Raw genomic sequence first — 243793 nt, forward strand, 5'->3', positions numbered from 1 at the left:
ATGATCCAACATCCATACTTCTCTGTCACTTCTATTGAGCATGACCTCATGTTAATCAAGCTGGGAGAAAGTGTTGAACTCAATGACTATGTGAAAGTGGTCAACCTGCCTGAAGAACCTGTCCATGAAGGAACCATGTGCATGGTCTCCACATGGGCCTACAACCTATGTGATGACTGTGAGTCACCTCAAGATAATCCTCTTCTCCCAGAGTAGGACACATTCTTTCTCTTCTATACCCTTGGCTTCTGAATTCTTCCCAATGAGGCTTCTTTCTAACCTCTTTATTCATCCTTGTCATCTCTTTTCCCTTTCCCTATACCTCACTGAAGGAGTCCTTCAAGCATTTCCCCCCCAAGTGTATCCTGCTATCATCTTTGTTTCCAGACACGATAGAAAATGTGTTAGTGGGAAGAAAACATTTGTATTCTAGTCCTAATTTGCTGGGTAACGGTTGGCCACTTTGCCTTTGGAGCATCAATTTTCTGAACTCCAAAATGTGTTACAAACTATATCAGATGTTTTCAAACTGTTCTAAGCAGTAAAGAGAATTAAAGCCTTGAAATAACAAGAAATAATATGCATGTATTAAGCATAAGATAAATACATAATACTGTGCTTAAACAGGCAGAACTTCTGTATGCAGGATTGTGATACAAAAAAAAAAAATGAAAAGTTTAAGAAAAATATTTCTGAGGGGTGCCTGGTGGCTCATTCGGTTAGGCATCTGCCTTCAGTTCAGGTCATGATCTCAGGGTCCTGGATCAAGTCCCACATCAGGCTCTCTGTTCAGTGGGGAGTCTGTTACTCCGTCTGTCTCTCCACCAACTTGTGCTTGCTCTCTCACTCTCTCTCTCAAATAAATAAAATCTTAAAAAAAAAATGATGTACATATGGTGGCTAACAACATAGTAAAAAAAAGAGAAAAATATTTCTGAAACATTTTTCATGGGTAACATTCTGAACATTCACTCACTTCTTTACAAAATTAAAAAACAACTACCATTTGTAACAGTGGAGGCTCTCCGTATAATCTGAATCTCCTGAAATACATGTTCAATCTCAGCTTTCTTCTACCTCACATGCTTCAGATTCCATGAAAAAACTTTGAGCAAATTAAGACAGCTTTTTCTCTTCTAAGTTTTGAGCCTGTCAGCCCACTATCCCATTCCAATATTTTACAAATTCAAAACCGCTATCTGTGGCTATTAATCAAGAGAGTAATGGCTATGGGAGAAGGAAGGGCTGACTATAAGGAAAATGGAACTATGGTCTGAATATACTATATAGTTCTATGAGAGACCTTTAGGAAGAACTATTAGTACAATTTAGCTCATGAGTAAGTTGTTTTTGTATTTAATATTCATCATTGCTATACACCATAGTATGAAGAAAGGAGATTCATGTTGACCAAACCTGTCCGATTACACCCATACATCTACCCTGATTCTCTATTTATGGAAGTCAGGATAGAAGGATAGAAGTCACTTTTTATAACTTTCGGCTCACCACCTGAGCCGAAACCAAGAGTTGCATGCTTAATTGACTATCCCACCCAGGTGCAGTCAGTTAAGCATTTAGAGTTTTTAAAGTAATTTATTTCATTGCAGAGATGTCTCATATTTTGCATATTACTTCCAGGAATTTAACCTCTTTTATAAAGAGATAAACACTTGTACCATGAGAAATATAAATTTTTATAATTCTCTATTTATGGAAGTCAGGATAGAAGGATAGAAGTCACTTTTTATAACTTTTTATAACAATAACTGTGCTGCCATTGCCCCAAACGTTTTAAACTGTTCTTTTCAGACCCTGAGGTACACTTCCTTGAATATACCAAAAATGCAGAATTTCTTTTTTCCCAGCTTTATTGAGGTATATAATTGAAAAATAAAGATTATATAGATTTAAGGTATATAGTGTCATGTTCATATATATATATATATGCACACACACACATACACATATATAGTACATATACATATAGTATATATATTGTGTATATGTAGTGTATATACATGTATTGTGTGTGTGCATGTGTGTGTATATATATATATGTATATATAAATATATACAATGTGAAATGATGCCCCCAGTGGAGCTAATATGTAAATATACATATTTACCTTATGTATATGTGTGTGGTGAGAGTATTTAAGATCTACTCTCTTAGAAAGTTTTAAGTACACAATACAGTATTATTAACTATAGCCACCATGCTATACATCCAATCTCCAGTACTTAGTCATCTAATAACTAAAGTTTGTACTCTTTGATCAACAACCCTCCCCCCTATATCTTCCACCCCCCAGCCTCTGACAACTGCCATTATATTCTCTGTTTCTGTGAGTTTGGCTTTTTTTAGATTCCACATAGAAGTGAGATTATACCGTCTTGGTCTTGCTTCATCTGGCTTATTTCACTTAGCATTCTGTCCTCTATACGAGTAGAAACGTTTTGTCCTGTGAGTGTTAATTTGAGTTTTGAAAATAAATGTCCCCATGATGAGCAGAACGTTTGGCTCATCTAGGTTATGACATTTGTGTCAAAGAGAGATACAACTTAACCCCACCCCACCACCAAAATTCAGTTTACTTTGATCTAGCGAATGAAGTAATTTTTTTTTAGCAGATACTGAGTTTTTCTGATCTGACAAATGAAAACTAGATTCTCTCTAGACTCTAGAAACTTCAAAGTAAAAGAGATGTCATTTAAGGGTACAAACTTACAAGTAGTAGAGAAACAAGTCCTAGAGACCTAATGCGTAACATACTGAATTCAGACAACAATATCATATTATAATCAAACTTGCTAAGGGACTAGACCTTGACTACCCCCACCGCAAAAAAGAAATGATAATTATGTGACATGATAGAAGTGTTAACTATAGCTATGATAGCAATCACATTACAATCTATAAATATAGCAAATAAATATATTGCACCCCTTAAATTTATACATTGTTACATGTCATATATATTTCAACAAAAAAATTTAAAAGGAGACAGTGATGAATTTAAACTGTGGGACAAATAATAAACATGAAATCTCAAAAACTAAAAATAATAAAGAATTCCATGTTAAGGCCATTCTTTAAATTTAATTTTTAAGATTTATTAATTTATTTGAGGGAGAGAAAGAGAAGGAGGGTGTACTTGCGAGGCTTTGAGGAGAGGTGGAGAGAGAGAGAGAGAATTTAAAGCAGACTCCACAGTGAGCACAGAGCCTGAAATAGGGCTCGAGCTCACAACCCTGAGATCACCACCTGAGCCAAAACCAAGAGTTGCATGCTTAATTGACTATCCCACCCAGGTGGGATAACTGACTAGTTAAGCATTTAGAGTTTTTAAAGTAATTTATTTCATTGCAGAGATGTCTCATATTTTGCATATCACTTCCAGGAATTTAACCTCTTTTATAAAGAGATAAACACTTGTACCATGAGAAATGGCTTATCTGATTATTTCCTACTATCCAGCCAGCCCCAGCTGTGATTTCTCTCAGCGTTTGATCTCTTGTCCTTTCTTCCAGAAGAAGAAAGGTGCTGAAAAAGAGCGCGAGGAGAAAAGGGAGGTTTGTTATCCACTAACTCTTAAGGAAGTTGTACACCTTTCTTTCCTCTAGCCAAGGAGCCCAACTCACTGCAGAATGTGAACATCTCCATAGTCTACAGGAATGAGTGCCTTGAGGCCTATAAAACTTACAGAATCGAAGATAGTATGCTGTGCCTGGGCATTGTTCCAGGAAGGAGGCAGCCCTGCAAGGTAATGTACTCTCAGTGCCTTCGTTTTCCCATTTTATTTCTTGTGTCTTTTGCCAGAAGATAAGATAACCCTATATCTCTTTTGTTCCGGCAGGAAGTCACAGCCGCCCCAGCAGTCTGCAATGGGGTACTTCAAGGGATATTGACATTTTTGGATGGATGTGTTTTGAGAGCTGATGTTGGCATCTATACCAGAATCTTTAAATATATGTCCTGGATTAGAACTACAATGGGAAACTACTGAGCTGCCATGGCAGGAAGTCTAGATCGTGTGACACAGGCTGTCCCTATGTCCAGCCTCACACTGAAGCCTAAATAGATGTTCTTGGTCACACCAGCATGCCTGTGTCTCTTCTGCTCAACAGAGTGGATGATTTGTACGTCCCCATATTGTGACTATACACGACAACCCTTCTTCCTCCCCTTTTGACAAAGATGACAAATACCATACCCCTCAGGCAGTTGAAGTTTAGGTAGTAGGGATTGTATTCTAACAAAGGGATCACTGACCCATTGAAAAAGGCCACTAAGGCATCTGAGGTGAAAAAACCCCTATTACTTGCATTGAGTTAACATGTGCTTTTGGCAAGTTACACAGGCCAGAAGGGAAAAGAAAGCCTGACAAAGAGTGAGCTAACTAGAAGCATGAGTGAGGGAAAAGGTTTCTGCGAGCGAATCTGTAAGAGGTATTGCACTTATTTTCTCCTTGCCCCTATGACTCTCAGAACCAGCCATAGATCCCGGTCATTCATTTTGCAGGGTTCTGGGTAGAGACTTGAGTCGTGAGAGGTTAATACAAAAGTGAACTGGGGCAGCGGACATAGCAGATGAAACACGGAGTCTGGGGCAGATTTTGTCAACACCTGCTTGGCCTTTCTGTTATACCGGCTGCTACAGGGACTCCATTCTCTCCAACTGTTACTCTTGTATTTTTCTTCCTCTCTTTTCACCTCACCCCTGCAGCTAGCTCCAGTTCCCAACTGAGAGTTTTAATTGATAGTTACTGAGGATCAAAATCTCAGAAACCAAACTGCGTTTCGGAGGGTTTTGCCTGTGGCCACTATAGGTGGACTGTTGAAAATTTACAGTCCAGCTAGGGGATGAGGGAACTCCTCTCAGAAAGCAAGTTCCAGCAGTAAATCTTGTCCTTTCCAGGATTTGAAAACCTCTTGGTAAAGCCTAGCTTGCAGCACTCAAAAGCAACCCTTTGTGTATGAATTACTAAGGCAAATGTGAGAGCTTCACCTTTACGTGTGTTATTAACTGACATTTTAGCTATAGGAGAAACAGATGGTTTTTGCAAGAGAGCACCTCACACTCTGGAGATGTTCCCCACCTTAAAATGGAGCTATGATTTCAGCAGTTCATCCTAGTCTCTTATAAGGCTAGTTGATTCTAGGTGATGAAGCTTATGTCAAATTCATTGAATTCCATGGGCATCAGCCTACTGTCACACCACTATCACTGTAGTGACTTCCTTGGTTGGAAAACATTCTTCTGTTGTGGGGTATATGGGCATTCAGTTAATTCAAGGATGGTGATGCTGGGAAGATAGCAGGAAATGGAAAATCCAAATCTAGACCTATCATTCTCAGTGAGGACAATAGCTACTCCCTTCCATGCTGAAAGAGGCTGCTGGGTACCTAGGGTATAGTACTACATCAGGACTGTATCAGGGCTGAGATTGGTCATGGACACGGATGCATTGTATCTGTAGCAGTGGTAGTAGCGAGGTGAAACTTTTAGGAAGTCCTTGTATATGCTCCATTTGGTCCCATTTTTTGTTTAAGGAGTCACTAAAAAGCCCTTGAGAAAATGAAGGACTTTAGAACACACCTGTTTATCTGACCTGTTATTAAAGTCTACAGAATTGAAAGCATTTTGGTGAGAATTCTTGTGGATTATAATATTCTCCTGCTCCAGGCCCACCCTGAAAAATCCTACCAAACAATTTTTCTCCAAATAGCTAATCCCCATTCCTTCCATCGTCCTCCCTCTGAGTGCCCGTCAAGGTAGGCCATAGGCAACTCCCAAGAAATTCACATAAACCTCAGCTTCTCAGGGAAGAAAAAAAAACAGATGTGTTAATTGAATTTCTGTATCCTGAGAAGAATCTCATTCCTCTCTTTCCTTCAGGGCATCCCTCAGAGGGGTCGTATTATCACAGTAGTCAGCATGCAGTCAGTCCTAATACATCAACCAGTGAAGTCTTTCTACCCTCACTGAACTGTTTATAAAAAAAACTCTTAGAGGTCACAGTGTGGCTTAAGGAAAATTTCCCAGAGCAAGTGCTAATGCAATTTATTTGGACTTTCAGGGCCTAATTTTCCTCCATTCTATTTACGCTCCAAGTTGGGTGTGGAATGTTGCTAAGCATATCCAAGTCAACGACAAAGAGTCAGGTAGCCGCACCTGGATAGAGCAAGTTTCATGGCCAACTGGTGATTTGGAGTCAGGCACTTAAGTCTCCACTAGACCCCAGTGGCAAAGCAGAAGCTATTTCCCAAAGAGGAAAAAGGAGCATGACTTTGCTACCATATTTGGGACCGCTATTTTGATTTTCTTATTAGGCTTTACCATAAAATTCACTTAGTACACAAAAAATACTTCTAGAACCATTGGATCTACAGAATTTAAGCTTAAGAAACAGATCCAATTAGGAGGGAGAAGTCAAGATGGCACAGAAGTAGCAGGCTGAGACTACATCAGGTAGCAGGAGATCAGCTAGATAGCTTATCTAAACATTGCAAACACCTACAAATCCAATGGGAGATCAAAGAGTAGAAGAACAGCAATTCTAGAAACAGAAAATCAACCACTTTCTGAAAGGTAGGACTGGCAGAGAAGTGAATCCAAAATGACGGGAAGATAGACCACAGGGGGAAGGGCTGGCTCCCGGCAAGCAGCAGAGCAAAGGAGCACAAAATCAGGACTTTTAAAAGTCTGTTCCACTGAGGGACATTGCTCCAGACATTGCTAAACCGGGGTGAAGCCCACACAGGGTCAGCATGGCCCCAGGTCCCACAGGGTCACAGAAGGATCGGGGGTGTCAGAGTGTCACAGAGCTTGCAGGTATTAGAACAGAGAAGCCAGCTACAGAGACAGAGCCAAAGAGTGAGCTCTCAGCTCGGGGTTACCTTGAACCGGTCACAGGCTGGGTGAGCTCGGAGCGCAGCTGGAGGCCAGGATACAGGAGTGATTGGGCACTGTTCTCTGGGGGCACACTGAGGAGTGCGGCCCCGGGCTCTCAGCTCCTCTGGGCCAGAAACTGGGAGGCCACCATTTTCATTCCCATCCTCCAGAACTCTACAGAAAGCGTTCAGGGAACAAAAGCTCCTGAAACGAACCCGAGCAGATTACATAGCCCGGCCCATGGTAAGGGCGGTGCAATTCCGCCTCAGACAAAGACACTTGAGAATCACTACAACAGGCCCCTCCCCCAGAAGATCAATAAGAAATCCAGCCAGGGCCAAGTTCACCTACCAAGGAGAGCAGGTTCAATACCAAGGACACCAGGGGAATTCCAGAGGAAGAGAAAGCAAAGCACAGAACTCATGGCTTTCTCCCCATGATTATTTAGTCTTGCAGTTAATTTAATTTTTTTTCAATTTTTTTCTTCTTCTGCTAATTTTTTTTTAACTTTTACTCTTTTCTTCCTTAACGTTTTTAACTAGTTTATCTAATATTTATATATTTTTTTCTTTTTTATATTTTTTATTTGTTTTCTTTTTTTAATTTTTTCTTTTTTTTTCTGAACCTCTTTTTATCCCGTTTGCCCCCCCCCCCCCCTGATTTGGGGTCTCTTCTGATTTGGTTAAAGCGCATTTTCCTGGGGTCTTTACCACCCTTTTAGTATTTTACTTGCTCCTTCATATACTCTTATCTGGACAAAATGACAAGGTGGAAAAATTCACCACAAAAAAAAAGAACAAGAGGCAGTACCAAAGGCTAGGGACTTATTCAATACAGACATTGGTAATATGTCAGATCTAGAGTTCAGAATGACGATTCTCAAGGTTCTAGACGGGCTTGAAAAAGGCATGGAAGATATTAGAGAAATCCTCACTGGAAATAGAAAAGCCCTTTCTGGAGAAATTAAAGAACTAAAATCTAACCAAGTTGAAATCAAAAAAGCTATTAATGAGGTGCAATCAAAAATGGAGGCTCTCACTGCTAGGATAAATGAGGCAGAAGAAAGAATTAGTGATATAGAAGACCAAATGACAGAGAATAAAGAAGCCGAGCAAAAGAGGGACAAACAGTTACTGGACCACGAGGGGAGAATTCGAGAGATAAGTGACACCATAAGACAAAACATTAGAATAATTGGGATTCCAGAAGAAGAAGAAAGAGAGAGGGGAGCAGAAGGTCTATTGGAGAGAATCATTGGAGAGAATTTCCCTAATATGGCAAAGGGAACAAGCATCAAAATCCAGGAGGTGCAGAGAACCACCCTCAAAATCAACAAGAATAGGTCCACACCCCGTCACCTAATAGTAAAATTTACAAGTCTTAGCGACAAGGAGAAAATCCTGAAAGCAGCCCGGGAAAAGAAGTCTGTAACATACAATGGTAAAAATATTAGATTGGCAGCAGACTTATCCACAGAGACCTGGCAGGCCAGAAAGAGCTGGCATGATATATTCAGAGCACTCAACGAGAAAAACATGCAGCCAAGAATACTCTATCCAGCTAGGCTATCATTGAAAATAGAAGGAGAGAGAAAAAGCTTCCAGGACAAACAAAAACTGAAAGAATTTGCAAACACCAAACCAGCTCTACAGGAAATATTGAAAGGGGTCCTCTAAGCAAAAAGAGAGCCTAAAAGTAGTACATCAGAAAGGAACAGAGACAATATACAGTAACAGTCACCTTACAGGCAATACAATGGCACTAAATTCATATCTCTGAATAGTTACCCTGAATGTTAATGGGCTAAATGCCCCAATCAAAAGACACAGCGTATTAGAATGGATAAAAAACAAAACCCATCTATATGTTGCCTACAAGACACTCATTTTAGACGTGAAGACACCTCCAGATTTAAAGTGAGGGAGTGTAAAACAATTTACCATGCTAATGGGCATCAGAAGAAAGTTGGGGTGGCAATCCTTATATCAGATCAATTAGACTTTAAGCCAAAGACTGTATAGTAAGAGATGAGGAAGGACACTATATCATACTCAAAAGGTCTGTACAACAAGAAGATCTCACAATTTAAAATATCTATGCCCCTAAAATGGGAGCAGCCAACTATATAAACCAATTAATAACAAAATCAAAGAAACACATCAACAATAATACAATAATAGTAGGGAACTTTAACACTCCCCTCACTGAAATGGACAGATCATCCAAGCAAAAGATCAACAAGGAAATAAAGGCCTTAAATGACACACTGGACCAGATGGACATCACAGATATATTCAGAACATTTCATCCCAAAGCAACAGAATACACATTCTTCTCTAGTGCACATGGAACATTCTCCAGAATAGATCGCATCCTGGGTCCCAAATCAGGTCTCAACTGGTATCAAAAGATTGGGATCATACCCTGCTTATTTTCAGACCATAATGCTCTGAAGCTAGAACTCAATCACAGGAGGAAATTTGGAAAGAATCCAAATACATGGAGACTAAACAGCATCCTTCTAAAGAATGAATGGGTCAACCAGGAAATTAAAGAAGAATTGAAAAAATTCATAAAACCAAATGATAATGAAACCACAACAGTTCAAAATCTGTGGGACACAGCAAAGGCAGTCCTGAGAGGAAAATATATAGTGGTACAAGCCTTTCTCAAGAAACAAGAAAGGTCTCAAGTACAAAACCTAACCCTACACCTAAAGGAGCTGGAGAAAGAACAAGAAAGAAACCCTAAACCCAGCAGGAGAAGAGAAATCATAAAGATCAGAGCAGGAATCAATGAAATAGAATCCAAAAAAACAATAGAGCAAATCAACGAAACTAGATGGTTCTTTGAAAGAATTAATAAGATGGATAAACCCCTGGCCAGACTTATCAAAAGAAAAGAGAAAGGACCCAAATAAATAAAATAATGAATGAAAGAGGAGAGATCACAACCAACACCAAAGAAATACAGACAATTATAAGAACATACTATGAGCAACTCTATGCCAACAAATTTGACAATCTGGAAGAAATTGATGCATTACTAGAGACATATAAACTTCCACAACTGAACCGGGAAGAAATAGAAAACATAACAAGTAAGGAGATTGAAACAGTCATCAAAAAATCTCCAAACAAACAAAAGCCCAGGGCCAGACGACTTCCCAGGGGAATTCTGCCAAACATTTAAAGAAGAACTAATTCCTATTCTCCTGAAACTGTTCCAAAAAATAGAAATGGAAGGAAAACTGCCAAACTCATTTTATGAGGCCAGCATCACCTTGATCCCAAAACCAGACAAGGATCCCATCAGAAAAGAGAATTACAGATCAATATCCTTGATGAACACAGATGCAAAAATTCTCACCAAATACTAGCCAATAGGACTCAACAGTACATTAAAAGGATTATTCACCACGACCAAGTGGGATTTATTCCAGGGCTGCAAGGTTGGTTCAACATCTGCAAATCAATCAATGTGATACAACACATTAATAAAAGAGAGAACAAGAATCATATGATACTCTCAATAGATGCTGAAAAAGCATTTGACAAATTACAGCATCCCTTCCTGATCAAAACTCTTCAAAGTGTAGGGATAGAGGGCACATACCTCAATATTATCAAAGCCATCTATGAAAAACCCACCACAAGTATCATTTTCAATGGAGAAAAACTGAAAGCTTCTCCACTAAGGTCAGGAACACGGCAGGGATGTCCATTCTCACCACTGCTATTCAACACAGTACTAGAAGTCCTAGCCTCAGCAATCGGACAACAAAAGGAAATTAAAGGCATTGAAATCAGTGAAGAAGAAGTCAAACTATCACTCTTCGCAGATAATATGATACTATATGTGGAAAACCCAAAAGACTCCACTCCAAAACTGCTAGAACTTGTACAGGAATTCAGTAAAGTGTCAGGATATAAAATCAATGCACAGAAATCAGTTGCATTTCTGTACACCAACAACAAGACAGAAGAAAGAGAAATTAAGGAGTCAATCCCATTTACAGTTGCACCCAAAACTATAAGATACCTAGGAATAAACCTAACCAAAAAGGCTAAGAATCTATATGCAGGAAACTATAAAGTGCTCATGAAAGAAAGTGAGGAAGACACAAAGAAATAGAAAAATGTTCCATGGTCCTGGATTGGAAGAATAAATATTGTGAAAATGTCTATGCTACCTAAAGCAATCTATACATTTAATGCAATCCCTATCAAAATCCCATCCATTTTTTCAAAGAAATGGAACAAATAATCCTAAAATTTATATGGAACCAGAAAAGACCTCAAATAGCCAAAGGAATATTGAAAAAGAAAGCCAAAGTTGGTGGCATCACAATTCCGGACTTCAAGCTCTATTACAAAGCTGTCATCACCAAGACAGCATGGTACTGGCACAAAAATAGACACATAGATCAATGGAACAGAATACAGAGCCCAGAAATAGACCCTCAACTCTATGGTCAACTAATCTCCGACAAAGCAGGAAAGAATGTCCAATGGAAAAAAGACAGCCTCTTCAATAAATGGTGCTGGTTAAATTGGACAGCCACATGCAGAAAAATGACACTGGACCATTTCCTAAACCACACACGAATGTAGACTCAAAATGGATGAAGGACCTTAATGTGAGAAAGGAATCAATCAAAATCCTCGAGGAGAACACAGGCTGCAACCTCTTCGACCTCAGCCACAGCGACATCTTCCTAGGAACATCGCCAAAGGCAAGGGAAGCAAGGGCAAAAATGAACTATTGGGATTTCATCAAGATCAAAAGCTTTTGCACAGCAAAGGAAACAGTTAACAAAACCAAAAGACAACTGACAGAATGGGAGAAGATATTTGCAAACGACATATTAGATAAAGGGCTAGTGTCCAAAATCTATAAAGAACTGAGCAAACTCAACACCCAACGAACAAATAATCCAATCAAGAAATGGGCAGAAGATATGAACAGACATTTCTGCAAAGAAGACATCCAGATGGCCAACAGACACATGAAAAAGTGCTCCGCATCACTCGGCATCAGGAAAATACAAATCAAAACCACAATGAGATATCACCTCACACCAGTTAGAATGGCTAAAATTAACAAGTCAGGAAATAACAGATGCTGGCAAGGATGCGGAGAAAGGGGAACTCTCCTACACTGTTGGTGGGAATGCAAGCTGGTGCAACCACTCCAGAAAACAGCATGGAGGTTCCTCAAAGTGTTGAAAATAGAACTGCCCTATGACCCAGCAATTGCACTACTGGGTATTTACCCTAAGGATACAAATAGTGTACTGAATGGGCACGTGCACCCGAATGTTTATAGCAGCAATGTCTACAATAGCCAAACTATGGAAAGAACCTAGATGTCCATCAACAGACGAATGGATAAAGAAGAGGTGGTATATATACACAATGGAATACTACAGCCATTAAAATAAATGAAATATTACCATTTGCGACGACGTGGATGCAACTAGAGGGTATCATGCTTAGTGAAATAAGTCAGTCGGAGAAAGACAACTATCATATGATCTCCCTGATATGAGGATGTGGAGATGCAACATGGGGGGTTAGGGGGGTAGGAGAAGAATAATGAAACAAGATGGGATTGGGAGGGAGACAAACCATAAGTGACTCTTAATCTCACAAAACAAACTGAGGGTTGCTGGGGGGAGGGGGGGTTGGGAGAGGGGGAGGGGGGTTATGAACATTGGGGAGGGTATGTGCTATCGTGAGTGCTGTGAAGTGTGTTAACCTGTGATTCAGAGACCTGTACCCGTGGGGATAAAAATACATTATATGTTATAAAAAAAATAAAAAATAAATAAAACATTAAACAAACAAACAAACAAAAAACAAACCTAAAAAAAAAAAGAAACAGATCCAATTAAATGGTTCAGAGCATGATATCCTAATGAGATATATGTTTCTTGTAAAATTTATAGGTCTTCAGATACCATTCTTCATAGTAGGGAGCACCAGTATAACAAGGCATTCATTTAAATAGAGGAATCCAGTATATACCAGTAAGTGCCACTGGTTGTATCACCTACCTACTACTACATATCTGTCTTTCCAAGACACCCAGGAAACTTGCTACTTCATTTTATCTCACCCTACCAACATGATATTGTTAATACAACAGATCAACATGGTACCCTTTGAGACTGTCAAGTTCCTTAAATGCTATAGCATTTATATATTTATATATTCAGATTCAGGGACAGAGCAATGAGGATTGCCTGAGTGTGGAGGTAAAAATATACTGTTGTCCCTGACAAATGAAAGCTAATTAATTCTGAGCTTCTCAATGCAATGTACAAAAATACATGTTCCAGATGGATAGTTGCATACTGAGTGTGAAAGACTGCATTTATTTGCTTTACTAAGGAGCCACATACGGACCAGCAACTATAATTGGAGTTTACCACGCAATATTCAAACACTATCATTCTCCACCACTCTTATGACATGACCAACTGAAGAACCAAATGAAATTATAATACAAATTATCACCCAGCATATTTCAAGTCTGTGTTGGCAGTACTGGCCTCAGCAATGTGCTGATGTTTTCGATTTACTAAGGGGAAGTTCCATCAACTCTCTTTTAGCCCTTCCTACAACAAAAGCTTACTTCACAGGCCTGATGGATATTGTAGAGATTCTACCAGTTGAAGATAAAAAATATACCTCTTCCCCCGCTGCCAGTGCACATAGGTAGTGTGGAAGTAAATTCTAGGTGGTTTCAGAGCCCCATTGAATTTCTCTAAGGAAGACTTAGGTAAAAAATCCAATTATCCCTCAATTTTCATAAGTCCCACTCTGATCAGAGGATAGCACTGATTATGAATCTTCCCTCCCCAACCACAAACACCACAGATTAGTACCAATTCAGAAAAAAAAAAAAAAAATTCAACTATGTTCTTGTCCCTAGACCACAAATCACCAAGTAAATAGACTCAGGTCATCTTTGTACGGGCTGGAAAGGAGACTCAATATTAGAACAAGGTTCATTCCTTAGGGTATTGGGTTCCAATTCATTCAAGGGGCACTGAATCAGGTAATGTAATGAACTGAGCTTTGTGACCTAGGGAGAAGCCCATACCACTTTAGCATGTTGACTCCCATCGGTGCACTATTATCAAATCTGTCAGGTGTTTTTTGGTTCTATAAATCAAGTAAGAACTTGAACTTCCTGTCAGTTTCATTCTTGGGGATCCCATTTCTGTAGAGAACCCTTGAAAGAATTCTCTTTAGGGCCCCAAAACATCACCAGATAAGATCGTTTGTTTGTTTCCATTTTAAGAGTAAGAGAGGAAGATGAGTTTAATAGCTTGACATTTATCTATTTCCTTAAACAAGTTAAACTAAAATCTGAGAGGCCCTTTAGCAGAGGACAAAGGCCACTCTGAGTGGGGAATGTGACACCTGTAAGGTTCTTCTGCACATCCTCTTTATTTTCACGTTATGCTTTTAGTAGAAAATATGATAGAATCCACCACTTAGTATGCTGAACGATGGGAGACTTCTTTCTAATTTTAAGTTGCAGCCTTGGGACTCCCATGTTACCATGTATCCAAGCCATATTCTCTAACAGATCAGTAAGTAACATGGCCAAAAATTTCCCTTCCCATCTGCCTTACTACTTTGTCTCTCAATTTGTTCAGAATTTATGTGGAAAAAATGGGGGGGGTCATTCATCAGTTTCTTCAAATCATAATAACATGTTAGGATGTAGAGAGCATGTTTTTCCATTTAGTATGGGGATACCTCCTATGACCACTGTTCTCCAGGCTGAAAAGCTATGATTCTAAAAACTAAATGAGAATGGATAGGCCAGGATCTTACAAAAGCAAGGTGAAGATTAGGAAAGAGCTTCTGTTTGTGCACAGAAATTAATACCAGCTACTGTACTGATGAGACTTTGTAATTCTTCTCTTGTGCATTCACTTTAAGAACAGAAGGATATCAGGGGCACCTGGGTGGCTCAGTTGGTTGAGCGACTGCCTTCGGCTCAGGTCATGATCCCGGCCTTCCAGGATCGAGTCCCGCATTGGGCTCCCAGCTCTTTGGGGAGTCTGCTTCTCCCTCTGACCTTCTCTTCTCTCACGCTCTCTCTCTCACTCATTCTCTCTCAAATAAATAAATAAAATCTTAAAAAAAAAATAAAAAAAGAACAGGAGGATATCAGAAACCATTAACTGAGCTCTGTTCAATAGGGAATCAAGGTTTAAAAAAAAGCCTCGATTTGACACCATTAGCTATACCAACTAGAATAGAATCAAGTTGCCCACTGGAAGCTAAAGATGGGGATGAGAGAGGCTGGCCTAGGGCCTGACACTGGCAAGGAATCCCAAGGTCATCGCTCTCAGGTCCTTTGAAAACTCAGCAGTACTAGGCACCTTCATTATCTCACGTTGGGGTTTCTGGTAACAACTCTGACTAAAATCAAAGCAATGTTCCTCATTGTCTCTCTTGCCTGGTCTATGATTCGCTGTCTGCTGTCGGTTTGTTTTTAAGAGATTATTGTAAATCATGTAAATCACATGCAGGATTTGCTTCAGCTGTAAAATGTACATCTAAACTTGCTTTTGCCTGGCTCTGTGAGCCCCAGACTCCTACCTTGAGCCATTTAGTTGGCACACCTATAATCTCTACATCCACAATAGCAGCCTAAGACGTGGCTCCCATTCTATCCTTGGTTAGAAGAAGTTTAGCTCATCACCAAGCCAAACTTGCTGTTATACTTGGCTTCTGTTCTATTCCTGCAGTGAAGCTCCGTCTTCTCCCCCTCCCCTTCTTTTAATCCCAGTTCCATTAATGCTGTCTTTGTCTCAACAACCTTGTCTGATTCCCCAGCTCCTATAAGCCTAAGACTCTGCCTAACCCTGCTCAGATGTTGCTGTAAACCCACAGGAGGCCTGCTGCTGACTGCCTTCCATATAGCTTCCTGGCCTGCTGCCCCTCTACTGGTCACCAGCTCTGACTTCCCTTCCACATTCACTTCAATATGCTTTGCTGTCAGTTTAGCTGACTCTCCCCTGCGACGGCTATTCCCCCACTCTGATTTCCACCATCTGTCCCTCCAATGTGAGTTTATCTCACTTCTAGATCCACAGAGGGATGAGCTTGGGCTTAGCAGCACTGAAAGAACACAGGTTTGGGGTCTAGTTTTGTATGTAATCCCAACTTCCGCAGCTACTAGCTGTGTGTCCTCAGGTATTAAGGAATTTAACCTGTCTTGCTTTAGTTTGTCTCTAAAACGGGACTGATAATACTCTTCTGGATTGTTGGAAATAAATAGGGTAATTTGTGTAAGGCATGGAGCATAATATTCAGCATATAGTAGGCATTCAATATATGATGATCCCCCTTAAATCTTTGTAAAGGATTACTGGTAATCTGTTGCCATTTCTTTACATCTGAGTTTATCTTTCTTCATTTAAGATGGAAACTATTTTCATGGCGCCACACACACACACACACACCCATCAATCAATCAACCAATCAGGTTATATCAGAGAGCCAAAGAACATTCTGATAGAATTTACCAATATATGTTCCCCTTCTTCAGGTGTTAGGCACCTGTGCCTTTCCCAGCCTGCATGGGAAAGGCCCTTAGGTATAAAACACAGAAAGGAAGTTTTGCAACGCCGTTGTATTTATTTGGGTAGAGGTCTAAAACTATAACTGCAAGATAAGTACATTATAGTATCACTTAGATAGTCAATTGCCAGATAGGGTTGCTTTGTTTTTGAAGTGTTTCCCAATTTCAGAAATCCAATTCATTGGATATAATGAGGAGAACACACAATAGTAGAAAGGTAAGTTTAAATTCACAGTCTTAACTATTATATCATTTTATAAAGTTTTCTGACATTCTATGTGTTCTCCTCAGTTTAGCTAACGGTTAATGCATGTTGGGATTCATTGTCTACCAAACCCAGTTAATACAGTTTATTCTTAACAAGCCCCATTAGTGTGTTATGGATGGATGTGTGCTTAAACTCAAAGGGCTTGCACAGATCCTGAAGCTCTAATAATTATTAACCCATTATGAACTCTCTTTCCCCAAGCCCACCTATATCTAAGCCCCTACCTTCAAATTAGACCCATGCTGGCTCTCCTGCTCAGGGCATCAAATGATAGTGTAGGGGCCATAAATATGGGCTATGTTTCTGTTCAAGGCTCAGGAATCTGAATTATAACAAAGACACTCATCCTACAAGTGAAACTTTGAGCTTATGCTTTCTGCTATCCGAGGAATATGGAAAGTAAGAAGATGGGTAAAGAGGAAACATGCCTCATATTTCTTGAAAGTTCACACCATATCTGGTTCACACCATATTTCTTGAAAGTTCACACCATATCTGGTAAAATACTAAAAATGGAGTGGGTATTCTACGCATGTATCGATTAATTGAGAGGATGACTAAGACAAAGGAGAACAGAGAGATGGCTGTCTTAGATAAGGATACTCACCTGGCAGCCCTAGAAGTCCATGACCTTAAAACAAATCCAAACTATGGCGATACGACAGAGCAGAATCCAATTTACACAATCATAACATGTTACTTTCCCCTCCAAAGGATTCGATGTAATTAGTATAATTCTGTCTATTCCCATCTGGACCTGTTGAACCCTAGGACGCGTCTGTGGGGCCACTGAGTGTCTTTTCAGGATGCTCACCTGACCTGCTGCCACATCACATGTGGACGTCCTTGTGCTCTTTGACCACATCTGTAACATTACGGGCGCTGCCTTTCTGGAAGGGACAGAGATGCCTGCCACATCACACCTCCCTCGCGGCAGTGACAATACATTCGTTACTTGACAAGGTAGCATCATGGCATACTGAGAGTCATAGGTCTGACTCGGAATTCCTGTATTTGAGTGCTGGCTAGGTCGTCCCAGGTGTCATACACCCATTTCCCTATGAAGACAAAAACAAGAATAAAATGCAAAAAAAAAAAAAAAAAAAAAAAAATGGTAGTACTTGCCTGATCGGGCACTTGAAAGTATCGGATGAAAAAAATGAAGTTTAAATATGCTTTAAATATGCTTCCCAGAGGCATGGACAAATCCCTCACACCAGCCTGCAGACAAGAGACTACATCACAGAGACCAGTATTTCCTATGTGGGTAACGACAGTTAAATAACATAATCCAATCAAAAAGCATTGTTTGGGTCCTTAACATCTGCCAATCTAGGGGAACTAGTTTAATCACCCAGGAATTAAGGGTCTAGGCAGTGGTATTAAGGCATAGTTCATGGTCCAAGTGAGCAGGACTGCATCTGGTTAGTCTCCACCGTCCCTGGGAAGGGACAGAAGTTCAAGGGGTCCCATCAGAGTAATGGTGTCTTCCATCGCTCTGGTGAGGGTGCTCAGCTGTACTGGTTTCCAGAGCTGCTAGCAGAGGACCTCAGCATTTCTTAAGAACAGGTGGTCCAGGCCTCTCTGCCCGGCCATCTCTGTATTTAACAGCTTCTTGGTGGCCTGGGATCAAGGATTTCCTGGTGAGGGCGTTCTCAGCGGTACCTTTCCTGGAGGGAGGAGAGAACACAGGTATCTACTTGTCTCCAGAACTCTGGCCAGGCTCCAGACCTGCTCCCCATCCCTGCTGTAGTCCTCTACAGCTGGGCAGGTGTTCCCCACAACACCTGAGTGGAGGTAAGGGGTCTGTGAGAGAAGACACACCTGTGATCCACGCCAGACCTTGTCTGAGCACATCATGGAGAACTATGGGCCGATGGCGACCCCTGGTGGACAAAGTTGCTCCCTCTCCACAAGCCCTGAGGAAGGTGTGCTTGCCTGCTGCTCTGGGACACAGAACTCCAGACCCTCATCAGAGACTGAGCTTTGAAATGACTTCCCACTCACCCCCCTTCCCCTTGCCTCCCAGTTACCTGCTCATCTGGTCCACACGCTCTGGGAGAGAGCTGCTCCTAGCTAGAAGCAGAATGGAGCCATTACAGCCGCCTTCCGGCCGCCCGTCTCTGCAGGGCTCCCGGGATCTGGGCTTCTCTCCCTGGGCACCTGCCTGCTGCTTCTGGGCCATTCTGCTGGGAGCTGAGCCTCCCTGTTCCATCCTCACTCCAGGCATGGCCTTGCTCAGGTAGCAGACCCAGTTCTGAGCCGTGGCTGCTGAGTCACTGTTTGGTTAGCCCTCACTGTGGATCCAGACCCTGGTCCTCTCTAGGTCAGGCTCTCTCTGAAGAGCTTACTTTTTAAAAAGATCAGCTTGAGACGGCGGGGGTGGGGAGGGCGTGGGGAGGGCGTGGGTGGGGGTGGGTGGGTGCTGAGACATTTAGGTGGTGGCAAGCACCAAGTATGGGGATCAAATTGAAGAAGTGGGTGTTTATTCTAGGGGTATGAGTGAGGGGCTACACTCTGAGATACTCCCTCTTCCTCCTTTCTGAGCCCTCGGAATTTCTCCAGGTTTCTTTCCAGCACCGCTGTGGGTGTTGACGCCGGTATTAAAAAGCATATGTTTGTGACCTGGGCATACCGTGGACAGTCATGCTGTTTAATCCTAATAGCAAGCCTCTGAGCTGGGTCAAGTTACTGTCTGTGCTTACAGGCACAGAAACCAGGGTTCGGGGAGATGAAGTCTTTCCCAAACCTCCCAAGGGGCAGAGCAACTTCTGCAACGGAGCCCTTCAGAGGTTAAACTGGTGGTTAAATCGCTGTGCTGGGCAGGCTGAGCACTCCCAGAAGGGCATGGGAAAGCTGCAGAAGAGTCCCTTGTAGAGAAGAGGCAACAGGGGATGTAGGGGAGCGTAGGAGGAGTCGGGGCAAAGGAGGAGGTTGGGTCTGTGGTTGGCACCCGGGATGGTTTGTATTCACTCGTCCGAGGGGGGTCTCTCACTGTGTGTACTGCAGGTGCAGTAGAGGCGTCTGCCCTGGGTCACATTGGTCACGTGCAGCCTCAGCTCCTCGCTGTTGACCCGCTTGACCCGGTAATCTGCTCCAGGACGGGACACGACCTCCTCATCCCCAGGACTCCGCAGAGTGGCCAGCACCTGTAGTGACCCCTGGAAGTCCTGCTGGTACCAGCTCATCCAAGGATACTGGGAATTCCTCAGGAGACAGTGCAGGGTTTTAGCCTGTCCACGAGCTACCAGGACCCATCTGGGCTTTTGCTCCACCAAGCTCGCGGCAGCACCTGAAATACACAGTCAGGCCAGGCTAAAGTTCCCGAGGGTACCTCCCACAAATAATCAGCTGCAGCCAAATCCCAAAGAGGGGGGCCCATGAGCAATGCTGGCAGCAGACTCCTGGGAACAGAAGGAGTGCTTTCTGCCGGGGTGCTATGCCAGGAAGGATCTTAGCAAGGCTGGGACCTGGGAGCAAAATTTCTGTCCCTCTTTCCCTCCCCTAACCCACAGAGTGACTTTTTCTGCCTGGCCTCTGACCTGTCCTCATGGTAGCCACGAGCACCCAGCCCCACAGAATGGATAGTGGCCCCATTCCCTGGCCCCGCAGACTTTGTCCAGCAAGGCAGTGGGACAGGGCCAGAAGAGCAGGATGCAGGTCTATAAGGTGACAATGAGTACCTGACACTCTAGGCCTGAAACTCAAAAGGGAGGGGCTTTTCCAGGAAGCTCAATATTTTATCTCATTGTCTCACTGAGGTTCAAACCCCATGGGGCTTCCTGTTTCCTGCATGCCAACAACCCTAACACAGACAGGCGCATGCTCCCCAGCTTCACGGAGTGCCTTGCTGAAGGTACGTGGCCTGCACCCTCTCCACTGTGTCCCAGAGAATCTGGGATTCAAACACCTCAGTGCAAGCGAGCAGGCAGCTAGATGGAGTGAAGACCTCCCTCCCCGTATGCCTCACACACGCACAGAGACCGCTCCGAGGCCTTCCTGGGCAGCGCACAGTGGGCTCACGTTTCCGATTCCGGTGTTCTCCTCTGTAAGGTCAACTAACAAATTATACATAAGAGACTTAATTATCCCTGTTGGAAATAAGGGAAGAGACTTAACCTCCTGTCCATTTTCTTAGAACACTTACTTTAGAAAACTTGCAATTTTAAGTTCTCTCTCTTTCTTTGAAATATATGTAAATCACCCAGAAATGTTTTTCTCCAGGATCTGCAATGAATCTCTTTGAAATACAAACAACAAAGTGAGCCTAACCTAATTTAGAGTGCATGCCTCACACCAAGTTGTAAAATTATGCCCTGCCAGAAAGATAGGGCAAGATGACTTGCCCTCTAGTAAACCTGGATGGGACCCCCAGTTAGCAAGTGACTCTGGGATGTCCTCTTCAGCCTCTGCTTTGAGGATTGGTTGTCATTTATCTCGAGAACGTGTATGTAATGGGTTGTGTCTGATACAAAAGGCTGGGATTTCTGCCTGTCTTTGCACTATCCTAACCAAATGCCTGGGATGTATATATATCACATTCTGATTTAATGCTTATTCAATAATAAGACTGCTTTCTTTCTTTTCTACTTCCAGGGAGAGGTTTCCTGAGTTGAGAGGAGTTCTGATTTTTGGTTACATTTTCCTGACAATACCCAGTGCTGGCGCTACCTAGCACTCTGGATTTCAGACTCAGTTTACCCATCTTGAGATAAAGATAATAATGAGAGTGATTTCATAGGAGTCAATAGATCGGCACACACAAAAATTCTTGGAATACAGTTTGGCACAGATAGAGCCCTTAGTGAGTTGACTTCTGTCCCATCAGTGGTAAATTGTCAATTCAATTTACATATGACAGAATTTATGGCAGGATTTACCTCCCTTCATCTCTCTCTTAGTCATCAGCTGAGATGAAAATCACGAGTCCTCATAGCTTTCTAACATTGGCAAGAGGAATCGTTTTCCAGAAAGTTTGGAAACCAGTGATCTGGGATATTAGATTTAAAAAAAAAAAAAAAAAAAAAAAACCCTCTCAGGACACCTGGGTGGTGCAGTCAGTTAACTTGGTCTCAGCTCAGGTCATGACCTCAGGGTCCTGGGATGGAGCCCTGCATCAGGGTCCTTGCTCAGCGTGGAGTCTGCTTGAGATTCTCTCTCCCTCTCCTTCTGTCCCTCTCACTCATGTCCCTCTCTCTCTCTTTCTAAAATAAATAAATTAAAAAAAAAAAAGACCCTCTCTTCACCCTCAGCATTTGACAGGCAAAAACATGGGGACACATAGGGATCTCACAACCAGACTTTACTATTTCAAGACCTGGGATCGCACTGTATTCATGTCGGTGCTCCCAGTGTGGAATCTGAGCCTTACGGGGCCCTTGATGAGGGAAGAAGGGAGCCGGATGGAGCAAGGTGAGATCACGGACCCACCACTCTGGGGAGCTGACACATCAGGGAACAGCTGTGGCCTGACGTCCTGGGGCTTTGCGCCTCCCAGATTCAATATTTTTGTTAATCTGCTGACATATAAATACTTACCACAATACGGCTCATGTGGTTCTAGCAAAGAGTAAGTTACTGATGCTGTGTGCTGACAACATAATACAGTTGTCTTCATAGCTTTGCAATCCCTGTGGTTCTGGATTTCTTTTTTTTTAAGATGCTCATTTTCGTTATGTACAATTTTGGGTAGAAAGTGGGTTTGTTAATAATTTCATATCATGCAACTTCAAATGTGCATTCTCTAATCGTGCACAAAATGTCCACCGCGTGGCATCCCAAGTAACATGTGCTGCTTCTCTTTTGGCTTTTGCCCTCTTACCTCTTCCCAACCTCTTCTCTCCAGAGAGGGCAGGGGAGGATGATGCTCTGGGAAGCATTGCCCAAATCACACATCTTGAACACTAGAAATGTGTATGTGCCCACACAGAGGCGTTCTCACCTGGCAAGCCACGTGCATCGCAGTCTGAGGTTACTGTGGAGAGAGTGACTCTGGGGATCAGAGAGGGCTCTGGAAGAGGAGAGGAAAGCTTAACTGGTGGGGGGGAGAAGTGAACAGGGAGAGAAAAGCCCAGTGGGTGGCCAGAGGGAGCCCAGGAGCAGAAACCCTGAGGCTGCAGGCACTGGCTCCCAGCTCCCTCCCTCAGGCAGGCACTCTGGCAGGTAGACAGATTTCAGGATAAGGGATTCTGGCCCCATCTTGGTTTACAGGGCTGGCTGACCTGTCTCCCTGTGGCTCCCTCCCTTTGCCTTAATCCCCAAATGCGATTGGGATCAGAGTGTCTCTGACACTCCTGTTATCTCCTCCCTGGATTCCTGCTCCTCAAGGTCAGTGCCTCCCCAGCTCCTCCTCTTGTCCTGGCCCTGCTCCCATCCTGGGTCAGCCTCCCCGCTCCCATGCCCAGAGTTGGCATTATGGTTGCTGCCTTGGGAGATAGGTTTTTTCCTCCCACTGCACCCCAGTTCCTACTCAGGTGCTCACAGGAGCAGCCAACAACCTCAGCTGGGTCCTTACCCTCTTTGGTGAACTCAGTAGAAAATGAAAAGAGTGTGCATACCCTGGATGGAGACGTAAACAGATGCTCCAGGCCCTGTATACCACGGTTGGAGCTGAGTGCCTCTGTGAGATGTGGTCCGGTTTCTGGGCTGGGGGGTGCCTCCTGGGCACATGCCCTTGTTAACTTTTCAGAGCCTCTCTATTGTCCTGTTGGAGAAAAGACACCAGGGTCAGTGAAGTGATTTCCAGCTTTGGCTTGGCTATGTCAGCAACTGGATAGAAAAAAATGCCAGGCAGTGCTCGGGTGGCTCAGTGGATTAAGCCTCTGCCTTCAGCTCAGGTCATGGTCTCAAGGTCTTGGGATCAAGCCCCACATTGGACTCTCTGCTCAGCAGGGAGCCTGCTTCCCCCTCTCTCTGCCTGCTGCTCTGCCTACTTGTGATCTCTGTCTGTCAAATAAATAAATGAAATCTTTAAATAAAAAAATAGAAAGAAACAAAAACAAAAACGCCAGGCATACAATGAGATGTGTGTCCCCTCTCTAAGAAGCAGCCAGCAGATGACAACTCCCTCCACCAGGGCAAGCCGTGGCAGGAAAGCACTGCTGGTAGCTGGGTGCCCTTTGGATGTCTGTAACCTAAGCAAATCGTGGAGAGAGCGCTGGCCCGGGGGCAGATCCCCTGTGTGCCAGTGTTAATTCCACCTCTGACTGCATGGGGTATCGGGCACTACTCCTGTGACCGCTTGGTATTTCCTTTGCCTCATCTAAAAATTGAGTGAACCAAAATTCCTTTTCACTCTGGTGTTCTAATAGTCTAACATTCCTTCTGTGCTTTTTTTTTTTTTTTTTTTTAAATTAATTAATTTATTTTTATTTGCTTATTTACAGCATAACAGTGTTCATTGTTTTGGCATCACACCCAGTGCTCCATGCAGTACGTGCCCTCCCTATTACCCACCACCTGGTTCCTCAACCTCCCACCCCACCCCACCCCCTCCCACCGCCCCTTCATAACCCTCTGGTTGTTTTTCAGAGTCCATAGTCTCTCATGGTTCATCTCCCCTTCCAGTTTCCCTCAGCTCCCTCTCCTCTCCATCTCCCCATGTCCTCCATGTTCTTTGTTATGCTCCACAAATAAGTGAGACCATATGATACTTGACTCTCTCTGCTTGACTTATTTCGCTCAGCATAATTTCTTCCAGTCCTGTCCATGTTGCTACAAAAGTTGGGTATTCGTCCTTTCTGATGGAGGCATAATACTCCATTGTGTATATGGTTTGAAAACCAAAGCACTTGTCCGTAGGGACCCTGGAGTGGAGTGAGAATCACTAAATGTGACTTCTCTGGCAGGCAATTCATGGAAGGAAAGGTAGAGCACCAATGATCCCAAGGGCCAGTTTACGTTTATCTCCCATTCTCTCCCTCTTCTTCCCCTCTCCCCCTTCCTCCTTCTCCTTGCCGCTCCCCAGCAATATGCAGAAACTCAGGGCTGACCCAGACTTGCCCATCTGGAAAGCTGATTATGGCTCCTTCACCTCTATGTGTCCTTCCAGGGATTAGTAGCAAAGACTCCTCCGGGAGATGGAAATCATAGCCTTCCCCGAACACCCCCTCGGAAACTCCTCTCCTTCTTCTGCTGCATTTCGTCAGTCTCGCCCTCACCCCCGACTACGCCCCAGTTCCAGATATAGAAAATGCCCATAAAAGCTGGGGCCTGGGGCAGGTGCCAGAGAGCAGAGTGCGCCGGAAGGACATCCAAGGATACGGGGATGGGCGGTGCAGAAAGGGAGAGAGAAATAGAGATGAGGAAAGACAGAGAGAGAGAGAGAGAGACAAGGAAAGAATAGCAGGGAAAAACCAAACCAGGGAGGACCCTGTCATGGGTTGGGGAGGAAGAGTCTAATGACCTTCTCCTGAGAATCTCGTGTCAAGTCCCTGCTCTGGGACAAGAGCACTCTGCTCTGCACCCTCACTGGGCACCCCACACCTCCAGAGTTATGTAAGTGGCACCACTCTGAATCCAGAGGATAATCAGATCAGAAGAGCCCCCGTCGGTCCCTCCCCCATGGCACGGGGCCTAGCACAGGGGGAAGCAGGTATAAACCCACACTTCCTGAGTGTCCGTCTGTGCGAGGGATGCTCCAGACCCCAGGAGCCATGACCTGTGCCCTGCTCTTCAGGCTTCTCCCACTTATGGCCCTGGTGGCCTCCTCCCAAGGCAAACGCCTTGGCCCCACATCTCGCCTGCGTTATTCCAGGTTCCTAGACCCTTCCAATGTCATTTTCCTGCGCTGGGACTTTGACCTTGAGGCAGAGATGATCACTTTTGAGCTGCAGGTCCGGACAACTGGCTGGGTGGGCCTGGGTGTCACAAATCGCTACACCAGAGTGGGGAGTGATCTGGTTGTTGGAGGAGTCCTGCCTGACGGCAACGTCTATTTCTCGGTAAGTCTGAGGGTGATTCCCTTCCGAGGATGAAGGTCTCTTGCTGGGTTGAGGATATCTCTGGGTCCAGGAAGGATCCACATTTTCCAAACTTATGCAGGCACATGCCCAGAACACCAGCTGACTACTGACCTCTCCTTACAGAAATGGTCCATTGGAGAGTTCCCAACTAGGTCTTCTGGACTGCATGTCCCTAAGGAGCTAAGGAGTGGAACCACTGGACTGAAAGAGTCCTACAACACTAACTGCAGGTCAATAGGGGAGAGTCAATGTTATTTGAGACCAAGTCTTTAGCCCTAATTTCTGTTAAACTCAGTCAGATGGGCAACAGCATGCAGTGGTCTAATAACAACAGCAGCAGCTACAATAATAAAGCTTAACATTGTTACGTACTCTTGATCAACCAGGCATTGTTCCCAAATCTTCCCATGTTAAACCTCACAGCCTCGCCATGAGGTACATGATTACTACCCCATTTTACAGATGAAAAAGCAGCTCACCCATTTCTCCCAATCTCACCCACAGGAACTGCATTTAAATGGGTAAGTGTCAGTGTTACGAGCTACAAGAGAGGACAAATAGCATAGAGAGTTCAGAGCATAAGGAGCTGTCAAGGACTGGAGATGCAGGAACACTAGGATTTATTGACTTGAGATTTGGAACGGGAAAAGTAAATCCAGGTCAAGTGGTGAAACCCCATCAGACACTGTTTATCCCTCTGCCCCAGGGATCCATCCTATGCCATGCTCTGTTCCAAGAGCAAGTTATGAAATAAAGGACCAGATTCTGCTAATTTAGTACCTTGGGGTTACTAAGGGGACACCAGCTTCTCCAAGGTCATGATAATTGGGGCTTCCTGTTCTTACTCTTTGATATTCACTGGACCCCAGGATCAGCACCTGGTGGATGAAGACACTCTAGAGGAGGACGGGAGCCAGGATGCCGAGTTGCAGGGGCTGATGGAAGACGCCGTCTACACCACCATGCGCTTCTCTAGGCCCTTCCGCTCCTGTGATCCTCACGACCAAGATATTACGGTAAAACAGTAAGGGGGGAAAAGCATTCAACTGTAAGCAGATTATCCTTTCAGGGATGCGGAATCAACCCCAATCTAGAACATGCATGTGTCTCAGGCAATCGTCACAGTTCCCAGGGGTTCTGTCCCTAGCCACATTTCCAGGCACTTCCCCAGTTGTGCCCCTCTCCAAATCCACAAGCCCTCCACAGAGTGAGTCCCCCATGGATTAAGCACCCACCCCAACCTCCCTGGCTCCCCTCTCCAAGAACCTTCCTTGATTTCACTGAACTTTAGAGTGTCATTTCTCAGATGTGGACACAGGTATTGAGAGGGAATGTGACTTGCTCAATATTTCCAGCAAGTTGGCCCCTGAAGTAGAACTAGAACCTGACCAGTTCTGACCCCCCAGTCAGAAGCTCTTTCCACTCCACTGTGTAGATGTGAGCAAGTGATTTGTGTCAGTCCTTGGGTGTGGGTGTTTGTGAAGTGCTATTCACGGGCAGTAGCACCTTGATGCCTATGACACCTCCAGAGTGACACCATAAGGGTGTTGGCCACCTACGGCCTGGATGACACTCTGAAGCTGGATCGGGACCGTACTTTTATCAAGTCCATCTTCCTGCTACAAATAGTCCATCCTGACGACCTTGATGTCCCTGAGGATACCATCATTCATGACTTGGAGCTCACTGATGTAAGAGTCCTCTACCCATCCCGCCACCTCCAAACCTCCTTCCCATCTTCCCACTCAATTTAGATCCTCCTTTTGCACCTAGTACTTAGTACATTCCTTGAATTGAGGTTACCGTGACTTCCTATAATTCCCTAAGGACCACCAAGCTGGTCTGTCCCTCCCCTGTCTTCTCTAAGAGCCTCATTTCCAACCCAGCTCAGCCTTTATGTGTCCTTCTCCAGTTCCTCATCCCAGAGGATGACACCACGTATGCCTGCACCTTCCTCCCTCTCCCCATCGTTAGCAAGAAGCATCACATCTTCAAGGTACAGTGAACCAGACACTGCTAAGGCAATTGAGCAGTGCAGTGGGCACAGTCAACTCTGAAGGGATGGTGTTTAGAAAATTGCTGAGAAGAAGCTGAAGAGAAGTAGTTTCATGCTTTCCTGAGACCAAAACTATAACTCCCAGCGCTGTTCTATACGAGCCCCACAATACAGCAGAGATTTTGATGAAGGTCATCAATTAGTGTTTCCAGAGAGCAAAGTAGAATCCCCACCTTGGACCTAGAATTGTGCTCATGGTCCAGGAGGAAGTTCAGTCTAGGGGGACAGGGCCAAGGGCTGTCAGGTTAGTGAAATCTGGCCAGAGGGAACTCCAACATGGTCACCTGCTTTCACAGTTGAGTTATTTCTAATTTTGGTCTTACAAAAACTAGCAAATGTGTGGGAGTCATTTTTTTTCTTTAGAGGAGAATACAACAAGTCATGTGCTCAGATATAGTGGACTGCTGAGGTTATTAAGGGAAAGTCAGAAGTCTTGGGGATATTCTTGGCTAGATTTAGTATGTTGTGCACTCAGGGGAGGAGTTTAAAAGGGTGAGGGCTGAGAGAGAATTCAAACAAAGTGGGGATAAGTGATGGGTTGGGGAAGAAAAACAGAGAACAAATAGAAAAGAAAGAGACACAGAAGTGGGAAATGGTTATAGATTTATTTGGGGCAAAGAGGATGGGGGGAATAGGACTTGACATAGAAGTTCTTGACCATGATCTACCCCCTTCTCTCACCCAGTTTGAGCCCAAGCTGCTCGTGCACAATGAGACGATGGTGCATCACATCCTGGTGTATGCTTGTGGCAATGCCAGTGTTCTCCCCACGGGCATCAGTGACTGCTATGGAGCTGACCCTGCCTTCTCCCTCTGCTCACAGGTCATCGTGGGCTGGGCTGTCGGGGGCACAGTGAGTCCTGTGATGAGGGAACTAGGTGGCTAAGGGGGGTGGGGTGCATGTTGTCAGATGACTGGGATTGCTGGATTGATGGCAGACCAGAAGACAAAGGAGGTCTGGGATGAGGGCCAGAAAACATGGGCAGGTTCCAGTCCTTGCACCTAGCACCCAGCCCTTCTTGCTGCCAGATCTGCTTTCATCCAACAGAGTTACCAGTTTCCAGATGATGTGGGTGTCTCTATTGGCACCCCCTTAGACCCACAGTGGATCCGACTGGAGATTCATTACAGCAATTTTCACAACATTCCTGGTAAGTATCTAGAGCATTTATGCAGGAAAATCTGGGGCAGCTTCCTGATTCTTATAGGTGTTGGGAAGCTGCTGTGGGTTGCACGCTGGCTTGTTTTGGTCATAGCCCTGTCCCAGCTTTCCTCATGTTCTCACATCGTGACCAGCTCTCTTGTCCTCTGTCATTGTTCCATTCCACACCAGGCATTTATGACTCCTCGGGCATCCGATTATACTACACCGCACAGCTGCGCAAATATGACATGGGAGTCCTCCAGCTGGGCTTCTTCACCTTCCCCATCCACTTCATACCCCCAGGCGCAGAGTCCTTCCTGTCCTACGGGCTGTGTAAGACAGAGAAGTTTGAAGAGGTGAAGCTGGGAGGCACATCTTCCCTGAGGTTCCTTGTTTCCCATCACAGATCTGGGGCTGGTCCATAAGCTCACACACCCTGAGTCTGAGACTTGGAGAATAACTAGAACCTGGTGCTCAGGAGAACCACTAATGTGAATCATGCAAGAGAAGGAAAGAGTTGGGGCTTTGGGGACTGTGAGGTGGGGCGGGAAGAGGGTCCAGGAGGGCCCAGGAAGAATGAAAGGGGCTCCTGTCATTCATACGAGGAAGGTGTCAACTATTAAGGGAGGCAAATGGAGGAACAGGGCAAGATGCGAGTTCTTAGCAAACCAGATGTGTCTCCTCCCCATCACAGATGAATGGGGCCCCAGTGCCTGACATACAGGTGTATGGCTACCTGCTTCACACCCACCTGGCTGGCCGTGCTCTGCAGGCTGTGCAATACAGGTAAGGGAAGACATGGACTTGAAGCTTTCCCATCTGCACATGGGAACAAATTTGAGGATAGTTATTTATTCTGCAGTATAAGGTTATGCTTGGTTGGGATAGGAGGAACTGGAACTAGCCCTAGAGTAGAGGTGGTCAGAATAAGACTGTGGAAGGAGAAGTTTTCTGTTTTATGTGCAACCTCTCCCCCACCCCCAGCATGAGCTCATACACCACTTTGTTCCCTCTAGAAATGGAGCACAACTCCGAACAATCTGCAAAGATGACTCTTATGACTTCAATCTGCAGGAGACTCGAGATTTACCTTATCGAGCAGAGATCAAACCGGTGGGAGCCTGTGGGAAGGCATGACTGGAGTTGAGGGAGGGGAGGCAGGATCAGAAGCCATTACTGTTGGCCAAGAGAGTTCCAAGGCTGTACCAGTCCTTCTGTGTCTTACTTTCAGCCTTCATGTTTCACTCTGAATAGGGAGATGAGTTGCTGGTGGAATGTCACTACCAGACACTGGACCGGGACTCCTTGACTTTTGTAAGTACCTCCCTCCCCACCATGGTCAAGCACAATGGACTCAGAATAGAGCCCATCCCTGGCCTTGGCCATAGAGTGACTCTGTTTATTCTAGCTGAAGGCTTTTTCTCCCTCCAATAGTATTATCCACTCACATGGGGCTTTTCATGCTCTCACATCCCTGTGATTGTAGGTTGGGTATAAGGATTCCCTACTTTTCCTGTCAATGACCAGTAACACCATGAGAAGACAGCATGCTATAGTAAACCAGAGCATGGACTCGTGGTCTCCATGCCTGGTTTTGAATGTCACAATCACTAGTTTTCTAACCTTAGACAAGTTATTCAATCTCTTTGTGCCTCAATCTCCTAATTCAAACAGGAAATAATAATAGTACCTCTTAAAATTGTTTTAAGAGTTGATTAACCTTTATAAAACATCTAGATCATTTTCTGGCTTATAGTAGATGTTCAGTTAGTTAGCTGTTGTTAGTATGGTCATAAGGAACCCCATCCCTTTTGTGTGTCAAGAGTGGTTCAGTGCTTATAGGATTCCAAAGGGGTTGCATGCTATTGAGGAAGAAACTACAGCCATATATATTATTATTATGCAAGGTAGAAAGTGATACATACTGTAAGACACAAATGGGGATAATGCACAAGGGGATTCACAAGAAAAAACCTTAAGACCCTCCTATGGTGAACTGAACATGTGACATATTTGAAAAGGTCCAGCTTTAGACATATAGAGATGAGGAATCCTGGAGAAAATCAAAAGGGAGTGCCTTTTTCAGAAAACTCAATATCTTCTCTCATTTTCTCAACCATCTTGTCTTTTCAAACCAGAGCAGAGGCATGGAAATGTAGAGGACAGGGCAGATATTATTTCTTTGTAAATGATATCAGTTACTGTCCACCAACTGGAAGGAGAGGAGGGGAAAGGAAAGGGTGTGTAAGAAGTAGATGAACATTCATTCAGCTGGTTGTAGATTCAGGGAAAATGAAAACAGCATCCTTGGTAGAATGACCACCTATACTATTTCTTACGTGCCTTGTCCCCCTCTCTCTGCTTGCTTTGTGAATTTGTGTTCCATTTCTGTCTCTCTCTCTTCTTCCTCAGGGGGGCCCCAGCACCATTAATGAGATGTGCCTCATCTTCCTCTTCTACTATCCCCGAAATAACATCTCCAGCTGCATGGGATACCCTGACATCATCCACGTGGCCCATGAGCTTGGGGAGGAGGTATCAGAGTGAGTCATCCTGGAAAAGAAGACCTTCAAATGTGTGTGGGAGGGGTCTTGGTCTGACTCTCAATGCTCTGACATAACACAGAATAGGGGTTTCCCCTCCCCATATCGATGAGGTCATCCAGAAAGGCAGGTAAGAACTGACCTCTAAGAGTTAGATGACTTACGTACAAATTCTCTGTCTGCCTTTATCTTATGTGCTACCTCACTCAGTCAAAGACTGTTTACTTTTAAGTAATGACCCTTAATTATTTAGGGGTGATGGTTGTCTCTGAGATTTGATGAAAGCCCTGAAACTCCTTTCCCAGGAAATTGCATATCTGTGCAAACACACCCATTCCACATACAATTTCAGGGCGTTTACATGTTCCCTGAATCACTCAATCCACCTTCTTGGACTTCAAGGCTCCCGGATTAAGAACTACTTCTTTAAAGAGTCAGGAGTTTCACTTTTTCACTTTAAAAAAAAGTGCTCATCTGTGAGTTTTGCTATCTGCCAAATTCACCTGCCAAATTCATGGTTGTCTATTGAATTGTGAGGCATTCCTTCTGGCTTATGCCAACGTGGAAATAATGCTAACAAACAAGAAGGCATTTTTGTCAAGGCTTTAAGTTGACCCTAACCCATCGTGTGTTCCCCCGCCCACGGCAGCCCCATGGAGGGCATGATGGCCATGAACAATATTGAGTGGACCCCAGAGAACATTAAGAAGGCTGAGAAAGCCTGCAAGGAGGCCCAGCAGATGGTGATAATAAAGACCATTGATGTGAGTGTCCCAGGAGACAGCACCCTCTGGGGATGGTGCTGGGCTAAGCCAGGAAAAGAAGGGAGGAAGCCGGTGAATGACAAAGGTGGGAACACTGGGTCAGGAAGGAGGGGCTGGGGAGCAGAAAGATGCGCTGGTGCTGTGCTGCTCTGGACTGTGGAGTGGTGGTGGGGGGGGGGTCTCCCAGCTCGTTTATGAGGCTGCAAAGACTGGGGAATCAGCAAGCAAAGGCTGAAGAGAGGAAATGAGTGGGGGAGGAGTCTGTCTTTATGCATTTTCTCCCATTTTCCTTGTGCTTCAGGAATTGGTGGAAAACACGACAGGCTGGATTCCGGACATCATCCCAACTGCTCAGGGACCCTGCTTGGAGTCCTCTGGAGGCAAAGTGGAGCCTCAGGACAAAACCCCTGCAGGCTTCAGGGCTGCACCAGTGGCCCTCTCGGGCTCCAGCACTGCTACGCTGAGGCGCCTCTCTCTGGCTGCCCTCTTGTTTGGGCAGGGGGCTCTTTCTTGGCTTCTTGCCACCCTGCGAGTTGGAGTCTGATACTGTCTCCTCATTTCAAATACTCAGGTTACTCTCTGCTCAGCCTTCCTCTTATTATCAAATACAGAAATTCCCCTCTGCTTGGGCTCTCCGATGTCCCCTAACTGTGCCCCTTCCCATGACCCAGGCCACGACATTGCAGGCCTGGGGGTGTCACCTATTCCATAAAGGCTCTTCCACGCTGAGGGAAGCAATTCAGCCTTTAAAGCTTTGAAGACCTAATGGGACCACATGTTTTCTGACAAAATCCAGATTCAAGGCTGGACCACTGAGAACTCTGATGCTCCAGAATACCTAAGGGGATGCCAGCTGGGGAAGTGACTTGTGTGAAGTGGGAAAGGCCTCCAAACCCTCCCTTGCCCATGCTGACCATAAAGGGGGCTCCTGGTTCTCCTTTCTTGTGGCATTTTTTGCTCAACCCTCCCTGTGAGGCAGAGGCAGCAAGCCACATGTGGGATTGGTAGTAAAGGGAGAGGCTGTGTTTATAAAGGACAAAGCTCAAGATATCAGATTAAATAAAATTTAACTTGCTTCCTGTTGCCACCTCCTTCCTTTGAGCCTTTGGTCCAGGAGAGGAAGCTGGGAGGGCTCTCGAATGGTTCAGTATAAGACATACAGAGGGTATTTGAGGATCCGGTTGCCTAAAAGGCAACATCAAATGCAGTCCTTGCTCTTCTTACCCGTGCCTCTACTAACAGATGACTTTCGTTTATCCCATCAAGTGTCACATTCTCAACACTCAGCTCACTAGGGGTCAAGAGCCTAACTGGCCAGGCAGGGAGAATTGGGCTCTGAAAACAGGTCAAGGCCAAGGTGGAGTGGGGCAGTCCTTAGCTCTGGAGCCCAGGGCATGTCAAGAAGTTTCACATGGACAGAGCAGGGAATAGACACAAATCGTCTGAGCAGTCAGGCTGCAATTTGCAACCACAGTTGAAAGGGAAGGGTGCATTGGCAGTGACTGTTCTGGGTTTCCGGGGGGGTAATTCTGTTTTCTAAGCTTGGGAATCTGTGTAGCACCTTCTCCTTTGAGATTTAAAGTCACCATGCCACTTTACGAATTGCAATTGCGTTGCTCATTGTTCTTGTGCTCTGGTAGGGACTCCTTCTCTGGTGATCCCGAGGTGTTTAGAGGAATCTTAGCCCCTTAGAAACCAGGGATCCGGCCTCAGTAAATTCTTTATCACTGCTTGAGGGACCAAGCATTGACTGAATATCATAGCCCTAGTTCCTGGACTGAGGAGGTATGTGCGAGATACTGAGCCCATTATCTTTACTGTCACTTCTTCTGGAGAATTCTGGAGGCTCTGTTCTAAGATGAGGCAACATCTCCAGTGTTCACCTTCAGCTCCTGCTCTCTCTGTCCTGGATATGTTCAGTACTTGAGGTCACTTCTGGGCCTCATAATGTGTGAGTGGAGGGACTTGCTGTCTTTAAATCAAAGAGGTTTTTCAAAGTTTATGCTGATGGAAAAAACTAGGCTCGCCTGAAGCCAGAGGACTGTGTGTGCTCACCATTGAGTATCTCTGTGGTCCTACCATTCAAGGGAAATGGAGGTGTTCCTTTTGATCCTAAAGCATGATTGATGCCACTTGGCAGCTGCCTGAAGTACACAAATTGCCTTCTACAGCATGAGGAAACACGCAGATAAAGATGAGATGTGGATAGAAATGTGAAACAACAGGCACAGACCACTTTTCTCTTTGCCTTGTCAAGGCTGACATTTCTATTCCAATATTCTGTAGTACTCCAAGGCTCCCAAACAAATTCATTCAACCCCAACCTCCAGATTTAAAACAAAAACCAGGGACGCCTGTGTGGCTCAAGGGGTTAAGCCTCTGCCTTCAGCTCAGGTCATGATCTCAGGGTCCTGGGATCAAGCCCCGCATCGCAGCATCATCGGGCTCTCTGCTCAGCAGGGAGCCTGCTTCCTCCTCTCTCTCAGCTTGCCTCTCTGCTTATGTGTGCTCTGTCTGTCTAATAAGTAAATAAAATCTTAAAAAAAAAAAAAAAAACACCCTCTCTGGCTGGGTTTCAGACACCAACCTTTAGTTTACTCTGCAGCCTTAACCTCAGGCCTACCCTGACAGATTCAAGCCAGCTGGGCAGCTACCCCCAGGTTCTGAGCCAAAATCTCCCTGTGGCTCCCTTTGCCCAGCTCATGGCCCAGAGCAGGTCCCAGGCACCTCTGCTTTCCTTCCTGCTCCCTTGAATTTCTTGTTCTTGTTTGGCCTCCCTTCTTTCATCTTAGTTTTCTTTCCATCTCCTGACTTCAGCATTTAGTGATCATGCACGTACTGAGCACCAACTGTGTGCTTGACATTAGGTTAGAACAGGAGCCACTGAAGGGAACAAAAACTGGGACAAACACCTGCTCTGCCTTTGTGGGGCTGTCGTCAAGTTTCTATGATCCCCTCAATGGCCATTTTCTCCCTGGGCTCACACTATCCACCTCTGAGCTCTTCCAAGTGCCGCTGAGTGTTTCCTCTCCAACTGTCTGGAGAGAAGAACTTTACTTTTATCAACCTATAGGGAATGGCGTTTCTATAGTTAAAAGGGATTCATTTACATTATACATATACGAGACAGAGAGCTCAGGCCAATATTTCTGGGGAAGTATCATATGTTTCAAAACATTCATACTTAGGATATGAGACTTGTTACGTTGAGGCTTTCCAGCTCATGAGCTTTGTGACTGCAGTTTCCTGATGACCTAACGACACACTGCAGGAGGAAGGAGCTCAGTGCTAAAGGGGAGAGATGACCCCCAGCTTCCTCAACATTCTGTCCCTTGGGCCTGTCATCCCTCATCCCAGAGGAATCTCTAAAGTCAGGTTGGCTCCGAGTGACTGAGACTATATTCCCTTCTCCACCTCACCTCCTCTATCAAAACCCCATATTAAAATTGGAGGGTAAATAAAGGATTTAGTCTCTCGTTATTTTTTTCTGTGGTTTTTGTGAGGTCAAGAGGAACGATGGGCTCATGTTTACAATGACCCTGGTCTTTCTTACTGAATATTTTTTAAAGATTTTATTTTATTATTTATTTTAGAGAGCGAGCACACAAGTAGGGAGGGGGCAGAGGGAGAGTCTCCAGCGGACTCCTGCTGAGCAAGAAGCCTGACATGGGGTTGGATCTCATGATCCCAAGATCATGCCCCGAGCTAAAAATCAAGAGTTGGATGCTTAACTGACTGAGCCACCCAGGCACTCTTCTTGTTGAATATTTTGATACAATTTCTAACTTATGGAAAAGTTGCAAGAATTCTCATATATCTTTTATCTAGCTTTATCCATTGTCTATGTTTTGTCACATTCTTCTCTCTCCTCTCTGTCTTCCCTTTCTCTCCTTCTTCTGCTTCCTCCTCTTCCTTTTCTCTCTTCTTCTCTGTCTCTCTCTCTCTTTCAGGAAGCTGATAACTTAGTTTCTTTTCCCTGTTGGCTAGAATTTCCACCAGTGTCTAAATTCCCGCTACCACTGAGTCAGCATAGACTGAGCGGAAAATCTCCCTGCCTCACCACTCCACCAAAATGGTGGCTCCCAACCTTGACTCTGTATTGGAGTTACCTGGTTGATGGGCAAGAGTCCAGGCATTAGTGAATTATGGAACTCTCCAGGAGCTTCCAGTACGTACCCAAGACTGAGGACCCCTGAGCTAGAAGTTCAGTTGCTCTCGACTAGTCCAGTTCCTGCACAGACAGGAATCACTTTCCAACTTCACACGTCGAAGGTTTTACTCAGGCACTCACCAACCAGAGCAGCCCCAGTAAAGAAGAGCCTGGAAGCCCCCAACTGCTAAGAGTTAGAATTTTAGTTGCTAGATTGTGAGGTTATGTGAGGACCTCAGAAGGGAGACACATTTAGGGGGCTCAGGGAAGTGGCTATTTACCAAGAATTACTCAAAAAATAAATAGTAAAGAACAGATGACTTTTTTTTTCCATTTTATCCATTTTATTTATTTTTTCAGCGTAACAGTATTCATTCTTTTTGCACAACACCCAGTGCTCCATGCAAAACGTGCCCTCCCCATTACCCACCACCTGTTCCCCCAACCTCCCACCCCTGACCCTTCAAAACCCTCAGGTTGTTTTTCAGAGTCCACAGTCTCTTATGGTTCGCCTCCCCCTCCAAATTTTTTTTTTTAATAAACATATAATGTATTTTTATCCCCAGGGGTACAGGTCTGTGAATCGCCAGGGGCTATGGACATTGGGGAGGGTAAGTGCTATCGTGAGTGCTGTGAAGTGTGAACAGATGACTTTTATAATGCTGAATAATGAATGCAGGAGGAACATGAAGTTGGAAAATCACCATTTGAAAAATCTATAGTCAGAATTGATTCAGGCAAGACTCATTAACAGATGACAAAACAAATCCGAGTGGAATTAGATAGCTATCTAGCCTCAAAGTATCTCATCATGATATATTTATTACTTATTGTGAGAAAAAAAATAGTAACTTTCCTGTGGAGAAACCTGGCACACCCACATCAACCAAAGTAATATCACTAAAAATGGACAAATAAATAGCCACCATGTATGTCCTTCTGCACCATGCCAAGAGGGACACAGCATCACTTCTGTGTTATTTCTGCCCCAAATGCACAACATCAATGCAATCATGAGGAAATATTAGGCAAACTGAAAATGAGGAATAGTCTACAAATAGCTGGCTGGTAATCCTTAAAAACATCAAAATCGTGAATGAAAAAGAGGGACTAAGGAATAGTTTCAGCATAGAGACAACTAAGTAGCAAACAACCCAATTAAACAGTTCAATGCAACGTGCTTCTGGGTCAAATTCTTTGTTGTTGCTATTGTCACTGTTTTTGTTTTGTGTTTTCCAGAAAGAACATTACTGGTTCGATTGGTGATTTTTTTTTTAAGATTTTATTTATTTATTTGACAGAGAGAGAGATCACAAGGAGGCAGGGAGGCAGACAGAAAGAGAGGGAGCAGCAGACTCCCTGCTGAGCAGAAAGCCTGATGTGGGGCTTGATCCCAGGACCCTGAGACCATGACCTGAGCTGAAGGCAGATGCTTAGCCCACTGAGCCACCCAGGCACTGCTCAATTGGTGAAATTTGACTGGTGTCTATACATTGGGTGCTAGTATTATATGAATTCTAATTTCCTGATTTGACTGGTTATATTGTGGTCATATAAGAGTATGTTCTTGTGTTTTAAGAAATACACAGCAGTGTTTTGTGATGATGAGACATTTTGTTTATGAACTCTCAGGTTATATACCTGTGTATGAGGGAGAGGGAAGGAAGAAAGAAAGAAATCAGATATGATAAATAATTGATAATCTATAGATAATATTCAGGAAATCTGGGTAGAGAATATACTGGAGTTCTTCTCTCTTCTTTTTTTTTTTTTAAGATTCTATTTATTTATTTGAGAGAGAGAGAAAGCATGAATGGGGGAGGAGCAGAAGGAGGGGGACAAGGAGACTCCACACTGAGCATGGAGCCCGCCTCACGGCTCAATCTCATGACACTGAGATCATGACCTGAGCCGAAATCAAAAAACCAGTCCAAACACTGTTCGAAGACAGCATGAGAAATGGAGGTAATGTTAAAAACAAAAAACAAGGCACATAAAGAGCAACCAGGGAAAAAAAATCCATTTAGAAATGTGTCAAGCTTTTCCAAGCAAGACTTTTTGACTACTCTGAGCAGAGAACGTCCAGCCTGAAAGCTGTGGTATTCTCTTGGATTAATTTCAGCTGTCGTGCGTAATATAAGTAGTAACAAGTGAGTAATAGCATGTCTTTCTTTCCTTCTTTTAGAGAGAGAAAGAGTGCAAGAGGGCAGAGGGAGTGCAAAGGGAAAGGGAGAGAGAGAATCTTAAGCAGGCTCCTTGCTCGGTGCAGAGCCTTACATGGGGCTCCATCTCACAACCCTGAGATCACCAGCTGAAATCAAGAGTCAGTCACTTAACCGACTGAGACTGCACGTGTCCCTAACACGTATTTCTTAGAGCTGCAAATCACTACAATTTTACAAATAATTATTTAAATAGTCAGAAAATGGTGACATTTAAGTAAAAAGAAGTAGGCTTTGTCTTAAAACTAGGGGTCATGAGAGTGTTGTTTGAGGAATAAAGAGCTTTGATCTAAATGAGCAGCAGGAAGATAGTAGCCTTCATCAAAAAGGTGGAAGGCTATTACAGAGATGACTTAAGGTATGAAATTAAAGTTCATGAAATCACCTCTGAGAAGGCAAAATTCATCTCTCTCCACAAAAAAAAAGTTTTAAAAATTAATACTGCCCAACAATTGAATGAGCAACCTTTCAAGGAAGTATTTAATGAAATGCGCATGAGGATTAGAAAGATACGGTTTAGAGGAAACTTTTATGAGGCAGCAGTTTTAAACTACATAATCCCTAAAGTCTATTTCCATTCAGGTGTGCCTTAATTTGGGCATATATTGGGAAATACGCTTGTGTTATATCCATAACACAGTGTGTCATCTATCTTACCAATTTTGTGTCTGACTAATCATCTTTATAAATAATTCAATAAAAGACTAAATTTTTCTCAAGCTGGATTAGAAATATATATTTTTACAGGATATGTTATAAAGTATAAAGTCATAAAGTTCATAGAGTATGTTATAATCATAAATTATAGCTTTCCAAGAAGAAAAATAAAATCTTGTCTAATTTGAAATTATAGTTTCTCATATTATTAAAATTAACATGTGATAAAACTTCTAGCCTTAGGTGAAAGCAGTTTTCCCAAAGATCTCTAAACATTTTGTTCCCAGGGACGCCTATGTGGCTCAGCTGGTTAAGTGTCTGCCTGAGGCTAAGGTCATGATCTCCAAGTCCAGCGACTGGTGCCCATGTGGGGGGACAGTCCCTGCTCAGCAGGGAATCTGCTCCTCCCTCTCCCTCACTCTCTGCCGCCCACCTTGTGCTCTCTCTCAAATAAATAAATAAAATCTTAACAACAACATCTTATGCCCAAGTGAATCACCCTCTGCCCGGTTTGAGACCACCTTCTCTGAGGATTTCCCATCATCTGGTGCCTTCAGAACACCTCCAACATGGAAGACTGCCTCTTGCTCCACCTAGTACAGTCCCAAACCCATCTTGCCTCACTTCCCACTCACTGTGGTGTGATTATAAAATGCGTATGTTATATTTCAACAATAGCCCTACGTTTATATCCTATTTAGACAAAACTTAAGTGAACAGAAGTATAACCACATTACAGATAAATTGAGGACCAACTATTATCCTGTCCACCCCTCAGTGCAGAGACTGAACATAGGTCACTTTTGGGAAAGCACTGTGCAACTCAGTATCTCATTGCCAGGACAGGAGATGGACCAAGGCCTTTCTAAACAATAGCACTCGCATCTATTCAGTGAAACACCATCAAATAACAAGGCTCTTTGAAAAACATGAAGAAAGGCTGATAGATTTAATTTCATTGTACAAACCAAAGAAAATGTTACTGGCAGAAAATATGATGTTTGCTCTGTAAAATAATATGCATGAAAACACACACACACACACACACACACACACACACAAACACACATACAAACACACTGTCCACATGAATTCTACTGACTACTTCAAAATTTTTCTTGTCTGTGTTTTGTTTTTACATTTTATTCTCTAGAAGGCAACATATGAACAGCAGCAAGTATAAAAAGCTTAAAAAAATATAGAAAAGTAACCTAAACCTAAAATTGGGATAATTATGTCCATTCACTTTATTTTATTTTTTTAAAGAATTTATTTATTTATTTGACAGAGAGAGATCACAAGTAGGCAGAGAGGAAGGTAGAGAGAGAGGAGGAAGCAGGCTCCCTGCTGAGCAGAGACCCCCCCCCCCAATACGGGGCTCAATCCCAGAACCCTGATACCATGACCTGAGCCAAAGGCAGAGGCTTAACCCACTGAGTCACCCAGGTGCCCCAATTCACTTTATTTTATAAAGTGAGGAAAGATGGGCATTATTTAATTTAGCAGTGAAACATTTGAAAACATTTGAAAAAAGAGACATAGGGTAGCCTTATTGCAAAGTAACAGCACTAAGGAAAAACAGCTGTGCTCTCAGGAAATCCAAGGGGAAGAAGAAGGAAAAAGTTTAGATAGACATTAACAACACTCAATGGATTATGTAATAATAATAAAAATAATAAAAATTTTGTATAGCACTTTATAGACTGAAAGTACATTTCTATGTACATTGCAATTCTGATGTTTACTCCCTCTTCTAGATGAGAAACTGAGGCAAGGAGTGGTGTGTCCACCTAAAGCCATAGTCCCTGTACCAACCTCACAGCAGGTGGTATTCCTAGAGCTGGTCCCATGGAGTCTATTCATTGGTGTCAGGGTCTGATGGAAACACAGAGCTCAAGATTCAGAAGGAGCAAGCTGATACTTGGTTTTACCTCTTCCCTTTTCAGGTTTTCTAAATGGTTCAAGGAGCGTATCTTGTGTGCAGACTCTCCAGTTTCAATCCTCAAGTTTCTTCAAACGTCTGAAGTCCAGGTTTCCTTTTTTCTGTTTTGTTTGGTTTGTTTTTGTTGTTGATGTTGTTCTTTTTTTCTGGATTACTTCCCTTTTCAAGATCCCAAATTTTCCATTAGGGCTGATTTATGTACACAAAGGGAATGAATTTCCTATAGGACTATGGTTGCTTGAACAAGTTCTTCCTCAGTTTTCCAAATCCCAAGTACTTTAAGCAAAGCCTTTGGCCAATTAATCGGCTGGAAGCAGAATTCCATGTGCCTTAAGACACAGAACACTTTGTCTCATATCAGGGTTTGTGGTGCCAGCAAGATAAGGGCATTGGAGCTCTCTTGGTAAAGACACAAGTGAGGGAGTCTATGACCAAGGCAAGTGGTACAGTTTGGAATTATGAGTTTCATTTTGTTTTGAGTTGGAAGGTCAATTTGAGACACATATATGCCCTGGTATAAGGTCTATCAACTTAATTCAGAAGGGTGCAGGTTGTGGGAAGATTCCAAAAGGCAAATGCAACTAACTGATGAATCTTTGCCCCTTGTGTGGAACCCCATCAGGCCAGCCACACAATAGTGCAGGTGTGGTGGTAGATCAGAATGCTGTGCAGATGTGTTCATAGCAGGGAATGTATGTAGTTAGAACCTTAAAGCATACTTGCTGGAATTCCTAAGTGCTGGGAAAGTTCATAATGTATTTGACTATGGAAGTGATTTGTGGTCTCAAAACTGCTCTCTTTATGGAGGTGTCTGGGGGCTCAGTCAGTTGAGCATCCAACTCTTGATTTCGGCTCAGGTCATGATCTCAGTGTCATGAGATTGAGCCATGAGGTGGGCTCCATGCTCAGTGTGGAGTCTCCTTGCCCCCCTCCTTTTGCTCCCCCCCATTCATGCTTTCTCTCTCTCTCTCAAATAAATAAATAGAATCTTAAAAAAAAATAAAACCTTTACATTCAAATTTAGTGAAGACCCTGTGCTTGGTTTAGGTGGCTTGTATCTGTTAACATGTACTTTCAAAATTAAACTTGAGTCATTTGTAAAATACTTTGTAAAATATTTATTTTTTCATTCATTAAAAATAACAATATATCAACTGCATGTTCACATAAATAAAATATTTTATGAAAAACAAATATATTTTCAAAGCATAAAATTGTGAAAAGAATGATATTTTATATTTTGTAAATCTGTTTAATGTCTATCTCAATAGATACAGGTAGATACATATATCTCTTTCTGTATTCATCTATAGTGACACCACACAGCATAAAGTCTCTGGAAAATGCCACTGTCTACTAATAGAGGATGAAAGTTAAAAAGGAATAGAAAAACATAGTATTATGAAAACAGATTTGACCTTGTGAACCCCAGAAAGAGTTCTATGGCCTCCATGGGTCTCCAAACTACATTTTGAGAATACTGTCCTAGGATTATGTCTTCAATAGCATTCAACTGGCTATATTTGGTTATGACGATGAGTATATTTATGGGGTCTGGCTGATCTAAGAAAGTAACAGACCAAGGATAAATAGTAAATTTGGATATGAAAGACCTAGAACATGATGAAAGTCCTAACACAGAAGGGGAGTTCACAGTGAAGTAATAAGGGAAAAGCTGGTAGATAAGAGAAAAAGTAAACAAGATTATAACCAATTAAAAGTCAACAAGAACTCCAATCCCAGGGCAGAGACTATCTCCCCTAAGCCATATCTTTAAATATTCATCTCCACCTGGGTGATTTCTAGTCTACAGAAGAGTTAGAGATTTGTAATTGAATCCAGTCATTCAGGGTAACAGCAAGGACCCTAAGATTATCTCCTAAGGAAAATTAACTGTTAATTCCCTGGAAGTGCAATTAAGGTCTGTAAATAAAAGTACTTATCAAATTTACAGTAAGAGTATCAGTAGTACCTATGGAAGTAGTGGTTGCAAAGTTTAGGAAGTTATGTTTTTAATATCTATAATCACATTTTTATTTCCTATGATAGTAAAAGTAACATCTAACATTTTTAATTTAATTATTTTAGTTCCTGGAGTCCAAATACATACAAGATCTACAGTGGTAGCACTTTCCATATCTATGGTTATACCTAGGATTGTTTTAGAAGTGAGAATATTTTCAGGATGTGTAATAGTGTATTACTCTATTGGTATCCATGGTATGTGAAAAAATCCATAGGAAAATAAGGCATGATTTAACATTACTAATTAAATAATTACTATAATATTAACAAATGTTGCTACAGTGGCCATGTGAGTACCACATATCACCAGTGCTTTCAGTTGTGGTATCATGTCCTATAACCTAAGAACAAGTTAGTTTACTTTAATAACTACATCTAAAGCAATAGTATTTACAGAGACTAATGTGGTATTTTCTGAGATACCAAAATCATCTATGAAGTCTCTAGTGAGGATATATAAAATATCTACAGTTTAATTGATAGGTCTATAGGGATTATAATTTTTAAAATAAGAGTACATATTCTGGCTACAGAAGAAGTATCCATGGTTTCTTTAATTATACTTATAAAAATAGTCATGGATGTATCTTTAGATATATCAGCTATGTCTATAGTGCTTGGAGTAGCCATATTTATAAAAGCTGGTGTTAATATCTGTGAAAACTTCTGTAGCATAAAATCATGTATCTTTCATTGATTTTTTATATCTGTAATAGTTGTTTTAAAGAGATGTCTGTAGTAATTATACTGCTTTGGATAGTAATCATGGATCTACAGTAGCATTTATGGCATTTTCAATATAAGTTGGTATGGGAGCAGAAGCATTCATTGTTGTTCTATCAAGAATGATAGTATTCAGAGCATATGTGGTAGTATTTATAATACTGGTGGTAGCATTAGTTGTAATCATAGATAAATAACTGACTGTAGAGTTTTTTGTTACCTGATGGTGAGTTGTGTCTAGAAGAGTAGTCATTGATGTGCCTAAACCTACTGCGGTATTTGGAATAGAAATATGTGTAGTGTTACCTGGAACACTGCTAGAGTTATCTGCATCACTAATATTTACTGTCTGCCCTGTACTATTTATAGTATTGGTGGTAGAGATAGCTATGGTATTAGTGCTAGTAGTGTAAATATCTGTAGAAGAAGTAGATACTGTAGGAATAGTATTACTAGTACTATTACCACCAGATATTGTAGGGGAAGGAGAACTGGTAATAGGAGTATGGTTGCCAGTGCTAGCAACATCAGTACTTATAGAAGTGGTTACCATAGCAACAGTAGTGTTCATAACATGAGTAGTCACAGAAAAAGGAGTCGTACTAGGAAAACTATTGAGAATACTACTGGCACTACTATTCACAGAAGGAGTGGTTGTAATTGCATCAGTATTACTGGTGCTAGTAGTATGGGTACTTATTGGGGAAAGAGTAGTGGTAATTAGAACAGTACTATTGGTGTTAGCATCAGTATTACTTGTTGGGAAATGAGTGGTTATGATAGGAAGAGAAGTACTAGTGCCAGCATTAGTACTTATAGGGGAAAGCACAGTGCTATTAGTAACAGCAGGACTAGCTGTAACTTCAATAGTGCTTGCTGGGAAGGCACTGCTTGTGATAGGAAGGGTAGCACTAGTGTTAGTAGTAGTGACACTTGTAGGGGAAGGCATAGTGCTATAAAGGATGGTAGTAGTAGGTGTAAAGGCAGTAGTACCTGTCATCGGGAAGGGAGCGTCCGTGGTAGGAAGAGTACTATTGCTTGCGGTGGTATTCGTGGAGGAAGGCGTAGTGCTGGGAGGGATGGTAGTAATAGGTGTAAAGGCAGTAGTACCTGTCATCGGGAAGGGAGTGTCCGTGGTAGGAAGAGTACTATTGCTTGCGGTGGTATTCATGGGGGAAGGCGTAGTGCTGGGAGGAACGGTAGGAGTAGGTGTAAAGGTAGTAGTACCTGTTGTTGGGAAGGGAGTGTCTGTGGTAGGAAGAGTACTATTGCTAGTGGTCGTATTCGTGGGGGAAGGCATAGTGCTGGAAGGGACGGTAGGAGTAGGCGTAAAGGCCGTCGTCGGGAAGGGAGTGTCCGTGGTTGGAAGAGTACTATTGCTTGAGGTGGTATTCGTGGAGGAAGGCGTAGTGCTGGGAGGGACAGTAGTAATAGGTGTAAAGGTAGTAGTACCTGTCGTTGGGAAGGGAGTGTCCGTGGTAGGAAGAGTACTATTGCTAGCGGTGGTGTTTGCATAGGGAGGCATAGTGCTGGAAGGGACGGTAGTAGTAGGTGTAAAGGCAGTAGTACCTGTCGTCGGGAAGGGAGCGTCTGTGGTAGGAAGAGTATTATTGCTAGCGGTGGTGTTTGCATAGGGAGGCATAGTGCTGGAAGGGACGGTAGTAGTAGGTGTAAAGGCAGTAGTACCTGTCGTCGGGAAGGGAGCATCTGTGGTAGGAAGAGTATTATTGCTAGCGGTGGTGTTTGCAAAGGGAGGCATAGTGCTGGGAGGAACGGTAGGAGTAGGTGTAAAGGTAGTAGTACCTGTCATTGGGAAGGGAGTGTCCGTGGTTGGAAGAGTACTATTGCTAGCGGTCGTATTCACGGGGGAAGGCATAGTGCTGGAAGGGACGGTAGGAGTAGGCGTAAAGGCCGTCGTTGGGAAGGGAGTGTCTGTGGTAGGAAGAGTACTATTGCTTGCGGTGGTATTCATGGGGGAAGGCGTAGTGCTGGGAGGAACGGTAGGAGTAGGTGTAAAGGTAGTAGTACCTGTCATTGGGAAGGGAGTGTCCGTGGTAGGAAGAGTACTATTGCTAGTGGTCGTATTCGTGGGGGAAGGCATAGTGCTAGAAGGGATGGTAGGAGTAGGCGTAAAGGCCGTCGTCGGGAAAGGAGTGTCTGTGGTAGGAAGAGTACTATTGCTTGCGGTGGTATTCGTGGAGGAAGGCGTAGTGCTGGGAGGGATGGTAGTAATAGGTGTAAAGGCAGTAGTACCTGTCGTCGGGAATGGAGCGTCCGTGGTAGGAAGAGTACTATTGCTAGCGGTCGTATTCACGGGGGAAGGCATAGTGCTGGAAGGGACGGTAGGAGTAGGCGTAAAGGCCGTTGTCGGGAAGGGAGGGTCCGTAGTAGGATGAGTATTATTGGTAACGGTGGTGTTCATGGGGGAAGGCGTAGTGCTGGGAGGGACGGTAGTAATAGGTGTAAAGGCAGTAGTACCTGTCGTTGGGAAGGGAGTGTCCGTGGTAGGAAGTGTACTATTGCTAGCGGTGGTGTTTGCATAGGGAGGCATAGTGCTGGAAGGGACGGTAGTAGCAGGTGTAAAGGCAGTAGTACCTGTCGTTGGGAAGGGAGTGTCCGTGGTAGGAAGAGTACTATTGCTAGTGGTGGTGTTCGTGGGGGAAGGCGTAGTACTGGGAGGAACAGTAGGAGTAGGTGTAAAGGTAGTAGTACCTGTCGTCGGGAAGGGAGTGTCTGTGGTAGGAAGAGTACTATTGCTTGAGGTGGTATTCGTGGAGGAAGGCGTAGTGCTGGGAGTGATGGCAGTAATAGGTGTAAAGGCAGTAGTACCTGTCGTCGGGAAGGGAGTGTCCGTGGTAGGAAGAGTACTATTGCTAGCGGTCGTATTCGTGGGGGAAGGCATAGTGCTGGAAGGGACGGTAGGAGTAGGCGTAAAGACCGTCGTTGGGAAGGGAGCGTCCGTAGTAGGAAGAGTACTATTGGTAGCGGTGGTGTTCATGGGGGAAGGCGTAGTGCTGGGAGGGACGGTAGTAGTAGGTGTAAAGGCAGTAGTACCTGTCATCGGGAAGGGAGTGTCCGTGGTAGGAAGAGTACTATTGCTAGCGGTCGTATTCACGGGGGAAGGCGTAGTGCTGGCAGGGATGGTAGTAGTAGGTGTAAAGGCAGTAGTACCTGTCGTCGGGAAGGGAGTGTCCGTGGTAGGGAGAGTACTATTGCTAGTGGTGGTGTTCACGGGGGAAGGCGTAGTGCTGGGAGGAATGGTAGTAATAGGTGTAAAGGCAGTAGTACCTGTCGTCGGGAAGGGAGTGTCCGTGGTAGGGAGAGTACTATTGCTAGCGGTGGTGTTCGCGGAGGAAGGCTTCGTGCTGGAAGGGACGGTAGGAGTAGTCGTAAAGGCAGTAGTACCTGTCGTCGGGAAGGCAGTGCCCGTGGTAGGAAGTGTACTACTGCTAGTGGTCGTATTTGTGGGGGAAGGCGTAGTGCTATCAGAAACATTAGAATTAGTTATAACTTCAGTAGTACTTGTTAGGAAAGATGTAGTAGTATTAGGACCAGTAATACTAGTTGTAACTTCAGTGGTACTTGTGGAGAAAGTAGTGGTTGGGATAGGAAGAGTGGTACTAGTATAAACAGAAGTAGTGATAATAGTATCAAAAGTGGTAGCTGTAGTAGAAACTGTAGAAGGATGTAGAGAACTTGTGGGGAAGGTACTTGTCATAGTTGTGGTAGAAACTATAGGGCCACCATATATCCATGTAACCACTGTTAGCTTTTCTAGGCTGATAATCTTGTCGGTAAGTTGAATAGTCAGCTTCTGCCAGAAAAGAAGAGATAAAGTTGGTATTTGAGTACTTCTTAAACATCACATTTAAGTCATTTTTCAAATTACAATTTAACAAAAACCAATACATTCATTCTTTTTTTTTTTCTAAGACAATTTATGCAGTTTATTTATTGTCAATAACAGAATTACATGATGGTATTTTTTTTAAGTTTTTTTTTTCCCTTTTATTTATTTTTTCAGCGTAACAGTATTCATTCTTTTTGCACAAACCCAGTGCTCCATGCAAAACGTGCCCTCCCCATTACCCACCACCTGTTCCCCCAACCTCCCACCCCTGATCCTTCAAAACCCTCAGGTTGTTTTTCAGAGTCCATAGTCTCTTATGGTTCGCCTCCCCTCCCCAATGTCCATAGCCCATTGGGGGGCGCGGGCTATGGACCAATACATTCATTCTTTTCCAGAGATTAATGAAAGGATAAAAAGATTCCTTTCTGGGTCACTGACTCTAGACAGGTAAATAGGGGAATATGTTGTGTGTATGATCCTTGTGCTGGAAATCCGTGTCTTTTCACTTCATCAGGCCACACCACATTGCTTACAAGTATTTGCAGCTTTGATTAAGCATTGATAACCAACACTTATAAAAATCTCTTTCCTTTGCCACTAGATTTTAACCTTCCAAAGGGCAGTCCGGTTTCATGTTTTCACCAGCCCCAACACCTAGTATAGTAGCTGGCATATAATAGGCATCTGATATGCTACAAAATTTCCTACAAAGAAGGTCTGAATTAGTCTTAACTGGGAGTAATTACTTGCAGAGTGTGGTCTTGAGCTCAGTAGCCCAGGAAAAATGTGTTGAAGTAGAGAACTAGAAAAGACTAGAGAGAGAAAAGCTAATCTGATTGTTCAGAGGGTTATTTTCCAAAATCCAAGTATCAGCAGGGCAGGTACTCATTCACTGCTTGGAGCACAGGAATTATACTTATCCATTTTCATTTTGCTAAATGGTCCCCTCTAGGTCATACTTAGGACATGCTTAGGACAGGTCTAGTGTTATAAAGCGGGATACTTTTCCCTCTGTAGTTACTCTTGGTAACTCTACTAGTAATTTGTCTTCCAAGTAGAGAGCTCCAAAAGCAGACCCTGCTAGAAGGTCTAGTAGGGTCTGCTATTTATCCCTCTGTTTTGTTAACCAAATAATTTTATCTCACATCACAGGTGGGACATAATCATCATCATGATCACCACAGTTGAATTTGCACCAACCTGTAAGATCTACCAATTTGACCAGGATCATGAGCAATTTCAGGAAAGAGGGAAAAAATCTCCAACAATTTTAGCGGATCACTTTTTCATTTTAGCCTCTGCCACAGAAGGAAATAAGTTTTGTTATGCTAGCCTGAGACACTAACCTCACCTAACACATAGAACCACTTCTGGGAAGCACATGGAAAGGAATTCACCAGACCACTGGTCATAGATTCCTGGACTACATTGGGAAGACCACTGATGCTACACATTTTACAATAGGATTCAACACTCCCAACTTTTCAGGAACATACTACCGCATGTACCTTTATAACCTTTCAAATAAAAACAAGTGAAAGAATGAAAATAAAAGTGGTGATAACTCTGCAGAATAATAAACTTAATTTATGATATAACATTCCTTTGTGACATACCTGACTGTAAGGGTCACTCTTGAAATTCACCACTGTAATTTGCTGGTTGTCATAGGTGAGAGTGACTTGTGTCACCAAAGTAGAGCTTGTTCCCCAGATTTTAATATATCCAACTTTCAGTGGATTTGAGTCACTCAGATACTTATTGTGTATGGTCTGGATTTGCAATAGATTCTATAAAGAATATATAAAGAGAAAAAATACATAGGACATCTATCAAGAGGCTGTATTTCACATTAAAATATTAAGAAACCTCAAATTATGATTGTTGTGCTAATTTGCTGTTTTTATTCTTAAACACTTCATGAAGAAACACTTCCTGAGCATCTGCTGTGATAAACTTGATAACACCAACATAATGAAAGTTATTTTCCTTATATCGTTACTAACTTTTACAAGGATTTTGAAAAGCAAGCATCGTTATCTCAGTTTTACTGATGAGGAAATTGAGGCTCTGGGAGTAAAGAGAGTAGCTAAACGACACAGATATGGTTGGAATCATGATGCACCCATGTGCGTAGCTCTGTATGAGTTAACACAGTGTGAACACAGAATCCCAGCAAACAGCCCCTAGACTAAGGACAGTTTGCAATAAGTCTAGGACTCGACAAAATCATGAACTGTTTTTGTATCAACAAAAGGTTTAAACTAATGTGAGGTAAATCACAAAGTAATATGTGATTAAGGCCTAAATGAAAATCATAGTGAATATGTGTCACGGGTGCTAAGAGAAACGAGAACTTGCTACAGAAGAGAGCGAGTCAAGAAAGGACTTGGGAAGGACATGGGACTTTAGGAAGCCTGGAAGGGTGGATGGATTTAGAAAGGTGAAATAAATGAGGAAGGGGCTGGAGGCAGAGTCACGTGGGAAAAAAGTCATGTTTATTAAGTGCAAGAGCTATGGTAGCTCATGCTGAGCAAACAAAATAAGACTGGTTAAGATGGGTAGGATGAGGAAGATTTTATGGGATGCACCAAGGAAATAACTGCAGTGGAGTGATACCACAAACTCCTTGACTCTCATGGCAACAGTAGAAAGAAAAAGTAATCCATTCAACTGGCTTTCTGGAGCATTTAATAAGCTTTGAGACTGACCGCACAAGTGGAATCAAGGGAAAATGAAGAAAAGGGGATATAATTTGAAGTAAATGGGTCTGCTGAAGCTAGAGCTTATTGATTTGTGAGAGCCTACTGTTAAAATTGCCTGGAATTCTGAAAGCCAGCTGATAGCTTGAAATTGGCTAAAATGGTGGGAGTACTTAAACCACAGGAATTAGCCAATGCCACAAATCAGCTCCACATCCCCATTACCCCACAGCAGCCAGCACGCCATTGATAATTACGCCATGCAAAGTTAGAAGCTTTCTTTCATGTCAAGCCTCTGATCCTTAGAAAGAAACGCCTTCAAAGATCACACAGAAATAAGAATTCACTTATCACTTCTTTGGAATAAGAGAAGAATGAGGTTTTAGTGTTAGAAAGCGTTTAAGGAAAATGTAATGCTTTATAATAAAGAAACACAGGTTAAACAGGGGAAGTGTCTTCCCTATGTTAAATAACTAGTTAGTACAAACAGAACTAAAATCCAGGATTTCTAAATCAACAGTTTCATTTAAAAAAAAAAAAACATTTTGAGCGGAAAGATATGTAGTTTTTGATTCAACTTTTCTTAAGTTAAGAACAGAGAATTTACATATTTAATTAGCATACAAAGTCCCGCATTTAGTTTCAAAAGGCAACTGCAGGATGGAGAGAGCATGACCTGACAATTATGTCTATGAAGATAATTTGAAAGTTTTAGATGACCATGAGATTTATGTGATGCATGTGTTTAATAATTTAGATAACCATGAGATTTATAGCATATGATACATCTGTTTAAAAATTTAAATTTAAAAATGTTTAAAAACATGAGGCAGTAGGAGTAAGAAAATAGAGTATAGCTAAAAAGAGGTAAGAGTTGGACAATGAACTATTTATTGTTTCATGTCACTGATGTTTTGAGGTTGCCTGTTTTGCAGTATAAAGTTCATGTCATCCTACAGAAATATATGGCAAGCCATATATGTAATTTTAAATTTTCTCATAGCCATATTTTTTTAAAGTAAAGGAAATAGGAGAAATTGATTTGAAAATACATTTTATTTAACCCAACATATCCAAAATATTATCATTTTAATATGTATTCAATATAGAAATATTAATGAGGTATTTTACAATCTTTCAAACATTTCAAATTAGCCTAGTCACATTTCCAGTGCTCAAAAGTCACAAGGGATGCCTGGGTGGCTTAGTCGGTTAAGGGTCCAACTCTTAATTTCGGCTCAGGTCATGATCTCAGAGTCAAGAGATAGAGCCCCACACAAGCCTCCACACTGCACTGGGTAGGGAGCCTGCTTACAATTCTCTCTTTCCCTCTCCCTCTGCCGTCCCCCCAACTCCGCTTATGCTTGAGTGTGCATGTGTGCTCTCTTTCTCTCTCAAAAAAAAAAAAAAAAAAGTCACATGTGGCTGGTAACTATCATACTGGATAATGCAGTTTAAGGTATTCTTTCAATCCTGGGTACCATGTTTTGAGAGGAATCTAGACTAATTGTGGTCCAAACAGAATAATCAGATCTGTTTAGGGTGGCTCAGTGGTTTAAGCTGCTGCCTTCGGCTCAGGTCATGATCTCAGGGTCCTGGGATTGAGTCCCGCATCAGGCTCTCTGCTCGGCAGGGAGCCTGCTTCCCTCTCACTCTCTCTGCCTGCCTCTCTGCCTACTTGTATCTCTCTCTGTCAAATAAATAAATAAATAAAATCTTTAAAAAAAAAAAAAAAGAATAAAACAGAGAAAGTGTGAAGTTAGCCTGCAGAGGAATAATTCCAAAAGAAGATGGAAGGTATATATAACAGACATCTTCAAATAACTGAAGCACTGCTATGTAGAAAAGACAATCGATTTGTGCTATGCTTTTCCTTAAATGCAAATCAATAGGTAAAAATTATAGAGAAGCAAATTCCAGGTTTGGCATAGAATGATATTCCTACTCTAATGAGAATGATATAGGTTATCTCTGGAGTCATTTAACATGCCTGGTAGATTGGTTGTATTATTTTCTCCAATTATTCACTCCTCCCTATTCATACCCTTTTTCCATGTAATTTTGGCACTGCCCTCCCTCTCTGGATGGGGCATTGTATCCCACCTTTGTCTTTGGGCTAGGCCATCTGACTTCCCCTTGTTAATAGAATATAAGTCAACTTGCCGCAAATTGGAGATTTTAAAAAATGCTCAAGCATTTCCACTTCTGTTTTTGCCCTCTACCACAGTCATAAAAAACATCCTGCCCAGACCTGCCATAAGGCAATCTTAGGTCATATTAATATAAGGACTGGCTTGGAAATTTCCAGGCAATTTAATAGTGGCCTTTCCCAGGGACACCTGGGTGGTTCAGTTGGTTAAGCGTCTGCTTTTGACTTAGGTCATGATCCTAGAATCCTGGGATCAAGCCCCATATTGGGCTCCTTGCTCAGCGGGGAGTCTACTACTCCCTCTACCTCTATGTGTGTGTTCTGTTTCACTCTCTCTCTTTCAAATAAATAAATATATCTTTAAAAACAAAAACCAAAAAACCCCAAAACAAAACTGTAGGCTTTCACAAAGCTATCTCTTTAGGATGCCCATTTACTTCAAGTTATATCCTCTTTTTTTCATTTTCCCTTGATTCTGCTTGCAGTCAGTCTCAAAGTCTTGTTAATTCTCCATAATGCCAATTGAACATATTTCATTTTCGTAGATCACTGAAGATCCAGCTCACTCTTATACATACATACCTATGTGAGTGAGTACAGCCAGGATCATCCACGCAGCCAAACAGTCCCATTACTGAGTGTAAGCCAGCCAAGATCAGCTAAGTCCAGCCCAGATTATCAGAACACTAAAAACTCCTGGGCTAAATAATTTATTGTTTAAATTATTTACTTATTGTTACAAGCTGCTGAAGTTTTGAAGTTGTTTCTTATACACCATTGTTATGCAATAGATAAATGATCTAGCATTTATCCTGCAAAATATCAGCCAGAAAATGCTGTCTCATCCCCAGAAAACATGTCATACATTTGAAGACCCATTTTTTTCACCAGCATTATATGAACTACAAGTTTCTTCTTATAAAAAACTGATGGCATATTGGATAATTGTCAAAATAAGGACTGTTTATTCCTTATGTTAATGTTGATAGACCCAATGTATAAGTGTAAAGGTAGGACGTTCCTCCTATTAAGATGTAGGATATTATTTTGACATAGTTAACTGATAATGTTTAATCTGTAGCTAACTGGGAATGGGTTTATAAAATTCAGTAAATTAGTCTTACCTGAGCTGCAGTAATATTTGCCAAGAAATAGTTTCCATTTTCATAGGTATCTGCAAGCAAGAAAAAAGAATAAACTACTCATTGCTTCAACTGGAGCAGATAACTGGAGCAGATAATCTTGTATATAGTCAAAGCGGTCACAATTACTGATCAGGATAATCATGACCTCTCTGAGAAACATTAAGGATAAGTAGCCAAGGGATTCTTTCACTCCAGGGTATATGGGGATGTGCCTACGGAAGAGGGTATTTCAAGTGAGGATCAAGTGGTTGTAAAACCAGAAAATCTTGGTTGAACTAAGGATAGATACCCCAGATGAGGAAATGTGAAGGCTACTGACTGGTTTCTTCTGTGCCAATGTAGCAAGCATATAACCATGAAGGCTGACATGGCTATGATGATAAAAGCTAAAGCAGAGGAGAGTAGCTAGGAATTCAGGCTCAAGTCAGACTGACATGGATTCAAATTCCTGCTCCTACACTTAGTAGTTGTGCAAACTATGGCAAATAACATTTTATCATCTGTAAAGTGGAGATAGTAGCACCTAGCTCGAGGTACGCTACATGAGTAGAGTCAGTGCTCAAAATGTATTCTTTACTATCATTAGCAAAGTCATCATCATCTTCACCTTCATGATTCTTAGACCATTCTACCACATTGCTCTAGTTCCCAAGCCCTCCTGCCTCTACATAACTTACTCCATCAATTCTTCCCCAGACCCTCTTTGCTCCTCTAGGTTCCAGTTATGCTCCAGAACACTCCATTCTAACAAACTCTTTACTTGTTCTCTCTATAGCAAGCAACCACCACATCTCTTTTTTAGTGCCATATTGTCTCAGAAAAGGTAGCCTCTGTTTGTTATGTCTGTGGACTTGACTCATAATTCAATCCTACATCTCCTGTATTTCAGTTCTTATGTTTCCTTATTTCACTGAGTCTGATATTTTCAAAGTCACCAGTGACACAGTATATTAAATCTAAGTATTTCTTCATGATATTCAGGTATTTTAGATCTGTTTCCCCACACATTGCTTCCTTGAAATAATCCTTAGTAGATGCCCACTTTACTCAATCTTCTCATGTAGGTTCTATAAATCTTATTTCTTAAGAGTCAGTTCCATTTCATGTTCTATTCTTGCCCTTATCGACATTCCATCTCTTACCAATATTCCAATATATCTGTCCTTGAAGCAATTAATTCTCTTCTTTCTTTTCTATAAATTACCTCTACTCTTGCAGAAATACTCATAAAGCCTATATTTTTTAAATTGAGCCTTGGTTAGAAAATGTAACCTAAGCAAATATTATAAGACTCTTCTAGCAGCTTGAACAAAGAATTTTTAAAGAATGGAATTTTGTTAATAAGGTGATCTAAGATTATCCTTGAACTAGCTATTAAATCTCCTTATGTAAGGAAAAATTTAACAAATAGCTAAAAACCTATTAATGGAAAATTTAAGTTAAAGCTATACTTACATTATGTCTTGGTGCTTTAAATTTTGAATTTCTAAGTCTGTTTGGTGAAAAGGAGCAAAGAGCTTCTCCATAGGAGTTAAAAAGTGTAAAAATCTTTAAACTCTCAGGGACTATTGATTTTTAACCTTGAAACTAAGACATTTGTTGAAGGAAACTGAAATTTCATAGAAAATTGTTTTCCTCTTAAATTTTTGAAATATATTGCTCATAGGAAGCTGATTTCCTAACATAAACTAACTGTGGTGTTATTAACCCACTATGACATTAATCACCTAGTTCAAATTAGCTCAAGCTATATAAAAAGATTCTAGATTTCCTTAAGACATTGGTACCCAACCATCAGTGATTTTGCTGGTGCGACATTTGGTGACATCTAGAAAGACATTTGATTGCTACATCCTGGGGTTGGGGAGAGTGTTTTTGGCATTTGGAGGGGTGTTGCTAAACATCTTGTAATGAACAGTTCAGCCACCACCCGCAACAAAGAATTATCTAGCCCAAATTGTCAGTATAATCAATCATATGTCTGGTAAGGGACTTGTATGTAGAGGATATAAAAACACTTACAATTAAATAATAAAAAGGTAATCTAATGTAAAAATTGACACCATTTGTGAATAGACATTTCTCCAAAGAAGATTATGAATGGCCAGTAAGGTACACCTGGGTGGCTCAGTCAGTTAAGCATCTGCCTTCTGCTCAGGTCACGATCCCAGGGTTCTGGGATCAAGCCCCACATGGGGCTCCCTGCTTGGTGGGGAGTCTGCTTCTCCCTCCTCCACTCTCCCTACTTGTTTTCTCTCCCTCTGTCATTCAAATAAATAAATAAAATCTTTTTAAAAAATGAATGGCCAGTAAGTACAAGAAAAGACATTCAATGAGATTAGTTATCAGGGAAAGCACAAATCAATAGAAGCCACGGTGGCATACTACTTCATTCACACCTAGCAGGAAGACAATAATAAGTGTTGGCAAGGATGTTGAGACACTGGACCCCACATGCACTGCTGAAGGAATGTAAAAGGGTGCCGCCTCCTTATAAAAGAATATGGGAGTTCCCACAGAAATAAACATAGAGTTACTATACAAAGGGGAAATTCCAATTCTAGGTATGCACCCTAGAGAACTGAAACAATGTCTATACAAAAACTTGTACACGAATATTCATAGCAGCATTTTTCTTAATAGTGCAAAAGTGGAAACAACCCAAGCATCTACGAGCTGATATATAAAATGTAGTATATTCATACAACATCATACTATTCATCCATATTAAAGAAATGAAGTACGGACACATGCTACAACTTGCTAGAACCTTAAAAATGTTATGCTAAGTGAAAGAAGGCAGGAATAAAAGACCACATTTATTTATTCCATTTATGTGACTCCATATGATTCCATTCCTATGAAATATCTAGCATACACAGATGTATATACACTATACACAGATGTATCATGACAGAGTAGTAAATGCCTAGGGCTGCATCTCCTGGGGCTGGAGATAATGGGGGCAGGGCAAGGGAGGACTGAGGGGTGATATCTAAAAGGTGGAGGGCTTATTTTGAGGGTAAAGAAATTTTTCCAAAATTGTCTGCATAATGGTTGCACAACTTGGCAAATATATGAAAACCAGTGAATTCTACACTTAAGAATGGTATGTTATAGGATGCCTGGGTGGCTCAGTGGGTTAAGCCTCTGCTTTCGGCTCAGGTCATGATCTCAGGGTCCTGGGATGGAGCCCCGCATCGGGCTCTCTGCTCAGCAGGAAGCCTGCTTCCTCCTCTCTCTCTGCCTGCCTCTCTCCCTATTTATGATCTCTGTCTGTCGAATAAATAAAGAAAAATCTTTAAAAAAAAATTTTGAAGGGTCAGGGGTGGGAGGTTGGGGCAACCTGAGGGTTTTGAAGGGTCAGGGGTGGGAGGTTGGGGGAACAGGTGGTGGGTAATGGGGAGGGCACGTTTTGCATGGAGCACTGGGTGTTGTGCAAAAAGAATGAATACTGTTACACTGAAAAAATAAATAAAATAAAAAAAATGGTATATTACATATTGTGTGAACTGTAGCTCAATAAACTTGTTACCAAAAAGTTAAAGACAACCCCAAGAACTAACAACAACAAAAAGGCATTTATTTTTTATAAAAATATGTATTAAAAAGACTTCTGGGGCACCTGGGTGGCTCAGTGGGTTAATCCTCTGCCTTCGGCACAGGTCACGATCTCAGGGTCCTGGGATCGAGCCCCACAATGGGCTCTCCACTCAGCAGAGGCCTGTTTCCCCCTCTCTCTCTGCTTACCTCTCTGCCTACTTGTGATTTCTCTCTCTGTCAAATAAATAAATAAATCTTAAAAAAAAAAGACTTCTACCTGATTCATCTTAAAGATTATTACAGTGTGATTTCTACTTGTCATAACACTCCCAGGCTTCTCACTCCTCTCTTCATCAGACTTTCTGTCATCACACCCATATTTGCAAATTGCAAGCTCCACCAGGAGACTCCATACATGTCTCAAATTCCAAGCGTGCAAAATTAATCTCCTTATCGCTCAATAAAGTCATGGGACTTTATTGCCTACGGTCCATGCCATGATAATGGAATTGCTTCCTGCCCAATCAGCTACGCATGCAGCTGGCATGATCAAATGATGCAGTCAGCGGTCAACCTGGCGAGATGTCACTGCGTGATACAGTGTTAAATAACCTTGGCACAGCCACTAACTCCTTTAGCTGCAATTTTTTGCTCACCAAACAAATCCCTGATTAAAATCTCATGCTTCACCTAGATTTAATTTAAGGAAAAATATGTACTTCCTAATAGATGGGAACATCCTAGCTCATTAATATAATTCTTAAGTTTAAAAAATTGGCACTGTAGCTTATTATTTCTTTATAAGGTTTAAGGCTGCAAATCTCTTAAAAACCTAATTTGAGTGGCTGGTTAACTCCTTTTTCTGACTTTGGACTTCCTGTAGTCATAGTAATCACACTGATGTAAATGCAGTATATCTTACCTAATACATATTATCTTAAAGATTTATACTGTAATTTTATTTACCTTGAGTATTAATGATATACTCTACTCAGCATCTATGTGCCAGGAATTCTCTCTACATATGAAATCATTTTGTCTGCATAAAAACATCTATGTGATAAGTACAGTTTTGTAGATGGTAAAGACAAGAAAATGCTAGCAAAGAGATGTTAAGCAGCCTTCCAAAAGACATATAACCAGAAAATGACTGAAGTGATGTCTGATTCCAGGGCTACGGGATGTCACGTGCCACCCGTCTCTCCATGCAATTCACTTATCAGATCAAACTTTACAGAAATAATTAAAGACTAAGTTGAACTTGGAAAAAAGTAATCAAATTCATTCGTATCCCACCCTTAAACTGGTTCTATCTCTAAATGAGCAATCAAATTATTTGAAAAATAGCTCATTTAAATACCATATTCAATGTCTATGGGGGTTATAATGCATTATGCATACACTGAAATTTAAAGTACCATCTGCAAGACTATCAAAAACTTAGAAATATTTAGGATGTATTTAACAAAATATGTGTAAGACCCATGCCCTGAAAATTACAAAATGCTCTGAGATAAAGAAGACCTAAGTAATTAAAGATGATACACAGATATTCCCAAATTGATTTATAGACTCAATGCAATTGCAGTCAAAGTTCTAGCAAGTTTTTGTTAATTACTATTTGTCAAAACAGTTTTGAATCTACCTTAGTTAACACCGTGTGGTATTGGTGTAAGTATAGACATAGAGATCATGAAACAGAACAAATAATCTAAAAAAAGATTCTCAGCCATATAAGACATATTCATAGCTAACAAAAGTGTCAAGGTAACATAACAAGGGAAAAGATTCTGCTTTCAGGAAAGGTGCTGGATTAACTGGATAAACATATGAGGGAACAAATGAACCTTGACCATTACATACAAACAGAATTTAATACGAAATAGATGATAGTCCTAAATGTGAAAGCTATGAGAAAAATCTCTGTAACCTTGGATTAGGTAGTGAGATGTTGTGATTTATAATCTGTATTTGATCTTCATCCCATTTCTGCCACAGAGCTCTTAAAACCCTTTGAATTTCCTAAGTGATAAGAACTAAGTATCTTTTTGTTATGTTAATGAGTTGATTTAGGGAAAGCGCCTCTGGTTCCTGGCTAATCAACCCTGCGTGTGAAGGTTGGAACTTCCAGCCCCACCTAGAGACCTTTGGAAGGGAATTGGGGCTGGAGAGCGATGGTGGATAATGTAGTGTCAGAATTGAGTTAAACTGTAGGACACCTAGATAGTGTCCCAGAATTACTTGTTGGTATGGGGAAACTAACCCCCCCCCAACACACACGTTAGAATTAGTACCAGATGCTTTTTAAACGAAGGCACAAGAAGCACAAATATCAAAGAAAAGCATGGGAAAAAATTGACTTTTATCAAAGTTAAAGTTTGTTTTGTAAAATACTATAAAGGAATTGTACAGGCAAGTTACAGACAGGGAAAGGCAAGTCCTAACTGATAAAAGTCTGGTATACATAACTCCTACAGGTCACTAAGGAAAAGGTAACATAATAAAAAATAGGCAGAGGACTTGAACCAATACCTCAATAAGAAGACATACAAATAGCCAATAAACATAAGATGCTCAACATCAAGGAAAAGCAAATTAAATCCATAATGAGATGCACTAGGTACTACTAAAATAGTTAAAATTTTAAAGACTGACAACACCAAGTGTTAGTGAAGATGTGGGAAATTGGAACACTGAATTTTTGTCATTAGTGAAGAGAAACAGTATAGCCAGTTTAGAAAATACTTGGGCAGTTTCTTCAAAAGTTAAACATACACTTAACCATCTGACCCAGCCTGACAATTTCACATCCAGACTTTTACCCAGGGGAAATGAAAATGTATGATCACGAAATGACCTATATTCAAATGATCATGGCAGGCTTATGCATAATGGTAAAAGACATAAAACAACTTAAATATTCATCAATAAGTAAATGGATAAACAAATTATGGTATATCCATACAATGGGATGTTATTATTCAGGAGTCAAAAGGTAATAAGCTACTTTTATATGCCACCAGATGGCAAAATATTTTGCTACAAAAATCATTTTGCTAAGTGACAGAAGCAAAGTACAAAAGGATACACACTGGGGCGCCTGGGTGGTTCAGTGGGTTAAGCCGCTGCCTTCAGCTCAGGTCATGATCTCAGGTCCTGGGATCGAGTCCCGCATCGGGCTCTCTGCTCAGCAGGGAGCCTGCTTCCCTCTCTCTCTCTCTGCCTGCCTCTCTATCTGCCTGTGATCTCTCTCTGTCAAATAAATAAATAAAATCTTAAAAAAAAAAAAAGGATACACACTGAATGATTCTATTTACGTCAAGTCTAGAAAAGACAAATCTCATCTACAGAGACAGAAAGCAGATCAGTAGTTGTAAGAGCCTGAAGTGGGGGTTGGAAGTGAGGGGAAGTTCACTGAAAAGATGTAGAAGGGGAAATTTGGGGTCATGAAAATATTCTAGATCTTGACTGTGGTGGTAACAATATGAATGTATCTATTTGTCAAAACTTAATGAACTGCATACTTAAGATGGATACATTTTGTGTAAATACAACGCAATTAAGTTGATTCAAAAAGCAATAATTTCACTTCTAGGAATCTACCCTATGGAAATAATCTGAAACGCAAACAAAGGTTCATACGGGAGGGTGTTTGTAACAATGAAAACTGAAAACATCCTGTATCCTAGATTAGAGAGTAATTACAGAAAGTCAGATAAATTGTGGCATATCTTCTCGATGGGATAGAGTAATCATAGGTGATTATAAGGAGTAAATAATAACATCTAGACATATTTCTATCATTATGTTAAGTACAAAGAAACAGCATTCAGAAATTAAATATGCAGTATGTTTATGTGATATAAAAAGTTAAGCATTTTCTTAAATAACATGAAAGCAAAAGAATATAGCAGTAATATTACTTTTTTACTAGTTTTCTCTCTTTAAAATATTTTCTTTAATGACGATATATTACACTCATAATGAAGAAAATGAAAAGAAAGATATTACCAGTGAAAAACAAGCTATGATTTCAGAAACTGTGACATGTTACAAAATTAGAATGTTCTAGTCCACAGTAACAAGTACTGGAAGATGGGCGTCAGTTGGTAACAACACATCAGTATTTCTGATTTGTCTAAGGAAGAGGATGTTCTGACTATTGTGACAAACCCCAATTATCTCAGGTAGCACTGTCCTATCCCTAGATTAGGGAAAGCATACAAAGTAATATTTCGTTGACATAACGATCTTTTCGACAATGCTTCATTCCCTACTTCTGAGACACTAAGAAATTTTCTGAGCTCTCATTTGCCTCTTGAATGAGCCTACTTAGGAGGAACAGGGTGCCTGGTAACAGGTGGATGGCCCAAACAACAGAGCCAGGTCTGTGAACCACTGTGAATGAACGAACTGTCAGCCTGAGAGTTACATCCACATTTTTATCAGAGCAAGGCAGTTAGTTACACAGAGATAGATCCCTCCTGGCTGAATCCATAACATTACGTTGCTGAACCTACAAAGCTGGGGAGGGGGGCATATACGGTTCTATAGTAATTACAGTGTAATATAAGGAGCAGGCAAAAATTGCAAAAATTCTCCCAGCACCATTGCTCTATAACAGTAGCAGAAACAGGTTTAGAAACAGATTATGCCAATTATATCCTGAGCTGTGGTTTTTCTGCATGTCGTATGGAGAGATTCTAGAACATTCATACTCACCAATGCTTTGTCCATCATCCCAGAATATCTGGCCTTCAGCTTTCCCATTGTCGTCCAAAGCAACAATCAATCCCATAAATTTTTGTCGACTACAAAAAAAAACAAGGAGTTATTTTTCTCTAGATTATAGGTTGTAAGAATGAAGGACAGTTTCTGTTAAAAATATTACTCATCCAGAACAACAAAAAAATAATGCATTAAAAATGCACATAAAAATGCACATAAAGTTCTAAAAATAGGTAAATTAAAATGTATCTTCTTTATAAAAGAGCTTATCACATGCCTCTTAAATATTAAGGTTTCCTGGATGGTTTAGAACAGAATTTTATTTTCAAAAACTATACACAAAAATGTCTACTATATAACACAGCAAAATGTATAAATACCATTAAGCTGAGATGTACTTAGATATTTATCTATCAAAATATATTTGCAACTAGAAATGGATTCCATCTCAAAGGAGGTATGTGCAAACCAATTTTAATTAAGTGTAGTCATATTTAAATTATTTATGTAATGAAAGAATATTTGTTTGGAATTTTGAGGTGGTTTCTTTATAGTAGGGACTTATAAATATTTATGATAAATAAATATGAAATATGTTTAATCAATATCCTTTAATTTGAATATACTCTAGATATTTAATTTTTTAAAGATCTAATTTTTAAAAATTAATATGAAATTATCAGGCATAATCTTCTTGTGGATTAAAAATATAGACACTTAAAAAATCAAATAAACATACATATTTACATATGCATTATAAGTAATATGATAAGATATGAATTCCTTAGGAAGAAAACCACAAAACGACCATTCAGTAGCTTCCAGACTGCTACAGAATAAAACGCAAAGGACTTGCTCTCGCATTTACACCCTCCATGATCTGATCTTAGCTTGCTTGAACTTTATTTCATCTCTCTTCCTTTCTACTCTCCAATTAAACTGACTGGTTTACTATGCCCAAACCAAACTCATTTTTCACCTTTAGCTCTTTAATACTCCCAGAATATTTCTTTCCCTGCCTTCATATATTCAAATCTTATTTATTATTCAAGACTCAGCTCAAAGCTCTCTTTCATGTGAAACCATGCTTTACACCACAAGGCTAAGTTAACGTCTTTCCTTTTGAATGGTTATAGTTCTTATATAGTTTTTATGTGTGTCTCTCTTGACATAACATATTCCCTTTAATTTAGTACATAAACACAAATATATAAATATAAATGTATAAATATTTATATTTATATAAAATCTATCCTGAGTTGATCAAAGTAGACCTGGAAATAAGCACTAAATCGTCCTTGGATAGCCATCACAAATCAAGGAGCTCATTAATATCCCCAACTTTTTTAATAGTGTGGAAAGGGGTAAATGCTACCACCCTCAAGAAAATGTTTGCCCCAGGGTTGACCAAGTGGCTCAGTTGATTAAGCACTGGACTCTTGATTTTGGCTCAGGTTGTGATCTCAGGGTAGTGAGATCGATCCCTCCTACTTGGCGGTCAGCATGGAGTCTGCTTAAGATTTTCTCCCTCTACCTCTGCCCTTCCCCCCACCCCACTCCTCCACCCCCACATGCACTCTCTCTCTCTAAAGTAATAAATAAAACAAGAAAAAATAAAATAAAACGAAATAAAAATTAAAGAAAATTTTTGCCCCAGTCCTTGGACACAGCTATAGATAAAAGATCTCCCCAAGACTGACTTCATGAATGCGTTCTCCCCTAGATCCCAGTCAAAAGGCACTTATGGAATCAAATCAATAGGAGGGTTTGTAGTTGTATTTATTTATCCACAGAGCTTTGGTGAAGGTGGGCAGCTCCCTGAGAGGCTGCCTCATTAGGACAAAGCAGCCATCGGTACCATCGCTCGTCCTTACCTGGCTTGAGTGTTCATTGCGGGCTCTTGCCAAGGCAAGATGTAGCCTCCTCTGATGTGAAGGTTGATGTGGTCAAGGGGTGCGTCCAGGATTTGCCACTCACCTGTTGACACACTGCCAGATTCCTAGAAGACAGAATATAGGCAAGGAGGGATGAAGATAAAGAGAAGAAATGAACAGATGCACTCTTTAATACAAGTCTTTCTAAGGAAGCATGTTTGAAAGTCAGCAAGAAACAGCAAGTCAAAGGAGAAAACTCTCTGATTTCAGCTTTCTTAAAAACTCTAGAAATCTAGCCTTTTCTCTGTGTTTTCCAGAGAAGTAGGAGTGAGGGGAGAGAAAAGTCAATGTGATATGGGTGTCAGATTTTACCTAATTATGCTTTTGTGGATAATTTTATTTAAGCAAACCTTGCTTGGCTGAAAGTTTGAAAATTACTGCCTTAGAAATTATGTGCCTCAAAGACAGAAGAAAGTGCTGGCCACCCCTCTAGGCAGCACGGACCAGTCTGGTTCTTCACAAAATCTGTCAGTTCTTACCGTGCTGTAGTCATACCAATGGGCTCTGGGAAAATAAGCATGAATCGCAAAAGTATTCTGAAACATAAAAATGACACGTTATGCATATTCCAATAATGTAATTAATAAAAATCTTTCTCTAGAATTAAGACAAAAATGGGAATTTAATTAATGATTTTAAGAGTTTGGGAAGTTTTTAAAAATTTTTTTAAGATTCTTTTTAAGACTTTATTTATTTGAAAGAGAGAGAGCACAGAGGGAGAGGGAGAGGTAGAAGCAGGTTCCATGCTGAGCAAAGAGCCCAACACAAGGCTCGATTCCAGGACCCTGATGTCAGGGTCCTGATGTCCAGGACCCCAGCCAAAGGCAGACACTTAACCCTCTGAGCTACCCAGGTGTCCTGAGTTTAGAAAGTTTAATTGCAAAAGATCTGAGAAGGGGCGCCTGGATGGCTCAGTGGGTTAAGCCTCTGCCTTGGGCTCAGGTCATGATCCCAGGGTTCTGGGACCGAGCCCCACATTGGGCTCTCTGCTCAGCAGGGAGCCTGCTTCCCCCATCTCTCTGCCTGCTGCTCTGCCTACTTATGATCTGTCTGTCAAATAAATAAATAAAATCTTTAAAAAAAAAAGATCTGAGAAAATTCTTCAAACATAGAGAAAACATTTTTTTTAAGGTTAACTTTATAAAGATGCGGGGTAACAAGACACTAAAATGAGAAATCAGTTGGGGTTGTGAAGTTTTCATTAATGGGGATTTTGAAAAAAAAATAAGATCTCCCTTATATGTTCTAGAAAGGTATTTGCTGGAAAAGAGTGGGACAAGATGATCTTTAAAACGCCCTTCTTGTACTTGAGATTATGTGACTGAGGGTTTCTAATCTATGACAAAAAAAAAAAACAAAAACAAAAACTCACACTTTCCAGCACAGGGCTGATTAAGAGGGCAGGACCCAACATGAACTGATGGTCTATATCCCACGTTTTGTTGTCATTCGTAAACCTTAAAAAAAAAAATGTAAGAAGTATGAAATACCCATGAAACTTAGGACTGTTGCAGAGTGCTCTCCACAAGGCATGGTCAGAACCTCTGCTTGCGGGAAACAGGCTGTACTCACTCATGGAAAAGTGGTCGGACGACCGTGCTACCCTCAACATGAGCCTTATGCATCAAAGTGTAGAGGTAGGGCAGCAGGGTGTATCTGGTCTGAAGGACTTTTCTGGAGAACATCTCAAAGGTTGAATTCCAGGCCACAGGATCTTGTCTCTAAAGAGATACAGGAACATGGGGAAGATACTTCTTTACGCTATGCTAACATTATCAGAAAAAGGCCAGCAGGTGTTTATCCCAGGTACCAGTGACACAGATCCCTCCCTTCATTTCTGTCCCATCCTCTCTCTTGCCCCTGCTGTCTGTCTGGACTAGTGCTACTTTCTTCCCAGTCTTTATCACAGACTCCTAAGTCCCCTGCACAGGGCTGGAGAGACGGGGCTCCATGCAGCACTGAGAGAGCTTGGATGGATCTGAGTAAAATAAAAATTCTCCAAGGAAAAAGCTTCTTTTAGTTTAGCTCCACAGGGAGCTACAAACCCTGCTGTCCTCATAGGCACACATCCCTCAAGACAGGAGCAAAAGTGTTTTCTTGAGAATTGCTTATAACTCTGGGGTTTTGAACTCTGTGGGTTTCCTAAGAAATGGAGAGTCTAATTTTTATGATTTTTCCTCAACAAAGAAGGACGCTTCTTTTGAGGGTAAAGAAGAAGTTGTGATTTGAGCACCAGCCGCCGCCTCACCCTGGTCCCGATGGTGTTGTGGTTTCTGGAAAAGGGATAAAAGGCCCCCAGTTGCATCCAGCGAACACACATCTCATATTCAGCATTTCCAAAGAAGCCACAAATATCTGCTCCTGTCTGAGAAGATACAAAATCAGAACATGAGGTGGGACTTTTGTAGGTTGCAGACACTGGAATATGACTAATTAATAACAGCCCCAATGTAACTTACATACGATATTCCAAAGAGACTGAACTCCATCATGCCTGCAACGAGAAGACACAGCTGTGTCAGACAAAGCTGCCCTTTCAGAGGGTAGGTTTGCCCTGTCTTTTCCACACCCTACTTCGAAGCCCTGGGTCAACAATGATGAAAATATCAAATGATGGGTAGAGACTCAAACTCATACCCACGGAGAAGTCAGCTCCTGCTGCTTTCACTGCCCATGTGAATGATACTCAGACATAACCAATGTCTCTGCCAGGACACAGCCCAGCCCGCTCCCTGCCAACAGGGGCCCCTAGGGGGAAGCCCACACACCAATGATGGATTTCCTCAGCTGGTTCCATGAAGCCGTGTTGTCGCCCAGCCAGTGGCCTCCCCAGCGGCCAGAAGAGGGGAATGTGGAGCGCGTGATGACGACCCCTCGCTGTCCCGTCACCTCCTGCACAGCTCTGGTTGGAAGGGAACAAGGAGGTGAATTGGGGGGGAATTCGAGGATGGGACAGCTGTGGGACTTCATTACAGAGAGCCGCTCCAGTCTGAAATATGAGGTGGTAATGGTCTTCCATTTGGAGCCAAAAGGTGTCTTCCCTGGAAGCGTCTGCTATTTAAAGGTGATCCCAAGAGTCACGGCAGATGGACTGGAATCCATCATCCCCTATATGTGGATTTTCTTTCTTTAAAAAAATAAATTAACTACTTGCCTATATCGAGGTGGCAGGAAGGAACTGGGTGAGGTGTGAGGCAGGCATTTACAGAGCAATTGCTCTAACCAGGTATTAGCCTGCTCATTCCCATATATACCGCCTCATGATCTCCTGAGAAGGTCTCCTTGGTCTCCTTTCCTGTTACAAAACTGAGGCTCGGAGAAGTTGGACAACGTATCAGAGGACATTTAAAGAGCAAGGAGGCAGATCCGGGATCCAAATAAGAGTATATATGACCATAGCTATTTGGTAATTCTCTCTGTGCTACTCCTCACAAAGTGGGATACATTTGGCACACAAGGACAAATATACACAAAGGATGTTCAAATATCTCCCTACGGGAGGTGGGTTTTCTGCCTGCAGCTTCAGTAAGAAAATAAAAACAATGTGTGGGAGGAAAATCAATGGAACAAAAAGAGAAAGGCTATTAACAGATCCGAGTACATAATTTAATTCACATATTTGCTGAAGAAAGCATTGCAAATCAATAGACACAGATCAATTATTCAGTAAATGATGTTAGGGAAAGGGGCTAGCTACTGTAACAGAGATTAACTCATTGGGTCACTTCCAATATTTCACACCAGCATAAATCCCCACCTGGATGGATACACACTTAACACACATCCACACACACGTCTGACTGAAGGTAATGACGGTCTGAAATAAGGCAGGGGTAGAGAGGAAGGGTAGATGGAAGGCAAAGAGCTTTGTCACTGACCATTTCAGAACTTTTTTTTTTTTTTTTTAAATAAGGAAAAATATTTATCTGTGCCCTGTACAGTTTTCAAAAGCCATCATTTCCATTTACTGTTTGGTATTTTCTACAGTGCTGGTTACAGAGCTAACAAAAGCCTCCTGAGTGAATGAATCACAGGATGAAAAAGGTGATACAGTGATTTCTCAAGAGCTCAGATTCCGTAACAGTGAGCCTTCCAAGAGGCCTGGTAAGGGTCTGGGCCACAAGAGGAGTTCAGTGCGTGAGATGCTGCCCACTACATTCATGTTCAAGAACGTCACGCTTAAATGAGGTAAAATTTGGAGATTACCATCCCCAAACTAGCATTTGCCAGCTAGCACTGAGGTAAATGGGAAGAACTTTAACTGTTCGGTGTTAAACTAACCAAGTTAACTGAAGGTTCCTTCTAGGTGGCTCAAAAGGGAAAATGTGCATAAGGAATGTTTCAAAGATTGACTTTCAGATGAAATGATACAGATTAAAATCAGCGTGATCTAATCACTGAACAGTAACAGAGTAACAAAATACAAACTCGATTCTCTTGGCACAGAGCAGCAGTCAAAGTGGTTTGCTCACATTTGTTAAAATCAGAATGAAATGATGAGTGTACAGAAGAACAGGTCAAGTGGTTTTTCACTCTAGTCCAGTGTGTCACTGAAGTCCGGCCCCTTGCTGTGAGCCGATCAGGGGCATGTGCGCTCACGTGGGCCCCACGGAGCGGTCAGGTAGGCTCATGGTCGAGCCTCTCTATCTCAACATACATTTCTGACCTCCTCTTGGCTCCAAGGCCAGCACCAGCAGACTCGCTGAGACTTTAGGACTTGCCTTCTTTTTCTTGCTCTGGAAAGCAATGGAAATGGTCTAGCCAAGAAAAATGACTCAGTCTCGGCAGGACAGTGAGGTCTGTGGGATTTGAACTTGGGCTGCTCCCAGCTGACCCCATCCCTTATTCAATGGCTCCAACAGCCAGCAGCCCTGGCAGCAGCCTCACAGGTGTCTCTGTGAAAAGCACCAGCCCCAGGACATAATTGATACTTTTGTTCTAGCTTCCAACCCCCTGGACAATCTCTATTCCCAAGGTATTGTGGCCATTTGATTGGACTCAGAGCTCAACTCAGCAGGGGGAAATAATTCTCGAGCCGGAGCCTGGGAATTCCCAAAACAGTAACAATTTTCTGGCACCATCCTAGGTATTCAGGCTGGGGTTCAGTTGGGACAAACAAAGCTCGGCCGTTCTTAGAGTAAATTCTGGAGAAGTAGAACCATGGAGAATTTTGCAAAGATCCTACATATTCCTGGGGACTGAAAAGACAGCAGATGCACGAGGCTCTGGGCATGCCCAACAAAGGCCATGAAAGGAGACAGTTCCAGTGACTCACTTCTGGCCATACCAGAGGTCCTGAGTCAGCAGGAAAGGAAAGGTCTTAGAAACTACCTCAAGTTGAAGGTGTGGCTTCTCCTGCTTGTCCCCTTGGTAAAGGGTGGATGACATAGAGGCCAGGAATCCAGGTGACCAGGAAGGCCTTAACGTTCCCTTCAGCTTGACTAAATTTTAGGCAGGCTTCTTACCCCCCCCCCCCCTTTTTTAAAGTTTATTTGTTTATTTGTTTGAGTAATCTCTACACCCAACATGGGACTCAAACTCATGACCCCAAGATCAAGAATTGCATGCTCTTGGGATCCAGCCATCCTCTCTAGGAACACACTCACTCGTAGGTGGGTCTGGTCTGGGCCCATCCATACAGGCTGTGAACGTCGTAGTGCCGCACCCGTGAGCCGTCGGGCAGGATCTGCTCGCTTTCCATGCACAGGGTCTTGCTGCTCAGGCCCTTTTCCCTGGACTCCAAATCTGAGTGGAAAGGCAGAGTTATTTCCCAAACAACTTGCTGTGTTCATTCATGAGAAATGCTCATTAGCTTTGCCATTTCTCCATTTCACTCAATGACTTTGTTACCAGTTAACAGTTCCAATTTCAAGAATTATTTTGTCTACAAAATCAACATCTTTATAAGTAATGAAAGGTAAAGACAGGGTGTGGAGCTGGGCAAGGCATGTTTCATTGTCCTCTGATATTTGTAGAACGCAACCAGAGCCCACTTATCTGTACAATAAACTCCTTTGTTGTTATGACTATTTCTTCCACTAGATGGTAATATTCTCAAGGGAATAGATCTTGTTTCAATCAACTGTATTAAGGTCTCTAAATTTTCTGATTCATTAGCACTTGCCTGATACATAAATATTGGGGGAGGAAGGAGAAGGAAGGGAGAGGGAAGGAGGGAAGAAGGGAAGAGAGGAAGAAGGGAAGGAAGAGGGAAAGGGATGTAGGAGTTAGTGAGCCATGGACAGGATAACTGTGACCCAAACATCAAACTTAGATTGCAGATTCTGTCCCACAAACTACTGGTTTGGTGTTTCTAAGAAGGTAAGTTGCTTCCTTCCCTGGGTTTCTGTAAGGATTCAACTTTCTGAGATACCTTTGATGGTAAGGTCCTATGATGCTCTATTTCTGTTTGTACTACAGGACAGCTAGGGCATGTCCTTCATGAAGTGTCTGTGGACATGGACAGAGAGAGAACAGAGCCTAGATTTTCATTCTCTAATCAAAATAGTCTGTGTTGGGGGTGGGGGGGCGCGGTTATTTAAAGTGTGAGCAATCAGCTCATAGTTACCAATGTAATCATCCGTTTCTTGGTCTTTCATAATACATCATGTCATTATTTCTATCCTGATTAGTAATTTACACTTGTTCAAGGTTATTCTATTTGGGATTTTATGTCATGTGTACAAGTATTTTCATTCTCCAAAATTAGGCTTCACTTTGACGAGAGAAGGAAAACTTTCAGAGTTTTTGAGTAGGGGAGTAATTTGATGAAGGAATCATTTACATACATGGCATATAGGGTGGATTATTAAGAATTTCATCTCTGCAGCCCCTGACAGATCCATCCACAAAGTTTGATGGCTCATTCATATCCTGCAATGAGTTAACAAGAAAGATTCTGTGATGTCAGAGTCACTATGACCTTGGCTCTGGAGGACACCGATTTCATGGAGATGAACATACCTTATTTAAGCCCTCAGCTTAATCATTTCATTGTCTCTGTTTACTCTAAGGCATTGACCCAGATGGACTCTAAGAACCCATGTTTATCTACGTAGACGCGAAACTCCTAGTTTACCCGGCGTTTTTAAACTTGTGAGGATAATTTCGTAAAAGCAAAAATACGGACCTCATGCTGGATCCATGACCTAAGGAGATTCCCTGATACATCTCCCCACACGAGAAGCCCATTTTTGCTTTCCTATATATGAATTACTCACTTTTTATCTGTGGCCCATGGTTGCTATTCTCTTCCCCTACTCTTTCTTAGTCCAGTAGCTTGGACTGATTCTGACATGAGCAGAGACCAAACACAAGGACAAGTGTCTCGCTTTCTGCAGTAGGTGCAGTCCTGAAGAGTTGTAGGTTAACCCAGAACCAAGTCTGGAAATGAAACCATACTCGGGGGTTTATTACTAAATTTAAGCAGTGGCGGTTCCTGAGGGGAATGTTCACTGCCTACTTTTTAGTGGAAAAGTTAAGATTTCGTAAATTGAACTACTTTTATCAGGATACACTAAGGGCAAAGGCAGGTGTTTGGGGACCTATTTACTATTTTTTGAGTTTTTCAGCCACATCTTCCCTCCCCCAGAACAAACATCCCAGAGTAATCATCTCCCTATTCCTCACAGCTACACACGTTTCTTCAGTATCTGCTTTGCCTTGTTCAGGCTAATGTTCCATGTGCATCTGCTCTGATCTACCTACACTGAGAACAGTGGCCAGAAAAGCCCGAGGGCTTCCAGTGGGCTTGGAGGTCTCTCTCTGGGTGAATTATGACCTTCTTTTAACCTAGCCCAGACCTGTGAAACCCTTGGCAGCTGGCCTAGAAAATGCTCAGGATTTCAGGCCACTGGACAGTGAGGAAGAAAATTGGAACACTGATATGCCTCCTATCCTTAGACAAACATAAGTAGAAGACACATTTTTTGGACACATGTCCCACAGATATTTATGAAGTCCTGCTCTTAAGCCCAACTGACATGTGTAAGCAATATCTGAACAAGCCTTTGAAAATGAGTCTGTACCAGCACCGTGGTGAACACCTATTGTCTCTTGAATTCATGCCTTGCCAGCCCCAGCTCCACCCTGTATCACAGGATGACCCCTCAGGATCCCCTAGTATTAGCTTCTGGGTAGTTTGGCCAATGGGAGGCACGAACCAGTGATTGGAGGCTGGGAGATAAGAGAAGCTGGGGTATTTGTCCCTCCCCTACTTTCTCTGGCAGCACCTCCAGTAGTGGCCCATCTCCTCCATGGACTCTGGCTTCTGCAGGCATGTTCTTGGGCAGATGCACAATCCTCTCTGTGTGTCTAGGGGTCCAGCACCTTGGGCAGATGCACAATCCTCTCTGTGTGTCTAGGGGTCCAGCACCTCAACTGTACAAGAGTATCCCTCTCTCTCATTGCTCCCTCCTTTGCTTGTCTCTGTATTGCCTCTCCATGGTTTGACTCCTAACATTTCCAAAAAAGAACCACCAAGGGTGCACTTACAATCCACAGTCCATCAAACTTCAAGTCCTTCCCTGATTCTTGGGAATTTCCATAGAGATTTTTGATTTCCATCTTCCACCATGCGGCTGTGCTATTACGTAAGAAGTCAGGAAAAGCAACATTGGCTCTGTACAGCTGTAAGAGTAAATACATACTTTCAGGATGGGTCTTCACCTGTCCAGGAAGTGGAGTCTGGGGACCAGGAAGGAGAGAGGAGCAGGTACCTGTGCAAGGCACTGCCCCACTCAGGGTCTGAAACTAGTCTCAGCTCTCTGTTGCTTCTACAGAGTTTACTGTGAAAACAAAGCTCAGAGAAGGCTGACTACATTCTTTATTCTCCTAGAAGGAGGTTAGATAGTCTTAAACCCCCTTGAAACATGAGATCCGTTTAATGACCAGACCTTTAATCATATGAACTGGAAAGTTAACTATCTGGGTCTAAATGATCAAACTTTAGATATGTAAATATTTTTTCTACACTGACCAAATTGGGGGTTGCTGGGGGAGGTGGGGTTGGGAGAGGGGGAGGGGGGTTATGGACATTGGGGAGGGTATGTGCTATGGTGAGGGCTGTGAAGTGTGTAAACCTGCCGATTCACAGACCTGTACCCCTGGGGATAAAAATACATTATATGTTTATAAAAAATAATAATAATAAATAAATAAATAATTTACACTGACCAAATAAAGGAGACTAGTCATCCAGGGAAAAGTGACCTGCAGATTGAAGGGGAGGCTAGATGCCCAGGTAGATGTGACATCAAGTGTGGAGATCAAAAACATCACCCCTTTTGAACTGGCTGGCATATTTTCTTTTTTTTTTTTTTTTTTTTTTTAAGATTTTATTTATTTGACAGACAGAAATCACAAGTAGGCAGAGAGGCAGGCACAGAGAGAGGGGGAGGCAGGCTCCCTGCCGAGCAGAGAGCCCGATGCGGGGCTCGATCCCAGCACCCTGGGATCATGACCTGAGCCGAAGGCAGAGGCTTTAACCCACTGAGCCACCCAGGTGCCCCCTGGCATATTTTCTTATATGGGGACAATTCATTAAAAACCTAGTCTGTTCATAACCTCTCCAGTGAAAATATTCTGGATTTCAATTTTTTATTTTTCAAGCGCCATTGGATTTAAACATAATACCACTTATTAAAGGCACACATGTGAAGACACTTCACTTGATTTCCCTCTACACATTTCCAGTTTAGTTGTTTATTGTGTTTTCTGTTTCTGTCTGATCTCATTCTACCAAGAAATTACCGGTTGACAAGCATGCTCAGAGAGTTGTTTAACCAAGTGCTGGGATAAAACTTATAAGTATCCAGATGTTTAGGGCAATGTGGACAGAAATCTGCACATAACTATACCTTAACCTGAGTTTCATGGTCAAGGGATGTATCCACATTCACATTGGGCAGTTCTGGCCAAGCCTAAAGAAAAAGAAGAAAAATCAAAACTTCTGAAAGGCATTGCATATGGACCATGAGATGATTCACGTGTCAGACTCTAATGACATGCATCTCCATAAAATTCTTGGATTTCTTTGTCATTAATTAAATAGTAAAATCTGAATATATGAAATTCTGTTAGGAGAAAATAGAGTAGGGTCCTTTGACTCATTTCAGAAGCTTTCAAAATCATTAAGTTCAAAAATAAAATGAGCTAAATCTGTTTTAAATATATCTTCCAAACAATTACCTTTCAAATGACTATTCTGCTGTCTATCATAGACATATAACAAAATTCTCTCCAAAAGCAACAAATTTAAAACATGACTCTAAAGAACTAAGATTGATATCATTCACAACCTATAAAATTAGCCTTAATATTCTTAAGTAGCATTAACACTTACTGGAACTCCAAATATACATAGCATTAAAAAAATCCAGAGTTTCAACCAATCTCATCTATAACTAGAAGGGCATTAACTATATACATTGATTAATTAACTAGAAGGGCATTAACTATATATGTTGATTAATTAATCCATTCAGCAAATGCTTACTGATACTACATGATAGGCACTGTACCATAATCTGTATCTACTGAGATTTAAGTAAGAAATAGTCCTTGTTTTCTTTTTTTTTTAAAGATATATTTATTTGAGAGAGAGACAGAGAGAGAGGGAAAGAGAGAACATGAGCAGGAAGAGAGGCAGAGGGAGAAGGAATCCTCAAACAGACTCCTCATTGAGCAGGGAGCCTGATGCAGAGCTTGAACCCAGGACCCTAAGATCATGACCTGAGCCAAAACCAAGAGTTGGACTCTCAACCCACAGAGTCACCCAGGCATCTCTAGTCCTTGTTTTCTAAGAGTTCACAGATAAATGTGTGTGCTAAGTGACATGCTATCCTCTCTAAAGATGCTAATATTGAAAAAGGGAGAAATGAGCAGAGCTAAACTGGTCACTGAATGCTTCTATGAGAGTACATTTGAGTTGGTCTTGAAGGGCAGATATTATCTGGGTAAGCTGTGAAAGTAACATCCAAAGGCACAGTAAGCAGAGCATGCACCTAAAACAACAAGAAGCGTAGCACAGTTACAGAGCAGAGTCTGAATCCTGCGTAGGAGCTTCTGTCATCTGGGGTCAGGAAGTGCACCTACAATGCTGTTGCTATAAAACAAACAGATGAAGACTGAGAGTTCATCAGACACAGACTTCAATAGACACAGACTTCAGAGCCATTACCAAAGGAATTCTTTAGGTTTGTTACATGACCAGCTGGAATACATAAGGGGTGGAGCATCAGAGTATCTCCAGACAATAAAACAAAGCTCACTGATACTTTAGAGACTTAGATCTGTAACCTTGGTCTTATTGATCAACATCAGGCAGATTTCTCTACTCATTCATGATTTATTAATTACCCAATATATTTTGCCAGGATTTATTGACAGCCTCTTTTAATCAAGACATTCTGGTGCTGATTAATTATGGGCATCTTCTCCCAAGGCTCACCTTTCCCCAGACAGTGTCATTACTGTTGGGCCATTTGATGAACACGTTATTATCCTGCCCTCTGATGAATGGTTGATATGCAGTCTCGTTGCCAGAAATAGCTGGGTCCTGCAATGAAAGTGTTTAAAACAGAAAACATGAGAAAAACAGCTCCAAAAAACAGCTCCAAGACAAAAAAAACAGAAACAGAATACCCATAGATAATTTGCTTTATGTCTATAAAATTCTTGAGGAATAAAATATGCTGTTGGAAAACATTCCTGGAGATAAGCCAGGTTAATAAGACATTAACCTCCCACAAAGAAAGTCAATTTGTTGTGCTCCTAGAGTATGGTATCAATACTCTTTAAGAACATGAAGCTTCTTTCTTCTGTTCTGTGTCCAAAGTGGTTTCCCTGTTTACCCCAACTGTTTGCCTCAGTTACCCTGTAATAGTATCCTATTTCACAACTGTCATATAAATCACCACTATCTGAAATTATCTTTAATTTTTCTCATTTTTTGAAGTTTTTATTTAAATTCCAGTTAGTAAACAGGCAGTGTAATGTTAGTCCAGTTGTACAATATAGTCATTCTTTAATGATGATTTATTGGCTGTCTCTGATTGAATAAAATCCTGTAAGAAAAATGATAGTGTCTGATTCGTTAATTTAGATCATACACACATAAACACACACACACACACACTTTTTAGAACAGTGACTTTCAAAGACCCAGTATTTAATTAATACTTGAATGAATGAATGAATGAATGAACAAATGAATGAATAAAAGTCAGGAAATAATGTTCTATTTCTTGGAAGCTAGAAGGGAGGACCATTTGCAGGTAACTACTTTTGTGTTTATCAAAATACAGCCTCTAGTGCAAAATCATAAATTGGTGTTCTGAATCTTGGCTCAGTTGTTTGTGAGTTTAATTAAGAAGAAGTAAATCCCCTGAGCCTCACCATTGCTGAGTAATGATACAACTGAAGTGAACTTTGAACCCCCCTAAGGTAAATATGAGATGAGGATACAGCGATTCCCTCAGAGGTACAGCCTGGAACAATGAGGCCTTTTGGATGTTGCTGCTATATTCAGTGTTTCAGTCCATAGTTCTGACTCTAACCAAGGGAACTGTAGTAACAAATTACACCCCAGTGATGGTTATGAAAAATAAATATTGCAAAGTATCACCTTTGGAAAGCCATTTTTCATGTGTTCTGTCCTCCTTTGTTTATTCGCTTTTTAAAAGTTAAAAAAAATTACAATAGTCTCACAGGAAGTTGCAAAAACTGTACAGGGAAGTCTTGTGTACTCTTCATCCAGTTCCCCTCAATGGTACTATTTTAAAGCCATGAACACAGAAACAGAAAATGGGTTCTAATCTTCCAAATACCTACCAGAATGAGAACGAATCTCATGCCATTATTCTTCATTTGCTCAATCAAGAGGCTGAGGTTTTTGAAGCTGGAGCTGAGAGTGAAGTCCAGCTTCCGGTCCATGTAATCAATGTCTACGTGCTGGACATCCTACAGGAAGGAGCAAGCAAGGTGCTGGGGATCCTATGGCAGTACCCCTCAGGACCCACAAATGCCTCTGCCGACTCCAGCCCAGGCCCCTCCTAATTTGTCCAATCCGCCCCCCCAACACACACACACTTTTCAATTCTGAAGACTGAAATTGCTTTCTGATTCCTGCACACAGATCACCTGTCCCCATCCTTTTCCATCTGTTCCCCCAACTGGAATTGTCTTTCCTTTCCCTCCCTTGATTCAATTCTTTTCCACTCTTCAAATTTCAAACTTGGTGAGCCTATCAAAACAAGTGCTAGTTGAATATTCAAGGATAGAAAGCAGGACTTCCCTGAGAAATATATTTATTTCCCACCTCCAGTAAACCTGATTGGATTTATTACATTTAAAACTATATGATTGTATAACTTTTTAGAATGTGTGTATTTCTGCCATTCTGTTCTACTGGGTGGTCCTTGAGATGAGAATTTTTTTAAAAGATTTTATTTATTTATTTGACAGAGAAAGTAGTAGGCAGAGAGGCAGGCAGAGAGAGAGGAAGAAGCAGGCTCCCCGCTGAGCAGAGAGCCCAATGTGGGGCTCGATCCCAGGACCCCGGGATCGTGACCCGAGCAGAAGACAGAGGCTCTAGTCCACTGAGCCACCCAGGTGCCCTGAGATGAGAATTCTGTCTTCCATTTCCTCTAAGCATTACCAAGCCAGGCTTCTGCATGTGAAAGTCACTCAATCTAGGGTTGGTAAGTGATGGCTAATGTGGTTAATACCCACTTGAAAAAAAGAGATACTCCTTTTTGTCCTGAAGAGGATAATCACCCATATTGCCTTAAGATTCTAGGTAAAACTTGATTGGGGAACAGAGACTTGTGCAAAAGCCAAAGCTTGGAAAAGAACAAACTGACATATTATAAACACTGATCACCTTGGTGCGGTAGATCTCTGGATTTTTTCATCTGTTAATCTTCCTACTGTTTCTACTTTACATTTAATACATATATGGTAGAGTAGTACATAAAAATAAAGTACTTAAAGCCTGGGCGAATGTTTCAAATTATCTTGATGACAACATCATAACACTTCACTTTATTCTCATCTTCCAGTTATTAGTTGTCCTCTAAACTCTCAGGAGGTGGACTGAAAGCAGAGAAAGAGCATGAGGGATGAGAAACTGATGATTACAGAGGAGGAAGGGTGTGCTCTCTGTGGACTTCTGCTTGCTGGCAGCAATGGCCTACACTTCTTGGGGATTATGAAGGGGACTAGGTTGTCGTTGTGTGATATGCATATATGAGTATGTGTGATCCCCAGAGAGTGAAGACTTGATTTTAGCTGCTTTCTTTCATACTGTCATTTTATATCCATCCTCTCTAAGAATTGTCATCCTTTTGACATGATTCTCACTTAGAAGTTCCCAAAGTCATGACTTAAGACTAGCCATGCCTACTGCAGGGCATTCTTGGCAAAAGGTAACAAATGAGTAACAGAATCCCTCAAACACACTGCCAACCACTGAAGAATTAAGGCAACTTTCAATTTTGAACCCTTGATTTAAAAGGGTGGCATGAAATAAATTTGGATATCACTGTATTCCACACAAGACTAGCTCTATAACTACATTTTTCTGTATTGAAGTAGTCATCAATAAATTCCCTGAAGACATTTTCAATCTATAATTAGGCACAAATTCCCATAACTAATTAAACCATGGGCTGAATGGGAGATTCATACATAGGGAATCTGTGCCGCCATCATTGCCTCATACAATTGGGAGATCTCAGTATCACTCTGGTATCCATAGCGACTTAGCTGGAATCCCAAGGCCCAGTATGGAGTCATTGCTGGCCGACCAATCAACTAGAAGAAAAAAGAAAAATTAGTCCAGGAAGACTTTGGAGGAAAGGGAAGAAAAGACTTATACTTGAAGCAACTTGAGCCCTTCTACGGAGCACTGTCTGATCTAAGAGGCCTTGCTCAAGAAAAATAAGAAAGTCAAATAAATATGGACTGATCATCAACATGCAGGATGACAGAAAATCTTCTGTATTCTAGAGATTCTGCTCTGGGAAGGCTAAGAACTCAGGGGTTGTTACTGATTAGATATTCTTAGGATGCTTAGCAAATAATTAAGAGACACATGGGTTATCTATATGCCTTTATACCTATAACATTAGAACCTAACTTCAGGAAAGACAGCAATAATGTAGTAGGAATACCCAAGGGACATAGAAACAAAAATCAACTGTCTCAGTGATAAGAACATGGTAATAACCAATAAACATTTGATTGTTTATCAATGCATAGAGTGAATTCTAACCTCAGTGTATTGTTGAGTTACAAGCTCAGGGGTTGGCCCCAAAACCATATAAAAGTCCAAAATCCCTCCCGTGGTGCGGTATGTCAGGGCAGGAGTGGGCTGGAATGCCACATCTGTTAAAAAAAAAAAGAAAAAAAAGAAGACAAGGAGTTCTTGGAGCTATACATCCCCTAGATAGGAAATCTGCCCTAAAATGTACTCTTTACTTTCTCTCTTTCTTTCACGCTCTCCTTCCCTGGAAGGTTTTCTCTTATGCTGTGGAATAAGTGGATTTGCAGGTACCGCAAACATAATCTTAATCTCAAAATCTCGTATCGCTCTGTGCAAGGAAGTTAAACTCTCACAGTAAAAGGTCATGCAATTTGGTCAAAATTTTACCGCTAACACCTGGCCTAAAGCTCTTCATAAATCTGGAAGGAAGGAAGGAAGGAAGGAAGGAAGGAAGGAAGGAAAAGTCAGTTTTATCCCATTTCCCTTGCCCTTGAATTTCTCTATTTCTACTGCTATTCCAGATCCCAGGAAAGTAGTCACAGCTGGTTATGTGCAGGGAACATGCCTCTGTCTTACCCATGGCATTGCTGTTTAGCAGGAGCACCCCATGGGCACTGCCATCCTCCTCCAGCGCCATGTAGTAGGGGTGGACGCCATAGGAATTCTTCTTGTACTGGGAGAGTTGTGGGGGGCAGCAGGCAGTAATCAAAAAAAGAAATATCCAAAAAGTTGTTTCTACATCATAACCCAAACAGCAAGCTTCTATTCAATATTGAAGATTCACCACAATGTCATGTTCTTTAGGAAACCTTTCTTTCCACCCCAAATAAAAAAAATCAGGTGCCCTCCCCCTCCATGCCCTCCTCATTTATTATTACATAATTCTCTCATAGCACTGATTATATTAATATAATTATATATATAAAATATGTATGTTATATATATAATATATGAGGGGGAGGGATATATAATATATATATTACCATTAATTCTGCAACTCTCTCTCTCTCTTACTAGCCTATAAGCCTCTGGAGAATGGACAGCATTTTATTAAATAGGACATATACCTGACACATAGAATATACTAAAGAAAAGTTTATGAAGTAAAATCCATAGTCCACAGGAAAAAAATATGTTAGGGACAGAAGGAGCATAACCTGTGGCCTATTTCGTCTGAGAACAGAATTTATCAACCCAAGGTGAAGCTCATTAATCGGCACTCTACATGTACATATGGATTAAGATGAATTTACACGGAGAGAAACTGATCGATAGTCTTTATCTTTTGTGCTTACTGCTGGGGGCTCATCACGAGCAAACATTCCCCACGTGGTCCAGCTCATATTTCTTCTGAAAGCTGTGTGCTCTGTCTCCCCAAAGCCATAGATGTACTGAGACGGGAGGCGAGTAGAAATGGAGAGGAACATGTCGTTGAAGGTGAAGCCAGGCAGCTGAGAATCCCAACTGTAACACAAAAGCATACCTCCACATTGCCCTGATCATGGGCAGAGTAAGCAGGGGGCCTGTTTGGGAATTCTAGTGGCTTCTGAAGCCTCCTAAAGGAATGCACAGCTGGATGCTGGTTCAAGTACTGTGAAACGACATAGCTCGTAACAAAGGCCATGACTCACTGCCAATGTTCTGCATTTGCCTTTTTATTCTGTGGTCTGCCAGGCTGAGAACTCCTTTTCTGGGTCATGGGCTCCTTGAAGGCAAGGACTATGTCTCACTCATCTCTTTATCCCAGTGATCATTGGAGAACCAGTTTGAATACATGTATGAATCAATTAGCAAGGTCTAATCACATTTCCCAAAAGAAAAGGGTGAAGCTCTTCACATGGGTTCTCTAGATTGGTCAAAGGACTTCTTAGCAAAGAAGGCAACTGACCAAAGTTAGACACTCAGTCAAAGAGAGACAAAGGCTGTCTACATGTGCGCACAGAGGTGATGGTTTTTACTTGGAAGGGGAACTTCAGCCCCAGGCAAAATCCAGGCAAAATCTTTCACTTCATTCCATTCAGCAGCAAGACAAGGGATGAGAAATGACAACTCTTTTCACATTTGACATTTGGAAAAGACTTTAAGTCTATAGCGCTGATAAAAGCAAAGATTGTAAGAAGCTGTTTCTCTTTCCTTAGAAAACTTTCCCTCTCTCCCCAGTCTTCTGTTATTTTGTAATGAGGCTACATAGAGCTGATTTCTATCCTTTTCTGTTCTACTTAACAAGAACATGCATTTTTCTTTTTTCTGAAATCGAGCAACACTTATTTTAAGTCTTTGATTAATTTTTCTCGTTGAGTTAGTGACTAGTAGAAAATGGAGCAACAGATCTACTCTCTGTTTAACACACACATACACATACCTATATTGTCTCTAAGATTAATATCTTATGTGCATTAATTAGGACTACCATAATTAGACCCAGAACCACTTTAATGAGAACTAAATAAATAGTGCTTACATCACAGTGCCAGAGCTTTTTCTTCGAACCTGGATCCCAAAAGGATTGTTTTGAATCTTGACGTCATACAGACGGTCTTCAGGGGAGCCAACTGGAGAGGGAGGGGTGTTCAGAGGCACGGGGACCTCATACCTTTTGTTCATGGAATCAAAGATCTAACAAGAAGAGAGAAGGAAACTTTCTGATGGTATAATCTTAGACCTAAAATCTCTCCTGCCAGTTCATATCATTCAGTTCCCATGTTTTCTGGCCAGTTTGAATCACACTGGGAGGCATCAAATATCCCAAAGCAAATGGATGTGATTTGCTACCTACAATGCCCAGTATGGATCCTGAACTCCAAAATGCCTCAGAAACACCCATTCAGAAGCAGGGAGGGCACTTCCTCTAAATAATTTATGAATTCAGTATATAGAATTTCACAGATAGAAAGTGTATGTGTGCATGTGTGTGTGTGTGTGAGCACATGAATAGGTATGTGCACACAAGTATGTAAGATGATGTTTGGGCATGTATGTGTATGTCAGAAATTAGAGAACTGAGATTTTGTGTGTACTTGGATCTTACTGTTCGAGCTTTCAGATGCTTAAGACAAGTTTGGTCCATAGTCCTGTTTCTTAAAATTGTGTTTCTCAGACCCTGGTGGCTCATCAGAAATGCAAAACCTCAGGCCACCCTCCCCTTCATTTTCTGAATCTGAATCTTCATTTTCACAAGATCCCCAGTGTGATTCCTCCAACATACTGTGAAAACCAATGTTTAGAGCTGAGTTGCCCAAGGTGACGGTGTCACCAGTGAGACCCCGTGACCCCCTGAATTCAAGACTGACCTCCTGAACTCAGGAAACTCCTAGAAGTTTCTGCCTAACTGTAACTTCATCTTTTAGAAACTAACTATGATATTGCTGGACCAGGAAAAGAAACACTTGAGGAGAGGTCTGTGTAGATGAATCAGAAAGTGCAGGCACAGTTACCTCAGCTTCATTATAATGTTAAAACCCCCTTCTGATATTCCGCCCAAGCCCTAACAAAAGGAGCCCGCTTACCCCTGTTGGGGAGTCACTGGCTTTGGAAATCATTCCCTGAGCTCTCCTTGTTGTAAACATAAAGATGACCTTGAGAGGCAGCTCCACCTGCTGGAGTCTCTGTCTCTAAGGCACCCAGCAGCGGACCCACCAGACACTTGTGGCCCTTAAATGCTCGGAAGGGGCTAATCTGAATTGAGACTTGTTATAAGTGTAAACTATACACCAAAATTTGAAGAGTTAGTATGATTACAAGATTCTAGGGGCACCTAAGTGGCTCAGTTGTTAAACGTCTGCCATCGGCTCAGGTCATGATCCTACAGTCCTGGGATCAAGCCCGAATCTGTCTCCCTGCTCTGCAGGAAGTCTGCTTCTCCCTCTCCCTCTCCTGCTTGTGTTCCCTCTCTCTCTATCAAATAAATAAATAAAACCTTAAAAAAAAAAGATTCTCAAATAGCTCAAAAATTTTATTTAGATTATGTGGTGAGATAATATTTCAGCATGTTGGTTAAATAAAATCTTATTAAAATGAACTGCATTTGATTTTTTTTTTCAAATACATCCTTAGGAGTGTGGCTATTAGGAAATACATGTGGTTCACATTGTACTTCCCTGAGAGCAAAGCTGTGGGTCTCAAAGTGTGGCCCCTTGACCCACCTCAGCATCAGAATCATGTGGAAATGTGTTAGGGATGCAGACTCTCAGACTGGGAACTCTAGGGCTGAGGCCCAGCCATCTGAGCTTTAACAAGAATTGTGGGTGATTCTGGAGCTTTCTGAAGTTTAAGAACCACTGTTAGAGAAATAACTCTAACTCTGGAAGTGAGTTAATGCCACTCATGTGATTTTCCCATGGAGCAGACACATTTTTCACAGGGCTAAGGAGGGGTCCTTTGAGGACACTTATGACTGAGCACTTGGCAGTGCAGAACATTCACAACCCCGGTGGATCCAAGATCACATCCTGGACCTGGACCTCTCTGGGCCATGGTGCCTTTGTCCATTAAATGATGGATTTGGACCAACAGTGTGTCAATGACTTTCATCCACATGGAGCTGTAAGAACTCTGTTGAGGAACAAAACCTGCACCACCTTGGAGATTACCTTGAACTGCAGCATGTAGTCTGTGTGGTAGATCACACTCAGCTGGAGGAACCTGATTGTCGCAGAGAGAGAGCCAGAGGCAGCGGCTGCTCGGGCTGATTCAGGGGCCTCCAGGTGGGCAAGGTTTGTGGTGATGCCCGTAGGCAGGTACTGAATGTTACTGACGGCATAACTAGGGATGGTGTCGTAGTAACAGGTGGGCACGTCAGGAACAGCTGTGTTCTGGAACAAGAGAAGAAATTCCCCATCAGCCTCTAAGATCACACTTTGAGGGTCTGATCTCTGGAGAAGCTGGTTCACGCAAACTAAGTCTCTTACACCATGCCCATTATTATGGCTTTAATTATATTCCTCCCAAAGATGTGAAGTCTTACCCTGGTATCTGTGAAAGTGGCCTTATTTGGAAATAGGGTCTTTAGAGATGATCAGATTCAATGAGAGCATTAGGATCGGTCTAATGCAATATGACCAGTGTCCTTATTAAAAGGGGAAATTTAGACACAGAGACAGAACTGCACCCAGTGAGATGCCTATGTGACGATGAAGGCAGAGATCGGGGCCATGTTTTTGTAAACCAAGCAAGACCAAAGAGTGCCGGACAACCACCAGAACCTGGGAGAAAAGCATGGGACGGAGTCTCCCTCCCTTTCCTTAGAAGGAACCAACACTGCTGACAGCTTGATCTCAGACTTCTAGCTCCCAGAACGCTCAGAGAACAAATTTCTGTTGTTCTAAGTCACCCTAGTTTGTGGCACTTTGTCACCACAGTACCAGCAAATGAATACATCCATTTAAAAAACACAAGCTCATTGGCCTCCTCTCCTGGGTGGGCAGGTAAGAGGAAGCAGGAAGCCTGATCTGGAGACTGGAATCCTCAGGCAGGGTTCTACTCCTGGTGTCCTCATTGCTGCCACTGTGACCTTGAGGTAATCTCTCTGACTTTCATTCTATTTTTCAAATGAAGAGAGAAAGTCTTACCTTCCCTTCTGCATGGACTCTCTAAGAGATGAAAAACAAAAACAAAAACAAAAACCCTCACTTAAAATACTCAATACACAATGCATACCCAATGTATTGTTGCTGTGTTAAAAATAAAAGTGGGGGGGGGGTGCCTGGGTGGCTCAGTGGGTTAAGCCTCTACCTTTGGCTCAGGTCATGATCCCAGGGTCCTGGGATCAAGCCCCGCATTGGGCTCTCTGCTCAGCAGGGAACCTGCTTCCTCCTCTCTCTCTCTCTCTCTCTCTCTCTCTCTGCCTGCCTCTCTGCCTACTTGTGATCTCTGTCAAATGAATAAATAAAATCTTAAAAAAATAATAAAAAAAATAAAAGTGGGGTTTTAAATGCTGTGGTTGGAGGAAAGAGAGAGCCAGAGTGGCAATAAGTGTTTTCTGATTCAGGATATCTGAGGAAGATACTGGTCTCCTCTCACCCGGAGTTGGCAAATAAGTTTTCAGTTGACATAATGTCATTGTCTTTCTGAAGGATGAGTGCTCTTCAACCCATCAACATTTTGATAGTGTTTTCTAGGTGTCTAATTATCCATGGGAAGTTTTTCCAACTTTCTGCTCACTGTGGTAGTGTGTTCCTGATCATTACCTCCCAAAGGCACCCCCGCTGCCTGCAACTCTCCTCAGAGACTGCAGGATCCTCAGGGTAGCAGTTGAATTTCTCCAGGTCACTGACTGGAAGCTTCCATTCGATGGAGAAATTCTGACCGAGTGCCAGCCCCTTGAGATCACTGATCTTCACCACCTGAGGAAGGAGAAAGGAGGCCACATGACAAACACGGTGAGGTTGAGCCACCCAGTCAGTGTCCTTCCCTGATGACCGGGAAGGGAAGCTAGCCTTCATCCAACACCACTTTATCATGGGATATTTGGAATATTACTTTTTATCCTCTGGGTCTTTTGACCTCCCTGTCAGGAAAATGAACTTGGCTTATTCCTGACCTTTCTCACCTCATGGAGTCAGGTGGAATATTGAATGGGAAGGGCTTTCATCATGTTAAGGATCACAGATCACAAGCAGGGCTCTCTGTAAGACTCAATGCCGCCCCTGCCCCCCCGCCCCGCCATGGTGCTCACACACTGTAATAATGATGGCAGTGATAACAATAGTTAAACTTTAGGGAGCATTTATATGGGCCAAGCACTGTGATAACCACTTTAGCTGCATTATCTCCACCAATCCTAGAAGGTAATCTTATGCTGCAACTAATATGGCTATCTTTTACGAAATAGAAAACTGAGGGTTAAAGAGGTTTAATGCTTTGCCCAAGATCTCACAGCTAGGAGACCGCAGAACTAGAGCTGGAACCCCATTCTGCCTCGTACAGAAACCAGGCTCTTATTTTTTGCCATCCGCGTTGTCAAAACGGAAGGGGGCGGCCCTAAAAAATAGTGAATTTCCCAGCACTTGAAACAGTCAACTAACAGTTGGAACCTTTTGTTAAAGATTAGCTTGTCAGGGACTCATTCAGTAAGAACAGAACTGGATTACCCCTCGTGTTTTATTCAACTCTCCTTTGTAACGGTATAAAAGCAGTGTGTCAATTGTGTCTCAAACAAAGAGAGTCTTTAACTTAAATGAGAGGACAAACATGTAAATACTCTCCAGAACTAGGCCAATGGACTGAATCATATTTTCACTATATCACTTCTGGGATCGGCAGGTCTAGTTTTAAATCTGCCCAGAGAAGAACTGCCTTGCCTCAGGGTCCCAGAGCCCACTGTCTTCTTCAGTGTTCTGTCGCAAACAAAGCTCAGGAATCCATATTTAACATGCATATGTTTCTCCTGCAACTGCCCTGTGGTACGGTAGACTTTGCAGCAAGCCAGCTGTCTCTGAAACTGCCCAAAGTGAAAAGAGCAAGGGAGAGCTGGCTGTCAGAATCTTAGGCCAGGGCTTTTGACAAGGGCCTGCAAGGATGGAACAATTGCCCACCTTTGATGAAACATTGTAGGTAACATTTGAAATGGAGGTGGCAGAATTACTATGTAAGACAGTAAAATCAGTAGGTTGCTTGTCCATTCCCAAGATTATGATATCTGTAAACATGAGGTTGTTAGGGTCCGTATAGTTATTATTTACAGTCTTTGCCTGTAGACGATTCTGGAAAGAAAGAGAAAAACACAAAAACATCTGTTTAGAAACTAGGTACATCACCATATACCACTCAACATCTTTCTTTCTGACATCTAAGGTATGTCCTTTTTCTCTGAAGTTCTAAGTAGTGCCTGGTGATCATCCCCAGGGAATTTGCTAACCCAGACTCTTTTCAGCCTTTAATCTTTCAGTAACATGCTCACTGGTTATTTATTGATTCCATTGCTCAGGAAATATGTTCCTGACATCACAGGATTTCCAAGTGGACAAGATGGGTACTTTTATTTTAATTACTTTTATTAACATATAATGTATTATTTGTCCCAGGGGTACAGGTCTATGTATCATTAGTCTTACACATTTCACAGCACTCAACATAGCCCACACCCTCCCCAATGTCCATAACCCAGCTGCCCTATCTCTATACCCCCAAACCCCTAGCAACCCTCAGTTTGTTTTGTGAGATTAAGAGTCTCTTATGGTTTGTCTCCCTCCTGATCCCATCTTGTTTCATTTTATTCCTTCCCTACCCCCAACAACCTTCCACCCTGCCTCTCAAATTCTTCATATCAGAGAGGTCACATGATAATTATCTTCCTCTGATAGACTTATTTCACTTAGAATAATACCCTCTAGTTACATTCGTGTTGTAGCAAATGGCAAGATTTTGTTTCTTTTGATGACTGTATAGTATTCCATTGTATATATATATATACCACATCTTCTTTATTCATTCATCTGTTGATAGACATCTAGGTTCTTTCCATAGTTTGGCTATTGTGGACATTGCGGCTATAAACATTCAGGTGGATGTGTCCCTTTGGATCACTACATTTGTATCTTTAGGGTAAATACCCAGTAGTACGATTGCTGGGTCATAGGGTAGCTCTATTTCAACATTTTGAGGAACCTCCATGTTGTTTTCCAGAGTGGCTGCACCAGCCTGCATTAAGATGGGTACTCTTAAAACAAATAAAAAGACGCCAGCACATATACAGACCTATTGGCCCACAAAGATGAAGACACACGCGCGCGCACACACACATGCACACACACACGCACACACTTTCTTTTTCCTTTTACAGATAATGAGCACAGGAGCTAAAATTTATGAGTGTTTACTCTGTGCCAGGCATGGTGCTAAGCATCTCGTTCCATTCTGACAGCAAGCTATGGGCCTGAAGCTACAATGAGCCCATTCTTGAGAAGACTAAAGCCCCGGGGAAGCAAACAACCTTCCCAGGGAATCACAGTTCAAAAGAGACCAAGGTGGACTGAAGAAAAAAGGGGGGGGCACTTTGATGTTTAAAAAGATTAGGGAACCCACAAGCATGCCCAAGTGATTTTTTGCAAAGGTTCAAAAGTTATGTAGTAGAGAAAAGAGAGCCTTTCAACAAACAATGCTGGGTTAGTGGCCATCCAGAGGCCAAAACTAAAATCTGTGTCGCAATCTCACATGGTGTATAAAAACTAACTCAAAGCAGATCACAGACTTAAATGTAAAAGGTACAACTAAAATTTTTAGGGAAAAAAATAGGAGAAAAAATATTCAAGATCTAGAAATAGAAAAAGTCCTTACAGTGGACACGAAAAAGCACGATCCGTAAAAGAAATTAAAAAGATAAATTAGACACATCAAAATTTAAAACTATGGCTTTGTGAAAGAATGAAAGGACATGCCTACAGACTGATAGGAAATATTTACACACCACGTATCCAAAAAGGAAGTCCTCTCTAGAACATATAAAGAGCTCTCAAACTGAACAGAAAAATCAGCCAGTCAATGACAAAACTGGACAGACATTTCATCTAAGAGAATATAAATATACACAGATGGCAAATGAAAGGATGGTCAACATCATCAGACATCAAAGAAATACAAATTGAAACCACAATAACAGGTCATTACACCCTTATCAAAAGAACTAAAATTAAAAAAAAAATTACGACAACATATATGCTGGTTATGATACAGAGAAACTGGGTCGCTCAAACATTGCTGGTGGGAATGCAAAATGGTAGGTCCACTCGGAAAACCAGTTTGGCAGTTCCTCACAAAACTAAATATGCGATCACTGTAAGACCCAGCAACTGCACCCTTGGGTATCAATCCCAGACAAATGGAAACCTGTCCATGAGTGTTCATAGCAGATTTTATTGTAATAGCTATGCCTCGAAATAACTGTTTATTAAGTGAATTGTTAAACAGAAGGTAGATATCTATATCTTGGAATGGTCCTCAGCAACAAAAAGGAATAGACTTTGAATATGCAATGCCTTGGATGAATTTTGAGAGAATTTTGCTGAGGGAAAAATATGTTAGTTTCAAGCTTACATGCTGTATGATTCCATCTACATCAAATTCTTGAAAGGACAAGATGTTCCCATGAGGGGAACCTGGGTAAAAGGAACAAGCAGAACTCTCTGTATTATTCCTTACAACTGCATGGGGCTCTATAATTATCTCAAAATAAAAAGGATAATTTAAAAAACAATATGCCTTCTTATTCTTCATTCTTCCTTTCTTAAAAGAAAGGAGAAATAAAGGAAAGAGACACCCTACAAAAGAAATCTCACACATGTACAATCAGACTTCAAAGAAAATCAAATTAGAATTCTCATATCCTCTGATAGCGTTATTGCCTTTTCTTCCTCTCGATGCCCTTGGGAAAGAGAGATGAGGCAAGCGATGATCTGTATCTTTCTGGCCATCTAAACCCTCAAACCCATCTTCCAACCTCTCAAAACCACCATTTAGTACCTATGCCAAGTTTTGGGGGCTGGAAAGGAAGGCCATTATGGAAGAATCTCAAAAAGGCCCCATACCACTCATCACCCCTGACCACATCTCACACATATTTGTACCCCATTCCCTCTTGCCAAGGACACATCCCAGAAGTCAGGACTCATCAAGCTCAGAGACAATAATTTTTTTTTTTTCTAGAAGAAAAAAACCAAGTTCTTCACTGGAGTCATACTGACTTGAGAGGCTTATATATCTAACATAGATTTAAAACTCTCATTTTAACTCTAATCTTTTCTGAGACCATCATGGGCACCATCCCTGTTCCATATTACCAAGCAACGCAGCAAACCAAAAACTCAAAAAGCCATCACAGAAAATACCATATACTGCATGTTCCTCCAAAACAGTACTTACAGAGCTGACAGAAAAATCATATAGAATATACTTCTTTTCAGCATCTAGAAGAGAGAGAGGAGTACCCATGATTATGCAAAGCAGAGGAGCTGCACGGTCATGCTTTTCTCTCCTTTTTCTCTGCTTATCCAGGTTCTGCCCTTTTTGCCAAACCTCCACCAAGTTTCCTGGACTGCTTCAACCAACCCTAATTGCTTTGCCCCTCCAAACTCCCATGACTCTCTGTAGTACCATTTTGCTGGCATTTAATACATTGCGACTTGCATTTGTAGTCATCCACATACACATTGTGTCTATCCTGCTGGACCAGGAATTCCTCAGGGGCAATGCCTACATCTTATTCATCTTCATATTCCCCGCCTACAGGGAATTAATAAATATCCAATAAATATTAATAAATGCTAATTCTATGCAGGGCAGGGTTTTTATGTAATCACAGACCATAAGCTTATGTCAGCTACTTCCATGGGAATCTTACAATGGAAAAGCGTACTATACAAATTAGATATTTCCCCCTCAATAGTAATCAAAGCAGGATTTTACAAATCTAATAACAAAAATGTATTATTTGATATTGGTAATGACACCCAAAGAAGAGATAATTTAATTAAACTAAACCCAATAATGTCTGTTGCTTTGGTAGTCAATAACATACAGGTTGATCATCTGATCTATTTTAATGCATTGGCTAACTTGGCTAACCAAACTTCCAGAATAAATTCGTTCTAAGTTTGCAGAAATCAGCACCAATGATAACAGAATTAGTGCCATACTGACCAGCCTGCAATGACTACTTTTCACTGAGAACCCCAGGGAGGGGACCACCAGGAGGCCTACCATTAGATACACCATCATCCCAGTACAGCTCGCCCTGTGCCTCTCTCTTGTAGTCCAAGGCAACAATGAGTCCCAGGGAATTCTTTCGACTGTAAAAGAGCAACTCCCAGTTTCAGAGAATGAAGAAGGCATAGAACATTGTTCAACCAGTCCCTTTCATGTCTCAGGGACAGATGAACTCAGAGTCTACCCCAGAAACAAGGTAGATATTGATATTTTATGGAAACATGGACATTGGGTGTGGTTAGACAATAGAGGTTGGTAATGAATGACCCTAAGAAGAAGGGTAGAAGGAGGCAGTTCCTGCCAAAGACTGGGTTTGTGATACTACTAACAATCAGCACTTACTGGGTGCTTGCCATGCACCCCCATTCTTCTAAGTGTCCCGTATACAGTAAGTCATGTCTATTATTCCATTTAACCTGCTTGATGACACTAAAACACCCAGCTATTGTCATCCCCAGCTTGCTCGTGTTGTGCAGCAACACAGAGAGGATGTTGCCCGGGGCAACATACGTGGTAGTGACAGAGCTGGGGTCTGAGCCTGAACATTCTGGCTCTTGACCTTGGAAGCTATGTTCACTTCTGTGTGGTAACTCCCACCTCCTCTTTAACTTGCATTCGCTCAAGAAAATCTGCTTGAAGATAGCTTCTGGTCATAGGGAGATCCTCACAAGGGATTATTTTGACTGCTCTTAAATCTGATTCAATTCCCAAGTGAAAGACTCTAGAAACATGAAGACTAAGGCCACCTTAAGGTAAATGAACATGAAGGTACCACTTTGGGGCCGACCTTGAAAGGAGGGGAGAGAGATTCCTTACTGGAGATGTCTTCCCTTGACTTATCTACTTTTAGTGTCTGTTTGCCTGTCCCACAACATCCTCCCTTGGTATATCAGGGCAGTTGCACCTTAGAAGAATGAGGAGCTTACCTGGCTTCTGTGGTTGTGCTGGGTTGTTGGGTGGGAAATATGTAGCCCCCACGGAGGTGAAGTCCTATCCTATCGAGCGGCAACAGCATCTCCACCAATTGTTTCCTCCACTGGATGGCTACCCCCTAACCAGCAAAAGGATGACAGAGCAGACAAGGGACTGTTGGACTAGGAGTGACCATGCAGATCATTCTAGATCAGTTGCCTCATTTAAAGTAAGTCAGTCAGGGCAAGACAAATGCTCTATGATTTCACTCATTGTGGAATTTAAGAAACAAAACAGATGAACATAGGGGTAAAAAAGAGAGAGGCAAACCACAAAACAGACTCTTTTTTTTTAAAGATTTTATTTATTTATTTGACAGGCAGAGATCACAAGTAGGCAGAGAGGCAGGCAGAGACAGAGAGGAAGAAGAAGGCTCCCTGCTGAGCAGAGAGCCCAATGTGGGGCTCGATCCCAGGACCCTGAGATCATGACCTGAGCGAAAGGCAGAGGCTTAACTCACTGAGCCACCCAGGCACCCCCATAAAACAGACTCTTAACCAAAGAGAGAACATTGATTGCTGGAGGGGAGGTGGCAGGGGATGGTTTAAATGGGTGATGGGCATTAAGGAGAACACTTGTGATGAGCACCGGGTATTATATGTAAATGATGAATCACTAAATTCTGCTCCTGAAACTAACATTATACTATATTATAACTAAGAGGAATTTAAATATAATTTAAATATAACAGAATTTAAATATAAATTCTCCTCCTGAAACTAACATTATACTATATCGTAACTAAGAGGAATTTAAATAAAAACTTGAAAAAAAAAAGAAAGAAAAGCAGAGATCCCCTCCCCCCCCAAAGCAAAGGGCAGCCCAAAGCATAATCAAAATAGATAGCAGATCTGAGCCTCCAACCTGTCCTATTTCTTTGAATTGCGCTGTGTGGTGATTCTTTCACAACTGGGCTTTCATTTTCTAGGGTATCCCAGCCTCAGGCCAATTATTAGTCCTCATCACTGCATAGTAACCAGCTTGATACAATGAAAATTCTCCTAAACCCACCCCAGTTATTCAAATTATTTCATAGTACACCTAGAAAGGTCTTCCTCACAGAAAAGTATCTTCTATCAACCAAATGTAAAATGTTGAGCTATTATCCTACCCCAAGCTCCCAGGACGCCTGCCTTAGAATTGGCCTCTGCTAGAGGCTGGTCTCTGATGCAAGCGGGGCTGCCTTACTTACTGTCTCATAGTCGTACCAGACGGCGTCCGGTATGTATGCTTTCACTCGGTCCACACCCTAGGGAAACACCAATATTGAGCAACATCAGCATGTCTCTTACAGTTTACACAATACCTACCTCATGTGTGCTTGCACGTGTTCGTCTGAACAATCCTGAGAGGTGGTTAGGACCATCCCATTCTACAGGTACGAATACAGATACTCAAAAAAGTCGGGCAGTTTACCCAAAGCACAGCTCTGCCTAGAAAGTAAGTTTCTAAGCTCCTGAACTTTCTAAGAGAAGCAGAGAAATTTCGTTCACTGAGTTACTTGTGTAATCTGACAGGTGGGAAGAGACTGAAACAGCCAGGCCTCGAGGAGAAACTTCCAGCAGGACTGCTGCAACTCGCAGCACCTGCCGAGAGATGGCCTCTGACATGAGTACTCTGGCAATCTCCGTGTTTATAAAGTGATCGGCATCATCCTGACCCCTCCCCCACACTTCCTCCCTCACGCTTTGGAAGGGTACGTGTGGTCCTTCATATCTGGTCTCCAGAATGCCCTGCCCTTGCCCAGACCTCCCTCCCTGATACTCTCTCAACTCTTCTCCTTTCCCAGCCCAACCCCAAGAGCACATGTCCTCTGGTCCAAAGGAAGCACAGAGGGATGGCCAGCCCAAACTCACAAGGCATTTATAGCCTATCAATCCATGGTCATATATTTAGGAAAACAAGTTTTAAGGTAATTTTGCAAAACAGAAATTGTTTTGCTTAGAGATCTAGTGGGAGAGAGAGAGAGAGAGAGTATGAGCAGGGTGAGGGGCAGAGAGAGAAGCAGACTCCACACTGAGTAGAAAACCTGACATGGGGCTCGATCCCAGGACCCTGGGATCATGAACTGAGCCAAAGGCAGATGCTTAACTGACTGAGCCACCCAGGTGCCCCATATTTATATTTATATTCATATTTAAATGCAGCCATAGATACTCCAGACTCAGCTTATTCAGCTATAGAACCATGAGGACAAATGTATTATTCCACCCCATTGTTCAGATTAGAAACACACCTCATATAAAACAGGTGTGATGAGGAGTCCAGGCCCCCATAGGAACTGCTCATGTATGCCCCAAGTAGCTGGGTCCTGGTAGAACCTGGAAAACAGAGAAGGCAGATGAAGCCTCCAGTACAGGACAACTGCGCCCTAGGTGGCAACAACCATGAACAAGACCAGGGGAATGAATGCTCTGAAAGGGATTCTTCGTGGGTCGGGAAACTCACTCATGCACCAGGGGCCTCGCTACAGTGTCCCCCCGGGAGTGAGCTCGGTAGAAAAGGGTGTAGAGGTAGGGCAGCAGCGTGTAGCGGATGTTCAGGTAATATCTGGAGGAATTCACCAACAGAGAGTGTTCACCAAAGGCAGCAGGATCCTGGTCCTAGAAGAAAATGAAGCCAATATGAGATATTTCCATTGTGTCTTAAAAGTTTGTTCCATTAAGAGATGTGGTATATATACACAATGGAATACTATGCAGCCATCAAAAGAAATGAAATATTACCATTTGCCATGACGTGGATGGAACTAGAGGGTATCATGCTTAGTGAAATAAGTCAATCGGAGAAAGACAACTATCATATGATCTCCCTGATATGAGGACGTAGAGATGCAACATGGGGGGTTAGGGGGATAGGAGAAGAATAACTGAAACAAGATGGGATTGGGAGGGAGACAAACCATAAATGACTCTTAATCACACAAAACAAACTGGAGGTTTCTGGGGGGAGGTGGGGTTGGGAGAGGGGGAGTGCGTTATGGACATTGGGGAGGGTATGTGCTATCGTGAGTGCTGTGAAGTGTGTAAACCTGGTGATTCACAGACCTGTACCCCTGGGGATAAAAATACATTATATGTTTATAAAAAAAAAAAATGAAAGGATGAATGCCCAACTTTTGTAGCAACATGGACGGGACTGGAAGTGATTATGCTGAGTGAAATGAGTCAAGCGGAGAGAGTCAAGTATCATATGGTTTCACTTATTTGTGGAGCATAACAGATGACATGGACAACATTGGGAGATGGAGAGGAGAAGGAAGTTGAGGGAAATTGGAAGGGGAGGTGAACCATGAGAGACTATGGACTCTGAGAAACAACCTGAGGGTTTTGAAGGGGCGGGGGTGGGAGGTTGGGGGAACCAGGTGGTGGGTAATAGGGAGGGCACGTATTGCATGGAGCACTGGGTGTTGTGCAAAAACAATGAATACTGTTATGCTGAAAAAATAAATAAATAAATTTAATTAAAAAAAGAAAAAAAATAGATATTCCCTTGAATGATTAAAAAAAAAAAAGTTTTTTCCATTATGATAAGAGGCTTTCTCAGAAGCGATGTTCTCTAACTTGGAAGATATCAAAGCATTTCCAAAACTAAAACGATCTTGCTACTGTTTCTTGATTTTTATAGATGAAAAAACAGTATATCAAAGACTACATGATTCTCCCATGTAAACTGCAAGCAGGTAACAGAGCTTAAATTTGACATGTGTCTTCTGATCCCAGTTGACGGCAGCCTCAAGCTGCTTCATATCTTCATATTGATAAAGAAGCAGCCTCAAGCTGCTTCATATCTTCATATTGATAAAGAAGGCCATGGTGGGGGCGGGGCACCTGGGTGGTGAAGTCAGTTAAGCATCAGACTCTTGGTTTGGGCTCTGGTCACGATCTCATTGTTGTGAAATTGAGTCCCAAGTTGGGCTCTGCATTCAACGTGGAGTCTGCTTGGGATTCTCTCTCTCTCTCCCTCTCTGCCCCTCTCACACACATTTTCCCTCTCTCTAAATATAAATCAATGAAAAAAAAAAAAAAAACCCAGGAGGTTGCCATGGAGATAAAGGGGTTACAGTGGCCCCTGCTCCCTTCTTAGCGGATCTTATTTGTTGTATATTGAGGTTTCTCATAATACTCCATTCGGCTAATAAAAATAGCAATAAGTTGTACAACCAGTAGAAAGAATTTGAATTTGAATTTGAAACCGACTGCCTTAGGCTGCATTGCCTAGCACCATGATCTATAATTCATCTTCTCCTTTCCATGCAATTTTATGAATTTACAATTTTGAAATTTATATGTAGTTTTGTCTGTAATGTGTTCACCGTCGATATTTGTTTTCTTTTCTCTGCCCCAGAAACAGTGACCTCTATTTTTTCTTCAATATACAATGTGCAAAGAAATCATGACTTTATCCGAGAGCAAAGAAATAGCCCTCTAGAAGGGAAATCTAATTTTCTTTGGACACAGAAACAGAACTTTTCCATTAATGATGGGTCTCATTTTGCCCATTTTCCTTGTAATCTGTAAGATGAGAAAGATGATGTATGTCATATTGAGATCTGTCATCCTGCACTCTATTGCTGGGACTGAATTTTAGAGAAAATTACCTAAATTTATTCCTTTCTTTTGTTCCTAAAGATGCTCATTTCCTCCCTCCAAAGGAGGAAATCCTCCCTACTGCAGGAGACCGCTGTATGCCTCCAATGTAGGGCTCACGAAAACCCTGAGGCCAAACACCAATGAAAATATCATTCCACGTCCTCCATCACTCAGGTCTCCAACCAAGAATGTGTAGAGCTGCACTGTCCACTATGGTGGCCTCATACCACGGGGAGCTCCTGCACACTTGAGATGTAGTTAGTAAGAGAGAGGAACTGAACTTTTCATTTTACTTGACTTTAGTTCATTTAAATATAATCCTAAAAACTGAAATTTTTAAAGAACTATGTTTAAATAAAATGAAGAATAAAAATAAAATACTTGTAAATAAAATATTTTCCATTAAATATAACTTTATTGTTTTGTTTTATTGCACTCCAGCTGCTGAAAATTTAGTGTCCACACTGAAATCTGCTGTAAGTGTAACTTGCACTTGAATTTTGAAGACTTAATAGAAAGAAAAGAATATAAAATATCTCATTGATAATATTTTGTATTAAACAGGTTGAAATGATCATGTTATGGACATACTAATTTACATACAATATACTTAAAATGATTGCTTCTGTTTCTTTTTACTTTTTAAATTTACATTTAAACTCAATGTGTGGCTCTCATTGTCATTCTGTTGCACAGCATTTGTGGAGGGAGAGGAAAACAAGGACTGAAACTTAGCAAGCTAGGTGGTCTGAATGTTCTTATTTAACTCCTTCCAGGCCATCTCAAGGGGAAGGCAATCTGCCAAACCTGCTCCCAGCCACCAGTTTAGAAGTTCAGAAATAACCCAACTCTCTCCAGCTCGTAAATGGCTAAGACAGTCTGGGGATAAAATACTTTGGTGATTTGGTTGTAAATCTTTCCCATGTTAGAGACAAAGCCAAGAAGGGCAGCTAAAATGATCATCAGTAAGCTACCTCATTGAGCCTATTAAGAGCTAACCTACTCAATTCTGAAACACTCCCAAAGCAGATTACTTCATTAAAGTAAAGGACATTCCACCTTACTTGCTCCTGCAATTGTCCTAGACATCTCCTTAAGAGGGGTTCTGAGCCCACTTCTATATACTCACCCATTAAAAAAAAAAAAAAAAACAACTAAAGATTTTGGAAGGAGGGCAGGGTCTCACAAATCATTCATAGAAAGATAGACTGGTGTAACAAGGTGAAAAAAATCTTCAGATCCCTAGCCTGCCACTGCCTAAATCATCCCTCCTTGCTCCTCCGTACTAGAAGTGGTTTCCCTTGTATAGTTCGAGGTAAAATACCAATGCACTCCACCTGTCCCATCTGACACAGATGGTCAAAGAAGTGATAGCGGCACCACTGAAATTCTAGCAACCCTCCTCACCTTCATCGGTGAGTTAAGAAAATCAATATAAATCGCAATAAAATCATTTGATACATACATACATGCCATGAACCCTTATCCCAATACTCTGCTCTTTAGGTCTATGACCCAAAATTTATCTGTTCTCCTTTTGTACTAATGGCCAAGATGTATGGTTTTTTTTTTTTTTTTTCAATCCTTTTTGAGAACAAGTACTTTAGACAATCCAAGAAGTTTCCATTGCTTCTCTTGGGGATCTTACCCTGAACCCAGGCCCGTTGTGATTCCTCGAGAGTGGATAAAATGCTCCAAGCTGCATCCATCTTGTACAGAGCTCCTCTGTGGCATTTTTGGTGTAACCACAGATGTTGGCACCTACCTGGAGAATTAGCACACATACGAAAGACAATGGTCAGTGATAATACCACAAGCATTGACCGTATTCCTATGTGGTAAAGGGGGAAAATCTAATTCCCATCATTCTATGCTGACAGAGGTCCCAGACTTTCAGAGCCAGCCAAAGGTACAAAAGCAACAAATGTGCATGATGAATCAGCTGACGAGAGCTCATTTCAATGTTCAGTTCCCAATTTCACACTTTGTTATTCACTGATGCTTTGCTAATGGAATTTTCTGGGATGCTCACATATTTTACTTACGGTGTCTCCATGCTGACTTCAAAGACTCCATGGACAACTACCCAACAATAATGTTTTACCATTCTATCCTCAAAAGACGGTTCATGCCACATATAAAAATGGATTTTCTAATACATACCACAGGGAGACATAAATGCCCTTGGTTTTTAACATCGCAAAAGACTAATAAAGGAAAGAATGCCGAAGAACAAAAGGTAAAAGTTCCTTGTTGAGAGTAAAACTCACCATGGGGATACCAAACAGGTTGAACTCAAGGATACTAGGGATGGACCATCGGATATCATCCCATGTGGCTGCATTGTCCCCCAACCAATGTGCAGCGTATTTGCCAGATCCAGCAAAAGTAGAACGGGATAAGATCAAGTTACTTTTGTTGGGGAAGATATTCCTCATGGCCCTGAAAAGGAATACAATCTATTGAATGTGAAGTGAGCTGTGAATATCTAGGACTCACCTGTACCCAAGGGGAGCAATGGGCTTTCCAACCAAACAGAAAAAACATCAGGACTCCATAAACTAGGTGAGCGAATTTGTTTCGCATTTTTTATTATCTTATTTTATTTAAATTCAATTAACATAGAGTGTATCATTATTTTCAGATGGAGAGTTGAGTTATTCACCAGTTGCATTAAACACCCAGTGCTCATTACACCATGTGCCCTCCTTAATGCCCACTATCTAGTATTTTTAAGATTTAGTACTTTTTTTAGTATCTTATATTTAAGATTTAGTATTTTTAGGAGCTTCTTTCCCACTTCTGAATAAGGTTTCAGACTTCATATAAGATAGTCCAAACCTCTACCGTCTAGTCCCCCCAAAAATGTCTTTATGCTCCTGGCCTCTCTTTCTCTTATTGGATCTGACTGTGTTCTGGCCCTTTTGATCAACAATTCATTGTGGCCATGTCTTGAGTTCTTGACTCCATCTTTTCCACCTAGACAAAGCTTTTCCAGTGTCCCTTGTCTCCATGTCTTGCTGCCCCTCTATAATCAATCCTGTCTAGCACAACACCAGCTCAGGCTGGAACTCTGAAGCCTCTGCTGGAACAGTTTGTACACCAGCTGGGTTCTAAGCAGCTGGGTTCCTCTAAAGCTTTAGAACTTATTATTAGCAATTCTCCATGTTGGGAAATCTTAATCTATACAAAATAATAATAATTTTAATTGAGTAAGTCTCAAAAGAGACTTTATAAAGTTGAATGCAATTAAAATATAAAATATTATTTTCATTGTACTACAAACAAAATATCATATATCAAATAAGACTCTATAAAAGATTAAGCAAAGGGATTGAGAACATGAAATTCAGAAAGACAATTACTTCAGGAGAGAGGGGATGTGAGGTGGGGTAACAACACAGTAAGATATAAGTTTTCTTGCTTAGCGTTTATTCTGAATATTCTTTTGCATAAGCACTTTCCTGAAATGCCTCTCCTTTCTTTCCCCTTCCATGCTAAGCAGCAGCTCATACCTTCCTTTAGCGATCTGAAATTAAACAAAATTACAACAATGGGATGGTGATACCTGAACCACAATTGCTGCTTCTATCTTTCCTTTCAGTCCGTGCTTGAGACAAGTATATCCCCAGACCCTGGCCAGTCTCTCACAGACACTGTCCTAGCCAACAATGCTCACCCAACTTCATACTCCTGAGTACTACCTTATTTGGAGTCTATAATGGCAACATGAAAGAATGGCAAAAGGCAGAAAATTCTGAAAGAGAGGATGGGTTTGAAAGCATGAAGTCTTCCCTTCTGACAATTTAATGACCAAAAAATAAAGGCAGCATAAAGGAGAACACTCACTCTTCAACTCCTACCCTCATGTCTTTGATCTCAACAAGCAGGTACTTTGCCTTTATTACCATTGGCTAGAGGGTTTATAGCACTCTGTAATCACCGACCATGAAAGAAACACATTCAGGTTGTACAGAGTGAAACCGAAAAGTGGATAAAGTTATCTGAGGTTACAGGTTTATGTAGAGGCAGACCTTTATGGTACCACCGATTAGATAAGTCTCTGTTTTCCAGAGTAGAGAAACAATCTTATTCAGAGATCCTCAAGTCTCTCTTTTCTGTCCCTCAGGTCTGGCTGGCTTATCATTGGTCCCGATCTCTGAGGGGATCTGGTCTTTCCACTTTCAGCTCAAAGGGAGAAGTACCTTCTTAGGGTAACCACTGTCCCAGACAATACTTCCAGGAAGGTTGAGCCAAATACCAATCAGATCTATGGCTTAAATGTTGCTGGTACTCAGATCCCACTGAACAAAACACATATTTGGGGTTTTTTTTGTTTGTTTGTTTTTTGTTTTTTTGCAACTTGGCACCCTGTTCAGAGGCCAAGTTCCACTTATCCCCACTATTCTCTGGGAACTTAGGTCATTCTATCTGACCCAGAGAGCTTAGAAGGGCACTTAACCTTCTCCATCTTAGTTATCTTTTAACTGTTAATCATAGCTATTAGATTATGTTAACCTTAACCAACCCCATCACAATCTTACAGCACTTTTATTACATGGAGACACAAGCAATAAAGTAACTTGCAACTCTCTTTCCCTCCTCCAGCCCATCCTTTCTCACCCGAGGCTGTAACCACTCTCCCTCCCGCCCTCCATTCTTAGATAGAAGCATTTTAGAGTTGAAATAGATTGGAATAAGAAGGAACTATGGGAAACATTCATCCAAGCCTCTAGTTTCAAAGTTGAGGTAACTGAGCCTTATTCTTAGAGCTTATTTCCCAGGAAAGGCAGAGTGAGAGAGACAGAGGTCAGAAAAGAGAGGATAACAAGATCAGAAACATGTGTCCTTCTTCTTGAAGTTTCTTTTATGGAGATCAAAACTTTTGCATTTATTAGACAAGGACACTCTCTCACCTGGACAATCCCACATAATACAAAGTCAGGAAGGCAAAACAGTGCTGGAGAACAAAACAGGGGTGGTTCCTGCCTCCAACTCACCCATCCCCTGCAGGTCCTTCCTGACGTCTCTACCTCAGGCCAGGCAGCTGTGCAACACACGCCTTAAGTACACATGCTATTCCTCAGGCTGAAGTTACAGGGACAACTTTTCCCTCACTTGCAGTCCAGCAAGAAAAAAAAAGGAGGGGATTGCCTAAATGTTATAATACAAGATTTTTGTATATCGAGTATATTTTAATACAAACAAAGGTAACATAAAAAAAGGGAAATAATCTTTTCCTAGAACTGACAGGAAGGTTTCTAGAACATCTGAAAAGAGGTTTTTAAAGATAAGTGTATGTTTGCAGACAGGAGAACTGAGAGGGAGCCTGGGGCAGCCAGTGAGGAGAGACGCCAGGAGGGTGTGGGTAGCCCTGCCAGGTAGACAAGGGACACTCCGGCAAACTTGAATTTAATGTAAACAATACATACTTTTTAGTGTAAATATGTCCACTACAAATTTAACTGGGTCCTATATTTTCTTTTGCCAAATCAGGCAACCCTGGAGTGGTTTGGTAACAAGACTGGCTTCCAGCTGGGGGCTCTAAATACGTTGCACATTGTTGCCTACCAGTATCTACGGAAGGTCCCCTAGTCACAAGCCAATCAAAACTAATTTCACACGGGCACCAAGGGGCTCTCTGAGAAGAGCTCCTCAGTACCCTCTAAGATCTGAGTTGCATAACTTACAACTACAAAATATATTTGAAAAACATACTTATGGAAGATACACAAAACCCTCTGCCTCCCACCTCCCCTACACAGAAATTGGCGAAAACCAAGTGCTTACAAGTCTGTCGCTTTTGCCATGGAGTAGCCATACAAACTGTGGACATCATAATGAAGACCCCACCGAAATTCTGCATCCATGCACAGGGTTCTTGCAAAAAGCAAGCGGTCCAGAATTCCTATGAGGAAACAGTCATCCGTGAAGCACTTTCCTGTCAATCAGCTCTAACAAAATAATGACCCAATTATTTGCTTCCCAGTTATTGTACCTTCCCACTCAATCTCCACCTGACAAAATCCATTCCGGTTTTAAATTCTGTCCTAAATGCTACATCCTATCTGGGACCCACACTAAGCCCCACTCTAAGACAGATCGTTAAAATTAAGGTGCATTCCCTTGGAGCCCATAAAACATGGTGCTGGGTGGAGGCAACTGGGAAGTGAGCGGAGAGCAATGGGAATTTGGCCCGAAATGAAATATAAATAAAGCAGCACATTTCTCTACACATATTTGATCAAGAAGAATTGTGTAAGGAACAGAGATGAAGGCAGTGGGAAGGAAATACTTTTACTCTTCCGTTATAGGCATTCAACCCCAGTTAGGTATTGTTTTTTTGTTTTTTTTTTTTAGAAATGAGATTTGAGGGGCCCTTGGGAGGCTCAGTGGGTTAAGCCTCTGCCTTCGGCCTAGGTCATGATCTCAGGGTCTTGGGATCAAGCCCTGAGTCAGGCTCTCTGCTCAGCAGGGAGCCTGCTTCTCTCTCTCTCTCTCTCTCTGCCTGCCTCTCTGCCTACTTGTGATCTCTCATAAAAAAAGAAAAAGAAAGAAATGAGATATGAGACTTAGGTGGTTCCATATATAAGAACCCAGATCCTGCTTCTAAAATCACCACTGTCTGACCATTATTTTCTCTTTTCATACCTAAAACGCTCAATATTTTCTGCCTTGTAGCCTAGAATCTCATTCTTTCCTTCTCATCCTTCTGGACCTATAGCTGGGCACCACATCAGCTCCCCTTCATCAAGCCTTGCCATCGATATAGGGCCTCAGTATGAAGCCCAGTTCCAGAAAGTAGAGGAACCAGGAAACCCTGATGTTGACTTTTTCCTACTAGTCCAACAGAATCTCACCAGCCAACTTAATCAGAAACAAAGTTGAATGATAAAACATTATGAAATTTATAGTTTCGACAGAGCTTGGTTTGTGGAATGAGACTCACAACCACTTCCATGATAAGCAAAAAACACTAAAATTGTTCCAGGGTCAAAGGTGATATAAGTCTTTATCATGCTAATTGTACTGTCTAATCCTGAAAAGGTGAGATCACAGCAGAGCCCCTAGAAGGTCCTGGCTAGCACAGACTGAAATGCTGGGACCTGGGGTGTGAAGTGCTTGCCAGAAGCAGGCAGAAGGGGATGAGACTGCAGTTTTCTACAGAAAAAAAAAAAAAAAAGCCACACACAAAAAAACAAAAAACTTGGCTCTCTCTAAGAAGAAGATTAACAGATTAAAAGGGAAACGTGGTAAAGTGATCCCTAGGGGGGGAAATGGGGAAGGGGGTCACGGACTGAGGAGAGAAGAATGAGGAATAAGCAGACAAGCAAACAGTAGATTTTACAAGAAATTAAATGGTTCCAAGCCAAGATTCCTCCTTAAAAAGTTCTCCACTCCTCTGGAGACCAAAAGGGGCTAAAGAAACAGGTCACCTACGGCCCAAGGTTCAGGTGAAGTGGACAAACCAGAATTAACTGGCAGCGACAAGCCAGATGCTCACCAAGGCTGTGTTCTCTTCCTGGGGGAGTTAAGATTATATTTCACACTTTCGCTCAAGGTTAAACTGAGAATAAGTGATTGGATTCTGAGCAAAGAAATGCGAGCAAATTGAACACACCCAACTTAGAGGCCTGCCAGTAACACTCCTCCACCTTCTCTCTCCTTCGCCCAGGAAGCTGTAAACAAAGGACTCTGAGACGGAGAACCAAACCATGGAACCAACAAGATCCCTGAGCCACTGCGGGGATGAGAGCCATGCATCTCACGCTGGAGTAGATGAGCCAAAAATAAACTATGGTGTTAATCCACTGAGATACTGGGGTTCACGTGTTTCCACAGCACAATCTATCCGTTACTGTTTCACACACATACACACTTTTGAAATCAGGACTGGAAAGTCTAAGAATGAGACTTAAATTAAGAAGAAACTAAAAGGAACAATGAATATTTTAAATTGTGGCTAATGAGGAAAAAAAAAGTTCACAAAATTACAGAGTTACTTCACTGGAAGGTGGTTTGGACCTTACAGTATTCTGGAATTCTCATAAAGTTGAAAACCGAAACCATTTGCCTGAGAGGTTTGGAGACCACAAACAGGATGGGAGGACGCGGGGCCTTTGGGGGAGGCGCGCACACCACCTGCTCGCCCTCGGTTCCAGCGGTCAGCAGGTGGCCGGAGGCCCCGGTGCGCGCAGGAAGGGCTTTGGTAGGGGAGCCGCCAGCGTGTCCACAGACCCCCTGCCCTGGGAACCGAGACCGTTCTAGGCCACGTGGAGTGCTGTGGAGTGTGCTCTAAGTGTATCTTGTGACAACTTACGGGGAGTAAAAGGAGGAAAGTTGAAGGTATTATATTCACACTCGCGATCGGAACCGTGGAGAAAGCTGGATACTTCATCCATTTCCTTCAACGACACACAAAAGGGACAAGGGGAAGGGTTGGTTACAGATGCAGGGTTAGTCGTCCAGGAAGGTTTACCGAACTGGAAACCCCACGTCTGTGACCTCTTATTGACTGGGATCTTGAGTAATCTGCCTAAATCTTCTTGCCCTCTGTTTCATCTTTTGGATTGGGTTGTGTCGAAGGTGCCCTCCAACCCAAAGTGCTCTCGGGCACATTTTACCTTTTATATAGTAATCTCAATTAGCTAATTAAGCGATACCATTTCCACAGGCTGATTCTTACCTTATGAATAATGTGAGTTTTATGTAGCTGTTAATGTTTCAGTGCTGTTCGAAAGAACCTAAGACAGAGGAGTATTTCCGTTTTATAATTCCCCCTGTTTTTTATTCCACTCAGTGAGGGGCAAGAAGATATAACAGAAACCAAATCTGTCTCTTTAAAATGGATTAAAAATAGGTGATGCTTAATCTTGCTAACGGAGATAATTTTCCAAATTTCAAAGAAATATCTCAAATTTCCAAATTTCCAAATTTCAAAGAAATACCTTACCTACAAAATAAAAGGGATTCATTAAATTGTTCTGATTGACTTTAAATTTTAATGAACCGGTGTGACAGCCGCTCATTACACAGTTGAAGGACAGTTAAGGGAGGAAGAAGTTGAGACTCTGGGAAAATAAAGGACTTTCTCAAAAAAGAAATAATCAGTTGGTGGCAGATCCAGAATTAAAATCTGGGGTTTTGAGGGGTCTGTTTTACTGCATATAAGTTCTGCATTAAGTAAAATGATTTTAAATACCACTATGTCAAGGAAACTATTTTGTTACAGATCAGGGTCAAAGCTCATTCTCAAATCTTGGACTATCCGTTTCCAAAAGAAGTTTGATTCCAGAATAACACTTACAATCCATACTCCATCAAACTCGAGAGTTTTATGAAATTCACTGAACTGCTCCGTCCACCACTGAGTGCAAATCGGATTACTATAATCAGGAAACACTGTCCATCCGGGGTATCCCTAGAGAACAAAGAAGAAGGCAGTGGCAATGGGTTTGCCTGAGGACCATGACACATTCATTGCTGCTACGGCTTCTGCCACCAGGAGCCCCAGGCATCTTATCATTTCAGAATCAAAATTTCCCCCCAAACTAAATAGTAAACTAGATGCAAGGAACCAAAAGAAGCCAAAAGGAAAGGAAAAACAGCCAATTAAATACATGAGAAGCCATCAGATGTCTTTTTTCAATGAAAACATAAAAACAGTTGAGGGAAAGTGGAAGGGGAGATGAACCATGAGAGACTATGGACTCTGAAAAACAACCAGAGGGTTTTGAAGGGGCGGGGGGGTGGGAGGTTGAGGAACCAGGTGGTGGGTAATAGGGAGGGCACGTACTGCATGGAGCACTGGGCGTGGTGCAAAAACAATGAATACTGTTACGCTGAAAATAAACAAATAAAAATAAATAAATAAATAAATAAATAAATAAATAAATAAATAAAAATAAAATTTCATGATGTCAGACCAGCTAGGAGCAGAGTCTAAAAACACTCATCCGTCTAACTGGGTAAGATTTTAGGAGAGAATGACTAGATTCACTTAATGTGTAATTAAAGGTCATTTAAACCCACTTTGAATAATGATGTTTATAAATGATACATTTGATTTAGATAGAGAAATTATCTGTTTTAAATGGTGAAATGAATTTTGTGCTTCTTACTCGGGTCCAGTATTTCTTATCCTCTCTTTTCTTCCTAATCTGTTCCTACCGATGTTGCTTTTAACATTTTCCATAAATAGTGCAAAGATAGAAACTTACAGCCAAATTACTGAAAACTCTGAATGGATAGGATGCAAGCTTTTTTGCTTACATTCTTATTTATGTTCCCAACAAACTTATAAGTTGTCATTAGGTTATATATATATTATATATATAAAATATATATTCTCTATATAGTAATATATATTATGTGTCATATATTATATATATTTTATAATAATATTACATATATATGTTTTTATATGTTGCAGAGACTTCTTAAAACTCAACATAAGATCTTAAAATTCTCAGTTTCAGTGGATTGAACTCCTGGTCTCTTGTGTTAGGTGATAGGACACCAAATAATTAGAGGTAATTTTGAACTTAGGAAATAGGCAGTGTGCCTATAGAAAAATAGGCAGCAACATTATCTAGAGTAGGCCCAGCAAATTTCATTCCAACCAAATATATTTATTTATTTATTTATTTTTTGTTTATTTTAGAGAGAGGGAGAGTATGAGTTGGGGTGGGAGGAGGGTCAGGAGAGGGAGAGAGAGAATCTTAAGCAGGCTCCAGGCTCAGCTCAGAGTCCGATGGGGGGCTCAATCTCACAGCCCTGAGATCATGACCTAAGTCGAATGCTTAAACACCTGAGCCACCCAGGCACCCCCCAAACACCTTTGTAATAAACCTCCACCCACCTCCAAGACTTCTACCTCTGCCAACATCTCAGATCAAATGTTTGATGTTATTTGTAGGTCAATGGAGGCAACTAATTAAATTCTTGTAATTATATACAAATTACCAATTGTGTACCACTCAAATATGAGTACTACTGAAATGACTCACAGGTTTGGATAATCTACTTTTTAGATAATCAAAATCATGTTTATGTGACCATGGGCTCTGATTTTGTACTTATATATGAATACTGGTCTGATTTTTTTTAGAAATTCACTTCAAATAAAACAATAAAATCAAAGCATTGGTTTGGGGAAGGAAGGAAACTACTGTTTCATAGAAGGTTAGACTCAATGAAAAACAAATAAATAGAATTAAGTATTATAAATAAAATCAATGATAGGAATTAAGTGAGCAGTTAGACTAAGGGGCATGGATAAACCTGAAAACACAGCTTTGAAAAGTAAACTGCCCAGGGGCAGCACAACTTGTAGCCACATAAACTCTCAGATTAAGTATCAGTTTTCATAAATGTCACATAATCCAACCAGCTAGGGCTGACCCTATATGTAACTGGAATAGAAAGTTGCCTCCATGAATTGATGTAAAGTACACTGGAAATTAGGCTTCTAATCAGCCTACTCCAATGCCTGCATAAAGGCTGGGCTCTATAAATCTCATTTAAAATAAAACTACATTAGCTGAGAAAGGTTTCATGTTAGACTATGAGCCTCCTGTTACATTATTGTAGCCAAACATATTGTCTTGGGAAAGAGAGAAATTGAGAGGCAGAAGGACTTGAAGAATAAATGAATTTTTTTCTTACACTACATTGCTTCTCAAATATCTATAGTCCAAAGGTGAGGGGCTAGCTTTGTAGAGACTAGACATTAATATTTCCCATCACAAAAAAAGAAATGATAATTATGTGATACGGTAGAAGTGCTCTCGCCACAATGAGAATCATTGCAATATACAAATGTATCAAATTAACATGCTGTACATCTTAAGTTTACACAATGTCATATGTCAAATATATTTCAATTTTTTAAAAAATCCTTCAGCATTTTAATCATTTTACTATTACATCTACTGTTTTAAAAATAATAATAAAAGAAGTCTCTAAAACCATGAAATCAGTAATAATGATACTACAACACGCCTTCTACTTACTTTCATAACAAAAGTACAGACTTCCCCAAATGACTGTAATTTATTGATCCCTTGCAAAATTACCTGCCCAATGACAAAACCATTGTCCCCCAAGATCCATACTCTCTTGTGGCTTCCACTCGTATAGGGCTGGTAGTCAGAGTTATTTAAGATGCCGGGATTCTAATAAATAAATATGATAACAAATATTATTTTTATCACTTTCTTTGGTACTTTGAAAGAGAAAATGAGGCAACAGACTTGTTTGAACATACCATAATGATTACATATTTCAGTCCTTGTTTATGTAAGTCGTTGATAAAATTTGTGAGATTAGGGAAAGCCTGTTCATCAGTAGTAAAATCCTTATTTCCATCCATGTAGTCTATGTCAGAGTACTGGACATCCTGAAAGATAATGCCAGCCAGTTAGAACCTAGGAAATATCACTGTGCTAACTGAAGGTATCATAGCTCTGGTTCTTGCTCACTAAAACTGAAGCCATATTTCTTTCTTTTCTTCCTTCCTCTTTCCTTAAGATTCTATTCACTTAGAGAGAGAGAGAGAGCATGAGCAGGGGGAGGAGCGGAGGGAGAAACTGAGCCTGACACAGGGATTGATCCCAGGACCCTGAGATCAGGACCTGAGCCAAAGGCAGAAGCTTAACCTACTGAGCCACCCAGGTGCCCCTGAAGCCATAATTCTAAATGGTCCTTGAACTTCCAGGACTTGGCTACCTCCTAGAATAAGCCCCTTCTGAAAGATGCGGGCACTCTTAGGTTGCAGCTTTTTTACTTTATCCTGACAGATGCATGTCATGAGGTATTGGGAGGAAGTTGAGGGTAGGGACTGTGTCTTATTCATTCCTGCAACATGAGAGCTTGGATGCTGGACATAAAACAGGTGCTCTTTAAATATCTGTTTGGGTGAGTATATGAGTAATGATGTAACTATGTGCTAGCTCGGACCCTAAACATTAAGCTAGAATATATCATAAGAGGAGAAAACAGTCTTCTTGCTCTATAGAACTGTTAGAATAATAACTCACAAAGATAAACAACAGAGGGGCGGAGCTTTAATTCACCAAAGTCTCATACATAGATTACTTTAGTGTTTGCATACCAATCTGTGAGGAGCAGGTGTCATTCTTGGTGAGAAGACTGAAATGTGAAGGGGTTGACTGACATTTCCCGAGGTCATATGCATGGGTGGGTGGGGTCAACTGGGGCTTTCGTGATAGGATCTTTGAGTCCAGGTGCTCTTTTTTCCAAACTGCCACAACTTTAAGAACATCTGAAGGTCTTCAAAGAAAATGTTCCTCATGTGTCTAGAAGGTTCTAGCTTCCATGCCTGGAAGCTGGTGGCCTCTTGCCAATACAGCACACCTGTTCTAACACTAGGCAGTCAGTACTCAGGTGCCTCCACTCCCACATGGTGGCAAAGAGCCAGTCCGCGGAAGGAAAGCTCTTTTGTTCATGAATGAGCAGCACCTCAGAAAAGCCCTTCGCACCAGAGGTACAGGGTTTAGATTGAAATATATATAGGGTATAGATTGAAATAAATATCACAGGTCATCAAAAGAACTATTTTTGAATCCTGGTCCTGCCATTTAGCTAGTTGTAGTGACCTTAGAAAAGTTATCAACTATGCAGCGATATTTACAAAATACCAATAAATGATGTTTAACCATGATTGTGAAAGCACCTTGTAAAATAATAACCATGGGGCAAACTTTGGCCTGATCCCTCCTGGAATTGAGTGTTTGTGGGTATTGATTTGGGAGCATTTAAATGAAACACATGATCAATTTCCTCTTAATAGCAAAACACCACAGCAGGTGTGTTTTCTCCCCGGAAAGAGTCATCTCCCTGCCTGCTCTCCTTGCTGCCCTGAGAGGACATTGTTAAATCCTGAGATCAGGCCAAAGTCATTTCCACCTGCACCTTCTTCCTTCACATGCTAAACAAATAAATGTTTGCAACACAGTTCCAAAGATCTAGCCCCAAATAAACTGTTCTGATAACTTCATTAAAGGCATTCTGCATCTCCTGGAGGAATTTATCAAGTAGGCTATACTTAATAATTATCTATTTACTAGTGGACACTGAACATCATAAATACTTGGCAGCCACTGAGCTTTCAAAATTAGTGTCTGCCAGATCTGGAAGGAGTGTTCAAGGTTACTATGAAAAACTCACTTCCTGTGAGTCATTTTTACAGTCGTCAGCTCTTGTTAACCATATCACCCAGGTGATGTTTTCTTCCATAAAATAACAATGAATTTGGATGGAGTTCATCCTCTGTACTACCTGCCTTCCATGCCTAGTGTAAGGCATTCCTCACTACCAGTCCACCAATGGACTGGTAGAATATAATGGACTGGAGAATATAAAACATTCTCATTTTATAAAAGGGGAATTAAGTCTCAGAGATGCTAATTAACTAGCCCAACACTGATAGAGGTAAAGCTAAATCTTTGCAAAGAAGTAAAGCCAAACTTCAAAACCATATGCACCCGACTCCATAAACTGCTGTTTCTGTGATGACACAGGTAACTTAGCATGCAAATTTCTGACCCTAAGTATGCCTGTTCGTCTGTCTGTCTACATATGTATGTACATATCTATCTATCTATCCACCTCTCTGTATTTCTTCCTAATACATTGAATCAGATGCAAAAACTAAAAGATAGGAAGTGGTGCCTTACACATGTTAAGAGAAGTTCCAACTTACATAAGGGATCTGAGCTACACGATTTCGATCCACAACCTTCTTCAACCCATTGATGCCACCATAGTTCCTGCGACTAAGCTGGAACCCAAGACTCCAGTAGGGAGGCATGAATGATCGTCCAATGAGCTGAAACAATAAATATAGACATGTCTAAACATTTAAAAACTACTGTTTTGAGCACCATGTCTGATACAGAAAACACTGTTTCCATTTCCATTTATAACTCTCTTCAAGCCAAAGCCCATACCTCCAGATACTCCTGAATCACTTGTTCTGGAGTATTTCCCAGGAATATGTAAAAGTCAAGGATGCCCCCAATTGTGCGGTAAGTAATCGCAGGAGCAGGCTGCAGGGTCACCTCTGAAAGGATTAAAATGAGAGTTATAAGAATTTCATGGTTGCAAATATACTTTTCTCTGGAATATTAATATCTGAGTTATCCGAAACAATTTCAGTCTCATTTTGTAAGAGATGAAAATCATGTTTCCTTTTTTTTCTGGATTGCTGAAATTTATCATAATATTAAGTGAGTAAAACACTAATGAAGAATTGATTTTTTTAAGAGAAAGCAGAATCAATTCTATTTTTTTGTTATAATTTTATTTTATTTTACTTAAATTCAATTAAGAACAAATTCTATTTTAATCTGGTTGTATTACAATACAAATGTCTGGAATTTGTGAGTGATTTAACATAATGGAAAGGTTTTAAAAATTTTATAGATGAGCCACTCACCAAAATAAATACATAAATAAATAAATAAATAAATAAATAAATACAAGCCCTTATTAAGGTGCCACTAGTCCAGAAGCGTGAGGGAGAAGATTCTGGAGTAGGGAAGGGATGAACTCTGAGAAAGAGCTTATAGAACACAGCCTTGTTGCTTAGACAACCTGGTTTATGTGTTGAAATCTACAAGTATCTTTTGGACCTGTCAATGCATCTTATTATGTACAGAATATTATGGAAAATACTGCATCAAAAGAGAACCCCAAAGAAGTTTTCAGTTTTGGGACTTCATCAAGATCAAAAGCTTCTGCACAGCAAAAGAAACAGTCAACAAAACAAAGAGGCAACCCATGGAATGGGAAAAGACATTTGCAAATGACACTACAGACAAAAGGCTGATATCCAAGATCTATAAAGAACTCCTCAAACTCAACACACACAAAACGGATAATCACGTCAAAAAATGGGCAGAAGATATGAACAGATACTTCTCCAATGAAGACATACAAATGGCTAACAGACACATGAAAAAAATGTTCATTATCATTAGCCATCAGGGAGATTCAAATCAAAACCACCTTGAGATACCACCTTTACCAGTTAGAATGGCCAAAGTTAACAAGACGGTAAACAACAGGGGTTGGAGAGGATGTGGAGAAAGGGGAACCCTCTTACACTGTTGGTGGGAATGCAAGTTGGTGCAGCCACTCTGGAAAACAGTGTGGAGATTGCTTAAGAAATTAAAAATAGAGCTTCCCTATGACCCTGCAATTGAACTACTGGGTATTTACCCCAAAGATACAGATGTAGTGAAAAGAAGGGCCATCCATACCCCAATGTTCATAACAGCAATGGCCACAGTCACCAAACTGTGTAAAGAACCAAGATGCCCTTCAACAGACGAATGAATAAAGAAGATATGGTCCATATATACTACGGAGTATTATGCCTCCATCAGAAAGGATGAATACCCAACTTTTGTATCAACATGGATAGGACTGGAAGAGATTATGCTGAGTGAAATAAGTCAAGTAGAGAGAGTCAATTATCATATGGCTTTGCTTATTTGTAGAGCGTAAGGAATAACATGGAGGACACGGGGAGATGGAGAGGCGAAAGGAATTGGGAGAAATTGGAGGGGGAGATGAACCATGAGAGACTGTGAACTCTGAGAAACAAACTGAGGGTTTTGGAGGGGTAGGGGGTGGGAAGTTGGGCGAGCTTGGTGGTAGGTATTAAGGAGGGCACATATTGCATGAAGCACTGGGTGTGGTGCATAAACCATGAATTCTGGAACACTGAAAAGAAATTTAAAAAATAAATAAAAAATTTTTAAAAAGAAACAACTTTCAGCATGAGCTGAATTTATAAGAGTATGCTACTTTTGAGTTCCCATATAGAAGCACTGTAAGTTAAATACACATTCTGTTAAGCATTGATCTTGTCATAAAAGTCATTTTTATAAAAGCCACATCCCAAAATGTATTCCTGTTGAGATAAAAAGATGCTTCCTACCCATGGCATTACTATTCAACAGAAACACCCCAAAAGAGGAGCCGCTGGTGTCTTCAAGGCACAGGAAGAATGTGTGAGCTCCATACAGATTAATCATGCCCTGTCAAGAAAGATGATAACAAACAATAGTAGTACATGTTAAAAATGGTTTTCTTTACCCTAAAATAAAATCAAGAGCCACATATAACATGTACTTGGTCAACACTTGACATAGTTCAGTATTCTATCACAATGGTATTGAAATGGTAACATCAACTGATAAATGAAATAAAATACATACCATGGAATATGATTAGTAATAATAAGAGATGAAAAACTGATCCATGCTACAACATGCATAAACCTCATAAATGTGATGCTAAGTGAAAGAAAAAGACACAAAAGCAACCATATATTGCATGATTCCACTTATAGGAAATCTCCTGAGAAGTCAAATCTATACAGACAAAAAATAGATTAGTGATTTCCTGGGACTCAAGTGGGTACCAGAGTGGGAAGGGGGATTATGTCTATAAAGGTATGAGGGATCCTAGTGGGGTGATGAAAATCTTCTAAAACTGGATTACGGTGATAGCTGCACAACTCAGTAGTGTACTAAGCAATCACTGAATTGTACCCTTAAAACAGGTGAGTTTTATAGTATATAAACTATATCTCGGTCACGTTATTTTTCAAAATTTGGAAAATATCTGCAAAGACATAAAATGTTAGCAGAAGATGATGTCATTATGAGAAATTTTGTATCTCCTCTTTATGCCTAACTGTATTTTCTAATTTTTTTATAATTAATATATAGTACTTCAGTAGTAAATGAGTTTAAAATTTTAAAAAAGATATTGAACATTTCATAGGGCCGTGATGAGCACTGATATAAAAAGAGATAATGTGGATTATTACTTTGAGTGAAAAAGAGATAGAAAAAGAGAGGGAAAAAAGGCAGAAAGGAAAATGGAGAGAGTGGGAGGGAAGGAAATGGAGGGAGGGAGAGAGGAAGGAAGGAAGAAAGGATAAAAGAAGGAAGGAAGGAAGGACACCTACCTAATCTGTGACTACATAACTCAAGGAATTTTCAGCTCTAGAGAGCCAAGCTTAGTACGATGGTTAGGGTTGCATGTTTGTCAGGGGCCTTGAGCAAGTGCTTTAGTGAATGTGCTGGTATTGCTCTACTCTGTTTGGTTCGGTAAGTGTGTTCCCTTCATTGCATCAGATACTGGTGGGTGGGCCAGTTCATGTACTACTTGATCTGTTCATCTCCCAAGGAATATGAATTCCAAAACCTCAGCCCCATCCCTCCCTTGCAAGGTACATCAAACCTGCATCCTTTGCTCAGATTTGGGAAACATCATCAGTGCAATCAAGGCTTCAAGACATGCTCTACAAAGCAATGCTTCTCAAAGTGTTATCCACGGACTGGTACCTCCCCACGCCCTTTGCTGTAAAACAGCAAGGAAAGTACACACACACACACACACACACACACACACACACCCCAAGAGAATGAGTTCAGAAACTTTTAGAGCAATTTAAAAGAGTAATTTTGTATCTGTTCACTCTAAAACTTGAGCTTATATTTTATATGTCTTTGAGTAATTTTATTTCATTTCCCCAGGATTAAAAAGAAAAAGAGAGAGAGAGAGAAAGGAACTGATCCTTCACTATAGATAAGTTGAAAGGCACTGCTCTAGACCAGCTCTTTACCCACCATAATGCACATGCGGTTCACTTGTAGATCTTATTAATGTGCATATTCTGGTTCAGAAGGTCTGGGCTCTGACCTGAGATTCTGCATTTCTAACAACCTCCCAAGTGGTGCCAACACTGCTGTCTCCAGAACATACTTCAACTAGCAAAGACCTAGAATAATACTAATGAGGATTTTTTTTTCCCACTAAGTTCTACTGGGAGTAGTTCTGGCTGATGCTCTCACTTAGATACTACCCAATTATTAAAGACTAACATAGTTATTTTGCAGAAGGATTTTCTAATATACATTAGGCCATCATATAGTCATTGAATTATATTTTCCTTTAAAAGTGGGATATTTTTAAAAATTGATATATTACTGATGAATCACTGACCTCTACCTCTGAAACTAATATTATATGTTAATTAGTTGAATTTTTAAAAAAGGTCTCATCATGAGGGAAAAAAAATCTGTATCTAGTGTGGTAACAAATGTTAACTAGACTTATTGTGGTGATCATTTCACAATATAGACAAATATCAAATCATGATGCTGTACACCTGAAACTAATAAAATGTTGTATGTCAGCAATACCTCAGTAAGAAATAATAATAATGAAAAAACAAAACTAAACCCCCAAAAATTGATATATTACTGATTGTGAGTTTATAAACCTCAAGAACAAGTATCATCCAGCATGAATGGATCTAACTTGACAAAATAAGATATGGATAGAACTCTGTAGGTTGCCTGACTCTAGGTCACTCTCTGGAAAGGAGAGAAGAGATTCCTTACCATGAGCAGTAGGAGGGGGAAGGGAAGCTCACCTCGGTGGGCGCGGCATCGCGAGTGAAGATGGGCCAGGTCTTCCAGGTCATGTTGTGGCGGTACTCCTGGTGCACATGCTCCCCCAGCCCGTACACAGCGGTGCTGGGCAGTCGGAAGGACAGCTGCAGGTACTGCTGGGCGAACTGCAGGGGCCCGATGCTCGTGTCCAATCTGGGCCATGGGGCAAGAGTGGGAGTCACCAAACAGCTCTCTCTGCCAGGACCTCACCCGCTGCTCTCCCTGTTCACTTTGAAAACTGTTGTTTCAGGTGTTCTCATCCACATTCATACTACCTTGGAAGGCCTTTCTAGGGTATCTCTGATGCTTTCATTCTAGAGGAGATGTGATACCAGAAACTCAAGTTGGATGGCCAGGGGAAGAGAGCAGATGGGACCTTACACTTGCTGGGCATCTACTTCATCCCATGACCTGCTCTGGATGCTTCATGAATATAGCTTCGTTTACAGAGCAACACTGGATATTCTCCTTCCCTTTCTATGGATGTGGGAACTGAAGCTGGTGTGAGATGCTTTGCCTCACATCCCAAAGCTGACCAGTGACTTGCTGGTGCCAGAACTTGAATACAGGTTTTATTCACATGAATCCCTATACTTCTCCTACACAATTTATGGTTTAAGCCCAGGCTGTTGTTAGGTTCTTCATGGCACATCTCAGGGAATAAAAACTTGGAATGATAAACAATGAAGCTGAGTTCTAAAGTGAATGGTAATCCAAAATAATAAAATTTCCTGTTTCATAATAGACATTAACTGCAAGTGCGTTTATCTAACTTAACACACTAGCATATTATTTAGTATGCTGTGCTCCGCAATCATGACAGGTTAACAAGTGTTAATGATTTACAGTAAAAACGTTACATTTTTCTGAGGTCCAAACATTTTCCCAGGTCATACTTATCTCATCATACACCCTCACTAAGTCAGATTGAAGATATTGAGGCTGTATATTCAAAGATACACAAAGAGTGTTGAAAAGCTCACAAGACTCTTTTGTTGCTTGTCCTCATTATTTTGATGCTGAAGGGCTTATCAATGACCTCTACATAATAGTTCAAATTGGAGGTATTGGTAGTCCTATCAGACAGGTTAATAATTTCAGGGGGGACTTCATAGCGTCTGTTGTTGATATCATTGATCTGTCAGAAGAAAAAGAGAAAGACCAACTCCAGATGAAACCATGTCCTTGTAGAGCTAGAAAGGATCCTCACTCTCAGCCCCCAATGGAAATGGTTTCTAATTCTTAATCCCGTGTTTCTTGAGTTGTGAGACAAAAATCACCCAAGCACATGTCCTCCACAAAATACAAAACAGCCCACACATCCCATTGGGAAATTCCTGCCGAAGGGAACAAAGACAACTTCTGCCTCTACACCTCTATGCAGAAGGAGAAGGATCTAAACCCCGTGTAGGGACACTGCTTTCCTCAGAGATGTACTCAGTGGTAACTACCAAACCGACCTTAAAATGAAAGCGATTGGATGTCTGATATTCAGCTGTGAAGCCAGCCTCATTGACATCATATCCAAACAGAGATGGGAATGGCAACTTTTTCAACTGGACTGTAAACCCTAGAGATGGGGGGGAGGAAAAGGGAGAGGGGGAGGAAGCTTTTAGACTTTATTTTGCAGTTAGTTTATCTGAATCGTAGAGAATGATTCCCTGGGACCTCATCAAGGTGATGCTCACCTGTCTTTGTATCATTCTGCCTACTGATGACTTGATAGCCCCAGTTCCTGGGGAAGAAGCACCTAGGGACATCAGTATCCGGCACAGGTTTCCAGCAGCACTTATGTCGCTGGCTGCAGACATCCTGTAACAATGGCACCGAGTGAGCATAATACAAAATGAAGGAAAGAAAGTTTCGTCTATGTATTTATAACCAATTTTATTCCAAGAAAAATTTAAGATAGGTCCCATTTACATGCAGTCATTTATTTCTTCTTCTTTTATTCTCACATTTGCCCCGCCATCCAATATGCATTTATTGCCTAGCCGACAAGAAGCTAATAACACATATAAATAAGACGCAGCCCTTGTCTTTGGCAAACTTCCATTACAGTCTAGTAGTACTTACAATTTCAGTATGAGGAGAGTACTCGGACAGAGAGTGCCCAGGGGCTAAAGGAACACACACGCCAGCCAGGGTACACAGCCTAGAAGACTGCAAGCAGGGTGGGGAAGGCCTCCAGTAGGTGAAAAGCAAGCCCACTCCTAGTACACTGGGAGGGATTAAATAAGGGAACAGGAGACAAGTATTCCAAGCAATGCATGATAGATTCATAAAACCACAAGTTTATTGTGCCAAGAACACTGAGTAAGAGAAACATGCTGGAGGGACCCAATATTCATACCATGAGTAAGCTGGATATTGGACCAACCAGTTTAGACTTTCTCATAAGGAAGGGTCATGGAATGACATACAGTATATATATATATATACTGTTATATATATATATATATATATGAGTATATATATATATACTGTTTATAGATAATGTAAGAAAAGAAAATCAAAGGTATTAAGAATAAATTAAGACAGAACTGGGACAGAGGGTAACATAAACAAATTCATGATGTCCACAAAGTAAAAAAAAATCCACATGTGGTTTGTCAGAGTGGTTTGATTATGGAGTTTTAAAATTATTATGTGGGATGCCTGGGTGGCTCAGTCAGTAAAGCGTCTGCCGTCAGCTCAGGTCCCTGATCCCAAGGTCCCAAATCCCACCTGGGGTCCCTGCTCAGAGACCCTGCTTCTTTCTCTCCCTCTGCCACTCCCCCTGCTTATGCTTTCTCTATCAAATAAATAAATAAAAGCTTTAAAAATGATTACTTTTTGGTAAGATGTATTTTCATAGGTCCTACAACTTTAATATTCACTTACATAAAAGTTGTTTTGTTATAGTGAAGAAATAAAATAGATGGCAAATTGAATCAAACTGTTGAAACAAACATAGGCATCCACTTCTCCACCCAACTAAATTTACATGAAGTGACAGAAGTATCATTAAGAAAAAAATACAAAACCAGGGGCACCTGGGTGGCTCAGTGGGTTAAAGCCTCTGCCTTCGGCTCAGGTCATGATCCCAGAGTCCTGGGATCGAGCCCCGCATCGGGCTCTCTTCTCAGCCGGGAGCCTGCTTCCCCCTCTCTCTCTACCTGTCTCTCTGCCTACATGTGCTCTCTGTCAAATAAATAAATAAAATCTTTAAAAAAAATACAAAACCATTACAAAGCAGCCAGCTATAATGCAATAGGGCAGAAATGGTATGAAATTACTGAAACACAAGAAATAGACTTTATCGACTCTAGGGAAAAATATATTCATAACCTAGAACACAAGAGGAGGAAAAGAACTGCTCCAAGCCAAGTCAATGTGGGGAAGTGGAAGAGAACCTGGGGCATAGTTTTGGATGATTAATTGGGAAGTTCCGGCATGAACATTTAGCTACCCAATCCGACATTCCTTATAGTTATTGGTAAGCTCTGGCTAATTGGTGGGCATCATGAAGTATTTGTTCAGAGACTAAGGAAGTTATGAAAGATGCTGGGAACTGGAAAACATGGCAATGCACCAGCTAATAAGCCAGGCCCCTCACCCGAGACAAGTACCCACGTTCTCTCCAGCAGTCCTTTCCTTCCCTCCTAAAGACTCAGTGCAAGCCAACAGCATAGGACAGGCAGTCATAGATAATTAAATACAAAGATGACAGCCAAGAACCACCAAACATGAGAGAAACCAACGCTATGATAGACACCAAACTTAATAAACAGAAGAAACAAATTGTAGGAACAATTAATTGGAAAAAAATTACAAACCTTTTAAATAGATATAATTATTATCTTTAGAGAGAGGCACATAACTATTGCTTCCATTAGAAAAAAAAAGCAACAAAGAATATTGGAAGTTAAGATTTTGAACAAAAAGATTTAAAACTCCTTAATATTTGACTAACAAAAAGGAAAGAGAATGATGTCAAGACAAGAAGAAATTTCTTTTTAAAATCACATTTAGGATTACCTCAGAACACAAGGACAAAGATATGGGAAGAGGAGAGAAAAGGTAGGCGAAGTGACCAGTGGGGCCAGACAGTAATACTCGACTAGAAGATTCCAAAAAGGGTGAAAGGAGGACACAGGTGAGGGAAGGGGGAATCAAACAGAGAAAGTAACATCAGACGTGATGAACAACTCAACCTACCACCCAAGTAATTAGGAAAGACCAAAATAAACCCAGAAAAACTACATGAAGGATTAATGAGTAAAAGGAGTAATTAATGAAAGAGAAAATAATCAAGTGTCAACAGTTATCAGTTTAAAACATGAAATAAGCATCTTCTCTGTTCCAGGTATACATCTAAGTTCACATGATACAGTGCAACTGGCAAGCTTAATAGGTGAGACAGACACCACCATTAATTAAATACACATTGTTTCCACTATTGACTTGAAATGCCGTTTTTCTGACAAGCTGAATTTCAGTGCACATATATGAGACTACGAACATGCATTTTTGATCTTACTATTCTTTTTTTTTCCCATTTTATTTATTTTTTCAGCCTAACAGTATTCATTCTTTTTGCACAACACCCAGTGCTCCATGCAAAACGTGCCCTCCCCATTACCCACCACCTGTTCCCCCAACCTCCCACCCCTGACCCTTCAAAACCCTCAGGTTGCCCCAACCTCCCACCCCTGACCCTTCAAAACCTTACTATTCTATAGGTATGGCATATGTGTCAATTCCTGCTATAATTCTACATGGATAATTATTACAGTGCAAGGATGTATTTTGATATTAGCTTGGCTGATCAATAAATCTAACAAATACTCTTTGAAAAGATCAAAGACATATGAATACCTTAAGAAATCCTCTATTGACAAAAAGAGGGACAAACAAGATTAGAAACAAAAATGGTGAATGAAAACAGATATATAGAATTTTTTTTTTTTGAGAAAGAGAGAGAGAGAGGGAGAGGGAGAATGCAGTGCATGAATGGGACAGCAGGAGAGGGAGAGAGAGAATCTCATTTAGGCTCCATGCTGAGCATGTAGGGCTCCATCTCATGATCCTGAGATCATGACCTGAGTCAAAATCTAGAGTCTGAGACTCAACCAACTGAGCCAGCCAAGTGCCCCAGATATATAGGATTTTTAACATAACTAAGGATTGTAAGAAAACTGTAAAAATATTTGCCAATGAATGTGAAACTATAATGTGAATCTTTAAATAGTAAAATATCAAATAATCAACTGAAATGACCAGTTGCCATGAAACTGTAACTGAAGACGCTTCCCTTAAAAAAAAATGATACTTTGCTGAGATGATTTGGGGAATAGACTATTCTCATATTATATATATTTTTCAGAACATAGGAAAAGGATGGAAAGTTTCTTGATTCATTTTATTAAACTTTAATAATTCTGGCAACCAACTAGACAGGGAAAAGTCAAAATTATCAAAAATATATAAGCCAATTTCACTTAAAAAACATAGATTTTTTTAAAAGATTTTATTTATTTATTTGACAGAGAGAGATCACAAGTAGGCAGAGAGGCAGGCAGAGAGAGTGAGAGGGAAGCAGGCTCTCTGCCAAGCAGAGAGCCCGATGCGGGACTCGATCCCAGGACCCTGAGATCATGACCCGAGCCAAAGGCAGCAGCTTAAACCACTGAACCACCCAGGCGCCCTTTTTTATAAACATTAAATAAACGTTAAATTCAAATTAACAATTTGAATTCATTAGTGTATTAAAAGAATTCATGCATAATAGCCAAGTAAGGGTTATCAAGTATAAAACTTAAATGGTTCAAAATTAAGAAATATTTTAACATAATTCACAACATTGACCAAAGAAAATCATATGATCATCTCAACAGAAGCAAACTTTTTTTAAAAATTTTTCAATTTATTTATTTTGAGAGAGAGAGAGCATGCATGTGTGTGTATTGGTGGGGAGAGGGGAGACAGAAAGAATCGCAAGCCGACTCTGCACTCTGCATGGCTGACATGGGACTCCATCTCATGACCCTGAGATCAGGACCTGAGCCAAAGTCAAGAGTTGAACGCTTAACCAACTGAGCCACCCAGGTGCCCCAGAAGCAAACTATTTTTAAAATAAAATAATGTGGTAAATTCAAGGGTCCTAAGTTTAAAAAGCAAATTATAAAATAATACATAGTATAATTTTTATTAAAACAAAACAAAAATATATTAATATATGTGCCTAATATATGCATATATGTAAAAACCTAGAAAAATCAAGAGAAGGATACACAACAAGCTATTGAGTTGACTCTGGGGAGGGGATTTGGAGGTAGGGAGAAAGCATTATGAATAAGGAAAGACCTTCCCACTTTACTCTGTACATTAAGTATAATGTCTCAATCTTTTTCATTAAAGGAATTTTTCCAGCATAAATTTTGTGATAAAAAACACAAAAGAATATGTCGCAACACTACTCATTTGGAAAAGTATAATACCGCCAAGTATTTCAGATGCTAACATCTGATGCAATTGCTTTGAAAAATGGCAAGACGAATATAACTTAAATCAATCATGTCTATTATAAATAAAGCAATCACATTATAACCATAAAATATTCTTAAATGTACTTATTAATTCTGCATGATACAGCTGATATTCCTGCCTCATCCTCTCCAGATAAGAACAACAAAAAATGCTCCAGGGGCTCAGAGGAGAAAGAGTTTGCAGTTTCTGGATAACTGATATTCCTCATTCTGAAGCAGATACTCAGTGGCTCTGTGACCTCTGAAACTGAGGTTGGTAAAGTCCAAAAGGTTAGTTTCACTGCCATAAATTCTTCCAGTCTGTAGACCTCTACAGAAAGCAGCAAGATAAGAAATCTAACACATTCTGGTAAATATGGTATTTTTTAACGCAGTCTGCCATAACATCCCTGCTTTAATTTTAAGCCATCCCCAGTGTTGCAGACACGGAAGGTCAGACTTTTGATGTTGCTACATCTCCTTATTCTTGTCCATTTCCACTGCCACCACACAGGAACACAGACCCTCATAAACGGCTGCCTGGATGACAGTGGTTGATTCATGACAAGTCTCCCTATCTCTATTTTTCCCCTAACACCATCTTTCCAAAGATTACTCTCCAGTTATCTTTTAAATAGACTTTTATGCTATTTTCCACTCAAATTATTAACTAGTAGAACTTGAGAATTGGTTAGAAATTATATAACCAAGCTTCCAGTTGATATAAGGATTTTTTTCAGTAGTGCCTCTGAGAGATCTGTGAATGATGTGTAGTGAATTTCTTCGAAAATCCCAAAATTTCACCTTCATAGTTAATATTTTACTGCAACGTTATTTCTTATGTTTGGTAAAAATCAATCTCCAGAAAGTTCCATTCTCTGAAACTTATTATATTTGTATATTGTCTTTTAGATAAAATATCTCAAACAATATTAAAAAATTAGAAGAAAATTGATCCTTAGTGTTACAAGACAAAGAAAAAAATGTATATTGGGAAAAATTTAAATGGTCATTAGTTGCAGGTATCATTATTGTCTAAGAAAATCCAAAAGTTCCTATTAAACAAGCTAGGGTAATTAATAAGGAAATTTAAGATTATTTCTGGTTCCAAGATCAATATTCAAAAAACCAATTTTATTTTTTTTTAAAGATTTTTATTTACTTATTTGACAGAGAGATCACAAGTAGGCAGAGAGGCAGGCAGAGAGAGAGGGGGATGCAGGCTCCCCGCCAAGCAGAGAGCGCGACGTGGGGCTCGATCCCAGGACCTTGAGATCATGACCTGAGCTGAAAGCAGGGGCTTAACCCACTGAGCCACCCAGGCACCCCCAAAAAACCAATTTTAAATCTCTTAATTTTAAATTAAATTTAAAATTTAAATTTTAAATCACTATGCCAATAACAACTTAAACAGAAAATTAAAATTCAAAAATATTTAAATAAAATCAAATAGCAAATAGTCAGAAAAAAATTGGAAAAAACTTTAGATCTCTACACCAAAATCTTCAAAATTAAAAGTCTCAATAAATAAAGAAATATAGCATGGTCATGGATTAGAATATTCACTCCAGTAAATATGGCAATGGTCGCAAAATTATGTGTACATTTTATGTGAAAAGAATAAAATTTCTGATAGACTTTTTTGAAGAAACTAAGTGATTCTAAAATGTTTTTAGAAATCAAAAGCATCAGGGCACCTGGGTGGCTCAGTCTGTTAAGCGTCTCCCTTCAGCTCAGGTCATGATCCCAGGGCCCTGGGAGCTAGCCCCTGCATCAAGCTCCCTGCTGAGCAGGGAATCTGCTTCTCCTTCTCCTTCCGTCACACTCCCCTGCTCATGCTCTCTCTCTCTCTCTCTCTCTCTCAAATAAAAGAGTAATATCTTAAAAAAGAAAGAAAAGGAGGAAGAACGAAAGAAAGAAAGAAAGGAAGGAAGAAACAAAGAGGAAGGAAGAAAAAGGAAGGAAGGAATCTAAAGCATTAAGAATAGGTTAGGCAATCTTGAAGAAAAATAAGAATGATATGGAGGACTTACACAACCACATATGATGACCGTTAATGAAGCTATACTAATTAAGGCAGTGTGGTATTGGCAAAAGAGTAGACTAATAATGAAACAAAATAGATATTCCAGAAATAGATCCTCAAGGAGACATATAATTTACAATAAAGGTGCCACTACAATGCAGAAGAGAAAAGATAGTCGTTTCAATAAGAGGTGATGGATCCATTAAAGATTCAAGAAAAGAAATGTCCTGGACTTCTACCTGATACCATACACAAAAATCAATTCTAGCTTGATTAAAAATCTAGATTTGAAAAATAAAACAATGTTTTTACAGGAATATATAGGGATCTATTTTTCTAACTTTGAAGTAGGCAAGATTTTTAAATAGAATACAAAATGCATATTAAAACACTTTAAATGATTTTATTAAAATTAATAACTACTTTTCATCAAAAGTCATCATTGGATTAAAAGTCAAATCACAGAGTAAGAGAAGATACTTAAAAAATATATATATATCTGATAAAAGATTTGTAACCAGAATATATAAATGATTACCACAAAGCAATAAGAAAAATATGAGCAGCCCAACAGAAAAAAAAAAAAACTGGTTAAAAAATTAAAAGACACTTCACAAATATGATTATTCATGTAGCCAAGAAGTAATGTGAAAAGCTGTTTAACTTCTTTAGTCATGTGGGATGTACACAGCATAGGGAATATAGTCAATGATATTGTGATAATGTTGACGGTAACAGATGGTAACTATACTTATCATGGTGAGCATTATATAATGTATGGAAATGTTGAATCACCAGCTGTACACCTGAAACTAAAATAACATAGTGTCAAGTATACCTCAATATGAAAATTTTTAAGTTAAAATTACATTAGAACAAACAAACAAAAAGGAGAAAACACCAAGAGTAGGTTAGGATGCAGAGTAATTGCTCTTATATACTGCTACAGGGAGTGTGAATTGGTGCAAACACTTTCGAAAACTATTTTGCAATATCACTGAAGGATAAACATGGAAAACTATTTTGCAATATCACTGAAAGATAAACTGGAAATTCCATTCTTTTTTTTTCCAGTTGCCGCTGTTTTTTTTTTAATTTAATTTTATTTTTTCAGTGTTCCAACATTTATTGTTTATGCACCACACATTCTTATGTATCATTATTTTCCTAGAATATAACTGAACTTAATAACTCAAGAAGAACTACGGAAACTATTTAGAAATGATAGGAAATTTCAGCTGGCCAATTATATAATTAATATGTTATGATGTAATATAACATAAATATATAAATATAAAATAAAATAAATAAATATAGAATAATGAGTAATTTAAAAAGCACCAGTTAGAAAATATAATGGATTGTATCTACAATAGAAACTAAGTATATGAAAGATCTAGGGGAAAAAAAACCCTCATAATGTATATGTAATAAAATGCATATTACACTTGCATAAAGATAAACATTAAACACAAAACCCAGTGAGAAATATACACACATAAAAAAGAGTTGAAATAGGGATACTGCCTATGTTTTTAGAATGGGAACTTTAAAAATTATTGAGATAGCAGTATTTCTTAAATTTACTCTAAAGTTCAATGCAGTCCTAATTAATATCCCAATAAGATATTATGGGATATAGAATGTAGACTATGGGGGAAAGGAATAAAATCTAAATATATCTCTTCTTTCTGATAAAGTCAAAAGTCATAATTAAGCTGGGTTCAAATAGTTGATATCCTCATGGTAGCTACTCAGGGAGAAAATCCACATTTTTTAGCGCACATTCTTTGGGGGATCTGTTGCCAATACACGATTTTATTTTTGGTTTCTTGGGGGGTTTTTTGTTTGTTTGTTTGTTTGTTTGTTTTTCAAGTTTTTATTTAAATTCTAGTTAGTTAACATAGAGGGTAAGATTGGTGCCAGGAATAAAATTTAGTGATCTGTTTAACACCATTTTAGAAGGCTCTTGTAACAAATCACAGGAGTTCTGATTTGTTCTGACTCAGTCATCCAAATGTGCTTGATGGCCTCTGTTCTCAAGGAATACATGGTCTAGCCCACAGACATTTCACATTCCCATGGCTAGCCTTGGGATCACACTTATAACACATTTAGTAATGCTGGGAATCCCCCCCCCCCCCACTTCAGACTTGAGACCCCATGAGCCAACACTTGCTTAGTTCCTCCTCCTCCCCTTCCATTTACCCATCCTGCTTCCCCTGCTTCCACAGTGTTGCTGTTTATTTTAATAAGGAAAGGAAGAAATGACTCCAAACAAATCAGAGGCCCACAATCCCCTCCACCACCACCCTTGTCCTACTTCATATATTCATTTCTTTGAAATAAAACCCAGCCGACCAACAGCAGGGAGCCCACTTCTCTGACCTCTGTCACCACCTGGCCTGGAGCACAGTCTATCCTCTCTGACTCAGGGATCTCTGGGCATTCTGGAACAAATGCAGCCTCTGCATAGGAATTAAAGGAAAAAGTTGAACGTTTATAGTGCAATCACAATACCAGGAAGGACGCGAGGAAAGTTATAGACTTTCAGCCAATTCTCCAGTCAGTCATTACTAGTGGCCGGCATCTACATGTGCATACAAGTGCTGAACACATTTGCCTTTTGTTCTGTTGGTTTTTATTGAGATATCATTCACATGCCATATAATTTTCACCTTCTTAAAGTGTACAGTTGAATGGCTTTCAGTATTTCACAAAGTTGTGCAACCAAGCACCATTATCTAATTCCAGGACATTGTCATCACCCCGAAAAGAAAGGATGTACCCATGAGTGGTCACTCCCTGCCCCCCTCTTCTCCCAGTCTCTGGCAAATACTAATCTGCTTTCTGTCCCCGTGGATTTGCCTATTCTGAGTATTTCATATAAATGGAATTGTAAAGTATGTGGTCTTTGGTGTCTGGCTTCTCTCACTTGGCATAACTATTCTCAAGGCTCACCCATGGTGCAGCATGTAATAAATACTTCATTCCTTTTTAGGGGTGAATCATACCCACAGTATGGATATATAACCCTTTACAAAAATCCGTTCCAAAGCTGATGTACATTTGCATTATTTCCACTTCTTGACTATTGCACAGAATCCTACAATGAACATTCCCATACAGGTTTTTGCATGAACAGATGTTTGGAATTCTCTTGATTATAGATCTGGAAATAGAATTGCTAAGTAATGTGGTTAACTCTATCTTTAAGTTTTTGAGGAACTGCCAGACTTGTTCCCAAAGGGACTGCCCAATTTTACATCTCCACTAGCCGTGCGTGAGGGTTCCAATTGCTCCACATCTTCAACAATGGTCATTGTCTGTCTTCTTCATTATAGACATTTTAATGGGTGTGAAGAGTATTTGATTTTGACTTGCATTTCCCCAAAACTGATACTGAACATCTTTTCATGACATATTGGCCATTTATAGATCTTCCACAAAGAAATGTCTGTTCAAATCCTTAGCTCACTTTAAAAAAACTAGATTATTTTTCTATTTTGTTTTGAATTGGAAGATTTCTTTATATATTCTGGATACAAGAATCAGATATGTTCCTTGCAAATATGTTTTCCCATCCAGTAGGCTGTCTTTTCACTTCTTTGACAGTGTCCTTTAAAGCACAACTTTTTTTAAAAGTAAAATTTGCCTATCTTTTCATTGGTTATTATGGTTTGGGTGTTATATCTAAGACACTGTTGCCTAGCCCAAGGTAAAAATATCTATAACTATGTTTTCTTCTTAGAATTTTATAGGTTTGGCTCTTACATTTCAAGTTTTGATCCATTTTGAGCTAACTATCATGTGTGATGTCGGGTAGGGATCCAGCATTATTTTTTTACATGTGGATATCCTGTTGTCCCATACATTTACTTTTTTGCTATTTTCCCCACTCATTTTCAGCTATCTGTGAGGTAAACTGGGAAGATGTTATTGTTAGGAACAAAGACCTTCACTCAACATTGCTATGTTTACTTTAGCTTTTGTCACCTTTGTGACATCCCCATCCCCACCCCTGCCACCCTCCAACGTACATCAGAAGTAGGATCTAGTTTAATAGGCTCCATAAGCCAGTCAACACCCATAATTCATTTGAAGCTTGAGTCAACAGTTAACTGCGGGCATAATAGGTACCCTTTAGTACCTTTGTTTCTGTTCAAAAAAGACCTCAAAACAACTCTCCTACATTTATGGCTCTATACTTGTTTGTATATATATGTAAATAAAAATTTATTTTAAAATTGGGTTAAAGATCTAAACATAAGACTCTTGAAACTGTGAAACTCCTTGGGACACCTGTGTGACTCAGACAGTTAAGTGTCTGCCTTCAGCTCAGGTCAGGATCCTGGGGTCCTGGGATTGATTCCCACATAGGTCTCCTTGCTCTGTAGGGAGCTACTTCTCCCTCTGCCTGCCGCTCCCCCTGCTTGTGCTTTCTCTTTCTCTCTCTCTGTCAAATAAATAAATAAAATCTATACAACAAAGGAAACCACCAACAGAATGAAAAGGTAACATAAAGGATGGGAGAAAATATTTGCAAACCATCTATCTGAAAATGGGCAAAATTCTAAAATACATAAGGAATGCATACAACACAATAGTAAAAACAAATAAAAAGGATCTGATTAAAAAATGGGCAAAAGACTTCCATAAGCATTTCTCTAGACACACACAAATGGCTAACAGGAAAGATGCTCAATATCAATAATCATCAGGGAAACTTAAATCAAAACCACAACTAGATATCACCTCATATCTCAGGATGGCTAATATATTTAAAAAAAAAAAAGTAAGTTTTGGTGAGAATGTGGAACAATTGGAACCTTTGTATGCCAGTGGTGGGAATGATGCAAATTGGTGCAGCCACTATGGAAAACAGTATAGAGGTTCCTCAAAAAATTAAAAATAGAACCATCATATGATCCCACAATCTCACTGCTGGATATTTATTCAAAGAATTCAAAGAATTTAAGTCAAAACCTCAAAGAGATACTAGCATTCTCATGTTGATTGCTGTGCTATTCACAAATAAGAAGATGTGAAAAGGACCCAGGCACCCATCAACCAATGAATGGATAAAGAAAATGTGGTATGTGTACATGTAACAGAATATTATTCAGCTGTAAAATAAGGAAGGAAACCTGGTCATTTCCAACAACATGGGTGAACCTGGAGGACATTATGCTAAGTGAAATAAGCTGGTGACAGAAGGACAGAGGATGCATGATTCCATGTATATTCGGTATTTAAAATAGGCAATTCACACATGCAAATACTAGAATGATAGTTGCCAGGGCAAGGGGGGGATAGGGGAAGATGGGGTGTTGCTAACCAACATGTATCAGGTTTTAGTTATGCAAGATGAATAAGTTCTACAGATCTGATGTACAACATCGTGCCTATGAGTAATTGTACTCATATGTACACTTGAGAATCTATTAAGATTCTTCATGTGTAGACTTCATGTTAAGTGTTCTTACCAAAATTTAAAAAAAAATTAAGAAAGAAAGCTCCTTTTTAACTCACGGAAGCATATCTTCAAAAAACATCTTGAAAGAAGCCCAATATATAGAACAGGTGAGAGTTGACTATTCTGCATGAATGAGACTGCGGTTTCAGATAAATGGAGGCATGAAGATCTAGTTTTATGTTAACTAAAAGAAACTACTTATTCATGTACATTAGATAGTAATGTCATGGGACTTGTTACCCAAACAAAATTTAATAGGGAAAAAATAGTAATAGTCTAAAAATAGCTTATATCAATGTTTTTCAAATCCTCTTTCAAAGACATAATTGTTCCTAGAAAGCACCCTAATGTTCACTGTGGATAATAGTGAAGAGAGATTGAGTAGGTAGGGTTCTGCTATCAGCACAATTTCTTTTCAATATACACTTAATCTACATGTATAATGTGAGCTTTAGCAAGCAAAATAAACCAAAAATACTGTTTTAATTAGGGTTAGATTCTTATATTACACACTATTATTTTATTATTTAGAGTGTCATGTGCACGGAGGAGAAAGCATTCTCTTGATGCTCCTGTGTGTGAGAGAGAACAGTTTCAAAGGTATTGATGAAGAAATCATAGCTATTTCAATCAGAATATGGGCTGGAGGCTGATTATAATTGATATATTTAAGCCAAGTTAATCAACTTGCTGCAACCTGATTTCCTTTTCGATAATGTTTTGGGCACTGTTACCTCAACTGTTCTTTCTACTTGAAGGCTCTACTACTTTATGACTGGATTGAAGGACAGACATCTGACAAGCCTAATTTTGCATCTTGTTAAAATTTCATCAAATGGGACTTGGGAGATCCTGAATGTTATTGGCATTCAAGATTTTGTTGTAGAAAAAGAAAACTTGTCTTTTGAAGATTGACTGATACTGGTTGTGGATGTGGATTTTGAATGATACAACATGGTGCCATGCTGAAGAGTGAAGGAATATAATCCTTCCAACCCCAAAGCCACAAGCATCCTCCTTACCTTTAGTTTTCTCAAACACAAAAAACATCAAGAAGATATCTAAGGCCAGCACAGTTAGGAAGAAGATGATCAGAAGGACTTCCAATATAGTGAGTTTCCTTGCCATCTAGATAGACACAGATAATGGAATTTAAGCAAACCACAAAGTTCCATCAATCCAAAAGGAGAGGCATCATGATTAGAATGTGAAGTCATTTGCAAGATGACTTAATTACAAGCATTTCTCCGTACATAATCCAGAGAATATTTGTTTCTACTCATCACAGTATTTACAATTCACTCTAGTCTGTGCATACATCACCTCTAGAACCCTTGCCTTTTTTGTCTGCAGAGGAATTGAGTATTGTCTAAGGAAAGAATATGTCAGACATAAAGAACGGAGTACAGGAGAGAGATGAGGGGTTGAGGTGCCTCACAAAGCCCTTTTAGACACCACTTTGATCCTCACACCCACCTGGGGCAGTAGAGTGGAGGGTACACTCAGGGAAAGAAAAAGTAACAAAACCAGAATCCTGGTCTTTTTATTTCAATTCCCATGCCATGATGGCAAGATGTTTAATTATTTAGAAGTGATTAATTCTGTTAAGACTGAACCTAATCCTGATCTCCAACACAATGCTTGCTTGCATGGTCACAGCACACAAACCCATATAAATTTGATGGCTCACCATAGCCTTGCCAATCATGCATACAGACCCAAGTTTTAAAATGTCTGGTGTATTGGAGTGTGTAATGAACTGAGAACCAAAGAATGTTTTGATTCTTACCCTGACTTGCATACCAACTGGTGGGCATTTTAACTATCTGGGTGTTCATTTCTTCATCTCCAGAAGTAAGATTTTGAAGGTACTCTGCTCTAATTATAGAAAATCTCACATTTTACATATGTCTCGCAACCCCATGATGGCCCTCACCATGTCATTCCTTGACTGACTTTCCACCATCTTCAGCACTCCTCCCACCTTGACTGTACATTGGCTATGCCCTGGAATGCATCACTCTCCAGCATTGTTCCATTTCTGAACTCACTCTTAGCCTCTACTTCCTATTTACTAGACAGAAGCCCATCCCCTTTTATCCTGTTATTGCACTGTTTATTCTTTGATATCATTGAGGCTTCTTTTCTGTTCCACTCTCTCTTAATCTCTTAGTCCCTCCTAGCCTCCTGGCTCTTACCCTTCTCTGACATAGTCCCAATAGCTGTTATTTCTCTCATCTTCCTTGCTCCCTCATCTACTAATTGAATCTATACAATGAAACCGGTGATCCAAACTTCTGCTTTCCTGGTTTATGCAATCAGCCCAACGGGGATGCCACTGGGTTCATAATCTGACAAATATACTGGGCCTTCAAGCCTATGGACACTCTTGCCATCTTCTCTCATTTTTCACAGGAGAAATTCCAAACATTGATCCTTGTTTTCAAGCCCCAGCCTTTGTTATCTACACTGTTACTCTCAACCAATATCATCTCCAACGTCACAAACAAAACAACTATTTTGAAGAAACTATTTCATCTCCCTGCTTCTCAACCCAAGCTTTTCTATAAAAATTATCTGTATTTAAGTAAACTTATTTTTTCCCCTCTTCTCAATTGAAGAGTTTTCTCTGCTCTTGCTAAGGATAACCCTTTTATCTATTCTATAGATCTCATACACTTAGAATTTCTCAAAAATCTTGTTCCACCAATTATCCTTCCTCTTCCTTGCATTATCAACCTCTTCCTCTGAATATGCTCTTTCCCCTCAAAAGTATATCCCGAGTTGCCCTAAATTCTGGAGATTATTCTGTGTCTTTCTCTAGGTACCATTACAACTTTCTTTTTCCTCTTATAGCTAACTTTCCAAAAAGATAATGGCACACTGTCTGCATTACCTTCCTTGTATATTACTGGCATGGCTTCTGTTTCTAGCATGCCACTGAAATTCCCCTAAAGGTCACCAGTGATTTAGCTGCTGAATACAATGGGCACTCTCTTAATCACCTAGCATTATCAACCACTCCTTCTTCTTAAAATTTCTCCATGTTTGGATTCCTTGTCATTTAATCTTGGTTTTCACCTACTTTTCTGGCTTCTCTTCAGTTTTCTTTTAGTCCCCTATTTCATTAAGATATTGATATTCCCTGTATTTTCAACAGAGTCCACCATCCTCTGTCATTTAGCAAGCTCCACCACTCATATGATTTCATGTAACACCTAAGGGCAGTGCAATCTGTATTCTAGCCCAGAGATTCGGATTTATATGTGCAACTGCCTATTAGATATCTCACCTGGATGTCCAAAACACTTAACCAAATTCAACACATTTGAACATGTGTTCTCGGCTCCCCGCACGCCAGTCCTAACTTCCACCAATTCTGTCCAATTGGCCTCTCCTCAATAATTAGTATATTGAGAAACAGAATCATAACTTCGTTAAAAAAATCTGTATAACTTTTTTGACTTCTCTCTTTTTGGCAATTCTCACAGCCAGTCACTAGTTCAGTCAGACTTCTTCTTCAATATCTTTCAGATCTGTTTCTTCCTCTCCATCCCTACTGGAAATGCTTTAGTCAGGCCATTATTTTTGGCTTGGACTGTGACCACAGCTTCCTCGCTGGCTTCTTGCTTCTAATTAGAGGATGGATTAATCTTTTTACTGCAAAAAACAGGGTTATTTGGTCTTCCTATATTCAGGTCCTCAGTGGTTCTCCAAATAAAATACAAACTCTTTAGCTTTGTAATCAAAGGTCTTTGTGACATCTCCTATGCCTGCATGGCCTGCCTCTTCTCTCCCCTATGTTCCAGCCATACCAAACCAACAACTGTGTAGCAATCATCTATAAATCCATGTGAAAAAAGAATTTTTCTCCCCATTTTGACATTCCTTTAACTTTGCGTTTCCCTGTACTTGTACTCTTCTCAGCCCTGGCCCATTGCCATGACCATTTCTATAAGTTTTTCCATATGCACGTAGTTTCACTTCTCAATTGAGGCAAGCTTTTGATTAATGTGTAATAGGCACCTTAATTTTAAAATGGGGGTAAGAAGCAAGGATCTACATATAATTTGCCAAGAGAGGGCGGAGTTAGGATTGGGGTTTGGAATTGAAGTTAGAGTATAATAACTGTTTTTTCCTATTAACCTAAATCTATCAGGCGTCTCTCCTCTAAATTATTCTAAGTTTTACTCTAATCCCCATAAGATGTATATAACATATAATATTATATTCCTATGATACCCCTACATCAAAGTTGACCAGGCAGGCATTATGATTCCAATTTTATGTCAATGTTAGGGTATTTTGCCTAACCATGGTTAGTGGTATAACAGGCAAACACTGAGCCTCTGCTTCTTAAACTAGTCTGAGTATTTGCATTCTCTCTACAGTGTCTCCTAGGTTTCAGAGCTTAAGGATCTAGAGGCTGGATCTCCAATGGTAGAATTTCAGACAGTGAAAGAAGTCTGAGGGACCAACCTCATATGCTTGCTGTACCTGACTTCGTTACTTATGCATACAGTCTATGACTCACTACCACAGCAAGCAGATCGTCCGTCACTCAGCTTCCCTTCTCCAAGCATTGTGTCTCTCCACGAGGAGACTTTCCTTCCCAGCCTCTACAAACCCAAAGCAACTACTTCTTCCAAAGCTCCCAAAGCTTCCAGGAAGAGCCCACTTAACACCTGGGGCTCAAGAAGTTCAGAAGACTCTGGGGACAGTCCCGGGCATTTTCCTGCCACAGAAGCTATTGCCAATCTGGCAGAGAGCAGGTAGATGGGGATTCATTAAAGGTAGAAAGTCTCTACTTAGAAGGCCTCCCTACTCAGAGCCACTCTCCTTTATCAAACACAATTTTTGAACAACTAAAACCAGGTTATTATGAATGAACTTAGTGATCATATACCATTTCCCTCTCTGCTCAAATGCATTCACTAACTCCCCAATCCATGTCACTTTCAGCTAGCTTCCAGAAGTATCCTATCTGTTCTTTCCTTTTTTTTTTTTTTTTTGTCTCAGTGAGAGAGGAACACCTTGCATTTGACCCTCCCCATCTGTTAAATACACACACACACCTCTCCTGTCCAGTCAGCCTGTACTCCAGGCACTATCTCATCTCCACTCCTCATAGTCTCTGGAAAAGAATGAAAATATCCAGAAGAGAAGTGTTGAGTTGTCCAGATCATTTAGCAGAGCAGACAGGGACATTTAAAAGAAAAGAACACTACTTATTCAAAGCACCACAGACATGGAGAAAAGTACTCACCTCATAGCCGTATCACTTTATTTGCTGTGTCTATCCCTCACTGGTTCTTGAGGAACACTGAGCAGAGGTGACAAGGCTGGTGTAGACAGCTTCTGCCAGGATTGATTTATTGCACTGTAAATTTGACGGCGATTGGAGGAGAGGAGTGCATTTTCCAGCTAACCATAAAGGGCTTTTGCTTTCCTTATGACTTAGAGAAAGCTCCATTTGTTAATAAAGGGGAAGTTGGGCTTTTGTTCTAATAGTTGTGCTTTTTCTGTGTTCCTGTTCATATCCAATTACTTTGCTTGTCACACTGCATTATACTTGCTTGTCTGTCCACGTAGCCTGAAGAGCTCAGGGAGCTGGCCATCTTCAGTCATACCTGCAGATCCTGTGCTTAGCACTCTGCCCAACATAAATATGTAGCTATTTGTTGAATAGGTAAATGAAAAAATGAATAGCTCTTGCTTGGTTTACCCACATTGTTCATTTTTTCATTTTGTCTCCCAGTCTTTTTTTTTCTTTTTCTTTTTTTAAATTCAATTAGCCAACATATAGTACATCATTAGTTTTTGATATAGTGTTCAATGATTCATTAATTGCATATAACATCCAGTGCTCATCACATCACATGTCCTCCTTAATGCCCATCACCCAGTTAGCCCACCCCCCCCACCTCCCTTTCCCACAACCTTCAGTTTGTTTCCCAGAGTCAAGAGTCTCTCATGGTTTGTTTCCCTCTCTGATTTCTTCCCATTTACTTTTCCCTCCCTTCCCCCATGATCCTCTGCACTATTTCTTTTTTTTTTTTCCATTTTATTTATTTTTTCAGCGTAACAGTATTCATTCTTTTTGCACAACACCCAGTGCTCCATGCAAAACGTGCCCTCCCCATTACCCACCACCTTATATTCCACATGAGTGAAACCATTTGATAACTGTCTCTCTGACTGATTTCTCTCAGCACAATACCCTCCAGATCCATCCATGTCAATGTAAATGGTAGATATTCACCCTTTCTGATGGCTGAGTAATATTTCCTTGTATATATGAACCACATCTTCTTTATCCATTCATCTGTTGAAGGACATATCATCTCCTTCCACATTTTGGCTATTACAGACATTACTGCTATGAACACTGAGGTGCAGGTGCCCCTTGAGATCACTATGTTTGTACCCTTTGGATAAATACCTAGCAGTACAATTCCTGGGTTGTAAGGTAGCTCTACTTTTAACTTCTTGAGGAACCTCCATACTGTTTTCCAGAGTGGTCATACCAGCTTGCATTCCTACCAACAGTGTAAGAGGGTTTCCCTTTCCCCAAATCCACATTCTAACTGGTGTAAGGTGGTTTCTCATTGTGTCATTTTAAATATATTCTTGTGAAAAATTTCTATGAGGTTAAATGGTTCATGGTTAGTTAAAGAGTACTGGTAATCCTTCTGTCAAATTGGTCACATGCTTGAGCTATCTGCCATATAGTGAGCTACAGAGTTAGACAGGTAACATTGCCAGTGGTTTCCTCTTCATTTTGTCAGTGGAGGAGTTAAACAGCATCTGTGCTTCTTCCTGCTTTATTTTTATTTTTATTTTCTACTTTCTTCTTTTTTTTAATAAAACCACCAAAGTTCTTTAGAGTAACTCAGATATTAATTTATAATTTTTTTAAAGATTTTATTTATTTATTTGACAGAACAGACAGAGATCACAAGTAGGCAGAGAGGCAGGCAGAAAGAGAGAGAGAGAAGCAGGCTCCCCACTGAGCAGAGAGCCCGATGTGGGGTTCGATCCCAGGACCCTGAGATCATGACCTGAGCCGAAAGCAGAGGCTTAACCCACTGAGCCACCCAGGTGCCCCTCAGATATTAATTTAAAGAAGCATTCCCATCAAATGTTCTCAATAAAATAAGCACCATCAAAGTAGATGTTATATAATCTTAAAGTGAGAAAATATCTCTACTGGAAATTTGTCATGCTCTTTGACCATTCAGCACCTTTAAAAAACTTCTAATATTTAAGGAACTTTCCACCTTGGAGATTCTGTCCCCCTGCTCCCAAGTAAGCGGCGAGAAATTCTCTTTCACAATCTTCCTTTCAGCCAAGGTAGAGGCAGGTTGTCTGTGCTCGGCCAATGAGATGTGCCTATGAATCCAGAATGGTGAAGAGACATTGTTTCAGAGGCAGCAGGGACTGGGGACCTAGTGGCATCCTATGCTCAGCATAGGGGGTATAAGCTGCCAGACAAGTGCTAAGGGCCGTGGCAGTGGAACCTCCTACAAGGTAATCAGGCTGCTGTACCTAGCCATATAGCCTACAAAGCCTCCTGGAGTTTCAATGAGTCATGAAAATCTTTCAAAATTCTTTTTTGTTCTTAAGCTAGATAAAGTGTGTTACTTTTGTACTGAAACATAACTCATATACCATGACATTCACCCTTGCAAAGTACACAGTTCAGTGATTTTTAGTATATTTACAGTTTTGCAAACATCATCACTAATTCCAGAACATATTCATCATTCCAAAAGAAAGTCATCACTCATTCATTGTCACTCCCCATTCTCCTCTCCTCAATCCCTGCAACCACTAATCTACTTTCTATCTTTGTGGATTTACCTATTCTGAACATTTCATATAAATAGAATCATACAGTATACAGCCATTTGTGTCTGGCTTCTTCCACTTGGCATAATGTTTTCAAAATTCAGCCATATTGTTATACATATTAAGTGCCCTCTGGTGTCAGTGCTTTATTCCTCTTTATAGCTGGATGATATTCATTACGTCAATATATTACACTTTGTTTATATATTCATCAGTTGATGTACATTTGGGTTGTTTCTACTTATTTTTTTTTTTTTTGCTATAGGAGCAATGCTGCAATAAACATGCAGGTACAAGTTTTTGTGTGGGTATATATTTTCAATTCTTTTGGGGACACACCTCAGAGTGAAATTTCTGGATCATATGGGAACTCTATCTTTAACTTTATGAAGAATTGCATTTTCCAAAATGGTGACAGACAACATTTTACATTTCCACCATCAATATATGAGGGTAATAGTTATATACCCTATATATAACAATATATGAGGGCATGCCATCTTTCAATGGCATCTAAGATCCATAGTAATATAGTAGCCATAGTAGTCCATGTTTGCTTCAGATCCTTAGTGTATGGAAAGCATACACACACATACACACAGAAACTCGGTTTCTACTTTTTTGAACTTTGGGAATGACATAAACACCTTGTCTTTTGCTCCAGTAAAAGAGAGCCTTTGTTAGAGGGAAAATGTACTTGGATCTCATTTCAAACTGGGACAATATCTTGGCAAAAGATCAAGAAAGGAGATTTGTTACTACATAAGATCATTCTATTCTTTGTGTGGTACTTTACTCTTAGCTCCCCACATCCCATGCTCACTTGTGACATCATTCACATTTCAGTACTAACTGACAATCCCAGCTATAATCTGTTTCCAGAAGTGCATAAATTAGCTAACTTTGCCATCCCTTCTTACTAACTAGCAACTGGAAGATATTGGGTCCCATGATTGTGTTGACCAATGAAAAAGAGACATTTTAAAGAGAAGAAACAAGCATGCAACCCATTATCTTCCAATTGTTTATTAGTAAGAAGGCATCGTGAAGTTAGCTCTTGGCAAAACTTACAAAGCAATCAAAGCAAGCAGAGAGTTGAATCATCAAGACAGAAACCAACAATATGCATGACCCTTAACTTTCAAAGCACTATCCTCCAATGCAAGATGCAAAAATCTCAATGAAATTGCTATAATGACAAGAAGGGAAAGGTACTGACACTTGGACCATACCTGTCAAAGCCAACACCACCTTGTCTTTGTAAGTACCTATAATAATTAATGTTATTAATAGATGAGTATATGGCTCCATGTGTAGACATTCTTATTTTTTTTCCCAAGTTTTTATTTAAATTCCAGTTGTTAACATACAGTGTAACATTAATTCTAGGTCTATAATTAACTACTTTAATTTTTAATATGATAAATATCAATAGATATAACCTCATGAACAAAAGCTCTGAAATCCTCAATAATTTTTAAGAGTATAAAGAGGTGCTGGAACCAAAGTATTTGTGGAATTGCTGATTTGGTGTACTAATTTTCAAATGTTTTACACAAATATGTTATATGAAATGTATATGATAGATATTAGATATATAGTCCACATGAATAAAAAATTTTAGCATGTCATATAGACTTTTATATATTAAGCATATATGTATATGTATACAGCACATATACTTAAAATTTTTATTTATTTTTTTAATTTAAATTTAATTAACCAACATATAGTACATCATTAGTTTTTGATGTAATGTTCAGTGATTCTTTTTTTTTTTTTTCAGTGATTCTTTAGTTGCGTATATCACCCAGTGCTCATCACATCACGTGCCCTTCTTAATGCCCATCCAGTTACCCCATGCCCCCACTCACCTCCCTTTCAACAGCCCTCAGTTTGTTTCCCAGAGTTAAGAGTCTCTCATGGTTTGCCTCCTCTCTGATTTCTCCACATCCAGTTTTTCCTCCCCTCCCCTATGATTCTCTGTGTTATTCCTTATATTCTACCTATGAGTGAAATCGTATGATGTAATTGTGTTTCTCTGATGGCCTTCTTTCATTTAGCATAAGACCCTCCAATTCCATCCATATCATCCTTTCTGAAAGGTATTCATCCTTTCTGATGGCTGAGTAATACTTCCTTGTATATATGAAACACATCCTCTTTATCCATTCATCTGTTGAAGGACATCTCAGGTTGGCGATTGTGGACATTGCTGCTATGAACACTGGGGTGCAGGAGCCCTTCTTTTTACTACATCTGTATCTTTGGGGTAAATACCCAGTAGTGAAATTGATGTTTCATAGGGCAGCTTTATTTTTAACTTCCTGAGGAACTTCCATACTGTTTTCCAGAGTGGTTATATCACCTTACATTCCCATCAAGAGTGTAAGAGGGTTTTCCTTTATCCACATCACCACCAACACTTGTTTTTCCCTGTCTTAATTTTAGCCATTCTAACTGGTGTAAGGTGGTATCTCATTGTGGTTTTCATTTGTATTCCCCCAATGACAAGTGATGTGGAGCATTTTTTCATGTGTCTGCTGGCCATCTGCATGTCTTCTTTGGAGATGTGTCTGTTCATGTTTTCTACCCATTTCTTGACTGGATTATTTGTTTTTTCAGTGTGGTGTTTCATAAGTTCTTTACAGATCTCGGATACCAGCCTTTTATCTGTTATGTTATTTGTAAATGTCTTCTTCTATTCCTTAGTTGTCTTTTAGCTTTGTTGACTGTTTCCCTTGCAGTGTAGAAGATTTTTATCTTGATGCAGTCACAATAGTTCATTTTTGCTTTTGTTTTCCTTGCCTTTAGAGACATGTCTTGCAAGAAGTTGCTATGGCCGAGGTGAAAGACGTTACTGCCTGTGTTCTTCTCTAAGATTTTGATGGCTTCCCATCTCACATTTGGGTCTTTCATCCATTTTGAGTTTATATTTGTGTATGGTGTAAGAGAATGGTCCAATCTCATTGCCAAAGAAGTCAAACTCTCACTCTTCAGAGATAACATGATTCTTTATGTGAAAAACCCAAAAGACTCCACCCCAAAATTGCCAGAACTCATAAGGCAATTCACAATGTGGTAGGATACAAAATCAATGCACAGAAATCAGTTACATTTCTGTACACTAACAATGTGACTAAAGAAAGAAAAATTAAGGAATCAATCCCATTTAAAATTGCACCAAAAACCATAAGATACCTAGGAATAAACCTAACCAAAGAGATAAGGACCTGTACTCTAGAAACTACAGAACACTTATGAGAGAAATTGAGGAATACTTAAAGAGATAGAAAAAAATTCCATGCTCATGGATTGGAAAAGCAAACATTATTAAAATGTCCATGTTGCCAGAGCAATCAACATATTCAATGCAATCCCTATCAAAATACAATTGACATTGTTTGCAGAGCTGGAACAAACAATCCTTAAATTTCTATAGATCAGAAAAGACTCAGGATGGCCAGGGAAATGTTGAAAAAGAAAACCAAAGCTGGTGGCATCACAATGCCTGACTTCAAGCTATATTACAAAGCTGTAATCATCAAGACAGTATGGTATTGGCACCCAAACAGACACATAGATCAATGGAACACAATAGAGAACCCAGAAATAGACCCTCAACTCTATGGTCAACTAACCTTTGACAAAGCAGGAAAGGATATACAATGGAAAAAAGACAGTCTCTATATTTAAAATTCTTTATTCAAATAGAATTCCAGTATGTAACTGAGTAAACGATTGAAGCCATGATGGGGAGCTCAGATCCCTGCCAATCCACCTTCTTCCCTCTCCTAGAGAGCAATGCAGAGCCCCTTTCCAGAGTTAGGATATCACAGCTTTACTCTGGCACTAGAAGTTTGCAGATGAGGAGGCATGATCCCAGAGAGACAAAGTGATTTAACCAAGTCCATGACCCTAAAGATTGCTTCTGAGTTCTTTTCATTCAGATGGAAGCAGCAGAAAATGCTCAACCAGTGGGTCCAGGCACTGGAGGACAGCTCTGCTCAGAAAGAGACACTAAGAGAGCCACAGACCCAATTCCTTCACTGACACCCTTCTCAGAGCTGCTAAGAATCTTTTCAGTCTTATACTGACGGTCTTCAAGTCCATAAGAAACTGGCTGTTTAAAAGCCAAAAGGCTGAATGAATTCAAGACAGGTAGCTGACGGACGCTTGGGAACTCTTACAACAGTGACAGCTACATAGGGACCCAGTTGCTAAACTGAAGTCTGAGAAGAAGATGTGCCTTAACCTGGGAATTCTTGAATTAGGACCCCCAGAATTCCAAGGAGTATAACTTAGGGATCTGCAAATATTGATGGAGAAAATACGTCTTTGTTCACTAATTTCTAACTGAGATTTAGCATTTTCTTAGATTATAAATGTAGATAGCAGAGCATGGCAGTGTTACCAGTATACGTGAGTCTCTCAAAAACAGAATCACAGATATTTTCATATCACATTATGAAAGCTATAGTAGATATCTCGAAATATTGTTTATGCTGATCATGACATTGAAATTATGACCTTATGAAGCCCACCACTAGATCTTGTTATGTAATGTGATCATTAAAAATTGCCTCATGTTATTATATTAAATTTTTAAAATATTCATGTAAATGTATTTTAATATAATAGGGTTTCTTTAAAATAGGGTGCATTCCTGGTGTTTAAAAAAGAAAAAAAAATACTTAGGGAAGTATACACACTTGTTTCCAATACACTCATTATTCAAGGAATACTAAAAGTAAAAATCTCTGTTGAACACTAATACATCATTTCTTTATCTCAAATTTTAGCTATCTCAAGTTTTAACCAATCGTGATGCAAATTCTCTTTTGTCAGTTGACATTTTACCAGACATTTTGCCAGTTGCTATGATCAATAAAACTACCACGACCCAAGTAAAGGCTTCCATAAACCTGAATCTTAAGAAAAACCCATTCAAGAGGAGTGAGGGAAAGGGTGGATAATCATAAATCCATCAGTGGTTAGACTGCAGGAACTGTGATGCCAAAGACAACAAGATCAACTTACAGGGGTTTGCCAAACAGTAAGACTTAACCCCAAAGGTAGGTTACCCAGGGTAAAAATATCAAAAATTCAAAATCATTTGTAAATTTGCTTGTTTTATTTTTCTCTGGCATTAAGTTGCATGCATTTGTGTCAACTGTAGATATACATGTTAGGCAAAGAGCAAAGAAACAAGATTTACACATTTCAAAGCATATCACTGCAAAAATTAGTTACATTTTTTACATTCAAACTCCTTTCTTCAGTTTTGCCTGCTTCAATCTCATCCTCACCCCTTTCATGTGAGTTGGCCCTTCCCATGAGGCTACCATTACTCAGATTTTTGTGTTTTCATATTACCTGTCGTGATCATTTTTTATCACCATCTTCTGTTTTGTCTCATCCTTCTGCCTAACCTTTCCTGTGTTTCCTTTCTTTCCTCTCATATCGTGCACTCAGCCTATTGCTCCTCTCTCCCTATAACCAACTAGCAGATGTTCTTTCTGCATACTTTCTTGAGGCATTAGTCAACCCCAGGACCTGGAACTGTCCTTTATCTTGTGTATTTAGCTTTATCTTGTGTATTTAGCAAGAGTGGAGCCCATCCCTGATCACACACACACACACACACACACACATATACACCCCTTCATCATGGACCCAGTTCATCTTCAGTAGATATTGTATGATGAGCCATCAGTATCATGTTTATCAACAGGTTCCCTATGGCTTATACCACAGGACTAAGACACAGACAAAATATTTAACAAAATTAATAAAATGCTTTACCCATACTAAGCATGAACCAATTAAAAACACACAATAATTTTATGAGCATGAAATATAAGCAGTTCCAAAGCTGTTCGTAATTAAGATCTTGTTCTAAAAATTCAAAGAGTGCTCCACGTCAGTGAAATGAAATTATGGAGGCTGATGTCTCTGGTGGTCACGTCAATGCTTAACACCTGTTGGGAACCAAAGGAAAAGGAGTGGGCATCTGATAATTGAAATTTCCTGCACTCAAATGAATCAGATACAAGCCAACAGTCCACATGCTCTCTGCTACTTTCACAATTCATTGCTTAGCTGTCAGGCAGCTCTCACATTTTCAGGTGAGGAGGCTATTTCTTGATTCCTTAAAGTACAAACTTGTTCAGTAATAGGGAGAAGACAACAGGCCCTAAACTATGCAATTGCAACCCCTGCAGAAAAACAACTGCCCCGAAAAATGGAGATGTCTTTATTTCCATTCCTCAGAACCCTCCTTGGATTTCCTCCTTTTCCTGTTCCCCCAGAGTGACTTGGTGACTGCCCAGTGAAAGTCCAACAGTTCAACTTTTTTTCTAGGTAAATGCTTTCCATAAAGCGTCACTGCGGGTGCCGTCAGTAGCTAGTGTGACAGTCCAGGAGTCAGTCAGGAACAAAAGTGGGCAAATTCCTTTATGAGACCTTGGCAAAGTTGGGGAAGTTGGTTGACAAGAAAGCCACAAATATGAGGAAATGAGTTAAAAATACAAAACTGAAGGAAAACTTTTGTTTCGGGCCTTCTAATCAGGAAGGATTATGAAAGAAAACCAGTCCAGGAAAAAGCAAGAAGCAAGCACACCCAGAAAGATCTGTTTACCATGAGGATAGATGTTGGAAACACCATACTGCATTGACCCCAAGGTGCAGATTTTCCACAATTTTAACATTCATGAAATCAGAATGTGTTTTGCAGTTAACAGTCTTAGAGTTACTGTGAGCTAAGTGGCATTCATGATACTTGGTATTGTCTGTGCATGCTTGAACTTCGTAGCTATTATTGGTATTATGAAGAGGTGGACTACAAACCACTTAGGCATTATTTTAGGAAAGAATAGGAAACCTTGCTTATGGTAAGATCAGGAAATTACTTGGATTAAGACTTGTATAAAGCATTTGCTTTGTCTGGAGAAAATCCCACAGATGCTAGTGAAAGAATTTTTATGAAATGATGTATCACCAATGCCTCTGATAGCACAGAAGAAACTCCTTAACCCATTCATACCACATATTTTTCTTTTAGATAATAGTAAATAAAATAATTTATAATATTTACATAAAATTTTGAATAATAAGATTCTGTGATACTAACTGGTTAAGACATTTCTTTTTTAAAAAAATATTTTATTTATCTATTAGGGAGAGAAAGAGAGCACAAGCAGGGGGAAAGGGAGAGGGAGGGAGAGAAGCAGACTCCTTTCTGAGCAGGGAGTCCAATATGTCGCCCAGGACCCTGGGATCATGACTTGAGCAGACACTTAACCCACTGAACCACCCTGGTGCCCCAGGTTAAGGCATTTCTAGTATTCCTTTACATTCAGAGTCTACCTCATCTAAATTACTTTGATGAAGATTTATCAATGTTCATGTGTCTCTCTAATATTTTCCTCTATATTATCTCTAACATTAAAATGATAAAAATCTGTGTTTAAGGAAAGCTTGCAAAGCTCTCTATGTGTTTAAAGTATAAATTTTAAATGATACAAAAGCATTGTGTCATACTCTGTAATCCTTTTTTCCTTCTTCATGGCACATGTAATTATGGGGCATCTTTAACTGATGGTGTCTTATATTTGATGGAATATGGCAGTTCAAGCTGTTTGGAAAGTACATTTCTGAAGTGAGGTGAAGGAGTAAAGACCAAGTTTTACATAAATTTGCAGACAAGAAAACGTATATGCAAAACAAGGATCCAGACCCTCAATTCCAAAAGATAAGTCAGGAATTTTCCCTTCATCTCCAGGCTGTACACTGTTGGCACACTGAACACAGAGAGCTTCCTAAAGGGCTCTATAGAAAACCCTGAGAGGTGGGCAGGAACTACCTGAGGACTGGACTGGAATATACCATTAGGACTTTTCACTGGTCACAAACCTGTGTCACGGGGTCATAATTGAAGGTGGGCGTTATCACCATGCTGCTCATAGAGATGCTGACACTGGAAATGGGAACACTGCCCACTCCCCAGATCTCAACGTAGCCCAGTTTCAAAGGGTTTGAATCAGTGATGTATTTGTTGAAAATTATATGACTCTGCATCGTATTCTGTTAATTAAAGATAAAAAGAAACGGGGGGGGGGAACAAAACCCATTTAAATTTTCTCAACATTTTTTTTAGAAACAAATGCAGAACATGAAGTAAGACAACATGAAAGTCACCATCTTATGCCCTTGGATAATGCAGACCGTGACTTCAGCCCGCTTCTTCCGCTTCCAACCATCATGCAACTTTGCACTGGCTAAGTACTTGCAGTGTCTCTAGATTCGCCCTGAACTCTAAGAAGACAAAGAGTCTCAGCTATCAGCAACCTTCTGTTCTACATGTAGAGAAGTCACAATACATGCAGACCATTCCAGGGCAACACAGGAACAAGGGTTAAATAACATAGAAACAATCTGTCTGTCTGTGCCTTGCTGAACTGGAAGAAGTTACTGATAAGATATGAACAGGTTTAATCACAGAAAACTTCCCAAGAGCATACTAAATTTCCATCTGAATTTCAGAGGAAGGAAAGGATGCAAATGAACAAGAGGAGCAGGGAGGAGATTCTGGGCGGTACTTTATGTCCTTATGATATCTGGCATCCAGCTAAGCCAACAGAACTCTTTTTTTCCCTTCATGGTATCAGTCATACTCACCTGACTGGCAGAAAAGTTGGCCAGGTAATAGAGTCCTTTTCCATAGGTATCTGCAAATAAGCAATGAGGTAAGCATGTTCTTAAATTCCAATTGCTTACTTGTTGAGAAAGCAGGGGTGATTTTTGTTCTTCATTTTACTTTTCTTCTTTACAGAGTTCTGTGAGATCAGTCAGACGTTCCCCCCAAACTCCGTTTACACACAGTGCGTGAAATAAGCATGTACAGATCCATCTGACAGGGGCACCTCATAGAATGCAGTCTCCGGACACCACTCTTCATCTGCTTCTCTTTCTCATGGCCTACCATGCTCAACATCTTCCTAGTCACCGCAGAATTTTTCGATTCCTACTGCTAGAGGCACATATATGTGTGCCTACGTGCACGTCCACCGCCATCACAGACATCAACACTGTTGACGGTCAGCTCATTTTGGTCAGCTGGGTCAGCTTATTTTGAGAGGTATTTTGAGAGGTATGAGAGGTATTTTGAGAGGTCAGCTTATTTTGAGAGGCTCAAAAAATTGAGAGGCAATTTTTTAAACACAATCTCCGGAGACCAAGAAAAACCATAGAGAAGAATTTATCCTTAATGGATCCCACAGGTTTGGGGAGAAGATGAAGCTCAGCATGTCTAGCATAGGCATCCGCACCCTACCTCCTACTTTTGGGGCTTGGTCACTCTTCCCCATATTCTATCTCTTCCTCATTTGCTTACCATTCAGTCAGGGGGCTTTGGCTATCCTCTAGAGCTGTGCCTTCCAAGATAGCAGCCACTGGCAGTATGTAACTATTTAAATTACAATTAATTACAATTAAATAAAATTAAAAATTCAGTTCCTGGGATGCACTTGTCACATTTCAAGTATGCAATAGCCATCTATGCCAATGGCTACCATATTGGGCAAACAGATACAGTCTATTTCCATTACCGTACTGGACAGCGTTGGCTTAGACGTAGCTAATGGAATGTAAGCCTTCCTCCCAAGAGTTTACCAGTTCCTATAAACTCCTAGTGGAAAATCCCCCCCAAATAAATAGCACAGCTGATAAATGTACTGCCTTTCCCATTGGGACAGTAAACCATGAAATTAGGGAATGTGCCTGTGAACAGAAACCACATGGTAGCAGATTCCCATTGGCTTCCATGCTGTGGTCTCGCAGAGAGAATTAGGAAAGTTGGGTAACGGCAACAGATTCAGAGACTCACTTTCATTTACATGAGGCATAAGGATCATATACAATAGGTATTGTACACTTGAAATAACAAATGGCTATTTTTAAGAATGCAAAACTGTTTTGACGTGGCAAAGATAAAAAGCAGGCCTGTTCCCTAGTCAGTGGTATTGATTGACATGAATCCAAGGCAACCCTACTTACCAATGCTCTCCCCATCATCCCAGAAGAGCCAGCCTTTAGCAGTCCCCTCATCATCCAAGGCAACCTTGAAGCCTATGAATTTCTGACGGCTGCAGTGAGGTAGGAAAGAATCATTAGCTAAAAACAAAACCACGACCACAAACCAAGGGTTTTCATAGAAACATAAGGGAAGTGCTTTATGGTATAAAGACTGGGTACTAGGATTCAAGAGACTTGAGATCTAGTACTAGCTCTGTCTCCAGTGGCTGTATGATTTCATGTCAGGAATGAATGAATGAATGTATTTTCCTTTAAGGCTCTACAATCCTATTAAGGGCTCTAAAAGTACCACACGAAACTACAAGCAAACTCACTGGTTCTGTGAGAAAAATCCTGATGTCATCTTTCTTTTTTCATGAACTAATTTCCTAAGCACATGTACAGTGAGCTGTTTATAACTGTCTTAAGTTATTCAGTTTTTAACTGAATTTTTTTAACCAAATGGGTATGGCTCTAAGAATTTTAGTTTGACATCAGACAGACATGGATTTTAGTCCCTGATGAACTACTTACTAACTGTGTGACCACTTGAAGACTCTCTTTGCTCATCTGTGAAATGGGGATGATAGTATTTACATCACAATTTTTTTTGTTAAGAAAAATAAATAATTTCCAAGTAGAAACCTCTATATTATATAGTTCTAGGCACAGAGCAAGCATTCACTTGATGTTAGCTATTATTAATTATTACATAGACTTAGGTCTGGAATTCTAAAATCCTGTATGTGAGTAATCTCAGCCTCAAGCTTCAGTTGCAATGTGGCTTATACAATTTCTCAGCCATAGTTTTCTTAGCAGAGTCAATTAAGATCCAGAGAGTCTTCTAAAACTCGTATGAATCGGGTTGCCCCTTGTTTAACTTCCATTTCAAGTATGAAAAATTAGATCCATCATCTCACCCACTTACATCCAAAATAGTTGTTAATAATTGTTCAAAGAGTGCAGAGTCAAGGTGAAAACACGAACAAACCAACAAACAAAAATCTGTAGTAAAATTCCTTTGAGGTCTGAGGGTACTGCTTACAAACTGGTGGGCTTCACCAGGATCTGAGCTACCTGGCAAGTAAAGGAGAAGCTCTGTCCCTTGTCATTCACCTTAAGTGTGTGTTCTGTGCAGGCTCTTGCCAGGGCAGGATGTAGCCCCCACGGACGTGAAGATTAATGTGGTCAAGAGGGGCCTCCAAGGACTTCCACTCTCCCCTTGCTCCAATGTCCCTACCCTGTGGGCCAGGAAAAGGTAAGACAGGCTAAGAACACATCTCACCGAACGACACCTTTACCAGAACCTCGTCCACTCTTCTGGACTTGGCGCCCATCCAGGACCCTTCAGCACACAGCTTATTATGCATCTCCACTCACTCAGCGGCTGCGTGGACTCTCGTGTTGTTGCTACAACGTCATGTCAGCACCCCTTGTGTTGTGGGGTTCTTACTGTGCATACTCCATGAGACTGCAGTGTGGTTCTCAGCCTACCCTCATTTCTACATCCTGTTCCTGTGTCAGAGAGCAGTGCTGGAGGAGGCTGAGCGAGCCTTTTACTTATTTTTTTTTTGCCTCCTGATACACACTCTGCAATGGCATTTCCAGACCTCTCACTTTGTCTCTGCTCCGTCTCCTCTCGCTGCCTCTACCCACCCCCAACCCTCACCAAGTTCACGAAAGCCTTGACTCCTACTTGACAGAAAGAATTAAAATGAGCTGACTTACTTTACAAAACCCTGTCTGTAACTCACTACAGCTTCCTTTATGTTTAACAACTTTATCTTGCCTCCTGTGTGGCAGGAGAAGTGCTCTCTCACCCAGAGCCATAAAGCTCAGTTTCTATGAAAACAGCCTTCCACATTTCTTCAGCCTAAGGCAGGGCTAGCCAGCCCTAGCACTATGGACATCTGGGGACAGAAAATTTTTTGTCATGGGGAGATGTTTTGGGGATGCTTACCCATGTCTATACCCTAGATGCCAGGAGCACCTCCCCAACCTTGCCCACCACATGTGACAAAAGGTCTCCAGACATTACCAAATGTCCCCTGGTAGGCAAAATTTTCCCATCTGATAAGTGCTACTTTAACGGGAAGGAGGTAAGCTACCATAATTTTCCTCTGCTTTGGTCCCTTATGTTCATCTTAGCCAGATTCTACCTGTACAGACCGTAGGGGTGGGTGGTCAGAAGGAAGCCGAGTGACTGGTGCCACACTCCCTGGCATGGACTCTGCTTCACCAGCCTGCCTCAGGACTCCAAAGTCTACAGGGTTTAATAGAAGGTCCAGCCCCACATCTCTGGGCTTCTTTGGTTTTCTCACTGATAGCCTGAGAAAATCTGATTATATGATCTCTAATGACATTTCACTCCATTATCTGATGAACACGACGTTTCCTCCACTGATTATCCCACCTTCAGGTGAAACTCGACACATGTAAAACTGTCAAGTTATCTCTCTACCAAATTCCTTATTTCTCTCAATGGTATTTCCATTCTACTACATGTTACATAAATACACTGTGATTTTAATCTCATGATTTCATTTCTAATACTTGATTAATTACAAGCTTGTTTACTTCACTTTAAATAGTTTCTGACCAGGCTAGTCTAACAAATTGCTGTTTAAATATCCATTAAGATATGATTATAAGGTAAAAATCTCAAAGCAACTCTATTAAAATAAGAATAGACACCCAAATGCCTTTACGGGGGAGAATTTGCATTAACTGTATAAGTCATTGATTATGTTTGAGAAGTACTGTTTAAAGAAACTAACATTTGTAACACATGTAGACATATGTCTGTACTGTAAACAAAGAAAATGGCCACAGGTAGATAAAGACTTTGATTCATACACATTGCCTACTCTTAAGCTTCATAAACATAGGTAACTACTCCCATGCCTCCACCTCTCCCGAATAAAGTCTACAAACTGCAGTGCCCAGAATGACAGAAAGGAGGGGGAATGGGGAAAAGATACTTCATAGAATGCTCAAGCACACAGGCGTGCCTGAGACAGGCAGAGAGCTCTAGAAGGAGCTGTAAATTGCTGGTTTTGCACCTTATTTGGAGAAACTAAGACTCAGCACAGATGAAGAGCCAGGCTTACTGAAGTAGACCCACTCTATGAAGCACATCAACCTGTCATGCCTTCAAGGCACCTGCCACTTCATAAAACAAGTGAGGCCTAAAGGTCAAGCAGTAAGGGGACCCTCTTGCTTCTGCTGGTCAGATGAGCATAGGCGGGAGAGTGTGGGGATGGGAATTCACAGCTACCAAGGCAGCTATGATAGAAGCCACGATCCTTGAGAAATGGGAACAACCAAGACATATCATACATTCTTCACCTATCCTTCGTTGGAGGCATTTGTTAATTCCCAAGTTCCATTGCACAAATAGCAAACAAAAATTGTGCAAAAAGTGGTTATAAGCTAAGCTGGGTATCCTCATGTTTTCTCCCAGGCTTTCCATCTCTGCCCAGTCACCTCACTTGTTGCACCCTAGTGCTGGCCCTGCACGAGGGAACCTCAGTGTACTCAGAATCACCGACTGGGAGTGAAAGGAGCAGTCAACACGCAAATTCAGGAGCAAGGCTAGCTTGCTTAAAAACAGTTGGCTGCCCCTTCCTGGAAAGCTCTGGCTGCGAACCACATAGCTGAGTCTTAATGAGGGCTTCCAGAGGACAGATTCAGCCCAGCAAAAATAAAAGGGAAGAGTGGTGGAAAATTATTAATATGAATTAATATGAATTAATGTTTAATTCATAAACAATGAATTCTGTTACACTGAAAAGAAATTAAATTTTAAAAAAAGAAAAAGAAAGGAGAAAGTGTCAGGGAAGGACCCAGGGCTCCCTGAGACAGAGAAGAGGAGCAAGACTTCTATTGTCCTTGTCTGGTTTTCCCTTAATCCCACCACAAACCCACTGGCTCTTGTCCTCCTTTTCCTATATGTCTCCTTTTCCTGTATTTCGAGTCCTCTGCTTTGCTCTCCTCAGAAAAGTTATTAGAACAGGCTTGGCTATAGGGAGAGGAAATACCACCTTTGATTCTTCCTCGAGAATAAAGCCTGACTAGTGTCCCTACAAGAGGACAGGGCCCTGAGGTTGCTTTGAAAGGCTCCATTTTCCCAGCTGAGTCTCTGGGGCTCAGACCAGCCTAGAAATGTTCCAGACAGAGAATGATGTGTTCATCTCGCATTTCTAAATGCACTTATGTCACTCGGCACACAACGGTTGGGTCTCACACCTCCACGTGCATTTTACACACTGACCAAGACCACGCTTATCTCAGGATATTACATTTAACAGATTGTCCTGGACCATCTATGCTACAGAAGGAGATATTTAATAAGAAGACAGAGAGGAAAGGTCCCTCTATAGATGAACTTGTGGTTTCAGAAGGGACAACAGAAACATAAACTACAGTTTACTATACAAGTTCATGTGTTTACTAGTGTTGCCATTATACACCATTGTGAAAGATTAAAAACTAACACATACAGAACACTCACGAAATATGTTATTTTATAGCAATTCTGCGAAGGAAGTGCTCTTATCCTATTTAGAAGCGAAGAAGTTGAGGCTACAAGGTTAGAAGTGCCTACTCCAAGATCATACATCAAATGAGTGACAATGTCAGAACGTGACCAGTGGGTGCGTCAGATCCAGAAGCCTGTGCACACTGCCATTTTCCCAAGTTGCAAAGATCATCAGAAAAACTTACCGTGTAGTAATCATACCAGCGGGCTCTAGGGAAATACGCAGTGACATTTCTGGCATTCTAAAATTAAACAGAAACAAGGTTTGGGAGGTAGGCTCTTGTATCCAGGGCAGTGTAACTAATTCACACAGTTAAAAGGTCAAAACAATAGTATTGGCTTTGGACCCACATGTTCATCTTTTTAGAGGCCAGTAATGTTGGGAAGACTTTCTTCTATTCCCTCTTGCCAAATGGGATATCTGCCTATCCAAAATTAATGGTCTCCCTAAAGCCCTCTGGGATCAGGACTTTGGGAGGGGGCGGGAATCACCCTTTGCTTATAGACTCACCCCTCTCTAAAGAGACAAACTCAGGTTGTGGATGGAGCAGAAGAAAAATTTGCAGATTTTTATGGTGCCAGAACCTCAGGGATTATAATTAGTGCAGGAAGTTTTGGGGAGGATGCAATTAGCTGGTATTTTAATCAGAAGCCTATACATCAACAAAAAAAACGAAGAAATGGCTTTTGTGCCTGAAAACATCTTTTAGAAGGAAAGGAAGTACTAGCCAGAAGCAAGACTATGCACATCGGTATAAACAATCCTGTAAAATTTGTTTCTGACCCATACTCACCCATACTTCTTATTTTAGTTAATAAAGAAATGATTCTACCTTGAAATATGTCATAAGGTTCTTTCCTTCTTGATTATCCTATGCATCAGAATCTGTTAAGCTGATTTAAAGATGAGGAAGCCGAGGACCAGAGCACCTAACCGTTGGACTTCAGCTTAGAAGAAGAAGAGACAGGAGTAGAGTAAGAGACCCCATCTCAGGACCCCCAGCAGACCAGGCCTTTCTGCTACCTCTAGTCACTGGGCCTTGTAGTCCTAATTCTCTGTTCATCAGAAGCCTCCATACTCACAGGCTCCAGGACAGGGCTGACCAGGAAGGCTGGGCCCAGCAGAAACTGACTGTCTACATCCCAGGTCACCCGGTCTGACACAAACCTAGAAAGAGAAACCAAGGTACTACAGTCAGGACCCCCAACAGGGCCTGAGGCCAGACCCTGAAGAAACTCCTCGAGTTCAGACCCAAGTCAGAAATCTAAATGCATTCTACACCTTCCTTTAACTCTCTCCCTAGGTCTACTTTAATCAGATACATACTTCCTTTCTGTCATGTTCTTCAAACCCCGGAAATGGTTGGATTTAGACATATTCTCACCTATACATAGCTCCATGCAAGAATGGCTTTCAGCCCTCAAATCTCCATCCCTCATATCTGGCCATGCTTTGTGACCTGAGCTTCTACAAGAGATAGGCAGTTCTTTATACACCCAATTTAGAAAGAAAGTATTCCATGCTGTATTGTAATAACTTTGAATTTTTTTTTTCATTCAGTAGTCTTTTATCAAGGACCTAGGGCATGACTGACGCTGCACTAAAAGGAGTTACAATGCATGGTCTGTGTCTGAAAGCTAATGGCAAAGGGCAAGCATGTCCTTTAATCTGGAATTTAATTTAATTTGGAATTTTTTTTTCAAAAGCAATCACATAGAATGATATTATCCCTTAGACACTGGGACCCCAGCTAGACTAACTCACTCGTGGAGAAGAGGTCGAACGACAGTGCTGCCCTCTGTGTGGGCCATGTGCATCAGGGTGTAGAGATACGGCAACAGGGTGTATCTGGTCAGCAGCACACTTCTGGAAATACTCATGAAGGCATCATCCCAGGACACAGGGTCTTGCCTCTAAAGGAGAAAAGAAGAGTGTTCAGAGCTCACCTCGTGGGACCTGGGAGCTTAAGGAAGTCACTGAATGCTTATTACAAATGAAGATCACACATAGCTAAACCAAAGTTGATTATAGAGGGTCCTAAGAATATTCTTAATATACTGAAAGAAGTCACTCAAGCTTTCCCAAGACAACTGATGAAATATCTCTGTAAGATATTATCTTTGGAATATATTTGGTACAAGCAGCCTAAACGAACAAAAGAATCTAAAGAACACCGAGGAATCTGGTTCACTAAAACAAGGACCTTTCCATGTACCTGTTAGCCATGTGTATGTCTTCTTGGGAAAATGTCTATGTGATTTGTCTACCCATTTTTAAATCAGATTGTGGTTATTTACCATGGCTTTGTATGAGTGCCTTAAATATTTTGGATATTAACTCCTTATCAAAGATATGGTTTGCAAATATTTTCTCCCACTCCATAGTTGTCTTTTCATTTTGTTAATTGTTTCTTTTGCTATGCAGAAGCTTTTGAGTTTGATGTAATCCTACTTACTTATTTTCACTTTCATTGTTTGTGCTTCTGGTGTTATACCCAAAAAAATCATTGCCAAGAACGATGTCAAGGGGGTTTCCCCTATGTTTTCTTCTACAATTTTTACAGTTTCACATCCTACATTTAAATTATAATCATTTTGAGTTAATTTTTGTGAGTGGTATAAGATAGGGCTCCCATTACATCCTTTGGTATGATTATCCAGTTTCCCAACAGCATTTATTGAAGCGACTGCCTTCTCTTCATTGAGTATTCTTGGCTCCCTCGTCAAATGTTATATGCAAAGGTTTATTTCTGTACTTTTGACTCTGTTCCATTGATCTATTTTTAGGCCAATAACATACTGGTTTATTTATTTATTTATTTATTTATTTATTTGACAGCGAGATCACAAGCAGACAGAGAGGCAGGCAGAGAGAGAGAGAGAGGGAAGCAGGCTCGCCGCCGAGCAGAGAGCTCGATGCGGGACTCGATCCCAGGACCCCGAGATCATGACCTGAGCCGAAGGCAGCGGCCTAACCCACTGAGCCACCCAGGCGCCCCTAACATACTGTTTTGATTACCATAACTTCTTGATATAGTTTGAAATCAGGAAGCACAATGCCTCCAGCTTTATTCTTTTTCAGGATTGCCTTAGCTATTTGGGTTTTTTGTAGTTCCATAAGAATTTTAGGACTTTTTTTTCTATTTCTGTGAAAAATGCTATTGGATTTCGATAATGATTGCATTGACTCTATAAATGGTTTGGGGGTAGTATGAACATTGTAACAATTTAATTCCAATCCATGAACATAGAATATCTTTCCATTTGTTTGTGTATTCTTCAATTTTTTTCATGTATGTCCTATAGTTTTCATTGTATAGATCTTTCATCTCCTTGGTTAAATTTATTACTAAGTATCTTATTGATTTTTGATGCTACTGTGAGTGGCATTGCTTTGTTTCTTTTTCGGATATCTTGGTGTCAGTGTACAGAAACACAACTTATTTATGTATGTTCACTTTGTGTTCTGCAACTTTACTGAATTACTTGATTCATTCTAGCAATTTTTATGACATCATTAGGACTTTCTATATGTAAGATCATATGAACTGTAAACAGAGACAATTTTACTTCCTTTCTGATTTAAATGACTTTCATTTCTTTTTCTTGCCTGACTGCTTTGGCTAGGATTTCCAGTACTATGCTAAATAGAAGTAGTGAAAGTGGGCACTTGTCTTATGTCCGATCTTAGAGAAAATGTTTTCAAGCTCCCACCTTTGAGCATGATGTTAGCTGTGGGCTTGTCACATATAGCCTTTATAACATTGAGGTACATTCCTTCTGTGCTCAATTTGTTGAGATTTTTCTTCATGGAAGGAGGCTATGTTTTGTCAATTTTTTTTCTGCACATATCAAGATGATCATATGATTTTTATCTTTCCTTCTATTTATGTAGTGTATCAAACTTATTTATTTGTGCATGTTGAATCAACCTCACATCCCAAGTTGAATCCCACTTGATCATGGCGTGTGATTTTTTTCAAAGTGTTGAATTCAGTGTGCTAATATTTTATTGCAAATTTTTGGATCTATATTTATGAGGGATATTGATCTTTAGTTTTCTTGTAGCATCCTTATTTGGCTTTAGTGTCAGGATAATGCTGATCTTGTGAAATGAGCCTGGGAATGTTCCCTCCTCTTCAGTCTTTTGGAAGTGTTTGAGGAGGTCTTGGTGTTGATTTTTCTCTAAATTTTTGATACAATTCACCAGGGAAATCACTTTTCTTTGTTGGGGGATTTTTTATTACTAGTTCAATCTCCTTATTTGGTATTTATGTTTGGCTTTTCTGTTTCTTCATGTCTCAGTCTTGGTAGGTTTTATCTTCCTAGGAATTTCTTCATTTCTTCTTGGTTGTCCAATTTGTTAGTTTATAATTGTAGTCTCTTAGGATCCTTTGCATTTCTGTGGTATTGGTTCTAATGTCTCCCTTTTGCACTTATACTTTTCTTTATATGAGCCTTCTCTCTGTTTTCCTTAGCAAGTTTAACTAAAGGTTTGTTAATTTTGTTTATCTATCCAAAGAACAAGTTCTTAGTTTGTTGACCTTTTCTGTTGTTTTTTCTGGTCTCTACGTCATTTATTTCTCCTCTGATCTTTGTTATTTCCTTTCTTTTGCTCACTCTGGGCTTACTTTGTTCTTCTTTTGCTAGTTCCTTGAGGTGTAAGGTTGGGTTGTTTACTTGAGATTTTTCTTTCTCTCTCTCTCTCTTTTAATGTAGGTGTTTATCACTATAAACTTCCCCTTAGAAATGTTTTTACTGTATCCCATAAGTTTTCGTATGTTGTGTTTCCATTGTTATCTGTTTCAAGATTTTTTTTTATTTTTCTTTTGATTTCATCTTTGACCCATTGGCTCCAGCTTCCACATATTTGTGAGTTTTCCAGTATTCCTCCTATTATTGGTTTCCAGTTTCCAAAGGAGACATACAAATCGCCAACAAAAAGATTCTCAACATCACTCCTCATCAGGGAAATGCACATCAAAACCACAATGAGATACCACCTCACATCTATTAGAGAGCTGAACAGTGGTTATGAAGGGCTGGGAGATGGGAGAAATGGGGACATATCAGTCAAAGGGTATAGATTTCCAGTTACAAGATGAATATGTTCTGCTAATGAAATGCACAGCATAGTGACTGTAGTTAACAATACTATACCATATACTTGAAAGTTGCGAAAAGAGTAAATACTAAATATTCTCACCACAAAAAATAGAAATGGCAATCTTGTGAGGTGACAGAGGTGTTAACTAATCCTCCCGTGGTAATCATTTCACACTACATAAATGTATCAAATAAAAAACAAGAAACATGAGGGTTCAACGGTTTTGAAGATGTCACAGAGAACACAGCTCAAACTTGGAGGTTGTATTCCTAATGATGCAACACTTCTGAGCTATAAGCTAACGTCCTACCCTGGTCCCAATGGTGTTGTGGTTCCTCGAAAAAGGATAAAAGGCTCCCAGCTGCATCCAGCGAGCACACATCTCATATTCAGTATCTTGAAAGAACCCACAAATATCTGCTCCTGTCTGAAATGAGGCAGAAGAAAACCAGCCTGTTGGTGATTTCTGAAAAGTGTCACTACTTGCTTGGGAATTAGAAATGACCCAAAGACACTTACATAAGATATGCCAAAGAGGCTGAACTCCATCATGCCTGCAACAAGAACACAACTGTGTTAGAGGCAGCAGTTGTGATCTGCCTCCTCCTCCCTCAAGAATCCTTTATCAAGGGTCTTAACCCCCTTCCCACCAAAAGAGGCCCTTAAGGATAAGCCCACACACCAATAATAGACTTCTTCAGCTGGTCCCAGGCAGCTGTGTTGTCGCCCAGCCAGTGACCTGCCCAGCGGCCAGAAGTGGGGAACGTGGAGCGGGTGATGACAATCCCTCTCTGTCCTGTCACCTCCTGCACAGCTCTTGTTGGAGGGGAACAAGGAGGTGAATGGGGAGAGATCAGAGGAGGAAACGCCACAGAGCTTCTCCTCCCAGAGTTCTGGAGCCCAAGTTATGGCAACAAAATATCTCCTGAATTATTGGAGGAAATATGGAAATCAGAGCCATGATGAAGTCCCCAGACTGATCTGAGATGATAGAGATGATAGCAGCAGCTTTACATTCTGTTTCACAGTGTTTTATAATGAACTTTGTAATACGCCTATTGAATCACCTAAAAATAATGACAAACCACTAAGTCTTACCACCTCTTTACTAAGTACTACGTTTTTGTATTTGGGAAGAAAGAAGGTGAATTTCTTTATAAGACTTTCCTTAAGAGAACTCTTCTTATTCATTCAACTCACAAAATAGGACAGGACTAATTCAGCAGAACATCAGTTGGCTCTCCAACGAGAATAATTTTTAAAAAAAGAAGAAGAAAAAGAAAAACCAACAGAGATGAGTCCCTTTTGAAATAGAAGAAAAAGAGAGCCAGTCCTCTGCGTTCCCGTCACCTCTTGCAATTAATGACAGCATCAGCTGCCCTGTGTGATCACTTGTGTATGTCTCCTTTACAAGGACTATCTTTCTCTCTGGCAATTGCTTACTTAAAGCCTTCTTCCTCCTCCTCCTTCTCCTTCTTCTTTTCTTTTTAAGATTTTATTTATTTATTTATTTATTGGACACACAGAGAGAGAACACAAGCAGGGGGAGCAGCAGACAGACGAAGAGGGAGAACCAGGCTTCCCGCCAACCAATGAGCTGGATGCAGGGTTTGAACCCGGGACCCTGGGATCATGACCTGAGCTGAAGGTAGATGCTTAACTGACTAAGCCACCTAGGCCCCCCTAAATCTGTCCTTCTAACACTGATCTTGGAGCCTGGCTCCATGCTCATGTTTGCTTAATAAATAAGAATTGTGACATAGTTGTGATTAAAATCTCCCTAACCCTTGAGAGAGGCATGGAAGGAAAAGCAGGGTTCCTTCATCAATCACTGGCTATCCCTGCAGGTCAGGTGTACCGTAGAACGGAGAGGGTGACTCACTCGTAGGTGGGTCTGGTCTGAGCCCATCCATACAGGCTGTGAACGTCGTAGTGCCGCACCCGAGAGCCGTCAGGCAGGATCTGCTCACTCTCCATGCACAGGGTCTTGCTGCTGAGGCCCCTGTCCCTGGACTCCAAATCTGAGAAGAAAGATGTAGTGATGTCAATGCCACGCCTAATCCTGTTATCCCTGACTTCTCTTTAAGGGATCCAACACTGGATATTAAGACTAATTTGACCCCTGCATGGGTCTCTCTTCTCCTCAGGGGCATGGGGCCATGCTCCGCTCTGAGCTGCAATGGACACAAGTGTTTTGACCTCAAGTCCCCCACAGGGTTCACCAGGAGAAAGTGAGGGCAAGGGGAGGAAAACACAATTGTCAAACACCTAATTACTTGACAGGATGCAGTCTAAATATTTTTCTTATAAATCATTTCATGTAATTTGTATCGTAACTCTGTAAAAGAGACAGCATTGTCTTCCTTCACAATTTAAAGCAAAGATTTGGAAACATCGAGTAATCTGTTGATGGTGACACAATTCATAGTGACTATAATTTCTGGAGCCAAGATATGAACACAAGGATAACACCAAAGTCCATCGACTCCCTGATAAAGGAAAGCTGCTGCTTTCCACCCACTGGCGGCACAATAAACTCCTGTTGGGGAATTCACAGAGGCCTGAAGAATTAAGAAACTTAGACAGAATCCTCTGGGGACATAACCACTGTTAAGTGTTTTCTGAACAAATCTGAGAAATTCACCCAACAGGGCCAATAACTTGTACACACTCAGCTGGATAAACTGCTTGATGCATATTTGTTTTGCCCCCCGCCCCCCAAACCACAGCACCAGTTAAGATGTGAACAGTCAGGACTCTTGTGGTGGTCACTCCTTATAGTCATGGCTCTGCCAGTGGAGGAGGCCGAGGGTCCTTACATGGCATATAGGGAGGGTGGTTCAGAGTGGCATCCTTGCAGCCTGGGGGAACTGCTCCATTCACAAAACTCGATGGCTCATTCATATCCTAGAAATGTCAAACACAGATATATCTTACTTTTTCAAATCATTACATCCTGCCAATTCAGAGATGAGGAAGCAATGAATAAATCATTTGCCTTCCAGCAATCTGGTAGATACCAGCCCAGGGACACTCATTAGATCCAGCTGAGAATTGACTAGAGAGATCAATTAAGCCCACAAGAATGACTGGCTAGAGGATTAAAAAAAATCTCCCTCAAGGTATGAGGGCAAGGCTCAAGTCCAGGAAATTCCTAGTAATCACCCTGGCGTTTTACAGCAGGAACTTCAGGCGAGTTGTAAGATACAAGGAGTGTTAGGGATGTTCCACTTCTGATTGGAGGAATTGCAATCGGATGGGTCTAAAGTCTTTCTTGGATGATTATTATTCCTCTTGATTAAAGGTCATGATATATAAGCTTAGACACACAAATACAGAAACACACCCACCCAAGTGCACAGACACGAACCCCCACACTCACAATCCACATGCCGTCAAACTTCAAGCTCCTCTCTGGATTCCGTGGGTTGGTGTAGAGCTCTTGCAACTCCCTCTTCCACCACGTGGTAGTTGAGTTACGGAAAAAGTCGGGAAAGGCCACATAAGCTCGGTATAGCTGTAAAAATTAAATATAGTTTATTGGTCCCCCAAATTATATTCGACAGCCAACCAACATTTCCTGAGAGCGTAACTCATGGACATCCCTGTAATGTATGATGATAGATAATCCAAATAGAGCCTAGGTAACGTTTGCAGCTTACTCGAAATATGAGCGCACAGAAGAGACATTAGCACAAATTAGACACCTGCTTAGCATTTGGAAAGTATCCATGGACTGTCCTCCTTTTTGTATCAACATGAACAGTACCAACCAACACCCTAAACTCACTGTCCCGTGTGCTAGATGCTTAACTTTCAACCTCTGTCCTGCCATTTCCGAAGCTTGGCTCAGACAAAGCAGAAGCCAGGAGAGACTGCAGCTTAAAAGACATCAGATGGGGGCGCCTGGGTGGCTCAGTGGTTTAAGCCTCTACCTTCGGCTCGGGTCATGATCTCAGGGTCCTGGGATCGAGCCCCGCATCGGGCTCTCTGCTCAGTGGGGAGCCTGTTTCTCCCTCTCTCTCTGCCTGCCTCTCTGCCTACTCTCTCTCTGTCAAATAAATAAATAAAATATTTTTTAAAAAAAAAGACATCAGATGGACTGTCGACAGGATGGAAGGCAACACCCAGACGATCCTCTCCTGTCTCACTCCCACTGGGGAAAGGAGGTGAGGGGTGAGACATTTCACTGGTGCCCATGTGTTTTCTACAGTTTCAGAAATCACTGGACAACTGTACTTGTGTGTCAAGTCACTTGGGAGGAGCTAAAGAGGAAGTTTTAACACTGCTCTCTTCTCTTTATCTTCCCCCAAATAATAAAAGCTGTGTCTTTACTTTAACCTGGATCCAAAGCTTAACTATATTATTAGGATTTTGAGAGCAAGGATCTTGTTTTATACTCTTCTGGTTGACCTGTGTACTCCCCCCCAAGTGCTTAGCTTCAAACCTAATGTGAAATAGATGCTCAGTGAATAACTGTGAGTTCACACCTCCGAGCGGCAGCAGCAGCAAATAGTTATAAATTTCTATACATCCCATGCTGCTTGTAATGGTACTTCATGGTCCTTTGTATGTCCGGTAAATAGGTTCCTCTGTGTTCCTCAGTGCATTTTTTAAAATAATTTTTTAATTTTTTTATAAACATATAATGTATTTTTATCTCCAGGGGTACAGGTCTGTGAATCGCCAGGTTTACACACTTCACAGCACTCACCATAGCACATACCCTCCCCAATGTCCATAACCCCACCCCCCTCTCCCAACCCCCCCTCCCCCCAGCAACTCTCAGCCTGTTTCATGAGACTCAGTGCATTTTAAGAGTTAAAGAGTTAAGTAATGCTACTGGTGGGAGGAGAGGGTCCTGGGGGAGGGAGGTAAGGAGGAGGGGGGACAACAGAAAGAGGACTTGGTTTAGGAAACCTCCTGTTCTTATATACAATGGACAAAAGGCAAGTAAGAACCCAGCCACTTTGGAGAACAGTGTGGAAATTCCTCAAGAAATTAAAAATAGAGCTTCCCTATGACCCTGCAATTGCACTACTGGGTATTTACCCCAAAGATACAGATGTAGTGAAAAGAAGGGCCATCTGTACCCCCAATGTTTATAGCAGCAATGGCCACGGTCACCAAACTGTGGAAAGAACCAAGATGCCCTTCAATGGATGAATGGATAAGGAAGATGTGGTACATATACACAATGGAGTATTATGCCTCCATCAGAAAGGATGAATACCCAACTTTTGTAGCAACATGGACCAGACTGGAAGAGATTATGCTGAGTGAAATAAGTCAAGCAGAGAGAGTCAAGTATCATATGGTTTCACTTATTTGTGGAGCATAACAAATGACATGGAGGACATGGGGAGATGGAGAGGAGAAGGAAGTTGAGGGAAATTGGAAGGGGAGGTGAACCATGAGAGACTGTGGACTCTGAAAAACAACCTGAGGGTTTTGAAGGGGCGGGGGTGGGAGGTTGGGGGAACCAGGTGGTGGGTAATAGGGAGGGCACATATTGCATGAAGTACTGGGTGTGGTGCAAAAACAATGAATACTGTTAAGCTGAAAAGAAATAGAAAAAAATTTTTAAAAAGAACCCAATGTCTAGATAAAAGGCAAAAAAAGAACATAAAGAAGAAAAGAGAAATGAAACAAAATGCAGGGATCCAGCTCACAGTGAAGTGAGGGGTGGTGAACAACATCTCTGAGAATCTTTTGAAAGGGAGACATCCCAAGATGGCTTTTTGCTAGAAAATAGAGGTAGAAACATGGAACCAAAAGAAGAGAACCTCTCACCAGAAACAGAGCTCTAGCTCAGGCAGGGTTAGAAACATGGTGTAGAAGAGGGAGATAGAGGATTAGGGTAAACAAAGTCACAGTTCCAGCCATGCCTGAGTCACAACTGAATCCCATAGGGGATACAAGTAAGAAACTTGACCAATTCTAATTCATTAGTCTCACTGAAAAGTGCTCTGATGACTTACGCAAGAAATACATGCTTTGCCATTCTCCAAGGTGCTGGCTCTGCCTCACTACCATCTCTGTTCAGCTCCAGCCTTGCAACTTCTCCCGTCACTCCCCTTGATCTCCACTCACGATGCACCCATCTGCATGTTTGGTCACAGGATCACATTCACAACCCACTATGCACGTGCTAGCAAAATTCAGTTCTTAGCCCCCAACCCTGGACTTCCTGAATTCAATCTGAGCTTCAGACTCAGCGATCTGCTTTCCACAGGCTGCCTACTGTTTGCTTGTTTGTTTGCTTGCTTTATACTACCCAGAGCCGGGCCAGACCTGGATATCAGTAGCTTTGTCCCCACCAGCATCATGAAGTGGGTCTTATTAATGTAAGTAGTCATAATTATTCTATCTACTGAGAATCTCTTACGTGCTATCAAATACATATCATGACTTTATTAGGGTGCCTGCATTAGAATCTCTAGTAAAAAACAGATCTGGCATCTGGGGCAGGAGAATTCTTCAGGGAACATCCCCCACAATCAGAACTCTGAGCATTCCTGGTCACTGTCCATTAAATGCCATTTGGTGCTCCCCTATAATAATCAAAACTGCCCCACAGATTTCCAAATGCCCTCAATGGCTTATGAATTATAGGGTAGCCAACCTCTTCTTTACTGAAGTGGTCCCTTTCCCAGTAGGATTTAAAAATCATGGTACTAGCCAAAAAAAAAAAAAAATACATAGACCAATGACACAGAATAGAAAGTCCAGAAAGAAATCTACACATGTGCCATCAACTAATCTTTGGCAAACATGTCAAGAGCACACAGTGGGAAAACAATAGTCTCCTCAATCAACAGTTCTAGGAAAACTGGATATCCACATGTAAAGGAATGAAACTGAACCCTTAATCTTACACCACTCACAAAAAATCTTCAACCTGAATTAAAGACTTAATTTTTTAAAATTTCTTTTTTTATATTTATTTATTTATTTATTTTTAAGTAGGCTCCACACCCAGCATGGAGCCTAGTGTGGGGCTTGAACTCATGACCCTGAGATCAAGACCTGAGCTGAGATCAGGAGTCAGATGCTTAAATGACTGAGTCACTCAGGTTCCCCAAGACTTAATTATAAGACCAGAAACCATGAGATTTCTAGAAGAAAACAGGGGAATAGCTCCTTGACGTTGGTCTCGGCAATGATGCTGGGACAGAATCTGACACCGCAAGCACAAGCAACAGAAGCAAAAATAAACTAGTGGGACTATATAGAACTACAAAGCTTCTGCACGGCAGAGGAAATAATGAAATAAGGTCAACTAGGAAATGGGACAAAATACTTGCAAACCCTGTATATGATAAGAGATTAACTTCCAAAGTATATAAGGAATTTATACAATTCAATAGCAAAAAAATAAACATTAAAAAGGGGACAAAGGACCCGAATAGATATATTCCTAAAGAAAACATATAGATGGCCAACAGGTAAAAGAAAAGGCACTCAACATTAGTAATCATCAGGGAAATGCAAATCAAAACCACAATGAGATATCTTCTACCTATCAGGATAACTTTTACCAAAAAGACAAGAGATAATGACTGTTCATGAAGACATGCACAAAAAAACATGCACCTTGTGCACTTCCTGGTAATTTAAATTTGCATAGTTATATGGAAAATAATATGGAGGTTCCTCAAAAAATTAAACATAGAATTACCATGTGATCTAGCAATCCCACTTCTGGATATATATCCTGAGTAAAATGAAAGAAATATCTAAAGAGACATTCGTACTCTCATGTTCATTGCAGCATCATTCCCAACAGCCAAGAAAGCCAAGCATCTGTCAGTGGGTGAATGGGTAAAGAAGATATGGCATACATATATACACACAATGAAATATTATTCAGCCATGAGAAAGGAGGAAACCCTGCCATTTGCCACAGCATACCTGAACTTAGAGGACATTATGCTAAATGAAAAACCTCTACAAAGAAAAATAAATACTATATGATCTCACTTATATGTGGAATAAAAAAAAAAGTTTGAGCTCATAGAAAAAGACAGCAGCATGGTGTCTACCAGAGGTAAGGAAGTGCTGGAAATGAGGAGATGCTGGTCTAAGGGTATAAGCTTTTATTTTTAAGATAACTAAGTTCTGGAGATTTAATGTATAGCCTGGTGACTACAATTAAAAATACTATCTTGTATACATAAAAGTTGCTATGATTGAAGATCTTAAGTATTCTTTTTTTTAAGATTTTATTTATTCCAGAGAGATATGGAGAGATCACAAGCAGAGGGAGTGGCAGAGGGAGAGAAGCAGGCTCCCCACTGAGCAGGGATCCTGATGCAGTGCTAGATTCCCAGGACCCCGGGATCATGACCTGAGCTGAAGGCAGACGCTTAACAACTGAGCCACCCAGGTGCCGTATCTTAAGTATTCTCACCACATACCAACAAATGGTAAATACGTGAGATGATGGATGTGTTAATTAACCTGATTATGGTAATCATTTCACACAGATGGACACACAGAACATAGTCCCTCAGTGTATTCCTGAGGGCACACGCATGGGGAAATCCACTATCCTGAGAGTGGCTGCCCCTTCCCAGCAGCCCGGACTTCACCCATGTCCACAAAGGGCCCTTTACCTCCACTTGAGTCTCCCAGTCTAGAGACCCATTTATAACGACATCAGGGAAATCAGGCCACACCTGTGGAGAGAAAACTGTTCAAAAGCAATGCACTAGATAATTTATCTCATACAGCACTTCCTCAGAAACTATAAACCATGGTCGTAGGTGATAATACCTTGATTTTGATCTAGAAAAGTAGATCCCACAAGGCACCCACATATATATATATATTCCCTAAAAATTCCTTAACTGTGATGACAAGTATTGATGGACAAAATGAGAACGCCTGAGCCCTAAACCCCAATGGAAAAGGCCCCAAAACAACATGCACAAACACGCTGTTGCCCACCCCAGGCTGGGGATTAGTGGATACCGCACTGGTCATACCTTTCCCCAGACAATGCCTCCATCATTTGGAGCTTTGATGAAGACATCATCTTCCACACCCCGAGTGAATGCAGGATAGGGCTCTGTCTCATTACCAGAAATAGCTGGGTCCTGAAATCAAAGCACAGACTAGGTAGAAGTCCAAACCCAGAGAACAACTTGGGACAGAAAAAAGAACAACTCTTCGAACAGAAAGGCACCAGCTCCCACCTGAACCATAATGCTTCTGTGAATCCTGGGAAATACACCTTTCTTTCTGAACCTCAACTTCTCCACTCATGGAAGGAAACATAAAAGAGAGCTTTCTTCACCAAAGCCCATTCACTCTCTCTAACAAACTTCACCCATTCACAGAGGGACTAACCAGAATGAGGATGACCCGCATCCCGTCATCCTTCATGCGATTAATCAGGGCTGGAAATCCCAGGAACTTGGGGCTGAGGGTGAAGTCCAGCTGCCGCTCCATGTAGTCGATATCCGAGTACTGCACGTCCTGGGGGGAGCACAGGAGAAAAGTGAGTGGCTCCTGCTTGGGAAAGACCAGGTTCCAGGTGAGAACAAGCTTATACTAACCAGTGGTGAATTTCAGAAGGCTTCCTTTTGACTTATTCTAACTTCAGGTATCAGGTACTGGATTCTAGGAAATTTTCAAATTTTCAGTAGTAAAATAGAAGAAAAAAACTAAATCGGCAAAAATAGGATGATAATGCCTATCTCTCTGCCAAGACTATTGGGAGGATAAATGAAAAGAGAGGATGAGAAAGTGCTTTGTGAAAGACCAGTAGGAGTGACTGTGGTTACCTTGCCAAAGAGGCTGCCCCTGGGACTGGTGGTTCACTTTTAGAGAAAAGAACATTATGTAAACTCCCCAGCACTAATATAACTGGATGGATGGAAAATCTACCTCTTACTTAAAAAAAAAAAAAAGGCATCTGTGATTGCTTTAGAGTATCCAATCGTGGAGGTTATCAGACATAGCTTTCTTATTAAAAATGAAATACTGCATACCATGCTTACCATTAATAGCTACAATTGTAAATAATAGAAAAATATATTGAATAAAATTTAATATGTAAGAAGTTCAGGGGATTAATTCTCTGATTCTTGGACCCCTCTTGCCCTCAAGAGAAGGACAGAATTTGTTTCTTTATTTCATCAGGAAACTGATAACCAAGATCCCTATCTTCAACTTTAGCTCAAAGCTGAGGGAACACTATGCCAGCCAAGTTTTGGAAGTGCGGTTATATCTGCACCTATGGTGATCTGACTAAATTTGGGTCATTTTCTTTTCAGTTAAGCAAAACTACTGTTTGGGCAACCTTCTATTCTTAAGATACCAAAGGTGTTTTTGACCAAGTGTTTTAAAGTCATATAGTTATAGGAAGTGCCCCCCCGCAATTCAAGCCAAGCTAATCCAGATACAGAGAAGACTAGTATCAGCCATGAGGTACCGAAGCCAATCTACCCATGTGAAGAACATACATAAGGGATCTGGGCAGCCACCATCTCATCATACAAGCTGGCAATCTCAGAGTCATTCTGGTATCCATAGCGACACAGCTGAAACCCCAAGGACCAATAAGGAACCATCACTGGCCGACCGATCAGCTAGAAAATAAACAGAAATTTCAGTCCTTAAAAAGGAGACTCGGGATTAAAATTGTTGACATATAATTAAGAACATCTTTCTCGCATCCCACCTTAGATAATCAAGAAATGGAGAGACACTGAGAGGATGTAGAGCCACGGGGATACCTTGGAGAAAGCTTTCTGCTAGACTTTACTTACTTCCCTAAGAATTTTGGAAAGTCTGATTTTACTCTGAATTTTGGAAAATCTGATTTTACTCTGATTCCTCGTGGCAGTCGAGCTTACTGGTTCAGAACTCAGAATCTGGAGGCAAAATGCCTGGCCTCCCATACGGGCTCTAAACTCTGCTGGCTATGTGGCCCTGTGCAGAAGTTAAAAACCTCTCGTTCCCCAGTTCCTTCACTTGTAAACTGGCGATAATAATAGTCTTTGCTTCATCAGTGTTCTTCGTGAGGACTGGACGAGTTCATATATGTAAAATGATCGGGGACCCATAGTAGGTGATGTAAGTGTTTGTTGCTGCTGCCAAAGTGACGGTCGTGACCACGAGGACCACCAGCACCACCAGCACCATCACCACATCACGTCGCCACCCTCTGCCCCACACGCCCCACCTCTACTACCACCTTCTTCATACCCACCGGCACCTGCACCACCACCTGCACCGCTTCAGCCACCACCTGCACCACCTGCACCATGACCAGCCCTAGCCATGACCACTGCCACTTCCACGGCCACCACCACCACCAGCTCCACCGCCCCCCGTCCCATCGCCACCACCTCCACCGCCACCGCCGCCAACACCACCACTGGCACCATACTACTGCGGCTCCTCTGCAGCGCTTTGAGAGGCTGCACATTCAGGGGTTATTGGCATATATTTTTTTGCTCTTCATTTCAGAGTCTCTCTTCCAGAAGGATCAACGATTCCAGGTGTCATCGGAGAGTTATGCTAATCAAGGTGGATTGAGTACTCAGAACCTACTGTAGGAGTAGCTGATAATCAGTTTAATGTCCTCCTACCTCAGTATACTGCTGAGTGACAAGCTCTGGAGCTGGCCCCAAGAACACATAAAAGTCCAGAATTCCTCCTGTGGTGCGGTATGTCAAGGCAGGAAGGGGTTGGAAGGTCACGTCTGAAAATACAGGAAAACACCACTCAAGCTGGAAACCTTCGAGGTGAGGAATAACCCCTCAGATTCTTACCTTTTCCTTCTCCCTATGCCTCTTTACTATGGAGTATTAAGAGAAAGTATTTGTACTATACCTACATCGAATTGAAGAAGTTAAATGAAAGTCTACGAGGTGGCTACCCCTGCATTTTTTGCCCTCTGTCATTCTGTTCTTTTAAAGTTATTACTATATCTTTTATTTTAGAATAGTTTAAGACTTAGAAGACGTTGCAAAAATGTACTACAGTTCCTTTGTACACTTTACCCAGCTTCCCTCAATGACCACATCTTATATAACGCTGTACATTGTCAAAACCAGGAAACTGACATTCACATGAAACTGTTAAGTCAGGGATAGACCTGATTCTGATCTGACCAGTTTTTACATGCATGCTTTCCACCCACCCCGTTTTTCCACCCTCTTTCCAATACTCCGTATAAGTTTTCTTCACACCCTCATACACCCTGAGTGGGCACTCCTAACCATAGCTTCACCATTAATTCAAATTTAAAAGATGGCTCCCACGGGCTGACCCCCAGGATATTTGGGACTCACTTGTTCTTTCTATACCTTCTTACATCCCTTCTTATATGTTTGCCAAATAAGAGTTAACTCTTGTTACCACATGTTACTAAACTGAAATAAACAGAAAGGCTATACAGGAAACGAAATATAAAAACAAAAACACTGTCCGCAAGATAATAATTTGGACTTCAGGGCAGCTAGTTCGAGCACACTGTTACTCAAAAATGACTGGTTCACAGAAACAAGGGGAGATGCTGGCATCGTCTTACCCATGGCATTGCTGTTTAGCAGGAGCACCCCATGGGCACTGCCATCCTCCTCCAGCGCCATGTAGTAGGGGTGGACGCCATAGGAATTCTTCTTGTACTGGGAGAGTCGTGGGGGGAAAGTGGTAAGAGGTTAAAAGACCTAGTGGCCAAGAAAGAAACTCCACGAAGAAAATGATTGGCAAGGTATGTCCTGTTTTCTCTGTGCAATGAACTAAATATATAAAAAAACAAAGGAGACTGAGCACTGACCCAGTCATCTCAATGTGGAAATGTGACCATCTAAGGTGAATCTGGGAAGTTGAAGCATGGAGTGTACAGAGTGCCTAAAAAGAAGTAGACACAGATCCCAGATGCTCTGTCCTTACCCCCGGGGGCTGGTCCCTGGAGAACATCCCCCACGTGTGCCAGTTCAAGTCTCTCCGGAAGGCTGTGTGCTCAGTTTCCCCAAAGCCATAGAGGTACTGGGAGGGAAGGCGAGTGGAGATGCGGATGAACATGTCATTGAAGGTAAAACCAAGGAGCTGAGAGTCCCAACTGCAACAACAAAAGGGTGTATTTAGAAAAGAAATGGGCATCCTGTTGGCTTCAAGCAGCTGACTTTTCAAGGACAACAGAACTCTTGATTCCCTCTCCCACCCAGAGCCCTGTTAATCTTCCCAAAAAACCACAAAGTCTATTTAATTAAAATAATCTCTGATGCACGTGCTACCAGCCCAGGAGTTAGCCTTCATTCTTCTGGTTTCCTCTCTCACTGCCTCCCTTCAGTTCTGTCTCCTGGATGCCAAGTCCAATCACTTTTCATACCTTGGGTGCTACTGCCCCATACCAGACCAGGGTGCCACTCTTGGTCTTCTCTACCGTCCCTTCGCTACTTAACACCCACAGCCATCCAGCTACAATGTGCTCCAACACAACAAGCATTTCCCCCTCAACATGGCAAGTGTGCTTCTGTTTTACGGCTTGTGCACTTCTTATTCCATCTGTCTGGGATGTCCTCTCCCTTCCCCCAAATCTCCACAGGGGTGGATCCTTCTCATCTAAGTATTATTTCAAATGTCACCTTCTCTGAGACACCTACTCTGACCCCAGAATCAAAAGCAGTAAATTCCCCATAACTTTTTATTACCCTGTTCTTTTTCCTACATTTCAGTTGTCACTATCTAAAACTTCCTTATTTATATTTTAACTTATGTTATCTTTGTTATTGATCATTAATTTTTGTCATGAGAAGAGAAACCTCATCTTCTAGAACTACCTAATACAGAGATAATATACACTAACCACCCCATAAACACTGGTTCAATGAATCCCTAGTACATCTAAGTGTCTCAGTAATTAGTGCCAGGGAACTAAAGATTTCCCATAAGAACAGGCCCCAGAGGAATAATGTATTCATAAATCTGGAAATGGATAGTGTGATGTTTTGAGCCAGGATATCTCCAAGGACAATGGACCTGGCAGTGCGGGGAACCATCAATTTCAAATCAGACGAGGAGCCACCTACATTACAGTGCCTGTATTCTTCCGGCGAATTTCAATCCCAAATGGATTCTTCTTAATAAGGACATTGTAGAGTTGACTCTCAGAGGTGCTGGAAGGAACTGTGGGTATGTTGAGAGGAACCGGGACTTCATACCGATTATTGTTGGGATCATAAATCTAGGGTGAGCGCAAAGAAAATTAGGAAAATATAGTACTCTAGAAAACTATATACCTTACCAGAAACTTGGTATCCTTGACACAGAGTGTGAATGCTGTATTTCTTTGTCTCCATTAAGCTCATGATGCCAGCGATTTAGTTATTATATCAAAGAACAATGTTAGACTTAACATTTTGACCTGAGCCTGTCATCTCATTTTTAAGGCCCCTATTACAGTAACACATCTGCTTTGATATTGTTGATATCTTTGAAAATCTGTACGATATCAGTTTGGTAGATATAAATATATTACTTATTTGTCTGTGGTTGTATGTGAATATCTGAAAACTTTTCTGATTTGAAAAAAAAGTAAAAAAAATATGAACTCTATTTGATGAAAATAATCATAGATGTCCTAGCAAGAAATGGCATCTACATTGATTTACCGAGTACGTACTCTACCCCTGCCCAAAACTATAGACACTAGACACACTAAATCAGATAACACACTCTTGCTGTTTTAAGAGTTTGCTGTTTAACTCTTGCTGAATTAAGAAATTCACATGTTAATGGGAAGTAAAAGAGGTGCCCACAATATCTGGGTGATGATCCGCTCATGTACAGCTCTGTGGGAGTGCTGTGAGATTATAAAGAAGAAAATGCCCAACACAGCTTCTAGAAGACTGAGGTGATGTCATGGGCAAAATACAGGCTGTGTTAATACCTTTGCAGCTGTTAACCCAGCACAACAAGGGGATAAAGTCATTCCTGGTAGAGAGATAAATGCAAAGGCCCAGGGTATTAAAGCTGGGTCAGAAAGAGGCAAAGACTGGGGGAAGAGCTACTGTTTGATCAGGAGGTAGAGGAGGAAAGGGTTGAAGCGGGAAATGCAAGCAAATTCATTTAGTTCAAGCTCACTAGGTGCCTACCACAGGCCAGCACTATGGTGAGGACAGGAATATCAAAGAGCATCTTCCCTGCATTAGAAGATGTAAAAGGACTCAGTCTAGGTTGATAGCAGGTTGTGATGAAACTTTTGGGCAATGTCCAACGTCTTTCATTTATTCTCTCATTAAACATCTGAGTGTTAGCTGTCCATTAGGCTCAGTGTCAGATTTCAGAAACACAAAGATGAATGGACAAATTCCTGTCTTTGAGAAACTTTCAAGTTATTAGAGAAATAGACATAAGAACAGGCTGTCACTAATCCTTAGGTTAAATCATAGGAAATAAAATCATAGGAAAGAAAGAGATCGCTACACTCTCGTGGCTATTTCTCAGCTATCCCAAATTCAGCATCCCAAACTGAACCCATCATCTTATTCTGCCCAAGCCCAAACCTGTCCAATGTTCCCATTTCAGGGAATGTCACTGTCACCCACATAGAGAGCCAGAAACATGGCAATCGTTCTCGATGCCTCCCTCTCCCTCGTTGCCAACTTGCAGTCATCACCGGATCCTGTGATTCTACCTTCTCAATTCTCCCACCATCCTTCTCCTTTCTTATACCTGGTCTACACTTGGTCACCCACAAGGACAACCTAACTTGTAGCCTCCTGGCTGGCCTCTCCTTTTACACTCTTGTCCTGCCAACCATTTTCCTTACAGTAGGCACAGTGATCTTTTCAAATGCACATCAGAACGGACAGCACTGGTTCATCAGTGGTCTTTCAGTGCCCCCAGGATAATGATCTAGTATACTTTGGCATGGTTAGCTCAGAGGAGCAAACTTATTTTAGGGTTCTGTGACCTCAACTAGCAAAAAGTAATGGAACAGCCAAGTGCCCAGTAGGCACTTGATACATATGGGTACTGCAGACACATACCTTAAACTGCAGCATGTCATTCTTATGATAAGTCACATGCAGACGGAGGGAGGTCACAGGAACTGAGGGCAGAGCGGAGGCATAGACAGAAGACTTTAAAGACAGTGTCGCAGTGGCTCCATGTGAGTGGTACTGAACATCATCGACAGAGTATAGATCATCGACGAAATAACAAAACGGGACTCCTGGGGAAGTGGATACCTGGAAAGAAAAGCTAAGGTCAGCTCGGCATGCAACCCTAGAATTATCAAATACAAAGGGCTAGAAAAAGCCATTTACAGGGAGATAAAGCCAAACCATTACTCACTTCCTTATAGATGCTTTGGTAGTAACAACACTTTAAATTCCTGGTCTCCTTGCAAAATATTTGGGGGGAAAATCCCACTCCTATCCCTATATCCAGATACAGACCCAGGTTCCTTTGGACGTCCTGCCTTTCTGTGGGCTTTAAGGAGTGACATAGGTACTGATGTCTAGGTACTCATGAAAGTCTAGGTTGAGTGTCAAGGATTTTGATGCACACTGGTGTTGTCGGTACGGTTACCTCCCAGACACAGCCACGGGCAGTACAGTTTTCTGCAGAAGCACCGCTCTCATCAGGGAAACAGTCTATTTTTTCCGCATCCTTTATCTTCAGGGTCCACTCCACTGTGTATGCTTCTCCCAGGATAAGATCGATTCCCCCGATTAGAGCAACCTGTAGGGATGGGCAAGTGACAAGGAAATTTACCCCCAGGACAAAGTCCTTGCAAGATGTGAACCCTCTTTTAGAAAAGGGAACAGAAACCAGAGAAGACTCCACAAGCCAAGTGGCACTCCGCTGGCATTTCTAGGAGAAGAGCCACACGGAAGGAGGGGAAGAACGAAAATGCAAGTGTGCTAACGCTGTCAGAATCTCATACACCACATCTGGAAGAGAACTAAGCCAAATAAGACCTTCTGTGATCACCCATTGTCTTTCCTTCCCTGATTCCCCTTCCTCTTCCTTTCTTGGACAAAGAGCTCTCTGTGTTTTCCCTTGTAGCATACCACACATGAGCTCACGGGGCCGTCCAAAATCGAGCTTCTGTTCTTGCCTTCCATTCCCTAGCCCACTGTCCTGTCTTGGTCTGGAGTGGTGGCAAGAACATGGAGTAAGAACATGTGGCTTGGGTTCTCATCTCCATTCCACTAGGGACACTTAGCTAAATCATTTCAGTTCTTTGGGTCTCAGTTTCGTCAACTGCAAAAGTGGGGAGTTGGCAAAAATCATCACATTTCTTTCCATTTCTAACATCCCAAACTCTTCATTTCTCCAAGACCAAAGCCTCAAAATCTGAAACCTTGCTTCTTTGTGTCTCACTAATTAAAATATTTAATATTTTCTGTGTATTTTCATCTCTTCTTTAATTAGCAATTTCCATAGTGCAGGTCCTCATTTGCCCAGAGTTACAAAATCACACTTTAAGGATAATCACCCCTTTTCTAGGCTTTTCTCAGTCTAGATTCACTTTAAATTTCCCTGTTTTACAAATCTCACTCTCAAAGCAATGCTTTCATAATAGCACAGCCTGGATTCAAGGATTCATAGGACACACTTGAAGAATCAGATCTCACTTTTGCATCTAAGACCCTCTAAAATCTGATCACAAACTATTTGTCCAAACTGATCTCCTCCCTATTCTAGTTATAGAATACTCACAGACCAATGTCAAGCTAGTCTCAACCCTTAGACTGTCTTACTCTGATATCTCAACCTTGCATACTTTTTCTAGACAAATGCTCTTTCCAGGAAAATGGTGTCCTTTTGTGGAATGTCCTGCTAGTTGCCTGCCTTATATGAAGGTTCCCTTCTGACTCACTATTTCAGCTTAGAATATTAAAGTTCGTAATTAAGAACTTAATTGTTAATCCGTGTAACATAGCTGTAGCCCTTAAGAGGCAAGTGCAAGTCCCCTGGGAGTTGCTGGCCTAGTCTTCACTTTGATTTAAGGGACTTCCCTGCACTTTTTCTTTCTGCTTCCTCTTTTATTCTGTAGTAATAGGGCCACAGCAACTGGTATTAAGCTGTCACTTCCAGTTAACCCTGACGACCTTGAGCCACTGAACCAATGCTGGCCACTGACCACTTTCTAAACTTGTTATTGCATGAAGAAGAAAATCCCAATGTGTTCAAAGTCCCATTTTGCTCCATTTCCTATCACTTGTTAGCTGAATATCTATCTGATAACACCCTCACTCAAAGTCCAGCTCAAACCCTGACTTCTCCAACAGCTTTGCTCAGCTATGCCATTAGACTTCGAACATTAAATTAGGTATAATGTCAGCAAACATTTCCTCTGTGTTGTTTGGACTGTCTGTCCCCTTCCTGATAGATTTCTGTGTATAAATTGTGTTTCCCCACCACCCAAATTCGAGCACCAACAATTCTTTCACTCTTATATTAATTAATATAACAAATATTTATTGAGGTTTTTTTTAACATATGCACCTTTCAAATGGCTTGGACTTTGCAGTGCACATAACTAACCATACAATGCAGTTGTCCTTTGAACAACAGGGGTTTGAACTGCATGGGTCCACTTACATGCATGTTTGGTTTGTTTTTTTCAATAAATACAGTGCAGAACTGCAAATGCTTTCTTTTTTCTTTTTTTTTTTTTAAAGATTTATTTATTTGACAGACAGAGATCACAAGTAGGCAGAGAGAGAGAGAGGAGGAAGCAGGCTCCCAGCCAAGCAGAGAGCCCAATGCGGGGCTCGATCCCAGGACCCTGGGATCACGACCTGAGCTGAATGAAGGCAGAGGCTTTAACCCGCTGAGCCACCCAGGTGCCCCTGCAAATGCTTTCTCTTCCTAATGATTCCCTTAATAACATTTTCTTTTCTTTAGCTTGCTTTATCGTAAGATTAGAGTACGAATTCTTATGATACATAAAATATGTGTTAATTGACAGTTTACCCATAAGGCTTTTGGTCAGTAGTAGGCTATTAGTAGTTAAGATTTGGGGAATCGGAAGTTACTTACAGATTGTTGACAGCATGGGGGTGGGGGCGGTTCAGTGTCCCTCATGCTGTTCAAAGGTCAACTGTGCTTTATGTCTAACTCTATAATATAGGTATCCTCAGCGGATGTTGTAAGGCAAAATGGCCAATGTCATCAATACATCATTATAGGGAATGCCAGATTTACTTATTTTCTCCAAATTTGGAATATCTCTCACAAACATGCTGACCCAGCAGCTCCCAGTCCCAGATCATCTGGAGGGCCTGAAGTGAAGATGGGGGAAAGGATTCCTCAAGTGCTAAGATACCAGGGGAACAGATTACAACTTGCTCAGGAGCATCAGGTCTGATTACAACTGATGAAAAATTATTTTTTATCACTATCTAACCAATGAGTAGACATTAGCTAAGCTGATCAGAGTCTTTGACTTGAAATATTTTTTACAATGTATGTGTTGGAGAGAAAATCTATGTATTTTCTAAATTTTTTGTAAATTGTAAAAATTTTCTAAATTTTTCTAAATTTTTTGTAAAAAAAAATGGACTTCAAATTTTTAATTATAGGGATCCCACCTCCTACTTTGCCTTTCTAGCTTCAGCCAGTAGCTTTCACTCTAATCCTGTTCCCCACACTCCTCACTGTGCTCTTTTTCTGTCCCAGTTGCAATCCTCAGGTGGACTTATTCTGATATTACCACCTTGCATGCTTTATCTAGACAAAAGCTCTTTGGCTCTTTGCCTGATGGGCAAATAAGGGAATGAACAGAAGAGAACAGAAATAGATGAGACCATTTTAATCTTATTCCAGTTTCTCAGCAGCTCCCTGATCCATTCTAGCTCTGGCTTAACCCTTGCTTTTTTTCTCTCCTAACCCTCTGATTTCCTCACCCCAGACCTCAGAGTATGCCCTGGTCCTTCAGAAACCCTTGAACTTTGGCAAGAAGGAACACGATAAGCTATAAAGTCTTGATAAACTATCTCAACAAAATGGATTTTTACCTGTAGGTTAGAATCATAAGTGACATTAGGAGAAACCTGACTTGGGACACCATTGTGTTTCACGATAACATCGGTAGGTTCCTGGGTCCCAAGAATTTTAATCTCTTTAAATACTAAATTATTGGGGTCTTTGTAAGTTGACTGCAAAATCTTCACATCCAATCGGTTCTGCAAAACAGTTAAGCACAAAGGTCTGATGATTGGTTGTCAAGTCACTCAAATATTCTATCCTGGACCAGATTCCCAAAACTGCTTCAAATGCCTCTTAGCTATCTCTGCTAACATGTGCTCAAGGAGTACAAACTTTTTTTAATACTCCCCTGAGTGAAAAAGAGAGAAACACACACAGAGAAATTGTTTTTAAAAAGCTGACTACTTTGATTTAACCATATCATTGTCTCTTTTTTATTACCATGGATGATTCAATTATTGGGAGTTAAGTCATAAATTGAAATGTCCCCATCTAAGCACTGGGTGATCTATGGAAGTGCTGAATAACTATATTGTACACCTCAAACTAATATAACACTGCATGTTAATTAACTGGAATTAACTAAAAACAGATAATAATAAAAACAAAGTTCTTTTATCTTCCAAAAGAAACCAGAAATGTGCTCATCTACAGTCATAAAGGCATATGAAGCCATAAATGTAATTATACACATGAGCTAACTGTCAGAGAAAAGCCCACACCTAAGAATCATAAAAATGTGCTACTTACTTGGGTGGCAGAAAACTCACAAAAGAGATAAACTTTATTGGCCACAGTATCTGAAAGTGCGAGAAAGGTGAGTCAGCCTCTGGCCTGCCCACCACTGAAGAACCCATCACCCCTGGGCTGTACTGAAAGCTTCATCTTGAGAATGATAAGATTATAGACAGAGTCTCCAAGGCCAGGCCACTGTTTTCCCTTTTTCTTCCTACCTTACTCTTGAAATGATTCCCTTCCAAGTGCTTCCAAGGCATATGCCTCAAGTGAATCTATTGCCTAAGCCTGGGCCCCAAGAGTTGTCAGTATACTGGAGCCAGAAGAATACACAAAGAGGCATGTCTGGATACAGGCTCACGAGAAGAACACACTCTCACTCTGCCTCGCTGCCATGGTGTGTGTTTCCTATCACTGACTTTCGTGTGGGAGTATTTTGGAGGAAGAGATCTACAGTGAATGGCAGGAACAATCTTGAAAACATCTTTTTCAGATGCCTGTTGACAATAAAATGAGAGCCTGTATATATTGCCTGTTGAGGGGAGCATTCTAAGAGGTAGAAATGTGTTCTCCTTCCACTTGTGGTCCATTTACCACTAACTATGAACAGTGCAACCCACACGAAAATTTTCCTCTTGAGTGAATAGCGCTGCTGTGCCTGGTATTTCTCCGCTGGCTGGATGACCAGTGGGAGTCACTCACCAACGCAGGTTGTCATAACAGTGCTCACCTTTAGTTTCCCCATCATCCCAGAAAAGTTCGCCTTTTGCTTCTTTGTTATCATCTAGGGCAACGATAAGACCGAGAGGGTTCCGGCGGCTGTGGGAAACAAGGTTTAGGAAGGAGATAAACACTTACGACTCAAAGAACTTTGCCAAATGAGCTGGGAATGTTGCCATCAGGTTTCTTTCCCTTTGTTTTCTTTTCCTTTTTTTTTTTTTTTTTTTTTTTTGCACCCCGACCAAAATCGGTCTGAGAGAGAGAGAGAACACACAAGCAGGAGGGGCAGAGGAGGAGAGAGTGAGAATGCCAAACAGACTCCCTCCTGAACGCTGGCCTCAACAGGGCGCTCAACCCCACAACCCTGAGATCACAACCTAAGCCTAAACCAAGAGTTGGATGCTTCACCAACTACACCACCCAGGCACTCTTGCTATCATATTTCAAATGGGAAAGGTTACTAGCAGCAGATGGCTTGGTGTTTCTCCAGGCACAAAAGCAAAAACAACAGGTGCATCTTTCTCCAGAATCAGTAACATCACAGGAGACAGAAATACTGCAAACATTAGCAATAAACATCTATGTAAGAAGCAAGAATTTTAGTGTCAGAATCATTGCAATTGCTACTATAAAAGTTGCTGAAGCAACTATTACTTAGAATACAGACCATTAGATGAGAAAGACATTCTACACAATAATTGGTTCAGCCTAATTTTAGAGTTTGTGCAGGGGACGTTTTAACTATGGTTGGGGGGATATATTTCCTGACAAAGAAAGTGATTCCATTTTGACTCAGAAAGCAATAAAATACAATAAAGTCCATCTATTTAATAGCAATTTTCCTAATTTGATTATTTATTATTAATTCACTTAGAGAGGAATATAAAACACAATAGTTTTCTTCTTTATAATTTAAAATATGAAACACAAAACATGGCTCAAGAAGGTGGTAAGTACATGGGTGGAGAGAAGGAGAGAAAGAGCCATTTCACATGGAATCTCTCCTGTGTCACCACTCCCCAGACCCCTCCTCCCCCGTTTCCTGCTCCCATTGGTCCATCACTAACCTCACACTTTCTGTTCTTTCCCAGATCAGCCCTCCACTGTGCCCGATGCAAGGCAGGTTCCGTTATCAATCAAATCACCTGCTTTCTCTTAACACACATGTATTAAGTAGCTCTTGTTTTTTAGCAAGTCTAAGAAATACAAAGATGAATAGATCACAACTCTATTTTTTTAAAGATTTTATTTTATTTATTTGACAGAGAGAGAGATCACAAGTAGGCAGAGAGGCAGGCAGAGAGAGAGGAGGAAGCAGGCTCCCCGCGGAGCAGAGAGCCCGATGCGGGGCTCGATCTCAGGGTCCTGGGATCCTGAGCCACCCAGGTGTCCCAAGATCACAACTCTATTGATGAGCTTAAATATTATGAGAAGGATTAAACATGTTCACTGCATACTCAAGGCAGAAAGTAGAGTGACACAAAAGTCAAAAGACGTACAGGAGTCTAGAATGGCACTTCCAGCAGTGTGGCTGACTAAGTATTCTGGGGGACACCAGGCACCTTGAAAGACCCACCCAACACACGATCCTTAAATGTTGCTTCAGATGACCTCAAGTTGACAGCAGTCCTGACTTGCAACTGAAGAGGCAAATCCTCTCTGAAGGAATGAGACCCACGTTTGGATCCTCAAGATCATTACACTTGAAAAACAAAAACGTTACTGAACACACCAGGTAATAAGCCAGCAACGAAGGAAGGTTGGCAAAAACAATGAACGATAATTTGGACTTTCCAAAGGATTTGAGACAATAGGATTTTCTCAGCTAAGGCACAAAATCATATTGAACAGTATACAAAAGAAGGATAAAAAGAAAGTTTGCAGTGGCATCACTCCCTTTGCTGGAAGAATTAAGGACGCTTTCTTGTGAACGAAATCTTTAATTTGGAAAGTCATTAAGAATGCACCAGGCAAAGGATGGTGGAGAGGCTACTAAGTACAGAAGCCCAAATGCTGTCCAAAAGATGGGTATGTCTCAGAACATCCAGCTTTGGGGCATGGCTGGTCTATAGGAGTGCACTCAGATGTCTCCAAAAGCACCGTTAACTTGCAACTAGATTGTGATTGGCCCGAACACCCTACTCATGAAAGAATTTGGACTCCATACAGGAGAGCAACAAGGAAAAAAAAATCTTCGTTTTGGAAAGATAATTTTGGTATCAGTATGCAGACCAGCCTGAAGCTGAACAATTAGATACAAAGAAAACATTTGGTGCTGGATGTAGAATTTTGCCTCATTATCGTAAGAAGTCTTCAATATGAAAAATTAAGGTAGTAAGGAAAGTTTAGAAGAAAAAAAAGATTTCTGGGGTGCCTGGGTGGCTCAGTGGGTTAAAGCCTCTGCCTTCAGCTCAGGTCATGATTCCAGGGTCCTGGGATCGAGCCCCACGTCGGGTTCTCTGCTCAGCGGGGAGCCTGCTTCCCCCTCTCTCTCTGCCTGCCTCCTCTGCCTACTTGTGATCTCTGTCAAATAAATAAATAAAATCTTAAAAAAAAAGATTTCTAACCTCCAAAGAACTCCCAGTCTATTAAAAATAAGACTTTTAGAGACATGTAGAAGTGTGTACATCTTTAGTACAGATGGAGTCTAGAATTTCAGAATCGAAGAGTCATAAAGGAGAAATCAGTAATATGAAGGAGATTTGAAGTGAGCAAGTAATTTTTGTATACTGTTTTGTATCACAAGAAAGAAACGGCTCACTGGGAGGAAAGGAATGGGAAATTGAGATTATAGGGGAATGGAAAGTAGACTCCCTCTCCCTAGAAGTAGAATGAATGAGTCAAGAAAATAGCACAATGGATGAATGATCTGGCCAAGCAGGTAGGATGATCAACAGACCCCATTTGCCTGGAACTGAGAGGTTTCCCAAGACATGAAACTTTCAGTACTAAAATTAAACCGGTTCTGGGAAAACCAGGAAGGAAGACCACCCCAGCAGCCAGTGTGCTTTGAGGAGAAATGCAGGAGGTTTAAGTAAGGACAGGGATTAAGTTCTTTCGAAATCCATCTTGTAAATCACAACTTCCTCAGAAAGGGTCAACAGAAATGCAAGGGTCACGCACACCCCAGTCCCCTTCCGCCCTACACACCATGGAAAGCTTCAGCGTTTTCTGCATGGGCAACAAAGGGGGATGGAAATGACCAGCTTCATCAGCAGCCTCCCCCTAGAAGGGAACTCCCGCCGTGTTCTACCTGGCCACCGTGGTGGTGGCTGGCTGTTGCGTGGGGAAGATGTAGCCTCCACGAAGGTGAAGTCCAATTTTGTCTCCAGGAAGTTCCATCTCCACGTTTTGCTTCCTCCATCTCACTCGAGCCCCCTGATGCAGGCAGACACACATCAAGCACCTAGGCAGGTTGGCACCCTCGCACCCCCCTCTTACCCATGGGCTGAGCTATCCACAGCTCTCTCATTTTTCCACCAAGCTGACTTAGTGTCTAGTCATTCAATCAAGTGAGAGGAAGGAAACAAAGTAAGAACAGGTTTTTGCCATCACTTGGGAGTTTGGGGGAGCGTTTACGTCATGCCAAGGCTATCTGACATATATTAGATGAACTGATAGGTTTTTTTTGTTTGTTTGTTTTTTGTTTTTTTTGTTTTTTTTAAAGATTTATTTATTTGACAGATAGAGATCACAAGTAGGCAGAGAGGCAGGCAGAGAGAGAGAGAGAGAGGAGGAAGAAGGCTCCCCGCTAAGCAGAGAGCCCGATGCGGGGCTCGATCCCAGGACCCTGGGATCATGACCTGAGCTGAAGGCAGAGGCTTTAACCCGCTGAGCCACCCAGGCGCCCCTGAACTGATAGTTTTAAACAAGCTAGCTGACTGCTGACCCAGCTAATTTCTCCATTGGACCCTCCAATATTTGCTCCTATCTTACTGTTGAATAAAGTACAAAAGTTTTTTGGTTTTTGTTTTTTTTGTTTTTTTTTTTTTTTTTTTTTTTTTTTTTTCAGATCTCTTCATGACTAACATGAAGTGACTTAGGCTCACTTTATCCACTGTGCTATGAAATGACAGAAAACAGCACAGAAACACTCTTCGGGGTGTGGACAGACCGTCCTCTATCCAGGGAGGCATCTTATCTATGCAGCTGTGGTCTTGAGGCGTTAGAAAAGTCAAAGCTACTCACAGTCTCATAATCGTACCAGACAGCATCAGGCATATATGCTACCACTTTCTCTGCACCCTGAAATTAAAACAGAATATTGTTCTTTGTGACCCAGCCTCTGAAGGGGGTAAAATGCATTTCTTAGCACTCCCAAGGGAGTTTCTTCACCATATACTGAGAGAGCGTAAGTGGTCTTTCTTTTCTCTGTTATCAAATCATGCCTTTCTTCTAATAGGAGTAATAGAAGCAATAATTTGCAACACAAGGGAAAATCCCAGTGGAATCACATTAGGAATAATAATAATATTGAAATACATGTTGTGGTAAAAATCCCAGCTTTACATGAACTCATGTAATCCTCTCACCTTTGGCTGGTGGCAGGTACTCTCATGATCTCACCTTTCCAGCTGAGGCACTTGCCCCAGGCCACACGGTGCTAAGAGGCGGAGGCAACAATCACACCCTGATTCCCTCCAACCTTAAAGACAGTGCTGGGCCCCGGCTCCATTCTGCCTCTACCCCAAGGAGCAAGTAGGATCTGCTAGGAGACTCTGATGATGAATAGGACCATTCCCAAACCCAGAGCCACCAGCGGATGCTTCTACACTTATTGGGAACTTGGTCAGAAAAAAAAACAAAAAAGACTTGTGAGTAACCCATCTCCAACGTCCCCACACCTCAGCTCACTGTCTTCAGTACCAGCTCAGGCATGGAGGCTGGACTCGGGCTTGGGATAAGGAGAAGATAAATGGGTCTAGGAATAGAAGAGTTCGGAGGGTAGCAGAAACAGAAGCAGAGACCCTCCGTGTGCCTCTGTGGGACGCTTACCTCATCCAGAACTGGAGTGATGAGGAGGCCAGGGCCCCATAAAAACTGCTGGTGCACATCCCACGTACTGCTGTCCCCATAGAACCTGGAGACAGAGAGACAGTCGCTGAAATCCAGGCCAATGCTTCCTGACAACTCTCCCCCCAACTGTCTAAAACACGCAGGCCACCTGTCTGTGGTAGTGCCCCGGATTGTTCTGGGACACCTGCTCAAGTCCTGCCTCTGTGCCCTGGGAGACAGATCCACTTTCCCCAACCCATGCACTCTCCTTTTCTTCTCCTTGGTCAGACGCTTCTCTCTGGTTAATGAATGCTAGGCAGGATCCAGACTCTAAATCTATTCACCATATGCCCCTTTAAATAAAATAAGTAAAACAAGCAATACATCCCCAAACTTCAGTAGACGATCAAGAAGGAATTGGATGCGATCATGATGCATAGCAGATAATTTAAAATTCTACTCTTTTCTCTTTTAGGGCAGCTGCCTTTTAACAGGGAATTCCAGGAGGTGGTAAAAATGGACTCAAAATAATGAATGTATAATAACAGTAATAATAATAACAAAAGCAGATATGTGCCTGAGAGCCTTGGGGGATAGAAGTCTACTTCTGTCCTTTGGGGATAGAAGTCCTGTTCCCCAAAGGGGAACAAGCTATACCATTTAAATATTCCTCTAGAACAGTATGGAGGCAGCAGTGGTCTTACAAATACCAATGGCATAGCCCAGTTAAAAAAAATACACAGGTTAAGAGTCATTTATGGTTTATCTCCCTCCCAATCCCATCTTGTTTCATTTATTCTTCTCCTGTCCCCCTACCCCCCATGTTGCTTCTCCATGTCCTCATATCAGGGAGATCATATGATAGTTGTCTTTCTCTGATTGACTTATTTCACTAAGCATGATACGCTCTAGTTCCATCCACGTCGTCGCAAATGGCAAGATTTCATTTCTTTTGATGACTGGGGGTTGCTGGGGGGAGGTGGGATTGGGAGAGGGGGAGCGGGCTATGGACATTGGGGAGGGGAGGCGAACCATAAGAGACTATGGACTCTGAAAAACAACCTGAGGGTTTTGAAGGATCAGGGGTGGGAGGTTGGGGGAACAGGTGGTGGGTAATGGGGAGGGCACGTTTTGCATGGAGCACTGGATGTTGTGCAAAAAGAATGAATACTGTTACGCTGAAAAAATAAATAAAATGGAAAAAAAAAATACACAGGTATCTGAATAACCATTCGAAGTGTCTCAATATTCACACGGGTATTTGATCAAACAGTCCATGTTGCCGGTCACATTAACAAAAGCTCTTTAGATAAGGTGAACTTACTCGTGCAGAAGGGGCCTGGCCACCGTGTCCCCCCGGCTGTGGGCACGGTAGAAGAGGGTATAGAGGTAGGGTAACAGGGTGTAGCGGATGGTAAGGTAGTGCCTGGACGAGTTCAACAGCAGAGAGTCAGCTCCAAAAGAGGCAGGATCCTGGGCCTGGGAAGAGGAAGAAGTTGCCGCTGTGATCGGGCTATGAATGACAGAAGCATCTGGAGAACTCCAGACCCCATTCATCAGAACCCAAGAGTTTCCTTCCTCAAAGACCGGGAGCCTAGGGTGTAAACTCAGCCTCTGAGCAGTACAGGTGGGCAGGATCGCTTCACCAGTAAGTGCCATTCACCACCTGCCATGTCAATCATTCTGAAGTACTTCCTCATCTGACTCTCATAACAAAATGAGCAATGTAGACAGAGTGTACAGACAGTTGATGAAAACCTTCACAGACTAACCATCTCCTCGACAGCAGCAGTTCCAAAAGCAGACTCTGTGACAGCGGAGCGTTTTAATGGCATGTCAGAGGTCCTGGTTAATTACAAATTAGCCAAAGCAAAGCGCCAGGTAGGAGGTTGGCTCAGCCAATGCCTTGGTGAGGATGCAGGCAGATCCCGCTCTTGTTTTGATCATGTCTCCTGGGAGACTTACCTTATAGCCTTGGCCATTGTGATTCCTGGAGAAGGGATAGAATGCCCCCAGCTGCATCCACCGCCTGCAGAGCTCCTCAGGGGCATCCAGTGCGAAGCCACATATGTCGGCACCCACCTGGAAGGACACACAGACAGAATGTTTACCTCACCTCCATTTTCCCGCCCTCGTTGCTTCCCATCAGGGACTTCCCTGAGAAGGCTTATAGAATGTGATCAGAATTGGGTCACATCACATGTTCACTCTTCCTTTTTTTTTAAGGGAGGGACAGAGGGAGAGGGAATCTTAAGCAGGCACCACAACCAGCACACAGCCTGACACAGGGCTCTATCTCACTCGAGCTGAAATCGAGTCAGATGTTTAACCAACTGAGCCTCCCAGGAGCTTCCCCCATGCCCACTCATTACTGTCAAATGACCATGAGCAAGCTACTTCATCCTTCTGTGCCTCAGTTTCCTCGTTTCATTAAATGGGTGTTAATTAGCTACACAGGGTTTTAGTAAATGACATAATGTAAGTAAAACACTTGACATACAATAGCTTTTGTTTTTTAAATATTTATTGATTTATTTGACTGAGAGAGAGAGTGGTGGGGGATGGGGGCAGAGCGAGAGGGAGAGTCCCAAGCAGTCTCCCTGCTGAGTGTGGAGCCTGATGTGGGGCCCCATTCCACTATGCCAAGACCATGTCCTGAGCTGAAACCAAGAGTCAAATACCCAACCAATGGCGCCACCCAAGTGCCCCAACATACAATAGCTTTTTGATGGGTAAAACTGAGATTACTGCCAATATTATTTGACCATACCACTATCAGAATCAACTTCTCAAAGCCTAAATCTGACTCCATCAGTCACGTATTCAAACATCTCCAAGGTCTCCTCACATCTTAGCTAGCAGCTCCTCAAAACCTGGTTCCAACCCACCTTTCGAGGATCGCTTTCCACTCCAGTCCTACAAACTAATCCTTATAAACACATCAAATTCTCCCCCTTACTGCTTTTCCTCATGTTTATTTCTCAAACTTAAAATGACCTCTCCATTAGTCTGGTAAAATAAGCCCACTTTTCAAGGGGAAACTCAAGTGCAACCTGTTCCGTGATGTTTCTTCTCATGTGTTGCCCTGACTTCCTGTGTTCCTTATTATCTTGTCAGAACTAAAAAAGTCTTTCTCAGGATTTCCCTCAATATTTAATTTACATGTCCCTAGCTTGTCATAATTATTGGTTATATATTTTCTATATAAGAGGAAAGAGAAGTTGCTTCTGTAATATTTATGCTTTTCTCTACCCTCACCCTGCATACCTAGCTTAGTACTTTGCACAGAGTAACAGCTCCATAAATATAAATGTTGAATTTAACTAATAGATGTCAAACTCACCTCTAGGGACCTGGCAAAGATATGTTCTCTCATGTGGGTACTGGATACACACGTGTGTTCAGCTCATAAAATCCATCAACTATGTACTGAAGGATATGTGTACTTTTTTGTGTGTATGTTATACCTCAATAGAAAAAAATATTCCAACGACAGCAATTCAAAGTTGCACTTCCTATCTTAATAAGTCAGTACAGGAAAGTATGTTGTAGTATCAGAGCCATACTGATGTAGATGAAGCCTTTGTTCTCAAGACATTAAATCCCTGGGCCAGGAAGGGTAGGAGAGGTGAGCGTCCTACTCTGAGAATTTTCTAGAAGAGGCTTTCTGGGGATTGAGGTAGGGATGTGGACTCACCATTGGGATACCAAAAAGATTGAATTCCAGCATGCCAGGGATGGACCACCGAAGATCATTCCAGGTGGCCGCGTTGTCTCCCAACCAGTGGGCTGCAAACTTGCCAGATCCCGCGAAGGTAGAACGGGTTAAAATAAAGCTTCTCTTATCAGGGAACACAGTCTTGACAGCTCTAGAAAGAGAAAGAAACTTAAGGAGTCAGTGTGTGATCTCAGCATGTCTCAGCCCCTCAGACACAGTGACAATGACGAGGATCATTGCCTTTTAACTCCCTCCTAGTAGGGTTAGAGATGCTGTGGAAGCAGACTGCTCGTTGAGTATGTTTCCATTTTATTTTGCTATGTTTTCACGTGTTTTATGTACCTCATTAAAGCCATAATTCCCAAGATTTTTAAAAGTAGCCTTGAAAAGGCTAGTAACTAGAGGTACAATTTTTAGGGAACAAAGGTGAAATTTAATTTTACATAGATGGATATACACTGATTTTTCACATTGCATGATTTTAAACACACACAAAAAGTGAATTTATGAACAGCTTTTTGGAACTTAAATTTTTTTTAAGTAGAGACACTTTGGTCATAATTTTGTAATAAACAAGTCATTTTAAATGTATGGATACATATGTGTAGTTTTATAAGTAACTATAAATACGTATCATCTATATTTTTTTAAAAGATTTATTTATTTATTTTAAAAGAGATGGAGCACCAGCAGGAAGGGATAGAGGGAGGGAGAGAAAAATCCCAAGCAGATTCTGAACTGAGTACAGAACCTGATCCAGGGTTCAATCTGATGACCCTGAGATCATGACCTGAGCTGAAACCAAGAGTCGGACACTTAACTGAGTGCGCCAGCCAGGCACTCCTATCTGTATTTTTTAAATTGTAAGTCTATATGTCTATTTTACACTTTTGCTCTGTAATTTTTAAAACAACTTTCAAGATGGCTAACTTACACCATGACTTTGCTAATGAATGAACGTGGCTTCGGTCTGGCTTCCTGCTGTCACCGTTAGAGTCAGTAGAGCAAATTCTCAGTACGTTTCCCCCACTGTAGAATTTGAGTCTACACACAAGGGGTAGACACAGCATGGTAGAAGGATGCTGAACCCATATCCAAAACCCAGAGGCATGTGAAGTCTGTAAGTTACTTTACCCTCCATACCCCATACAGTGCGGCAGAGAGGAAAATATATGGGTTTTGGATTCATGCAAAAACCGTTTAAAATATGCTTTTACAAGGTATTAGTTGTTTGCTCTTGGTCAAGTTACTTCTCTCTATCTCTTCCAGCCTTCCATTCACGTATTCATCCATTCTTTCATTTTATACATTCCACACGTATTTCCCGGATTCCTTCCTCCCTATGTGCTGGGTAGTTTCTTCATTCAGTCAGTTTAATAACCCTATTTATCTTGCAGGTTCTTAAAAATAACACACTGGCATGTGGCATCGAACAAAGATCAGTAATCTGATCATGCAGGAAGTCCATAGCAACAGTGGTCTTACTCTGCCGTGGCAATCGCCATGGAGTAGCCGTACAGATTGTGGACGTCATAGTGCTTGCCCCAGTGCTGCTCTGCATCCATGCAGAGAGTCTTGCAGAACAGGTACCCATCCAGGATTCCTGGGGCAGAAGAGGGAATCGGTCAATGAGAGCCTCGGGGGCACACTCCCTGCTCCTGGACTATCCAATGGCACACCTGGAAACAGTGGCAGTCTAGGCAGGGATCTATTGTGGCCATCCTACAAATGATCACACAGCTTCCTCACTGTCAGAGGGTTATATGTTTGGAGTAGTTTCTCTGATATATAAATAAATTGCGCTGCCCCATACACACTCTTCCACCCTAGGTGATCCTGTGGCTCAAGGCAGGCACCTTGGAAGCCAGAGGATCCAGTTAGACTTGAGGTTTAATCCGGATTCTGCAAACTGAGCCAAACCATGTGGTCCAAGAACAGAAATAATGGATGAAAGTGTAAATTAATTGTTCACTCCTTTTCTCCACTGACCAGAGAGTAAAAAGACTGCCTCCTCAATCTCTCTCACGCTTCTCTTCTTTTCTGCTCTTTGTACCATTCCGACTCCAATCCAAATTACATTTGCATCTTAATGACTGCAATGGTTTCTCTTTTTTTTTTAATTTTTATTTACTTTTTAAAATATTTTTCAGTGTTCCAGAATTCGTTGTTTATGCACCACACCCAGTTAATGGCTTATTGACTTCTGATCATACTGCACACTAACGCCAGATTAGTATTTCCAAAACAATTTTACTACCTTAATTCCCTTATATGAAAACATAAAAAGCTTCATCACCAAGAGAATGAAGTGCAAACTGTTTCACCCCATGCAAATCCCTGGCCCATCTGCCCCCATGTCCCATTTCCTCACCACACTGGAAGTCTTCCTAAGAAGCTCTAACGCTAGCACCTCGTTCTTTCCTCGAGCAAGATAAAATGTATCTGTGAGCCTCTAGCTTTCTCCAAACTACAGCAAATGCTGGATTCCAGGGCCATACCCTGAGAGATGGTGTTGTTCAGAGTTCAGCCAGAGCTCACTAGTATATTCATGGGCTCTGATTCGGGCCTTCAAGGCCATGGGTCCTGGCTCCTTTTTCATCCTACATTTCACATCTGTTCTTCACACTCTTGTATCACCAGACTTCACCCTCATCCAAAGATCAAGCCCAGTTACACGGTCTCTTTCTAGTAAGCCCTGACCTCCAGGGATACACGCTAGAGAATAATACCAACTAACCACTAGCCTTTGGCTTCTGTGCTGAATGTTCTCTGGACCTTGCCTAGAAACAGCTCAGCCTGTCAGTAGAAAGACTCGTGGCCCCCTTTGAATTTATGTCTCATTTACGAGAGCTTGGAGCACTTTGGTTTTCTTTCCTAATTTTCTGTATATATTACTCACATTTTCCTCTCCCTACATACACTTACGCACAAACTCCCTTGTCGGGTGGTTCATGTCTAACCTTATGAATGTAAAACACCAAATATGCATTGCCACTTTAATTATACTACCACCAAGACTTACTAGGAGTGAATGGGGGGTAATTTAGATTGTTCGTGGAACATCCTGAAACGGAACCATCAACGAAGTTGGAGATTTCATTCATATCCTGCAAGACAAAGAGCAAAACTACCACAAAGGAAAAGTAACATTCCCCCTTATGTTGTACTGATGTTTATCTCCTTTTTTGTTTTTTTAAGAAATTGGAGAAATGATTCCAGATATTTCGTCTTTAAAGAGATTCTTATGCACATGGAGGGAAATGATGTTCCTGTCTTTTCTACCCACGGAAGGTGTCACAGAGAAAGTTCTTAAAATCCCTTCAAAATGCTCTATGTCTATAATCATGGGAAATGAAAAATTTTCAAAAACATTAGGTGATAAAAGATCGCGATTCATATGCTTCTATATATATCAACTTATATGTTATCTATATACCCAAATACAGCTATGAATGCACACACATTCTATTTATCTATCTATATATATACACATATGTATTATGTATACATATATACACTAGATATACACATACGCATACACACACACAAATACATACGTAGAGAAAGTGAGGGGAAAGCCCATGCCAACAGCTGGGCAGGTGAGGGTTCTGGAAAGATGCATACCAAAATGTCGATGGTAGATGTTTTTGGTTAACAATTTAGAGGGTTTTGGCTTTCATCTTTTTAGCTCTCTGTATTGTTCAAATTTTCTATACTTCTCTTAAAAATAGAAAAAAGTTCAACTCTAGAGCTCCCTAAATTTTGCTGAACATCTGCTGCTTTGAATTTGTTTTCATTTGATATCATATGTGACATTTGTCCTTACCACCCCCACAGTTTTGTCACACACCTGGGGACTTTGGTTTTGATCAATTTGTGCACCGTGTCCAAAGAAAAGAACGCTCACTATGCTGGCGATTGAACAAACCAATATAAGTTTGAGACAACATAAGGCATATATGACTGATTTTTGTGTCCTTCAACTCATTCATTTTTAAAAGAAAAGCTGAATTCAGAAAAAAAAAAATTTCTGAGTTTACTTCCAGGCCTAATGATCTGATTTAGATTCTAAGCTACATGTTTCAGTAAGATTATTTGAATAGTAAGATAGGGAATATCAGAATGACTGCCCTATGTGCTTTTTTCCCCTCCTCTTCCTGCCATGTTCCTTGACTCAATCATATAGAAACACACAGTCTGAACATAAGTCACCGAATATTCAGAATATTAAGAACTCACAATCCAGACTCCATCAAACTCTACTTGGTTGTGGAAAATCTCAAATTCTTTTGCCCACCAAACAGCACAGTTGGGGTTGGTATAATCAGGAAACACAGTTTTTCCAGGCCAGACCTGCAGGAGAAAAAGAAAAACATTGATCAGAGTTAATTAAATGAATATAGAGCTAGATGGCTGGTAGGGGTCTGGGGATGAAGGGACGGGGGTGGGGGGGCAAGTGTATCCCCAGCATATATAAGGTATCTGAAAGTGTCAAGACAATTACACACATGCAAACACATACACATGCGCGCACGCACGTACACACACACACACACACACATTCTGCCACAGCCCCATCACCAGCCCCCAGATCCCCCATTTAGTTACCTCCCCAATGAGTGGTGTCACCCCATCTGAAGCATTCACCCATATCTTCATGCTGGAACCCCTATCATACGGGCCATAGGGATTGCTGGGGGAAGAGCTGTTGGAGATGGCTGGATCCTAAGAAAAGAAAAAACACAATGAAGAATCCAGCTTCAAGCTCGAGGCAGAGAAAGGAGACTAGGAATTGGGGGGTGAAGGAGAGAGAGGTTGATGTAAAGATAAGGAAGAGCCAGCACCTGATGATCCAGGGGGAAAGGAGGATGGCCCGTACCACAATGATGACCAGCTTCTGACTGTTATTGTGTAACTCCTTAACAAACTCAGGGAAGCCTTTAAAATTGACTGGGTCATAAGTGAAGTCCTTCCTCGCATCCATATAATCAATATCGGCATGCTGGACATCCTGAAAGTATACACAAACTCCACAATTCAGCTCGCAGGAAATTCCCTGTTCAAACGACTCAGTCAAATCATCATTGTTATTATCCACCATACACGCTGACTGCATGCCGGGCTCGAAGCCAGGTTCTTGATCAGTCCCTAGCATCTAAGTGCTTGTTTTCCAACAGTAATTTCAAAAACAGAGGACCCATTGTGTCCCTAAGGCCTATCCCTCAACCCTGGGACCAGGTTAACTGCATCACCGGGCCTTGTCACCCAGCCCCCTCCGTCACTCAAAACCAATCTAACAAACAAACCACAACAATCACAGCAAATCACTAAGGCTATCAAAAACAGATGGTGTAACCGGGTGGTAGGTAATAAGGAGGGCACGTGATGTGATGAGCAATGGGTTTATATGCAACTAATGAATCGTCGAACACTACATCAAAAACGGCTCATGTACTACTATATACTAACTGAACATAATTTTAATTAAAATTACGTATCCATACCTAAATCCTACCCCATCCACAAATGGAAGGGGAGAAGAGACAGTCTGTCCTACATTTCTCTCATTTTACTGCCTCGTGTTTTGTTTTGTTGCTTCTCTTCTAACTCAAGTTTTCTTTGGCATTTATTTTTTCCTAATTCTACCTGTATGAAAATAGTGGCTCCTAGAATGAAACTGACCCTTTCTCTAGGACCTATGTGTCTGCCTCCAAGGGAAAGGGGTGGGGAAGAGAAGAGGATTATTCCAGAGACAACTGGGCTTTTTCCTTTGCACCTCTTAAAAAGCCTCACACTCCATGACAGAAGAGACATGTTCAAATTTAGCCATTCAAAATATCAAAATATTCTATTATTAAATGTATGTACTATATGGTTTTGCTCACTTAAACTAGGGAAAGAAATGCTTTGAGAACCCAAATAAAAACACATTACATAAATGTAGTCAATACAATAGCATGAGAAAATTTTACTAATAAAATGTTCTAAGAAAAACAGACACAAAAAGATTGTCTTCCTAACCCCAAAATTGTGGTCTCTAAGTATCATTTCCTATTAAAAAAACAAAAAACAACTAGTTCCTTAAGGGAATGGCCAGTGCAGCAAAAAAGTCTAGCATTCTGAATATATAAAAATCTTTTTATTATATATATTTAAAAAATAACTCAGGCACAGAAATTATAAGCAGTTGTTCTTATTCCCCAAGGGAATTCCTTTCTTTCCGGAGTTGACTTAAAGCCTTACTCACATAAGGGAGCCCTGCTGCACGGTTTCTCTCCACGACTTCCTTCAAGCTCTCCAGTGTTCCATAATCATAACGACTGAGATGGAATCCAAGTGCCCAGTATGAGGGAAGGACTGGCCGTCCGATGAGCTGAAAGAAGTATGTGAAATGAAAGTTAGCAAATACTTGATTTTTAAAAATATTTTATTTATTTATTTTACAGACAGAGATCACAACTAGGGAGAGAGGCAGGCAGAGAGGGGGAAAGCAGGCTCCCCACTGAGCAAAGAGCCCAATGCAGGGCTCGATCCCAGGACCCCGAGATCATGACCTGAGCTGAAGGCAGAGGCTTAATTCACTGAGCCACCCAGGTGCCCTGCAAATACTCAATTTTTAACAAAATGTTGTAAGCACTAGTTTGGGGGCACATGACCTACTCTAAATTCCAACACACCATTTCATGAATGCGGGAATGTTAGTCTATTTTCCTAGCCCCTTTATAAATCATTGAGAATAGGAGCCATTGTAGTAGCAGATTTCTAATAGCTGCTTACAACAGCAGATATTTGTGCCTCACATCTGCATATTAAATTTACTTTTCTTTGTGCTACTTGGGATTTATTTCCTCAGTTGTAGTCACGGTATTGTAAGTTTACCTCTAGATACTCTTGAACAACTTGCTCTGGAGTGTCTCCCAAAAACACATAGAAGTCAAGAATGCCCCCGATGGTGCGGTAAGTGACAGCTGGGGCAGGCTGGAGGGCAACCTCTTGCAAGATTTTGAAGTGGAAAAGAAAAATAAAAATTAGAATTTACTCTAGAGTAACGAATGCAGAGTTTTAGACCGGAGGATCGCCAATCATCTGAATATTAAGAAAGTGAATCCAACACCTCAAATTTTGTATACAAAGGGAGACATTCTGATGAACACGGCACATGAAAGGCAAAGCATTTGTTCCATGACTGATTTTGGTCATTGGTGACTTGAGCGTCTTCATTCCCATGTCAGGACTCAGGCTTTCATGAAAAATAGTTTCACAAAGGGGTCCAGACTAAGCCACTGTAGCACAGATTTTCAGCAGAAGACATTTGAGCTTCTGAAATCCCTTATCAACAAAAAGCAGGAATTCCCAAAAGAACTCAGTTGTCATAAATCCCCACCCCCCAGAGCAACTATAATCTTCTCCGAGACAATACATTGGCACCATCACCAAACAGACATTGTCACAAGAATATCCTACCCCCCTAACTCTTCCCCAAATGGCTCATTTATCTCTCCAAAAAGTCATGTGTTTTCCCATGAGTACCCCTTATCTCCCTCTCATTTGCATAGCTGGAATATAAGCCCCAAATTCTACCCACCCCTCTGAGAAGTTACTCTTCACTGGGTACTCTCCTGTGTACCCAAGCTGCACGTGGAAATTACCTGTCTTTTCTCCTGCTAACCTATCTCTTGTCAGTTTGACTCACAGGCCCCCAAATACTGGACTAGCCAGGGCAGAGGAAAACTGTTTCTTCTTGACCTTCACAACTACAGAACTTGTTGCTCCTGCCTCACACCCCATCATCATTGCAGGAATGTAACCCAATTGGACAAACTGAGGCACCAGCCTCAGTGAATCTCACTCCCTTGGCTTTTTTTAAGCCAAGCTTAAAAAAAAAAGTCAGAGATTATATTATAAACTCCAAATCCCCCTAAGACCCAATCACAATTCTCAGAGGTGAAGTTTCCCCATGGCCTTGGTTTGCATTTAGGAATAAAAAGCTTTCAAGATCTACTGAAATGTATTCTTTGGTCATAAGAACAACTCACACAGGGCCACAGCAATGTTTACTTTCCAATATTATAATCATCTTATATAGACCTGAAACAGTTTGTGAACTATCTGTGGGCCATGCTTTGAGCACCTCTGATCTAGTCCATTGATTCTCAGTTGAGAAGACGTAGGGATCAATATCCCATCAACCCTGGGAGATCCTAATACATCTCCTCTTCCCCTGTGGTGACTGACTGCCACTGAGATCCACTGTTACTGAAAAAAAGTAGAGAATCATTGATTCAATCTAAACCTTCAAAGATGGGGAAGCTACCTACTTTTTGGAATCCTCTGATGTTACACTGTTTGGTCTTAAACAATTTGATCTTGTAGGGCATGACCCTTGCCACTCCACTTTGCCTTGCTACCACTGTATTATCTGAATGAAATATTCATTGCTCGGTTTAGCTGACTCTGAGCTATGATTCAGGAAAATCACAAGTTAGGAGAGAAAGCCTATATATAGTTACCATATAACAATAGGTAATGAACTAGAGATGGGACAATCAAAGAACATGCAAGTCCCTGAGATATGACTCAGCCATTCCTAAAGGGCTCCATTCCATTTCTCATAGTGCTGAAAATTGCTCTTATGCATTTTTATGAATATTCCTTTAGTCTTTTACCCATGGCATTGCTGTTCATCAGAAACACTCCAAAAGACAATCCACTAGCATCTTCAAGACACAGGAAGAATGTCTGTGTACCATATAAGTTAGTTCCATCCTATAGAAAGAAAATAAAAAATAGAAAACTTACCATCTAATCATCTAAACCCCAAATTACTATAAATGACTTAATACATCAGTGTTAATCATGTGAATAACTGACAGGGAACTCATGGTCAAAGAAGACACAGATAAATCTTTAACATATCAAGTCCAGATTTGGTTGATGTCAACCAAGTGAATTAGTATTCTCTTATTGAATTGAGTCAGTTATGACCATTTATCTAGTAGAAATGTGAGAGCCTGGGATACCTGTCAAAATGTAGGAGAACAAGAATTTTGAAACCGTAGTTCAAAAATGTCTTCTCTCAAAGAGGCTTAACCTAATTCCATCTGCAAAAGTTCCATCAAGGCTTAACATGAATCAGACATCTTTCTAATGTGAAACTAGAGGGAGCTCTACTCAAGATATCTTGGTCTTCTAGTCTTGTTAAAGTCTAGACTTTAGAACGTGAGCTGAACTTCTAAGACTTTAGAACAGTAGTTCTCAACCTGGGGCTGCATCCCAGTCCAATTAAAACAGAATTCCTGGAATCAACAACAAATCAAACCAACTCCACATGCAAGAAGGGAAATAATCAAGATTAGAGCAGAGATCAATGAGGTAGAAACGAGAGATACAGTAGAACGTATCAATGAAACTAGAAGCTGGTTTTTTGAAAGAATCAATAAGATCGATAAACCATTGGCCACACTAATCCAAAAGAAAAGAGAGAAAGCCCAAATTAATAAAATTATGAATGAAAAGGGAGAGGTCACAACTAACACCAAGGAAATAGAAACAATCATCAGAAATTATTACCAACAGTTATATGCCAATAAGCTAAGCAACCTAGATGAAATGGATGCATTCCTGGAAAACTACAAACTCCCAAAATTGAACCAGGAAGAAATTGACAACCTGAATAGACCGATATCTAGTAACAAGATTGAAGCAGTGATCAAAAACCTCCCAAAAGGGAACAGGTGGTGGGTAATGGGGAGGGCATGTTTTGCATGGAGCACTGGGTGTTGTGCAAAAAGAATGAATACTGTTATGCTGAAAAAATAAATAAAATGGAAAAAAAATAAAATAAAAAAATAAAAAACAAGTAAAGAGAAAAAAAAAAAAAAACTTCCCAAAAAACAAGAGCCCAGGACCTGACGGATTCCCTGGGGAATTCTACCAAACTTTCAAAGAAGAAATAACACCAATTCTCCTGAAGCTGTTCCAAAAAATTGAAGCAGAAGGAAAACTTCCAGACTCTTTTTATGAAGCCAGCATTACCCTGATCCCCAAACCAGGCAAAGACCCTACCAAAAAGGAGAATTTCAGACCCATATCACTGATGAATATGGATGCAAAGATTCTCAACAAGATCCTAGCAAACAGGATCCAGCAGCACATTAAAAAGATTATCCACCATGACTAGGTGGGATTCATCCCTGGGTTGCAAGGTTGGTTCAACATTCGCAAATCAATCAATGTGATAGAACAAATCAATAAGAGAAGAGAGAAGAACCACATGGTCCTCTCAATTGATGTAGAAAAAGCATTTGACAAAATCCAGCATCTGTTCCTGATGAAAACGCTTCAAAGTATAGGGATAGAGGGAACATTCCTGAACTTCATAAAATCTATCTATGAAAGACCCATAGCAAATATCATCCTCAATGGGAAAAAGCTTGCAGCCTTCCTGTTGAGATCAGGAACACGACAAGGATGCCCACTCTCACCACTCTTGTTCAACATAGTATTAGAAGTTCTAGCAACGGCAATCAGACAACAAAGAGAAATAAAAGGTATCCAAATTGGCAAGGAAGAAGTCAAACTCTCTCTCTTCGCAGATGACATGATTCTTTATATGGAAAACCCCAAAGACTCCACCCCCAAACTACTAGAACTCATACAGCAATTCAGTAACGTGGCAGGATACAAAGTCAATGTACAGAAATCAGTGGCTTTCTTATACATTAACAATGAAAATACAGAAAGAGAAATTAGAGAATCGATTCCATTTACTATAGCACCAAGAACCATAAGATACCTGGGCATAAACCTAACCAAAGAAGTAAAGGACCTGTACTCGAGGAACTACAGAACACTCATGAAAGAAATTGAAGAAGACACAAAAAAATGGAAGACTGTTCCATGCTCTTGGATTGGAAGAATAAACATTGTTAAAATGTCTATACTGCCTAGAGCAATCTATACTTTTAATGCCATTCCGATCAAAATTCCACCGATATTTTTCAAAGAGCTGGAGCAAATTATCCTAAAAGTTGTATGGAATCAGAAGAGACCCTGAATTGCTAAGGAAATGTTGAAAAACAAAAACAAAACTGGCGGCATCACGTTATCCGATTTCAAGCTTTACTACAAAGCTGTGATCACCAAGACAGCGTGGTACTGGCATAAAAACAGACACATAGACCAGTGGAACAGAGTGGAGAGCCCAGATATGGACCCTCAACTCTATGGTGAAATAATCTTCAACAAAACAGGAAAAAATATTCAATGGAAAAAAGTCTCTTCAATAAATGGTGCTGGGAAAACTGGACAGCGATATGTAGAAGAATGAAACTCAACCATTCTCTTACACCGTACACAAAGATAAACTCGAAATGGATAAAAGACCTCAATGTGAGACAGGAATCTATCAGAATCCTAGAGGAGAACATAGGCAGTAACCTCTTCGATATCAGCCACAGCAACTTCTTTCAAGATATGTCTCCAAAGGCCAAGGAAACAAAAGCAAAAATGAACTTTTGGTACTTCATCAAGATCTAAAGCTTCTGCACAGCAAAGGAAACAGCCAACAAAACAAAAAGGCAACCCACGGAATGGGAGAAGTTATTTGCAAATGACAGTACAGACAAATGGTTGATATCCAGGATCTATAAAGAACTCCTCAAACTCAACACACACAAAACAGATAATCATATCAAAAAATGGGCAGAAGATATGAACAGACACTTCTCCAACGAAGACATACAAATGGCTATCAGACACATGAAAAAATGTTCATCATCACTAGCCATCAGGGAGATTCAAATCAAAATCACATTGAGATACCACCTGACACCAGTTAGAATGGCCAAAATTAGCAAAGCAGGAAACAACGTGTGTTGGAGAGGATGTGGAGAAAGGGGAACCCTCTTACACTGTTGGTGGGAATGCAAGTTAGTGCAGCCACTCTGGAGAACAGTGTGGAGATTCCTGAAGAAATTAAGAATAGAGCTTCCCTATGACCCTGCAATTGCACTGCTGGGTATTTACCCCAAAGATACAGATGTAGTGAAAAGAAGGGCCATCTGTACCCCAATGTTTATTGCAGCAATGGCTACGGTCGCCAAACTGTGGAAAGAACCAAGATGCCCTTCAACGGATGAATGGATAAGGAAGATGTGGTCCATATACACAATGGAGTATTATGCCTCCATCAGAAAGGACGAATACCCAACTTTTGTAGCAACATGGACGGGACTGGAAGAAATTATGCTGAGCGAAATAAGTCAAGCAGAGAGAGTCAAGTATCATATGGTCTCACTTATTTGTGGAGTGTAACAAATAACATGGAGGACATGGGGAGATGGAGAGGAGAGGGAGTTGAGGGAAACTGGAAGGGGAGATGAACCATGAGAGACTATGGACTCTGAAAAACAACCAGAGGGTTTTGAAGGGGCGGCGGGGGGGGGGTGGGGGGGTGGGAAGTTGAGGAACCAGGTGGTGGGTAATAGGGAGGGCACGTACTGCATGGAGCACTGGGTGTGATGCCAAAACAATGAACACTGTTATGCTGTAAATAAACAAATAAAAAAAGAAAAGAAACCAAAAAAAACAGAATTCCTGGGGGTAGAAGCAGGCATTGATATTTTGTTAAGTTTCTCCAGGTGATTCCAATGAGTAGTCATGTTTGAAATCACTACTCTAGAACAGCATTTCTCAAAATTTGGTGTGCACAGAAATTATGTATGAATCTTAGTTAAATGTGGATTCTAATTCTAATACATTTCTCACATGGTGATGCCCATTCAAGTAGCAAAGATCTCAGGCTCCTTATTAAATGATTCCCAGGAGAGCTGCTCTGACTCAACTTTTCTGTCTTTCTGATAGGCATATGGTAGAGTAAGGAGCATGGGATTTACATTACTCAGGCCAGGGGTTAGATCCTATCACTGCTACTCCAAACTTATTTTTAAACATTGGGCTATTTCTGAGCCTCGGTTTCTCATCTGTTAAATGGAGTCAATTATGCTTAATTTTTTAGGGTTCTTTTAATAAATACAGATCATATATTAAAAGGATCACTTAATACATTATTCCAATGATCTCCTTTATTCGGAAACGCATTCTTCTTAATCAGGCAAGTGGCTGAACAAGATCTGTAGGTAATATTGCTGAACCTAGAAAGTAACTCTGATTTGGATTTTCAAAGTCAAAGCAAAATAAAAATGAAAACAAAAACAAAATCAAACAAAACAACAACAACAAAACTCCATGTCTTTTATTCTTTCACTGCCCCAAGCACTGTTCATACGGGAATGAGCAAGATAGTATTTTTGTTGATATTTTATCCTATTTTGCTGACAAACCTGGTATAAATTGGTAATCTATAAAGCCCAACCTAAAATATATGGAGATAATAACCCACCTATTATACAGAGTCAATATTAGTAACATCTTCTCCACAACTCGTTAGTTCAAAAGGAAAATAAAATGACGAGTAGTTGACATTTATTGAGCACTTTCTATGTGGCAGACACTCTTCTAGAGACTCTATGTGGATAAATTCTTCTAATTCCCATCACAGTCCTACGAGGGAAGTATATTCCCCCTGTTTTATAGATGAGAAACTGGAGACACATTGAGGTAACTCTCCCAGAACCACAGAACTGGTGAGTGTCAGTGTTAGAATTCAAACCTAAAATAGCCTCACCCTAGAATCTCACTCTTAACTATCATTCTGTACTACCTGGAGTGATCTTCAGAAATGAGGCTGACCTGTAGTGCAGGGGGGCCCATCCTGAAAGCTTACCCCATTGGGGGTTGTGTCCCTGGCAAACATGGCCCAGGTCTTCCAATTCATATCATGCCGGTACTGTTGGTGCACCTGTTCTCCCAGACCATACACGTTAGCACTAGGCAGTCGCATGGAGAGCTGCAGGAACTGATTGGCAAATAGGAGGGGTCCAATGCCTGAATCCAACCTAGACGCCGATGCAAAATGCAGGGACAGGTGGGCAAGTAGAGTGGAGAGAACACACATTTTAGAAAAGGGTCTCTTACATCTTCATGACTCCTATCCCCTGTTTAACTGGCTCCATTTGCGCTCCCATGGACACCAAGAGATCAGGACTTCTTTTTCCCTTAGACACCCTATGACACTGCCAAAATATTACTCTTACATTATAATAGATGTTCCGTAAATAGTTACTGGTGGATGCATGGATGGAGGAATGGAAAAATAAAGAGGAAAAAAATGATGACACAGTAATAAAAATGAAGGAAAAAAAGAAAAGGACCCAGCCCAGTGCCTGGCCTATACTAAATGCTTAGTAATAACCATAACAACCACAGAAGAAGCAGCAGGAGGAGGAGGAAAGAGGAAGGTGAAAGAAAGTACACATTGGAAGAGTCACCAAAACTGGGCTCACAACCTTCAGGAACATTGTTGCAATGCATGCACCCTTCCTCAGGCTTGCAGACCTCCCTTCCCCACGTCCTTCCTACTCGGATCCCCAGACAGGCTTTCAAAACTTACAAAACACGGTTATTACTTCTTCTGATCACTTTGATGCTAAATGGCTGTTGGGAGACCATAACTTCATAGGTCAAGGGAGAAGCAGCATTTCCTTGGAAAGGTTGCACATGTTCATGAGGTACTTCATACCTGTCCTTGCTCTGGTCAGTTAGCTGCCCGGGACATGAAGGGAATGAAAGCCAAAATGAAAACTCCTCAGTATTTTCTAAATAGAAACCTCCCTACCAACAGCAGTGTTTCCCAGTGCCTATGCTCTTGGCACTGAACTCAGGCACTGACCCAAATGGCATGATGTCTGAGGTAGATTTACCCATTATATTACCAAATTCAAATGTTTAACCTTTGGGCAGAAGTTAGTCTTTTGGTAGAAATAGACTTTGTAAGAATTTTCACAGCTGTGATCATTCTTTTTCTTTTCCCTCCTGACTACATTTCACATGGTCTTAGGGACAAATACAGGAAAGCCAGATTTCACTAGTTGACTCTATAATCTACATTCAGGAAGTTGTCACACTGAAGGAAGGCTACAGACGACTTCAACATAGAGGTAGTAAGAAAAATCACGTCAGGAGAGAAAAATGCCCCCATTAGCAATACTGTCAGTCTTGTAGTAACTGCAGCCGTCAGGTAGAGAACACCCACTTTTCAAAAAGATTCTTAAAGAATAAACAAACCACAACCTTAAAGTGGAAACGATTGGACGTCTGGTATTCTGCTGTGAGAAGGACATTGTTGACATCATTTCCAAATAGGGATGGAGAAGGCAACCTTTTCAACTGGGCTGTGAATCCTAGTATGTAGAGGGGAAAAGGTTTACATAGCCGGCTGTGTAAACTCACAAGAAGTAGCCATATTTATGTCAAAGGGGCTGTGAAAAGCCTTTATTTCTCGAAAGAAGGGAGGAGAGATGTCTACGCATCAAACACTACCATGGACCAGTGTGTGAAGCTAGGTACAGTCACTACCTTACCCGTGCTTCTCGCTTACAAAATCAGCTTGAAGCCTCCCCCCAACAGCCCAATTCTCATTGCAACAGTCCATCAGCCATTCTGTGTTAATCACATACCCTTTACACTCTTAGCCTTTGATATATATAGATATATAGATAGAAAGAGAGATCTATATGAATAGAGAGATTTAAATATATCTGTATATATCTCTATCTCTATCTATATATCATTCCTTCTCAGTTATTCTCTGTTACATTGCAGGTGATCATATATGCTGATGCCATCTTCCAGGTTCCATGATAAGTCGGCTGAGAACTGAGACTCTATTAGAAAAGGCCATGGGCCAAGACCCTTGGAGGGGCAGCATGTCTCTTCCTTTACGCTAAGAGCTTCCTCAAAGTAGTCACCCTCTGTTATCTCTCGGAAGGTTCATTATTATCCTCTGTATTTCGGGGTGGGAGAAATAGGAGGAGACATTTAGTTCATGAACACTGATACTGACTAGCTAACTTTCATAAAATGTTGATGAAATTGGAATTGTTTCCATATCATCAAAATCATATCGTATTAGTTATGAGTAGCTTCAGAGGTTACTGAGTCCAAATCCCTCTCTTTAAAAGTTTGAAACATGAGGATCAAAGATGTCAGATGTCACTATGATTGTACAAGGTTACTAAGGGACATAAAGTAGAGCCAGGAATAGACCATGTACCCTAACTGCCAAGATTGGATTTTTTTTTCCCCTTGATGCCAAAATAGATCCCAGCCATTGCTTAAGAACAGTGCCCACCTTCTGTCACAGGCGGTAGTGTGGCTGTGCAGGGTGATACTCTGCAGGCCGCTAAGGCTTTCCTCTGTAGCAAATAAAGGGTCTGGAGCTCCCATCTCATTGTCTGGCTTACCTGCATTTGTTGTGACAAGGTCACCCTCCACTTGATAACCATGACTTCTAGAATAGTAGCACCAGGGCACATTTATGGACCCCTGAGGTCTCCAGCAGCACCCACGCTGATCACATGTGGCCTGAAATAAGAGATTAGTCAAATAATTTCATGCATTTGTAGAACATTATCATTTATAAATGTATTTTGAGCTTATGGTATCATTAACCTCATTTTATAATGATATTTAGAGAAATTGTGCTGTATCCCAGTCAATTCACAGCTTGTGCTCAAAATTAATTTCTCTGCTAATGCCCTACCCTGTTATTATTATTTTATAATAATATAGGGACCACAGTGCAGTCCCATATCTGCCATCACAATAAAACTGGTAACTTTGTTTAAATATCTTAAACTACAATATAGTCATACCACCAGTATCTCAAAATTACAAAAGCAGCTTCACTTATATTGGTTTGGTTTAAAAAAAAAAAAGACTCTACTTATATTCAGAAGCTTTGAGATCAAATCATTTTTGACTTTTAAATACGTCTATTATGTGTGTGTTACGTATATGTGACAGATACATACATACATACGTAGTCTCTCAACTTCTCCCAAAGCAGGAAGTAATCGTTCCTTGAAACTCAAAGAGATTCTAATTTTTAGTTAAGAAAGGTGTCCACTTTATGCCACAATTAACAATAGAATCGAGTGGAGACTAAAATGAATACAATCCCTCTCTCATGCCAATTAATTTATTTGGGAGGAGCACCAGGCTAACTACAAAAAAGTACAAAGAAACCTCCTCCTCTTGAATGTGGACTAGACCTAGTGACTTGTAATGAACAGAATAAAGCAAAAATAATGGGACGTTGCTTCTAAGATTAGATTACAGAAAGATTATGTCTCCTGTCTGGCTTGCTCTCTTTCCCTTGCTCTTCTGGAGCACATGGCAAGGGACTAAGGGAGGTCTCCAGCCAATGGCCTTCTAGGAACTGAGACTCTCATCCAGCAATTCTGGAGGATCTCAATCCTGCCAACAATCCCATGAATGAGCCTGAAAGTGATCACGCCCAGTCCCAGCAGACACCTCAACCTCAGTTTTCTAAGAGACTTTGAGCCAAAAGCATCCAGCTATGTCAAAGTCAGATTTGTGACCATAATAAAAAAATTATGTTCATTGGGTTAAGCCAAGAAATTTTGGCATAATCTGTCACAAAGCAATAAATAACTACCACATCCTGCTACATATTTTACAGATGAAGCACCTGAGACAGGCAGAAGTTCACAGAGGTGCAGTGACCTGCCAGAGCTTGCTTAGTTAGCTACTGGGAAGGCAAGCACCAAAACTTAGCTCTCTTGCTATCTACTGTCTTTCTCCTATACTCCTGTACTGGGTTGAGTTTCTGTTTAAGCACATTTTCAGGAAGACATGGTCATGCTTTGCAAATGATAAGACAAAGAAATGGTTTAGGTTTATGAACAATTGGATTTAATCACAGGCTTATTTTTATGTGGATACTAATTTAAGGATGGAAAAACAGTGTCCATCTGTGGATGATATGGCTGTGGGATTGGGCTGCACCATGAATTCCAATCAGCAGGGTTTTTTTTTTTTTTCCTTTTAAAACCCACTCAGTTGAAAGGCAAAGAGAAAGTACATCAGGCAAAGAGAGAGTTGTTAAAAGGGTGTTAAACAAAATGGTTTCTGCACACCGCCCAGAGGTTAATAATTTCTTCATTGGAATGGAAGGGGCAAAGATCAAAGAGTGGTCAAAGAAGCCAGAAAAGTGAATGTTCTCTGTTGGCTAATTTGAAAATGTCAGTTCTTGCAGTGGCCCTAAGCAGTCACGAGGAGTGGAAAGAGAAGCATGCCGCACATAAACAGGAGAGTAAAAAGGATGTGAAACCTAGGAAAATCGTCATAGAGAGAAGCTGAACAAATGATGATGTGAAGAGGACTGAAGGCACATAAAGAGAAGAATTAGAGCCAAGACACAAATGTCCTTTTAAGTTCATGTGAGAATTTAACTCAAGAGGAATTGCTGAAATAATATAGCATGTGTAACTTCCAATGCAGTATTAAAAACTCCCGGGGGGGGGCGGAAATCCTCAAAGCAAAAAATAATTTAAAAAAAAAAAGGAAAGAAGACATAGTTATGGGTATGGGGTGGAGGACAGATAGGGAGCAGCACACAGCAAAACAGAACAAATGGAGGGGGCGCCTGGGTGGCTCAGTGGGTTAAAGCCTCTGCCTTTGGCTCAGGTCTTGATCCCAGGGTCCTGGGATTGAGCCCCGCGTCAGGCTCTCTGCTCAGCAGGGAACCTGCTTCCTCCTCTCTCTCTGCCTGCGTCTCTGACTACTTTTGATCTCTGTCTGCCAAATAAAGAAATAAAATCTTTAAAAAAAAAAAAAAACAGAACAAATGGAAAACACAAAATAAGACCTTGGGGGAAAATGTATCATGTCAATTATCACATGTCATCGGCCAGTACTTTCGTGGTCACTAAAATCGTAGGAAACAGAGGGCTCTAGTACAGCTCCTGGCTCATGCTTGGTAGGCATTTAGTAGACAAATTGGCCTGAGCACACTGCTTCATTTCACTGACAAAGATTTGATAGTCTGCAGGGAAACAAGACTTCATGATCAAGTTCACAGAGTTTTTCAGGAGCAAAGCCAGGACTAGAACCTGTACTGGGGCTCCCTTAACACCCTGCTGCCCAAGGGCTACACTCTCAGTTCAAGGCACAGAGCATAAACTTAAGTCTGTACACAGGACTTGACAGCTCACTGCTCTTCCTGGCACTGCATAATGGCTCTTGACTAATGCTGTGTAAACACAGAGTAATTTTGAAGGTGGGGACTCTTAACGATCTCTGCAAAATGCAGTTTGCTTGCTGATATTCATAAAACTTGAGCCATTAAACACTTATTGATAAGAAAATGGAGTTTGCAGAATATAACACAAGCCAATAAATAAATAATAAATAGATAATTACTGAATATGCCTGCTATAAAATATAACACAACTTCTGAATAAGAAAGACGGTAACTTCTCAAACATCATCATAAAGATTATCATTAGTACTATTGTTAACCATAGGACTTCCTGTAGACTGTTCTCAGCTTACCCCTTCTACAAGATAGTTAGGATATGCCGGTTTAAGCATGTAAACCTGCTCTTCTTTGTTTATACAATACGTTCTTTTCTTATGTTCAGCTAGCCAACATACAATACATTCTATCCTGACAATCAGTGAGCTTAACATTACTACCTACCAGCTCTTTCCTTGGCTGGGTGTCTGGAATTGACTACATCTTTATGTTCCCAGCCATCAACAGGATCTTTCAACTCTGGGATGATGGGTGAAAGGTGCTGGGATTGTGGGCAGAAGGCCTCACAAGGAAGTAGAAAGTGATATGGTCTTTCAGAATGGACAGGTTTTGGGTAAGTATGAGAGCTATCTCCAAAATCTGCATGGGAGAATGACCTATGTGCAGCTTGAAAGGCACAAAGGTTAAACAGGGTCTAAGATGACAGACTGAGTATTTGAACTCAACACAATAAACAGTAATGAAGGCTGTAAGTACCCCAGCTGGGTAACAGTATAAAGAAAGTAGCATACTGGGGCACTTGGGTGGCTCAGTGGGTTAAAGCCTCTGCCTTCGGCTCAGATCATGATCCCAGGGTCCTGGGATTGAGTCCCACATCGGGCTCTCTGCTCAGCGGGAAGCCTGCTTCCTCCTCTCTCTCCCTCTGCCTGCCTCTCGGTCTTGATCTCTGTCTGTCAAATAAATAAATAAAGTCTTAAAAAAAATAAAAATAAAGAAAGTAGCATATTCAAGAGGGCAGTTTCAATCCTGTGTGTAATGGCACAGGTGGGGGAGAGATGGAATTCAGAAGAGGTGCTGGGAGTCTGTGGGAATAAGCCATGTGTGAGGTGGAGAAAGGCCAACATGACCAGGTATGAAGGGAAATTAAGTGCTTATTCTGGGAAACATTGTTAAGGGAAATGTTTAAAATACATGAAATATTGTTCAAAGAGCTTGAAGGGAAGAGTCAGGCAAGAGTTCTGCTGTTCCTGCTACCGAGACGAGAAGCATAACGGGAGTACAAACAGAATCTGATGGTTGAGGAGGGAAAGCAGATTTGATGAGGAGTGATGAGTTTAGGTGAGGTGTTCATGGGACACGCCCAGCAAACAGCTGCCAACCCAAAACTAAAGATCAGACTAGAGATTTTGATAACCGAGTCATCCTCCCCCCCCCACCCCCGAGATTCATGGAAGAGACTCTTGGAGCTCATTCTCTTCCAAGATGTCTCTAAGAGTATACCATGTGGTTTGACAAATTCATAGGATTCCCTCCCATTATTGGGAATTAAAAACAGTGGGATCTACAACAAAGAATTATCTGAAGGGAAATTTATACAGCTAGTTCTTTATAAATAATCGTGGAGGAGAGAGAGAGATAGGAGTGATAAAATGGTACAGTAATGGCCTCAACACTGGAACATTCCACTAGCCTGGTATCATATTCATAACTTCTTCCCACTTCTCTGCTCCACACAGCCATGTACTTCCCTTTAACATGTACATTATATAAATATGCCATCATCCATGGACTCGGCCTCTCAACAATAGTCTGGGGGAGCATATAGCAGCCAGGATACTTGAAACATGCACCAAAATGCCCAAGACATACGTTCTATGAAAAAACAGGCCACTGAACGTACTCCCAGAGCATTTCTCTCTGGCTGAGCTAAAGAGGAGCAGATCAATGAATGAATGCCAAGGTCATAGTTTAATGCGGTTGGTACAACATACAAAAAAAGGCAAAGTTCATTTATTGAACTATAATCTTGATACCACAGAATTTATGAAAGGTCTTACAACAAATCCCCAAAGATACGCTGCTGAGCCAATAATGACACCTGAAGTTCAATAATCAATATCAAGATGAGGTGTTGTAGGAGAGTGACCTTAGGATGCATTAGCCTTCTAGCTGTGCTTCCAAGCAACAAGGTTCCTAGCACACTGTGACAGGGGCTAGTGAATGGGTGTGGATCAACTTTCTGCAAACCTAGTGTGCCAAACATCCTGCTTGCATGAAGTGTATCTAGACCACAGCTTCCCTTTCCTATTAACAAAGCAGAACATTAATGGTTCTCTCTCGTCAAGCTCTAATTTACCTTGCCATCTCAGGCATTATCTTCTCTCTGGCACCCACCCCATATCTTGGCCATATGGGACCATTTGCTTTGTCATGTGTGTGCCCCACAATTTCCTCATCCAGTCTATTTTGAATTCACTTTCCATTCCTGCCATCTGTGTCAAAATCCTCCTTATGTTTAATTCCACACTGTCACCTTCCCCTTGATAATACTGTCTTCTTCTCCGTGGTCTCCTTCATCTTTCTTTTATATCTTATGACTTTTTATTTCATATCCCAGTTATTTATTTGCTTGGTTTATCTCCTCTAGAAGAATTTATGAGAAGAAAAATATTTAGTTTAATTCAACCTATCACCCCAAATGCTGAACTTTGACATTTGGCCCCATACTGAAGTATTCTGCTTTTTTTTCTCCCTCATATCTTCTTTTTCTTTTAGTCCTGTTTTCTTTTTTTTAAATAGTCTCTAATTTTTTTAAGTTTTTTTTTATTTATTATTTTGACAGACAGAGATCAGAAGCAGGCAGAGAGGCAGACAGAGAGAGAGGGAGGAAGCAGGCTCGCTGCTGAGCAGAGAGCCCAATGCGGGGCTCGATCCCAGGACCCTGAGATCATGACCTGAGCCGAAGGCAGAGGCTTAACCCACTGAATCACCCATGTGCCCCCGTTTAGTCCTGTTTTGATGTTCTCTTTTCTTTGTTTCTCAGTACATGATTCCATTCAGCCTTAAATCATTGCTCCTAGCTGCTGCATATCACATGAAAAACCAGCCTCCTCTACGTGACTTCCAAGGTCTTCTACTATTTAAATCCACCTTTTTTTTTTCAATCTTGTTTCTTCCTACTCCCAGTAGGCAACTCTAATTCTGTTCACTATTCTAAGAGGTCAAGTTCATTTCAGTCAGGGTAAGATGCCAAATAAAGGGAATTGAACACTACGATCACCTTGGTATGGTAAGGTATGTTGGTCTAACTGGAATTATTTCTTACCTTAGCAGACTTGCTGTGCAGGCTGCTGCCCTTGGTCTCAGAACAGCTGGTCATGGTGCTGAGTTTCCTGTCCAGGAGATTTCCTGATCCTTAACTACCCATCTCTATCCAGAGATTGGATCTCTCTTGCCTTCAGTACAGCATCTGGACTTCCTGATTAGTTTTATCCCATCACTCTGCTGCAGTCTTGGGCATCTGCTCTATGTCAAGCTACTTATCTGGCTCTGGTTCCCTTCTCTGCCTTAACTTCCCACTTCCCCCAACCCTAGTCCATCATATCTTATAGTTGATTTCATCTGTTCTCTCTTGGCTGCATTGGTTCTCATCGACTTGGCATCTACGCCCAGTCAGTCAACACCAAAGGCACAAGTTGTAACAATTCCCACTTTTCACAGTTCCCTTCTCTATGACTTGGACTGAATTATGTCCTCAGAAAAGACACATTGAAGTCTTAATCTTTATACCTCAGATTTTGATCTTATTTGGAAGTAGGATGGTTGCAGAGGTAATAAGTTAAGATGAGGTCATACTGGAATAGGGTAAGCCTTTACTCCAATATGCCAAGTACCCTTATTCAAATGGGAAATTTGAACACAGACACACATACACAGGGAGAAGCCATGTGAAGACACAGACAGAAACTGGAGTGATGCAGCTATAAGCCAAGGAATGTGAAGGACTGACTGCCACCACCACAGACTAGGAGAAAAGCAGGAACAGCTTCTAGCTAAGAGTGCTCAAAAGGAATCAACCTTGCCAACATCTTTATTTGGGACTTGTAGCCTCCAGAAGTATAAGAGGGGGGAAAAAAAACAGAAAAGAAAAGTAAAACGTCTTTTGGTATTAGGCCCTTCAGACAAACCAAAGCAGCAGACCTCAAGAACACCACAGATATTCCAGTCAGCTCACAATAGGATGGCTAGAGAGAGAAATGTGAGCATGCCACGTGCCGGGGTATCACATGCAACAAGCATCATATCTGTGTCTGATATAAATCTGCCATTTCATATCAGTGGACTTCGCTCAGAAGGTTGCATTTTGTTTTCATTCATTCTCAGCGTGAAAGATGACTGATACACTGTGTGTGTAATGAACTTCACAATTATAATACTCAGCAGCACTTCAGTTGGTGATCAAGAAATATTGCTGTAAATACCCAGATGCCGGCACTATCTTTAGTCTGGGATTTATTATCTTCTTCCTTACAAAACATGGCTCTTAAAACTTTGTCCTTATTTTAAATAATGTTTTATGCATGTGTATTACTTTTCACTGTAGATCCTAGACAGCCTTTGGTAATCATGAAAGGAGAGAGACAGAGAAAAGGCAAGAAACAGAGGCAGTAACAGTCAGAGAGAACGAGTAACCAAGCAGTGTTGCCAGATAAAAGACAAATCCATTTTTAATAGAAGTCAGTCCCAAATCTTGCATGCGACATTCTTATTCTAAAAAAAATACTCATGATTTATCAGAAATTCATATTTAATTTAATCTGTCAACCCAAGGGAATTCTCTCACTCTTTCTCTCCCAAAGCTGCACTGTCTCACAAGGGTGGGTACAGGATTCATTTGCATGAGCCACCAATAGTTGCAATGCAAACAGTTCTCTGGGACTTACAAACAGGAAACAAACAAACAGAACAGAAATTAACAACAACAAAAAAAACTATCCAATAGCATAAACTCTTAAATGGAAAGAATATCTGTAATTCAAACCTTTGTTGGTGGCTGGTCAGGGAGGCAGTTTATCCGTTCCACTTCATTTACCGCTGGGCACACAGCAGATTCAGGGGTGGTACTTGGATTTGGCGTAACTGTTGTCCCAGGATCTGGGATAATCCCAGAAACAAACATAAAATGACCATCAGATCTAATATCACAAGCATTTAACATGATTGTCACAGTTCTCAACACCTCCAAGTATACGAACTCCACTACTGATCAGTCTTCACCCTGATGCCCTTGAAAAGTACACGTTCACTTTAGAAAGCCTCATTTGGTTCTTGCTGACTGTATTTACTTGTGTGTATACTGCATCATCTCCTTCTACCACCAACCCTCTCCCCTTTGAGATGGTTCATATAAGAGCAAGGAGTGTGGATCCACCATTAAATCAAAAGGTCACCAAGGTAAGAACCAAATCTACCTTCTTCTCTAGTCCAGGGGGCAGGCAAACTATAGCCCACGGGCCAAATCAGATCACAGTCTGATTGCTGGAACACAGACACATCCACTTTTTAATGTATTATCTACAGCTGCTTTTGTGCTATAGTGACAAAATTAGTTAGTTATGACAGAGACCATATGGTCCGCCAAATCTGAAGTATTAAGTACCTGGTTTTGTACAGAAAAGTTTGCAGACTGCCCTGGTCCTTTACTTCCACTCCCAGTAACTGGTTCACAATATGTCTGTGCACAGAACACACACAGGGTATGTTTTAGTGGATGTTACTACCCTAATCATCGTAACCTCTGTTCTAGTTGTTCCATTACCAGGCATTCCCTCAACAAGGAACACTTCTGAGTGATGATGTTCTCGTGTAAATGTAAAGTCTCATATGGCAAAAATGTAAAGGAAGGTCACTAATGTAAAAATTGGCAGTTAGGATCTGCCCAAGGGCCTTGATTGGGATTTTAAAATCAGTCACATAAAAGACACATTGACTGCATTTAAAATAAGGAAGTGAGATTTCTTTAAGTCACTCTGCAAGGACATGGAGACAGGATAATGGGGCTTTTAATTAGTTTTCATTTCTATTCCAGTTCAAAAGTGGTAGATTAAGAGAGCTCCATATTTGTGCCACTTTCCGAACAAGGGTTTTAGTTCCATGTTCAAAGTCATGGAATTTTAAGAGTTAAACAATCTTTGAAATTATTTGCTCTAACTCCCCACAAAAGTAGAAATTGTCAGGGCTGGGAGAGAGGGACTGGGAGAAGAGAAGTCTTCTAGCCACAGACTTACCCCTTCATCACCTGATTCATAGAAACTGTTCCTAGATATACCAGAGAAGAAACCAGGGATAACTCAGCACAATCCGGCCCCTCATTTAGAGTGAGACAGCTCAATAAACGTTTAATTAAATAACCCTGATCGTTGTTAACTTTTTAAAAAACAGAACTTCGGCCTTAAATACTTTGATTATATATTTATTCAATTGCCCTACATATAAGGGGTTATTAGTTAATAAATGTCAATAATATTGTTAATGAAGTGAGAATTATTCAAAGCAATTCAGCAAATTTATTTCAAGGGTCAGCTGTGAAATCCTGCACTGTGCTAACTGGGAAATAAAAGTATCGGCTTAGGCCTACAGTGAATACCTAGTGAGCTATCACAGTTCCAGTCAAGGGCTCACCGACGCATGTATAACTTCCCCCTCCCTCCCCCCCCCACACACTCACAACAATGGACAGGAGAGAATCAAGTCCCTGTCATTTATGAAGTTTCTGCTCTGGTAAGAGCAACACATGGGGAGGAAACGCCAGAGTTCCTTGTTACCTTTTGATTCCCAAGACTCTTTAGCTGAAAGCACAAACAGAGGAACAGTGATGATAAACACTATAAGCAGAAGAACACTGAGCATAATCTCCAACGTCGTGAAATCTTTCAACTTCTTTCTTGCCATCTGAAAAAAAAATTATATTTAAGTTTTATTTAATTCATAGCTAATAATTTCCTAATGGAAAAGCTCAAATGTCACATAAGTAAAATGAATAACTACTAGTCCTTCATGAACACACTCATCAGCAAGATGAAAAAATTATCAACTAATGATCAATCTCATTTTTTCTTTATTCTATGTACTACTCTCCCTAACCTTGAAGCAAATCTCAGATATCTTTTCATCTGGAGATATCTAAGTACTGGGGAGTCTGTCTGGCTCAGTTGGTAGAGCATGTGACTCTTGATCTTGGGGTTGTGAGTTTGAGCCCCACAGTGTAGATATAGAGATTTCTTTATTGTTTTTATTTAAATTCAATTAGCCAACATATTATTAGTTTCAGGTGTAGTGTTCAGTAATTTATCAGTTGCATGTAACACCTGGTACTCATCACATCACGTGCCCTCCTTAATGCCCGTCACCCAGTTGCCCCATCCCCCCACCCATCTCCCCTCCAGCAACCCTGTTTGTTTCCTATAGTTAGGAGTCTCATGGTTTTTCTCCCACTCTGATGACTTCCCATTCCATTTTCTGTCCGTTCCCCTATCATCTTCTGCACTGTTTAATTTCCACCTATGAGTGAAACCATATGGTAATCATCTTTCTCTGATTGACTTCTTTCGCTTGGCATAATCCCCTACAGTTACATGTCGGTGTAAATGGTAGGTATGCAACCTTTCTGATGGCTGAATGACATTCCATTGTATATATATACCACATCTTCTGCTTAAAATTTTTTTAAATATTTAAGTATTAAAAAAGTAAACTTCATGAAAGCTAAACAAAATGTTGTTAGAACACCAAAATATTTTTAAAATAATTTCCTCAATCATCAAATATCTAGTCAATGTTGAAATTTCTCTCATTGCCTGATAAATATTTTATAATTTGTTCTACTTTCATCAGGATGCAAGCAAAATTTATATATTGTAATTGGTTTGTGTCTGTTAAGCTTTTTTTTTCCCATTGTTTAGAGAGAGAGAGCCCAGGGTGGGAGGAGGGACAGAGAAGAGAATCCTAAACAGGCTCCATGCCCAGCGCAGATCCCATAGGATCTCAATCTGATGACCCTGAGATCATGACCTGACCCAAAATAAAGAGTTGGATGTTTAACTGACTGAGGCACCCAGACTCCCCTGTTAAGGTTTTTTTAATCTATAGGTTTGTTCTATCGATTTCCCCATAATCTGGATTTTGTTAATTGCATCTGTGGATATACTTACATGTTTCTCTGCCTTAATGTTTCCTGTAAATTTAATGATCAGATCTAGAGTTTTGACAGATGCAGGTTTGATATTTTAGCAAGAATGGTGTAGAGCTGGTATACAGTCTTCCAGCAGGAGACACAAAAGATCTAGCAGATTCTCCCTTTTCATATTAACAGCTATTGGTGAGCATTTCTTAGGTCCATTATTCCATTAATTGTAACAGTGATACTGTAATTCTACCATTCTTTATATACTGGATGAAATATTACTATAGAGAGACATTCCCCCTCACTTATTACTTGGATCATAAAGGCACAGTTCCTAGAGGAGAGGTAGGATAAATGTACCCAGCGGGAGTCTCTCCAAGTTGGTTCCCGGTAGTCTTTCGTAGTTTCCTTGCTCTCTATTATAAGATGATAACCTAGGCTCATTTTGCACATTTCCTGACCCCAGTCTCAAATAAAACATCTCTACAGAGGCTTTTTTTTTTTTGTCCAGTGGTAACAATATTTAGAAACTATAGTTTCAATGAGATTTGGTGAATTCTACAACTGAAGGTACCTGATGGATCATCCTGACCAACTGGCTACCTTTGGAGTCCCGGGGAGAATTGTCAATTAAAAAAAAATACAGAAATAACACATTTACCTATGTTAGAATTGCTATAAACCCTAGCTGGGCATTAAAATATTTTGCCAAGAAGTTTAAATCAGATGTTCAGCACTCTCCTGCTGTCTCAACCTAAGTGAATCCAAATCTCTGGGGAGAAGGTTTAGATATCTGATTTTTTCTTAACACCACAGATAATTCTGATATGCAACTATGTTTTGGAGACAGTGACCCTCTTCCAGGCTTATAAATTATAATAAACACATTTCACTATGCAAAAACATATTAAGAAATGGTGTCCATGAAGTTAAAAAAAAAAAAGAAATGGAACCAGTAGTTAGTCAGGCCCCTTCATTTTATGCATAAGTAAGGTCCAGTAGGCCAAGTGCCTTGTTGAGAGTCACACGACCAAGGACTAGAACTAAATTTCCCATCAAGCTGAATGTAGTTCTCTTAGCTACTGTATCTATTCTGGCAACTTTTGGTAGGCCCCTCATGGATCGAATATGCTTGAGCCTACCACAACCTCGGTCTTCTACAACGTCCCTCAACCCATTCCTGTCTTCTTCTTCCAAACAGCTCCTGATCTCCATCAGATTTGAGTCAAAGTATTGCAGTCCAGATTCATGTGATCCCCAGTTCAGTGCTTCCTGCCAAACACGCCACAGACTGGGATCAACCATGAAGCTGGCTTGTTGGGGTGCTAAGTGCAAAATTTGTGTCTTAAAGATTCATAGAATTCAAACCCTAAAAACATTATCCTTCATATTCAGAGGTCCAACATAAAGCAGGTCTTGAAATATCTTCTCACTAATAAGGAAGATTTAGGCAGTCACCCTCACTCATTGAACCTGCTCACACTGGGGGAAATTACGGGGAGAACTGTGTCCAGAGAGCAGCTGAAGTGCTCCACGGTCTAGATATGGATCACAGCACCATGGCAAATATTCAAATTAAAAAAAAAAGGATACCACATTCCTAAGGGTGAGTATGATGATGAACACAGAAATAGGACCTAAGAAAGGAAGAACTCACATCTGTTAAAGCAGGGACCCCAGTGACTGACAGTGTCACTTGGGCTTCTGAGCAGGTTCCCTTCATCTGACCAGACCATGCACAGACCATGTTTAAGGATAAGGCACAATGAGGGATTCTGTCTTCCACCTTAGGGGTTGTCTTTATGACCTCACCGCCTCTTAGGTAAAGGCATACTCTGTCTTTCACGTTTTGTGTGAGAATGTCCAGCATTTCTGTAAGCGTGTCCACCTACACAGATAACAGCACTTCCTCAAAAGTGTGAGAAACTACACAGAGCTGTATTGTGATGCTGAAATGTGTCACCCAGCAGGGAGTGAAGCTGGCAAGTCACAATCAATGCATCAACCAGCATGGAGAGAGAAATGCTTCTGGAAAGATATTACACAGAAGAAGTAAACAAATCCAAAGTCAAGTTGGGGGGGTGTGACAGAATGATCTCTAAAATGAGTTTCATCAATCTAACTAGCTTCTCGTATCCCCTTAAGTTACAGGAGACTGTACAGCAGCAGAATCTGGAATCAGACATAGTGAGAGGTGTAAAGTAAAAGATGGGAGGAGAGCAGAGCAGCAGAACTGCCTCCACGAGTAGGGGCCATTGGTTTTGAGGGCTCACAAGCTTGTAATGGCTTATAAATCCATCATTTACAAGACTAAGTGGTACCATCTACAGTCTGACACTGAGTAATAATTATAGGTAATATTTTGGGGTTTCTCTCTGCCAGGTATTTTCCAGACTGTCATCTTTATAATCATCTTTCTAATCCTGAGATGCAGGTATCATTCACCTCTATTTTACAAGCAGAAAACAGAAGTCAGAAAGATATAAAACTTATCAACAATGACAAGTAGTGGAGTTGAAATTCACTCCCAGTCTATGCTCCAAAGACATGCTTCTCTACACAACCACAGCAAAGCCTACACCCTTCCCCAACACCACCTGCTCCCCTTATCAGAATGCTGCTTCTTCAGTTCAATAGTATCCCCTCCAGGACTTACAATTAACCCTCTCTCCCCCTCTTGCTCCCAAACCTGGCCTCTATCTATATCTATATTTAACTCTGAGAAAAATGGGTCTTCCCCTCCTAAGTTTTAAGCAGCCAGATGCCAGTGAGTGACAGTATCTCACCCCTCCCTGAGTGATCCCTCTCAACCTGAGAGCTGGAGATACTGACTTCCTTGTTCTGTGGGTAGCTGGGTGGGGCAGGGGCAGAGAGCTCAGGGCTGGGTCATTCTTCTGTTGAGAGTTGCTGCTTCTGCAGATCTAAATCCCTTTCAATTAGCCTAATGACCATAACACCATTTTCTTTGTGCTCTATCATCAGGAAAATGTGGGGGGAAACTCTACAATGCTTCAGTTGATGCCCCTGGCAAGTGTTCTAAGTGAGTATTTGCTGATTTGGAAGCAAGACTGGGTGGAAACACCACCATGATATGCTCTGTGTCACAGATGGATTCAGAGAACCTGGTCCTCTTTCCCGAGGGTTATGAGAGGGATGAAACAGGAAACGGTATGCCTTCATCCCAGCAATCTCACCTGTAACTACAAGAATCCAAGTGAGAAAAAGAAAAAAAAAGATATAAAAAATAATATAAATTAGAATGCAGTTGTTTATTTTACAAAAGGATCCAAGTCAAGATTTCTTTTCATCAACCGTTTTTGAAGTATGAAGGAGAGGTAATCAATATCTCTAGGGAGGGTTGGTGTTGTTTTTTTTTTCTAGAATATATAGCCACTTCCCTCTCCATATGACCTTTGTAACTATAGCTCATATGAATAACAGCCTTAATATGAGTTATAAACATAAAAGAAATAGTTGTAAATCATATCTTTATTAAAAAAAACATATACTAGTAAATCCACTTTCTGGCAAACAGTGCTCTTCATAGCCCCTTTCATTAAGCCCAACTATAGCTGAACAATGGTTCATATCCCTCTGCTACTCAGCCCTCCCATACTCCTAGCTCAAGGCTCAGTGGTCTCTCTGAGCAGAACTGCCCCCAACTTCACAACAAACTCCTGAGAGATATTCTCTGTTCTGCTATACCTGGCACAATGGTCATGTCTGTTTTTCTTTTTTCCATTTTGTCACAGACCCATTTCATTTGGTACATCTTTATAAGAACGTTAATGGAAGTTTGGAAAAGAAAACAGGTCAAGTCTTGTTGACCATCTTGAACCTTTTGGGGTAGGTTTCAAAAGTTTCCCCAGATAACTTCAATATTCAATTCCCTCTACTCCTATTTGAAAATCATTTGGGGGATTTTGAACTCATCAGTGGATTTAATAATACTGCATGACATTATCCTATAGGATGGGAGTGGAGTGGCAGGTATAAATTGAGGACAGTGAAAAATGGGACAAACAGTAAGTAGGAGACAGTAACAACTAAAAACCAAATAACATTTTTGGAAGGAGTAGTAGGGGATGGGTGGCCCCTTGTGAAATTATCAAGTCCATCAAACACCACTCCCAGCACCTCTGGTATGTCAACACACTTTCTGTACTCCCAGCTCATTTGTGGTCAAGTTAAGTTTTTTCCTAAGGCTTTCTCCCAAAAAGTGTGTCTACTTCCATAGGTTTGCAAAACCACTTTTCTCTCTCAAATTGTGAGCTCTCAAGGTATAAAAATTAGGCCTGCTTCTTCCTTTTTATTTCCTTCCTAAGTATATACTTGTAGAATCTGCATAATCAATACTTATTGATTGATAGTATTTTACTCCCTGGACGATCACTGTGTTAAAATTTTCATTAGTAATTTCCTCCTTCATCTTACCCCCAAGTTCTCCTTCTCAGAACAGAGAGCTTGCTAAAGGGGGGGGGGGGGGGACCTGCACTTGACTCCTTACCCTATCATTTATTGCTGTGGTAGCCTAAAGAATTTTCCTAATACTCATGAGTCTTGGTTTTCTTATCTGTAAAAATGAAACTAACAATACCTACTGTATTACCCGCCATCACCTTCTTATTGTGAAAATCAAATAAAAACACTATTTTTTAAAGATTTATTTATTTACTTGAGAGACGGAGCACACGCACACAGGAACAAGTGGCTAGAGGGGCTGAGGGAGAGGAAAAGGGAAAGAAGCGGCAGAGACCAACACTGGGCTCAATCTCAGGACCCCAAGATCATGACCTGAGCTGACATCAAGAGTCAGATGCTCAACCAACTGAGCCACCCAGGTACCCCTCAAATAAAAATACTTTAAATTACAAAGCATTACATGCCATGTTATCATTTGCCTTTAAAAAGAGAGCCATGGGTACTGAGTAAGAAGCAGCATGCCCCTAAGAGCCATGTCCATCCCACTTTGAGACTGTGGCACCGTTCAGTATCTCATGAGGTGGCAGTGCACATTCCTGACTGCTGCCCCTGTGAACCTTTTCTGATCTACCTTCCAGTCTGCTGAGTGCTGCCCCTGTGAACCTTTTCTGATCTACCCTCCAGTCTGCTGAGTGCTGCCCCTGTGAACCTTTTCTGATCTACCTTCCAGTCTGCTGACTGCTGCCCCTGTGAACCTTTTCTGATCTACCTTCCAGTCTGCTGAGTGCTGCCCCTGTGAACCTTTTCTGATCTACCCTCCAGTCTGCTGAGTGCTGCCCCTGTGAACCTTTTCTGATCTACCCTGCAGTCTGTTGAGTGCTTTACAGCCATATGTTGGGTGAGTCACTCATTACCTGAGACGCAGGTGCAGAAAGGCAGGAAGAAACAGTGGGAGCCAGAGCTGCAGCTTGCCCACTCAAGACCAACTTTCTGCCCCAGCATCCACTGATCCTCTCCCAGGCTGCCTTGTAAATCACACCAGCTTTACTCAAAAGGCACATCCCCACCCATCTTCCCTCAGGCCCTAATTTAAAGCTCCCAGCTTTGGAATCTTGAACTTACTGTTTAATAGAGCCTTGGAGCCTTGCTCTCCACCCAATCATTGTGTCCTCATGCAAGCTCCATATTCTCCTCAGTCCTTCACCCAAAGATGAAATGACAAGAGGATCTGCTTCCTAAACACTAATGATAAATTACTCTTTGTCATTTTTTTTTAAAGATTTATGTATTGAGAGAGAAAGGGGGTAGGGAGGGCACAGGGCGGGGGGTACAGAGGGAGAGAGAAAATCTCAGGAAGACCCCATGTTGGGTGAGGAGCCCCAGACACAGGGTTCCATCCCATGACCCTGAGATCATGACCTAAACCAAAATCAAGCATCAGATGCTCAGGGAGCCTCAGTGGTTCAGATGGTTAAGCATCTGCCTTCAGTTCAGGTCATGATCCCAAGGGCCTGGGATGGAGCCCCAGGTCAGGCTTCCTGCTCAGTGCAGAGCCTGCTTATCCCTCTCCCTCTGCTTGTGCTCTCTGACTCTCTCTACCTCTCTGTCAAATAAATAAAACCAATAAAATCTTAAAAGAAAACAAAAATACTCTGACACTCAACTAACTGAGTCACCCAGGTGCGCTGACATAAGGCCCTCTTACTTTGTGAAAGGAAATGTGGCTCTACCGCCCCCTACAAGGATCCTCTTGTTGGTTGTTTTTTTTTTTTTTAATATGTTCTTTCTTTTTTTCTTAATTAATTTTATTTTATTTTTTCAGTATTCCAAGATTCATTATTTATGCACCACACCAAGGGCTCTATGCAATACCTGCCCTCCTGAATACCCACCACCAGGCTCACCCATCCCCCCATCCTCCTCCCCTCCAAAACCCCACACCAATTCAAATGGGCAAAATTAACAGGACAGGAAATAAGTATTGGAGAAGATGTGGAGAAAGGGGAACCCCCTTGGTTTTTCTAAAATACTTTATCTAACTCTAATCTGTCCTGTCCCTAATGCTTCACTCCCAAAGGCTTGATAAAGTATCCCATAATATTAATCTTACATCTAAAATTCCATAAAGATTAATAACCTCCCATGCCTGATAGAATGAAGTTAGCTAAGGAGGTAAAGAGTGATCTCATGTTCACTGGCAAGGACAGGAGTTACCAGAGTGGTCATGTCTAAGTCATCATGTCTCCTTCTCTTTCATTGTTGCTAGTAATTATGAGATTGGAGATTGTTTGTTTTAAATTTCTCCAATGTTTATAAAAACACACTGTGTGAGAAACTATGAAATAAAAGGTACCCACACTTTGTACTCACAGTCAAATGTAAATACCATATGCTTAATGAAGATTTGGCCAAAACCATTAAAACTTTGTATGCTCTCAATCTGGAATTCCATTTATAGAGATTTAGCCCACAAATATGTTTGCACAAGGATGTACAGATAAAGGTTTTTCCTTTTGGCATGACATGAAATGTACGTAACAGCAAAACACTGAGGATAGTGTAAATATCCAGAGAGAGGACTGAGTAAAATGTGCTATAAAATAAAATTCATTATTATTCAAAATTATGATGCAGTGCTTTACAAAAAAAGTCCACAAATCTTTTGATATTCCCCCCACCAGAGGTGGAGCCAAGTCCCCCAACCCTCACTTCTTGAGAGTAGGCTGGACTCAGGGACTCACTTCTTTTTTTTTTTTTTTAAGATTTTATTTATTTATTTGACAGACAGAGATCACAAGCAGGCAGAGGGGGAAGCAGAGAGAGAGAGGGAAGCAGGCTCCCTGCTGAGCAGAGAGCCCGATGCGGGACTCGATCCCAGGACCCTGAGATCATGATCTGAGCCGAAGGCAGAGGCTTAGCCCACTGACCCACCCAGGTGCCCCCAGGGACTCACTTCTAACAATAGAATATGCATGGTGCGTGACCCCCAAAATGAGGTTATAAAAGGCAGGACAGCTTCTTCCTTTCTTTGCTCTTGGATCACTTCCTTGCTCTTTTTCTTGGTTCATTTCTTAGAGAAGCCAGCTGCCACATCATAGCGACACTCCAGCAGGCCTATGGAAAGGACCAACAACCTGCGAGTAACTGAGGCCTTTAGCCAACAGCCAGGGGAGGGTGCCACCTCAGAAGTGGGTCTTCCAGCACCAGTCGAGCCTTCATATGACTCCAGCCCCTGGCAACATCTTGGTTGTGAGGTCAGGAGAGACCCTGATGCATTACCACCTAGCTGAGCTGCTCCTGCATTTCTAATGCATAAAAACTGTGACCGAAAAAATATCTCTTGTTTCAAGCTGTGAATAGTGGGGGTAATCTGTTATGCATCAAGAGATAATTAATACATGTGGGTAAATTAGACTTCTGAATGTCATTTGCATTTTAAAAAATCTTTTGCCTCTTATCAAAGTCTTTTTGTTTCATTTATTCAGATATAGTTACCTGCTCTCTGGAAAAATAGTAATTATTTCCTAGCTATAGAAGAGAATCATTTCCATAAGCCTTAAGGAAAAAAAATAAAAAACTCTCATCAGCATCATCTGACTGACCTCACTTTCTGAATCACAGGGATCTTGATGGTGAAACCTACAGTCTCGTTTCGGAATGCAAGTTAGGAAGACAAAATCAAGAAAGATGGCAGAAGGCAAATACAAACAATTTCAATTGCTTTTAAAAGAAAAAATATTTTTGGGCACCTGGGTGGCTCAGTGGGTTAAGCCTCTGCCTTCAGCTCAAGTCGTGATCTCAGGGTCCTGGGATCAAGTCCTCAGCAGGGAGCCTGCTTCCCCCCTTCTCTCTCTCTCTGCCTGCCTCTCTGCCTACTTGTGATTTCTCTCTGTCAAATAAATAAATAAAATCTTTACAAAAAAGTTTTTAAGGGGGATAGGAGAAGAATAAATGAAACAAGATGGGATTGGGAGGGAGAGGGAGACAAACCAGAAGTGACTCGTAATCTCACAAAACAAACTGAGGGTTGCTGGGGGGAGGGGGGTTGGGAGGGGAGAGTGGGGTTATGGACATTGGGGAGGGTGTGTGCTATGGTGAGTGCTGTGAAGTGTGTAAACCTGGTGATTCACAGACCTGTACCCCTGGGGATAAAAATACATTATATGTTTATAAAATAATAAGAAATAAATAAAAATTTTTTTTAAAAAGTTTTTAACAAACTGTTACTTGGCAGTACATCATTAACCTTTGAATATTCTATTTCATATAATAAAAATTGTGCAATCTGATAATAATACTAAAAAATAATTAATGATGAGTGAGTGAATATGCTAAGAGGTTACATAATTTGTTGCATACAGTCCTCATGACAATCCAACATTACTTACTGCTACAACCCCGCTTTCAGAGGAGGAAATTAAAATTTCAGCAAGGTCAAAAAACTTGCCTAGTGTCACATAGCTGATAAGAAGCAAAGCCACAATTTCAACACCTGGCCTTAGGACTCCATAGCCAAAACTTTCAACCATGACTCTCTATTCTAAGTTATTGTGTCCCATTTTGCACACCAGCTTAGGCTTTTCGTGAGATTGTGGTTTTATCAGATAGTATCTAGGTCATTAACCAAGTACTCAGAATGTGCATGGTACACAGCTAAGCACTTAGCTGCTTTATTTCCATTAGTCCTCACAACCACCCTGTGAGGAGGGACTGCTATTATCCCCATTCTACAAATAGTTAAGCAGACCCAATAGAAGCTGGGGTGCCCACGGTCCAGAGCTCAGAGCCAAGTTTCCAACCGGGCACTGTGAATCCAAAGTCAGTTTCCACACTGTGATGTGGAAACTTCTCTACTTATGAATAATTAAGACTGCTAAATGAAGACGAGGTAGGATGCATGGGAGATGCCTGTGTCCTTCCAGAGACAACCACAGGGTTTGAAGTCTTCTGGAAAGAAGAGGAAACAAATATTCAGTCTCCACTGCCCCTGAGGGATTCAAAAGTGCTTCTGTAGGCATCCTTAGACGGGCCACGGCACTGTGCTAAATTCTCAGAGACCAAGGGGAGTGAGCTGCCGCTGCACACTTTCCATGTTTATTCATCATCCAGTTATCAGTGCTCTTGTCTTTGGGCAGAGTAATGAATCAACTGTATAAACTGCAATCAGTTTATTTATTACTCATCATTGATTATTCGTCAATTATGAATTAAGCTCCCACAATGTGCCAAGCACTCTTCCAGGAGATGGTTCTACAACAAACGAAACATAAAAATTCTTGCCCTCGTGGGACTTCTGTTTCTGTCGTTAGAAAAAAGACACAACATTGTTAAAATGTCTATACTGCCTAGAGCAATCTATACTTTTAATGCCATTCCAATCAAAATTCCACCGGTATTTTTCAAAGAGCTGGAGCAAATAATCCTAAAATTTGTATGGAGCCAGAAGAGACCCCGAATTGCTAAGGAAATGTTGAAAAACAAAAACAAAACTGGCGGCATCACGTTACCCGATTTCAAGCTTTACTACAAAGCTGTGATCACCAAGACAGCGTGGTACTGGCATAAAAACAGACACATAGACCAGTGGAATAGAGTGGAGAGCCCAGATATGGACCCTCAACTTTTTGGTGAAATAATCTTCAACAAAACAGGAAAAAATATTCAATGGAAAAAAGTCTCTTCAATAAATGGTGCTGGGAAAACTGGACAGCGATATGTAGAAGAATGAAACTCGACCATTCTCTTACACCGTTCACAAAGATAAACTCGAAATGGATAAAAGACCTCAATGTGAGACAGGAATCTATCAGAATCCTAGAGGAGAACATAGGCAGTAACCTCTTCAATATCAGCCACAGCAACTTCTTTCAAGATATGTCTCCAAAGGCCAAGGAAACAAAAGCAAAAATGAACTTTTGGGACTTCATCAAGATCAAAAGCTTCTGCACAGCAAAGGAAACAGTCAACAAAACAAAGAGGCAACCCACGGAATGGGAGAAGATATTTGTAAATGACAGTACAGACAAAAGGTTGATATCCAGGATCTACAAAGAACTTCTCAAACTCAACACACACAAAACAGATAATCATATCAAAAAATGGGCAGAAGATATGAACAGACACTTCTCCAATGAAGACATACAAATGGCTATCAGACACATGAAAAAATGTTCATCATCACTAGCCATCAGGGAGATTCAAATTAAAACAACATTGAGATACCACCTAACACCAGTTAGAATGGCCAAAATTAGCAAGACAGGAAACAACGTGTGCTGGAGAGGATGTGGAGAAAGGGGAACCCTCTTACACTGTTGGTGGGAATGCAAGTTAGTGCAGCCACTTTGGAGAACAGTGTGGAGATTCCTGAAGAAATTAAGAATAGAGCTTCCCTATGACCCTGCAATTGCACTGCTGGGTATTTACCCCAAAGATACAGATGTAGTGAAAAGAAGGGCCATTTGTACCCCAATGTTTATTGCAGCAATGGCTACGGTGGCCAAACTGTGGAAAGAACCAAGATGCCCTTCAACGGATGAATGGATAAGGAAGATGTGGTCCATATACACAATGGAGTATTATGCCTCCATCAGAAAGGACGAATACCCAACTTTTGTAGCAACATGGACAGGACTGGAAGAAATTATGCTGAGCGAAATAAGTCAAGCAGAGAGAGTCAAGTATCATATGGTCTCACTTATTTGTGGAGCATAACAAATAACATGGAGGACATGAGGAGATGGAGAGGAGAGGGAGTTGAGGGAAACTGGAAGGGGAGATGAACCATAAGAGACTATGGACTCTGAAAAACAACCAGAGGGTTATGAAGGGGCGGCAGGGGGGGGGGGGGGGTGGGAGGTTGAGGAACCAGGTGGTGGGTAATAGGGAGGGCACGTACTGCATGGAGCACTGGGTGTGATGCCAAAACAATGAACACTGTTATGCTGTAAATAAGCAAATAAAAAAAAATAAATTAAAAAAAAAAGAAAGAAAAAAGACACAATAAACAAAATAAGTACATCTATGAGAGGTAGACTGTGGCAAGTACTATGGAAAAAAAATAAAATGGGGTGGGGGGGTGAGGCATGTGGGGGTGAGGGGAGCACTTTCCATTAGACTGGTCAGAGCAAAGCTCGCTTGGAAGGTTCAAATTATTTCTGTACATAAACTGTGCTGACTCCAACAGTATTCATATACATTAAAATGGTTACATGAATAGTTGCCAAAGGGCATTTTCCTGGTACTGCTATAACTGTTTAGGCGAAGTAGATAGGTAAATCAGGTAGCACCCCAATATTGAAATAGCTATCTGAATTAATTTGGGAAAACTGGATAATCAGTTGTCATATTTTCTAAATACTATGTATTTGCATAGGATCATATGATCAGTGCCTGACTTGCATATGAAGATCTAAGCCTTTCTTCTAAAGAATCCTTTGATAACACAAGGCAAGAGAGCTAGTGAGAAGAAAGAGTGAGTTTCACAGAGATGGGGAATAACTTGCAAAAAGGAGCCCAGCCAGTCATGGCTGCTCCTCAGAAATCCTGGGCCAAACTTCTTGGGTTAGTTCATTGTCTCCCAGCTCCTGTCTAACCCTTCCAGGCCTCGCTTCCTCCCCTGAACCACAAAGGGATCATCTCTAGAAGACAGCTATGGACGACTGTGACCCCAACACCAGGGTGATCTTCCTCATCACCTTATCACTTTGTTCATAAGCCTCAACAAAGGCTTATCTTCCTCATCCCCTTCTGCAGCTAACTCCCAAAAACTTTAAATGGGAAAATTTCTTCTTCTAAGTCCATCTACTCACGAGTATTCCATGTTTACGGAGCAGTTTGTAAAGTAACTTTATTAGCTCCTCCAAACTCATTTGTGAGGGAATGGCTCACAACAAAAAAATCACGGACATTGTGTGTAAGTGTGAGTGAAACCGTGATGAGCTCTCTTAAAACTGGAGTACAGGATAGACTGTCCTTCCACTCCATTTGGTCCCCAATACACTTTGGCCCAGCACAACAAACCAAAGACCACTTCCGTCTCGCTCCCTGCCTGCCCAGCACACAGGTACTCACTGTTACGCAACATGACCTCAGAGCAATAACCAGCTTGGAGAGCAGGAGGTCCCTTTAGAACATGAAAGCCACCATTCGGACCCTTGGTAACCTGTTCTAGTGAGACCATGGCATTGATCTTGGCCTCCTTCTCGTTCCCCAACAGAAACTTTTCCTTCCCACCTCAGTGCCAGGAAATGCCCATCTGTATCTAGCTAGACTTTAACCAACTAGCGAGAACCCAGCTTTCTTTAAGTTTTACCAGAGAGGGCCAGCAACAAGCCACCGCCTCCCCCCTTCCCCTGGGCTCTTCTGTGCTATTTCACACATGACCCCCAGTCCAGGTCCTGCACCTTTCCCTCCACACCCTCTTCCCAGACTCCACCTGAAAGCTCTCCTATGCCCCACAGCCCCCAGTACCCAACACGTGTGCACACCCGAGACTCTTCCCTAGAAATAATTCTTTTTTTTTAAAGATTTTATTTATTTATTTGACAGAGCTCACAAGTGGCAGAGAGGCAGGCGGAGAGAGAGAGAGAAGGAAGCAGGCTCCCTGCTGAGCAGAGAGCCGGAAGCGGGACTCGATCCCAGGACCCTGAGATCATGACCTGAGCCAAAAGCAGAGGTTTTAACTCACTGAGCCACCCAGTCGCCCCCCTTAGAATAATTCTTTATTCAATCACTAAGGTACCCAATTCCTGGGGCTAGTAATAGATTTCTCAATTTCCTGACCATGATAGATTTTCTAGTTACCACCCTGTTATCACAACCCCACGTCCTTTCAGGAGTAACGTCCCCACGGGTTCTAGTCTAACCCTACACTGCCTTGCTTCTCCCACCTCTCCTCTGGATCACAAAAAATTGCTACCCTGATACTAACTCTTTCATTATCCTCTCCCTCACACACACACACACACACACACACACACACAAATGAGTTGAATCTTGTTTGATGTGTGTATTTGTGTAATGTGTGCTGCTGTTTAGTTTTGTGTTTGACCAATTACAAGGATATTCTGACTAACGGAGATCGGCATCCACCCACACACCCTTGCGCACACACATCCACAGCCGTAAACAGACACACGGTTCATAAACATACCTCGTTTCCTGCCGCTGTTCCCGCTCTCACTGAAGGAGGGACTAGGAAGCAAAGCGAAGAGGGCAGTCGGCAGAGCGCAGGGACAGCCCTGGCAAGCCCTTGCCCTGTTAAGGTTAATGGGCTTCAAATGCAAATAACTGCCCTGATTTCATTCTCCAGATTGTATCTCCTAGTTAATTAGTAATCATGGTCTTCTTCTGAGAACATCCCTAAGAACCTGGAGGAAGAGGTGACCATCCTGACCCCCACTGACCCCTCCAGGTGCTGAGTGTACTTTCAGCCGTGATCACACTCGGGTGCCTGGCGAAGGAACACAGACTGACTCAACATGTAGATGACTAAGAGCAAAAAACAAACCATCCCAGGGTCCCGTTGACATTTACTAGCACAATCTGCTGGCTTGTGTTTGAAGGAAATAATTCTGCAAATGTTTCCAGAGCAGTTTTCTTCTTTCCTTGTCTCTAGGAGAGCTGTCCCCAAGCATTTTTGTGCAGGGGCAGGGGGACCCCTTTGGCAGTTTGGTGCTTCCTACGGACCTCTCCTAGAATTACATTTTTAAATGAATGAGACAAAATACTACCGATACGAAAGACTCTGAAACTAATAATATATTACATGTTAATTAATTGAATTTAAATAAAAATTTTTAAAAATTTTAAAAAGAATACAGAGGAAACTAATTCCAATGAATTATTTACTAGACTATTTTTAATTGCAATATAGTAATGCATGTTTTTCTTTTTTTTTTAAGATTTTATTTATTTATTTGACAGAGAGAGAGATCACAAGTGGGCAGAGAGGCAGGCAGAGAGAGAAGGGGAAGCGGGCTCCCCGCTGAGCAGAGACCCCCCATGTGGGACTCGATCCCAGGACCCTGAGATCATGACCCGAGCTGAAGGCAGAGGCTTAACCTACTGAGCCACCCAGGCGCCCCATGCATGTTTTTCTTTAGTGATGTGTTAGCTAACAGATCTAGCAACAGGTCTAACATCTACTGCAATCTCAAAGTTGTGATAAATGGAAATAGTATCTGGATTTTATCTTCAAAATATGATACAAATGTAACTGCGGCTTCTCTTGGAACCAAATTCGTAGGTACTTCTAACACTCCTGAGGCTTGTGATCTCACTTTATACTTAAAAGACAGGCCACATTTCAGCTGGATTTTAGCAAAGAAAAATACAGATAGATTGTCCCCTGCAAGTTCACTGGCTTTCTGTCTTTCATGTCTACTTGGGAGCCATGGAGACTGTTCATCCAGTAACGTGATGACGACACCTCCTCCTCCCTATTCCCTAGACTTCACCCTCACTTAGACTTTCATGAGCCCCTGTTCTTGCTTCCGACCCCTGAAAACACAACACTAACCCCTTCCTAAACACAAGTCAGTTCAGCACGTAGGTATATGTGTGATATAAGCAAGCTTGTAGGCAGAGCAACAGCAGCAACATTTATGGCAATGGTTCCTATGCATTAGGCTGAATGACTCACATGCATGATTCCATTTCCTCCTCATCACTACCCTGTGAGGTAGCAGCTGTCACTCCGGTTTCACAGACTAGAAACCCTAGACGCAAAGAGCAACTTGCCTGAGCGAAGTTCTGTAATTAGGAAGAGTGAAACCAGAATGCAGACTCGGACAGTACAGGCAGTATGGTCAAACCTGCACTTGGACATGAACATGAGCGGTACTTCCATAACCTCATGGCCAAGAGAAGGTAGAAGTCCAGGGATTGCCATACAGAAGACAAGACGGCACTGGCTAGTGCAAAGACCACAAGTGGGAGGGACAAGAAAGAAACCGAAGGCATGGATAGATGGGAGTGAACAGGGAAGAAGGAAAGACATTTTGAGCCAAGGGATCAGCATACACAAGCCTCAGAGGTTAGAAAGAATGGGACCAGTTTTAGAAACTGCAGTGAAAAGATAGAGACGGGGAAGACGGTTGTGGGAAAGTCAGGGACACTATTGGCAGAGCACACTGGAGTCCCATCGTGGAGTCCCACTCTAGCCTGTTACCAACAGATAAGAAACTGCCCAGAGCAGTCATAAGTGTGAAATCCATTTCTGAGCTCTCTGCCCAGGACTCGAAATGCTGGTTTATCTGTCCCTTTACTACTTTAGTCAGGATATTTGGTCTCCCCACACCTCCACGCAGAGCAAGAATCTCTCAGTCAGGAATTCTGGAAGCTCTACAAGCGGCCTGTCCATTGGAGCGGCACATTGGAGGCCACCCTCATATCTCCAGGACCATGCCCTAAAGATCAAGAGAGCGGTGAGTCACCTCACCAGTTCTGATGAGAACATCTGCTGACCTGCCCTAAACACCACTTCATTCTGGCTTCCGTTCTAAACTCCAAAACGTCATAGCCTGTTCTTCAGGATAAATCTCAAGCTCTTCTTTCTCCTTAAAGCCACTTTACCATTCTTGATCCTACCATTCCAATATTTTTTTCATTATTCACCAAAAAGCTTAGCTCACTGCCGTTTCTGCATATCTGGTGCAGATTCCACCGGAAATGTCTCTGTCCTTTGTCTTCCTACATGAACCCCTCTCTCTTATTGCAGAGCCAAGTGTCAACTCACTTTGCCATGAAATTTCTCTAACTCAGTTCATGTGGATGCTTTCCCTTTTCTCAGCTACTAAAGCAACAGTACTTTCAAGAAGATAGGGTTCTACTAGATGAGTATACCCCAAAGTGTTCCGAGCAGTGCTAGCCACTCATCAAAGTCCCTGCTGGCTGAGATCCCTCAGGGGCTCCAGCAGAGCCAGACCCAGGTGAGGAGCCCCTTCTGACCGCTGAGCTGAGAGGGGCTGGCTGAGCACCAGTGTGTGTCTCCATCCTCCTAGGACCAAACGCATTGTCAGATTTCCACTGACGGAAAGAAAATTCTATAGAACAGAAAATACACACCTGCTTGCATTTTACTGGCGGTAGACTAGGGATGGATAAGAACGCTGACAGTGTCCCTGTAGCCTATTAATCTGCAACAGTTGAAAACAATGTTGGAATAAGAAAAGTCATCTCTTGGAGATGTGTTTTCATGCGAAATCTTCAGACGGTGGTTTAATGATCCCCCATTTGGTGTCATAGAAAGAGCATGATGTTGGAATCAAACTAGCCTGGGCTCGAATATCAGAGTTTCTGCTTACTTGCTACAGACTTGGGCAGTCATTTAAACTTTCTCAAGCTTAGTTGCCTTTCCTGTAAATTAAAGATAATAATGTGCATGACATAATATTATTTTGAGCCTAAGCCAAGATGGTAAATGCTTGACATCCAGGGTCAGTTTTCCAGTCTCCCCTAACTGGTCTTTTCTGAAAATAAAGTCAAATAAAACCCAGCAAGCATTGGCACCGGCTTAAATCCCAACACAACATTTCCTTCAGTTCATCAACCACCAGGAAGAGCCTCACAGGGCGGGGGCAGGGGGGCAGAAGCAGTGGGCTCTTTCCTCCACGGACCACTGACTGACAACAGAGACCAGTGCACGTCTGCCATACCAAACTGATTCCCCAGGCCGTGGGGGAAAGCCAGTCCTAGCCCAGAGCTATGGTCTGCAAGGCAATCCCCTCCCCTGCACGCACACAAGCACACACGTACGCCAAGGCACTCACACTCATAGGCTACATGCCATCCCCACCTTTCCTATCACAAATCACCTCTCACACTCACCACAACCCACAAACTTTAAGTTGTACCTCCTTCTTCTTGTTGCAGCTGAGTTGGTTTTTCTTCTTTTGTTCCAAGTAGAAGCTCTTGGAGAGGCTACCTGAAAAGGAGAAAGAGGAGTTGTTTGGGGTAGGAGTAATTTCTCTGCCCAGAAGTGTTCAGAGGAAAGGTGGTGGGGAATATGGGCAACCCATACTGAGCATTACAGCATTTCCTTCCCTTGGGAAATATCTATTAGTCAGCAGTTTGGCGCTGGCCTGCGTCCCTTCCTACCTCTTACCCCTACAGACAGAAACACGTGCACACACATGTGTGGGTCCAGGGAGAGAGTTCTCGGGAATAATACATTACCTAGGGTACAGGTGTCAGTAATAAAGTGTCAATTGTATCATACTTGTAGCTCTCAGAGCACTTTAACCTGTACTATTTCTTTAATTGCATGTCATAAAGCAGGTATTTTATCCCCATGTAAAAATGAGGAAACAAACCAAGAAAGATGACTTGCTAAAGATCCCTTGAATTGTAGCAGAGTGGAGCTCACAGACATTTCAATAGAGCATTCTGGATGTTCACAGAGTCTGAAGTCGGTGAATAATTCAGTAAATACAGAATTTCTTTTCCAGATGAAATAGTCATTCATTCAGTCAGCCAATTCCAAATTCACTCTCTACCGCATCTGCCAAAGTGGGCACTCTCAGATCCCGTCAGTTACCAACCTCTACCACTCTCACCTTACAGCTAGCCCCTTCTCTTTCAGCCCGCATCTGGAACTAGAGAGTCCCATGGGCTCCCCCACAGCTCTCCTGCCTGTGCCCGGAGAACACCTCCCCACTCCTATAAGGGAGTCCAGCATAACTCTGACCGACAGGTCCCAGCTGACTGAGCCAATCTCAAATCATCCGCTTCTCTCTCCCAGAGATGAGGATTTGAGACACCAAGTCTGAATCATGTTGCACGGGGTGCTACGTCTGGTGGTCATGTCGAGTTCCTGGGAGAGAAAAACTAGAGTTTTGCTGAAAATACGTGTTTACTCAAATGAGGATGGACTAGGCATGTAGGAAGTAGCGGAAATGAGAGACTGCTCAGATCCAAAGAGGGAACAGCGGAGACTCGCTGCCAGTATTTTTGCTGTTTCTGTGAAGACTGAATGTCATCTGAATGTCCAGGTGCAACCGAGTGTCATCTGATACTCTGGTACCTCCACCGAGATACTCTCCCTACTATCACTACCGCCACCTCTTCGACTACTGACCAGCGCCGCCGCCGCCGCCACCGTCGTCCCTTCTTCCAGATAGTTTCTGTGCGTTTCCATGCCTGGCAACCAGTCTCTGCAACCACAGGCTCTCAGTTTTCTCCCTTTGTTCAAAGTAAAGATCTTCATCAAAAATCTCTAAACACTCCCCTCGAACATAACCTCCTACTGTGCTTTGCTGGTTTTTACAACCACTTGTAGTAATCATGGGACCTTCAAATCCCCAGAGTCTCTCTGGATCGTTTGGCATTCCCATAGAAGTGTACTTTTAAGATCAGGATATACATAACCCAGGGTTATGTGGTGACCTGCTGAGAGGAACATCACACCTTTTCTGGGAAATTCCATTTTAGTCTAAGATCATTGGAGAAGGAGTAATTGGGATCAATATTTTGAATGATGAAAAATGTGATGGCATAAAGTCATAGCGTGCAAATTTACATGATCCTTTTCAAGATGAAAGACTAAATTTTACAGAGATTTTCACCTGTGATGAGATGCTAGTGAGTGTGCTTCCCCCTTGGCCCCCAGCCCAAGGGAAAACATGTGAAAATAACACTATAGAAAACATATTAAAGCCACTGACAATGCCTTAGAGTTATGCACAGACTCTCTCCCTATGTGCTTCTCTCTCCATTCCGCTCTCTGGGAATCAGCATGTCCAGAGGATCTCCCTGTCTCGGCTGGATACGAACCCTCATGGTGCCAAGGCTGCCCAGTGTTCTCCTACTTCATTGTGTCAGAGAAACAGAACAGGACTGGTTCTCATCTAATGTCTTACAGCTCTATCTGCTTTTACTGAAAACCTCCTCTTCCTTAATTCATTTTCGTGGACAAAATGAAACCTAAGAAGGGTCCCAGAGATCCCTCTAAAGGAATCCCCTTCCACAGCTCCCTGCTGAAGGAAGCAATCTTATGTATGTCCTTGAGTCACCAGATTCCATGCCTTGACCAGGGATGAGCCCCTAACCCCAAGACAGCAAGTCCTTATTTTGACCAGCCTCTTAGGAAGTTGCTTGCTGTGTGTTCACAAGACAACTTAGATTCTCTGAGTGTGAGACACAGAGAGAATTTCCAGCAGGATCTATTAGTAGAAAGAGTAAAATTACAGAGAGAGAATCAGAAATAAGAGCTGTAGTGAGACAATCTTGAACTTCCTCTCCCCATACCAGTACCACTCTTCCCACATCCTTTTGACAACCATGAGTGGACAAAATAGGCTTTAAAATGCAGGAAGTGGAGACATCCTTCCTTTTATTTCTTCTCTTGCACTTCCTGTTTTCTGCCTCTCACCTAGACAGAGGCCAGGTGGCCCTTGCCTCCATTCCACTTCCATGCTTAGACAGGAAAATGGACTCCCAGGGCCCTTCTTGTGGGCAAGAGTAATGGCGGCTCAAGCCTTTTGACTTAAAACCATAAAGAGATGACCTTTCTCACAGAAGGAGAAGCCTGGAGCAGAGTAGTTGCTGGTGTGGCTTTAAGTACTCAAAAAATTCAGGGTGAGGCCTTTGCAATTCTCCTGGCTTTTCCCTCATGCTCAGAGCTCCAACTGTAACATTAAGATGCCAGCACAGAAGGAAATAAAGGCAACAAGCGTCCCTAAAATATTCCACTCGATAACTTCTTCATGTGTTCCAAATGCTGCTCCTATCTATATGAAAGATGGGAATGCGGTTTATTTTTAGGTGGAATATTGACAACCCAATATCACAGGGGTTCTGTTGGTAATGAAGAGTGTAGGTAATTAGGAATATCCACCATGAGCAGAGCGGCAAGTTGGATATACGGACGTTGCCTATGTCAACTGTGTGCTCCAAACCAACTTGTCCTACACAAAGCTCTGCCTTCAGACTCTTCAGGGGCTGGTCTAGCTTTTAATAAACCAATATATACCCTACACCCCCATTCTACTGCTGTTCTCATGTAAGAGGGGTGACTGGCAGAACTGGGATTGGGAGCTCTTGGCTATATGCCATCTGGAAGTATTAACAAGTTTTATCTTCTTTTTGGGGTGGGGGTTGTATTTTATTTTTTTTTATTAAGTTCTGTTAGTCACCATACAGGACATCATTAATTTTTGATGTAGTGTTCCATGATTCATTGTTTGTGTATAACAGCCAATGATCCATGCCATATGTGCCCTCCTTAATACTTCTTTTTTTTTTTAAGATTTTATTTTTACTTATTTGTCAGAGAGAGAGCACACAGGCAGGCAGAGTGGCAGGCAGAGGCAGAGGGAGAAGCAGTCTCCCTGCTGTGCAGGGAGTCCAAAGTGGGACTTGATCCCAGGACACCAGGATCATGACCCAAGCCGAAGGCAGCCGCCCAACCGACTGAGCCACCCAGGAGCCCCAATACTTCCAATGACAGTCTGAATCTCACTGTGTATGAGCAGTCAAGTGAATGGCAATTAAGTCTTCCTGCTAAGATGATGTGGATTCTGAGTAGAGTTCAGTGCCCGAGCCATGTTCCAGATTGAGGTTTTGCTACTGCTGGGATCCTGGAAATCCCTAAAGCCTTTTTATCTCAGGGGTTAAACGTTAGTGTATGTTGGCATCACTTGAATGGCTTTGTCAAAACACAGACCACTGGGCTCCACCTTCAGAGATTTTGGTTCAGTGGTTCTAAGTGAGGCCCAAGAGTTTTCATCTCCCACAAGTTCTCTGCTGATAGTGATCTCCCTGATCTCGTGTAACTTATAGTAAACTTGCATTACTGGAGATCTTCCAAATGATTCTTTACTCCTTGTAGCCAAAGAAGCTGCTTAATATATCCTTTGGACTCAGACAGAAGCCCATTGGACCAGATTGAGAACAAGATCTAATGACAAACACCATATCTGTCAGAACCCTGTCTATGCTCTGGTGGTTCCAGTTGTTACCAGGTCAAATTTCACTGCCTAATTCTTTCTACTTTTAAGATGAGTGCTTTCCTGAATGGCTACACAGTAGGTAATGAGAGACTTACAGCCTTTAATCTTCAGCATGGAAAACACATTTGAATTCCAGGAGTGAATTCATCTACATTCAAGCGGGGCCTACATACTACATTCATAAGAAAGCACAAGGGATCATATCACTGCCTTGGATTTAAAGCGAATTCCTAAATAAATGAACAAAAATCTAGTTGTATGTCATATACCATGAGGAGCAAAGAATGAATAACATATAATCCCTGCTTTTGAGTAATTCAGTGTAAGTGGGGATACACACTTGTAAATCAATACATATTTTGATCGATATGGTAAGCCTACAAAAGTGGTATGGACAAAATCACCATTTTGTAGCAAAGAAGATGTAGGAAGTCTATGGGAAGGAATCAAAGAAGGCCTCAACCCAGATCTACTCGAAGAAATTCTGAGGAATTTCATTTATACTTATATTTATATACTGCTAATCACTATGTTAATCTCCTGGGTAGATAGACATTTTCTTTCAGTCAACTTCGCCAAGCCTATAGAGATCCCTCCACCTCTTTCGCTGCCAGAATAGGGGTTTCCTGAGATATGTGACTTTTCTACCTTTCCTGAGAGTGAGATGATAGTTCATCCCTCCCTTGACCTCGACCTCTACCCTGAGGTAGTTCACAAGGACTCAACTGCCATTCCCCAAAATAAACCCATTCAAACAGGAATCAGGTTGGAAAGAATGTCACCAGGCCTTTTCTTTTACCCAAATAAGGATATCCATTACACCCCAGTCTACAGATGGGTAGCTAGACTTAGAGGAAAGAACATCAAACATGAAGTCAGAATATTAGAATTAGAATTAGAATTAGAATTAGAATTAGAATTAGAATTAGAATTAGAATTAGAATTAGAAACTCAGCTTCTCACTTAGCCCTTCAGTTCCTCTGGCAGAGATACTGAACTATTTCACCTCTTGAAACTCCACTCTGTCAATGAAATGGAAGTAGCATTCTGGTCTTTAGAGGGAAAGTGTGAGCTTAAGGGATACTCATCCTACTATAAAGTAGTAAGTGGAATCTACAATTTCCATTCTGTAAAATATGGGGACACATTTTCCTGAGATTAAGTAAATGCCTGGGCTGAACCTGCTCAGTGAACAGGCCAGGAATTCAGGTCTCACAGTGGTCTGGTGCCCTCTGGTGGGGGCTGTTGAGTAATGATAGGAGGATTCTGGGTCCTAAGCTGATTTGAACATTTGGGGAAATGCCAGTGATTATAGGACTTTCCCAGCTTGTTGGGGCCCATTTCTTTGTCCATTTATCTGGGGACATTGGAGACATGGGGACTCATCCTCAGCCTCCACACTTTCTGAGAGTAAGTTACTCCCTGACCAGCATCTCCCCATCACCCCCTCCACCACACTCCTAATAACCACCATTTGAATCTCTGCTTCTATGAATTCAACTCTTTCCAGATTCCGTATATAAGTGGGATCGTGAAGTATTTTTCTTGCTGTGACTGGCTTCTTTCACTTCACATATGTCCTCCAGGTTCATCCATATTGTTGCAAATGGCAGGATCTCATTTTTTAAGGCTGAATGATACTCCATTATATCTATATGTCACAATTTCTTTATCCGTTCATCCGTGACAGAGGCTTGGGTTGTTTCCATATCTCAGCTATTGGGAATAATGCCGCAATGAGCATGGGAGCATAGATACCTCCTTGAGGTACTGGCTTCATTTCCATTGGCTATATAACTAGCAGAGAGAGTGCTAGATGATGCAGTGGTCCTGTAATTCACAGTCAGATGTCATGCACCAAGCCTAACACCAATCATGCTGTATGTGTCAGTTCAGGTAATCTTCCCAGTCCTCCAAGGTAGGAGTTATTTTGATGGTCATCTCCATTTCATATGAGATAAATATAGAAGATTCAATCATTTGCCAAGGTCACACAGAGATGTAGTGGAGGCCTCAACCCTAGAGACCCTGGTTCCAAAGGCTCCTGATTCCAGAGACTCTCAATGCAGAAGACCCTTCCTCTAGGTGCTTTACGGAACTGTGAACTCACTCACTGGGCATACTGCCCAAAGCAAGACTATGAAACATTAGCAAAAATGGCCAATAAGGCAGGAGGCTCAGCAAGCAGAGGCGCAGAGGTGGAAAGCTCCACGTCTTAGAGGAAATGTTACCATATGACAGATTGAAAACCAACCACTCAACTTCTCCTTTACTTTTCCCCATCGTTCACTCCACAGAATGAGTGAGTGGCTGGATGAAGCATGAAGGACAACAATAAAAGAACTGGAAAAGTTTAAACATTTTTAAGAGTGGGGGAAAAAAGCAGATGAGGCAGAAATGTTATAAAACAACATCCGGTCTCTAAATGATCAGCTTTCCAAATCTCCATTAAGTAACTAGCCTGAATTTTTACAAAGCTTGGAGAAGGGATCATAAAATCAGCTCAAATTCCTTTAGAGATGAAGGAGAATTAGAGATGCCAGAAAGCCCAAGCACATCAGATATTCGGAAATGTCTAAGAGAAAGTTAGACTACAAAATTACAGCCTAGTATGTTAGAGTATGTCATGTGTTAGGATATAATCCCTTATACCAGATCATCGTCATGCTCTGGTCATGCAGGAATACACATGCAGAAATACAGAATAGGGTAACTATGCTCACAAGCATCTGAGATGTGGATATGGGGTGCTATTCTTAGGATGATCAGGAAGGTCCCTCTGATAAAGTGACTTTGGAGAAGAAAGTGAGACCCCTGGGTATGTGTGGGGAAAGCAATTTGGGCAATAGAAGGGTAAGCACACCAGTCTTGAGGTGGGAGCATGCATGGGGAGTTCACAGAACATGAAGGAGGCCCATATGGCTGATATGGAACAAAGGAGGAAGCAAGTATCACGGACGACATCTGAGAAGGGACAGATGACCTGATTAGGTGTGCAGGACCCATACATAGACTACCATAAGGACTTTGCTTTTATGGTGAGAGAAATGAGAGGCCCTGAAAGCCTTGAACAGAGCAATGACATGATCTTAGTTGTATTTCAGGAGGATCACTATCGTTGCTTTGTAGAAAAATGGGGTAAGGAAGTGGGGAGTGGAAAGCAGAGTGAGCATTTAAAAGGCTTCTGCAATAATCTGGGCCAGACCACCCCCTACCCACACTCTCCGTGGTAGGTGCTGGCCTCATTCACAGTGATGATCCTCCTGCCAGCACAGTGCTTGGCATAATGATGATGTTTTAATGAAATATTTAGCAATGGTAGTCTTAACTAATGTGTGCTGATGCCAGGAGAGGAACTATACATTGATCCACATTAAAAACAAAGTCTTTAAGAGTCATGCCTCAGAGGTGATAGAAGAAGGCGTGTAAATGGAAAGAGGCACCATTTCAAACCTTAGTTCATTAAGAAGGTATGTTTTGGGGGCGCGTGGGTGGCTCAGTGGGTTAAGCCGCTGCCTTCGGCTCAGGTCATGATCTCAGGGTCCTGGGATCGAGTCCCACATCGGGCTCTCTGCTTGGCGGCGAGCCTGCTTCCCTCTCTCTCTCTCTCTCTCTCTGCCTGCCTCTCAGTCTACTTGTGGTCTCTCTCTGTCAAATAAATAAATAAATAAAATCTTAAAAAAAAAAAAAAGAAGGTATGTTTTGCCTGTTACCGGTTCCCTTCAAACCCATAAGCAAATCCTGCTCCTTTCTCCTCCCATGCAGATCCAGATGGGCATGCAAAACCAGACTTGGAAAACTGAGACCCTGTCTTGTTTGCATCCTTGATGCTGTGCCAGAGCCCTCTGAGAAGGCTGTTTGTATGGGCACACGTCGGTTTATTAAAAGCTTCTGCATCACCCAAAAGAAAGAACTATCAATCCTCTGCTCTTACAACGAGCCCTTGTGTGTATCCAAGAGATATTCCAAAGCAGCAATATATCCCTCTTCTAAGTTTTCTGTCAGAAATTTTTATGTCCTCACTTTGGGATAGATCCAGGGCAAGAGCCTGATGCCTTGTGAAGGAGAGGTCCTGGCTTATAATGTACACTGACTCTTCTCTGCCAGGTGGTATGTTGAGCCTTAGATTAACCAAGTAAGAAGAGACATCATGTTGACTCTGACTCCTGTCATAACTGTGTCCTATGAAGTCAAGAGTGCATTTCTATTCCTTTCAGCCCTGGAGTTTGCAGTGGGGATTCTGACCAATACCTTCATTTTCTTGGTGAATTTTTGGGACGTGGTGAGGAGGCAGCCACTGAGCAACTGTGATCTTATCCTTCTGAGTCTCAGCCTCACCCGGCTTTTCCTGCATGGGCTGCTGTTCCTGGATGCCATCCAGCTTATATACTTCCAGCGGATGAAGGACCCACTGAGCCTCAGCTACCAGATCATCGTCTTGCTCTGGATGATCACAAACCAAGCTGGGCTGTGGCTCACCACCTGTCTTAGCCTTCTCTACTGCTCCAAGATTGTCCGTTTCTCTCACACCTTCCTACTCTGCTTAGCAAGCTGGGTCTCCAGGAAGGTGCCCCAGATGCTCCTGGGTGCCATGGTTTTCTCTTCCATCTGCACTCTCATCTGTTTGGGGGATTTTTTTGGTAGATCAGGCTTTGGGTTCACAACTATGCTCTTCATGAATAATACGGAACTCAATTTGCAAATTAGAAAACTCGATTTCTATCATTCCTTCATCTTCTGCACCCTGGGGTCCATCCCTCCTTTCTTGCTTTTTCTGGTTTCTTCTGGGGTGCTGATTGTCTCTCTGGGGAGGCACATGAGGACAATGAAGACCCAAACTAAGGACTCCCGTGACCCCAGCCTGGAGGCCCATATCAAAGCACTCAGATCTCTCGTCTCCTTTCTCTGCCTCTACGTGGTGTCATTCTGCACTGCCCTCATTTCAGTGCCTTTACTGATGCTGTGGCACAACAAGATCGGGGTAATGATCTGTGTGGGGATCCTAGCAGCTTGTCCCTCGATACATGCAGCAATCCTAATCTCAGGCAATGCCAAGCTGAGGAGAGCTGTGGAAACCATTCTACTTTGGATCCAGAGCAGCCTAAAGGTAAGGGCAGACCAGAGGGCAGATCCCAGGACTTCAGATCTATGCTGAGAGCAGACACGAAATGGGCTCTTCATGAATATGCCTTTGATTGTTCATAAAACCTTCAGAAACCTATTCCTGTTTCTTCTGTAGGCATAAGTGAGAGTCTCTCCAATGTATGCCAATGAACCCATCCATGGTAGAATAAAATAATTAAAGCTCTATCTATGGCCTAGGCAAGAATGACACACATGGGTTCTTCAAGTTTGTTTTGAAAAATAATGAAATAGAGAGGTGAGGTACTCAGTGTAAATGCTTTGTATACTACAGATTATTTATGCTTGGTATGAACCAAACCATGACAAATCACCTATTTCTGAATACTGTCTAAACCCCAAGATAACATGATTGGCTTTCCACGTGATTTCTAAACCTGTTTCTTAAAACAAGCACTAGCTTAATATTAGAAAATATTCTCTACTATGGCAATCACATAACCCTCTTCAAGCTCCACAATTTTCATGGAAATGTAAGATATGAAAAGACAGTCTTGAAAGATCAAGTATCATCACTTCAGCTTCAAGAAGTACTCCATTAAAACTCCTACACAAGCCAGAGACTAGGGGCCATTTTGTCTGAAAATACACGGATTCAGAAATGTATACTCAACCTGCTTTGCAGTAGGAGGAAAGAGAGGTAGATATTTGCTCAGTGGGTGCCCGGGATACCAGCGCCAGTGTGTGCCTTCTGTCTCAGCTCTAGTTGCATTTGAACACAGTGCTTTACCTGGTATCAAGCATTGGAACCTGCCAAAATAGCCTCACACTGAAAAGCCTATTTGTAGAGATTTGGCATTCTCGGCCTGCCAGGAAGGCTCTCCTCAAATCAGATCCGACAACACTCAGGAAAGGAAAAGATACACAAGACATACAAATCTTGACAGACTTCAAATGAGGGCAGGTCACGCACAGAGGCTCGTAGCTCGGCCGGCTGTGGAAACTGCTAAGCAACTGCTTCCTGCTCTCCAGCAGAGTTGTCCGAAACCTCCTCCCAGTTGTCCAAAACCAACTAACCTTCTGTCACCTCCAAACTGGCTACACAATTCGTAACTTCATCTGCTTTCCTTTCTTGGTGGCCACTGAGGTTGTCCTAGGTTTCTCTCCAAGGCAGGGGTCCCCAGTCTTATCTGCACACTAAAATTGTCTGCAAAGCTTTTAAAAATCTCAAGGCCCAGGCCACACAGCAGGCCACTTCTATCAGATCTCTAGAGGTAGAACCCAGGAATCATTTTAAAGTTCCCCAGGTGATTCCAGGGTACAGTCAGTGTTGAGAAACACTGTTCCAAATGCCCTTTTTCTTGAGCTGGATGATGTCAGACCCTCCTGTGGAACTGTATTGTACCCTTAAAAAAAAAAAAGATTTTATTTATTTATTTACGTGTTTAAGAGGGGGGGGTGCCTGGGTGGCTCAGTCGTTGAGCCTCTGCCTTCGACTTGGGTCATGATCCCAGGGTCCTGGGATGGAGCCCCACATCGGGCTCCCTGCCCACCAGGAAACCTGCTTTTCCTTCTCCCACTCTCCCTGCTTGCGTTCCCTTTCTCACTGTGTCTCTCTCTGTCAAATAGATAAATAAAATCTTTGAAATAAGAGAGAGAGAGCTTGCATGAGCAGGAAGAGGGAGGAAGGGGGAGGGAGAGGGACAAGCCAACACCAAACTGAACAAGGAGCCCAACATGGGGGTCGATCTCATGACCCCGCATGGCCTGAGCCAAAATCAAGAAGCTTAACCTACTGAGCCACCCAGGCACTCTGTATTGTGCCTTTTTTTCCACTTTCCCCTAGGGCACTTGGAGGAATATGACCATAAAGTATTTTGCTTTCTTTCTTTTTGCATAAATTCTCTATGAACTAGTCTTCATTACCTCTTGCTCGTCTCCATGGCTTTGTTTTTAACATTATATTTTGATAAAATTTCAAATTTATAGAAAAGTTGCCAGAATTCCCATATACCAACACTCACTCATTATATATGTTTTGCCCTGTTTCTCTCTCCACTCCCCCACACAGATACCTCCAGTTCCAATCCAATAATAGAAGGTTCACTTTAGTTTTCCTTTTTACACACTTGTAACTCCCTTCTCCAACCATGAGAAATATATTCCACTTACACTTAGTATATTTGCTCATTTACTGATGCCTAGAATAC

At 41.3% G+C, this 243793-nt stretch overlaps 5 protein-coding genes and 1 gene segment (V, D, J or C); 3 read left to right on the forward strand and 3 right to left on the reverse strand.

Annotated features, from left to right (window-relative positions):
- The window catches only part of PRSS58 (serine protease 58), a 6227-nt gene extending 2217 nt beyond the window's left edge, over positions 1-4010 (forward strand). The window contains exons 3-5 of the mRNA XM_046020408.1: positions 1-178; positions 3628-3767; positions 3861-4010. The exon at positions 1-178 is cut by the window's left edge and continues 79 nt beyond it. Coding sequence (XP_045876364.1) covers positions 1-178; positions 3628-3767; positions 3861-4010 — 468 coding nt within the window. The remainder of the gene's footprint in view (positions 179-3627; positions 3768-3860) is intronic.
- The window catches only part of LOC123951612, a 366823-nt gene extending 346377 nt beyond the window's left edge, over positions 1-20446 (reverse strand). The window contains 2 exon segments of the C gene segment in view: positions 19783-20070; positions 20321-20446. Coding sequence covers positions 19783-20070; positions 20321-20375 — 343 coding nt within the window.
- A 4986-nt stretch (positions 20447-25432) lies between these two features.
- LOC123952249 (putative DBH-like monooxygenase protein 2) lies at positions 25433-32792 on the forward strand. Its single transcript, XM_046021551.1, has 13 exons — positions 25433-25720; positions 26611-26757; positions 27271-27432; positions 27654-27737; positions 28483-28650; positions 28846-28948; positions 29131-29297; positions 29636-29727; positions 29958-30054; positions 30196-30255; positions 31354-31484; positions 32134-32248; positions 32550-32792. Exons 1-13 carry the CDS (start codon positions 25433-25435, stop codon positions 32790-32792), a joined length of 1857 nt encoding a protein of 618 aa, XP_045877507.1.
- Positions 32793-42342: 9550 nt separating this feature from the next.
- MGAM2 (maltase-glucoamylase 2 (putative)) lies at positions 42343-135392 on the reverse strand. Of its 6 annotated transcripts, XM_046020169.1 has the most exons (50): positions 135321-135392; positions 131077-131182; positions 126967-127046; positions 117732-117855; positions 117504-117613; positions 117027-117181; positions 116025-116196; positions 113514-113613; positions 111517-111629; positions 111270-111395; positions 108813-108944; positions 108622-108720; positions 105852-105965; positions 104865-104949; positions 102335-102452; positions 98815-98986; positions 98193-98309; positions 94401-94555; positions 94189-94273; positions 93145-93201; positions 91907-92031; positions 90975-91063; positions 90138-90181; positions 86816-86983; positions 85469-85624; positions 83873-84094; positions 81745-81899; positions 80579-80747; positions 79860-79956; positions 79293-79405; positions 78707-78832; positions 76850-76978; positions 75468-75575; positions 73876-73938; positions 72512-72646; positions 70807-70891; positions 69625-69763; positions 66787-66920; positions 66478-66512; positions 66267-66383; positions 65591-65739; positions 65391-65475; positions 64498-64554; positions 63959-64083; positions 62079-62167; positions 53793-53842; positions 49434-49607; positions 45940-47781; positions 45420-45480; positions 42343-45077 (listed from the first exon to the last, which is right to left on the reverse strand). In XM_046020169.1, the coding sequence occupies exons 2-50, from the start codon at positions 131180-131182 to the stop codon at positions 44008-44010; spliced, it is 8331 nt and encodes a 2776-aa protein (XP_045876125.1). In that variant the 5' UTR covers positions 135321-135392; the 3' UTR covers positions 42343-44007. The 6 variants fall into 6 exon arrangements, with proteins under 6 accessions (XP_045876125.1, XP_045876123.1, XP_045876122.1 ...); XM_046020167.1 differs by having other exon boundaries at positions 42343-45480; XM_046020166.1 differs by having other exon boundaries at positions 45420-47781.
- On the reverse strand, positions 135114-232552 carry LOC123951450 (maltase-glucoamylase, intestinal). Of its 4 annotated transcripts, none has more exons than XM_046020171.1 (49): positions 232407-232477; positions 213770-213896; positions 211987-212099; positions 204127-204247; positions 202955-203064; positions 202275-202426; positions 201549-201720; positions 196429-196528; positions 194642-194754; positions 194010-194135; positions 192642-192773; positions 192371-192487; positions 192002-192115; positions 190785-190869; positions 189248-189365; positions 187742-187913; positions 186010-186126; positions 185369-185523; positions 184045-184129; positions 183238-183294; positions 182303-182427; positions 179060-179148; positions 178345-178394; positions 177624-177791; positions 174184-174336; positions 173640-173840; positions 171678-171832; positions 170539-170707; positions 170174-170270; positions 169230-169342; positions 168099-168224; positions 166981-167109; positions 166617-166727; positions 166245-166307; positions 161009-161143; positions 160446-160533; positions 159509-159647; positions 158309-158442; positions 158146-158180; positions 157937-158053; positions 154285-154433; positions 153603-153687; positions 152705-152761; positions 149096-149220; positions 147962-148050; positions 146585-146634; positions 145820-145990; positions 143537-143886; positions 135114-135129 (listed from the first exon to the last, which is right to left on the reverse strand). In XM_046020171.1, the coding sequence occupies exons 2-48, from the start codon at positions 213894-213896 to the stop codon at positions 143812-143814; spliced, it is 5484 nt and encodes a 1827-aa protein (XP_045876127.1). In that variant the 5' UTR covers positions 232407-232477; the 3' UTR covers positions 135114-135129; positions 143537-143811. The 4 variants fall into 4 exon arrangements, with proteins under 4 accessions (XP_045876127.1, XP_045876130.1, XP_045876129.1 ...); XM_046020174.1 differs by lacking the exon at positions 135114-135129 and adding an exon at positions 231619-231689 and having other exon boundaries at positions 143018-143886; positions 232407-232519; XM_046020173.1 differs by lacking the exon at positions 135114-135129 and having other exon boundaries at positions 143018-143886; positions 232407-232552.
- An 8099-nt stretch (positions 232553-240651) lies between these two features.
- TAS2R38 (taste 2 receptor member 38) lies at positions 240652-241656 on the forward strand. The gene has a single exon (XM_046020130.1). It carries the CDS (start codon positions 240652-240654, stop codon positions 241654-241656), a length of 1005 nt encoding a protein of 334 aa, XP_045876086.1.
- The last annotated feature ends 2137 nt before the right edge of the window (positions 241657-243793 follow it).

This window comes from Meles meles, chromosome 10 (assembly GCF_922984935.1).
Source record: "Meles meles chromosome 10, mMelMel3.1 paternal haplotype, whole genome shotgun sequence".
Lineage (NCBI taxonomy): Eukaryota > Metazoa > Chordata > Mammalia > Carnivora > Mustelidae > Meles > Meles meles.

Excerpts from the sequence above, each read along its gene's own strand:
- LOC123952249 (XM_046021551.1), top strand. The coding sequence starts at position 25,433 with ATGACCTGTGCCCTGCTCTTCAGGCTTCTCCCACTTATGGCCCTGGTG. Across the intron at positions 29,728-29,957 it reads CTGCAGGCTGTGCAATACAG|AAATGGAGCACAACTCCGAA; the intron begins GTAAGGGAAGAC and ends TGTTCCCTCTAG. Across the intron at positions 30,055-30,195 it reads ATCGAGCAGAGATCAAACCG|GGAGATGAGTTGCTGGTGGA; the intron begins GTGGGAGCCTGT and ends CACTCTGAATAG.
- MGAM2 (XM_046020164.1), bottom strand. The coding sequence starts at position 131,182 with ATGGCAAGGAAACTCACTATATTGGAAGTCCTTCTGATCATCTTCTTC. Across the intron at positions 79,406-79,859 it reads GCTAAACAGCAATGCCATGG|ATGTGGCATTCCAGCCCACT; the intron begins GTAAGACAGAGG and ends TTTTTTTAACAG. Across the intron at positions 64,084-64,497 it reads ATTGGTATGACTACAGCACG|GAATCTGGCAGTGTGTCAAC; the intron begins GTAAGAACTGAC and ends TCTGTCTTCTAG.
- LOC123951450 (XM_046020171.1), bottom strand. The coding sequence starts at position 213,896 with ATGGCAAGAAAGAAGTTGAAAGATTTCACGACGTTGGAGATTATGCTC. Across the intron at positions 186,127-187,741 it reads ATCTTTTTGGTATCCCAATG|GTGGGTGCCGACATATGTGG; the intron begins GTGAGTCCACAT and ends GTGTCCTTCCAG. Across the intron at positions 166,728-166,980 it reads TGCGGGTCATCCTCATTCTG|GACCCAGCTATTTCTGGTAA; the intron begins GTTAGTCCCTCT and ends CTTTGATTTCAG.
- TAS2R38 (XM_046020130.1), top strand. The coding sequence starts at position 240,652 with ATGTTGACTCTGACTCCTGTCATAACTGTGTCCTATGAAGTCAAGAGT.